Source organism: Cervus elaphus, chromosome 32, assembly GCF_910594005.1.
Source record: "Cervus elaphus chromosome 32, mCerEla1.1, whole genome shotgun sequence".
Lineage (NCBI taxonomy): Eukaryota > Metazoa > Chordata > Mammalia > Artiodactyla > Cervidae > Cervus > Cervus elaphus.
This window is the reverse complement of record NC_057846.1, coordinates 44,422,705-44,682,408: the sequence shown is the minus strand read 5'-3', so window position 1 is coordinate 44,682,408 and position 259,704 is coordinate 44,422,705. Positions and strand designations below refer to the sequence as shown.

Sequence of the window (259,704 nt, the reverse complement as noted above, 5' to 3'; positions counted from 1 at the left end):
GTCACAAACAGTCGGACAGGACTGAACACCTCCCACACACACACACCCAAGATCCTTTTACTGATTATACAGCATACGATTGTATGACGATACATTTATCTATTCTTCAAAACACAAATATATAGTTGGTTTCCAATATTTTGCTTTTTCAAAAATTACTGAGAATTTTAACAGTTATCAGAACTGTTTCATTATTTCACGTGCATAATTCACTCACTTATCTTCCTTGGTGGTTTATAAAGTAGTTATCTTCCCTGGTGGCTCAGATGGTAAACAATCAACCTGCAATGCAGGAGACCCAGGTTCAATCCCTGGGTTGGGAAGATTCCCTGGAGAAAGGAATGGCAACCCACCCCATTATTCTTGCCTGGGAAATTCCATGGACAGAGGAGCCTGGCGGGCTATAGTCCATGGTGTTGCAAAGAGTCAGACATGACTGAGCGACTCTCACACTCACACTGACACACACATACACACAGTAGTTACTTCTATTATTCTCGCTTTGCACCAGAGGAAACAAGAAGTACGAGAGGTAAAATAACTTGTTCGAAGTTACAGAGCCAGTAAAGTGGCACAGTTAAGAATCTGAACCAGGTGGTCTGGCTCTGAAGTCTGTGCTCTTAGCCTCCTAGGATATGTCTTTTTTTTTAACTAATTTTTTACGTTGCGATGAGTCTTAGTTACTGCATACAGGTTTCCTCTAGTTGTGGAGAGTGGGTGCTACCCTCTGGTTGTGGTGTTCGGGCTTCTCTTGTTGCTGAGCCTTAGACACACAGGCTCAGTAGCTGCAGCTCAGGCTGGGCCCTAGAGCTTGGGGTCAGCAGTTGTGGCACATGGGCTTAGTTGTTCTGAGGTATGTAAGATTTTCCTGGACCAGGAATCAAACCCGTGTCCCCTGCATTGACAGGCGGATTCTTATCCACTGTACCACCAAGGGAAGTCCAAGGACATGTCTTTGAAGTCATAAGCCAGAGTGAACCCAGAATGAATCATGAGAAGCAGCACTTAAAGGTTGTAAGATGTGAGAATTTCCCACTTTCACTAAATATATACATGACAGTGCTTTCTAAAATGGCTAAACATACAAAAATTTCCACCTGAAAACTATAGATCTGTTCATACTTCTCAAATCTGACATCACAAAACAGCTTATTTCTCATTTCTAATGATAATGGATTTTTTCCCCCTTATTTAATGGCCAATGAAATTGCATCTTCTATGAAGTGCCACTTCATACCATTTGTCTATTTTTTTATGAGTCTGCCAGTTTCTTTTTCTTTAGAAATTCCTTTCAAGGTTCTGAGTATCAATCCTCTGTTTATACATCTTCTCTCAAACTGCTGATTGCCTTTTAACTTACTCACGGTGTCTTCCGTTGCACAAAGGAAAAATTCTGATACACTCATAGATCAGTTTTGACTGATGGGTCATTTTTCTCTTTTCCTTTGTGCTTTCTAACAATGATATATTTAAGAATTAAAAACGCTGTTTTTTTTTAACCCTGCAAAAAATATCTTATTATTTTTAACTGAGAGAGAAATGTATGGCTGTGTAAGTTTCCATAAGGTGCCTTACAAATCTGGAAAAGTTGCAGTTTTCATTTCTCTGATCACTGGTGAGGTTACTAGCTCTTCACAGACATTTTTATTTCTTCCAGTGAATTATCTCTTCACGTATAATCTCTCTCATAATTTGGAAGCTTTTCAGTTTCATACCTTCTGATCTTCTCAATCAATTCTGAGTTTTACATCTTGCCTAGTAATTCCTTCTTTACCCTAAGAATGAAAGATTACACTATTTGCTCCTAGTATGTTTACAGTTCTGTTTTAGAACTTAAATCCACATGTAATCTATTTTATGTAAGATATGATATAGGGATACAACTTTGTTTACAGCCAAATGCACAGGTAACTGTAACAAAATCATTACTTGATTAATCCATCTTTCATACAGATATGAAATGTCCTTTTTATCAAGTTCTTACCTACACTGATAATTTTTAATTATTTGTTAATCTATTTCTGTACCAGTTCCACATGTTAAGAACTAAGCTTAGTAGTACACTTTCATATTTGATAAGGCAAACTCTCATACCATTGTTCTTTCTTTACAAACATTTCTTGACATTACCCTATAATCAGAAAAAACATTCCTTGTAAAATGTAAAAACATTTACATGTAAAAACATGTAAAATGTAAAAACATTCCTTGTAAAAAAAAAAATTCCCTTGTAAAAGAGGAATAATTTCGGATAAGAGCCTTAATTGAAAGAAACATATATATATACACACACATACATAAAACTACAAAACAAGCATTCTCTTTTGTTTATCCTTTCCTTGAAGAATAACAACATCTGCATGGTTTTCAATTTACAAAGCATTCCACATTCATTATGAAAGAACACTTTGTCAAAGAAAATAATCCACTCACTTTAATATCAGAAATGCATTCGAACTGAGTCAAACATTTCATAGTCAAAATATAGTTCAAAATGCTCATGTTTCAACAACCAAAGTTTATTCTAAATAAAACAGAAAATCATTCATCCACATGTAATTGATTTTATGTAAGATATGATATAGGGATACAATATCAATTTTATGTACAGATTAAATAGTAAATGAAAAGCGCAATCACATAGTAGCTACTATGTATTATAAAGTAACATTTAGGACTTATATTTAGAGTATGTCCATTGTTTAGACAAAATGAAATTTGTCATCATGAAAGTAAACTACAAAACCCCCACAAGATTAGTTTAAGTCATTTAGACCTTTATCAGACAAAAATCTGTCATCTATCTATAGTTGTGAATTTCAATTTTGCTACTAATTTGACTTACAGGCCTTTCCCAATTAAAAATAAACTTACATTTCTCACTATAAATGATCTGGACCACTGGATTGGGGCCATCATTCTGTGGCACTGGATCTATATCAGCCCATTCTGCTCTGTCCCTGAAAATATAGATATTTTTCAGTGATTATATTCAAGCATGTAAAGAAAAAATGAAATTTGATGTTCTTTAAAATGTCAATGATTACACTTTAACATCTTGGTGAGATTCTTCATGAACAAGTCTATCATTTTGATTTACAATATTAAACTTTGAAATAAAAATAAAGTGAATAATTTTCCAATTAAAGTAATTTAAATCAATAGTTTTCTAATTTAAAGTTTTGCCTAAATGCAAAAGTAGGTTTCTGTAGCAAGTACACAATAGTTTTAAATTAGAAAACAATCCAATTCATTGGTCTAATAAGACTCTTTGGAGTCAATCAACATTTTTTAAAAACTTGAATAACACTTTATTTGAATCATCTAAATAACTAGAAACTTATATTTAAAAATAAAAGTAATCACTATCATTTGCTTGTACACCAAGAGGCGGTCCAGGTGGTCAGTAGAGGTTGGAATCTGTGGAACACTGGCTCTACCACTGAACTAGCTATTGTGACCTTGAGAAAGTTACTTAAACTCTCTGGGCAGCAATTTTGTCATTTATAAAATGGAGATGATACTATTACCAACCAATTTTAGAAGGCTATCTGGAGGTTTGAGATAACGTTATGCGCTGAAAACGTGCATAATAGTAAGCATACAGTACATAGTAAATATGCTCTATATACACTATACAATTAGCATGTATTACAGAGTAGACACACTAAATGTACTATATAATATTACTGTATGCTTAAGTATATATGCTGTACGTTATACACACAGCATCTAATAAATGCATATAGCAAATATTCAGTGACTACTACTTCTCATTATCAAAGCTAAAATAGATTATAGTGGCAACAATGGGTGCCTATAGACATTGCTGTGTAAACTGCTCAGGGTGACCAAATTTTCTTTAACCACTCTTTTACCTATAGTCTTATCCTATTGCCCATTTTTCAGTTCTGTGTACTAATCAACTATGGGCAGCAAAAATTCTGTGGTATGTAGACAAATTCTAAAATTGTGTCCATTTTATAAGGAGAAACGCAGTGGAAAGCGTGCGTTTCCTGAGGCGTGAGACCTCGATGAGAGCGGTATGAGAAAGCTAGGGCTTCCCTGGTAGCTCAGCTGGTAAAGAATCCGCCTGCAATGCAGGAGACCGGTTTCGATCCCTGGGTTGGGAAGACCCCCTGGAGAAGGGAAAGGCTACCCACTCCAGTATTCTTCGGCTTCCCTGGTGGCTCAGCTGGTAAAGAATGCGCCCGCAATGCGGGAGACCTGGGTTCGATCCCTGGGTTGGGAAGATCCCCTGTAGAAGGGAAAGACTACCCACTCCGGTATTCTGGCTACTGGCCTGGAGAATCCCATGGACTATATAGTCCGTGGGGTAGCAAAGTGCCGGACAGGACTAAGCGACTTTCACTTTCACTTCACGAGAAAGCTTCGGGCAGGGGAACCTGACACAGGTCAGGGAGGAAACCCGACTATCGACTATCGCACGCCTCCGTGAGGAACTCTTGAGGGCTGTGGGGGCCACCTCCACCAACGGAGAGCTCGAACACATTAACTTCGAGGACGCAACCTGGAGAGGTGCCTTTCAAACTCGCTTCCTAAAATCTAGGCAAATCAGCCATCGGATGGGGCTTTTACCTAGAATTACGGGAGGAAAAATAAGACACGCGAGAAAAGGATTTGTCTGTCATTCGATTCTGCAGGTTCAAGTGGAGCTTGGGGTGGGGGGGAGGGTGAAAATGGGCATGACCAATAGAAAGCGACTGATGGGGATGGGGACGGACCGAGTGCCGGGCAAAAGTCGGGGAGGAAAAGGCGAGAAAGTTGCGGCAGCGCCCTACACAGCGCGCCGCTGACACCGCGGCCCGGGCGGCGAGGAGACAAGTAACGGGGTTTGTCACCCCCTTCTCATCCTCAGAGCGTAACTCGGCGCTAAAACCGCTGAAAGACGACGCTGTCCTGGGGTCCCTAAGATCTTCAGGCGAGCTCTCTGCGTGTCGGCAGGACAAAACCCACAGGGAAGACCCGTCCCCAAAGCGAGCCAGCCTAGGACCTTGAGGAAATCACTCCCTGCCAGCAACCCCACCGCACACGAGCCCTCAGGCTCCGGGCCCCACCCCCGCCGCCGGACTCCCGAGGCCGCGCCACAGCGCCGGCCGCGGCCGCCCCGCCAGCCAGCCCGGCGCGGGCGACTGGGGTCTCCGGCGCCAGACGGCCTGCCGTGGGCGTTACCTGTACAGGACATAGGTGGGCGAGTCCAGGCTCAGGAACCCGTCGTCCATAGGGGACGCCGCCGCCGCCTCTTCCTGCGGCGGCTGGGGAGGCGGCGGAGGAGGATGCGGCTGGGGCGGCGGCGGCGGCTCCGGCTGACCAGTCTCCCCGCCTTGCGCGGCCTCCCCGACCCCGTCGGCGGCCGCCATCACTGCTCTGCCCCGAGCTGAGGAGGTGGCGGAGGCCCCGCCCCCGGGCCCGCCCCCAGCCCCGCCCCCTCACGACAGCCACTTCCGGTGTCCCGCGCCTACCATAGAGACGCGGGCCAGAGGGTCCCGCGCCCCTGCCCGGCTGTGTTTGGTTTGCGCGGTGCGCGCTGGCGGGCTGTGTCTCGCTTACTGGGACGTCGGTTTCCCCCTCGCCCGGTCCGCGGGTCTGACTGAATACCTGTGGCTGGTGTCCCGAACGTGCTCGTGCTGTTCGGTGGTTGTTGGTGCCGCCGGGGGAGCCTCGGAAGCCTGGATGAGCGCTCCGCGTTAGCCTTCCAACGACATTTACATTCCTCGTACACCGTTTCTTTGTTTGTTTGTTTTTTCCTTTTGGGTGCCAAGAGTTTAGACTGCAGAATTCCAGTAGACCAGGGCTTTTGTCTTTTGAAATTAAAGTTCTGATTATACAAGGAAAATGTGTGTACGTTATAGGAAAGGTAAACGTTCATTTTACACACACTGACTACCAAGTGTAGGCAGGGCTTGCTCGTGAACGAAATAAAGTCTCTGCTCTAAAATATGCCTTTAAGAGTCCAGGACGAGCAACTCCACAGATGGTGTTTTGGTGTTTCGGTTGTTTTGAGCTGCAGGCATTTGAAAAATAGCAAATGCGGGAGAAGCTTTCTCTCAACTCCCTCACCTGCCTAAACACAGACCCTCCAAAGAAGAGCTCAGTGTAACTAAGCCCTCTCCCTGGGAGTTTCAAGAGTAGGAGTGGATGCCACACCCAGAAAAGTTTTGTTCAACTCTCATATCTCCAACCTATTCTAAGGGCCCATTCGTCGTCTTTTATTGTTCCTAAAAACGTTTTACTCTCCCCGTAAGAGGTCTTCATCTCCCCGAAGCCTGAATTCGTTTTTGTTTGTTTTTGGCCATGCCTCCCAGCTCCCGCAGCCAGGGACTGAGCCAGGCCTCTCACTAGTGAAAGTCCAAGTCCTAACTCTAGACCTCCAGGGAATTCCCTAAGCCTGAATTCTAAACCACCTCAGGGAGTTGTTAGTTTTCCTTTGGATATCTCTAGTCATTTTTGTATTTTCTCTAGGTATACACAGGCATACTGCTAAGTCACTTCAGTCATGTCCGACTCTGTGTGATCCCATAGACGGCAGCCCACCAGGCTCCCCCGTCCCTGGGATTCTCCAGGCAAGAAAATCACCATGCATTTTAAAATCTCAGGGCAAGTTTTGAAATCAACCTTTTCTAATTCGAGTATGAGAACCTAATAATTAAAAAATGTCTTGTTATTATTTACAACCCAATTGCAAACTGCAATTTGCAACTTAATTTTTAAATTACAAACCCAATGTGAGTTGAGAACTTTAGAAGATATACAATCTCTTAGGAGCAGATAGGGGTTGGAAAACATAACATAATTAATCAACCCGTAAACAATCTAGAAATGAGTTTTAGTGGGGTTCATGTGGATGATAGTGTATTCCAATGTACACCAAAGAGACACCTAGGAATTTTCTAAAAGTCAGGCATGCTGACAGCTAACATGATTATTTTCATTAGCGAATTCCAAGTGGTCTGTTTTCAATCTCTAAATTTCTTTGGAAATTCTGAGAGCCATTCTTCCTCAGAACCTCCAAAACTAATTTGTAAAGTATTGGATTATAAAATTCATGTAGTGGTGATACTTTATCAAACTGTGCTTGTTCTTTTGTAGTCAAATTGGTTATTAAAATGTTAAGATTATATATTTCAAATGGTCATTAAATGGGCTGTTTAAACACACACACACACACAAAAGAACACTGGAGTGGGTTGCCATTTCCTTCTCCAATGTGTGAAAGTGAAAAGTGAAAGTGAAGTCGCTTAGTCGTGTCCGACTCTTAGCGGCCCCATGGACCGCAGCCTACCAGGCTCCTCCATCCATGGGATTTTCCAGGCAAGAGTACTGGAGTGGGGTGCCATTGCCTTCTCTGATACATGAGGTATACATGCTAATATATACCATGTTTTTCTCTTGTTAATCAGTCTTTTGTTACTGGAGTCTCAACCAAGAACTCAGAAGGGTGGAGGAAAAATTACTCTTCACCCTCAACAGTAGATGGTCTGGAGGCTTTTCAGGGGCTGTCTGAGCAGAGACCTGTGAGAAGGAAAAGCTTAGTAATCAGAGAACAGGAGTGCATGCTTGGTCTGGGTTCAGAAAGGATGCCGGCAGGGCTGAAGGCCTGTGAGTGAGGGGAAGGAACTGGTAGGTGATAAAGTCTTGCCATAGCCCCTGATGCTGGGGAAGATTGAAGGCAGGAGGAGAAGGGGATGACAGAGAACGAGATGGTTGGATGGCATCACCGATTTGATGAACATGAGTTTGCGCAAGTACCAGGAAATAGTGAAGGACAGGGAAGCCTGGCGTGCTGCAGTCCACGGGGCCACAAAGAGTCAGACACGACTGAGTGACTGCACAACCACAAAGACTGAAGCAGCAGCCAGGGACTGTGGTAAGAATTTGGATTTTTATTTTTATTGTGTTAAAATAGTTATAGCATAAAACTTACCTTTGCCATCATTTTTAAGTGTGTAGTTTGGTGATGTTAAGTGCGTGTACATGGTCGTGTAACCATCACTACCATCAGCCTCCAAAACTTGATCATCATCCTCCCAAACTGAAATTGTCTCCATCAAGTACTCCCCGTCCCCCACGCCCAGCCCTTGTAACTACTATTCTACGTTCTTTCTCTGTGACTGTGACTATTCTGCACCCTCACAGAAGTAGAATCATGTAGTATTTGTCCTTTGGTACCTGGCCTGTTTCAATTTGTGTAACGGCCTCCAGGTTTATCCATGTTGTAATATGTCAGAATTTCCTTCTTTTTTTGAGGCTGAATAATATTCCATTGTGTGGCTAGGCCACATTTTTTTAATCTATTCACTTATTAATGAACATTTGGGTTGTTTCCACCTTTTTGCTGTTGTGAACAATGAAATATCTGTTAACAGGCCCTGTTTTCACTTTTTTTTTTTTTTCCTGTTTTCACTTTTGAGTGTTTACCCTGAGTGGGATTGCTTGACATATGGTAATTCTTAGTTTTTTGAGGAACTGTTTTCCACAGCATGTGTGCAAGGGTTCCATTTCTTTCCATACTCACCCATGCTTGTTGTTTCCTGGTTTTGTTCTGATAACCATCTGAATGAGTGTGAACTGGTATCGTCACTTGTGGTTTTGATTTGCATTTCTCTAATGTTTAGTGATGTTGAGCATCTTTTCACATGCTTATTGACCATTTGTGGGATTGGATTTTAAGTGGAAATTAGTGGAAGGTTTTGAGTAAGGGAGGGACATGTGATTTACATTTTTAAAGGATTACTTTGGCTACTGTGTGTGAAATACATGCAGTAGAAAGGCAAGAATGGAAACAGATGAGTGGAAAGCTATTGTAGCAGTCCAGGCCAAAGGTCAGAGTGTTTAAACTATGGTTCACAATTCACCAATGGATAATAAAATCATTTGAGTGGATCCTATGAGGACTCGGTGACCCGCCAGTCTCCTCCAAGTAAGGACTTGCTGCCCAACTTTGGGGAGTGCAGTCAGCGGTCAGCCTCCTGCATCGTGGCCTGAGGACAGCCCACTAAGGGAGGCAGAGCCAGGGAGGCCTGGCCATTGCAGCCTGACGGGGAACACTGACCAGACACCCCCACACTCGCGAGGCTGAGGCCGCCCAGTGCCTGCTTTGCAGTTTGACCCTCAGGTATTTGTCCCTAATCTTACATCCCAAGTTCCTTCTTGGTATCTGATCCCATGACCAGCATTTTTTGGTCTGTGTGACCAGTATTTTAAAAAATGAAACACAATGGAATAGGAAATAGTGCACCGTACACTTAGAAAAAGAAAGTAATTTTGGGGTGAAGTTTTGTAAATTTCTATATGTTGAGGTTTAATAGACCACGTTGTGAAATGTACTTCTTACCCTGGGTCATGATTAACAGTTTTGGGAAGCAATGGACTGTATCAGTTGAGGTGGAGGTGATGAGTAGTGGACGGATTCTGTGTGTTCTTTAAAGGTTAATCTGAACTGAGGAAACCAGATCTGAAAGAGACACGTGCACCCCAATGTTCATCGCAGCACTGTTTATAATAGCCAGGACATGGAAGCAACCTAGATGCCCATCAGCAGATGAATGGATAAGGAAGCTGTGGTACATATACACCATGGAATATTACTCAGCCATTAAAAAGAATTCATTTGAACCAGTCCTAATGAGATGGATGAAGCTGGAGCCCATTATACAGAGTGAAGTAAGCCAGAAAGATAAAGAACATTACAGCATATTAACACATATATATAGAATTTAGAAAGGTGATAATGATAACCCTATATGCAAAACAGAAAAAGAGACACAGAAATACAGAACAGACTTTTGAACTTTGTGGGAGAATGTGAGGGTGGGATATTTCAAAAGAACAGCATGTATACTATCTATGGTGAAACAGATCACCAGCCCAGGTGGGATGCATGAGACAAGTGCTCCGGCCTGGTGCACTGGGAAGACCCAGAGGAATCGGGTGGAGAGGGAGGTGGGAGGGGGGATCGGGATTGGGAATACATGTAAATCCATGGCTGATTCATATCAATGTATGACAAAACCCACTAGAAAAAAAAAAAATAATAATAAAAAAAAAATGGCCTTCAGGAAAAAAAAAAAAAAGTTAATCTGATAGGATTTGCTGACGGCTTAGCGGGATGGAGGATGCAAGACCCAAAAATAGTTAAGAATGACACTAAGGTCAGTGTTCCTTTTGATCAGAGTAGACAAAACCCTTTGACCATCCAGTCCTGTTTTAGTTCAGTAGTCCACTGTGTTCTTTCCCTATGGTTCTACATCCACACATATGTATTTCTAGTGATTTTTTTAAGTCATTTTTATATGGCAGACTTTAGTATTGAATGAAAATATATGTGTTTTTTTTTTTTTGGTTACAGTATATCCTCTCTGTCTTTCTTGATCCAGTGATATGTACCTCTCCAAACCCCAATAATGTAATGACTCCTCCAAACTCTAATAAATTACAGAACATACTGTTTCAAGTTGTTAGTTATAGGAAGGGAAAATCAATGACTGTTGCCACTCTTTCAATTTAGGTACACTACACTCTATTAGCTCTGCCAACAAATCAGTCCAAATAGGAATACAATCTGAGTAAAATGACTGGCTGAGCCTCCTTCAAGACAGCTGGATACCTGTCAGCACGTGGACCTTCTCAACCTGTCCTTGTCTTCTAGATCCTTGCAATATGCTTGGAATTGTGCACTAACACCCCTGCCTTCATACCAGTCCCTGAGGTTATATGAGAAGCAGCCTAAAGATGCTTGATGAAAATATGGTCAGAGAGGTGGAAGTCAGAGAAGGGAAGATGTAAGACGGGGTAGAAGAAAGTCATCACCAAAGAGGACGAGGGACAGATGGGATCTGGATGAATATCCATTAGGACACAGGCTTGCGGGACACACAGATGTCTCATCTGAGATGAGAAGAACCCTGGGGAGAAGCAGGGCAGTTGTTGGTCCCCCACTTTCCCTGGGCCAGACCTGATGCACTTGTTACAGGACATGGAGAAGGTCAACAGTTAGGAGCCAACACATATGAAACCCAGGCCTGCCAACCCTGTTTCAAAGGATGCCTTCCTCTGCCCAGTATTTCTTTCTTTCTTTTTTTTTTTTTGATTCTTTAAGAAAAAAAATTATTTGGCTGCATCAGGTCTTAGTTGCAGCACCCACGAGCTTCCATTTCCATGGCAGCATGCAGATCTTTCATCATAGCAGGCAGTCTCAGTTGCCCCGTGGCATGTGGGATCTTAGTTCCCTGACTAGGGATTGAACCTGTGCCCCCAGCAGTGGAATCACGGTCTTAATCACTGGACCACCGGGGAAGTCCCACCTGGACAGTTTTACTCAGACTCTAGTGACTAAGCCCCAGCCTCAGGGATCCTAATTTCACTGGTCAAGGGTGAGGGCATGGCATCCATGTATTTTCAAAGCTCCCCTCATGATTGTGAGATGCAGCCCAGGTTGAAAACAACTGCCCTGCTGAGTCCGTGGTGCATCCCGCTGCTTTGTCGTCAGGTTTCCTGGGGACGTTAAGATGCCATAACACTAGGCAGGGTTGGTTAGCAACCAGTATGGTATTCTTGCCTGGAGATTCCATGGACAGAAGAACCTGGCGGGCTGCAGTCCATGTGGTCACAAAGAGTTGGACATGACTGAACAACTTACACATAGACACATACACACATGGTTGTGCTAAATGTAGAAATCAGCCAATCAATAAACAACTTTAAAATAGATTTGTTGTTGTTGTTTAGTCACTAAGACGTGTCTGACTCTTTGCAACCTCATGGACTGCAGCACGCCAAGCTCCCCTGTCCTTCACCATCTCTTGGAGTATGCTGAAACTCATGTCCATTGAGTTAGTGATGCTATCCAACCATCTTATCTTCTATTGCCCCTTTCTCCTCCTGCCCTCAACCTTTCCCAGCATCAGGGTCTTTTCCAATGAGTCAGCTCTTCCCATCAGGTGGCCAGAATATTGGAGCTTCAGCATCAGTTCTTCCAATAAATATTCAGAGTTGATTTCCTTTAGGATTGACTGGTTTGATCTCCCTGTGGTCCAAGGGACTCTCAAGAGTCTTCTCCAACACCACAGTTGGAAAGCATCAATTCTTCAGTGCTCAGCCTTCTTTATGGTCCAACTTAAAACGGATTACCATTTATTATATAAATAAATCATACGTGTGTGTAAATAAAACTACTTAAGAAGTGATATAAGTTGTAGTGCAAATTGTTCATCAGTTCTTCTCTTTATTATTAATTTTTTGGTTGCACTGGGTCTTTGTTGCTGCGCTTGGGCTTTCTCTAGTTGTGGTGAGCAGGGCCTACTGTTGGTTGCGGAGCACAGGCTCTAGGCAGAAGGACTTCGGCAGTTGTGGCTCTTGGGTTCTGGAGCCGGGGGCTCAGCAGGTGTGGCCCATGGGCTTAGCTGCTGTGCAGCATGAGAAATCTTCCCCAACCAGGGATCGAACCTGTGGTGTCCTCTGCACTTGCAGGCAGATTCTTATCCACTGTACCACTGTACCACCAAGGAAGTCCCATCAATTTTTATGAAGGTGTATTTTACCTCTCACAAAATTTACCTTTTTCATGTGTCCAATTCATCATCAGTTTATGTTTGACTTTTAGGCATTATTGATATGAGCTTTTCATTGGTATGGCTAAATGACACTGTCACTTATTTTTGGTTCTGCCAGGTCTTAATTGCAGCATGTGGGAGCTTTAGTTGTGTCATGGGAAGTCTTGGTTGCAGCATGTGGGATCTGGTTCCCTGACCAGTGATCAAACCTGGGCCCCCTGCATTGGGAACTTGGAGCCTTAGCCCTCGGACCACCAGGGGAGTCCTGATGCTCTCAGTTTGATTGCACGCTTCCAGAGGTTTCCTCATGAGTTGGATAGTCATTAGGTGCCTGGGAACTGTGTTAAATGCTTGAGCTTTCAACTTCCCCAGTGCCGTGACCGAGTGGAGCCCAGTCACTACATGAGATAGTGACCCGGGCAGGGGAGGATGTCCTCAAGCTGCTGAAAGAGGACACCTGCTAAGGTAGAAGTCTATGGCCAGTAAATGTATCCTTCAAGAAAGAAAGCAAAGTAATGAGTTTTCAGATAAACAAAAATTGAGTCATTTGCCACTAGTAGACACTCAAAAGTATCACAAAGACGTGGACATGGCTGAGCGACTGACACTTTCACTTTTTTGTGGGATGTGGTACATTGGTATTCACCATATGACAACTAGTAAAATTGTACTCTGTACTATACTAAGTATATTTTCATCCTATGTATTTTTATGTTTTTGTATTATATTTTAGAATAAAAAATATTTTAAGGAAACAAAATTGGAGTAAAATGGTGAAAAGCCCCAAAGGGAAACAAATTACATTTGACAGTGGAAAAACCCAAGGGTTAGGGGTGCCAACACCCATGCAGTAGAAAGCCTACAATATAATTTTACAGTTGACTCTTGGCATTGGTTCTTTGTGCATCTGTGGATTCAACCAACCATAGATCCCATAGTACTGCAGTCTCTGTTTATTAAAAAAAAAAAAAAATCCATGTATAAGGACCCATGCAGTTCAAACCCCTGTCATTCAAGCATCAACTGTAATTCAATTTATACACATACAAGTGTGATGAAGATGGTGCTGGGAAAAAGTATCAAAGGCGAGGAATGTAGAATCCTGTTTTTCTGGAGTTTCATGTAGGTCAAACCAACTCTAGCTAAAGGTTTTATGCTAGGTTGATTTGAAAGTGATGACTTTTGTAGAAAATTGTGTAAAAATTGTACTGCATTAAAACAATTTTCTAAAAAAAATAAAAAAATAAAACAATTTTCTGTTACGAAAGAAAGCTGTAACTTGTCTTTCTTTGAAGGCTGCATGAAATTATGTGAGGGAAGAAACACAGCTTTAGTTTAATTAAGGCAGCTTGCTTCTGTCTGAACACTCAGACAACTGTTAACATACATTGGCCAAATATAATGTACAACTTGGCTTCTGCCATGGAACAGATAGTTTTTAATGACTGAATGATATTCCTTTTAGATATTATACTTTATATAATACTTAGTAACTTATCCATGGTTGAGTATTTAACATTATTTATCATTTTCTCCTGTTATAATATTGCATTCAATGAATATCTTCGTTTTAATACACATTATCTAGTAAATGTTCATTTTGTGACCAGTGGACCAGTTTCTGTTCTCAACTGCAAGGGAAAAAACCCAACAAAATTCCTGCTCTTATGGTATTTTCATCCTAAAGAGAGAGAGGAAAAATGATAAACATAATATTTATTGAATAGTGGTAAATGCCAAGGAAAAAAACTCAGGCAAAGAGGTGCGGAGTGTAGGGGTGGGTTCTTATGGATGTTGCTAGGGAAGTGCTCAGGTCGTAGGTGACGTGTGAATAAAGAACTGCAGGAGGTAAAAATGGTAGGTCAGTGTGAGTGTGTGTGCAGAGGACCACTCCTGGCAGAAGCCCAGACTCTGAAGAAAGACAAGCTGATGGGTGGACGGGCCTGGGAGGCCAGTGTGGCTGGAGGGGAGTGAGTGGGAGGTCGGGTAGTAGGCGAGGAGTCAGAGGGTTAAGCAGAGCAGAACACACAGGGGTGGCAGAATTTTGGCGTTCACTCCGGAGTGAGCTGAGAGGTCACTGAAGGATTCTGAGGAGTGGAGGGCCATGATACAACTTGCGCCTTCGCAACAAGCTGTCTTTCAGCTCTTCAAAAATGGGGAGAGTGGGGCGAGGTAAAAGCAGGGAAGACCAGAGAGGAGGCTGCTGCCTTGACCAGGATAGAGAGTGATATAGACTAGGGTGGAAATGGTAGAAGTGATCAAAATCTGGCTAAAATTTGAAGGGAGAATTGTTGAGAGTTGTTAATCTACTGGATATGGGAGCAGGGTGTGCAAAAGGGCAGGGCAGGGATGACCCCAAGGCCTGAGCAACGACAAGGAAGGAGCTAACATGTGTAGGTGTGGGAATTCTGCTGCAACGGCAGAAATTCTGTTTCTTCATGTGTGCACGTGCGGTGGCTGGGGTGGTGATGGTTAGGAGCTGTTTCGGATGTGTTAGGATTCAGAAACCTCTTACACATCCACGTCTATAGACTGAGTAGGCATAGGAGTCCTGGAGTTCTGGTTTATGCTGAAGATTCGAATTTGGGAGTCTTTAGTCCAAAGATGTTACAGAACTGGCATGAGACTGAATGAGATCCCCAATGGAGAGAGTAAAGAGAAGGGGGCTAAGGACCAGTGCTGGGGCGTTTCAACACTGGAGGTTGAGGAGAAGGGGCAGCTCCAGTGAGAGAACCCAGAGAGAACCCTGTAGGGGGGGAGCAGTGAAATAAGTAAGAAAACATGGTGTCCGGATGGTCAAAGTGCTTGATGGAGCCGAGGGAGATCCACGCCAACAAGACTGACATCTGTGTTTGCCATCTAAGTTTCATAGTGAATGCTTAAATTTAGGTGTATCATCAAATTTGATTTCATATTTATATGTGGTGTGAGCTAGGGGTCCACCTTTATTAAAGGGCTTCCCTGGTGGCTCAGACGGTAAAGAATCCGCCTGCAATGGGGGAGACCTGGATTCGATCCCTGAGTTGGGAAGATCCCCTGGAGGAGGCCATGGCAACCCACTCCAGTATTCTTGCCTGGAGAATCCCATGGACAGAGGAGCCTGGCGGGCTACAGTCATGAGGTCACACAGAGTTGGACACGACTGGATGACTCAGCACAGCACAGGGGTCCACCGTTACTCTTCTGCATGTGCATCCACTTTCCTAGCACACTTTGTTGAAAATAATTCTCTTGCCCCATTGGAGGGTCTTGATACCTTTGTCAAAAAGCAATTAATCATAAATATAATGACTGTTTCTGGACTCTCACTTCTATTCCCTGATGTCTATGTATAACTTTTCTAAGTATCACATTGGTTTGATTACTGTTGATTTGTAGTAAATTTTAAAATTAGCATGCATGAGTACTTTGTATTTATTTTTCATAATTGAACATTTCAAATACACAAATACAGAGGAAAAATAATACAGTGGAACCACCATTTTTACCTGTCAGGCAAATACTGAAAGCATCCCTTCATGGAAACCCATTCCATCAGTATCCTTCATTTGATTTCACAGTCTAGTGGATCATTTTGAAGCAAATCCAAGCATCATATAATTTTATTATAACATGAAAAATACAACTCTTAAAAAAAAAAAAGAAAAATACAACTCTAGTGTAATTATCCTGCCTACACTTTTAACAGTGAGAATTTCAGCTACAGCAAACACAGAGTATCAGGGACTGGATTTACCCTTCAACATGAAACAACTAAAAAACTAGGTCAAAGAAGTGAGGCAAACAGTCCTCAAATCACTGGACCTCAGGAAAACGACAATGATTCCTGGGTGATGGGAGACACACAGGTGAATCCAGTGATTGTCCCAGCTTCCAGGCTAGGAAACACTTCCAGGTCATGATGTGGTGAGGGGAAACCAGGCAGGACACAGAGGTCGTCCTGAGACGAGTGGCTCAATTTTACAGAATAGAGTATCTGAACAGAAATACTACAAAGAGAGCTCTGAAGCCTTGCAGAGGATCTGTGTTGAGGCTAAGTTGAATAGTGATCAGTGTATGCATGAGAGGAAAGTAACTAAGGCTGGACAAAGTGTCACACAAAAGATACAGTTCAGTCACTCAGTCGTGTCCGACTCTTTGCGATCCCATGAATCACAGCACACCAGGCCTCCCTGTCCATCACCAACTCCCGGAGTTTATTCAGACTCATGTCCATCGAGTCAGTGATGCCATCCACCCATATCATCCTCTGTCGTTCCTTTCTCCTCCTGCCCCCAATCCCTCCCAGTCTCAGGGTCTTTTCCAATGAGTCAACTCTTCACATGAGGTGGCCAAAGTATTGGAGTTTCAGCCTCAGCATCAGTCCTTCCAATGAACACCCAGGACTGATCTCCTTTAGGATGGACTGGTTGGATCTCCTTGCAGTCCAAGGGACTCTCAAGAGTCTTTTCCAACACCACAGTTCAAAAGCATCAATTTTTCGGCACTCAGCTTTCTTCACAGTCCAACTCTCACATCCATACATGACCACTGGAAAAACCATAGCCTTGACTACACAGACCTTTGTTGGCAAAGTAATGTCTCTGCTTTTTAACATGCTATCTAGATTGGTCATAACTTTCCTTCCAAGGAGCAAGCATCTTTTAATGACATGGACATTAATATAGGTATAATTGTGTTCTATATTGGTCAAGAAGCGACAGGAGAGATTAAACATATTAAGTAGAGACATGGAAAAAATATATATAGTATATAAAATAATAAAACATTAGAGCTTCTAGAAATGAAAAGTATACTGTGTGGCATTAGTGGCAAATTAGACATTACAGAAGAAAAGTGAATTTGAAGACATAGCAGTAGAAACTACCCAAAATGAAACATAGAGAGAGATTAACAGCACCAGTGAACCTCAAGGACTTCAGCTCACTAATACATGTGTAACTGGGGCTCCCAATGAGGAAGAGCAGGGAGACAGACAAGTATTTGAATAAATAAGGGTTGCAATTTTTATAAGCTGGAGGAAAAGTATATACTTAGGGATCCATGAGGCTCAATAAAAGCCAAACTCAAGAAGTGTGAAAAAAAGAAAAAGACATAATGGCCAATCAAAGTCAAATTGCTTAAAACCAATGATGCCTTTAAAATCAGCCAGAGCAATAAGACATACCACGTGCAGAAGAACAAACAGGCTGAGCAGAAGGCTCACCGGAAGCGGTCACCTCCAGATGATTCCCAGTGATCCCACCTCCTGTCACTCACTCCCCAAGCTTGACTTCGGGACTAGCTTTTTAGAAGTAGGATGGAGGCAGTGATGATACCTCGTTTTATTGCACTTTGCTCTATTGCACTTTGTAGATACTGTGTTTTTCACAAGTTGCAGGTGCGTGGCAATCCTGTATTAAGCAAGTCTTTTCGCACCATTTTTCCAACAGTATTTGCTCAGTCTGTCTCTGTGTCACAATTTGGTAATTCTCATAATATTTCAAACTTTTTCACTCTTATTATATTTGTTATGATGATCTGTGATCAGCGATCTTTGGTGATACATATATATATATATATCAGGTTTTGAAACACTGTCGAAGTACCACGAAGTATGCCCACCTAAGACAGGGATCTTAATTGATAAATGTGTGTGTTCTGGTTCCATCAATTGGCTGTTTCCGCATCTCTTGGGCCTACCGGTTCCCCAAGACACAACAATTTTGAAATTAGGCCAGCTAGCACCGTACACTGATCTCTGTTTAAGTAAAAGGAAGTGTTTTAAGTCAAAGGAAGAGTCATACATCTACTTTAAATCAAAAGCTAGAAATGATTAAGTTTTGTGAGGAAGGTATGTTGAAAGCCAAGACAGGCTAAAAGCTAGGCCTCTTGTACCAGTTAGCCAAGTTGTGAATGAAGAGGAAAGCTTCTTGGAGGAGATCACAAGTGTTCCTCCAGTGAACACATGAATGAAAAGAGAGTGAAACAGCCTTCCTGTTGACATGGAGAAGGTTTAGTGGTCTGGATAGAAGATCAAAGCAGGCAGAACATCCCCCTAAGCCAAAGCCTAATCCACAGTAAGGCCTTAATTCTCTTCAATTCTGTGAAGGCTGAGAGAGGTGAGCAGGCTGCAGAGGAAAAGTTTGAAGTAGCAGGGTTTAATCCTGAGGTTTAAGGAAAGAAGCTCTTTGTATAGCATAAAAATGAAAAAGTGCTGATACAGAAGGTGTAGCAAGTTACCAGAAGATCTAGCTAAGGTAATTCCTGAAGGTGGCTGTGCTGAACAACAGATACTCCGTGCAGACAGAACAGTCTTCTACTGGAAGCAGATGCCATCTAGGACTTCCGCAGCTAGAGAGGAGAAGTCAGCGCCTGGCTTCAGAGCTTCAAAGGACAGGCGGGGGCTTCCCAGGTGGTCCAGGGGTTAAGAATCCACCTTGCAATGAGGCTAAGGTAGTAATGAGAAGGAAACTTTTAGCACTAAGGGCCTGTATTAGAAAATAAGAAAGGTTTCAAGCTAATTACCTCAGTTTTTACCTTGAGAAATTAGAGAAGAGCAAATTAAGACTAAGTTTAAGGATGGAAATAATAAATATCAGAATAGGTATCAATGAGCTAGAAATCAAAACCAAAAAAATAAAGAAAATTAAGCAAACCAAGAGATAGTTCAAATGTATCTCTATGTGTCAGCATGGAACTGGAAATTAAAATGGAAAGATAATACTATTTACAAAAGCATCAAAAATATGACATATATACTTAGGATGAATCTGAAAAAAGATATGAAAAAATGTACACTGAAAACTATAAAACATTGGTGAGAGAAATTAAGGAAGACCTAAATAAATGGATGAAAAACTTTTTTTAATTAATTTATTGTGGATGAAAAACTTAATATTAAGGTGTCAACTTTCCCAAACTGATCTATAGATTTAACACTATCCCAATCAAAATCCCAGCAGGCTTTCTTCTGTAGAAATTGATGAGCTGATTTTAAAACTCATACGGGAGGATTTTCCTGGTGGTCCAGTGGTTAAGATGCTGTGTTTCCACTGCAGGGGCAGGTTTCTGATCCCTGCTTGGGAACTAAGACCCCACATGCCGTATAGTGGGGCCAGATAATAATAAACAAAATGGAAAAAATAAAGAGTATGAGGAAAAACTAACACCAAAAAATAAAAAAAAAAATTAAAAAAATTCATATGGTAAGTAATGCAAAGGACCTAAACAGTTAAAGCAACTTTGAAATAGGAAAAAGATGGAGGGTTTACACTGTGTGGCTTCAACACTTCTTATAAAGCTGCAATAATCAAGATGGGGTATTACTGGTGTCAAGACAGATCAATGTAACAGCTGACATCCAGAAATAAGACACATATAGACAACAGATGTTCAACAAAAGTGTAAAATGCATTTCAGTGGAGAAAAGATAATTTCAACAAATGGTGCTGAATCATTCTATATGCCTATCCAAGTAAACCAAAAACTCCTACAATTCATACCTCGCACTTGCACCATATAAAAAAATTAAGTCAAAATTGGTAATATGTATAAATACAGTATCTAAATCTACTTGTAACCTAGCTATTCCACTCTAGGTGTTTAACCAAGAGAAATGAATCACACATCCAAACAGAGCTTCATTCGGAATAGCTGCAAATTGGAAACATTCAAATAAAATGAACAGGCGAATGAATAAACTAATTATAGCATACCTGCACAATGGAATACCACTCAGCAATAAAAAGAACTATGGATACACACAATATGGATAAACCTCTAATTATGCTGAGTAGAAGTAGCCAGATAAAAATGAGTACACACTGCAGGATCCCATTTACATAGAATCGTACACTATGTAGAACAGGCCACAGTGTCAGAAAGCAGAGGTGTCACCCAGGGATATGGATGGATGGAGGGGAGCTGGAGGGCCTGGAGAGATCACCAGGGGGTCTGAGAGAACCTTCTGGGGTGATGGAAGTGGTCATTATTTTGATCGTTGATGGGTTCATCATGTTATACATTTCAAAAATTATTAAACTGCACACTTAAAAATACAGTTTAAAAATGAAAAATAATTCATTAATAAAGACAGGTTGGAGATATGAGAAAAGGCAGCATGCTTGTATGTTAACAGGAAGGATTCAGTAGAGTGGAAAAAACTGACAATGCCAGCCTGGGACGTGGGGGAGATGTCTGAACATGTGTCCTTTAGGAGGAGCCATTGTGCAGACGGAGGACTTCGGCAAGGAACACGGACAGTTCATCACTACACAGAAGCATTCATATTTGGGGCAAATTTCTTAAAATATCATCCCAGAAGTTAACTGCCAAAGTAGGGAGTGGAAACATTTTAGAGCTCATGTTACATACAATCTGCCTGCAATGCAGGAGACCGGGATTCAGTCCCTGGGTCAGGAAGATCCCCTGGAGAGGGAAGTGGCAACCCACTCCAGTATTCTTGCCTGGAGAATCCCATGGATGGAGGAGCCTGGCGGGCTACAGTTCATGGGGTTGCAAAGAGTCAGGCATGACTGTGCAACTAACACTTTATGACTTTTCACATACAACTAGATACCTGTCCAAAGAAGCCTGAGTGTTTTTTGTGGCTTCAAGCTTTGCAGGTGTTGTTCACAGTTTTAGTTACATACCTGGTGGTTCTGCACCCCTGGGGGTGCATTTGGCGTGGGGATTAGAAAACAGGAAAATATTCTGACTTCAGGAGTATGACCTTCATAGCAACAGTCTTCCTGATCTTTGACTCCAGAACAACGCAGCTAGAGTAACTGCGAAGTGGAGGGTCAGCCCCTTGGACCTGGTAGAGTTCGAGACAATCCTGACAAATAAAGAACTGATGCTTGAGGTTTCGGAGGCTGGGTCCTGACAAGCTTTGGAGCTCTCTCTGGGGTTTCTCAGGCCTCCTGCTTGGGGGAAGCAGCTGCATCAAGCAGGCCCCTCTCCCCCGAGACTCCGAGTGAGTGGTCCCCCTGGCCACGTCAGGAGTTTGCGTGAGGAGTGGTCTGATCCCTCCCGGGTGCCCTGTACACCCCAGTCTGGGTGCCACACAGGGGAGATCAGTCTGCAGACAACCCTAGCCGTGGCCGTCACCAGAACTGTGAGTGAGTGAGGAGCTCCGATGGAGAGTGGCTGGGCCTGTCCCAGCCCCGGGGAGGGTACGGCATCGCCAAAGCCGCGCGCTCTGTGCCGCAGGGATGACCAGATGGCGCGAACCATCCTCACGGCCGGCTGGGGTCTTCCGGCTGGACCACAGTAGGTGGGAACTTTCCTGTGTTGGCCCCCATTTGATCACACGGCTGTTTGAAGGCAAAAATATATATATATATATATATTTTTTGCTTTCAGTTTTGTGATTCAACCTACCTTCTCACTCCCTTCCCCTTCGCTTCAATATTCAGTCCTCAGGGCAGACACTCTAAATAAAGGCTAAATTTAATATGGTTGCTCCACGCTGGTGAAGGAAGAACACTTATATTTTGCTTTCTGGCACTAAAATGTCATCTTTAAATGCACATTAAAATGAGCACTATTCTGGCCAGGGACATAACAGGGTTGGTTTGTTTGTATTTAATCCTGGTACTAACTTCACTTTGGAATTATCAATATAATCAACATCTCCACAGTTGCTTCCACTCTGTGCTCTGCTGTGCTTGGTCGCTCAGTTGTGTCCGACTCTTTGTGCTCCACGGACTGTAGCCCCCCAGGCTCCTCTGTCCATGGGAATCCTCCAGCCAAGGATACTGGAGTGGGTTGTCATGCCCTCCTCCAGGGGATCTTCCTGAGCCAGGGATCAAACCCACATCTCCTGCCCGGCAGGTGATTTCTTCACCACAGAGCCACCTGGGAAGCCCCATGGCCTAAATAGGATGCTTCAAGAATAATATATTGTGAAAGAAGGTAACCTACCTACCATGGCTCCTGTTAGACTGTCTGTGAAGAGGGGAGAAGCCAGGTTTACCTTTCATCCCTCAGAACTTTGGACAATCAACTTACACACGCTATGTGCCAGCCTAAATCAAAAGAAAACCCATCCTACGTACTGGGAAAAAGCTCACAGAACATTCCTGATTTACAGTAAGTCAGTGGCATAACATCTAAATTGACAGGACACTATGGCAAGTGGATGAATACTTTAAGACAATTATTAAATGTGTTTGTGTCAGGGTTTAAGAGAAGAAAAAATAATCTAAACTGAATTTTTATACAAGTCTTTATTTACAACTTGTTTAACAACTGTACACTTTTTGCAGCCTTGAAAACATTTTTGTACTTGAATGGGAAAATATAGTTTGACCAAATCTTAACTTTATTCTTCATATACATATACATATATTATATGCATACATATAAACATATACATATAATTAATACCATAACAAGTTGGCAGTCATAAAATTAAAATGAATAAGTGACATCAAAAGGAAATACAATATAAGGTTTCAAAAAATTAAAAATCTGTCTTCTGGTGATTTCTTGGACTTCGTGTTTTTGTGATTTTGGTGAAAATTTCTTAATGAGGCTCTCTAACAAGTCATTTATCTCAGAGAAACGGTGAGAAAACTCATGAATCTAACAGAGTCAATGACTGGTAAACAGGTGTGACATTGCTTGGATGCATTTATGTATGAGGTTGCTGAAACTGCACTGATTCATTTGTGAGGTGAAAAATTTAGTCCTACATGGGTTTCCTTTTGGGATTATCATGACTCAGAATGAAACTGTGAAATTACAAATTCAATAGTCAACCAGAAATAAGAACATACCTAGCAATATCCTTTTTGCAAAGGCTAAACTGCAAGGTGGATAACTACAATGTCAAATATCAAACTAACAATTCATAGAACAATCAGTAATACTTAAGACATGAGTATAAGGCTATAGAGCTGGGACTGTAACCAATACAACTCCAACTCTAATGTACTAAAGTGTTTTCCAGCTCGTCTGAAAGGTTTAAAAAATACTGTAGGAAAAAAAAAAGCCTCTTTCTATCCCCAAATCTTTGATAGAATTTGTTAACTGAAATAAGGCAAATTATTAAACTATTAGATATGTTTGAATTTTACCATTCATTACACAACCAAAAATTGGGTGTTATAAATGGTGGGGCAAATTTCAAAACACAAAATTGCAAAACAAGATTAAACCTGGAAATTATTCTTCTGAGCACAAAGCAGTATGAATTACATATAATCTGTAAACAGCAAAGTTAGTGACAGCAATGGCATATTAGTGCATTTGAATTTTTAATAACTAAGACTATTAAAAAAACAAAAGACTATTAAAAAAATTAAAAGGCCCCAAATCGCTGATTGGCATTTGTGTACAGTCATTTCCTGTATTTATACTAGCATGTTCTTTCTTATTTCAAGCATCTTGAAAATTTCCCTTAACTAAGAATATGAGTCTCTGCAGAATATACACTTAAATTCGGCCACCAAAAAATAATAAACTCAAATCATGCCATGTGCCCATCTGTACTTGAGTAAGAATTTCTTTACAGTTGTTTGTAATTTGACACTACTGGATCAAGTCTGCAGCTTGATTAAAAAGACTGAAAAGGCAGAGGAAAGTATCTGACTTTCTGACAGTACAGTTTTCACTAAATACCAAGCTGACTCCAAAGAGCTGCAATTAGTCTCTTCTATTCGTTAAAAAATTCAAAGATGCATTTGTATAGATCTGTTGAGTCATGCTAAGCGCTTTAGTAATAAGCCAAGGCAATTAATAAATCTTAAAAAAAAATGTTTCATTAACTAAGTTGCTGGAATAAAATCTGCTTCATACATGAAACTTAACTTGATTCATAACCTAAGTAGTTAAGAGCAAGAGACTAGGAAGAAAATCAAAGAAACTATTTGGATCTTGATATGCCTTTAAGGTGAAAGATGATCAAATGTGATTTTGGGGGCAGAAATGAAAAAACTGTTGGCAAATCTCCTTAGATCTATATAGATGTGAAAGAAACAGAATAGATTTAAAATACAGGACTATGTCGTCTATCAACTTTTACTTGTAAATAAATAAGCATTCATCAGTTTCTGCTGGATAAGTGTTAGAAACTATCATCAATTTTAAAAGACTACTTAAAAAAGGGAAGAACCTGAAGATACTAAGTTATGATTTATGAAGTCATTTAATTATACCACTTTAAAAAGTAAAGTGCTAAGATTCTGTTTAAAAAAATATATTGAAAACTAGTTTCAAAGAATGGGGTTTTGATTTTTCAAGGTCTTTAAAAAGGGCTGGTATTAATTTTTATTAAAAAAAAATATCTTTCTTTAATGATGCCAGAAAAATCTATAAGTGTATCATAAGTTAACTGAACGTCTTTATTTCATCCTTACTCTCTCTTTGGGCACCAAATGTCAAAAGCGCCTTCTTTAATGATGGACGCGTTCTGGATCTGTGCTGTCTGGTACAGTAACTGCTTTCCACGGGTGGCCTTTGATGAAATGTGGCTGGGGGACTGGGGAACCGGAGTCTTAATTTTACTTGAATTTAAACCAGCACGTGTGGCTGTGAATTGGCTATTGGATTGGACAATGCAGGTCTAGAATCTGCTCTTAAATAGATTAGCAAGAAGCCAAAGGATGCTCAAGACATGTAGAAGATGATTTATCCATTCAACGTTCTGTCCCCATGTGTGAGTGTGACTGTGTGTTTAATTTTTTTTTTTACTCTGGGAGGATAAGGAGTGGCTCTCCTCTCCCAGGTTAGAGTCCAGCCTTCTCTATTTGTGCTGCTGTCTTCCAGGTGACCTGCCCACGCCGAGCACATCAGCAGAACAGAGGTTAACATAGAAGCAAGCACTGCAGAAACTATTCACGCTCTAAAAGCACTTCTCTCATCTAAACATAAGACAAAACTCTTACGAGATTGTTCTTAATGAGCATATCTCCCTGTTCTTTGGCAGTAATCACTGTGTTAATGTTTATGTAACAACAAATATTTCAGTACGTTTTGACCACAATTTGAATACAAATATATTCAAGTACAAATGAAGAGAGTCCTGACTCCACAAAACATCTCTCAACAGAAAAAAGCTGGAAACTTTGCCATATTTGAACTTAAGAAAATGGCCAGGTTCATAAGGCATATGTTATAGCAGAACTAAGACCACTTTTGTAGCATCCTGCCATGGTTAGTATCTGCTTTTCCCCATCACCTCAATCCCAGCGTTTCCCAGATTCTTGGACATCACAGCTCCTGGAGTCTGGCTTTCTTTCTCTTGTGTCTGAGTACATGCAATGATGAAGAAACTATGAAAGTGAAGTAGAGTTTGCCAGTCTGTATTTTAGGAGACAGGTAAATGAAAGGTGAGAGCATCTTCTGATGAACCAGAAGACTGTTCACTTTTTATTAATGCAACTCCAGGCAACAAGGAGTTTAAAGTGTGTCTGTGAGAGACCTTGGCTTCGTAAGTATTAACTTCATGAGTCTTATTAACATGAAATATAAAATATAATTAATGACTCGCAGCCCCAACCCAGCTTCAGATAGAGTTCTAGACTCAGAACTTCAGATCAGACTTTAAACATTTCAGGAAGAGAGCACAGCCCATTTATTTGGGCGATCTTTTACGGCTGTCTTAGTGGTCTTCCAAAAGAAGGAAAAGAACCCCAGTGGAAAAGATGTACATGGAAAATGCCACAGAAAGGTGGAAGGAAAATACTTATCTAATGTTAGTAAGTAAAGTGCTGTGAGTCTTGCAGTAAAGTACAAATAATACATAAGTGAGTAGAAGTAGTAAATAATATTAAGACATTCAACTCTAATAGTGACATATATAAAACAAACACACTATATATATATTCTACATATATAGAATGTATATACAGTAATCACTGTCCACAGGCTGACAAATTACACCAAGAATAAACACGAGTCCCTTTTATAAGTTTGATACTTGTTAATGCTAATCCAATTATTCTCCTTTGTCAGCTAAGAGATCTCTAAATGAGGACTGCTCGGAAGCCTCCCACATGCAGTACAGCCCCAGCATGCTTTGGTGATTTTTCTCACTCTGAGCTTGCTCTTCTCATGATACTTACTTATCCTTTTAAGCTCTGAGTCAATATAACTTAGGGTATTTGATAGCCCCATCGTCCTTACATTCCAAGGCTACCTACACACTTTCTCTGATGATTTCATCATCAGACCCTGAACACCTAGTTCAGAGCCTGACAGTCATGTTACCAGGTACACAAAGGCTCCCCTTGAATATATGCACATAGGAAGTCTACTCTTGCCTTCATTTTAAACAAGATTTTCTGCAGGGCCACTATGTATAATTAAGGTAGACATAAAACTGAGTGTACGGTTTGTAAACCGCACACATCAGCAGAGCCAGGTTACTGCTAGGGAGTTGGTAGTTGAGTTTCAGTCACCAGAGAGGTCTCATCTCATCACACCATCCTATCTTCACAGTCTTAAAGATCTAGTTTAGAGTGAGTAATGGGTTACCAGTTTCAAGATGAAAACTGATGCTTTCCTCTCCACTCACAAACATGTACTGTTAATCTGTGCCCAGTGAGTGCCCACAGAAAGGAAGGACGATTAGAAAATAAATTATTTTTGTCTACTCTTTTTTTTAACAGAATGCCCATGTAATAAAGTCAGAAGATTTTATGTAAACTACTACTTTAGTATTACTATTAAGACCAAGTGTAGGTTGAATGGTGTCAGCACTTCCGTCTGCTTGGATATTTGTTTATAATTAGGTCTTTTTGTCTTCCGATAATCGATCTACTCTCTAGGAATGGATCTGCCTTGGCAGCCTTAGATTACTTTCTCAGAGTTCTATGCTCTCTTACAGGTAGCATACAAACTTGTCTCATAGGATATTATTGGAAAATGTTAGAAGGCAGAAAAGTACACGAGAGAGGCATAATTGCTGAAACAGAATTCTTGGGAAGCATTGTCAGGCCGCAATTGCCAGACTCATATACTTGCCGTAATTAGGTTCAGGTCTCTTGTTTCTCAAGTAATGTCCCTTCTCTATCATGTTAAGTGCAGTGTGAAGAATCCAAGTATATTTCAGGATAACATTAAATATAAATTTTAAAGCTTTTATATTTATAAATACATGGAAATTAGGTTGATAAAAGGCTGTTTTAAAACAAATTATTGGTACATATTTCTCAAGAACATAATCAGTGACTGAAAAGAGATGGAGGTCATCACACCTGCCCTGTCCTTCACTTTATGAAAAAACAGGAGCAAAATTTTGACACTTCCACGATTTAGGGGGATGGGGAGGGGTAGCTGTGTCAGTAGCAAATTATTTTATGTTTTTTAGGCTTCTGAGAAATAAACATTATTTATTGCACAACTTAAGAACAATAAAATTACCGTGCTTAAACTGGTCACTAAAACATTTTCAAATTTTTCAATAAAATGAACATACACCAATTATTATTTAAATATGCTTTATAGAAAGTAAAAAACGATGACAGACACACAGAGAATAGCCTCCCTCATATAAAAACGTCATGATACAAAATACTTGAATCATTATAGTTACAAAGAATAAGCTCTGAAACTGCTCTTTTTTTTTTGAAACTGCTTTCTAAATGTAGTGAAACTGGGCTGTACATCTACTAAAATGAGCTGCCATTTTGACAGTTGGAACTAGAGGAAGAGAGATGATCATTATAAAAAGGTGGGGGGGGGAGGAAAAAGCATGCAAAAATAATTTTCAAAGATTCTGAGATCCCCTCTTATTTTGTTCCTACCCTGCGGGGTACCACACAGACATCACTGCTGAGAAATGTACCCCTCCATCAGTTCCACAGCCATTTCTAGGCAGAGTCACTTTGTAATTTGAGGATAAAAAGTCAAAACATGCGTCCACAGCTTAAGGAACAGACAACAAAGCTCATGTTGCTGTTTTGCTCTCAGCTAAACAAGCACTGTGTTCTCCCTCTAGGGTCACAGACGTTCTTATCTAGGTGGCTCTCAACTAATGAGGTTTATACTATCTGGGTTACCAGTGCTTTGTCAGATAAACCTCACGTGTTCCAACTGGGGAAAGTTCTAACGCTCCCGGAGCCTGAGATCTGGACCACTGGAGATTCAATGCAGGAAGTCAGGATAAGTTCAAAAATTAAGAATTTTGCTTCAAGACAATTCTTATATCGGGATAAAGATTTTCAAACTTTTAACAGGGTGTTGTTATCTTTAAAAGATGAATGTTGGTCAGAGAGCAAGAGACTCCAAAAAATATCTTCTATCATTAGATGTGAATAAATAAAACTGCCACTGAGAAGGAAGTGTGAGTAAAAGAATTCATAAATAAAAATGTACCTCTCTTTCAACTTAAACCCCACTTACGCTCACATCTCCGACTGCTGGTCTGTCTCTAACAGCACAGATTCACGTGCCTTCCTGAGGCCTGCGGATCGGTGTGGGCGGATGCCTCTGACTGGAAACATTTAGCTTAGGTTTATGCAGTTGAGCTGTCACTACACAGACAAAGCAGTAAGACCTTGACAAAACAACAGCTGACAAGATCATCCTTACTATAAGGAAATCATCTCACTAGCCAGTTTTATCAAACAGAAATAATTCAATCCTGATCAGTGTTTAGAAGACAGAGCCTTGGGACTACCCTGGTGGCCCAGTGGTTAAGACTCTCCTGCTTCCAGTGCAGAGGACACAGGTTCAATCCCTGGTCGGGGAACTAAGACCCCACATGCCACGTGGCATGGCCAAAAAAAAGAAAAAGAAAGAAAATGGAGCTTTTCTTTTGGGACTTCTTTTCTTCTTGGTTATTAGGTAATCAGACATATACTAAAAAGATACGATGGAGTTTGTATGAGTTTTCTTAAGATATGTACAATTGTATTCTTTATTCTCTTTTGAAGATGTGGTAAACTATAATATTTGCTGGATTTTTCCCCCCATTACAAACTTGTTAAATACACACTGCAGAATATAAAATGTATGCTGTTGTGGTCTTTCGTTACTAAGTTTGTATTTTCTCACCCTGGTTAGAAGGAAAACAGAAAATAAGGTTTTTGTTTAGAAGAGTTCAGGTCTGGGGTGACGCCTTGCCTCACCCTTAACACAGTAACTCTGTGCTGACTCCATGGTGCGTCAGGACTGGCTTCACTGCCCCAGGGAGCGTGGGCTTCACGGAGCCACTGTGCGTGGGCATCTGTCCAGCATAGCCCAGCTCGGCTCCCGCCTACGTGAGGTGCCCACCGTCTCGCAACTTGCAGAGAGATTGTGCATTGGCACAAACCTCCTAGAGATTAATAATCATCACTGGGGAAAGAGAAATTCATCAAACCCTGCCCAAAAGCTGGGCCAAGGAAGCAGGGATCTCACTGGGACAGTGCAGCTTTATTCCTGCTTTTCAAAAAACATCACACAGTGTTTAGAAATAACATTTCTACTATGGAATGAAAGCGATATACTAAAACTTAAGCCTGCTGTAAAGGTGAGTGAAGGTTATGAATGTAAACACCAAAATAATGGGATGCTGAAGAAAAATGGGATGGAAAATTTCCTTCCAGGAGCTTGGCACTTTCCCATGCGGAGAAACAAATCTGAGTAGGTGGGTGGGTAGGAGGCCAGGACGGGGCTAGTAAATAGAGAACTAAAAGGAAAATTCCTCATCTCTTGGGATAGAATCCACGTAAGGAACAGTTCAGGGACTCTGGTTTTAGTCTATCTTATTCTGTTGGTGTATTTACCAGTAATTTCAATTTTACCGAGGTTAGTGTTCATGCCTTATTTTAAAACAGTTGGATCTGTTCTCTAATTTGTGAAATAAGGGGATAGGACATAGTGGGGGTGGGAGAGGCTGAACCATCTTAGATTTTAATCTTTTATTGTCAACACATTCCATGTGCTTGGGTCTGCCCAGCCTCCAGAAGTCCCAGGATGCACCTACTCACATGGTTCTGTCCTTTCCTACTAACTCCTCCTGCTTTTCTTCTTAACAGGCGGAGGCATTCACACTGAGCTCAGACTTCTGTACTTAATGTAAAAAATTAGCTCAAGGCATGGAGTCACTCCTGCATACATTCTAATACCCTTCTCCAGGTACAGTTTCTGAGGACAAATGAAAACACCATTTTCTTTAAAAAAAGGAAATAAGGATTTAAAATCAGACATCCAAATAAAGTTTCTGAGAATTCTTAGGTACATTTAGCTTGATTTAAAGTTACTCATTTATATTTAATGTACAAAACTAAATGAAACCTGAACTTCCAAACAGCAAGTACATGAAATAGAATCTTCTTAATAGGTAACCTATCTAAAACCAAAACCGAACAATCAACCTAATTTCAGTAAATTTTTGCTTTTAAAAAATGGGCTGTGGTGCAAGAGAAAGGTTGGAGGGGAATATATTTAATATAATTTGGGGCCAAATATTTAAACCAATATGGAAAGTGAGCCAGAGACATTTCATGTTCAAATGAATGATATTTTGCATTTATATAGCACCTTCTATAGTCAAAGTGCTTCACGATCTCTTGTTACTTGACAGCCATTCATCAACGTAAATAAACAGTTTATAATCTGTCAACAAATGTAAGCACTTTGGGGCAACCAAATACCAGAGAGAGAATCTACTCAGCAGCAAATTCTTAGACTCATCCACAGAATTAAGAAACAGACCTGTCATAAACATCACACACAGGAAGTCACTTACTGATCTTATGACTGGTATTAAGATGTTCAGTATTAGGAATTAGTGAGAAACAGAAGGGTTAGTATTAAGGAATAAGACAAATGAGGTGCAAGTCAGCAAGGGAATTACCCCAAAGGTAAGGCTACCTGTGACTCGGAAGTATATAAAAAATAAATCATTGAGACGTGGAGGGTGGTTGAAATTCAGTGTTAGCCCCATTGCTAGAATCTGATCCTCAGTTACTGTGATATTCCAAAACAAGAAAAAGAAAAAAAAAAAGAATGTACTGCCTGATTTTTTTTCTTCTGTAACTTCTCCTCGAATAGCCTAACCAACACATTCACTTCTGCCAGCAAACAAGATAGCAGGAAATAATGAAATTCTATTTATGTTTTAAAAATAGTTTCCAAATCTTCAGACAAATTTAATTTCCTATAAAACAATGTGAAAACTCGTTTTTTCCCTCTAAATTATTCTCTCAGGGGCCTTCGGTGACAGCTGATTAGCACCTCTGCCGATGTATTTATGTCTTTGCAAAAAGTGCACTTGCCAACCATTTTATATAGTAAATATGTAAGTTATTTGAAGTGCATTTGGAAAACAATTGAAAACACAGATTAATACATCATAAAAAGATTAATTCCCTTTAAACAAAGACATTCTTAGAAAGCATGGTAACACAGAGGCACGATAAAGAATATAAACTGTATATCAATTATTGGCAGAAAATCTAATTCATTACAAAGCCTACACCATTGGGGAAAGGACATTTTCGTACAAAGGAAAGTACTACACTAATATACAACACGTTTAATTGGGCATTTAAAAAGATTTTTTGGCACATTAAAAGGAACTGAAAGGACTACAAAATAAAGGACTGAGAAACTAAAACATTACAGATATAGAAGAGAGAAAGTCCTCAAATGAGACACAAGTAAATGGTAACATAAAATAGAGACGAAATACAAGCGGGCTGAATTTCCTGAAACGCCGTTACATGTAACAGAAGTGTGTGTTGAACGCGGGTGTTTTGATCCCAGCGGCGGGACTCGTCTACCTTGCAGTGGCCGGCTGGACGTGGCCCGGGTAAGACCGGCGCGTGCTGGTGGCCTGCCTCTGCCTCGCCAGGAACGACTGCCCCGACCCTGTGCTGGCAAGCCTGTCTTCGGCCGCCTTTTTGTGCAGAGTCATCCCCTACATCACAGGGAAAAGAAGTCATCAGGAAACAGGGGAACACACTCTCACAGCGGAAAACCATCATGCAGAATTTGTTACGTGGGGCCAGACGGCACGATTTAATCTGTAATTCTCTTCATTACAGATTGAGGTCTTAGAGACATTTTAGTTCCAACAATTAGGTACAAATCTTCCTGTGGAGAAATGAAGGCTGAATTTTCTGAATTTACAATAATCTGGACGGTAGATAATAAGAGATGGATCTTTGGAATTATATCACCCACACGAAATCATACACACTTCCCTTTCAGATCAGATGTATCAAGTGATTTTCCAAGGGAGGAAAAGGGTGATTGATTGGTAGCGGCTGATTCACGTAGGGGTACGGAAATCACAGGGTTTAGGGAGAACAGAAGACCACACAGCACTTGTTCCTTCTGAAGGCGGAGAGTCACACCAGGTGTAATACATACCACTGCGCTGCTCTTCTTCCCAGGCAGACTTGTGTTCTCAAGTTAAGGGGAGCTCCTGGCGGCCCCCAGCAGAGGGCCCACTTAGCGCAGGGGTCTTTCCTGAGGACAGAGAGGAGCCCACCCGTGGGCCCACGACCTCCGAACAGCGGGGAGGCAGCCTGCGGCCCTCTCTAAACTGGGAGGAGCCAACAGTGAGCACTCTGAGCAGATGGGGAAAGACGGCCTCAGTGCTCATTGAATGAGCTGGAGAGAAGGCTGGCCAGAGAAATGGGAGGAGCTGAGGGCGGCTGGCTCCTCCCGCCAGTGACTGCAGACAAGACGATGGGAGCAGGTGGACGCTGGCAACAAGGAGGCGGAAGGACCAGGGCCAGGAGGAGAGGCAGAGAGACACCCAGAGGAGCTGGGCAACCAGCACAGAAGACAAGATACACCTCCCATCACTGGTCAGCTCCATGGAAACAGGGGTCAGGGCTCAGTATTTTGGGGAGACCCAACATCCTCCATTTTCCCAGTGAGAAAAGCCAGGATGTGTTTTTCACTCAGTTTGAAACTAAACCATTTAAGGATCTGAAGAAAATGGACAAGTATCTATTGGTAATATTTAACCTACTGATTTGCCTACATATATTAACAATTATATTTAAAATATACCTTTTTTTTAAAAAAACTTTCATTATCAAAGCAACTTATTCAACTTCTTGACACACGTTTAAGATCTCAGGATCCATCACAAGGCCATTCTCTGAGACACTTAATACCTTTCACCAGGTACCAAGCTACTCATCACCTTCACTTCCATTTCAGTTGTCTGAGATACAGAACTTTCTGAATGTATATATGACGCTTCTGCTGTTTGTTGCTTTAATCACTTAGTTACATCCGACTCTTTGTGACTCCATGGACTGTAGCCCACCAGGCTCCTCTGTCCATGGAATTCTCTAGGCATGAATACTAGAGCGGGTTGCCATTTCCTTCTCCAGGGGATCTTACCGGCCCAGGGTTGAATCCACATCTCCCGCAATGGCAGGTGGATTCTTTACCGCTGAGCCGCCAGTGAAGCCCTATGAAGCTTTTCCAGCTATCTTACCTGAACCTAACTTGTGAGATTCTACTGGGAGTTATTCCTTCACTCTCTGCAGAGTTGAAAACTGTCAATAGGATTCTTCTTTAAATACTACGTCACAGAGTAAATCAGTCTGGTTCCGTAAGAAACATAATATGTGAAGTCATGAAATCACTAGTATGATTTCATGAAATCATACTATATGAAATCACCATATGAAATCACTAGTATGGACTGAGGGTCAGCGCTCCAAGGTTGCTACGCTCACCCTGAAGGAGGACAAAGAGGAACCAGTAGGGGTGACGTCAGGACCAGTTCCCAGAGACCTCCCTTAGATACAGTTTTTTCTTATTTTTTACATTTTATTTTCAATCAATCTATACTAATAGTAGTGATACCATAAATCCAGTAAGATTTCCTCTTTTCTTTTCTAAAACTGTGATAAAATCTTAAATATGTAGCTTTAACCAAGGCAAATAAATATAAATGTGGACATGCCATAAAATTGTGTGAATTTCTGACGAAAGCTCAAATTACACTATCAGCAGGCCTGGGACACTAACCTTTAAGACACAGTACCAACTCTAGCTGTAAAATGCCATGATTTACAATTATAATTGTAAAATGGTATTGTGTCACGGACACAACTACAGGGTCAAATGGGTACGGGGAAAGGAATCTGTCGCAGGCAACTAAACTCACATCCTGAAAAGGCAAAAGTGGTCGTGTTGGGAAGAAGAACAAAGAGGAAAAAGAAGGGCTTCCCTGGGTGGCTCGGCGGTAAAGACTCCGCCTGTCAACGCAGGAGACATGGGCCCGAGCCCTGGTCCGGGGACCCCACACGCTGCGGGGCACCTCAGCCCGTGTGCCACCACTGCTGAGCCCACGGGCCCAAGTCTGTGCTCTGCAACAAGAGACGCCGCCGCAGTGAGAAGCCTGCGCACCCCAACTACAGAGTAACCCCCGCCCCCCGCGCTGCGCCTAGAGAAAAGCCCACACAGCAACCAAGGCCCAATGCAGCCCACAAGGAAATAAATAAACAAAGTTATTAAAGAGAAGATGAAAAGGTCTAGGAAAAAAAAAATTGAAAAAAAAGTACAGCATTCTTCAAAATCCATAGCTCTCGGTATCTGGAAAAATCTTACTGAAAGTCAAAATGCTGGTGAGCATTTATTTTGCTCTGCAATACATACATTTTTGGTGTATTGGAAAATTCAATTTCAAAACCTGCATTTGTTCAGGGTCCCACACTGAACGTTTACCAAACCCTGTGAGACAATTAAACTATCTTCGTTGCAAGAACCACTCCCGCAAAGGCACTGAAATGGTCCCACAAAACAAAGCCTACTCCACCTGTGTTTAGATATGACTGAAGTCACTACGCCCAAGGACAGATGGTTCTGAGAGACAGGAATTTTCCCATCCTAGTGCCCAGTGTTCTAACCCCGTTTATGGTGGCTTCTCGTATCTGCTGTTCGGCCCTAAGATCAGCATTAGGGTTCTGTCAGTGTGCGTTAGGATGGCAGTTACTTTCAGATTCATTCGGCAGAATGACTTCTACACTAAAGGCAGTATAACAAATAATACATATTTGCGGGGAGCCGGCCTGTTCAAGGCCCAAAAAGGCCCTGGGAAAGGCTTTGAAAGAGGCCATTCCCTGTCCCGCCACCCCATGATAAAGTAGTAAAACATTTGCCGGGTCTCCTTTGTTTTTCTTTGAGAAAAACGTAGTAGTGACCTTCACTTAGTAGTTTATTTTGGGAATGCCAAAAACAAGATGTAAGCTTCTGCAATCACTTGAAACAAAGAATTGTATTGATGTGACAAACACCAGATGGCATTTTTTATGAATTATGTTTTCTGCTTGTACTAGTATAAAGGTAGCTGTTTTACTCAATAAACTCGCTGACTTGCCTAAAGAGCATTCAGCCCTCTCGACCCCATCCTTTACTTTCAGCTTTTTTTCCTCAGGCTTCCTTGTGGTTGCGGTCGGGACTTGTTCTCTTTGCCAGCTGGTCCCGGCACATATTCATTGAACTTTGCAAAGTGTTTTTACGTGTTATTTTCTTACCATGTTGTACCAGGCACTGACAATATATTTCTCTTCCATCTCTCTTTGACTCTTTGTTTTCTCATATTCTTTCTAAAAAGCAAACACATGTAAGCATGAAAAACATTCAACAGTAATAAAAATCTAATTCATGCCCATCTAAATTCACGGGCACAACTGTACAGTTGGCCCTCTATATCCACAGGTTCCACATCCACAGAGTCAACCAACTCCAGACCCAAAACAGTAAACGCAGGGCTTTCCAGGTGGCTCAGTGGTTAAGAATCCCCTGCTAATGCAAGAGACACAGGTTCCATCCCTCGGTCGGGAAGATCCCCTGGAGAAGGAAACGGCAACCCACTCCAGTATTCTTGCCTGAGAGATTCCATGGACAGAGGAGCCTGGTGGGCTAGAATCCACGAGGTCAGGGGTCACAAAGAGTTGGACACAACTTAGCGACTAAACAATGACAAAAACAAACACAAAGCCATATATTCCAAAATAGGAAAAAACAGACAAAAAAATCCATAGCACTTACACTGCATTAGGTATTACATTGCAGGCAGATTCGTTACCGCCTGAGCAACCAGCGAAGACCTTGCATAACTGATCTGGAGATGGTTTAGAGCACATGGATGATGTGCAGAGACTGTATGCAAATAACCACATTCACTACTGTCTACAAGGGACTTATGCATCCACAGATTTTGGTAACTGTGCCCTGTAGATGTGGAGACTGGACATGGCAAAGCTTCTAGAATCAAAAATAAAAAAATCAAATGTCTTATCATATTATATAGTAAACTACCTCCAATGAATGGAATTGCCGGTCCCGTTCCTGGAGCTGATTTTTAAGAGCTTGTATTTCTGGTGCTGCTCCTTGATTTTGTTTAGGATCTAAAGTACGGATAACCTGCAAAAAGTAATAAAAGAAAGAAGTTTAAGTCTCAAACCTACAGTGTGTGACATCTACGGCAGCAGTTATTTAAAAAAAAAAAGGATAAACCTTATGAGAGTCCAAAGCTATCTCACGAGGATACTTTAAAATCTGAATGTATGAAATGATGTTCCATTGTTACAACCTTTAATTACAGAAAAGTTTAAAATTAAGTGAAAGAGTCCATTATAAGAAGTAATTCTGGCTTAAAATTCGTCAACCACAGTACAGTAGACACGACTGACGGCAGGCTTCCCTTTTCTGTTCTTCTGAACTGATTCAGGGGCCTCTGCCTCTGACCAGATGTGTGAGCCGGCCACGGGTCTCCATGTCTATACGCCTGTCACTGTGACAGTCTCCTCTGCCACAGGCTGGGGTTTAGACTCGGGCGGGGGACACAAGTCTCGCTGGGACACCTGTGGGCTTCCGGGAAGGGTCTTTTTGGCCCATCAGTTTACTGTCAAAACCAATCAAGCCTGCAGAAAAATGATTAAGTCTACAGAAAACTTGTAAGAGCAGAACAGAGAGACCACGTTTCCTTTAACACAGACTTCTCGGGCTCCCCCTCCACTCCAATGCCTATTTCTACTTTTCATAACATGGATTTTCACCCCAAAATCTGGATTTATCCAATGACTTTCTAAAGGTAATTTATTTAACCGGTTCCAATAACCTCATTCTCCCTGGGAACTGGCAACTAGGCCCAGAAGCCAGTTTAGATTCGGGCTGACTACAGCTGAGGCTCTTCGGGAGGCAGAGGTCGGTCCTCCTAGAGCGTGCAGCTAATCTTCTGTTTCGGTCGCACAGTGCAGCATGTGGGATCTTAGTTCCCTGACCAGGGATCGAACCCATGCCCCCGGGCCTTGGAAGTGTGGAGTCTTAACTGGACCACCAGGGAAGTTGCTCACACAGCTAACTTGAACTATGAGGCGAGGTGAGGACTGCCCCTCCTCTCCTACATGGAAAGGTGCTTTCCTCCTGATAACAAGGAAGTAGCCCGGGGGTGGGGCACCGTTTCGGTCCATCTCCTCGTGGTCTGAGAGGTCATGGTTCAGGCGTGTATCACGAGAATCACGAGACGTCAGTGAACCACGATCGGAAAGCAGTGAGATTTGCAGACTCACACTTACACTTTTGGCTTTCTCTAGGTATTTTTTATATCGTTCTTCCATTTGCTTCATTTCCTCTTCTTTCTTCCGTAAAGCTTCTTGTAATTCTTCAATTTTTAAGGCTATTGATGAGACAGTAAAAAAAAAAAAAAAAAATTTTTTTTTTTTTTTAAAGACCATAACAACTTTAAAAATACTTCAACTGACAGAACAGTAAATAGTTAACAGCTTTGAGAGACTGTTTGGTCTATTCTTATATATAATTTTATTTTTAAAAATTCACAATCTTTTTTTTTTTTTTAACAGAAAGCTTTTCTTAGAAATAAAAACTACACTATGGAAGTACACAAATTATAAAAAGCATTCATTGAAGGCTAAAGGGATAACAAAATGTGGTCTATGTATACAAATAGTTGAATATTATTCAGCTTCAATCCTGATACACGCTTCAACATGAAATGAAGTGAAAATAAAAGCCATTATGCAAAGTGAAATAAGCCAGACAAAAAGGGACAAATACTGTATGATTCCACTTATACGCGACTGAAAGCAGGATGGAGGTGACCAGGGTCTGGGAAGACAGGAGGCGTGGAGTGGGTGTTTAATTAGTAGAGAGTTTCAGTTTGGGAAGATGAAAAAGTTCGGGAGATAGACAGTGGCTGTATGACATTGCAAAAATACTTAACATGTCACTTAACTGTATACTTAAAAGTGGTTAAAATGGTCATTTTTTATGTTATGTATATTTTACAACACGAAAAAAGTAAAAATCTGTATTGCTCCCGCCTCAACACAAAAGGATCGATGGTCAAGTTACCTACATGTGCAAATATTAATAAAAGTAAAATAGTTTGGCTGATATACTGCAACTACACTGTGAAAATAACTTCATAAAATATTCATTAGCATTCATAGTTAAGGAAAAACCACAACGGAATTAGAAATCTAAGAACTGTTGTATCGATGATCACACACACACACATACTCTTTCTGTGCTCTTTGTGAACAGGGCACATTCCTTAATTGCTAGAAAATATAATAGGGCCTATTTCTAAAAGAACAAAATTTTACCTAAACTCATTATCATGAGGGTAATGCACGCCTAACCAACTGAAAACTCTGATAATCAGGAAAAACTCACAGCTGTTGTTAAATCTTGGCTCTAGATCTTCAATGATGGCCCTCTTCTTCTGCAGCTCATTATTGGCTTCATGCAGCTTCTCTCTGTACCAAAATATACAACTCTGTCACCTACTACTGTTTTTCATTTTCTTCACTTGAAATGAAAGATGTAAGTTCTTTATTCTTAGGATACACTAGCATATAGCACACAAATGCTATGAAACAAAGATGAAAAGACTTAATCAACATAAACATATTAGTATTTTCTAAACGACTAAAAAAGAGAGACAAAAATCTCAGAGTCTGAGATAGAAGTCATTCTTTCATATAAACCTTCAGCCCAGGGGGCCAAATTCAGCCCGTGGCCCATTTCTGTGTAGAAAGCTTTTAGGACACAGAGCCTTGGTTTACATACTGTCTGCGGTTGCTCTCAAATCAGAATTAAGTGGTTGTGACACAGACTATGGTTTGTAAAACCTAAAGCCACTGCTTTCTTGTTCCTTATAGAAAATGCGTCTGACTCCTGACCCAAAGGGTCACGGAGTCCTACCTGGAACCGTAACTACTACTGTCAAGACTTGTTTTTAGCCTTGCAGCTTCTGCTAATCTGTCACGGGAGCCACGGGGAACTAATACAGGCCTCCTCTTCACTAATCAGGTGTTTTTGAGGAAGATTTTTACCACGTAAATGACTGAACACAGAACCATAGTCAGACAGTAGTTTTATGAAACAATAGGCATTCTATTTTCTGCAACAAAGGGGTGGGAAATGACAAAAGGACAGACTTCAGCATGAAGTTCTCACTGCAGGTAACCCCCAGTGGCTGGGAGGTGACAGGTGCTATTCTAGAAGTAAGCACCTGCCCAGGGTCAGACTTGCTACCAACTGTCAGTGGCTCGGAGCACTCACTTCTGCCACATTAAAGAAGAATCTGGACAGCATGCAGCGAGCTGCCGGACCGGAGAATTCTTTCCAATCCCTGCAGGACATGTCACGTGAGCTCTGAGGTACCCAGGGTGTCTGGTTCACCACAGCCCACCAATGGAACACTCCACCAGGCTGGCAACCCATGGCCACCCACACTCAATGTCTGTAAGGACAGGGCTCGGCCAGGGTACGACAGATAGAAGGACTAAAGTTGATACTAGGTGTGAGAGAAATCACAAAACATGCCTAACATCGTCAACCTCCGATAAAGAGGGACAAACACTTCTTCATGAGAAAACAAATGTCGTATTTTAAAATGGAATCTTCTAGATTAAAAAGTTGTGTTCAGGTATGCTTGCAATGCAAGGAAGTCTTCGAAAAGCTGCTACTGTGACAAGCTTAATGATACTTTAAAACATTTATATAAAAAGGAAGGTTCTAGGCCACAGGCTCTAGAGCTGGGAGAGTGCAGTCCGGGGGGGCGAATTCAGCCTGAGGCCGGCTTCAGCGTAGAAAGCTTTGGGGACACAGTCACGGCACTGGTTTTACACTCACACTATCCACGGCTGCCTTCGATCCACAGCTAAGTGGCTGCGGCACAGACCACGGTCTGCAGAACCTGAAGCAACTGCTCTCTGTTCTTACAGGAAACATTTCTGCCTCCTGATCCGGAGGGTCACACAGTCCTACCTGGGACCATAAATACTACTGTGAAGACAGAAAACTCTGGAAGCTCACGTGAGAACACAGTTCTAATGCAGCAACTGGTCTGATTCAAGGACCTTGGGTGGAGATGACCCTTTAGACCAGGAGGCCCACAACCCCTGGGCCACAGGCTGGCACCCGTCCGTGGCCGGTCAGGAACCAGGGGGCAGAGCAGGAGGTGAGCAGCCAGCGAGGAAGTCTCACTGTATTTACGGCGCTCCCCGCTGCTCACAGTCACCCCTGAGCTCCGCCTCCCCTCCGTTCAGCAGGGGCATTAACAAATGTCACGTGCTTGAATCATCCCGAAACCATCTCCCCCTCTCCCTGTCTGTGGAAAAACTGTCTTCCATGAAAACCAGTCACTATTAACGTGTCTCATGATCGTCTCTACCTTGAGGGCCACCCAGGCCCCTGCCTAGATGCTCTGTGACCACCAACATAAAATATTTCTGCTTCTCTGGACACCCCAACAATGGGCCGCAACAGTTTTTATACTCACAGATGCTCTTCAAGCTTCTTTTTTAGAAGAACTGACTGAAAATGGAAAATAGAAAATAGTTTATTACTTGACATTTTAACGAATACAATAATTACTTTTTTTTAAAAAAATGAAGAGTACTTGTTCAGGGTAGCAAGTAACTCTGAGCAAGCCCTCAGTAAGTTCTCTGATCAAAGTCTGAAAATACATGATGTACCCAAGTTTGTTTCTCTCTGATAAGGGAGACAACAGCTCAAAAGTGATAGCAATCAGTATAAAAAACCCCAAAACTGCATATCTGAATTCTCTACTTATAGCCAGGGAAATGAATAAAAAAGTCCTTCAGGTACAGACCTAATATTCCTGGACACAATAGGCAAGTAAAGTCTAATAATAGCAACAGACTTGCCCTAAGACACTTTCTGGGCTTCCCTGGTGGCTCAGAAAGTAAAGAATCTGCCTGCAAAGGGGGAGAACCAGGTTTGATTCCTGGGTCGGGAAGATCCCCTGGAGGAGGACATGGCAACGCACTCCAGCATTCTGGCCTGGGAAAATCCCATGGACAGAGGATCCTGGTAGGCTATAGTCCATGGGGTCACAGAGTCGGACACAACTGAGTGACAAATAATACACAAGATACTTTTTGTCCACTGTGTTGTTTTCCCTGTGTCATGAGATCAACTTCTATAAACAATGAGTGACTTAATCCGAGATTTCTGAGAAGCACAGGCTGGAAATAACCAATACGATGGAATGGGAAAATGAAAGATAAGTTAGCCACAGCATTTAACATGCTGGGGAATGCAGCTTTGCCTGGGTATTAAAAAGAGTCCCCTGAGATGTAGGAGGTCAGAACGTATGCAAAGAATAAGCAAAGAATAATGGCATTCCATACAGGATCGCCAGGTTTCAGGATCAAAGTCAGCACTAGCAGGGTACATATTATGAATGAATTTTATGAAGCAGTCCATGTTGAGATACATGGTTACACAATTAATTCGGCCGGATTCAAGTAATACAGACTTAGAAAACAGACTGTCCACTCAGTGCAGAGCCGCATGGGGGGACACACCCCTCACACCAGGCCCTTCCAGTCTCAGCCCCGACTCGATAATGATGGCTGTAATCACTTGCTCCAGCCCACTCTGACCCAGCCCCGGACTACTGACATGCCTGCTCTGCTGAGCGTGTCAACTGCAGCCAGGGGACTGGGCCACAGTGCTCTCCACCACTGCGTCCCCCAGGCAGAGAGAAAGACAACAGTCCCGCTGGATTTGATTACTGCCGTCCCTTCTCCAGTGCCGAGGGTGAAACGAACACACTTTCAAAAAACATCTTCGCTTTCATTGTGCATTTATGTTTTGATTAGGCTCTAAGCAAAATTCATTGTCGGTGTTTATTCTGAGATAGTATGCAGCAATAAGATGATGATTTAATGAGCGGTTACCAGGCCAGGCACAGCACTGAAGCTTGTCGTGTGCGCTGACTCGTGGCAACCTCACCACGGCGGGTGCCACCAACCCCTCTTGGGGACAAGGAAGGTGAGGCTGGGGGCACGTCCGGGCGTCTCCAGAGGCAGAGCCCGAACTAGAGCCCAGGCCTGCAGACCCAGAGTCTCTGCACGGCCTTCATGCTCCCGCCTCCAGGGCCGGGCCGCACGCCTCTCCAGCTGAAGACTGGTTCTCTCATAGAGCATGGCAGGAGGCGGCCAGACTGTGGCAGCAAGCTCGCGTCAAAACACTTTATAAAAACAAACCAATTACAACACTGGGGTGGGAGCGCCGTGGGGAGAGAAAGGAACTGAGTGCCTTTTAGTCTGACTTGTTAGCTTTTTGATATCCTTTAAGTATCTGAATTGTAAAGGGCACAAACCTATAGGTAATATTGGTTATCTTCATTTTGCATAAAAGCCCCGTAATTTAAAATTTCAACAACATCAACTATGATGGCAGATAATGCATACATCAAAACACTGCTCAATATATAGAAATGAATAGGAAGCCATACTTACAATAGCCTTGAGCAGAAACCATGCCAAGAGACAGAGAAGACATATTAGTATGAAGCATACACAGCAGCCAACAGAAGGAACGATTTAGTAATTCATGAACAGAAGTAAAAGATATGCATTTTGTTCAAAAAATGTACATTTTTCTTTCTTCTATGATCTCATCCTGTCTTGTTCTCTGGAGTTTTATACACTGTGGCTAGCTCAAATTATCCATATGCCTGGATAGAACCAATGCTTTTCTGCTTCCACGCTAAAAATAAATGACATAAAAATAATAATAAAAATGTGCAAACCATGCTACTCTGCCTTAAGGTCACACGACTGTGCTTTTGATAACAGAAATGGGTGGAAATTGTGCTGTTCTTCAGAGAGGACCCATCCCACCTGGCAGGTGGTTCTATGCACTACATGTTTGTAGAGGCAACACTGTAGGTTGAATGAGAGCCAGAAGACAAAAGCCTGAAACATCTGCTGGGGAAGAACCACACGGCGTGGACCACATTTTCCTCCAGCCTATCGTCAGAGTGAGGAAAGCTTCTATCTGAATCTTTACAGAATAGAGAGTTCTGAGAGGAATTTCCGGAATTTACAGCAAAACATCTCATTAGCACCTGGACAGTCAAATAAACCGGGTCATTTATGCTAACAGTACTTTCAGGGTTGGCAACTCATTTCTGAAATGTTGTCTCTTGAAGTAGTGACACGCAGCGTATTTAATTAGATTTCATTCCCACAGTGATACCTAATCAGGCCATGTAAAATTATTTTCTGTAGAATAAACCTCTTTCTGTGTGTTTTAATATCAGAGAAACAAGTATAGCGGTTATTGTTCTAACACTGAGGTTGAGCAGATACCGATGTTTTGTCATATTTACTTCCTATGACCCACACATTCTTCTCCTCTCTGCCGTAACAGACCAACAGGAAGTCTCCTCAGAGTTTCCAAGACCAAAACCAAGTCTACATTAACCTCAGTTTAAGGGACCTAGTGGTTCCACTGAACTAAGAAATGTCACTTCGGTTCACCTCTAAGACCCTCTTGGTGAGGTTTACTGGTATATTCACACACAAATTCTGGCTCTGCTTGTCATTTAGTGTTCTGGATAAAGGCATGTGTAAAAAGTAAACTAGTCCCATTTTAATAAGGGAATGAGGTAGTCTAAACGTTGGTGAGAATCTGGGGAACTGGGAATCCACGTGGGGAGCTAAGAAGGACTACACTTTAGAGGATAAGCTGCAACCTGTGACCTCAGAGAGCATGTGGCCAGTGTAACCCAGACGGTGCGCGCTTAAGAAACCCAAGAAATCATCAGGTCATGGATGAGCTTTCGTAGGCCTTAAGCAATACCCTCTTAGGTTACTAAGGCTGGATGAAACTGGATGGGTCTACAGTTTTGATGCTGAATGCCCAGAATGACTCCAACAATGAGAACAACCGAACAGGTTTATACTCAAAAGTCAGCGGATTGCACTGGCAATGGGAAAAAAATCACCATCTGACGGAAGCAGAGATTGCTCACGAACATTCAGTTTTTTATCCCCTCTTCAGGTTAGTTTTGAGCACTCTGCAAGTGTAGCTCTTTTGCACACAGCTCATTAAATGTACAGGATTTGCAAAACGTTGACTGCTGCACGCCTTTGTCAGACTGACTGCTACATGCCATGTAAGCACCTTGATGGGTGGGGAGCAGGAGGGGGTGAAGGAGGAGCTGTTTCTGCCTCCACATTCTTGCTGTATCCTAGGTGAGCGCCCGCCGAGCAGGCAGGGCTGTGACAGAGGGGCAGAGGGAAAAAAGGTCCGTGAGCTTCTATCTGAGCGTGTGTGTGTGTGTGTGGCCAAGGGCAGGGGTAGAAAGAGGGACTCATAAACCCAGAGAGGGTAGGATTCTAGGAAGGGCATTATTTTCTTAAAGCCAAATTTTATATCAAACATTGCTACTTGAACATGCTAAGATTCTATCAGCACTTTTTTTTTTTTTTTTCTGACCAGAAGGAAAATCAATACTCTGAAAACTGAGTTGAGCATGTGTGGAACACAAAAGCCTAATTCCTTAGCTAAAAACTACAAATGAAATTCTAATTCCTAGCAGGGTGAATCTGAATGAAACAATAAAGTCTGGTCTTTTCATAAGGACTATCAGTAAAAGGAAAATATTGTTTCTTTTCTATAACCAATATAATCAGAGTTATTTTGATAGAGACCATAAAAAAAAGTTATAGCTTTTCTGAACATTATGAAACTGTTGGGCCATTACTGTATAAAATAGGACTTACATCTTCTGCCTTTGAGCCTTGATCTTGTAAAGATTTCTGCAGCTCTTCCACTTGCGACTGCACTTCCAGGAGTCTCTGATTCACCAGCCTAGAAATCAAACATACATTAATGTTCCAAGTTCTGACTGAACTTACACCTTTTGCCTTAGGTTTTCATATAATGAGCAAAACAAAGTCTCATATTACAGTCGTATCAATTCACTTTTGTCATTATTTTTTGTATAGCTTGAAATTTCGATGATGACATCCAATGCAGTGTTTTTGATAGACACGTTGTGTTGGGCTGGTATACTGATGCACATATATTCGTTTGAAATTCACTTCGGTATATGTTTATTCAAATGAGTGCTCAGTGTAGTGGTGAAAGATCCTCGTGGGATGTCCCTGGTGGTCCGGTGGTTAGGATTCAGCACTTTCACTCCCAGGGACCTGGGTTCAGTCCCGGGTCAGGGAACTATGATCGGGCAAGTCTCCGGGTGCAGCCAAAACACAAAAACAAAAAACCTGCACTTGGGGAGGCAAAATGTAAACAAATAATATACAACATAAATACTTCAACATAGCACACAGAAGCACAGAGAGGAGTGATAACTGCTCAGAGAAGCGAGGACCACACCTCAGAGTGTGGAGGAGTCAGGCTTCACTTGAACTGAGACCAGAACAACAAATAAAATGCTTGTGTGGTTAATGGTGGAAAGGGGATTCAAGACCAAGAAGAATTCAGCACGTCCACAGCGTATAGAAAGGGAGCAGGTACAATGAGTTCAGGAATGATGTGGCTGAATTCTACGCTGTGACCATGTGATGAGGGGAAGGAAGGCTGGAGATGAAACCAGAGGAGAGGCTGGGCCACTGTGTGTGAAATTCAAGTGTGTTTTCATTTATCCTATGCTCAGTCGCTCAGCTGTGATTGAGTCTTTGTGATCCCATGGACTGTAGCCCGCCAGGCTCCTCTGTCCATGGGATTTCCCAAGCAAGAATACTGCGGCGGGTTGCCATTTCCTATAATTGGGTCTAAAATTTGGTTGCAAGGGAATAGCCCAGCCAGCCTTTAAAAATGCTGACTCTGGGGCTCAGTCTCCACAAATTCTCTAGATCATTAGGCTGCAACGGTTGGGTGACTAGTGGGTCTTGGGTGATGTTGAAGGAGCCGACAGTATTTCAGAAAGATCACGGTGCCGGGTGAGTCAAAGAGATCATTTTGGAAGGCGGAGAGCAGCAGGAAAGCAGGAAGGCCAGGCAGAGGCCACCGCGGTGATGACCACGCGTCCCTGAAACAGAAGGGGTCCGAGGAGGAGAAGAACAGAAACCACAAAGGAACAGAAGGAGCAAAACACAGCTGAGGATTTGACTCTCTGCGACCAAGAACTACTTCCTGAGAAAGGGAACACAGGAGGACAGGCTGAGCCAGAGCACAAAGAAACTTGCTTGGTATTTGTTGAAAATGAAGTGATGGGAAATGCCTGTTACAACGGCTGCACTGGCACCCAGCAGGAGGGCGGAGCGGGCCTTACAGACCTGAGGGCCATCTGGCAATCACTGGAGCCGTGAGCACGGCAGTGGCCGCCAAAAGTGTGGCTCGGCGCACAAGAGACCAGGAAGGTCCCCAGCAGATCACCAAGCAGAGGGCGGAAGGGACGGCTCACCCTGGAGAGGAACCAGGGACTCAGAAGGAACAACCGAGGGCTGCTCCTGAAGCTGAGAAGAACTGAGGAGGGGGAAGTGATCAACAGTGAACGCGGTAAAGAGGGGAGGAAGAAAAGTCCAGGATGCTCCCACGGGGCTGGCGGTTCTCGTCATTAACACTTTGGGAAAAGTCAGATGCCCCCCATTAAGGAAAAAACAGGACAATGACTATTTAGAATCCAAACAGCCAAGAATTTCAGCATGAAGCTTTTTACTCAACAAGAAATTCTTATTAGAAACCTCCAGGTGCTATAATTTAGTGAGATTCACAGTAAAGATATAATAAACCTATAATAATAATTGGTAATTTTTCACACGAAGGAATTGCTTTTCCACTCAGTGAAAGAATTATCTGAAAATTCATATTCAATATGGGAACAGAGGTACATAAGTACATTACTGACTGTAACATTCTTTAATCTTCTCAGGAAGCAATATGGAAAATACATCAAACTATAAGACTATTTCAACTTTCCATCCTAGCGATTTTTGAAATTTATTTAGTCAACAAATATTACTACTAGTGGAGGCCATTGTAAATGTCATAACACACAATCTAAAATACTGGTTAAAGTATGGCTCAAGCGTGTACACACATGTATGAAGCTAAAAAACGTATGTTAAGTATATATGAAAAGGTTCACCAACAAAAGAAGTGATGGGTTATAATGCCGACCTCACGAGAGAGAGATTCTGATGTGGCTGTACGGTGGACACTTCATGCCTTTCCTAATACTGCTGGAGGGTCAGCAGGGGTCACGGATTCTAACAAACGCCAACTTCATGGCAAAACTAACTGGAAAGGACTTTGGAGGCTGAGCTCTCCTTCTAAGGTGAGGTACGGTGTGAGCAAATCAGATTTATGGTCATATGGCTCCAAGACTCAATGAGACTGAAAGTCTGCTTGCTTGATGCGACTCCAGGGCTGTCAACCTGCAGGAGGTTAAGGTAGAGACCAGGTAATGTGCGTACTTACTAAACTCAGTAAGACAACACATGATAATTCACCTAAGAGGAAAAGCATCCAGTGAGGGGAAGACGTCAAAGAAAGTGTTTTACAAATGTGGCAGAAGATAAACTGGTTGACGAGAGGCTCTGGAATCAGGTGGCCTGGGTCTCAGTCCAAATTCCTCCATCTGCAAAACTTTAATAAAGTAAGACCACATGTTCAAAACACTCAGCACAGTGTTTGGAACAAATAGTGGCTTAATAAATGCTAGCTGCTACTATTATTATCACTGTGGCAGGTCATAAAACCCACGGATGGCTATGATATACAGGTAAGTTATTGGTGTTGCAATCTGATAAACCAAATAACAGGCACTTGGGAGGTAACCAGTCATCTGTACGTACAAGTGCTTAATACGAATGACAGCTAGCCATTCTGTTTTTAAGGAGAAAAGGGCAAAAGCTATAGTAAGGCCTGTGAAAGACATGGCAAAGTGCTACAGAAGATGTAGTCGGTGTTGATTCACTGACAAGAAATCAGTGTTGGGAGAAGGCTCTCCTGCCTAAGATGCTAAGATACAGAGGAGGCCGAGGAGGGAGGGGTAATTCAAGATGCTCTCACCTGGGCTCTGCATGATTGCCACCTATTTTCCACTGTTCTTATTCCTCTCCCTTCTCTTTTCCCACTTTTTCTAAGTATTTTTTTAAGAAAGTACTCTATGCTCCTAAGAGTTGATGTGCAAATGTCTTCTTATGTTTATATTCAATTACACTCTAATACCTCACCCTGTGATATACACTGTTTGCTGACTCTCCCTCAGCAGGTTTAAAAATTAAAGTCACAGGAAGAAAGGTGGAGTATGTAAAACTGTCATAACAATTTTGACTCTCAAGACTGACTCATACCTGGAAAATGCCAAATCTATCAGGCATAATAAGCAAAGAATCTGTAATATCACATCAACTGTGAAACTATTTATAAAAATGTCAAATCCCTCAAAAAATGACAGAATGTCACAGCTCTAAGAGAAAGAAAAGACACCATATGTTTGGGATCTAAGAAACGTTTCCAAAAAGGAAAAGAATCAGAAGATTGTCACAACAAAATATAAAAGTAATCCTTGCCAGAGTAAGAATTGCTTTTAAAAGTAGTTGGAATGACTGCCTACTGCAATACTCTGAAAATTTACAAGCAGGAAAGTGATATGCTTATTAGATTTGCAGATACTAACTTCTCAAAATAATTGAATTATTCATAAGATGGATGATTTCCAACTAGAGTAGCAAGAATTAACAGATTAAAAAAAGAAAGCTCTATCAATTCAGTTACGAGGGTTCCCACTATGTTCCTTACACCAAATGATTCTTTGAAACATCAGCTTGTCTACACAGGGCAAACTGATTAATCTGATCATGACGATGAAGTAAAAGTGTCTCCAAAGACTGTCAATTAATGGTGATGTGATTTTATCCTCTAGGGTTTTTTTTTAATGATTTTATTTATTTTTGAGTAATTAATTTTGCCTTTGGCTGCACTGGGTCTCCACTGCTGCGTGCGGGCTTTCTTTAGCTGTGGTGAGTGGGGGCTACTCTCCAGTGTGGTGCGTGGGCTTCTCATTGCTGAGCCTTCTCTTGTTGCTCCAGGGTGTTCGGGCTTTGGGAGCTGTGTCCCCCAGGCCCTAGAGCATGGGCTCAGGAGGTGTGTCCCCTGGGCTCAGGAGGTGTGGTGCATGGGCTTCGTTGCTCCTTGGCACGTGGGGGCTTCCTGGACCAGGGATCAAACCTGTGTCTCCTGCATTGGCAGGCTGTTTAAGCTTCTAGTTTTAATTAGTGATTAGGAAGGGGAAATGGCAGGCCTTTCCTATCATTTTGCCTGAAGAACTGAAGATGGGGCCTCTATCACAGAGACACAGCACTTTTGGGCAAATCTGCCCGTAAGTGGAAAAAAGTACTCGTGATATGAAACAGAGGAGAACACTCTCACTTGCACCCTACAGCTCAGATCTGTGTTTAAAGGGATCAGGTCAGGGCGAGCGGAGTGGCCGCCACGTCCTCACCTGTTCTCTGTCTCCAGCTCGTTCTTGCGGAGATTAGCGTCATCCAGAAGGCTCTGCAGCAAGGCGATCTTCTCGTTGTCAGAACCCTCCTGGTTGATTTTCAACATCTTATTCTCATGCTGAAGACGAATGAGCTTCTCCCTGAGAGTGGAAGAAAAACTGATTAACACGGTTATCAAAATCCAGCTAGGCACCGTTACAGATTTAATATGTAGAACAGAAATGAAAAAAAAAAAAAAAAAAAGAACCTGCAAGAAATTTAGCTCCTAACTGGCTAAGACGTCATGTCTCAGGTCTCAAGCCCTTTCTTTTCATAATAGAATTGACAGTCTGAAGATAAACCATCTCCAAACATCATGATGTGTAATGAATGAAGTTTCAAAATCCCATTTCCTTTCTGATTTAAACATTTACACATTCTGCCAAACTGCTCAAAAGAAAAGCTATATAACCACAAGAAAAAAAATTGTTTTTTGTAGCTCTTTGTGGTGATGGATACTAACTGAACTTACTATGGCGATCATTTCACAACATATACATGTATCAAATCATTATGTTGTATACCTAAAACTACTACAAAGTTATATGTCAATTATATCTCAATTAAAAAATTGTATCTCTTTATTTTTAGTCTATGAGGTTTCTAACTTTTCCACACCCTTAACATTAGTGAAAATTATCACTTTTAATAGATTTTTGCAAACTGTGAAAGACAATCTCATTATGTATCAAGAATGCTGACCTATGTCAATACTGGTCTATTAATGTGTTGAGAAGTTTCACCCCTTGCACTGTTTCACCTTGGTAGCTCTTGTAGACACAGAGTGTATTTTAATTTGTACTGAGTAATACTCTATAAAAGCTATTTGTTGAATTTTCATCATTGTTCTTTTCTCTCAATTAAAAAATCCGACTTCATCCTTAAAATTTGATTTTCAGACATAATCATTAATTTATAGGGACTTCCCAGGTGGCACTATGGATAAAGAGCCTGCCTGCCAATGCAGGAGACGCAGGTTTCATCCCTGGGTCGGGAAGATCTGGAGAAGGATATGGAAACCCACTGCAGTATTCTTGCCTAGAGAATCCCATGGTCAGAGGAGCCTGGTGGGCTACAGTCCATAGGGCTGCAGAGTCGGACATGACTGAAGAGACTTAGCATGCAGCATGCATTTATTTACAAACATCCATAAAAATAAGTATTTATTTGTGAAACAAATTTTATTGGTCCAATAATAAAGTACCATACCAGATGGCAAAAAAGTAAAAGGTATTCAAGATGCTTCCAGAATTGATGTTGCATCACACACCTTCTGTCCTTAAACAAATGCTAACAATAATAAATATTGTCTTCATTTATTCAACAAGTGTTTGAATGCCCATGGCAACTTTCACAGTTTATAAAACTTCTACATAACCGTTATCTTAGCAAATACCTCCAAGGATGCTATCAAGAATCAAGACCTGGTGTTAACTTGAAAAGGGGGCAAACTAGCTCAAATAAAGTAAAAGCAATATTCAGGATTAATCATTAACCTTTTGCTGGACAGTTGATGCTTTCCAATCAATTATTCGTTCTTATGCATAAAGCCAGGCATACACTAAAATAAACGGAATATTTAAAATACAAATGTAAGGAACTACTGAGGGAAGAGCAATAGAGATAGGGCGATGTTTCCTCCTGTCTCTGCTTCTGTCTTCCCCAGACCATTCCCTGCACTTAGGTAATAAATCTCGGCCACTAAGTATTTTGCAGGCTGATGGCTAAGCATAACCTTTGTCTTTGGACCAAGTGGTTTCATGGCTAAATGTCTGCTGAGGCTACCCAAGCAGAGATGTGTTCATCTGCTGTGTATGTGTGAGACCCTGTCCTCCCCAAGAGAGAAACCAAGCCCCTGCATGGCCAGCTGAGAAGGTCTCTAACGTGCTGAAATGAAGGACACAGAACCTCGAATTCAGGTTGAAAGCGTTAGTGATAAAGAGTAAGTAACTGGTCCTCTATATCACAGAGGAGTAAGTTTTCTACAACAATACTGTGAAGTGTGACTGGACTTCACCATCTCCTTACCTGATTTCTGGTGTGACGATCTCTGCTGCAAGACTGTCTGAAGACTCCTGACTTCCCAGAGGCATCAACCCTATAAACACACAAGCATTGATTCAAGGTTAAGAGAGACCACAACTACCTCCTTTAGTCCCTATATGAACCCTACTTTGAGCATTAAGGTATAAAAACTACATCACAATTGCCTTCCATCATCATCATTATTATGTTAACATTTTTAAGTGTACAGTTGAGTAACGCTAAGTCCTATGCTGGCGCTAAGGCACTATTTTGTGGAACCATCACTACTGTCTATTTCCAAATGCTTTCATCACTCAACACATAAAATCTGTAACCATTAAGCAGTAACTACTCCCCACTGCTTTCTCCCTCAGCCCCTTGTAACTTTAATTCCAATGTCTGCCCATTCATACCAGTATCTGTCCTGTGTCTGGCTCACTTGACCCAACATGCTGTTTTCAATATTCATCTACATTGCAGCATTTATCAGAATTTCATCTCTTTATATGGCCCAGCAATATTCCATTATATGCTTGCATCGCATTTTCTTTATTCATTTATCTGTTGATGGACACATGGGTTGTTCTCACCTTTTGGCTACTGTGAATAACGCTGCTGTGAACATTGATGTACCAGGATCTAGTTGAGTCCTTGCTTTTGGGTATATATTTAGGAATAGACTTTCTAGATCGTATGGTAACTTTGTTTAACTTTTTATTATAAAGAACCACCAAACTATTCCACAGTGGCTGACCTATCTTACATTCCCACCAGAATTGCAAGAGGGCTCTGATCTGTCCACATCCTCATCAACACTTGTTATCTCCCTTTTCTCTCTTTTTTGATGACAGCCATCTTAATGGGTATGAAATGGTACCTCACTATGGGTTTGATCTGCATTTCTCTAATGACTAATGATGTTGAGCACTGTTTCACAAACAAACACTGGCCATCTGGATATCTTCTTTGGAGAAACATGTCCTTAAGTCCTTTGCTTGTTTGCTGCTAAGTTGTAGAAGTCCTTTATACTCTCTGGACATCAATCACTTATCAGATAAATGATCTGCAAATATCTTCTCCCATCTTGCACATTACCTTTTCACTCTGTTGGTAGTGTTCTTTGATACAGAGAAGGTTTTAATTTTGATGAAGTCCAGTTTACCTATTACTCCTTTTGCTGCCTGTGCTTTTGGTATCAATTCCAAGGAATCACTGCTGAATCCAACATCATGATGATTCTCTATGTTTTCTTCTTAAAGTTTTACAGTTTTAGTCCTTACATTTAGGGTTCCACTTGACTTCCTTTTGTATATGGTGTAAGGGTCCACCTTCATGCTTCTGGATGTGGACATCCAGCTTTCCCAGCGCAATCTGCTTGAAAGACCTTCCTTTCCCCCACTAAGTTGTCTTGATGCTCCTGTTGAAAATCAACTGACTGTCCATGGGAAGGTTTATTTCCAGGCTCTTTACAGTCTACTCCATTGGTCTATACATCTGTCCTTTCACCTATACATACAGTTTGGATTACTCTAACATTTTACTAAGTTTTAAAATCAGGAAGTGTAAGTCCTCAAGCTAAATTTTTTCTTTTTTAAGATTGCTTTGGCTTTTCAGGATTCCTTGAAAGTATATGTAAACTTTAGGCTGGGTATTTTTATTTCTGCAAAAAATACTATCAGCATTTTTACAAGAATTGCACTGAATCTGTAGATTGTTTCGGTGATGTCATCTTAACAATATTAAGTCTCAAATGAACATGGATATCATCCCATTTAGGTTCTGATTTTTTTCAGCAGTGTTTTGTACTTCTCAGGGTAGAAGTGTCTTCCTGGTTAGATTTATTCCCAAGTATTTTATTCTTTTTAATCCTACTGTAAAACAAAGCGTTTTCTTAATTTACTTTCCATATTGTTCACTGCTAGTGTATAGAAATGTAACTCACTTCTGTGGTTTGATTTTATATCCTGTAAATTTGCTGAATTCATTTTATTAGTTCTCACAATTTTTTTCCCTTTATGTAGGAAAGGGTTTCAACATATAAGAGCATGTCATCCGCAAACAAGTATTTTAGGTTCTTCCTTCCAAATTTAGATTCTTTTTTCTTTGTCCAATTGCTCTGGCTAGAACTTCCTGTAGCATATTGAATAAAAGTATAGAAGTGGTAGTAGCAGGCATCATTGTCTTATTCCTTATTATTTTAGAAGAAAAGCTTTTAGTCCTTTATCACTGAGTATGCTGTTAGCTGAGGGTTTTTCATATGACCTTTCTCATGCAGCAGAAGTTTCCTTTCTCGTTTTGTTCCTAATTTACATTATTTTTTAATGAAAGGGTATCTGATTTTGTCAATTGCCTTTCCTTCATCAACTGAGATGATGATGCAGTTTTCCCCTTCATTCTATTAATGTGGTATATTAATATACTATATATTATATAATATCTATTATTATATATACATTATATTATTAAATATAAAATATATCTATATTTTTAAATATTTTATAATTTATATATAAATTAATATATTATATATAAAATTTTATAAAATATATATTAATTTTTAAAATATATTTGATAAAATATATTCACTTATATAAAATTATATTTTATAATTTATAATATATAAATTATGCAATTTATATATTATATAATTTTATATTATATAATCACATTTATATATAATTATATATGAAGTGAAGTCACTCAGTTGTGTCTGACTCTTTGTGACCCATGGACTGTAGCCTACCCAGATCCTCAGTCCATGGGATTTTCCAAGCAAGTATATTGAACCCAGGTCTCCTGCATTGCAGGCAGAGGCTTTACCCTCTAACCCACCAGGGAAGCCATAATATATAATATATAGAATATAATATATCATATATATACACTAAATTTAAATATATTAAAAACATATAGTATGTATAAATCATAAATATATAAAAATATATATTATATAGCTAATAATATAAATAATATAATAATTATATATTATATATTTAAATTATATATAAAATATATAATTATATGTATAATGTGTATATTTAAATTTTATATATTAAATATATTAATATATATAATTATAGATATTATACAAGATAATATATATTAAATAATTAGTATAATTATATAAATAATAAATATAATCAGTTTTATAATTATATAAATAACTATATAAATATTATATTATACAAATAATAAAATTATATTACATACTTATATATAATATATAAATTTAAATATATTAAATATATATAAAAATATATAATTATATTATATATATAAATCAATACACATTATATTAATGTTTATATTTTAACATATTAACATATAATTATACTTATAACATTTATATTTATAACAATTATATTTATAACATTATAAATATAAATATATAAATATATAAACAATATAATAATTATATTTATAACATATTTAACATATAATTATATATAATCAATTATATAAAATATATCACATATTATGTTATACTATGTAGTATATTAATATACTGCTATGTAATATAACATATAATAATTAATATATAACTAATATATAACTACACTGATCTCTATGCCTATCCTATGTGAATTTCACGGTGTTCAACTATAGTAGTTTTACAGTAACTCTTTTTTTCTGCTTTTTGACATGGACCTTTTTTAAAGTCTTTATTGAATGTATTACAATATTGTTTCTGTTGTTTATGTTTGCATTTTTTGGCCCTGAGGCACGAGGGATCTTAGCTTCCAGACCAGGGATTCAATCTGCATGGCCTGCATTGTAAGATGAAGTCTTAACCACTGGACCACTAGGGAAGTGCCTGTAGTAACTCTTGAAACCAGGATGTGTAAGCTCTCCAGCTTTTTATTTTTTAAGATTTTTTTTTGGTTTTAGTGGACCCTTTGTATTTTCATATAAATTGTATCAGTAGAATCAGTTTGTCAATTTCTACAAAAAAGTCTGCTGAGAATCTGATTGGGATTGCACTGAATCTTTAGACCAATATGAAGAGAATTGCAGTCTTAACTATAGTGCCTTGCCAACAACCAAATGTGTAATGTCTTTACATTTATTTATATCTTTAATTTATCTTAGTAATGATTCATAGTTTTCAGTGTAGAAGTCTTGCATTTCTTTGCTAAACTTATTTGCAGTTTATTCTTTAAGATACTATTGTAAATTCATTTTCAGATTATTTACTAATAGTACACAGAAATGTCTTTATACACTGATCTTGGACATTGAGACCTTGCTCAACTCTTCTGTCAGATCTCCTTCCAATCTGGATGCCTTTTTCTTCCATGACTGCACTGGCTAGAAACTCCATGTTGAATACTGGTGGCTAGACTGAACAGCTTTGCTTTGTTGGTCTTAGGGGAAAAGCATTTAGTCTTCCATCACTAAGCATGAGGTCAGTTGGAGGATGTTCACAGATGACCTTTACTAGGTTGCAGAAGTTTCCTTCTATTCCCAGGTTTCTAAGAGTGTTTATCATGACTTATTTACAAAATGGAGACAGACTCACTGACACAGAAAACAAACTTATGGTCACCAAATGGGAAAGTGGGGGGGGGGGGCGGGGATAAATCAGGAGTTCAGGATTGGCAGATGCAAGCTACTGTGTACAAAATAAACCACAGGACTTCCCTGGTGGTGCTGTGGTTAAGAATCCACCTGCCAATGCAGGACAGAGGGGTTCGATCCCTGGTCCAGGAAGATTCCACATGCTGTGGAGCAGCTAGGCCCATGAGCCACCACTGCTGCTGCTGCCAAGTCACTTCAGTCGTGTCCGACTCTGTGCGACCCCATGGATGGCAGCCCATGGGATTTCCGGCCATGGGACTTTCCGGGCCAGAGTACTGGAGTGGGGTGCCACTGCCTACTGAAGCCCGCACGCAGAGAGCCCGTGCTCTGCCCCAAGGGAAGCCACGGCAACGAGCAGCTCGGGCACTCTAACGAAGAGCAGTCCCCGCTCAGCGCAGCTAGATAGAAGCCCACACGCAGCAACAAGGACCCAGAACAGCAAAAAAATAAACAGAGAGATAAAATTATAGAAAAAAAATTGAGCTAGGGTTTGACAAGCTGGTCCAGAAATAGGTCAAGAGGATAAGGAGAGACAGTGGCGGTGAGAACACGGCTGAAATGCAGGTACGCAGGTGGGGTGAGCTGGGAAAGGAGGCGCTCAATATGGTCACTGGAGAGCACAGAGGGGGCTGAAGGAGGATGGAGCGAACGAGCAGGTTTGGCAGAAGGAGTGAGCAGGAAGAAGGAGGTTGCAGTCAGAGGAAAAGAGAACGTCTAGTCTCAGGCAACAGGAAAGCCAGGGGCTGGAAACGTGAGTGGGAGCGAACAGACGGTGAAGTGTACAGACGGTGAGTCCTCAGCCAGGCTCCCGGGCTCCCCAAGAGGTGGGAGGTAAACTCTCAGCTAGGCGCTGCTCCTTTCCTGTGAGGAGGAAAAGGTTTCTACTTTGGATGTAAGTCCCCAGGTTGTGGGTATTAGTGAACTGATACCCACCTCTCATCTCAGCTGAAAGAAAGATCATTGATTTAGAAAGGCTGACATACTTTTTAAAAGAGGTCACTAGAAACTTTTCAGGTTATTAACAGAAATGATTTAACAAATTATTTACGCTTTTGATTTAATAAAAACCAAACATTTGAATGCATTCCCAGGTGGCACTAGCGGTGAAGAAACTGCTCGCCAGTGTAGGAGACACAAGAGATGAGGGTTCAATCCCTGCGTTGGGAATATGGCAACCTACTCCAATATTCTTGCCTGGAAAATTTCATGGACAGAGGAGCCTGGAGGGCTACAGTCCACAGGGCTGCAAAGAGTCGGACACGACTAAGTGGTGTATGTGTATATGTGTGTGTGTGTGTATATATATATTATATTAAACATTTGAATATAATTAAAATTTAAAAGTAGGTAAGTAAATCTGGTCTCATAACTACCGTCTATTTTGCATAAAATCTGGGTAACAGTTCAAAATTTGTATCAATCTCATGGCCTCTTCTCCAGCTTTAAGTTCTTGTTTTTTTTGGTACAATCATCTTAAAAGGAATCTTAACATTTTTCCTGATACTAGGGAAACAGATAATCTTGCTTGGGCTTCTGGAACATTGTTACCTTGAGTTGTGAGCTGTCCTTCCTGCGCCTGAACACAGCGAAGCTCTTCAATGGTTTCCTTCAGAGAATCCCTTTCCGATCTCAACCTCTGGAGGGACAGTAAGAACAAGGGAAGTCAGCTTCAACCTTCATGAATTTACTCATTAGTGGTCTCTGCCTTTACCTGACAGAATGATAAACAGTGGGGAACATGAACATGTTATAGTTTTTAATCTTTTATAGAACAATCACAGAAGGAAAAGATTAGACTCTTTCCAGTTTAACCATACAGAAATAAGAGGGCTTAAACCTCTATTATTTACCTGAATATATACTACGTGCAAGGCAGTATGTTATCTAGGTAATCGTAAGAAACAAAACTATCTACTCCATTCTTAACAATGAATCTCTGATTATATAAATAACTTTTCATGAAACATAAAAATCTTAAATATTCATGAATTATGACAAAGTAAAAATATTTTTAAAAGCTTCAAAATATGCTGAACACCACCAAAAAGAACTGTGTCCTCTATGTTAAATATACAGAAAACAGAAATACATACAGCGACACAAATTTACAGAAAGTCACAAGATGATGGAAAAGAAGCAACAGTGGTACAAAAGTTAAATATACATAAAATAAATTAGAATAAACAGTCTCTCAATCTTTTATTTTAGATCTGTTTTTGAAACACAAATATAAATCTTCTGTAATTTAAACATCAAGAGGTGCAGGGAGCTCAAATCCGACGCTCTGTGACAGCCTAGAAGGGTGGGAGGTGGGAGAGAGCTTCAGGAGGGAGGGGACCCACATATACCGACAGCTGATTCATGCCGACAGGTGGCAGAAACCAATACAACACTGCAAAGCAATTATCTGCCAATGAAAAATAAATAACTTAAAAAAATCAAGAGCATCTCTAAATGTTAAGTTTACAAATAGAAGAAGAAATTAATGTAGTCAAAACAAGAACTGAGTATCATTTTCTTAACTTCGGCACTGCTCAAAACCAAAATGCCCACGTGTATACTCACATCCTTTTCTTTTTGAAGACTGTCAACTTTTTCTTTTAGCCGCTTATATTCAAAATCTAATTTATCAGCTTTCTTCGATTCTTCAGATAATCTATTTTGCAGTTCTACTACCTGGTATAGAAAGGTATCATTAATTTTTATCATTTGATACATTAGAAATTATCAAATTTCTTCTATGCATCTATGAAGATTATTTTTCCCACAGATACTCAAAAAAAAAAAAATAGGTAAGATACAGAAGCCTGACTCAATGGAGAGAACCTAGTATAGATATATATAGTATAGAGAGAACCTAGGTATAGATATCTGCCTAGATACTGTGGGTTCTAAAACCAGATCGTTTGGAAGAACAAATGCTCAAACCTAGAAAAACCTACAGGACTTCCGTTTCCTGCAACACAGGAAACTGGGCAGTCTGGAAGCCCTTTTAGTATGAAGCAAAAGAAATGCTAACGGGAAAAAAAGCCCGACGGCACTGCTAAGCTTGTAAGAAAGTGGGAGGTCATCAGAGGCTAAAACTGGAGAGGAGGTTTCTGAGGAAGCTACGGGCACTGTGAGATGCCACCTGCAAGTGCCAGGGGCCCAGAACTTTACCATATTGGGAGACAGGTGGTGGCTGGTAAACTGTCTTGGGTTCTGAAAGATGGTGAGTCAGTAAACAGGTAGGTTAGGAAAAAAAATTCATCAGCTGGCAAAGTCAATAAGGAAACCTGCCTGCCTTAAAGTGAGTGCAACTTGAAAATCTGTAACCATAGCCTATGGATACATGGATTTATGTTAGAATTTTTGCCATATGCCTTGTCTAGCAAACCCTAAGCCAGGCAATTAATTTAAGTCATCCTGGCTGGTAACACAGTGGAAAGTCTGGCATACGAAAAACACAACACTGTCTGGAGGAACACAACCTCAACCAGGTCCCCGGCACTCTCAAAGGTAAAGATGAGCGCAAGACCCCAAAGCACAAAAAGTCTTAAAGAAATAAACCACTAAGAACAACAGTCAGCAGGAAAACATTAACAGTACGAACAAAAGCAAAATAGTCAAATAAGTCCTCTGAGGAAGTCAAATTGGAGTTAAATACTTAAAGAAAATAAAGAAAGAAACCTAAATTATAAAAAGAATAAAATACCACCAACTATGATCATACAGGTGTGACTAGCCACCAAAAGAGAAGTTGCAGAAAGAGAAGTGTTACAACGAAAAATAAAATAACATTAAGCTCCAGGTCAGAAATCAGTTCATGGGGTTGCAGAATTGGAGACGACTTAGCGACTGAACAAGATCAGAAACAGAGAGAACAAGTGTAATATTTCTATATTCTGTAGTGCAATTTCACCATAATAATTATAGGTGTAGAATTCTTTTTTATTTATTCTGTTTGTAATTCACTGTTTTTTTTTTTGTTTTTTTTTTTCGGGCCGACTGTGGCCTCAGGCGGGGCGCTGGGGCTGGGCAGGCGGGCCACCGCAGGTTCCCGGGAGAGGTGAGTGAGCCAGCGGCTGACATTTTTAGTTTGTTCCACACTGGATGGTGTCTGGCGGTAGGCTGAGGCTTTTCCGCCCGCTGAAAGTCAGCGAGAAAAACAGCGCGCGGTAAGCAAAAGCACAGCGCCTACGCCCGTCTCAAATAGGGTTAGATGAGAAATGGCTGCCACCAACCCGGGGCCCACCCTCCGCAACCCTGTAATTCACTGTTAATACTAAATCTGATGTCTTTCATTAATTCTGAAAAACACTCAGCCATTCTTTCCTTCAAATAATGTCCTTCTATAATTCTTTCTGTTCTTTTCTCTGCAACTCTGATAAAATCATTTCTTATTTTAATTTACTACCCTTTAATCACATGTATAGCCTCTTTTTTTGTTTGTTTGTTTGTTTTCATGTATAGCCTCTTTGAGCTACATTTAACTTTCAGTAATTCTTCCAACTTAGTTGTATGTTGAAAATTTTCATAATGAAATGTTGTGGAAAAATGTATCCACCAAAAAACCCTACCAGCCATACATGGTGCATGGGGTTGTTCTACTAAAACATCTCTATTATATTAACTGAGTATAATTTTGATGCCAAAATCAGAAGACAAGGAAAGCACGAGATAGAAAACTTTGAGTAAACAAATCGTAGAGGTAAAATATTCCAAGTAAAATAAACCAAGTGAATCTAACAATGTGAAACAACAAATAAATCTGCTATGCCTGAGTTTATCTCAGGAATGCAACGATGGTTTAAGCACAGAGATCTATTAATATAATTCATCAGATTAACAGAAAGAAGCAGCAGCACAGGCGTCTCTTAACAGGTGTAGCTGATTAAATTCAATATCCGCTTACGAAAAATACCTGGGAAATTAGGAATATAATGAAATTTTGTTACTCTTAAGAAAAGGTGGCTACAAAAACCTAAAGCAATCCTTATAATATACTGGCAAAACACTTAAAGCACTGCATAAAAAATCAACAACAAGAAATGGTTGTCTATTATTACTGCTTCTGTTCAAGACTGTAGTAAAGGTCAGGCATGCTGATTAAGAAGGAAAAAAAGGGTATATGCTGTAAAAGGAAACAAAAAAAAAGATTTTTATGTGTATAAAATATGACTTCTGACAAGAAAACTAGCAGACATCATTAGAAGTAATATGGGGGACTTCCGTGGTGGTCCAGGGGTTAAGACTCTGCCTTCTGCAGGGGATTCAGGTTCCATCCCTGGTCAGGGGGGCTAGGATCCCACATGCGTTATGGCCAAAAAGTCAAAGCATAAAATAGAAGCAATATCATAACAAATTTTTTTTTCCATAACAAATTTAATAAAGACTTTAAAAATGGTCCAAAAAAAAAAAAAAGAAGTTAATAATATGGGAATTTGACAAGATTGTAAAATCAGCATATAGGACTTCCCTGGTGGTCTAATGTTTAAGAATCTGCCTGCCAGTGCAGGGCACGTGGGTTCACATCTTGCTCTGGGAAGATCCCATATGCTGCAGGGCAACTAAGCCCGTGGGCCTCAACCACTGAGCCCTGCTGCCACAAATACTGAAGCCTGTGCTCCTAGAGCCCACGCTCTGCAGCAAGGGAGGCCACCGCAAGGAAAAGCCTGTGCACCTCAATAAAGAGGAGCCCCCGACTGCTGCAACCAGAGAGGTCTGAGCCCAGCAGACGAGACTCAGGGCAGTACACTAGGACGTAACATGAGTATCTGCTGTCGGGACCAATCGATGACCTCTGGGTAAGAACCCAGCTTCCGACGTGAAACACCGAACACCGTGGAAACAAGCCAGTGACTCTGATAAGCCAGTGTAACTCTGTGGAGAATTCAGCTGCTAACAATGTTAAGAAACCATGCCACTCTTCTTACCTGCCTCTTATATGTCTCGAGTTGACTTCGAGCCGCGTTGGCTTTCCTCAGCTCCTCCTCTAGACTGACTGTGTTCTGCATATACATAGTATTTTTTTCTTCTAAGAGCTTAACTTGCCGCCTCAAATCACCTAGATCTTCTAGCTTCTTCTTGTATGATTCTACTTGGCCTTCTAGTTTAGACACTTTATCAGAAGAATGTCTAGAACAAGATGGGAAACCAGGAATCACAAACACACCCACAGTTGTAAAGCTGCTGTAGACAGTGCTCAACCAGGAAGATCGCCAGGAAATAACACGTTCTAATGAAAATGACAAGACCAAAGGTTGAGTCCAGCTTAGCTTTTTGGGCAGGTTCAAAAGTATGACCAAAGCGACAGCAAAATTTGCAATGAAGAACATAACATAAAATTTAAGGAATGCAAGCAGGAGTGGGCAGTCAGAGTTCCATGCAGCACAAAAGCAAAATAAATTGTACGGTGTCCAAATAATTTGGCAGTTGGATGTTACCAGTGACCAGAGTAACAGCTGTTTCAGAGGAGCAGTGGGGGCAGGCGGTGGCGAATTCTAGTGGGTTAAGGAGAGAATGTAAATCTGACCCCGTGTAATCTAAATCTGTTCTGGAGAGGAGGAGAGAGTAATACTTCTCTCAGTTTTTCTAAGAAGAGAGGGACCGAAACATACAAATAGATGCTTGGGGGTCGGCTGGGGCGGGGGGAGATTCAAATGGGAAGAGAGGCGATAACTGACATGGTACTGGTCCCTGCAGAGCCAAGAAGGGTTGAGACCAGAGCACCAGGATCAGCAATGGACGGGAGGACGGGCACCAGTCTGCACGCCGGCAGCAGAGGCCCGCAGGCGGTGGGAATGCAGGAGACAGCACGCGGCGGGTCCACGGGTCACGGCCTCGGCCCTCGGTGCAGGGGACAAGGCCATCCACCCAGACTGAAGGTCAGGAGAGGTGGGGGCAGGGGGACAGCCAGGTGAGAAGAGTTAGGGAAACTCAGAGCAGCGACGACCCAAGTGGGGGACAGAGCCGTCCACGGGTGGGCAGCAGAACAGGGGGCCAGTGAGGGGAGCCCAGAGGAGGGCGAGGACTGTTAGGTCTGCGGGAGGACAAAAATGACACCACTATGTGATTCTATTTGTTCTCAGCATTTAAAGAGCCAAAGGGTAAGATACAGATGGTTGGAATGATCCGACAGAGGACAGGTTATACAGGCAGAACGGTGGAGAACCGAAGAGGCAGGGAGCAGGGGGGGCCGGCTGAGAGCGCAGTTGAGTCCAGCAAGGAAATGAGCCTCGTGGGGGAGACAGGATCTGAGCAAGTGGACGACTGATCAGCTGGATGACGCAGACTGACAACCCAGGAGCAGCAGAGAAAAAGCTCACAGCTACACAAGCATGGAGTGCTGATCTGAGATGAATTCCTACCTAACCAACGTTTACATCCAGCACTTATCTGCCAGATACTGTTCCGAGTGCCTACAAATGTAAATTCACTCAGTTCCACATGTCCGCCTGAGTGGGCATGTGTACTATTTCCACTTTACAGATGAGAAATGGTTCCATGGAGGTGAACCCCGGGGTCCTGGCTCTTAGACACCTTCCCGTGCTCAGAAACCTGATAGTGGGAACACTGGAGGTGGATCTGTGCTGGGGGATGACAGGTCTGAGATCCCACAGGGATGGGGGGCTTGGTTACCTAAGAACATCTATTTCATCCTTCAGAGACTGAGCATCGTCTGCCAGAGTGGTCAGTTCATCGTTCTGCTGCCGAAGTTCAGAGATCTCCTTCTCCAGCTCTTCGCAGCGTATTCGATAGTCATCTTTGGCTGCTTCAAGCCTGTCATTGAAACAAAACAGACCCAGAAAGCACTACTTACTAATAATTCTTCTTAGAACAGTAAAAGTAAGTTTAGAAAAATCAAAATACGTTCTTCTGGAACCTGTCTCCTGCTTTTGTGACCGTATGTTGTATTTCCAAGTTTTAACTCTCCTGGAAACAGATTCTGCTATTCTGAGACTTGAAGACCAACAGCCATTACTCTACTCAGAAAGTTAGACACCAAGTGGTATTTTTCAAAATATGACAGCCATTAAGTTTTATTTTTAATTAGGAAATGAACATACTCCCTTTTGAAATTTAAAAAAATGCAGAAAAACAAGATAAAAATCATGCATTACTCTAGACAGGTACCTACTGTTAACATTTGTGGGGTGTAACTTCCAACCTGACTTCTTTTCATAGATCTTTTCACCTCCAAAATATGGATAATATGCTTCCTAATTTATTTTAACTTGTTGCTGCTTTTTTTGGCTGAACCTCATGGCTTGTGGGATTGAACTCAGCCCCTCTGCAGTAAAGGCGCAGTGTCCTAACCACTGGGCTGCTGGGGAATTCCATGTATGCATTTGTTTTGCTTAATACAAACACCCTTCCTCTGGATTTACAGGATTCTCTCTCATGTCACAAATATTTATCACTGATTATTTTTTTTAATCACTGATTATTTTAATTTATGTATTTAATGCATAGATTCTTAGTTTTTATCTAATTCAACTAATGAATCTCACACTTCATAGTTTTTGCTTCTAATGCACAATTAGAATTTTTTTTCTTCTAATTCATTATTTTCTGTTAGTATTTATAGGGTTTCATTGTTTAACATTAAAGTTTTCAATTTCTCAGGAGACCATTTGGGTACATAATGCAGCGTAGGAATCTAACTTTTCCTGTCAAAATACCTACCAATCTAATAACCAAACTATTTAACAAATAACTTAACCTTTCCCTATTGATTAGAAAATGCCACCTTTATCTACTACACATTTTTATATATACTTAGACTGGATTATGGATCTTCATTTGAGTCACTGGTGTTTGTATTTTGTTGTATGGGTACCAAGCTGTTTCCATTAGGGTAAGCATTAAAATTTTTTCTTCTTCTTCATTTATATACTTATGAGCAGAATTTTCCCGGTGATACTAACTAGTTATTGCTAGAAAGGCCTGCGACATAAGCAAAGGTGTCACATAACCCTCTCTCTCTTAAAATGTTTTTTGGTTCTAAGAACTTTTCAGTTGGTTCTCTTCTATTTTCGGGTGGACACACATATTATTTATAAATGATGATCATTTATTTTTTGTCTTTCCAGTATTTTAATCTCATTTCTTTTTCTTATTTCATTTTCTAGAAAAGTAATAACAGCTAAATCATATATAGCTTCTATGTGCCAGGCAATTATTCTTAAAATACTTTACATATGTTAATTCATTTAATGCTCTCAAAAATTCTGGAGAGTAGACAAAACTATTAGACCATCTTAGAGAAATGGAGGTGTGCCGAAGCTTACACAGCTAGTAAGGGGTAAAGCGAGGATTTATAGAGTCAAGAAAAAAGTCAAATAATATTAATAGATTAATACTCATCTTCATCTTATATTCTTAACTTTACTGATAATCTCACGTACCAAGCTTATTGTTTATTCTTCCTTCTCTAACTTACAGATTGGAGGAGGCATAATACATTTATCTACTCTAGTAGATTTAGTAGTTACTGTAACAGATTTAATAATATTGCTGGGATAAAGCTTATTTTTACTACAGCACTGGATTGAGTCTGCTACTCTTCTTTTCAAAATTATTTAAAGAATACTTATAAATGAGATGTTAGTCATTTGAAAATGACAGTAATAAACCCATTATGTTAATACCGACAATATACAGTTTATGAAAAGCAACTCTTTTCTAAAACTGGTGAGAAGAGTGGCTATGTTTTTACATTCTGTGATTCAAATCACTGGTTTACTAGAAGACAGCTGGGTTCTCCTGTTTCTACATGCGTCTGATGCGAGGGTTTTTTGGCAGAGGTCCATGAAGGAAATCCAGTCTAACAGACATGCAGCTGGAAGAGAGAGGGCCTGAAGACCCCGAAAGAGTCCTCAGGTCACAGTCTAAACTGCGGCTGTAGACCATAAGCAATGGACTATTTGTCTTAGATTTCTGGGAAGACTAAGAAAGTGTCCTTTTTTTCGGTCAAGGCAAACAAAACAAAACAAAACATTCACATTTCACTGGAGAAAAACAAAGACTGATAGATAGGTAACCATATTAAGTTAGTGGATAAGTAATGATACTTAATTTCACCCACAGTTTTAACACTGAAAATCTATGGCTAGGTAAGAAATGGGTCATGATACATTTTCTAGAAAGTTGTAACATAGTATTTTTATCATCCTGCCAAGTCCTTCCACAGAATACAAGTTCTGTTCAGTCTTGCAGGACACCAGATTTTCCTTTTCACCATTCAACTGCTAGTGGGCCCTCTTCCTTTTCGGCCCTTTCCTCCCCGAGAAGATGTGTTAGAGGACGACTCCTTTACATCAACTTGCCCTTTAACTACATCTGTCTCTATAAACCTCGCACCTGGCCTTTGTCTTGTGACCGTAAATTGTGCCCTGGGAGGCACAATCTCTAAATTCCATGCCTGGTTAATTTTTTTTTTTCCCCCCTTGGCATCTGGCCGTTGAAGAAGATACACTTAATTTGAAATCCTATCCCTGCAGTTTGTGATCTAATTTCCTTTTTTTGTTTTAAATTTAATTTTCAAATTTGAGTGAACTTAATCTTTCCAGTGACCATTCCAACTCACTCTCAGGCCCCTTTGCCAGTTCTTCCCTGATGTTTTTCTCAGTCTGACTTTAGTTGTCTCCAAGCACCTGGTGTGGGGCGGGTGGGATCTGCTCCTTCCCGTCACCCACAGTCACGGCTCAGCTGGGGCGTTCTGTCTGCAAGTCAGGTTGAGGCGAGAACTTTCCCAGATGTGTGCTTGTTTCACGGTGTGGGGGAGACTTTTGGGAACTGGCTAATCACAGAGCCACCTTGGTCTGCAGTTACCTGGAAGTCCTAACACTGTACTCTTAACTGCAAAAGACATTACCACATTTTAAAGGATCAGATCTGAGTGAGGGGTCCTTTACCTGAACGTTTCTTCTTGGAGCTGCTCTAACTGAGTCTGGAGCTGCAGATGCCTCCTTCCTGCTGGACTGTTAGGATCTTCTATAGAATCTGATTGATTAAGTCTTTCCATTAATACCTGGTTCTCTGCCAACAGACTACTCTTCTCCTCCTGCAGCGCTGCGACCTGTTAGAATGTAGAAAGACAGGGGTTGTTTTCTCCAATTACACTGGAATCCGCATTAATCACTTGTAAATTACCATTATGAATTGTGCGTGTGTTAGTCACTCAGTCACGTCCGACTCTTTGTGACCCTATAGACTGTAGCCTACCAGGATCTTCTGTCCGTGGCATTCTCCAGGCAACAGTAAGGAGTGGGTGGCCATTCCCTTCTCCAGGAGATCTTCCCAATCTAGGGATCAAACCCGGATCTTCTACACTGCAGGCAGATTCTTTACCATCTGAGCCACCAAGGAAGCCATTATGAACTAAAGCCTGTTTTTAAAGAAGTACAAGTAATCTCCACTTAAAACATTTATATTATTTAGGAATACTGCATAGGCAGAGCAGTATGTAAAAGTCAGCAATAATTCATTTTTTAAATTTCATATTTGAAAAGATAATTCACCAAAGAAGACATGTAAAAGGCTTCACAGGTGGTTCAGTGGTAAGGAATCCACCTGCCAATGCAGAAGATGCAAGAGATGCAGGTTTGATCCTTGGGTCAGGAAGATCCCCTGGAGCAGGAAATGGCAACCCACTCCAGTATTCTTGCCTGGAGAATCCCATGGACAGAAGACCTGACGTGCTACAGTACATGTGGTCACAAAGAGTAGGGCATGACTGAGCAACTAAGCAGACACAAACACACACCAGCAACTAAGTACACAAAAAAGACACTCATGATTAGTCATTAAGGAAAAGCGAACTGAGACCATAATGTTATATCCACACACTCACTCCCACTAGGAAGCCGAACATTAGAGAGACTGGCCGTGCCAAATGCCGGCGAAGATGCGAACAAGTGGGAATTTAACACACCTGGTGAGAATGTGAACTATTCCGAGCGCTGTGAGTATCTGGTTTGCATTTTTCTAAAAAATTAATCATGGAACTACCACATGATGCAGACAGTTTACTCTCAGGTATTTATTTACCAAAGAGAAACAAAACATATGTTCACCCAGAGGTGCAGAATGTTTGTAGCAGTTTCGTTTCTAACAGCTTCCCTGGTGGCTCAGATGGTAAAGAAATCTGCATGCAATGCAGGAGACCCAGGTTCAATCCCTGGGTCTGGAAGATCCCCTGGAGAAGGGAATGGCAACCCCGTTCAGTTTTCTTGTCTGGAAAATCCCATGGACAGAGGAGCCTGGCGGGCTACAGTCCACGGGGTTGCAAAGAGTCGGACATGATTGAGTAACTAACACAAATACAGAAAAACAAATATTTATCAACAGGTGAATAGCTAAGTAACAGCACATCCATAAACACAACACTGTTTGACAACAAAAGAATTAACTATTGATACCAACAATATGAATGAATCTCAAAAAAATAAAAAAAGAAAAGAAACCAGGCAGAAAAAGAGTACAGTGTGTGTGACTCCTTTTATATGCAATTCTAGAAGATAAAGATAACAAGCTAATCCACAGAGACAGAAAGCAGAGCCGGGGCTGGAAGAAGATGACAAGAGAACCCGTTATCCTGACTGTGGTGATGTCAACAGGCATCAGAATGGTACACTTCAAAAGTGGGTATTTTACTGTAGGCCAACTACATCTCAAGAACCTGGAAAAGCAGAAGCCGCCTCCACTTCCAATTCTCCGTCTCTGCCCCCATTTCCTCTTGAACCTGTTCCAGCAGAGCTCCTGCCCCACCACCCCCAGGACCAGCGGAGCTCTGCTTCCCGCAGCTCCCCGGACACCCCCCTCTCCTGGTCCTCTCCACGTCCCTGCCTTGGGGCACCCACGGCTTTTCCTTCCTAAGTACACGGATGTCTTTCAGTATCTGGGCTGTAAACACCAGGTATTCACCGAGAGCTCACACGTTTCTATTTCCAGCCTGGGATCCCGAACTGGGCATCCCGTCCACGAGGCGTCTGACTTTAACCTGTGCAGGTGGGACTTTCCCCGCACTCCAGCCAGCCCGCCTGCCATCTCCCCGTCTCGGCAGTGCTAACTCTGTCCTTCCACTTTCTCGGTCAGGATCCGTCACAGCTCATCCTCACATCCACGCCCACTCTTCCAGCAAACATCAGCGGCTCTGCCTTCAAACAGATTTCCACCACTTCTCACCACCCCTCAATCCTGACTGAAGCCAACCTAAGTTTTCACCTGATTGCTCCAAAAGCGTCTGAATCAGTCTCCATGAGTTGGCCCTCACCCCTGGTCTGGTCTCCACCCAGGAGCCATCAATACCCATGAAAATAAAACTCGGATCACAGGATGACTCTGTTCGCAAGCCTGGAATGCCTTCCCCTTTACTGAGCCTTTCCCAAGGCCTGTCTGGCCTCTCCAGATCCACTCAGGTGCGCTGAAACTGGACGCACCTCCGGGGAAGACTGGGAGGCCAGCTCCTCCACATTCTTAGGATCTTACAAACTCGGTGCCTCTGCTGGCAGGCTTTGTTGATGACCCATCAGAACAAATTCCTCCCACCCTGCTCCCCAGAGTCTCCCTCTCTCCAGAACCCTTATCAACACACGACAGACTGTATTCTTATCCTGTTCATAGTGTCTTCTTCATATGCACGTAAGCACCTGGGGGCAGGAATGTTTTATCCAGTTCTGTGTTTCCCCTCAACTTCACTGTATCCACAGCAGCTATGGACCTATAAAGGTCTGGAGTGCGTGCTCAATGTTTGTTGAATAAACGAATGAGTCTGAAATGCCAGCTCTCTATCTTGTCAGATTTGAGTATTTTCTCAGAATAGAGTAACAGCTCAATTCTATACCATGGGTCTATTTCTGCTCTTTTATTCTTTTTAAAATAAACATTTAAAGTTTAAATCTTAAAAACGCATCTCTTTTTTACTAATTTCTTTTTATTTATGTATTCATTTTAATTGGAGGATAACCGCTTTACAATGTTGTGTTGGTTTCTGCTGTGAGTGAGTGAGTGAAGTGGCTCAGTTGTGTCTGACTCTTTGTGACCCATGGACTGTAGCCTACCAGGCTCCTCCGTCTGTGGGATTCTCCAGGCAAGAATACTGGAGTGCATTGCCATTCCCTTCTCCAGGAGATCTTCCCAACCCAGGGATCAAACCCGGGTCTCCTGCATTGCAGGCAGACGCTTTACCATCTGAACCACCAGGGAAGGTTTCTGCTACACAACATTGCAAATCAGTTCATGAAAGTGAAAGTCGCTCAGTCGTGTCTGACTCATTGTGACCCCATGGACTATATACGGTTCATGGAACTCTCCAGGCCGGAGTACAAGTTGTGAACAGCTCGGCCTTTCAGAGCCACGGGTCTCGCTGTGGGTCCTCAGCCCCAACCCTGCAGCACAAAAGCACCACGGACAGCACAGCGAGCAATGAGCGGGCCTGCACCACCACTTCACTCGTGACACAGAGGGCCAATCCCAGCGCATGACTGAAAGTTATACTACCAAGAGTAATACTTCTATTCTGCTCGTAAAAACAACTAATCTTACTACTGTGAATAATTTATGCATAGCTAAATTTTAAAACCTGTAAAGCAATTAACAGCACTTACACTGCATGCATGCTCAGTTGCATCCAACTCTTTGCGACCCCATGGACGGTAGCCCGCCAGGCTCCTCTGTCCACGGATTTCCCAGGCAAGAATACTGGAGTGGGTTGCCATTTCCTTTTCCAAGGGCACTTACATTATGACTAGATGTTATTTACTATATAACCCAACAAGTGTGCTCTCATCACAATTCTATCTGCATCCAAAGCAACTATTAATGCCTTCAAAGTAAAACGCTTCTAGCAGAAAATATCACAAACTGAGCACCTACTACCCAGCTTTAGTTAAGGATCAACATGTGGCCAATTATGCACCATCTGGACCTCATCCACTCTCTCCTGCCCTCTGGTTTTGTGGTAAATCCAAGACAACTATATTTTATTTCTTATTTTCTTTTTATCTATGAAAGATTTCTTCAACTTCATTTTTAACTACTCTACTGGATTTTTATTTTGAGAATTTTATTTTTAATTTACTTAAGTGTTCCTCTCAGTCTGAGGGGCTTCCCTGGTGGCTCAAATGGGAAAGAATCTGCCTGTAATGCAGAAGACCTGGGTTTAATCCCTGGGTCAGGAAGATCCCCTGAAGTAGGAAATGGCACACCACTCCAGTATTCTTGCCTGGAGAATCCCATGTGAAGAAGAGCCTGGCGGACTTCAGTCCACGGGGTCACAAAGCGTCAGACATAACTGAGCGACTAATACTTCACATGTTTCTTGATCTCTTTTTTCTTTTTTAAACAGCATCTTGTCCTTATTTGAGAGCTGCATTGCACAGGGGCACTAAATAATCAAAAAGAAAACTTTTCTACTACCCCACTTTCTCCACTTCCTCTAGGGCCAGCTTCCTATTCACCTTCCTGTTCTCTTTTTTGCCATGCATTTTTCCTCACATGCTCTCTGTCAATTAGAGAACCGGGAAAGGTCAAAATGCAAAGGGTCTAACCCTGTGATACTGAGTCTATCCTCCCATACTCCTGTTTGCTTAACTCTTCAGAAGAGAACCCTCTGATAGCAAGCCGGCTTCAGGTCAGGGTGTCTGCAGCACGTGATGGGCGTTGGGGGCGCTCTCCTACAGGAGACCCCATTGCACCTCGCTGCAGCCTTCTACCAGGTGGGGGTGGGGGGGCTCCCTGCGGTTCTCTGGGGTTTGGCTACAGGAGCCCATCCCTCTTTGTTGCTATTTTTAAACTCTTTACTTTTATTTTTGGTGGCACTGGGTCTCTTTTGTTCGCTTGGGCATACTAGTTGCAGCAAGTGGGTGCTACTCTCTAGTTGGGGTGCACGGCCTTCTTATTTGGCGGCTTCTCTTATTGCAGTGCATGGGCTGCAGGCGCCCAGGCTCAGTAACAAGGGCCCTCAGGCTCTAGAGTGCGGACTCAGTAGTTGTGGGGCACAGGCTTAGCTACCCCGAAGCATGTGGAACCTTCCCGGGCCAGGGATCGAACCCACATCCCCTGGGTTGGGAGGCAGATTCTTACCCATTGGAACACCAGGGAAGTCCCCATCCCCCTTTATAGGAGTTCTGGGTCACAGAACTCTTTACTGCTTTTAGGCCATTCAGCACTCTTCCCAACTGTCTCTGGACTTCAGAAGTGGATAACGAGTGTGGTGTGCTACTGCTGGCTATATTGGAGCTGCCTGTTAAATATTCAGGAGACAGGTGAGCCGACTGTTAAACCATTGGTAACTGGTACTGGTCACTGAGAGTGTGTATACCGTGGAGACTGGCAAACACTACAAGTCAGGACTTTAAAAAATCTCCCCCAGTCTCCTGAGCGCTGGTCTCCCTCCTCTTTCTCTTCTTGTGGCCTTATCCCATTTTAATTCATTCATCGGGAATTGAATGGAGTTGTGAGAAGGAAGGAAAACTCTGATCTTTGCTAGGTCTGCACTCTTTTTCCAGTATTTTTATTCTCTAATTAGGCTGTGTTACAGCCAAACTGAACTGCAAGTGGGACCCACTGCATGTGGTGGGACTTGGAGAGCACGTTTCAGACAGGTGGTTCAGGAACAGCCCTCTTACCTGCAGATCCAACTCATGGCACCTTTGAGCAATTTCCTCCTTGGCCGACAAAGCTTCATTTAGTTCTTCTGAAGTTTTCTTCAGCTGGGTAGAAACGAAGAGCTACAGTCAACACTGGAATACGACGTGGCAACAGCTAACAATCACACATGTAGAGGACAGAACTCCTTTCTCTTTCTGGGGGACAGCAGAAATCAAGAACCCTTCTGCATGAGTCAAAAGAAGACAATTTTTTTTTTTTCTGACGCTTGATAAATGTTCAATGAACAAATCTGGAAATTTATAAATAAACTCCGCACTGTTTGGAAATGATTTAGACCAAATTTCTATTGTTAAGAAGCCACTTCTAACTATGAATATCTTTTAGTCCTAAGCTTTGTCTTTTCTGAACTTGGAATTTGGTTCTCTTACACATCTTTTCTTATCTGGGCTTGGTAATGTTTTGATTCTGTAATAACTGACAAATTTTACTTTGGTAAAATCTATACGTGCTAGAACAGGGGTTCGACTGTTAAATAGCTAGTGTATTTCAACACAAATGTTCAATCGTATTAAACCTCTGTGTTAATTTAGTATATCAGTTTCAAAATGAAAGGTTTTTATTATCCTGATTCTCAGCACAAACCAAACAGTCCCGAGCTGGGTCCCAGTATTATGATAAACTCTAAGTTAGCAATGTATGAAAACATTAAAGTTAATTGACTTTTTAGAAGAAAAAAATCAATGAAAATAAAATTATATTGGCTTTTCATTTCATGTGATCAAAAATCTCTGCGTAATGGACACAAAAACAAAAAGTGCATTCAAGGTAACAAGTTTAAACTCAGATGCCACAGAGTAAGGAAAAGACAAATTACAATTTGGGCTAAAATTATAGCATACCCAAAGATTTTCCTGCAAAACATTTAGAAACCATGGGGAAGAAGTGAGACAAGACAAAGAACACAAAGGTTTCTATTCATTATGGAACAGATGTCCCCGAAGAGCAGAATACAGCAACTGACAATGTAACGACATTTTATTAAAAAGCAGTAATTAAAACTACAAATCAACTTTTCTGTTAAAAACCATAAGAATATAATGCAGAGTTCCTTAAAGAAATACAGTAGCTCCTTAGCACATTTAAGTATCTCCTGACAGACTATTCACATCTTCACAAAGATGAAAGGAAAAAGAAACTTTTTCAATTGAAGAGTAACATGAAATAAAAGGCAAAATCTTTTGTATTATAAATAAATTGTAGGACTAAAGGCATGCCATGTCCCAGGACTGCATCTGTTTTCTTAAATGTGGCATACAGAATGCTATCACTAATGGAAAAAGAAAAACCATGACTAGAAAACACAAAATATAGTGAATTAAAGAAGCTAATTTATTTAATAACTTATATTAGTTACAAATTACAAATTTTATTACAAATGTTTACTATCCATTAGTAAAGTGGCTTTAAAAAAAAGTGACATTCTTGAATTTTTGGTAAAAAATAAAGAATTACAACAATGTATTTCATAAGCTGAAACACCCTTTTCATTAACATCTAAAGTTTACCCTTCAAACTCTGCACAGATAGAAACAATGCAAGACCAGGTACCTGGCGATCAAGGTCAACATAGGCATCATTCCCAGCAGACACAGGAGACTCTTTACTCATCAGCTGAAATCAAGATTTAAATGATTACAACCAGGAGACAAAAATGACATTTGACATAATATACTTGCAACAAAAAACATGAATGCCTGGCTGCTAGAGAATTGTAAAAATTACAATGAAAAACACAAATGTAAAAGGAACATTTTCTTATAACGTCGAAGCTTTGCTTCGCTGCAGGATTAGCCTTCACCTAAAATCATACGTGTGCAACTTCAGGGCGGGGCCACTCATGAGAATCAAGTACTACCTATCCTCACCATGAAAAAAGACAAGCCTTTAAGTTGAAATGTGGCTAAATATTTTAAAACATTGACTTTTCGGTACCAAAAAAATAGCATTGCTAGGTAACGATCTCTGAAGAATAAATGTGGGTCAGATCAGTGTCAGCCCAAATGAGCTGCTGACGCTCAGAGATGACACACACACACACACACACACAAATCTAGCTCTCAGCCTCCCCCACCCCTGTGCTGCTCACAGAGAAGATCCAGGGGGTGTGTGAGCGTTTGGGGAGAAAGGGCAAAATTCTGACTGGGACAAATGTTGGGGGCAGACCAAAAATGTCCCCACTTCCTCCTGTTTCCCGTCTTATATTCTGTAAAACGGACAAGAGAGGGACGATCACAAAGGTGGGGACATCTCATTGAGAGATCTTGTCACCTCAGCCTTTACCCTACCCTTTACAGAGCTGGTCTGCTCAGCTGTACCTTCTTCTCTGGATCAGGGGTTCTCCAAGTGAGGGCCCCACACCAACACCACCAGCATCCTGAGCACTTGCCAGAAATGCACATCCTTGGGTCCCCGGCTCAGATTTACTGAACCAGAGACTCTGGGGTTAGGGCCCAGGACGCACACGGAAGTCTGAGAACCACTGCTCTCTAATCCTGTCATGAGAAGAGTCAAAGTCCTTAGCATAATTCGGGGAAAAAAAAAATCTCAGGAAGTATAAAAGAAAACTGGCTTCATTTTTTAAAATACTTCCATTGTAAGAATATTAATAAAATGAGGTTCAAAAGAATTTTCTCCCAATTGGGGGCGGGGGGGACCAACACAGAGAAGATGAAACTCAGGAAAAAAATACAAAAATAAATCCATTATTCTACCATCCAGAAATAACCACTTCTGTAAGTCTGAACTATGAAAGAAGCCACCTGTGCCACGGACCGCATACAGCTCAAGTAAGAAAGACAGCTCAGTGATAAGGGCTGTGACGGATCTGGTTCCGGGCAGCGGCGGAGGGGTGGGTGAGGGAGTGGAAGCGTTTTCCTGCGGTCTTCTTCCCACCCCCAGTTACATGTGAGTCCCCGCCCGAGCAGCACAGCATCCCGCCCCAACACCGCCTTCTCCGGGTCGCTCACAGACAGGGGTCTGCCCGCCCCTCCCTCCCGGGCCCTGCGCTTCCGTGCTTCCCTCTGGTTTCCGCTGTCACAGGCACTTCCCTCCTCACTCTGCTCAGACTCTAGGTGAATGTCACTGCTCTGCCTGCCCAGAGTGTACTCTCTTGTCGCCTTCTCTTCGGCAATCGCCTCACTCCGGACGTCGGCGGACATGGTTCGGCATCTGTTTAATCAATTACCTTCTCATTTTGGCCTAGGCTTCGTGGTCTATTATTTCGTTTTAACATAATCAATTCTCCTACCTTAGTACCTTCTCCCAGGGAAAAAATCAATCCAAAACCAACCCAACCACCTTTCTCTTCTGGCCGTCAACCCTGACTGCTAAGTTCTGAGAAAGTCAAGATATTTTTTAAAACACAAAACATGTACGGTTTCCAGGGTCAGCTAGGCCTTCAAAGTTGCCCCAAAGTACAGCTATGTTTCCCCATCAGCAGCCTCTTCATTCCATTAGAGATTATTCCAAACCGTCCCTGCTTCTCAAACCTCACCAACTCTCCCTACTCTTTATGACCAGACTTTGCCTCCAGGTAAGAAATTCCTCAATTTCCTATGTGTTAACCTAGAGAATGCGGCCACATTCATGGCCACCCTTCCTCCTTCAATCTGGTTAAAATGCAAGTGCTGTTCTTCCCACCCAAGGCTGGTCCCTCCACTTAACGCTCTCAACCCTGTCTCTTCCCGGCTTCTCAGACCATGGACCACTTACCATCCTCCTGTGTCATCTCAACCTCTGTCTTACCCTCTCCTGTGGCTTTGTCATATTAGCATTTAAAGAACTCAAGGACTATCATGTATCTGACTACCACTCACATTTCTCCAAAGAAGATCCTGTAACACGGCCAGGAAACTCATGAAAAGATGCTCAACGTCACTAGCCTGGAGGGAAATACAAATAGGCCACAATGGGAAAACACCTCCCGTCCACTCGGATGAGGGGCAGTTACAAAGGTGGACGATGGGGGAGAGGAACCAGAATTCCAGGGCACTGCTGGGGGGAATGGACAACGGTGCCAGTGCCTGTGGGAAGCACACTGGCACGTCCTCAAAAAGTCATCCACAAGGTCACCACATGGACCGGCAATTCAGTTTCTGGGTAGATGCTCAAAAGAATTAAAAACAGGTGCTCAAAAAAACAAAACAAAACACAGCAAAACCTTACACACATTCACGGCAGCACCACTCACACACCCCAAAGGTGGACACGCAAGTGTCCACTGACAGTGCATGAACACAGTGCGGGCCACCCGCACCACGGACTGCCGCTCAGCCACAAAAAGGAGCTAAACACTGAGACGTGCTACAAAATAACCTTGAAAATGGCAAAGTTTATAGTTATGTGTATTTTACCACAATAGGAAAAAAAAATTGCAATCTGAAGCACCTGAATAAAGACAAACAATCATCTTACAGAACTCCTTCTTCAATTCCACAGGTCCGTCCAGCCCCCAGGTCCTCCTCCAAGGCCTGATCAGTCACCAGGCCTACCGACCAAAGCTCTGACAGCATTCCGTCTGCCCACACTGGACCCGACCCTGTAACCCAGTTCAGGCTCCCACCCTTCTCAGTGGACAGTTACTAAGGCTGCGCCTGCCCTCCTTTTTCTGGCTGTTGTTTTTCTCCAGTCCATCCTTCTCATTGCCTAGAGTTTCTCAGATACAGACTTCACTGGATTTTCTCCTTGAAAGTCTATTCACTGGTTTCCAAAATTCCAACTCATTCAACATCCTACTGATTTTAGGGCTCCTGCCTCACCTCCCACGTCTGCTGAGCGAAAGCAAACTTTCCAGAATGTTAACAGTCTCCGGATGGCTGGAGGCTTTCTCTTCTGCATTCTCCTATTTTTCTATAATAAAAGGCATTGTATCTTTAGCCAGGTTTGCAGCTCCTGTGTCCCCACCTGCCCCCACCCCCGCCCCGGACTGCAGCTGTCTCCTCCCCCAGGGCTCAGCTGAGATGCCACGTTCTCTAGTAAGCCCTCCTCACTGTCCCCATACTGAGCGGCTTTTGCCCATGACGGTGATTTTTGCTCTGACCACTCTGGAGGTGTCTGAACTCCTTGTCTAACCAGGTCTTCCTTTAGACTCACGCTCTGTGAGACAAGAGACCACGTCTACCTTTTCACAGGTGCATCTACCAGCAGGCGTCTACTGTCCCCGCTGCATTCTAAACACCCAATGGGTATCTGCTAAGTGAACAAGATCAGTATGCACAGAATAGACATATCACCTCAATATCCACCTGCACATACCTTTTTCATACATTGCTGTGTTCACTTGACATTTTAAAGGTCTTCCCTTTGTCGGAAGATACCTTTATTTGGTGACAAATTTTTATCAGCTACATAATAAACCATGGAGTGGGGGTGCTATAATGTCACCTTCTTGCCAATGGAAATACACTATTTTCACATTTTTGTAAATATAAAATAGGCTGATCAAGTTGAGCCCAATCATGGCCTGAATTTCTAAATAATTCCTTGGGATAAGATTCACAGAATGAAAATCACTCAGTTACAGATTTCAGTGAAAAGGAAAAACCCAAATAAAGATACTTTTTATTATAGAAAAATATGAGAATGCAGAACAGAAAACACCCAACCGTATGGAGACAGTGAACATTTTGGGAAGTTTCTTTTCACACATCTTAATTTTTGTTGTTTAACAAAAATGGGATTATACAGCTTGCATGTTCTGCATCCTAACTTTTTAACCCTAACAGGTCATAAACCTGCCCCACATCATTACTTTTCAAAAAATATGCTTTAGTGCTTACATAAAACGCCAACACGTGGTTGAACCACACTTCATTTGCCCGTCCCCTTAGTGCTGGGCAGTGAGGTTATTCCTAGTGTTTCAGTCCTAGAAAGCAAGGCTGAATGAACAGACCTGCGCTGACGCAGCAGGGCCTTAGGCGCGGGCTCTGCGTTACCCGGGTTCTAACTCTGCCGCTGCTTCTGCTGTGAGCCTGAGCTAGTTGCTCACACTGCCGAGGCCTCTGTCTCCTCTCTTCTAAAATGGGGACAGTGACAGTACATTCTTCAAAGGATGAGATGCAACCTTTTAAAAAGGTTTTAAATCGTGGTAAAATATCTGTAACATACAAGCTGTCATTTTAACAATTGTTATGTGCACAGTTCAGTGGCATTAATCCCAGCTGCAGTGACTATTAAGTGAGTTAGTGTTAACAGATGTGACGTGTTTACTGAGGCCCAGCACAGAGCAGGTGTGGATACACGCTTGCTGTTACTATTATCGCCGTCTACCTCTGTACTTCGGACTTCCTCAGGATAAACTGCTAAGAGTGGAAATACAGGATCAACCACAGAAGGCAGGACAGTTAGCGGCCCCCTTGTTATTTCTTCCTGTTTTTGCTTAGTAACAGAACCCTCACGTTCTGGCTGAGTTCCATGATCACCTAGAATAAAGAACACATTCTCCAGCTGCCCCGAGTGCCAGCGTGAGAAACAGCTGGGTAACAAGCGTGAGAATTCCTAGATGTTTTCTAAGAGGAAGTGGAGAACCTTCCTTCAGCCCTGCCTGCTGGGCAGGACGTGATGTAGGGACTGAAGCACAAGCCGCCACGGCAGACCACAGGGCTGGAATCCCGTGTTAGGGATGGCAGACCACGAGCTGCACAGAGCTGGGCTCCTGATGCCGACAGAGGCAGCCCGAGAGCACTGAAGGGTGATTCAGACTCACATCTCGCTCTGGTGACCATCACTGTGTAATCTGGACACTCACAACCCTGCGTCTTACCCTCCTACCCCGATCAGCGCAAGACTGCCAAACCGACCCTCTGTTAAGAGCTTTGCTCTGTAGTAAGGTCCTGTGTAATAAGAGAGGCTCTGGCTGGCCTCTGTCCCCACGTATTAGAGGGCTGGGGTTTTGAGCCACTTGATGTCAGCCTGACTTCTGGGGAGGAGGGGGCGGGGCTGGAAGTTTCATTCAACCTTGCGGCCAGCGATCCAATCATTCACACTTATAAAACGAAGCCCCACCAAAACTCGGGTGACCTTCCCTGGTTGGCAGCAGCACCCTGCGTGCTGCCACACATTAACGTGCCAGAGGGGACACCCCTTGATTCCCCACGGCGGGGACACCAGAGACTGAGTCAGGGACCCTCCCAGACCTCCGCTGCAGGGAGTCACCATCACTGAGTTCTACAAGTCACTCCAGCAAAAGACCAAACCTGAGGGTGAGTGGGAACCTCTGCATTCACAGTCAGTTGGTTGGATTGAACAGAAGATACTTAATTTGCACTTAGCATTTTTTCCTGTTAGTTACTTACTTACATTCTACAGTTCCCTTAAAGGTTTCTCCCATTACTTTTATGATTAAACATTTCTCCCCTCCTACGATCCACCAGTTATTAATCTATATTCCATTTTCAATACTATAGTTCTGTGTTTGACATCAGACGGAGTTAAGGACATGCCACCCCAAAATATGCACCTTGGCCTGTTGACTATTTCAAGCTGAAGGAATGTGAGAAAGAATGAGGCCAGCCAAGATTTCCTGACCTTCCTTAAGCTCCTCTCGGGAGAGGTGCCCTCCCGATGTCAGAGGAGAGGCGTATCCGTGCCTCCCAGGTCCCAGGGATGCGAGAGGAAGCTGAACACCAGGACCCGTTGCTGCCCTTTTCCCGCCCTGTCACATTTCACCAAAGGACCCTCCACTCTTCATCAAATCCACGCAGGCCGAAACACTTCAGCCTTCCCTTCTTCACAAAGATTCCTGTGTTGTGTGAAACTTACTTTAAATACGTTTGTATGCTTCACTGTTGTTAATCTTTTTTTGTTGTTGTTGTTTTTTAGAGGCCCCAGCAGACAACTTGGAAGGGTAGAGGAAAAAAGTATCTTTCCTCTCCTACAGTTGCAAATAAATATTCATCTAGAAAGTGCTTTGAGTCTGGCAGGAGTTGAAGACAGATTTTCTCCCAAACAAGAAACCAATACTTAGATGTGAGGCAGTCTGTAGGTTAAGACAGATACTACTTAAAATGGCTTTAAGAATCAGTCAGAGCGGTAGTCAGGATGGCCCAGCGGTCTAAGGCGCTGCGTTCAAGAATCAGTCAGTCTACTATTCCTAATTCATCAGTGTATTAAAAAAAAATTAAGAATAGTTAACGAATATCTACACCCCCAAGAGGAATGTTTACCATTTAAATAAAAATGAGATAAGCCATGGCGTAAGTATAAAGAAAAGATTCTCAGAACCTGAGCAGGCGAATCGCCTTAAAATTTCCATCTCAGATGCTCAGACTCAGGTTTGCTCCTTCAATTCCTCACGAACTGTAAGCACAAAGGTCCACGTACCTCCTGGATGGCGGTCATGACAACATGCTGAACAGACTCCTCCATCACCATGATGGCTTGGATGTACTCTGAAAGCGAGAACAACCTGGGATGTCAGTGTTCAAGTGACAGACAACCAAGGGAGCAAAGGCTAAGACTTCATCAATTCTGGTGAGAAGCTGCCCGCGTTTTGATTCTTCCTCAGAATCTCTCGTATGTGGTTAAATACATGTGTTGGAGGTAAAGTGAAGGCTGAAAATCACACTTCTTTCCTGAAACTGACTCTCCCCTCCCCCATAAAGTTGAGGCTACAGCTAAAAGTCCCAGGAACGGAGGATTTCAGGATTGCAAAGCAATGAAACGGTAAAGCGTAAGGCCAAGAAGGAAAGGACTCTATATTCTGTTCCTAAAATTTAAACATCTTTCACACTGTTCTCTGTGACATGTTATAAAACTTGGATGTCTGTGTTTTATTCTTATGTGACGTCACAGTATTGAACTGTATAATTTCTTGTTGTTGTTCAGTTGCCAAGTCGTGTCTGACTCTCTGCGACCCTATGGACTGCAGCATGCCAGGATTCCCTGTCCCTTCACTATTTCCTGGAGTTTGCTCAGAAGCGCGTCCATTGAGTTGGTGATGCTATCTAACCATCTCATAATGGTAATTTTTACCTTAATATTTTCTACAATTAAAAAAAAAAACAACTTAGGGAATCTGAGAGCTGCTTAGAACAAAGAATTAAGATGGATTTAAGATAGAGACTGATATCATAGTTTAAAAATACTGTGTAACCCTGGGCTTTAAAGTAATGACCCACATCTTTAATACGTGAAAGCACCAATTTCATCAACCTTGTCCTCACAACTGCCAAAAGAGAAGAATCCCTTAGTTGTTAGTACTGACACAGGTGGGGGAAAAAAAATGTCTTGCCTTGTAAAAAAGCCCTGGAAATAGTTTTATTTTCAGATCCAATAACAGATGAGAGAGTGAGGATGAAGCATAAAAAACCAATAGGCCAGCTGGATTTCAACAAATATGGCAAATATATTTTAATAAGAAATGTTTCAAAAATTGAAGTCATTAGGAAATTTTAGCCTTAATCTGCTCCTCTCCCACTCTATATCCATAAAAACACCAAAAAATACTGGCTCAGCATTCTAATATGAGATAAAGGGAGTCCGACTGTGCAACTGTTAGTGATCTTTTGGCAAGAGATTCCTGGATTTTTAATGCCAAACTATAATCCTTAGCTTGACAGGTAACTTGTATATAAAAAAAAAATGTGACCTCACAATTAAATCACGCCATTCTAGTTGTTAATGCCTAAGCTTCTAATTCAACAAAACACACTTCTAAGGGAGTACTGCCCTAAGAATACTTGTAAACTCCATCAAATGTGTGGTGATGCACACAGACATACACATTACATGCCTAAACCACAGGTCCTGTCAGAAGTGGGAATCGTGTACGTCGTAACTTAGTCACTCTCTCTGGTTAAGAAGAAATTCCTCTCCTCTGAGCTCAAGGTTTTGTCCGTTTGGTTTGTTGCGAGGCGCAGTCTACGAGCCTTGGGAACAAGGCACCAAACACGGCCTTTCCCGGCTACGGGGCCGCTGGCACGGCTGGGAGCAGAACGAAAGGCTGAGACTGGGGCGGGGGGAACGGGGCCAGCAGCCCCGGGGATGTGCGGGGTGGGGGGGTTAGTCAGGTGTGAGAGGGGAAGCGTTAGTTAAGAAGCGGTGTTGCCACGTCAAGGCCCTTCCCCGCGAACACCGTAAAATGCCGGATGACATAAAATGACGTGAGAACCAGGTTAGTGCACGCTTTTTGAAAAGTAAAAAAAACAGTAAGTTAAATCTTAAAAGTTAAAAATCTAAGCATGTACAATCTAAGCATGTCCTGGGAGCAGACTCAGGAGCAGTGGAGGATGAGGTGGGCTGTATCAGAGAGCTTATCCTGAAAAGGGAGCGTCTAGGTCCAAAACCTACAGCACAGTTTAGCACAGAGTACCAAGTTCTCATGTGGAAGAGACACAGGGTTTTGTCCTCACTGGCCTCTCATGAGGAAGAGATCTGGGGCAAATAATACTTATGAGTCTTGGCTTCCCAATCTACAAAAAGTGTTCTTTGTTGGGTTACCAGGCAGAAGGCAGACATTCAGTTAAGTAGTATTATTAGTGTGTTTTTAACTACTCATCTTTGCTTTTTCAAATCCACCACCATGTATTTGCCCTGGTTTGAGAAGTCAGGAGGCCAAGATAAACGGACGCTGAGCCAACACTCTGAGCAGTTGCTCTTCACTCTAGGAACCCAAAAACATCCTCTGAACAGAAAGCACATGTTTCTGCTGCGCTTTACGGATTACAGAGCAAACACACACACATGGCTTCACTGACTACTCGTGATGATCGGGTTTCACACCCTCACTTTGGAGACGAGGAGACAGGCCGAGCACCTGATTCCGGGACAGGCGGCAGATGGCAGAGCCCCCTGGTCAGCCTCACACCTCGTGTCCTACATGCCCAGCAAAGGCAACACTCAGCAACCCAGAGATTCACGGCATTTGATGCAAGTTCTCAGCTGTCCTCCTGAGGACAGAGAATGCTCTCTGGACAGTGGGGTGTTAAAATCCTGTTTAGAGTGTTCACTGTTCACATAATTTTCAGGGAAAAACTCAATCTAGGTGTTACACAGAACACGTGGTCTGTGTGAGAAGCTCAATAAATGTTATGATTGCTTTCCCATAGGACTATAGATATAGGTAAAATTCTCATCTCTTCCTATTCGGACTCTTGTTACCAGCCACTCTTAATGGCTACACACTTCCAAGAGCTGAGGACTCTCAGAATAAACACGTAAGAAATTCTTATCTGAATTCAATGAACTATACCAAATAATTTTCATCTGCCTTTTAAAATCAAAGCACCTACTTAGAAATGCCCGTCCCACTCAACTGCAAGTTCTACGAGGGCAGGGACTAGGTCGACCGACTGATTGTCCCAAACCCGAGCTTGATGCGTGAATTCAGTTAAGTGTTTGTGAAATAAATCCTTCCATCTAAAATATCTAATTTTAGGTAAATTATATATCTTGCCATCTAAAATATCAAATTTTAAGTTTCCATAGCTGAACTGATCATAGGTATTAATTACTATTAATCAGTAATTAATTTGGCTGGACCTTGTCCAATTAACAGTAAATTTCATCAGATTTGGTGTAGTTAAAAATAATCTACACTCAACGAATTAGGTAGCCTTGCAGAAAGGGGAAGGAAATCATCGCAATCAAATAAGTTTAACTTGTAAAACTCTTAAGCTTGAAAACAGATTACTGGCAAAATCACAGAAAAGGGCATTCTTCATGAGTGGCCTTAAGATGTTCCTGTTTGAACATGTGATCTGTATACACGTATATGAACTACTTTCTTCGGTTATTTTATATGCACGCGCTAACTTCAAATACGTTACCTTGCTTCTGTTCACAGTTCACAGCACAGCCTAAAATGAGCTGAAGCATCCTTCCCAGCTCTGCGGCGTCGGAATGCTCTGCGATCAGGTTCACATCGGGAAGGGTAAAGTCATTGATCTGCTGCCCTAGAATCTGGCCAGAGAGAAACACTTGAGAGCTGCAGTGACACCTACGTGGCCAAATAAAATGTCTGATGAGAGACGAGTGGTCAGCACCACAAACTCCCTGCTCAGAGCAGAGCTGTCTGGTCGACCTCACTCCCAATTCCTAGTTCTACCTCCCACGCGTAAGTGATAACCCTCCTGAGTCACGGCAACCTAGTCTGTAATCTCGTATGTGGTGTGGACTCTGAGCAGAGAAATAGCACTACTGGGCCCTCCACCTCCCCCAGGAAGACTGGCTGTGCACTCCCTAGAGAAGGAGAGCCCAAGAGGTTCTGAAACCTGGGGGCACCGCAAACAGCAGGAATAGAATGTAGGTTCACGCCCGCAGCAGCAGGATTCCCCGGGTCACCTTCACTCCACGTGACTCCAAAATGCTAACAACAAGACGCCCGTGTCAGGAAAGAGAAGGGAGACTGGCCCCAAATGAAGCATCTGAGGACCACTGGGTGGGTTTCTGTCTGATGATGGTACAGTGAAGAAGACCCTAAAAGCATGAAAGCAAGACCAATGTGGCTGCAATATGGGAGGTGAGCAAAGAGGAGAAAAACGGGTCACGTGGCATCCGGTGGCTCCTGGTGAGAAGTAAGGATTTGATTTTCAACACAACGGGAAACCAAGGAGGATGACGTGGAGGACGAGAGTGACAGAATCGAATTTCCATTTTAAAAAAAGTAGCCTGGCTTGAGAGTGGAGAAGAGACCGCAGAAGGGCAAGAGTGAGGCCCGGGCCGCCAGCTGGGCTACATCAGCGACCCAAGCAAAAGCTGATGACGGTCTGGTGTAGGGCGCTGGCAGCAGAAATGGAGAATATGGTATTCTGAAGAGTTAACCAACAGGTCGTGCTGAGGGTATCAGAAGGAGGAGGACTACTGTAGGATGATTTGCAGGGGCTGGACTTGAGCAGTAGGGTGGATGGCAGGGTCACGTGCTGAGATGATGAGGACAGTTAACCTAAGCACAGATGTGGATTTAAATGCAAGTCAGTTTGTGGAGAAAAACATTATGGAAATAAGAGGTGTTTCTAGGCTGTGGTGTGTTCATTTGCTATCTGTGATCACGAAATTTAAAGAAAAACTAGTTCCACTGTTTGATTCTTTTCCCCATTGATGTCCTGACCATCCTGATACAGACTCAGGGGATAAACTGAGTTAATCTTAGGATGAGAGTCTGCCAAGGAATAAGATGGAAGCAGGGAAGGGACTTGTAATTTTGCACCTTCATGAGTAAGGAAAGACAGCAGAGTTAACAGACAGCAGAAAGGAAAGCTTACATAAATGAGTAACCCCTCACAAACTATCCATATTATAGTGAAAAAGATTATCTATCTAAAAACCACTTAATAGCTGGTTTTCTGAACCAACATCATAGAGACTATACAATGGAAGGTAAAGCTGATTATTAATTCTGAGTTAATTTTTCCTTTACTTGAAACTATTTTCAAGTACTGTAAAATTAAACTATCCTATAGTAATACTTCCAAGGAAAATGAAAAAAAATGTCCTTACCTCATGATTGTAATCCAGGATTCCTTTCAAAATTTTCTTTAAGTTGCTTATCTGTTTAAAGAGAGAGAAAACAGCTGGGTAAAGGCCAGCCACAGATGAAAACATACTTCAACCTAAAAAACTTCTGAATCAACCAATCATTCTTGTTAATCATAAACATAAAAAATAAAATTCAACAGGACATTTGAATCACCATCATAAAAAGGGCCTCTCAATGGTTTAATTTATTTGATCTAAAAGATTTATAAAGCAAATTAATTAAGCTTCCAATTATTAAGTTAAATTTTCAATGTTCTGACCACATTGACAAAATCAGAAGGTAATTGTGTAAGACTTAACAGTAGGATCAAACTACGTAGATTTTCTCCAGGGAGAGAAAAAAAATGTGGCAACCTTACTGAAGACTTGAGTTCAGTGCCGTTTTCCCCAGAAAAGCAGAGTTACATCTTACACAGAGGTTAAGTTCTAAAGCTAGAGGATTAAGCAAAAGTTATAGTCAAAATTATCTTTGGAAATCTTGCAAAGCAACCTATGAATCAGGTTGTCACCTATGAAGAAATGTCTCTAAGTTCCTCCATGGTCAGAGAAAGAGGGTGTTCATTCAGCTGAGACCAAGGAAATACTTAGGAGCCATTAGGTTAAAAAAAAAAAAAAAAAGACTATATCTTTACATGTCTGTACAATGCTCAGGACTGCAAGACAACAGTGCGGTAAGGAGCAACTTAGCAACAAGACAGGCTGAGGGACTGACACCCACTCAACTCCCCGGTGAAGGCTCCTGGCTCTGCCACCTGGGCGAAGCCACAGGCGCGGTCACCTGCACTGTTTACTGCAGACTTGTATTTTCCCCCTTGTTTTTTGGACCCAACTCAGACAGCTGGATTTGCGTCAGGATGCACACACGGTAGGATTCCTTCAATCATCCACCTGGCTGTCCCCAGGTGGATGCTCCTAGTGGAAGACATTCTAGGAGAGAGGGCAGGAGCAGTGGTAGTCATCAAAGGAAAGATTCCACAGCAGTGGGGCTCAGGCTCATCGAAGCCATACTGAGTTTTAAGGGAAGACAATAAACTGAAAACATCATCCTTTAAAAAAAAAAAGTCTCACAAACAAGACCAACATGCTCACATCCCTGAGAAAACCTGGAGTCATGGGAAACATATAGTCTGCTTTCTCTGGTGCTACCGTGTTCATTTATCTTTTAACATTTTAACTTAGAAAAAGTCTTAAAGATCAATGCATTCGCTTAAAACGGTAGTTTATTCGCCACTGGAAAAAACTACAAATCTTATCATTCATTCACCAATGGTATCTTAAAATCAATGGCATCTTAAAACTGAAGAAATACAGCTGCAGAAATAGAACACAGGATATGATACAGAGAACAGGAATGCAAATCACAACGGTGACTTTCAGTTCTGAACATTAAGAACACGACAAGATTCCCCCTTCTCTGGGTTACTGCCCTGCCGCCCTCCTGACACTGACAACCGTGTGTGTTTATGTGTCTGTCTGTGTACAAGCCGTGTACACAGGAGTGGGGAATACAGCTCCTTCAGCAGCAACCATGAGCTGGTGAGCAGCCTGATTTCTATGTCATAACACTGAAGAGCTACCTCTTTAACTACCTAATCTTGAAAGGCTATTTCGAAAATAAAACAGTGCCATTAAACAGCATCCATTCACTTGAGTTTAGTGAAAAAGATGAATTAGATTCTGTCAGACCCAATGTCTAGTCAATGAATAAATATTTTCCTCAAACATGTGCTTTATGGGGAAATATAAAAACAAACCAAGCTTGGCCCATCGTTAAGTCCAGGGATTTCACAAGCTCAGTCATCTGCATTTGAGTCACTACTAAGGTGTATCAAGGGCTTCCCTGGTGGCTCAGGGGTAAGGAACCCGCCTGCCAACACAGGAGACGCAGGTCTGATCCCTGAGTCGGGAGATCCTCTGGAGCAGGGCACAGCAACCCACTCCAGTATTCTTGCCTAGAGAATCCCATGGACACAGGAGGCTGGTCAGGCTATGGTCCATGGGGCTGCGAAGAGTCAGACACGACTTTTAGTGAGTAGATAACAACAACAAGCTGTACCAAAAATAAATGATTCTAGAGTTCTCCACCCTGCCAGTGATGACCACAGAATGATCTCGTGGAACAAGATTACAGAGATGGAGAGGGAGGCGGCAGTGGCCGAGGGCCTGGGTGGTGTGTGCGCATGTGGGGAGGCTGGCAGGGACGGAGCAGCCCGCAGCCCCGCTGTGGGGTGGTGACACACACGTGCACATGGACAGAGCCAGGCGGGGCCGCACACGCACAGAGAACAGTGTCCGCAGAGCTGGGGAGCTCCAAATACATGGTGCGGGGCACCCACATCAGACCCTAGGTTTGACAGAAACTGGGGAACGGTACGTGGAACTTCTCTGTACTTTTCTTTTCCCAACCCCTTATGAAGTCTATAATCATTTCAAGACAGAAAGGTAAAAAAAATAATTTACAGATGGGCTGCAATCTGTATTTTTAAAAATAAAAACAAAACATTACTGCATACAGCAAGGTTAGAAACTTAACTAACTACACATGTACATACACTTAGGTGGGTGGGAGGCTTCAGTGTGAACCGCATTTCTCATTGTGGGTTTCGGTCAAAGATGCTTGAGAAGTACTGAAAACTAAGGTTACCAGGATGGAAATAAAAATAATTCATTCTCTGAGTGCTGTGGACACAGTTAATAATGAGCAATATTTCCTTATCTTTAATAACAACACTAGCAATTAACATGACTGTCCTAAGTACAGTACACTCGTTAACTCATTTATTTCCATGGGGCAGATCCTGTCACAACCCTCATTTTAGAAACGGGGAACTCAGGCGCTGCGGGGCTGAAGCCTTGGCCGGGGTTGTGAGCAGCGGGCTGGGCTGTGGACACAGGCAGTCTGAGCCCTCGATCACTGTGCTTCACCAGACAGCATTTTGGCGAGCAGTTTCAGGTTACCCCCATCTTTAGTTCTAGGTTATTCACCAAACGCCATTTCAGACACATCAGACCGAAAGTCAACAAGTGGCACAGACCCCCAAGCAAAAGACGTAAAAATAAAATACCTTCAGCCTCCAGTTATCTCCTACTTCAGTTTTGATTCTGTTTAACCAATTTTCATCAAAATACACAGGATCTCTGCAAATAAGAAAAAGCTAGCATATTAAGATCATGTAGCTCTCAACCCAAAACAAAACACCCACACACACACAACTGAAATTCATCTTGCATCATCAGTTAATTGCCATGTAAAAAAGTATTTGACACATATAAGTCACAAAATAACTCAATACATGAGACTGAATGCAATTACAGTAAGTTTCTCTAAAATCAACTGTTACCAGCTTGTTAAAAACATTTTTTAATCAAAAACAAGCTAAAAGGTGAAAAGTTGTAACATAAAGTTAAATATATTTTTAAAATTATACACTAATCTGGAATTAGTAGATACCACACTAATATCTAAAAGCAGTCAAAGTCAATGACGATTATTTTTAAAAAGCCAAATAAATATATTAGGAATAAGGTTAAAATAAGCTAGTCAGTTAATATTTCAATGCCTTTCATCCCCTACTACCTTGAAGGTCACCAACAATGTTACTAAAATTTCAATGTGTTTAAATAATATAGAGACCTGTTTATGTAAAAGTAGGCATCAGACAAAGTTGGATACTGTTTCTGTTTGCAGAAGCCCTAAATCTAAGATAACACTTAGATTTGGCGTGGACAAACAAACCGAAACAAGGATATAACCTGAATAAACTTATGCTTATTTTTCTTAGGAAAACCTCTAAAACTTCTATAAATACTAGAAAGAAAGGGGAAAAAAAGCTTTCAGCCTAGCATGTCACCTTGAAGTTCTTGACACAGATGCTCTAAGAAATGAAATTGTATTTGTTCAAGACCACAGGTTGAACACCTCTGACCTGCTCTAGCAAGTGCTGAGTTGAAAGATCCATTCACAACATAACTGTCTCCATTCACCCAAAAAATGTAATAGCAACCAGAAAAACATGTTAGGACAAAATCTACAGTCTCAATTTAAACTGTCACTCAAACTGATATGCACAATCAGTACTAAATTTCAAGTTATCTCTAAATGAAATAACATGCTATCTAGAACTTCAAAATTTTATTATTAAAAAATAAAGATGTACTTCTTTAGGCATATGTATTTATAAAAAAAGGAATAAGTTATCTCCATAGAAATCTACTATGATTATTTTTGAAGCCTGTACCAAAGTTAACATATTCACTTTATTGTCTCTTTAATTTTTTTAATTGAGATATAATTCACAGACCATACAACTCACCTGTTTGAAGTGGATTTTAGTATATTCACATCACCACAATCTAATTTGAGAACTTCTCCATCATCCCCCAGAGAAACCCTTTATTCATTTAGCCATCACCCCTATTTCTCTCTTTGGCCCCTAGGAATTACCAATCTGCTTTTTACCTTCAAGAGTTTGCTGTTTTGTATGTTTCATGAAATTACGCACTGTGGTTTTTTCTGTCTGCTTTCTTTCATTCAGCATGTTTTTAAAGTTCATCCACATTGCAGCATGTGTCACCCCTTCTTTCCTTTTTATGGCTCAATAATATTTCATTTATGGGTACACTATACTTTATGTATTCATCAGCTGATATACATGCTTCATGTGGGTATGTGCCTCGGAACAGAACTGCTGGGTCCCCTAACAACTCTGTTTAACACGTGAAAGATGACTGAACTGTTTCCCAAAGCAGCTGTACTACTTTACATTCTCACCAGCAGCACACATCAGCTCCATTTTTTCCGTCTTGCTATTTGTTGCTATCCCTCTTTTTAGTTATGCCTGTCATAGTGGATGTGAAGTCCTGTTTCACTGTGGTTGTGATTTGCATCATCTTAATAACTAATAATGTGGAGCATCTTTTCATGTGTTCATTGGCCATCTGTATATCCTCTTTGGACAAGTCTATTTAGAATCTTTCCAATTTAACAATTGGGTTTTTTTTTATTGAGTTGTTAGTTTTTGGTTTTGCTTTTTTTCTTTTTCAGTATTCAGGATAAAAGCCCCTTATCAGACATTAGATGTGTAAATACTTTCTTGCATTCTGTGAATTATCATTTTTCAACTTCTTGATGGCACAATTTGCGGCACAATTGTTTTTAATCTTGATAAAGTTCAATTTCATCTATGTCTGCTCTTTGTATTATATCTAAGAAGCTTTTGCCTGATTCAAGGTCAGGAGGACTTATTCTCTGTCGTCTTCTATGATTTTCAACAGCTTCAGTTTTAAATGTAGGTGTTCTTCTGGTAGGTTATGATCCATGTGCATAGTGTAAGTAAAGGGTCTAACTTCATTCTTCTGCATGTAGATATTCACACTCAACTATTTTTGTTTCGAGCTTAATGTAGCTTCTTTAGCCGAAACTAATTTGAGCCAAACTGCAGTAAGAAGGAACTTGCGGAAGACCACTGAGGTCCGTTATGGTACAGAAAGGCAGAGGGCCGCCTCGAGAATGAGACCGAGAACAGGGAGGCTGTTAGGAATCTGGACGGTACTCATCTGACTTTCACCGTTGCTTCTGCCCATCCATACATTTCTCTCTCTGAAGACCAGTCTTTTCTGTTTCTCCAGACATGCTCCAAGTCTTCACCATGCCAGTTCAAGGAGAGAGTTTTGAAGAGCAACCCCCAGCCAATCCCAATTCTAAATTCCCAGGAAACTGCAAACGACAAAGCCAGAGTCCATTTCCATCCCCAGTCTGACTGCCATGGGACCACAAGGATGGAGTGGGATACACACTGGGCAGACAACCCCTCAGAAAGAGGCCTCTCGGCTTAAAACCTCTTGCGACAATGGATAATGCAAAGAAAAAACGACAATATAAGTGAATTCTACTAAAATATTACAGAATTATCATGAAAGTAATTCAGAAAATAAAAAAACTCCATATTTTTAATACTTAAATCATTGAAAAAGCCATAATCTAAAAATCATTATCACTGCCAGCCAAGTAACAGTCTTTCCAAATAAGAAAGACTCACGAGCAGGGCAAGTTGTGAGTCTGGTGCTAAGTGGGGGATGCTCACCCAAAGCCAAAGGCAAACTAGACTTCCTGGTTCAGTTACTGCTCAGGGCCACACAGCTAAAAGAGACTTCCATCTCAACAGGAAACCCCTTAACTTATAAACAAAGAATGCTTTAAAATGTTTAAGAAACTATACACTCTGAGAACTCGAAGACTACGGAATACTTTGTTTACAATTAAGAGTACCATGAATTGAAGAACTTGGAAAAATCTGAATAAAACGTTTCAAGCCAAGCACTAGGATACAGTTGTTTCTTCCTAAGACCACCGCATCAGAACCTCAAAAGGTGCCTGAGCAGAGAAGGACGGACAACCCAGGCAGCTGTTACCACCCTGAACTGAGCACGGGTAACGTCCGAGCCACAGAGCCTGGCACTCCGCATTCACGGTGACCCTGCCAGGAAGGTATCAGTGTCCCCACGTGACGCTGCGGAACATCAGACTCAGAAGGTGAGCGATCGCCCCACGTTCATGCGGTTAAGCGGCACAGCTGATGGTACTGCCGTTCTTCTGACAACAGATGAGAAGACTTCAACATGAAACCGGTCCCCTGCAATCACCACCACGGTCTTATGGCCAAGCCTCTCCTCCTGCTCAGCAGACCAGACACGGAGAGCAAAGATCCACAATGTTCAGGACCACGCTCTGTGCTCAGTGGGGGCAGGCGTGTGTCCCGGCCACTGCCGGCTGCCAAGCACTTCGGGTCTGACTCCCGGCAGTCCCGACCGATACCTGTGCGCCGGACAACGTTGGGAAAAGTCATAGCGCTTTTACTGCATGAGCTTCCAATCTGCCACTTGGGTGGAACACAGCAACAACAGGAGTCCACAGATCTAAACTACGACACAAATGAACTATCTATGCAAGAGAACAGAGAGCAGGCTGGGCGGGGGAGGAAGTCGGGGAGGGCTGGAGGGGGAGGTCGGGGCTGGCAGATGTAAACTGTTGAACAGAGAGTGGATAAACAACGGGGTCCTACTGTACAGCATGGAGGGGGGGTGGTTATATTCAATACCCTGGGATAAATCATAATGGAAAAGGATGCTTTGTTAAAAAGAAGGTATATGTCAAACTGAACCACTTGGCTGCACGGCAGTAATTAACAACACCGTAAATCAGCTATACATCAATCAAAAAAAAAAGGAACAGTAGTCCCCACCCGGCTTCCATTTAAAGTGACTTTCTGTAGTCATGAACTCTGACTCAATGTGCCGGCATCTAGCCATAACTCTGTTTCTCTAGGCAGTTCACAATTTCCGGTGTTTTCTCAAAACCCCTAATTAACGTTCTCAGGCTAGGATCAAACAACATAAAGGCAATCTTCTCCAAAATCCTAACAGATTATACTTCTGCACAGATATGTAACCAACAAGGGATAATCTTACTGGGAGTGTTCCTCATGAGTAAGGGACTATCTTTAGCTTCTTACTACGTCCTGACTCGTGCTAAGAAAACAACGCAAACCAACCACAAAACATACAAAGCCATTTCCTTGACTTTTCCAGTAACATGTCTGCTTGGCTATAGCTTCTTTGTCACAGCTTAAGCTAAAGGAAAAGCCCATTAATTTTAATCGCTTGTGTAATTCCACAAATATACTGTCTTCCTGTAGTCAACTGCCTCCACAGAAACCAAAACATTAAATTTTATTTCTACTGCTGAAATTATTCAAGTGCCATAATATTCTACCTGAATCCTGCAAATGAAGATGTCTGAAACAAACCCTGCATTTTGACTTAATTTCTTAATAAGGCATTTAAAAAACCGAGACACAGTTCCGTTACAGTGCTGTGTCAGCTTCTACTATACAACAAAGTCAATCAGCTACATTATACATATATCCTTGATAACGGTATTTTTAGTAGCAACCTTTATTATTTTTTTTAAATAGATATGTTGATTCTTAGGTCTATTTTCTCATGATCTTTTCATTACACAAAACAATCATTTTGGTCCCCTGCCATTAAATGGATGTTGAAGAGTTAGCTATGATATTTATATTTTGCATCCTTAATGACAACAAAAATAAAGTGAACTATGCTTTATCCCCAGCTGTATCCGGATGAGCAACACAGGCACAAAAGGGACAGGCTCCATCTAAACCAAGGCAGGCAATCCGGTCCCACAGGCCAAAAGAGCGCTTCCACCACTGTCCACAGCTTGACCGTCATTTCATCTCCTTTCTTTTCCCTCATTCTTGATCTCTGAAATATAAAACCTGACGGCACTGAGAGGCACCTCTTACAGCTTCTGATCTGGCTCTTTCAATCAATATGTGGTTGTGGTAGAACAAGAAATAGGTTTGGTCTTTGTCTCTGGTTCCTAGGGCTGAGCTCCTAAAAGCCTATGAATTTCCTGAGTGATGGGGTGTCCTTTACAATTCATCATGAGCCGTTTCCAGCCACACCCGAGCCAATGCTAGCGGGATGACTCACCGTGAGATCCCTAGACAGCTTTAGGACCACGGCTGGTCCCAGAGGAACGTACAGCCCCACCCCCAACCCCCAGGAAGGGATGGAGATAAAGTTCAAACTCATGGCTAAAGATGTCACTCATGGCTCTGTAGTGAAACCCCCAAATAAACTCCATACAGCAGGGTTCAGGAGCCTCGGGGTGGGTGAGCACAGCCCCGTGCTGGGAGGGCAGTGGGCCAGGGGCACGGAGCTCTGCCCTGCCCTAAACCCCACACACCCCTGGGCATCTCTTTCATTTGGTTCCTGAGTTGGATCCTTTACAATAAAACTGGTATCGTAAGCACAGGGCTTCCCCGAGTTTTGTGTCATTCTCGCAAATGTCAAACACAAGGGGGTTCATAGGAACTCCAGCATTTGCAGTTGGCTAGGCAGGAGTGTGGGGGCCCCAGGACCCCACACACATCCACGTGGCGTCTGCAGTGGGGGCAGTCCCATGGGACTGGGCCTTAACGCCAAGTTAACACTTGGGGCGCCCTAAGTGTTAGCAGCAAAGGACTTCTACCTCAACTTGTGGGGCCTGAGTCACCTTGGGATGTTGGCGTCAGGGAAACTTGATGGAAAATGACATAAAAGCTGGGAACTCTTCTTGGAGATAAAGGATAAAAGAAAATAAAAGTTGCTTTCTTTTCATTTCAAAGTCAACGTTTATCATTCCATATTCATTCATTCAGCTAACATTTACAGAACACGTACTCCAGAGACGGACAAGTGGGTCTGGAAGTTGAGGGTGGCAGCAAGTTAAACAGGTGGTCGGGGGGTGGGGAGGCTACATGGGGAGATGAACGACTATCGGGGGGCCTGGCAGTTGGTGAGGAGTGGCATTTGGAGGTCTGACTGATAAACATTGGAGGCAGTGGGCTGGGCCGTGCAAAAGCCCTGGGGCGGGATATGCGTGAGGATGAGCCTGGAGCGGCAAGAACACAGGAAAGTGAGGTCAGGACGGTGCCAAGTGTGAAGGTCATGTGGGCTCTGATGTGTCACTCAGACACGTGTGGGCCCTCGGTTCTCACCCCGAGTGACCTGGGGCGCCAGGGCCGGCCTGACGCTGGAAACCTGATCAGGAAACCCTCTGGCTGCTGCATGCACGTCAGCCTGCAGGCAGGCAACTGCAGAGACACCGATGCCGGTCTGGAAATTAACACCATCAGGGCGGCTAGACCCATACAGTAGTGGGAAAATGAGTAGTTTTCATCATAAACCTTTTTCAGTCCTAAAAATTTCACAATACACCTCTGGTAAGTGAGGCACTTACCTGCACCTCACCCACCACGGTTCTGATGCTACACCTCACATAACAAAGAAACGCTCCCAGAATACCATCTGATATTCAGTCTACACTCAAATCTCCTCCATTACATCCTTGAGGAGTCTTTGTTCAAACAGAACCCAAGAGTCACGCACTGCACTTGCTTTTGTTTTTGGAGCTGTGGTAAGAACACTTAACATGAGCTCTGCCCTCTCAAGAGACACTCAAGGTCAGAGTTCAGTCCTGTCAGACACAGGAGCAGCGCAGCACGGTAGACCTCGGGCTTGTGCATCTCATGGACAAGCAGAATAGCAACTTGCTATTACTTGCAGAATAGCAACTCCCCGTCTCCCCAAATCCCAGTCCCTGGCAGCCACCACTCCACGAGTCCGACCACCTCAGACACCTCCCGGACATCACGGGTGGAGTCTGGCCTCCTGGTAGCCGGTCGGCTACCACCTGGGCACGATGTCCTCGGGGGCGTCCACGCTGCTGCCCACGGTAGGTCTTCCAAGATGAGCCATCCGACGTGTCCGGTCAGTGTCTGTCTGTCTGGGCTCTTTGATCTAGAACTCTTCACCCATTTCTTGCTGAACAGACCGAGTCAACTGTCCCGCGAAACAGCCCACATTCCGGATTTGTCTGATCCTTTCCTCGTGACTTAGTTTCACTTCTTCCTCTGTATTCCTCTGTAATCTGGAAGTCAGATCTAAAGGCTAGATTTAGCGATAGTTTAAATGTAGCCATCAGTATCTCCTACAGATTAGATGCGGGATGTGGAGAAACAGGAGGAGAGAGAGGTTTTAAGGTCCGAGCAGCTCAAGGCCAGCAACGCCAACCACTGAAATGAGGACGTCTGACTGAGTGGGTCTGGGTAGAAGGCAGGGCTTAGCTTTAGACGTGATGACTCTGAGATGTCTTTCAGATCTGACCGGAGATGCTGAGCCTAAACCAAGTCCAGCTGCCAGAGGAGAGATTCACACTGGAGATAAAATCTGAGCATCATCAGGATACGGATGATATTCCAGGCCGTGAGACTAACCATCAAGAGGTGAAGCAAACCAAAGAGAAGAGGGGTGAGGCCTGAGTCTAAGGCTCCGCACCCCTAGGAGGGAGCACAGGAGAGGGAGACCAGCCGAGGAAATGCAGACCACCCAACGAGACAGGAGAGCAATCCGGGCGGCCACAGCACCCTGGAGGCCAAATGCGAGTGAGTGCCACAAGGAAGACGCAGTGAGGAGATGAGCATCTGTCCTTGGAGCGCTCTCGTCAGTCCCGGCGAGGACTGAGAGATCCTTGGAGCGTTCCTGCTGGTCCAGGCGAGGACGGAGACGGCATCAGCGGCACGCAGATAACTGATGTCCCAAACAAGAGCGGCTCCAATGTGATGGTGGGGACACTCTGCCGGAAGAGGATGTGCGGGGGGCGGGGGGTGGGTCCGGGACAGACGCTCCGCCAGGAGGAGGACCGGCATGGTGGCGGGCAGAAGCAGGGTCCTGCGAAGTCTGTTTAAAGACACAGAAGCCTGCTGGGGGATGTGGCCCCGCAGAGCAGGGGAGGCTGTGGGTGTTGGAAAGAGGGCAACGGGAAGAGAGACGCTCCTGAGCAGGAGAGGTGATGGGAGCCAGCATAGCGCCCACAGGTGCGGACGTGACGGCGGGACTGCAGCCCGCAGGCGGCAACGGGCAGCGAGGGGCCGCACGGACGCTGGCGGTGGTGGTGGGGGGCGGGGGCGGGGACGCCAGGGAGGTTTTCTTCCTTGTGTCTCAACCTTCTCAGAAGTATGATGGCCCCCACCTTGGAAAGTGATCAGAGAGAGGGGGGACGCGGTGCTGGGGGTCTGCAGAGAGGACCGCAGGAGGCGGTCCCCCAGAAGAGGGAGACGGCAGGGCCGGGGCGGCAGTGATACCGGGCGACCAAGGGTTCATGCCGGGAAATGTAGAATGACGCATCCCAGCATGTCGGTTCAGCTGCATCATAGACCTAAATATAAGCACTGAAACCATGAAACTTCTCGAGGAAAACACAGGAGGAAATCTTAGTGACCCTGCGTCTGTTAAAGGTTTCTTAATACAGTTCAAAAAAAAAAAAAAAAGGTGAACTAAAAAAATATATTATTAAATAATAATTATTTAATAATAAAAAGTCTACAAGCAATAAATGCTGGAGAGGGTGTGGAGAAAAGGGAACCCTCTTACACTGTTGGTGGGAATGCAAGCTAGTACAGCCGCTATGGAAAACAGTGTGGAGATTTCTTAAAAAACTGGAAATAGAACTGCCATATGACCCAGCGATCCCACTTCTGGGCATACACACTGAGGAAACCAGATCTGAAGGAGACACGTGCACCCCAATGTTCATCGCAGCACTGTTTATAATAGCCAGGACATGGAAGCAACCTAGATGCCCATCAGCAGATGAATGGATAAGGAAGCTGTGGTACATATACACCATGGAATATTACTCAGCCGTTAAAAAGAATTCATTTGAACCAGTCCTAATGAGATGGATGAAACTGGAGCCCATTATACAGAGTGAAGTAAGCCAGAAAGATAAAGATCACTATAGCATACTAACACATATATATGGAATTTAGAAAGATGGTAACGATAACCCTATATGCAAAACAGAAAAAGAGACACAGAAATACAAACAGACTTTTGAACTTTGTGGGAGAATGTGAGGGTGGGATATTTCAAAAGAACAGCATGTATACTATCTATGGTGAAACAGATCACCAGCCCAGGTGGGATGCATGAGACAAGTGCTTGGGCCTGGTGCACTGGGAAGACCCAGAGGAATCGGGTGGAGAGGGAGGTGGGAGGGGGGATCGGGATGGGGAATACGTGTAAATCTATGGCTGATTCATATCAATGTGTGACAAAACCCACTGAAATGTTGTGAAGTAATTAGCCTCCAACTAAAAAAAAAAAAAAAAAAAGTTTAAAAACATTTGCTCTGCAAAGATACTATTAATAAAGTTAAAGGGGAACCCTCAGGCTGGGAGAAAATATTTTAAAACCTACGTCTGAGAGAGAACATGTATTTAGAAATAAAGAACAATAAATTCAATGAGACAGACAATTCAATTAAAAAATAGGCAAAAGGGGCTTCCCTGGGGGCTCAGTGGTAAAGAATCTGCCTGCCAATGCAGGAGACGTGGGTTTGATCCCTGGGCCGGGAAGATCCCACATGCCGCAGAGCAGCGAAGCCCGCGCACCACCAGCAGTGAGTCTGTGCTCGAGCCCCCGGGAGCCCCAAACTCCTGAGCCCACGTGCCGCAGCGACTGAGGTGGGCACGCCCCAGAGCCCATGCCCCGCAACACGGGAGGCCAGCGCACTGCAAGGAAGAGCAGCCCCTGCGCCCCGCAACCAGAGAAAAGCCTGAGCAGCAACAGAGACCCAGCGGAGCCAATAAGTAAATAAAAGTATTACAAAAAAAAAACAAGGCAGACAGGAGAGGCGACAGAGAGAACGGAACCCACCCTCCCCGCTGGTGGGAGTGTAAACTGGAGCGGCCGCCGTGGCGAGCGGTATGGAGGTTCCTTAGAGAGCTAAAAAACAGAGCTACCAGATGACTGCGCAGTCCCATTCCTGGGTCTGTATCTGGGAAAAAACTCTGAGTGGAAAAGGAACATGCAGCCCGGTGCTCACAGCAGCAGGATTTATAATAGCCAAGACAAGGAAGCAAGCTAAATGTCCACTGACAGAGGAGTGGATAGAGAAGATGTGGTACATACATACAATGCGATTATTACTCAGCCACTTAAAAAAAGAAGGAAATATCGCCATTTGCAGCAACATGGATACAACTAGAGATTATCGTACTAAGTGAAGGAAGTCAAAGAGAAAGACAAATACCACATGATATCACTTATATGTGGACTGTAAAACACGGCACAAATGAACCTATCTGTGAAACAGAAACAGACTCATAGGCACAGAAGACAAATGTATGGTCACCAAACGGGAAAGCGGGGAGACAACAGATAAGTTAGGAGTTTGGGGTTAGCAGATACAAATTACCGCATACAAAATAAAGTCCTACTTTGCGGCACAGGAACCTGTATACAATAAGCTGCAATAAACTACAATAGAAAAGAATATATTAAATATATGCATATAACCGAATCACCCTGTTGTACACCAAAAGCTAACACAGCTTTGTGAATCAATTATATTCAGTTTTAAAAAATTAAAAAAAGACTACCACAAACTGTTCACCAAAGGAAATATATATATGTGTGTACACACACACACACACACACAAGAAAAGATGCCCAATGTCACTAGTCATCACGCTGAGAGAAATACAAGTAAACCCCACAGTGATGTACCCCTAGACAGCCACTAGAATGGCTATAATGAAAAACACCGGCTTCAGCAAGTGCTGCTGAGGCCATGGGGCAACTGGAAGACTCACACACTGCCTGTGAACATTAAACATACACCAGTCATTTCACCCTTACATGGAATTTGCCTAAGAGAAATGAAAGCGTATGTCCATACAAAGATGGGAACACCGATGCTCACAGCATTTGTGATCGACTGTGATGCTAACAGAGGCTCACTCTATCTGTAACAGCTCAGACTACAGTAGCCCAGGGGTGGAGGGATGGACTACAGTTGTGCCTGTACAATGCAACATGCGTGTGCTAGAGTAATACGGGCAACAATACGGATGGATCTCAGATTATGTTGCACAGAAAGAAGCCACCGCCTCTCCCTCTAAAGGCAAAACATACTATGAGCATATTTACATAACTGTCTATAAAATGCAAATTAATCGACAAAGAGCAAATCCGTGGTTGCCCTGGGGATGTGTGTGTGGCGGGGGTGAGGGGGCTGGAAGGAGAGGCTGAGAAGATCTTTTGAAGTGACTGATATGCTCATTCTCTTGACAGTTTCCTGGGCATCTCCACCAGTTAAAAAAAAAAACAAAACCATCAAATTCTACTCTACAAATGTGCGATTCATTGCACATCACTTTCAACAAAGCTACTTAAAAAATGAGGGATAAGCCCTCAAAAGAAATGAACGGGTGAGCCAGGAAGAGACAAGGAGGAATCTTAAATGCACATTATTAAGTGAAAGAAGTCAGTCTACATCTGCGTGACCAGAAAAGGCGGAACAGTGGAGACAATAATTGGGGGTGGGGGTGACTAGGCAGAGCTCTGGGATTTTCAGGGCAGATGCTATTCTGTGTGGCTGTAATGAAACTCCAGAGTGTACGACGTGGACTGAACGCTGCCGTAAACTGGGGGCTGGGTGATGACGACGCTTGCACGCAGGCTCAGCAGTGGTAACAGACGTCCCACACTGGGGAGGGCCTGTGTGGGGTGCGGCACGGAGCAGGTGGGAGGTCACCAGACTGTCTGCTCAGTTTTTAAAAACTTCTCTCATTGTAGTTAAAATATACGTATGATTTTATCATCTAGACCATTTTTTAAGCTCAGAGGCATGAAGTACGTTCACACTCTGGTCCGACCATCACCACCATCAACCTCCAGAACTTTCTCATCGTCCCGTATTGAAACTTTTTTCCACTCAGTTTTGCTGTGAAACTAAAACTGCTCCAAAAAACAAAGTCTACTGATTAAAAACAAAAAACAGGGAGAGGGGAACCTACATGGGCAAACAGCAAGAGAGGAGGCAGCAACAAGATGCTGGAAGCAGAAAAGCAGATGAGCAGAAAATGACTTAAAAGATGAGGGGGAAAAATCAGTTGCACTAACAATAAGCATACTATGAATATATTTGATAAAATTTCTACTAAAACAGCAGGAAGATCCAGTTTTTCACTGCTCGGCTCAGACAAAATGAAGAGACCTGCCCTTTCTCTGGCTCCCACACTTTGCAGGCCTTCCCAGTCCCTCTGCTGGTCGACGTTCTGACCAACAGCTGAACGTCGGAGGTCTTCAAAGCTCAGGTACACCTGTGTTCTTCCTCCATGTTCTTCCCTGAGCGATGTAATCCACACTCACGGCTTCCACTGAGACACACCCATACGGACATCTACCGCTTGGACTCTTCTGAATGCGAGTCCTGCAGAGTCGCCTGCTAACTTGGACACTTTCACAACTTTCTCTGCAGCGCTTGTTTTATTAGCAAGTTTGTTTCCATAGTTAGGTTATAAACTCTCTGAACACAACTACCCTGTGGTCTGTGCTTGCCCCTGGCGTCACCAGCGCTGGACACAGAGTAGCTGCTCAGTAAATATCAAACTGACAGAGGAGGAAGCTTCTATGAAGCTATATGATGCAATTATTTAAAACAGACAATACAGAACAACATGGATGAGTCATGCAGACATTATGTTGAAATAATCAGACACAAAAGAGTATCAACTGTAAGATTCCACTTGTAAGAAGGATGGTTTGGAACTCAGAATCATGGGTACCTTGGAGACAAGGGGTATTGATTACGGAAGGGCATGGCAGGAACCATCTGGGAGCCTGAAATATCGTACAGTTCTACCTGGGTGGTGGTTACACCGATGTGTGCACACATACATGCATACACATACAACACATACATACATAGACACAAATTTGTCACCTTTTTCTGAAAAAAGGGATGCATTTTGAGAAAAAAGGGTACAAAAACAAAATCTTGATGAGAAATATACCTACAAGACTACAATAAATTAGAATAACCACTTGGCAGAACATAATGTATGTTACGATCTTGGTTTGGTAAAACAATATATACAAACAGGCTTTCTTGGTTTCTACAATGGATAGAAATCCTACCCAAAGTAACTTAGACAAAAAAACTCATTTACTGACACCGACTTGGAAAGCTCACATAGCTATGCCCACTTCCCCACAAATAATTCTTACTAAGAACTTGAGTGAAACTCTCGAGGCTGTTTAAAACACTATTAGGGCACCACTTAAAGGTGACCATGGAAATCACAAGACCACTCTTCTCAGTGCTAGGCCCAGGGCTGGTCAGGTTTTAGGCAAGCCTCCTCAAGTTCCACCAAAAAGCCTACAGCCTGTGTATCATGAGGGATGTGCCATGTGAGTGCAGAAGAAAGACGGCAAGCTACAGTTCTCAGGCACAAACCCCTAACGTGAAAGGCAGGCAGAGTCCCTGAAACGCAGGCATGTGAGCTGCTTCTCAGACGAGCTGCTCTCCACAGCTCCCTGCAAGGTGAGCAACAGCAAGAAGCCTTCAGTGGTGACACAGGTCCTCAACCACGCTGCGGGAAACCTCGGCAGGTCACACACAGGCAAATCTCTCAGTGTCTCAGGCTTCAACAGACAACCATGTCCCCCAGATCGCATCACTAATGACATCGTAAATTCACAGGTAATCCTTTACTTGAAAGTTCCTAGGTCACAAGTTCAAGACAACCTAATAATATCAAGTTTATAACTACTATGCTTTCAAAGTGCTTAGAAGGAAAGAACTGGGATTATTTTACATGATATATCCCAAATGAGTATCTCACTCCTTCTGTTAGTCAGTGAACAGAGCACCCAGGATACAGACGGAACCAACAGAGATGCTGACATTTGACAATTTTGGATCCACAAAGAAAGGGCATTTTCAGATGGCTTACTCCAAAACCAGGTACTGTCCTAGGTGCTAGGATACAGCAGTGAACAAAAGGAACCTCCCACCCCCAGGTGGAGCTTATCTGTGTGTGTGTGTGTCTGCAGATGGGTGTCTGTGAAAGCAGCAGGTAACACATGAGCAAAATACATGGCATATGAGATGGCGCTACCCACTTCTAGAAGCACACAGAAGGTTAACAGGGACACAGAACATGGGGCACGCCTTTCCTTTATTTTATAAATAAAACATATTTATAAAATGTAGAAATATAAATATATCAGCCTTGCTGATGAGACATCTGGGCAGAGTCCTACAGAGAGAGGAAGCCTCCTAAGAGCGTTCTAGAATGGCAAAAGTGGGATGCTAACATGAAAATGTCTGCCACACTTGCTGAAAAAAACACATGAAGAATTCCAGAACGGCTGGAATATGGTAACAACTGCAGCCTTAACTACCCCGCAGCTGAAAGAAGCATGGGCCACCCAAACCACACATGCTGCTCGGTTCTCAGTCCACAGGCAACTCGTGTTTCAAGCCAACACTTTATTTTTTGGTCCATGTTTTCAATCTAATAAATATCCATGTACGTAACACAGAAAAAGAGAAAGCGATTTATCCTTACATCTTTTGAAGAACCTGGGCCATCACAACCCCATTCGTTAAATCTTCCACGGTCTGGCATGGTGCATCCACGTTAAATGTCTGGATCTGGAAAAAAGGGGAAAAAAAAAGAGAGAGAGAGAGAGAAATGATTTCACAGTTAACCATACAGCAGAATTCTCAGGCTTCATTACCTCATCTTGGAGTTGAATACATTTAAAAACAGCAGAACAGATCTTTCCTTCTCCCTGGCATTAGCCACCCTGAAGGTGGAGCTGGGCAGTTTCAGCAGGTTCAAGATCTACCCAGGGCATGGGGGGGGCGGGGGGCGCGCTACGCTAGGACCGATGGGAAGGTTTTCCAGTTTCTTGATGCAAAAGGTGAGCTGCCAGTCCTCTCCAAGAGGAATCCTCGTCAGACCAACTGGACTGTCCTCTACAGAAGCAAGCACAGAAACGGACAGTCGGAAGACGTTCAAAAGAAAAGAACGTGCTGTGCACTCAAATTCCAGAGGGCTGACACGGGTGCATCTCTTGCTGATGTGACGGCCAAGAGGAAATCAGAACCTGAACTTAGGAAGGCTCAATGAGAATAAGCTGGCAGGGCCACCAAGGAAGCAAAAAAGGCTAAGCAAGCATCTAAAAGGGCAGCAATGGCCGCTGCAAAGGCCCCACAGAGGCAGCATCTCAGCAGAAGACTGGGAAGCCTGTGAAGGTTTCTGCTCCCCAAGCTGGTGGAAAACGCTAGGCTGGCAGATTGGAGTTTTAAATAAAGATCTGACTATTTAAAAAATAAAATAAAAGCAGAACAGTAAGAAATGTTTTCCCTTATGGGAAATTTCCTGCAGGCTGCATTGCAATTTTTTTCCTTTTGGTAAAAGGGACTGTGGAGGACGCTGGGCAGCTTCCCTGCATTCAGCATCCTCAGAGATAATCACCTGAGAAAGTCAGGGCACCTGCATTCCCTCTGCCAGTGACTGGCTCACGGGCAGGCTCTCAGGCAGACAATCTGGACCAAATGGATGCAAAGAGAGGCTTAATGTGGGCTTCCAGGGAAGGAAAGCCAACCTTCCCTGGTGTGAATAAGCATGCTGGCGGCCTCAATGGCCACGAGCAGGCATCTTGTGACTGTTAGGATGAGGCCAACGCAGTAAATGGCAGAGAAGAGGAACAGGAAGAATGAGGTCCTGCAGGCCAAAACTGAGCCACCAGACTAAACCTCAGAGCCTCCTGTGATGCGAGATCCATCTCTTCTTTACATCTGGCCAAGCTGAGATTTCTTTCACTCAGAACCAAAGTATTGTGGGGGACTTCCTGGTGGTCCAGGGGTTAAGACTCTGCACGTCCACTGCTGGGGGCACGGGTCTGATCCCTGGTCGGGGAACCAGGATCCTGCAAGCTGTATGGGGTGCAGCCAGAAGAAAGAAAGAACCAAAACAGCTTGATAATACGTAGAAATCACAGCTACAGCTGGGTTAGATCCTCAGTTCACTGTGATTTTAAACATATCATGAATTACAACTAACATGATGTAGCTGAGAATCAGTAGCCACATTTGTTATTTCTGAGCAAGATAACATGCTCAGCCAACAATGATTCTACTCAGTAGTGCAACCAGGACTTGGAAAGAAATAATCTCTGAGAACAGATAAAAGGATGTGCTCTGCAGTTTATAGGTTAGTAAAACGGAAGAGCATGGGCATCAGAGGATAGAACAGGAAAGAGGGTAAACGCTGGAAGACACGGTTAAAGAAGGAAGCACCATCCTGCAAATCCTCACGAGCCACGTTAGGACTTTATCCTCAGAGCAAGTGGAACAGGCAAAGGATTCTAAGCAGGAGAGGGAGGCTGAGCCATCTGCATAGTACAAGGACTGCAGCAGCTGCAGCGTGAAGAAAGGCTTGCATGGAGGAGGCAGGGAGGCCTGTGTTAACAGGTTTGTGTGTTAACACAGTTCAGTTCAGTTCAGTCACTCAGTCATGTCCAACTCTTTGCGACCCCATGGACTGCAGCATGCCAGGCTTCTCTGTCCATCACCAACTTCCGGAGCTTGCTCAAACTCATGTCCATAAAGTCGGTGATGCCATCCAACCATCTCATCCCCTGTCGTTCCCTTCTCCTCTTGTCTTCAATCTTTCCCAGCATCAGGGTCTTTTCCAGTGAGTCAGTTCTTCACATCAGGTGGCCAAAGTATTGGAGCTTCAGCTTCAGCATCAATCCTGCCAATGAATATTCAGAACTGATTTCCTTTAGGATGGACTGGTTGGATCTCCTTGCAGTCCAAGGGACTCTTCAAGAGTCTTCTCCAACACCACAGTTCAAAGCATCAATTCTTCGGTGCTCAGCTTTCTTTATGGTCCAACTCTCACATCCATACATGACCACTGGAAAAACCACAGCCTTTGACTGTATGTTAACACAGCTGAGGTCAAACCAGGTGACGACCATGGAAACACTGCAAATAATGTTCAGGGGACCATCTGCCTTCAGTACGTTTTACTTAGTGGGTCATATTCCTAGAAGTAAATATGCTGGACCAAAGTGTATGAACGCTTTAAAGTTTCTGATAAACATCGCAGAGCTGCCCCTGACAAACGCTGTAGTAATCTACTGTCCAACAGTGGGGCGGGGTCCACGTCTCTGCGCTGTGCCATCCATCAACCCTTTAAACCAAGAACTGTGAACAACTGCAGTCAGTAGCTGCTGCTTCTTTTCTGCAAAGTCTGGTGGGTGGAGATGGCTACACGGGGGGAACTAAGGAAATGACCTGAAAGATCGCCCAGCGGGTGGTTTTCACTCGGATGTCTCTTTGGGAGAGGTGATGAAAGGGCCCACCAGGCCCGCCGACACCAACCTTATGGGTGGCAGAGGCTCAATATATTGTTAGTAAATGAATAGATGGGCCTGATAAACATCATCTGTAGGAAATGACACTGAATTTTACTCCACACCCCCGCCTGTTGCCTTCTCACTGATAACATGGTGGTAACAAAGTATTGAATAGTTTAAACAGAACTAAGTATACACTGTCATCCTACAGTTGCTGAATACATCTTTTTCTTGTAGGCTTAGAATAAAAAACAGCAGCGGGCGAAGGCACACCTCACTCATCTCCTGACCCCCAGCCTGACCCAGAAGACCTCTCACTGAACATGCTCGGAAGGTAAACAGTAACTCCAGGGACTTCCCTGGCGGTCCCGTGGTTAAGGCTCCACGCTTCCAAAGCAGGGGGCACGGGTCTGATCCCTAGGTGGGGAAAAAGGATCCCACCTGCCTCGTGGCCTTCCCCCTCCCCTCAAAAAAAAAAAAAAAAACGAACTCCATCTCTAGGTTTGCACCTAATTTACTGGCCATGTGACCTTGGATATGCCATTTTACCTCTTGTCATACCAGTTTTTCAACCTAGGAACTGGGAAAAATAGCTTCTGGAGGGGTGCTTCAAGAATGAATGAGGAAACAAACGCACATTAGGTACCTGTAAAAGCCTTAAGCAGCAGTTCCCAGACCAGGGTGTACACTGAATCAACTGGGAAGCTGGAGAAGGCTGGGAGTCTATTTTTAACAAGTTCATCAAATAATCTTCTGAGCCAGGGCACCAGTTTGGCAGGTGGAGCCCTCTGATCCAAAGCGCTACCAAATGCAAAGGATGAAAGATCAGAAAACTGCCACTGGGCAATCAGAAGAAAAAAACTCAATAAAGCAGGCAATTGAATCATGCAAGTAATTTACTTGTAAGACTGTTATCTGTTTATCTCGTGGGACTTAAAACTATTTTCATTTTAATTTTTTAAATGTGGCTTCCAAACAATTCTTTTCTCTCAGTTGGCTCTTGAGGGTTCTTAGCCGCTCATGAGGATGTCCATCTCTGCCTTGAGATAAAAGTAACGTGGGTCCCAGACAGACTCTCTCTGTGGAGTTCCCTTCTGAGGCGATAAAAATATTCTTGGAATTAGACAGGTTGACAATCTGTGATCACACCACAGAGCACTGAATTGTGCACCTCAAAAGAACTTTGTGGTACAGGTATTATTAAAAAAAAAAAAAAAAAAAAAGTCTGTCACCTACCAGTTCTCGTAAACTCTTGAGTTAACATCTACAGGGTGTTTCAGGATAGTAGTAGAGTAAAATTTAAAGGTAATTGCATGCAACCACATTAGGGCATGAAATTCTGCCTCAAGGGTCATAACCTCTCTTTTAATTCCAAGAAGCTCTATTAACACCAACGGGAGCTCCACCTCACCGCCCCCACAAAGTCATGAGAAGGGGAAAGCTCAAGCTCACCTGGAATGACTATCTCCACAGCAGTGACTCTCAACCGGGGGAGATCTTGCTCCCTATGAGAAACTTCTAGTTGTAACAACCGAGTGGGAGCTATTGGCCTCCAGGAGGTACAGACCAGGGATGCTACTACTGAACCGCCTACAGTAAGCTCAGGGCAGTGCCCACGACGAACGTGATCCAGTCCCGACTGTCCACAATGCTAAGGTTAACAAACCCTGCTCTGGAGCAGAGGTTCTCAGCGTGGGCGCTTAGGTCACTAACAGCACCACCTGGAAACCTGTTGGAAACGCAGAGTAGCAGATTCTAGCCCAGCCCTCCCGAATTACAGGCTCTGGAATCCGGACCTGGCAACCGGCACTTTGACGAGCCCTGCAATTATGTTGATCCATACTAATGCATAGGAAACACTTCTCAGCGTCACCCCGAATACAATCTGAACACAGGTGAAGTTCCTCATCCAAAGTTACCCACAGTTAGCCCGCAGCCAACTCAGGACTTGAACCCAGGTGGTCAAATTTCAGAACCTACACTCTGAACAGGTTAAACAGGCCCTCTACTTAGGGGGAAAAAAAAGATAAGAAAGTTAAAGCTTTTAAAAACTATGTCTTTTTGTACATCTGACTCCTTCATTCCTCCAGTGGAGGACACCAATGGTAAGCAGAACAGCGTTAGAAGGGCAGAGAGAGTGAACGGGGGAGGTATCAGCACAGGAACACATCCTTCCTAACTGTGAGCACCGGTGCGCCGTCTCACAGGCCACTGCATGAAAATTTACAAGGGTGTGTTGATATCACTGTGTGGGGATGGCTCCTGTTCCACTTAGCTTCCTGCCATTAATTGGGGGCATCCCTGACTCTTTCTGGTTTTTCAGTCTCGTAACCCTAGGAAAGAGCAATCGTTTCCTGCACGGCTCGAAGGAACAGGTGTACTACGTAGGGCAGACTTTTTCTAACAGGTTAATAAGAGTGCATTTTGACTCAGAGGGTGGGGAAGACAGGGAGAGTGGAAATTTTCCAGCACGTCCTGCTGAACTTGCTTGGTGCATCCACTTTGATTCGGAATGTAAGCTTCAACTATTTTCCCTAGGTAGGATGATACTTTGTCTCTTAACAAACATTGCTCTTTCAACAAAAATGTGGAAACATGTGGTTCTGGGGCTAACCTCTCTGATACAACAGCAAATTTAGCCAGCATTTGGGGCAATCAGAAGTCCCACAGAAATGAATTCTGTACAGGTGGCGACAGTTATCCTTTCAAGTGCCTTGATGCTGTTAGTTCAACTACTTCTGGTGGAAGAACTTCTTATAAGTACTATATACCTCTGGTCTCAACCTAAATGCTGTGGAGTGAAAATAAGCTCTTATTTGATGTTCGGGACCATAATTAAATTCTTCAGTGATTGAATGTGGAGGCGTAGCCATATATGCAGCTCAAGGACTGAATGACCTAGGCTGAACCTGTAGCTCTCGGGTCTTCTCTGCCACTGACAACTGCCTGTATCTTGCTGAGCGTGGCAGTTACCTTTCCACCTGCTGTGCGCGGAGCAGTTGCAGAACCAGGTTGGCTAGAACTTCGTACAAAATAGAGCAAATTATTTCAAATGTGGGGGGGGGGGGGCGGTCTTTTCTGAGGGATGTACAGCATACATTTTCTTTCCTCACTTTTCGTGTTGGAACTGTCTTTGGCATTAATCTGGCCTTCAGACAGGAGGGGAGCTACTGGAGTTAAAGGCACATTTTCAGCTACCTCGGACATTTTCCACATTTGTAATAACAACTAGAAGAACAAACCCCGCATTTAAACTCAACTTTACTTGGAAAGGATTCAACGTACAACGTTTTAAAATGTTTCCAAGTCTTAGAATTGATTATCTTTGTTTGGACTCTGCCCTCCGGTTTTGTCATTGATAATCTCTTATCTTTTCCCCTAGAAACTTTCCTTGATGAGCCTTCCAGTGAAATTTCAAAAAGGCTGTTTTCTACAAAGCCAGATCCCTTAACCACTCTCTGGAGCTGATCACCTTGATGATCTCTATTTTCTTAACAACTTACCAGATTTTAAATAGATGCTGCCATGACCAGCTTCTCTTAGTACCCCTTCAAACTTCCCTCTGTGGTTCTGCCTTTGTTACTTTTATTAGCACTTTTCACCCAAATCACTGCACTGATCACCGCCTTTTGGCAGATGCCCTTCAAACACACCTTTTTTTCTGTGACTTGTCTTTCCAAACTTTAAACAATGTAGCCCTACTTCAGATTTAATACCCTTCTTCATCTCTGCCCTCTTGGCTTTTTTCTTTCTAGCACTGAGGGAGGTACAGACTCAAAAATGCTCATTTTCAGATCTTCCACCTTCTGTTTACAACCTCTGCCAAATCCAGTCCTTCCACAGAATCAAAGAATGTGGTGATTCTTTCCTTTATCTCTGTCCTCCCAGTCAAACTCTGGCCACATGATGTACCTTATCAGGTTTGTCTCTGCCCTAAAACACAGCCGTGAAACCCATTTCCCCCCGTGAAGCTGCACCTCACTCTAGCTGTAAGCTGTGTGTGAACTATATACTACTGCAAACAATTTGAAATGCCAATAACGGCCTCATGCAAGTCACTGAACAGACCCCTCTATCGTGGTACATACTGTTTCAGAAAACACAACTTGATCTGTGACGAAAGATAAATTATGACAATCTCAGACGATTTTCACATTTGTTACAACCAGCCTAGGGCAGTGCCCCAGTAACCCTTCCGCTTAAAAGTCCCTACGGACGAGACTCAAGTCCACAATCCAAGCTCATCACCCAAGGCACCGCTAAATATAATCCGTTTGGCATCTGTTTCTTACCTGGAGCATTAATACATATGCTGTAGTCACCTCCATACATATATTTGTGCTTCATTCTAAAAGTGATACTAAAAGTGATATTTAACGTTTTTTAGCAGTGAGTGAAACGAAATCTCCCCAAAAGAAGTAGCGGGTTTATCCCGTGGCTCTGCAGATACACACACACACACACTCGGGTACTGACACCACACTTAAGAGAAACACACAAGCTTGGGTGTTAATGTCCAGCTGTAGAAGAGGCTGCTACAGGCACGGTTCTTGGCGTGAGAACGGAACACCTTTACAGGCACATGTAAGAATTTTAATCAACATTTAATAACTGAAAATTGAGAAAGCCACAGCGTGGCGCTCCCCCCACCCTCCGCAAATGTCGACTCCCACTACTGACGCCCAGATCCCCCCGCCTTGCGGATCTATTTCCATCCCGAGCACCTTCCCCGGGCACCTCTCCCTTCCTCCCGGATGCCCGGAATGGGCCCCCGTGGAAGCCCCCCTGGCCGCCTCCCCGCGCGGCTCCCCCCGCCCCGCCCCGCCCGGGGCTGCGCCGTCCTGCCAGCGTTGACAACAAAGGCGGGCGCTTCGGGCCGCCGTCCCGGGAGCCCCCCGCCCGCCGTCCCGCGGCGGCCCCCGGCCTCCGCCCAGCACCGGGGGCCCCGCGCCCCGGATGTGACGGCAGCGCCGGCCGGGCGCGGGGTGGGGGCTGGGGGACCCCGGGACGGCGGCCTGGCGGAGGTCGGGGGTCCCCTCCGGAGCGCGTCGCCCACCTACCCAAGTGAGGAGGCTCTCGCACAGCTCCGCCCGCTCCAGGGTCTCCACGTTGAACATCTTCCCGCCGCGGCTCCGGCCGCCCCGCCCCGCCTGGAAGGCCCGCGGCGCGGCCCGGGCTGCGTCCTCCGCGCGGCCGCCGACTCCGCCCGGCGCTGGAGGCCGCTGCGGCTCCCGCAGCGTCACCGGCGCGCCGCCGCCGCCTCGCCCGGCCCGCGCCCCGCCCGCCGGCCCGCGCCGCGCACGGCCCAGCCCGCCCGCTGCCCGCCGGCCGCCCCCGCGCACGGAAGCGCGCAGCGCGCGTGCGCCGCGCCCGCGCCCGGGCCCGCGGCAGGAGGAGGAGGCGGGGGCCGCGGCCAGAGGTGCCCGCGGGGGCGGCGGGCGGCCCCGGAAACACTCCGCGCCTCGGTCGCCGGGAGCTGCGAGGCGTCCCCGGCGCTGCAGAGGTACGCGCGGCCGAGCGCCGGCGGGGCCCCGGGCCCGGGCGGGACGGCGGGAGGCCCCGGGCGCCCGCGCCGGACGGCCGACGTGGCGAGCTCGGGGCGCGCGGACCTCGCGGCCCCGGGAGGCGGGGGACTGGGGGGGGCGGCGGAGGGGCGGAGGGTGGTGGTGCCGGTCCCCCCCACCCCCCGGAGCACCGCGGCCTGGCCCTCCTTGCCCAGTGGCCAGGGGACTGGCCTTCACCCTCCCCCCCCCACCCCTTTCCAGAGCATGCACCCTCTGCAGCGTTACCGATGAATCATTAGGCGAGACACCGTGTGCAGGCAAGTGCACACGGCGTGCGTGCCTAAAGACTAGTTAGTAAGAAACAGCCAGGATAAAAAAAAAAAACAAACAGCATTGCCTCCCCCACCTCCTGTTCCTTTATTGAGCACCTTCCCTCCTCCATCCGCTGACTTCTGTGATATTCACTTTGTTGCTTTTCCTTATAGCTTCCTTACGACGTCTGCAGTGCCTAAACCACGCCGTTTTTACTCTGCCTGCTTTTGAACTTCTGCGAAATTCTGTGTGTCATTTCGTGGCTTTTCTTTCCTGGTAAATTTGTGCAGATCCCTAGGTAGTTTTCACTGCTGTCTAGTATTCCGCTGTATGAATACAACCGTCTGTCCATGCTACTGTTGATGGGCAAATTTTGCTCTTCTAGTTTGTGGCTAAGAACAATGCTCTAACATTATTATCTCTATAGACAGGTGCCACGTGTAAGTTTTTTGAGAGATAGGTGCCTTTGAATCCTAGAATTTTTGAGGTATAGGGTATGCATAACTTTGCCACGTGATGCCGGACTTTTATTTGGGGTGCAGCAAGATTAGCTTCCCAGCACACACCTTTCTTTGGTTTTCAGTTCCTGGAGTCCACTTTTCCCATTAAGACTAGGTTTTGGAGCCCCCTTTACCCATTAAGATTAGGTTTTGTTGTTGAGCTTGCAGAACTGCCAAGATAGCATTGAGTTTTGTTGTTGTTTTCATATATATATATTTGGCTGCATCAGGTTTTAGTTGCAGCACAGGGAGTCTTTTTGAGGCAAGCAGGATCTCTAGTTATGGCATGTATGCTCAGTAGTTTGTGTTAGTTGCCCTGCAGCCTGTAGGGTCTTAGTTCCCTGACCAGGGATTGAATCAGCATCCCCCTGTATTGCAAGACAAATTCACAGCCACTGGACCACCAGGGAAGTCCCAGCGTTGAGTTTTTAGTGATGCTTTTCAGAGTAGCAGTTGTCAGGTTTTTTCATTTTCTGAATGTAGAAAATATTACCTAGAGTCTTCTCAGTGGTCTTTTAAGTATTCTTCCCTACAGCATTTAATTCTAAAGGCAGAGAAACCTTTAGAAGTGATGAAATGCCCCCCACCTGCCCTTGTTTCCTCTCTTGGTGCCTCTGGACCTTTGTGGAACCAGAGTTTCTACATTCCCAGCCAAGTTATATCTGTTGACTCCCTGGCACTTTTAAGTGACCATTTGCCTTGTTAGGCAAGTGAAGTCAGCAAGTCGGTCTGCCCACCCGTGGAGCCTTTCCTGGGTTCTGGATCCTTTCTGAAAGGCCTGTCCCGAGTGAGCATCTTCACTCCACCTGCTCCCTTTCTCGGGGCTTTGACCTCGGCCTCCCAGGTCTCAGGTTTGAGGGCTCACCCACAATTCACTTGTGCGTGATGTGTTCTTGAGCTTTCCATTCGGTAGCTGCAGTTCCCCTCCATGAAGGAAATCATATTAAGAACTTCTCGCATGTGAGTAGTTGTCTGCAAAAGCCATGTTTCTACATGAGTTTGGGTAAAAAAATGTTAAGTTTTCTCCTTTGAAGTTATGGAACTTCCTACACTTCCTGTGTTTGTCTGTGCTGTTTTTTTTTTCCTGAAAGCTTTGGAAAAGACCAAAGGGAAGTGAGTGGGACTTGTCTCAGTTCGCTCCTTTCTCAGGCTAGTTGGAAGCTAGTTCTCATCTACAGCTGTTTTATCAGCTTCACCTAAACACGGCGGTGTCCTTCGTGGCAATGTGCCAAGTTTATTCAGTCCTCCCAAGAACTACATACTTAGAGCTCTGATTAAAGAGGGCTTGGGATGCTACTCAGTTCAGTTGTGGGGAAGGCGTGGCTAAGTTTTATCATGGGTCTGTGGACTCCTTGAAGATGGTTAATAATAGTAATCAAAGTATCGTAGCTTCCATTTATTGAGAGCCTGCCAACATGCCAAATGTTTTACCTTTATTATCTCATCAACTCCACAAAACAAGGATTTTTTTGGGGGGTGGGGAGTCAAAAAAGTAGCTGTTCAACATAAGTTTGTTAATTTTATGTATTTTACTTATGAGGAAGCTGAGATCCATATTTTGCACAAGTACGCAGTTGTCTGACTGCAAAACTCATTCTTCCTCAGTATATTAAGCTGCTCGGTAAGAGTTGGCCAGCTGCGTGGTAATGAAGCCACTGCGGCAGTCAGTTCCTCTTCTATCAATTATCAACACCGTTCCCAAGATCAATGTGTTTTGTTTCTGTAAATCTCAAATAGTTAAAGACAGAGTACTGATCACTTGTTTTCATTTGACAGGATCCTATGAAATAGATGAGATACCATGTTTTATAAATTCCATACCCTTTCCTTGGGGTTTCAAGCAAGTAGCGCGTTCAGTGCATTTAGAGCGAGGCCCTGTAGTTCGTGTCACTGAGGTCTTCAGAAGGTGCCTACCTCCCGGAAACCAGCAGTTTCTAAGTTGCTTGATAGGAATGGTAGACGTCTTAAATCTTTGAGCACTGAAGCCTAATTTTCCGCCCTGAAGGGAGGAAGCAGGCACTGGCCTTTGTGTTTATTATTAAAGTAATACATCCTGGAAAAGAATTCAGACTGTAGAATTTTATCCTGGGAAAGATACGAATCTGGCTCTCCCAGGCCAGCTGCCTACTTGCAAGCGTTTTAACCTTTGCTATTTACCTTTCCTGCCTTTTATTTATTTGTTTTTTTTAATTCCAAAAAAAACTCTGCATCAGAGAAGTGTGGTGGTAAAAGGAAGTTAAGAAATCCTCAAACCCCAGCCTTTTCCTTTTGCAGAAAATGAGCGGTCCTAAGAAGGAAATGGCAACCCACTCCAGTACTCTTGCCTGGAAAATCCCATGGACAGAGGAGCCTGGGAGGCTGCAGTCCATGGGGTCGCAAAGAGTCGGACACGACTGAGCGACTTCACTCACTTAAGAGATTTAAGTGACAGCAGAATCGGAGCTGAGCTCTGGGCCCCGGTGCCTCCCATGGTGTCTGGGCTCGAGCTGAGAACCTTGCCCTTGCTTACAGTCAGCAGCACTGTTTGGTCTCGGGCCAGTAGAACCTGGAGGACTGGAGCTCAGGTTGACGTTGGAACTCATTTTCAAGTCATCTCTTCAAGTAGATGATTTTATTTCTTTTTATTGTTTATCCCCTGTAATCTTAGATGGGCCTCTTTCCAAACTGAAGTGGTGGTATCAATACCTCATTTCTGAGTCATTAGCTCCTACAGGTCTTTTTTTTTGACTTTGATGATAAGAGAGAAAGCTGGCAAAAGTTAACTATTGAAACCCCCAACAAGCCAATCAGACACCATTAGTAGTTGTCCGTGCGAGGGCTGGGGTTTCCACGTGGCCAGGAAATGCAGCCGAAAGGGCCACAGGTTCCTCTGTGAAACTCCCCGGCTGTCTCTGCCCTTCCCACCCTCTCTCAGCCCAGGCACCTTCTTCAGTGACACTAGAATTTGTGGAAATAAAAAGCGACTCTTCGTTTCAACAACATTGGACACTTTTGCTCTAAGATGATGCAAATCACATTACATGATCCTGCAGCACTCAAAGTATCCTGGATCTCTGAGCTCTCGGAAATGTGAAGAAAGCAGTTATCTTAAGGGCATCATTGGTAGAAGTCATGTATTTTTTCAGTAGACTGTGTGCATATATAGACATTTTTTTATTGAACTGTAGTTGATTGGCAGTGTTACGATAGTTTCACGTGTAGAGCAGAGCGATTCAGTTATAGGGAAGGGGGGAGTGAGTTGGGAGATTGGGCTTGACATGCACACACTGCCGTTTGTGTAACAGCTAGTGGCAAACCTGCTGATCCCCGGGCTTTGTGATGACCTAGAGGAGGGGGCTGGGGGTGGCGGGAGGGATGCTCAAGAGGGGAAGAGGGAGGGGATATAGGTATACTTATAGCTGAGTCACATCATTGTACAGCAGAAACTTACACAACATTATAAAGCATTTTACTCCAATAAAAAAGGAATATATTGTGTGTGTGTGTATATATATAGTTTATATAGTAGAATTTAGTCACATTATCTCTGGTTACACCTGGAAGAAGACGGAAACAAATGGCAACCCTTTTTTTTTTTTAAGTACAAAGTAATAAACTCCCTAAACGTCCAGCGTATGAGGGAATCCTCGCAACCTGATTCAGTAATTAGAACCTGGGATTCTTGACGCGGGATAACATTTGCTTATCTCTGAGCAGATGTGAGTCAGCCTCACTGCCCTTTGGACTTCTTCTGACATGACCCAGCATCTCCTAATTTAAACAGAGGAGACCTGACCATAATAAAATCTAAAACTGTCCGCACGGTCCACCCCGAGATTGGTGGAAGCTCTTTTCTTCGGTTTCACTTAGCTGTTCATCTGAGTGTTCTTTTGAATAAAATCCTGAGGTGAAAGCTCCTTCTCTGAGTTCCTGGTGTATGCTTTCATTAAGGATACTCAAAACCTGTCATTAGGAAGTTCCCGATGCATCAGGCCATTACTGTGTATAAAGCCGATGAAAGCTGTCTTTGATCTGTTTTGTTTGCTTAAGTTTCCTTCCATGAGAGGTCATTCATTTTCTTACTAGTTTTTCAGGTCCTTTTCTGAAGCGTTAAGACTTTCACACTCAAAGTTTCCTCTTAACAGAAACTCACCTGATTAATGATGCCATTGAATAAAGCTATTTTCAGGGCAGTACATTATACAAATAGAGGATTTTATTTATAAATAGTTGTATATGTGTCATTGAATATTTATTGCCTTTATTTCCCTTTAGGTGTCTTATAAGATTTTAAGTAACTTTAGTGTTTGTCATCTGAAAGAAATAAGAATTACCTGTGATATTTGGACTCTGATGTGGTCTGGCTAACTTCCCTCATACTTATAGAATTCGGGTATTATTTTCCTCCAGTTGAGTGATAACTTTCTCAAGTGGGAAGGATCCTTTCATGTGTTCCCTTTTCTCTTCATAAGAAAATTCAACCTCAGAGTCATTCTGTGTTCCAAGCAGTTCACAGAATTCTGAACCATAAGCTGAGCTTAGTCCCAGGTGAGGCTAGTAGTTTTCCAAGCACCAGAATTTTCATGAATTCAAGTAGTCTCAGGATAGCTGTAAAAGGCCATATGTTCTACAGTCTTTTGACTTTTCAGATTGCTAACACCGTAAGTAAGGTAAGCCGCTCCTGTTATTAGGCCCTGCTGTGTGCAGGACTCCGTGCCAGGTAAGGCAGGAGTGTTTGCAGAAGCAGACTCTTTGCTTCCCTGTGCATGCGTGGTACATTCCAGGGTCCACCTTCAGTGAGGGACAGGACGGGGTGTGATCTACCTGGGGAATGCTTGTGGTGTTCAGGAGTAAGGAAAGAGCCCCTGGGCATGAGGAATGTCTTTTACTCCTTAACACTTTATTTTTTCCTTTGTTTTTGTCTGTGCTGGGCCTTCGTGGCTGCGTGCGGGCTTTCTCGAGTTGCAGCAAGTGGAGGCTACTCTCTTACTGTGGTGCACAGGCTTCTCACTGCGGCGGCTTCTCGTTGCAGAGCGCGGGCCCTAGGCTCTCGGGCTGTGTCGTGTGGCTCACGGACTTAGTTGCCCTGTGGCATGTGGGATCTTCCCAGGTCAAAGATCGGACCCCTGTCCCCTGCGTTGGCAGGTGGATTTTTAACCAGTAGACCAGCAGGGAAGTCCTCTTCTTTAATAATTAAAAAAAAAAAACAAAAAAAACTCATTGCTGGAGTTATCCTTTAATGGGCACTAAAAAAGCAACTATATCAGAGGTCAGCTACATTTAAGTTGTTTTTATGGATGGACGTCATCTTCACTGTGCTATTTGCAATGTCCGTCTTGTTTCTTTTCCTTTTAGACCTGGAATGGCCAAACATCAAGGTGAAGTTCAGAGTTTGAAACTGGATGATGATTCAGTCATAGAAGGAGTAAGTGACCAGGTGCTTGCGGCGGTTGTGGTCAGTTTCGCTTTGATTGCTACCCTGGTATATGCGCTTTTCAGGTGAGACCACAGGACAAAAGAATTGAAATAATGCATATTTCCAAGGGCAACTGACTTTCTGACTGTGTCTAGTAATGCTTAATACTTAACGTGGAAAGGAAGTACTAGACTTCAGTGACTGTGATAATGTACTAAGGTATTTTATTTTCCTGTCGTCATCTATCTAGTCAGAAAAAGTTTAAATTTGTCATCCATATTTTGAATGAAATGTTAATATTTTCCGTTGGACTATCACAGTTTTAACATTGTAATTTTCATAATTGAATTCATCAACTTGCAGCTGATACAATAGGCGCAAATATATTTTCATGTTTAAATGGAAAAACCTGGGGCCAGAAAATACCCTGGAAAGTGTAGAGGGACTTAAGATTAGAATTAAAGTTCTGTTACGGAATCAGGAATAATACTTAAAGATCTCAGATGTCTATATGCCAGTACAAGAGACAAGGTAATAAACTAGAAATGTAAATACTGACGAATAGAGGTTAATTTTGTATGTATCACTGAAAACAGAAATGAGCAAAAAAGTGTAAAATAGAGAAGAGATTAGTTCCAGAAACTACAGATCTTTTCGTTTCTTATAACAATTAAGAAAGGATTATTGAACAGGGTGTGAGCATTCTCTCTTACCTCTGCATGGTTAGTTTCTGAATTAGGGTGACGCTGTTGATTTCAGTAGAACACTTAGCACGGTTCTTGGTGGTGCACTTGGGGACATAGTGGGGAAATGGTGACCAGATGATAGCAGATGTGCCTGAGTTTGTAACTGGTTGACAGGTCATTCCCAGGAGTACTGACTAACGTTTTAATGTAAACCAAAAGAAGACACTGAATTTTGGTAGGGCTCTGACCTTTGAGCTTGTTCTACTCATCTCTGTGAAGAAGAAAACAGAAGCATGTTTATTAGATTGTTCATTGAGAAGGATAGCTGATGTATTGATAACAACAGAATCAGGGTTCAAAAATGGGTCATCCTATGTCCTTGTGGCAGGCTGGTTTATGACAGTGGTACCAACACCTTTCAGTAGAGAAAGAGCTCAACAAATGATGTTGGGACAACTGGTTACCCACATGCAAGAGAATGAAGCTGGACCCATACTCCATCATATACAAAAATTAACTCAAAATGGATCAAAGATTGAAATGTAAGAGCTAAAACTATAAAACTCTAGGAGTAAATCATGGAGATTCTTAGATATGATGCCACAAGCATGATCAACAAAAGAAAATAGATACATTGGAATTCATCAAAAGTAACAACTTTTTTTTTTTTTTTTTGCTTCAAAGTCTGTCATCAAGACAATGAAAAAAGAAAAAAAAGAAAAAAGACAATGAAAAGTCAGTTCACTGACTGGGAGAAAATATTTCAGATCACATGTCTGACCTGAAATATTTCAGACATAGGCCCTTATGTCTGAATATGTAGAGAACTCAAATCTCCGTAACAAAAAGACAAATAACCCGGTTAATAAATGGGCAAAGGATCAGAACAGGCATTCCTCCAAAGATGTACAAACAAGTATGTGAACGCATGCCTGACATTGTTAGTCATTCAGGGAAATGCAAATCAAACCACAGTGAGATGCAGCTTCACACCCACTTCACTAGGATGTCTGGGTTCAAAAAGTCAAGTAATAATGATCGCTGGGGATGTGGGGAAATTGGAACCCTCATACACTGGTCGCGCAGGCACTTTGGAAAGCCATCAGTTCCTCAAATGACTAAACATAGTGTTACCATGTGTCCTAGCGATTTCACTCCCAGGTATATGTACAGTGAGAAATGAAAGGATATCTCCATGTAAAAAATTGTACAGGAATGTTTGCAGCAGGATTGTTCCTAATATCCAAAAGGTGGAAACAGATGACTGGATCCATCAACAGGAAGGTGGATAAACAAAATGTGGTAGGTCCATGCAAAGGAATATCATTCAGCTATAAAAAGAAGTGACACGCTGATGTATCCATGCTGCCTTATGGAGGAAACTTGAAAGCATTGTGTTAAGTGACGTAAACCAGACACAAAAGACCATGCGTTTGAGTCTGTTTGTACGTCCACAAAAGGAAAACCTATAGAGACAGAAAGTAGATTCATGGTAGAAAGTAGATTCCAGAGGGAACAGCGTGGAAGGTGGGGTTATAAGGAGTGATAGCTGAACGTTTCTTTTTGAAGTGATGAAAATGTTCTAAAATTGACTGTGGTGATTAATTATATCTCAGTAATGCTGCTTTTAAAATGAGTCGTGACTAGGTAAATACCAAAAAAAAAAAAAAGAATTTGTTCCTTACCCATTAAGAATGGGATATAGATACGAATTTATTATCATTTGAAAGTATCCATGATAAATTGTTGAGTAGAATTAAGTGAAAAACACATCACAAAACCATAGGTCAAGTAGCCCATTTTGTTTTTAAGATGGATTTTTATAAAATAATTTTATTGAAAAATAGTTTTCCTTTATTTTTATAATTTCTCTACTGGGGATAATTATTACTTGTAAATAAAAGATTTTTCCTCACAGGCTGCAGTGATGTGAAACCCAAAATAAAAAGTTTCTGTTAATAAAGCAATTGTGTATTGTAGATGCCAAAAACTTAACCAGCATTAGGGTATGGTAATCAGAATAGTCAGATAAAGTTCACATATAGATTATATTCAGCTTGGGTCAAGCATTTTAAACTGGAAAAGATTCAGGGGAGATTATCAAAACAGGTAAAGCTATGGAAACAAACCATATAAAAATGCCTGAAAGAACTGGGGATATCTTGCTTAGGGGAAAGACTGTAGGATGCACAAGCTTTAAATATGACGAGGGTGTGTTTTGTTGAAGAAGAGAAAGGTTTGTTCTGTGTAGCTTCACGGGCTGAACTAGGGTGTCCAGGAAAGACCTATAGACATTTGCTTCTTCTGCAGTGAAGGGACCCATTCGTACTGTTTCTGTCTCGTGTGTCTCCTTTATTCTTATACGGAACTCTTTACTTCTGGTCACCTAATGTGTGTGGCTTTTCCCCTGCCAAGCAGTTCTTCTTGACACCATCTGGGTGTCCCACAGTTTAACTCAGTTCTGACCCTGTCTGCCTGGAGACACTGTCAGATCGTCTCACAGGTTAAGGGCTCAGTCCCACCACACTTCTGACGCCAACAGCCAGTAATAGGTCCCCAGGTTGCCCACAGCCTCGGTCTGATTTCTGTCCCCAGGTTTTCCACCAGAAATCGGAGGCTCTTGTGACCCCCGCCTCAGGTTGGATTAAGTTTCCAGAGCAGCTCACAGAGCAACTCACAGAACTGCTTACCACTGCAGTGGGCTTACCAGTTTATTAAGGGGTGTGATGAAGGACACAGATACACACACAGGTGACAAGGAGGACAGGGTGAGGCCTGGGGGCGGGGGGTGGTCCTGAGTGCAGGAGCCTCTGTCCCTGTGGGGTTGGGGTGTGGGGTCATCCCCCTCCTGGGGTGGACGTGTTCACTTGCCTGAAGCTCTCCAGGGATTTTTATGGAGGCGTCTTCATGCAGACATGATCAGTTATTAACTCTGTTTCTGGGCACGCTCCTCTTTCTAGAGAGTGGGGCCAGGAGTTGGGGGGGTGGGGGACGCTAAAAATTCCAGCCTTCTGATCCTGTCCTTGTTCCGGTGACCAGCCCTCATCTGGGTGCACTCCCAGAGTTGCCTCTTTAGAACAAAAGACACTCCTGTCACCCAGGAATTTACAAGGGTTTCAGGAGCTCTGTGTGAGGGACCAGGTCAGAGACCGAATATTATAGAATAAAAGGTGCTCCTAATGCACTTATCACTTAGGAATTTACAAGTGTTTCTGGAGGTCTGTGCCAGGGACCAGGGGCAGAGACCAGGTGTGTATTTCCTGTTATGTTATATAGGCCCAGCAGGTGGAGATGAATGACAAGGTTTTAGCTTAACTTAAGATACAACTTTTCAGATAACATAAGGTGCTCCCCCAATGCATAGATGCTGTATTGAATCTGTCACACGATTAGACTCGGGTAGGGAGGTCAGTTTAAGTTGCTGTCTGGCTCTTCAGATTCAAATTCAGTTTGCAGCTGTAATCCTGCCCCTTCAACTGGAGTCATCAATAAGTTTGAGGGTAGGTAGCATGCATTGTATAAGAGTCAAACAAAGGAGCCTTTTGTCTGTTTTCTGTAATCTCTTTGATGTTTTTAGTCATTATGATTCATTCTTTCTTCACATTGTGGTGAAATATCCGTAACATAAAAGCTGTCATTTAAGTACTCGTTGGCATTAAGAACATTCACAGTGTTCTGTAATAGACCATCACCACTGTCTATTTCAAGAACTTTCTCACTATTTGAAACAGAAACTCTACCAGTTAAATAATAGCTCCCTATTCCTCCTCTCCCAATCCCTGGTAACCTTTATTCCACCTTCTGTCTCAAGAAATTAGGCTAGTTTATATACCTTATAAACCGGAATTAGACAGTATTTTGTCCTTTTGTGTCTGGCTTATTTCTCTTAGTGTAATGCATTCAAGGTTCATCTGTTGTATCACCCACCAGAATTTTGTTCCTTTTTTATGGCCGAATAGTATTCCATCGCATGTGTATACTATATTTATTTATCTGTTGATGGACATTTGGGTTGTCCCCACCTTCTGGCTATTGTGAATGGCGCTCTGTGAACACGGGGCTACAAGTTGAGTGTTTGAGTCCCTGCTTTCAACTGGAATTGCTGACTCATGCAGTAATGCTGTGTTTAACTTTTTGAGGAACATTTAATCTGTTTTTCACAGCAACTGCCCCGTCATACATTCCCACCAGCAACACAGGACTGCTCCAGTATCCCTGCATCCTGGCCAACAGTTGATATTTTCTGTTTTTTTTTTTGATGGTCATCCTCGTGGATGTGAATTGGTATCTCATTGGGGTTTTGGTTTGCATTTCACTAATGACCAATGATGTTGAACATCATTTCATGCTTATTGGCGATTTGTGTATCTTCTTTAGAGAAATGTTTATCTCATCCTTCATGCATATTTGAATTAGGTTTGCTTTTTAGTGTTTGAGTTATGAGTTCTTTCTGTATTCTGTCTCAATCACTTATCAAATATATGGCTTATTAATATTTTCTTTCATTCTGTTGGTTGTCCTGTGAGCCTCTTTTTTAAGTTCTTCTTTATCTTAATTTATCGTATTTGTTTGTTTGGCTGTGCTGGGTCTTTGTTGCTGGCCGCGTGGGCTTTCTCTCGTTGTGGAGAGTGGGGGCTCCTCTCTAGTTTGGGTACCCAGGCTCCTCATGGAGCTCGGGCTCTGGGGCATCAGGGCTTCAGTAGTTGCCGCTTTCCGGCTCCAGAGTGTGGGCTGAGTAGTTGTGGGGCATGGACTTAGTTGCTCCGAGGCATGTGGGATCTTCGCAGATCAGGGATTGAAGCGTGTCTCCTGCATTGGCAGGAGGATTCTTTACCACTGAGCCACCAGGGACGCCCTGCTTTTATCCTCTTGATAGTGTTCTTTGATGCACAGAATTTAAAAAATTTTCATGAAATCCAATTTATCTTTTTTTTTTTTCCTTCTGTTGCCCATGTTTTGGTGTCATGGTTAAGAAATCATTGTTAAATCGAAGGTCACAAAGATTTCCATCTATGTTTTTTCTAAGATTTTTATAGTTTTAGCTCGTAAGTTTAGGTGCTAGATCCATTTTGAGTTAATTTTTGTATATGATATGAGGGGAGGGTCCAGATCCATTCTTTTGCATGTGGATATCCAGTTTTTCCAACATCTTTTGTTGAAAAGACTGTCCTTACTCCACTAAAGAGTCTTGACATCCTTGTCAGAAAAAAGACTTTCCTTACTCCACTAAAGAGTCTTGGCATCCTTGTCAAAAACCAATTAACCATATATAAGAGTTTATCTCTGGTCTCTCTGGTCTACTCCCTTGGTTTATATATTTGTCCTTGTTACAAGTACGGCAGTGTTTTTACTATAACTTTGTAGCAAGTTTTGAAATCAGGAAGTGTCTTGCAACTTCTTTCCTCTCTTTCAAGATTATTTTGCTCTTTGGAGTCCCTGGAGATAGCATGTAAATTTTAGGATGCGTTTGTCTATTTTTGCTAAGAGTGCTGTTGGGATTTTGATAAGAGGTGGCATTGAATCTGGAGCTCAATCACTTCAGATAGTATTGACATCTTAACAGTGTTGTCTTCCCATCTGTGAACATGGGATGTCTTCTTTAATATTTTTCAGCAGTGCTTTGTAGTTTAATTTCTTTTAAAATATTTTCTATTTGTTCTTCCTTCTTAAGCCATTAATAATAGCTGCCATGTGTTGACGGACCAGAAGCCAGTGACAAGGGTCTGGTAGGCAGGTTAAGCTATGCTTACATATCAGTAAACTTTGATTCCAATTTCATTTCTTGACCCAGGCTTTGGGTATCATTGCTTTCCTCACCCTAGAAGTTCCTGGCTCCTTTCCAGGGCTACGTGTAACTTAACTGGTTTGACAGTTTTGGTTTCTCCTTTCAAAGAACCTAGAAGGACCATAAATCATTGATAGATACAACAACAATAAGTGTTCTTCTGTTTCATAGTAGACCCACTCACTTTGACATCTCACTTCAGACCTTCTTCGTGTCAAATGCAATCATTTTCTCATCACTAAGGTGATCATAGTATTAAAGAGCAAAAATTCAGCCAGTTCATTTGAAGATCTAATTGGCTTTACTAAGCTATTCATGCATCAGGCAGCTTCCTGTCCAGCAAGTAGAGAGGTGCCCAGAGGAGCTGTATGAAATGGAAGGGTTTCATGGGCAGAAGGAGGGTGGGGCAAGGAAGTTATTCGCAAAAGTAGGGATTATTTCAGGCCGGGACTACTTCTTCTGGGGGAAGGAAATGCCAAGGGTCTTAGCATTGCAGACCACCTCCTTGGTGCTGACCCAGAAACCCCAGATTGGCTGACTCACATCACCTGGGGAAGGTGGGCCAGGCGTGACGTCTAGGTTTGGTGTCATGGGCTGTAGCACACGTGACAAATGACGAAGCTTCAGTTTGCTCTGTATGTGTCTCTGTGTGTTCCAGATTTTCTAATCTAGCTCTCAGTCTATCTGGATTGTCCCATTTTCTGGATTTTTGGTTCTGTACCCAGAGTTGCCAGTCACATTTGGTTACCTGAACTCAGGACACGATCAGAATCTTGGGCTGTTTTTTCTTGTTCTTTGGCTGCACCTTGACTTTCTAATATTCTATCAGATATAAGAATTTTATATCTTCTCTTTTATGGAAAGAAACTAAAAGAAATACCTTCCAGTGACATGGTTTATATATATATATATACACACACACACTCTGAAACTCATGACTTTTTTTCAATGAAAGGGAATGAATGGTTCTGCAGTGTCAAAGAGTCAAGAATTTCCAGTTAGCTGTGTGTTTGAAAAAGTGAGAATGTTAACTTGCCCAGTCATGTCTGACTCTTTGCAACCCCATGGACTGTAGCCCACCAGGCTCCTCTGTCCATGGGATTCTCCAGGCAAGAATTCTGAAGTGGGTAGCCATTCCCTTCTCCAGGGGGTCTTTCCAACCTAGGGATCCAACCTGGGTTTCTTGCATTGCAGGCAGATTCTTTATCATCTGGGCCACCAGGGAAGCCCATACTAGTGTGTAAATGAGACAGTTCCTAGCCTGTTCCTGGACAGATTGTTTTTCCCACAGAGTGGCTTTCTTTCAGTGATTCATTCATTCAATCATAAGAACATAACATTTAAAAATAAATAATCCCAGAGTTCAAGCAGTTTCATTACATTGATGTCAAGCCTCTGATTAGATATTCGACTTTAAATTGCTTTTTTTGTCATCTCTGAAATAATGGTTATATTTTTTCAGCTTTCTTTTCTAAAATTTGAATGTTTTACTAAAAATTAAATAGCCATAGGATGGATATCTGTAATTTTTCTTATCCCATTGAAATGCTGATATGGAATTCTAGTTGCTGGGGAATATTGATTCAGCCAGAGAGTAAAGGTCCTTCTATAGATTAACACCGATGCTGAGTGGACTTGAAATATTGCCATTAAAAGAGATTTAGGTTTAGAAAAAACTGCTCCAGCCAAATGAAATTAAACCGATTCAGATGTAAATCTACGCTTCCCACCCTGCAGCCTTAAGGAGCACTGCTGATGTTCAGTCCTCAGGTCTCCTGTCCTTTTGTATCAGCCACTAACATCTTACCTTTGACCCTTTTTTTTTTTGAATCGGAGTATAATTGCTTACAACGTGTTAGTTTCTGCTGTACAGTGTTATGAATCAGCTGTGTGTACACATACATCCCCTCCCCCTTGGGCCTCTGTCCCGCCCCCCATCCCACCCCTCTGGGTCAGCACAGAGCACAGAGCTGACCTCCCTTTTCAGCAGGTCCCCTCTGGCCGTCTGTTTACACGTGGTGGTGTGTGTATGTCCGTGCTACTCTCTCAGTCCATCCCACCCTCTCCTTCCCCCGCTGCGTCCACAAGTCCGCTCTCTGCGTCTGCGTCTCTATCCCTACCTTGGAAATAGGTTCATTTGTGCCATTGTTTTAGATGCCACATATAGGCGTTAATATGCAGTAGTTGTTTTTCTCTTTCTGCCTTCACTCTGTATGACGGACTCTAAGTCCATCCACGTCTTGTTAATGTTAAGATATTGGTGGTGTGATAGGTTTGGGCTTTGCTACGTCGTATATTTTGGTTTGCGTTTTTCTCTGTCCCTTTGTTGTTATAGGTGAAAAGTTGGGAGAAAGACCTGATTAGATATGGAAAAGATGTGTCTTGCATAATAACACGAGACATTTTACAGAAGAAATAAATGTGTTAGTTGTTCTCTATATGAGAACAATTACGTTCAGTCCCCAAGGCGCTAGGCCTGTGGGTTTCATCATTTGCTAGTTAAACCTGATCAGTGCTCTCAGAATGGCCTGGAACGTTCAGTCCTGCAGCTGGAGTACAGGTGTTGGCCGTCATCTCTGCTTCTCACGTTACCAGAAGTCTAGGTCAAAAGTTAGATCCAGAAGGAAAACTGATTCATCAGACAGTATTTTATATTAAAACTTTACTATGTGTTTCTTCAACAGAAATGCACATCAAAATATTCACCCAGAAAACCAAGAGCTGGTGAGAGTGCTTCGGGAACAGCTTCAAACAGAACAGGTACTGTCGTGACCCAGGTCTGTGCGTTTGTGTGAGGGAGGGCATAGTCTTACTCCCTTTGCATAAGAAATCGTGATGAAATATCAGTAAATTCCTTCCACCGAAGCATGGGCTTCTCTCCTGCTTGGAGTTGCCTTTCATTATCCTATTGATTGTACATTTTCAGATTAGGCAGATGATTAGCCTTAATCTAATTTAAGATATTTTCATGTGCTAATTTTAACTTGCTTTAAAAGACAGCAGTTTCCTATTTAACTGATAAGGAGAAAATCAGTGTCTCGTTGACTTTAATGAAATGTGGTGGAAAAACTACTCTTTCTAAAATATATTCCCCTAAGACCTTCAGATAAATGACTATAACAGGTGGGTTTTTTCCTTTTTTTTTTTTTCCTTCTCTGGTCAAAATTAACAAAACTAGCTAGGCAGAGAGGAGAACTCTCCTCTGCCTCGTCTTTGTTTTTAGCTGTATGGACTCACCAAGAACCAGAAATATATTTCATAAAGGCTGGGTTAAGTAGGATATGATACACCTTCATGGGGTCTCCCAGGTGGTGGTAGTGGTAAAGAACCTACCTGCCAATGCAGGAGATGTTAAGAGACACGGGTTTGATCCCTGGGTCAGAAGATCCCCTGGAGGAGGGCATGGCAACCCACTCCAGTATTCTTGCCTGGAGAATCCCATGGACAGAGGAGCCTGGTGGGCTACAGTCCACGGGGTCACAAAGAGTCAGACACGACTGAAATGACTGAAGCACACCTTCACCTGAGATGGCTAGCATCAAAAAAAAAAATTAAAAATTGATTGCGTACCCACCAATCCAGCCTTAATTCCAAAGAGAGTTTTTATGATATATCCATTTACCTCTTGTTTATTAACCATCTACCATATGCCAGATATTGTTCCAGGCATTGGACATTCATTCATGAACTAAATGGACGAGAATTCTTGCTTCATAGAACTTTAAATGCATTGACACAGAAATAGTGTAAACATATTCGTAGTATTGTGTTCCAGAGCTCTTGTTATCAATAATTCCTGCTGGGATGGCGTTTTCTAATTTACAAAGTGATTTCACATGTACCTATGTCATTGACTCTCCAAGCACATAACTTGGTCAGGAATGTATGAATGAAAGAGATGTTAGAAGAAAGTTAACACTTGGAGAGTTGTTTGGCCTCTCGTGTTCTTCAGCGAATGAAGGCTTTAGCTCAGCCTTCAGAGTAATTCAGCATAACTTAACTCTTTCTAATAGAGTCCCTCCAGAGTTGGTCGAGGTTTTCCTGTTTACACTGTGTTCAGGAAGAAAGGTAGAGCCCGTGCAGGGTCAGGAGAAGAGCAGCGGAGGCTCGTGAGTTTATCAGACCTGTAAGACCTTCACGGAGTGCCCGTCTAAAATGCAAGGATTACGCAGTCCTGACTGTATCCTCAAGTGTACTTGAGCAAGCAGCTGGTTGTGCAACGCCCGCGCATGTCGTGTCTGACCGTGCACGCGTTGTTCTCCCCAGGATGCGCCTGCTGCCGCCCGACAGCAGTTCTACACTGACATGTACTGTCCGATCTGTCTCCACCAAGCTTCCCTCCCTGTGGAGACCAACTGCGGACATCTCTTTTGCGGTAAGCAAACGGCGCTTTACCTCTGGGTCAGAGGGACTGTTGAGACCGAGACCTGTGTGTGTGTGTGCAGGCGAGCGGGAGTCCTCTTATTTACTTTCCGTCACCGTCTGTATTTTGCGAGTAGGACGGGTTGCTTCTGGGAGCCTCCTCTTCTTGCCAGCCACTTTTATTGAGTGTCCGTGGGCTTAAAAAAAAACAACCTAGTTATTCACCTCCCCAGTAAACAGCACTGTGTTTCTTTGAATGGTAAGTGTGTCGGCACCACGAGGGAGTCACTGAAGCCCTCCTTTGTAATCACTTTTCGGGTGTCTTCGTTTGTTACCTTTTCTTTCCAAAGGGTCAGGAAGGGTCTTCCCTCAGGGACCTTGCCCGAGACCGTCCCTCAGCTCTGCTACACCCCTTTTTCACTCTGAGTCGACACGGAGGTTCTTCCCTCTCTTCCTGCGTGACCCCCAGAAGCTCGGGAACCCTGGAGCATGTGAAGGAACGAGACGGGACGTTGATGTCACCCTGAGTATCGGGACGTTGATGTCACCCTGTCTACCCCTGGGTGTTCTTCCCGACCTTCCAGAAAGAGTTCATCGAGAGCAGCGGGGTATCCTGTAGCTGTTTGCTGGCTGTGGCCACGTGCGATGGGGGAAGTTCAGTTATTCCATGCCTGCTGTGTGCTGGACACAACACACCCGCATCTCCTCCAAGCCCACAGATGAGGAGACCCAGGTGCAGCGGTGCTGACGTTTGGCAGAGGGCATCCCAGCTGCAGGCAGGCGGGGCTCGCTTTTAAACCCGGGTCTAACGTCAAAGCCAGGGCTGAATTCTGCATGATCGGTGGTTTACACCGCGACTCTCTACTTAAGGTTTCTGTCATCACTAGACCTGATTTTTATTGGGAGCATTTCCATTTGAACCAAGATGGGGTTCTGATTGCTCCCAGGCTGTACCCACTTTCCGCGTCCAGACTGATTTAAGAATGTAGCGTACATTGATCTGCGTGTTGCTTTCTCCCCTTTGCATCTTTTGTCTGAGATTCAGAATTCTGAGGTACACCATGTCCCTTTGATGCTGTTGGGAATGAAATAGGATTTGGAGCCTGTCCAGCTGACGCAGGGTTTTCTCTACCCCGTGCTCCTTCCGTCAGTGCTTGCCAGTCCCATTATTGCCTCATCCGTTAAGTTCAGCCTCTTCCCGCAGGTCTTAGCCTAAGGAGCTACCGAATTATAAAACAACATTTCATGGTGTATCGTTAGTTATCTGTTGGAAGTGCTGGTGAGCAGCAAAGTAACGCACGATCAGAGGGGTGGGCGGAATTAAACGGCCATCAGAGAAGACAGCTGCTCCCTGCTCGGAGCTCTGGTCTCTGCTCCTTGTCAGCTGGAGCCCCTCGCCGAGTCTGGCCGTGGCCCCGGCCGTCCTCTCTCCTGAGACCCCAGGCTGGTGCTGGGAATCGGGGAGGTCTGGCTGGCTGGACGGAGTCTGTTTGCCAGGCCGGGCCCTGAGCAGGTAACCCAGGCAGCTGAGAGATCGCTGTGCTGTGCGCTTGCTCTTTTTGCCTCTGGGTCTGAGGTAATAGGTTAGATTCCTCCTGTTAACTCTGCTCTACTTGTCGGACACATTTGTTTACCGTCTGTGGGTCCAAAGGTTAAAAAAAAAAACAAACAGCACCTAGTTATTCAACTTCACAGTAAACAGGAGTGTGTTTCTTGGAACAGCCTTTCAAGGATATAGATACGAGGTGCTTGCGGGGCACTCCAGCTCTGCGCCCTTACAGAGCCAAGCAGCCCCCCACGTCCCCTTCCTTGCATCTGTAACCCACATTACTGTATCTAGTTCTCCAGTGGTCTTGTGCGGCCTCATTCCCATTTTATAAAATAAATAGATCCAGAGAGATGGTGGCCTGACTTCAGGTCATCGAGTCATCTCTCCCGTAGTCCAGTTGAGGTGGATCGCCCTTTTATTTATTTACTTTTAACTTTTTTTTTTTTTAAATGTGGACCATTTTTGAAGTCTTGATTGAGCATGTTACAATATTGCTCCTGCTGTGTACTTCCTGGTGTTTTTTGGTTTTTTTTTTGGCCAGGAGGCATGTGGCCGGTCCTCCCCACCCAGGGTTTGAACCCACACCCTCTGCTTTGCAAGATGAAATCTTACCCTCTGGACCACAGGGACGTCCCGGATCTCCCATTTAAAGAGGTGGAAAAGTTGAGGAAGCGAGAAAAAGCATCAAGCACATCCCAGCAGATGTGTGTGAACCGAGTCTGATTAGTTGGCCCACAGTTTTCCAGTGTAGGCGAGCGGCTGTTACGTAACGTGCAAACAAGGACGCCTGCATTCCAATTTGTGGAAATAAGATTAAATCAATCAACATGTGTCAAAGCACACTGGACTTTTTGGGTGAAAAGGTAGTAGATAGATCTGAGGCATCATTACAGATGGTAATAATACTCACAGATTTATGATCCTTTGCTTTCAAGTAGTTTCCATATGGCATTAGATTGCTCAAAGTATTTAGTAAATATTATCTAACAGAGCCCTCTAAGAGCAGAAGAAGATTCCAGATACAGGTGGTTTGGCATTTAAATTCCTTTAAATTGTTGAACCAGTTTCCCCCACAGTCACTGACATCCAAGTGGGCCAGCCGTGGCTTCAGCCATTGGCTTGCTCACCAGGCTCCTCAGGTACCAGTGTTTCGGCCTCTGGCACGTACTCTTTTTTTTTTTTTTTATTGTAAAACCTGGAGTGTGCTCCCCTCCTGTGTTCTGCCGAACTACATCTTACCGACCCCACAAAGTTGGGTTCAAATTCTGTACTCCTGTTGTCCCGAAAGTTAGGATGACGGTTCAGGGCTCACCTGCCTTCTGGTTGATGTGAGCACGTCGCCTTGGCATCCTCAGGCCGACTGTCAGTGCTCGCTCTGAATTGCGGACGTGTGTTTGATCTGGAAGAATCAGAACAAGGAACACAGAGGGCTAAGCTGGGTGGCTGAGGTAAGAGGAAGAATACAGAAGACTTTAGCAGGCGCCAGGGAGCACTTAGTTCAGAGGCACCGTGGAACCCGGACAATCCGAGAAACGGGGGCCTGCAGAGAAGAACATGAACTGGCTCGGTTAATATCAGCCAGTGTTAAAAAAATGTTTCTTCTTGATTTGTTACTGGTCTGAACTTCAGTGTATATACACAGAGCTCAAAGACCACCACTTTTTACAGTCTGTAAATCCTCCTGTTAGGCTGTGTTTAGCTGTTTCACTGCTCGTCAACACCTTTAAGCAGAGAAGTCCAATCCATCCAATATAAAACCTGACTAAATTACTTAACTGGATTATGAAGTCTATTTGGGCAGGAAGCAAGTAATCTTTGTATCCTTTGGTTCCTTACTCATATTACCTAATTATTGTTACTTAAATAACTTGGTTTTCTAAACTTTTAAAAATATGGAACTTGTGTTTTTATAACGTGTGCATCAAATTTGGAACAGAAAATTGACACCGATTTGTCGGTTATCATGTTTACAATCATGTTCAATTATTTTACTTATTTTATGTAAGAAATGCAGTAATTTCTGTTGCACCTCATAGCACTGAAGCAGTTTAATGCATGCTTGCTTTTTTTTTTAATTGGAAGATAACTGCTTTATGTTATATTGGTTTCTGCTATACAGCAACGTGACTCAGCCACATATGTACGTATATCTCCTACCTCCTGAGCTTCCCTGCCTCCCCCATCACACCCTGCTCGGTCGCCTCAGAGCACCAAGTGGGGTCCCTGTGACGCACGGCAGTTTTCCGCTCGCTGTCTAGTTTACACGCTGTAGTGTATATATGTCAGTGCTAGCCTCTCAATTCGGCGCACCCCCTCCTCCCCACGCTGTGTCCACCGGTCTGTTGTCTGCGTCTGCATCTCTATTCCTGCCCTGCAAACAGGGTCATCAGTACCATTTTTCTAGATTCCATATATGTGCATTAATATACGATCTTTGTCTTTATTTTTTTACTTACCTCACTACGTATAACAGGCTCTGGGTTCATCCACCTCACTAGAATGGACTCAAATGCACTCCTTTTTATAGCTGAGTAATATTCCATTGTGTATATATATATATATATATGTACCACAACTTCTTTATCTGTTGGTCTGTTGATGGACATCTGGGTTGCTCCCATGTCCGAGCTGTTGTAAATAGTGCTTCTGTGAATGTGGGGTACATGTGTCATTTTCAGTTATGATTTCCCTGGGGTATATGCCCAGTGGTGGGATTGCTGGTAGTTTTATTCCTAGATTTTTTTTTTTTTTTTAAGCAATCTTCATACTGTTCTCCATAGAAGCTGTATCAATTTACATTCCCACCAACAGTGCAAGAGGGTTCCCTTTCCCCCACATCCTTGCCTTCTTTTACTGTTTGTAGTATTTTTGATGATGAACATTCTGACTGGTATGAGGTGATACCTCACTGTAGTTTTGATTTGCATTTCTCTTAATCATGAGTGATGTCGAGCATCTTTTCATGTGTTTGTTGGCCATCTGTATATATTTCTTTGGAGACATGTCTGTTTAGATCTTCCGCCCATTTTTTCATTGGGTTGTCCGTTTTTCTGATACTGAGCTGCATGAGCTAGCTGCTTGTATGCTTTGTAGAGTAATCATCAGTTGCTTGGTTTGCAATTATTTTCTCCCGTTCTGAAGGTTTTCTTTTCCTCTTGCTGTGCAAAAGCTTTTATGTTTAATTAGGTCCCATTGGTTTATTTTTCTTTTTATTTCCATTACTCTAGGAGGTCGGTCAAAGAGGACTTGTTGCGATTTATGTCAGAGTGTTCTGCCTGTTTTCCTCTAAGAGTTTTATAGTTTCTGGCTTCATGCTTGCTTTTGATTGTAAAAATGCTTGTATTATAGCTTGTAATTTAAATTAAAATATATTTCACTGGCTAGGAATTGTTATTAGATTTGAATTTGCCTGAAGAGTTGGTTGGATGAAGTAAAAAAACATTCTAAAGTAGGTGATGTTGTTAAAATATTTCAGATATATGAAACTTTCTCGGGATATATGGACTTAACGTCGGTATCAATGTTTTCTTCCCATTAGGTACCTGCATTGTTGCATACTGGAGATACGGTTCATGGCTTGGGGCGATCAGTTGTCCGATCTGTAGACAAACGGTAATGTTGGTGTCCAGAGAACATCATTTATACAAGTCCATTTTGTAAATTGGGCTTCCCTTGTGGCTCAGCTGCTAAAGAATCCTCCTGCAATGCAGGAGATCCCAGTTCAATTCCTGGGTCGAGAAGATCTGCTGGAGAAAGCATCGGCTACCCACTCCAGTATTCTTGGGCTTCCCTGGCGGCTCAGCTGGTAAAGAATCTCTCTTCAATGTGGGAGACCTGGGCTCGATCCCCGGGTTGGGAAGATCCCCTGAAGAAGGGAAAGGCTACCCACTCCAGTATTCTGGCCTAGAGAATTCTATGGACTGTATAGTCAGTCCATGGGGGTCACAAAGAGTTGGACACGATTACGTAGTTTCTGTATCTGACTCTTGAATTATTCTTATATTTTTAGCAGAACTTCATTTATGCAAAGATTCTATGATGTTTCTCGATTGTTTTTTTAAATGTCTGTAAGATGCCCCAAAGAAAGAAATTCCCTTTGATATCCCTTTAGTTGTTGTGAGGAAAAAAAGCTGGTGAATGAGTCCCCCACCCCACACCCCAAACCCTAAGAAGTCTTTGTTGTAACTCCAGCAAAGGAATAACTGAACTAGCAATCAGGGTTAAGCAAATATACCCCACATAGACTTCTTTTGAAAAAAACTGTTTTTTGGTTGTACTTTATTTTTAATCTACCCTTCCATGGTGAGGATCCAGATAGCTTTAAATGATGAACAATACTTTAAAAAAAAAAATGTCTCTTTTGGCGACAGCAGCCACATTGCATTATCAGAACAGATTAGACCATCCTAGTTGATATAGAAACTACATCAGGAGGGAGGCCGTGAGCTTTTTTAAACGTATATTTAAGGCTGAAATGTTAGGACACGTGAGATGCGCCAAATGGTCTCAATTCCCTTGACACCGGAGACACAAAATACTGAAAACTCTAAGAAACCAAAGTTCTTTGTTTTTAAATTAATAAATATAGCAAAATGGGGTGTTCCATCAACTGTACATTGTTTTTCAAAATTTCCTTTATATTTCATTTTTCATTTAAAACATACGCCTGAAAATGAGTGCTGAACATGTGGGAGGTCTTCCAGGACAGATGGAAGTCCTGAGCAGGACAGAGAGCTTCCAAGTCGAGAAGCCAGACTTGAGCGCCTCCATCTGCTCCCTCTGGCAACCCCACTGAGATGGGAAAGGCGCCAACCCAGAGAGACCACAGAACATCCAGAGAAGGAGCAACAGGTTTTCAGAAATCCTTTGTCAACTCTCGTGGACATACAGAAAAGCAGACAAGATAAAGAAGTACAGCTGACTGACTTACCGCCCAGCCACACCTGAGTGACCAACAAAGGTCCGTCTAGTCAAGGCTGTGGTTTTTCCAGTGGTCATGTATGGATGTGAGTTAGACTATAAAGAAAGCTGAGCGCAGAATTGATGCGTTTGAACTGTGGTGTTGGAGAAGACTCTTGAGAGTTCCTTGGACTGCAAGGAGATCCAACCAGTCCATCCTAAAGGAGATCAGTCCTGAATATTCATTGGAAGGACTGATGCTGAAGCTGAAACTGAAACTCCAGTACTTTGGCCACCAGATGCGAAGAGCTGACTCATTTGAAAAGACCCTAATGCTGGGAAGGATTGGGGGCAGGAGGAGAAGGGGACGACAGAGGATGAGATGGTTGGATGGCATCATGACTCGATGGACATGAGTTTGGGTGGACTCCGGGAGTTGGTGATGGACAGGGAGGCCTGGCGTGCTGCAGAACATGGGGTCGCAAAGAGTCGGACACGACTGAACAACTGAACTGAACGGAGTGACCAGCACCTCGATGAGGAGCTGGACACTGGCTGCAGCCCCAGCAGCCTCTGCAGGACCTCGTCCAAGTCTCTCCCCCGACCCTCGCCACCTTTCTCTCCTAGAGGTGACCACCGTGTGACTGTTAGGACTGCTGTCCTAACTACCCTAATAGTCCTAATCTGGACCATCTTAATTGGACTGTGCTAATAGGCCAATTTCCTCGATTTTCTTTATAGTTTCATTGCCTCAGCATGCTCGTCTAGATTACGGTTTCATTTTGCCTGATTTTTGGACGTTGTATAAATAAAACCGTATAGAATGTTTTGTGAGGCACAAACACACACAGAAACGAACACACGTGTGTGCCTCTCAGCCGTGGTTCTGGCTTATCCACTACCCCCCCACCGTCACTTCTTTCTTTTTTGGTCAGAGAGACAAAGGTTCAAGGCTTTCTCTTCTTTCCTTCTTGCCTCTTCATCTCCAGATTCTGCCTCCGTCACACTTTTTTGTCATGTGATTAGGACAAAAATGATTTTTTTGGTCCCACCTCTCCGGCTGATTTCACGTGCGGCACAAGGCAGTCGACGCTGAAGCTTCCCTGCCGGAGCACCTCTCATCTCTGCCAGCAACACGGAGCCCAGGCCGAAGGTCTGCACCGGAGACTGCTTCCGCCATCTGTTCCCTCTTCCTGCCACGCCCCCATGGCTTTTCACAAAGCACATGTATGTTCGCATCCTTTGGACCACACCTGCATTGGCTAGAGGCTAGAAGGTGGAGATGCTGTTCTTTTAAATAGGATAGCTTGTAGGTTCCCCAACTGCAGAGGAAGCGACCCCTTCGTCTACCTGCCTGACCACCTGCTTCACTGGGGATCGCACGCAGGCTGCTGCCCATGACTGGAACAGGCTCACGCGTTTCCCCTGAGCATGCACACTTGACACACCAGCGGTCCAGCCACGTTCCTAGGGCAGGCCTGCGTGTCAGGCATTTGGGACACTCCAGACAGAGGAAGTCCTCGCCCTCTGGCACCATTATAACGCCTACCCCAGTGCTTTATGACCGCTGCATTCAAGCCTGCCTCCTCTTCTGTCTAGGGGATTGTGAACGCGGGGGGCAAGGCCACATCTTCACTTTTTTGTGTATCTAGCATTTAGCACAGTGCCTCGCCCAGAGTAAGTGTTAGCTGCTCAGTCGTGTCCGACTCTTTGCGGCCCCATGGACTGTAGCCCACCAGGCTTGTCTGTCCATGGGATTCTCCAGGCAAGAATACTGGAGTGGGTAGCCATTCCCTTCTGCAGGGGATCTTCCCAACCCAGGGATCGAATGCACGTCTCCTGCATCACAGGCGGATTCTTCACTGTCTGAGCCCCAGGGAAGCCGGGCCCAGAGCAGGCGCTCAGTTCCTGTTCCGTGAAGAACTCACTGGATTAACAGGCGGCTGCAGCTGCTGTTCCTGTCACCTGCGGCTCTTGGTGGCTCCCGTGTTTTGCTGCTTGGGAAGCATCTGAGCAGTCAAGTCCCGGTTCTGCAGCCGAGCTGAGGAGGGGTCAAACCCACAGCGAGATGATTGAAACCCAGATCTATCCTGACCGCTTCCCATCTCTCTGGGGGCTCTTACATTTTAAATGTACTTGTTTTCGAGGTTCCATCATCTTCAGATTACCCAAGTGTAGCCCCGGGCCGTTTGTGATCCTCCTCACCTCTCCACAGAGGAAACCGGGTTAAACACTGCTTTACACGATAGTGTCAAGAATTACCTTTTTGATCGTGGTAGAGATGGGTGCAGTAGCTTCATGCCTGTATTGTGGTTCGTGGCATTCAAAGAGAATTCAGATGCCGGTGAGGATAAGTAATCATGATATTAATTGAAGATGAAATCCCTAATTTTTCTCTCTCAAAATAATAAGTATATATTTTTATGCCACTTTGCTCCTGAGTATTTTCTCATCATTCTCGTATCTTCAAATATGTTAGCCCAAAGAGAACCACTGACTTGCTCCCTGGTGTGGATTGAAAAGTCTTTGAACCATTGCTCATTTTATTTTATAGGAGTGCAACAACATTTTGAATTGGATTTTGTTGTAAGGAAACAATAACTTATTTTCCTCTCCTGTGTGGCCTTTGTTAAAAGAAATGAGCGAAATCCAAATTCAGAAGCTTATCTCATTTTAGTGAATACTAACGTAAGATGAAAAAAATTAATGCTCTAGAAAGGTGTGCCAACTTTTTTTTTTTTTTCTGTAATATCCAGGTGACTTTACTGCTCCCAGTATTTGGTGAAAATGACCAGTCTCAGGATGTTGTCTCATTGCATCAGGATATCAGTGATTATAACCGGAGATTCTCAGGGCAGCCCAGATCTGTAAGTAATGTTGCAGCAGGTGCAAAGTTAACAGTGGAGTGATACTTGTCTTTTGTGAAGTGAGATTTACCGGCAAATACTCTCTAGCTGTGAAAAGTCTGTATGTGTTGGGTAAATTCTTTACCTTCTTGTTGTTGTTTACAGCAACTGGTTTACAGCTCTCCCAAGGACTAGTTCTCTTACCTTTTAAAAATGGCATTATAAAACTTGTTAAGAAAGTGACACCAGCCAAAGAAAAGCAATAGAAAACATTGGAGGGAAAGGTAAAATTATCAGACTCTTAGGTGATTCTCAAATAGGGGTTGTCTTATGGGAAACTTACAAGTGAGAACTTCTGAAGGGAGTTTTATAGTTGTGTTTCCTCTGTTTATTTACCCTGTTTGAATTGTTTCCTTAAGTAATCCTAAGTTTTGAGGGTTTCGTATGTCAGGTATTTAAAAGCATTCTATTTTTAAAAGAAATAGTGTTAATTCTACAGCTGCTCCTCCTCCCCCAAAAGGCATCCGATAGATTAAAAATTCACACCTTACTGACTCATTCCAGTGTTCTCGAAATGCAACAGAGGATTCTAGAAGTGCATGTGTGACTGAACGTGTACTTCGAAACCCAGAACACAGTACAAACCCTTACGGAAAGCTCTAGGCACCGACGTCCACCCGCTCAGTGAGCACCCCAGCGGGACGTTCCTGGAGTCTCGGCCACGAGACGTAACGTGAAGGGCACTGCTCAGAATGCCTGTCCCTCTGCTTGTCTCCTGGCTGACTTCTCATCCTCCGGGTCATCCCTAAACAGACCTTCCTTGGAGAGACTCTCCCTGATCAACCAGGGTGGTCTCTGTCATCGCCCTCCGACCTTGTTCATTACCGTTCTCTCAGGAGACAGTTTCACGAGGGTGAGGACCGTGTCTGTTTAGTCACTACTGTAATCTCAGTGCCTGGGATGCAGTCAGCCTTACTGTTTGTAGGACTTCAGTCAGTTCGGTCGCTCAGTCGTGTCCGACTCTTTGCCACCCCGTGGCCTGCAGCACACCAGGCCTCCCTGTCCATCACCAGCTCCCAGAGCTTACTCAGACTCATGTCCATCGAGTCGGTGATGCCATCCAACCATCTCATCCTCTGTCGTCCCCTTCTCCCGTCTTCAATCTTTCCCAGCATCAGGGTCTTTTCCAATGAGTTGGCTCTTCACCTCAGGTGGCCAAAGTATTGGAGCTTCAGCATCAGTCCTTCCAATGGACTGATTGGAAGTCCAGTGGACTTCCATTTCCTTTAGGATGGACTGGTTGGATCTCCTTGCAGTCCAAGGGACTCTCAAGAGTCTTCTCCAACACCACAGTTCAAAAGCATCAGTTCTTCGGTGCTCAGCTTTATGGTCCAACGCTCACATCCATACATGACTACTGGAGAAACCATAGCCTTGACTAGACGGACCTTTGTTGGCAAAGTAATGTCTCTGCTTTTTAATATGCTGTCTAGCATATAACTTACAGTTATCCTTAAGACAGAAGTGATACTACACCTCTGTATTAAACACCTGTGTAGACTTGTGCTCCCACATACGTACTGTGTAGACATGTGTTCCCGTGTACGTACTGTTCCTCATTTGTGATGGCAGGTACATTTAAAGGCATACACACAGTTTGCCTGTTGTGGATGGTGATGGGCGAGTCTTTCAGACGTCTAAGCTGCAAGGAAAGCTTGACCAGGTCACTACTGTCCTCCTTGGGTAATTGGGAGCCTGTTCTGCTGTTTCTTATCCAGCAGTTTTCTTACATATCCTCCAGAGGCATCTTAGGATGATTCTTTGAAAATTGGTGTTTCAAATTCAGGAACTACCACTGAGGTTAAAAAAATTCATTTAAAGATATTCATCGATATTTTTAAGTGTGAAGCATACCATTGCTCAATTATTTTCTGTGTGTCAGATATATACTTAATGAGTAAGAAAGCTTGGTGTGTGATGAAATTACAATTTAATAAAGACATTTAGCTCTTAGTTTGGTATTCTGCCTCAGAGTTGGAGTCATACTGTGATTAATATACAAATATTTCTTGATGGCCCATTTCATATTTTATTGTCTAATCACTACAGATTTTGTGTAAATGATATGGTATGAGAACTGAACAAAATAGCTCTGGTAAAGGACAGAGACGTATTCAAAGGATGTATCAGCTGGTTATTAGAATATTTGAAATAATTTACCATAGACCTTGTGAAAGCTGTATAGTTGTTTTGCTTTAAATATTAGTTTCTTCCACAGAGAACAGAAAATTGACATAGGAAGTGATTGTAAAAAGACCATTCTTGTTCTTTGGGGACCAGTTTTCCAAAAGGAGTTATAAGATTTTCTTTATCTAGTGGGGTTTTAAAAACTGCTCTCTCATCTCTTGCTCAGTTCTCCCCGTTTCCCTCTCAATTTAGACGGCACTTGTTAGACAAATAAAATACAGACTGTTGGATTTATGATTTTATACAGATGGTTAGCAGTAGGTGGACTGTGGGCAGTGGAATGACCACAGGAAATGACGTGCTTCCCCTGGCCAGTTTCTCTTGCATCTCCCAGCCCCTCAGAAATGAGACCTCCAGGACGTGACTGGAGAGTGCCGCATTATCACACAGGACCTTACGGTCAGGCAGCCAGAAGCTGCACGGGGCAGGTGACACGTCTGCAGTCAGGCAGTCAGCTGACTTGCTCAGGGTCACACAAATAGGCACGGGTACTTTTCTTTTTGAACAACTGTATTTGCATGTGAGTTACATGCCATAAAGTATACCTGTTTCAATTATGTAATTCAGTGGTTTTCAGTTATATTTACATAGTAAGTATAATCTAATTATTAGTCTGTATATATTCAGAAAAATAATCATTTCCACAAAGGGTAAGGCCTGGCATTCCAAAAATCATTGTGGCAATTAGTAATTCACTTAAACTCAAGTTCAACAGAATAAACATCCTAAGAAGGAAATCAGTTTCATTGATACTCTTAGATGGTCAAAGCCATCCAAGTTGATGTGTCTGTATATTTAAGTAATATATATATACTTATATGTTCTACATATATTGTCTGGCAATTTATAAAGGTCTTTTATAACAGTATCTTTTCTAGTTCTTAATATTCCTTGTGGTGTATACTCAGTTAGATGCTGACTTATCTCAAGTAGGTTAAACAACCTTCCCCAAGGTCACCTGGCTAATAAGGGATTGACTTTGAATTCAAACCCAGATCTGTCCAACCTTAAAGTTCAGACTTGAGCTCAAGCCTCAGCTTAAAACTACACACAGGTTCTTCGTTGGTTTATTTTACTAACTCAAAGTAGAGATAACTTGATTTTGTATTATTAATACTATATCCTGTATTTTAAGTTTGTTGACACTTTAGTTGCTTTTCAGTTATCTGAAATAAGACCTGTTTTATAAAAACCTAGTAATCAGAGAACTATTTTTTAAATAAAATGAGTAAGTAGAAAATATGGTGTTCTGCCAGTATGTGAAACTCCTTCATTTATGTTAATAACTGCATGTATTAAGAAAATTGTATTATTTTGAAGTCTGACACGTTCGATACCAAATCATAATATTTGTTCTTCTTCTGCCAGATTATGGAAAGAATTATGGACCTCCCCACTTTACTGAGGCATGCATTCAGAGAGATGTTTTCAGTCGGGGGCCTTTTCTGGATGTTCCGTATCAGGATAATACTTTGTTTGATGGGAGCATTTTTCTATCTTATATCACCTCTAGATTTTGTACCTGAAGCCTTGTTTGGAATTCTCGGCTTTCTCGATGATTTCTTTGTCATCTTTTTGTTGCTCATCTACATCTCTATTATGTATCGAGAAGTAATAACACAGAGACTAAACAGATGAAAAAACATGAGTTTACTAAAACATCTGAGCTGACGTGTAACATCAGACAAAAGGACCATGGCAGTATGAAGTATCTGAATATTATCTAATGAGCTTAAAACCACTTTATGACAAACATTTGATTATCATTTGGCAAATACCTAGCAATATATGACTGGAATTTTTACATGTTGCAGATCCTAATATTAAGGTTAGAATTAGAATGATTTACAACTGTATCTTGATTCTGTGTTGTCTATAAACTCTGTGGAAAAATACGGAATTGCATAAAATGGGATGCCTCCTTTTCTTCTACCTTCTCCCCCCCCAAATTACTCAGATTAATTGAATGGTTAGTGAGATATTGTCAGATGTAAAGTTAATCAGATTCATCCTTCTCAGTGAGTACCTACATGATAATATACTGCTATGAGCCTCACCTAAATATGTTTGTTACAATAAAATATTGTACAATATTGGGGAAAAGTCAGTGTTTCTTTGCATACTAGCTAACTTTTGTGCATTTGAAGCAGTTCTGCTTTTCCACTCCAATATAATTCTTTGTTATCAGCTGAAAGAAGAAACTTGAACTTTGTTAATTTGATTTCACTATCTTGGTTTACAGAACACTTAATCAATAGACGAATTAACAAACTGTAAGACATTTGTCTCCAGTCAGCACACTTGATATTCTGTTACGGCATTTCTGAAAGAGTTTGGTCCTTTTATAGGAATAGCATTTAAAAGTTTCAGTGTCGTCAAAAGGGAATTTTTTTTCAGGAACCTGGGTGATACTGCAGACTCATGGCAGCTCAGCCCTCCTCAGGAAAGCGGCGCTCGTGACTGTGAGCACCAAAGCCCTCAGGAGGGGACTCTTTCCTGCTTTGTGTTTGTTGCTCGGTCGGGACCCCGTGGACTGCAGCCCAACAGGCTCCTCTGTCCATGGGATTCTCTAGGCAAGAATACGGCAGTGGGTAGCCATTCCCTTCTCCAGAGGATCTTCCCAACCTAAAGATCAAACCTGAGTCTCTTGAATTGCAGATGATTCTTTACCATCTGAGCCACTAGGGATGCTTATCGGAGGGTACTAGGAGCACGATTTAAATCTGACAAGAGAAATTAACAATGGGCTGTAGCAACAGGTGGACAGATTTGGTTAATTTTCTCTTGTCAGAAAACTGTTGTAATACTGTCCTTAGACAGCAGGATATAGCCCAGATTCATCAGGCCTCATGCAGAAGGAGATGAGTACGGAAGTTATCTTGGTGTTTGCATGACTGCAGTGTTAAGTACCTAAGCTCCCCTCTGCAGTTTGCTGTTTGCGAAGAATCAAAACCACAAGTGTTACGACATCTTAGGCCCCTCGGCTGGCACTGCTCGTGGGTGACCTGGACTGCAGGGCGGTCTCTGATCCCCGGGGCTCGGGCAGTGTCAGCTCTGCCCCTTGCAGTCCCCCGCTGCCCACCTTGTCCACCCCCACGTCAGGGGGCCTCGCTGTGGACAGACGGGGAGAAACGTAGATCAGTCACAGTCCTCCAGGTGAGCCAGACACTATCAACTGATGAGATGCTGAATGATGGATGATACTTCAGAAACAGTGCCTTGTCACTTGGGCCTAAGACCAAGCTGCTGCTTGTCAGAGAGGAAAACAAAATCCTTAAGTACAGCACATTGTATTTAAAGCAGTTTCTTGCACACATTTCATTTTACCCTCAAGACAGTTACGTGAAGAAGGCAGGCAGGGCATCACCTTCCTCTTCACAGATGAAACTCCTGATGTAGATGAAAGGGTTTTTTTTTTTTTTTTTTTTGGTCTGAAGCCATGCGCAAGTAAGTGACTGAACTGGTATCAGATGCCTAGGATTCCTACATGGGGAGAAACTGGGATCCTTTGGAAGATGTTTGGAACATACATAGGAATAGGAAAGGTCTAGCAAGAAGACACATCACAGCTACATGAATCCTGGTTCTACAGTTGACAGTCTACTTCTCACAGGGTAGCACATTTCACAGGGAAACATTTCAGCTGCACTGACTTGAAAAGCAGTGAGTAGGAGTTTGTTACACCACCATCTACTAGTCTCGAAACGCATTTCCTAACAACTACACACTTGGTGTGGGGCTGCAGCCATGTCATCTTTGAAAGGATTTAATTTTCTGTGCATGTGTTCTGCTTCAAATATCACACTTACAGTGCTTTGATTGTAATATCTGGAATTCCTTCTACAGCTTTTCTGATAGAGGTGTATTGTACCAACTTTTGTAACATACAACACTGTGAAGTCTTACTAAATTGAAAAGGGAACATGTGGCATCTCAGAATTCTAGACCTGTTTATGATGTCACCTTTATTGATCACTGATGATAAATGTAAAGGGATCTGAGTATATAATGCAGGTAGTCAATCAGTGTTTTAAACATCATAGTAGTACTTGTGTGATTCAGCCTTAGAGCTTACAAATCAAAGCAACAATCTGGAGTTTTATAAACAATAATATTGTAACTTTCACAAAAACAGATGGTCCAACCCCAGGAGCAGATGATAACTTGGGTAGCTCTGTGGGGAGCGAAGCTGGTCGGAGGAAACAGTTGTCTAACTGCCCACCAGAACAGTGGTTCCAGCGACCACCTTCTCAGCACCTGAAAGCAAGCAACACGAGGAAGGGCTGTGTTGGTCTCAGTGCGTGCAGATACCTACCTCACAGAGTTGTCTCAGAGGACTGACAGTTTGGTTCAAACTTTGTGATTTCAGAGTTTGTCAAGCAGTTATTCTTTTGAATAAAAGCAACATATGTAACATTTAAAAGTGGCTGTTACTGTCTGGTTTCTTTGATACTGTTTGCCTTAATTTCAGAACTCCTGAAACAGCATTCCCTATAAAATGGTTGCAGTGACTTTTTCACCAATTTTGCTTTGATACTTAAAATTTTTTTAAACATAGAAATGTTTTTGAGGAATATTATTTAATCTGGGCAATCTATATTAATTCTAGACAGTTAAGGGTGAAATTGGAATGAGAGTTAAGACTTGCACCATGATTCCCACCCCACGTGAGTGTGTATCTTATGGAAATTGTTGGTTGATACCTGAAATTAGTGAGGGATAGGAAAGGGCACTCAGGTGTTAAGGCCCTAAGACCTAAGAGTCTCCCAAGAGCGGGCGGGTGGGCTTTAGGGGCTGCTGACAGGAGGTGATCCCGTCACAGGTAAAGACAGGTGTTGAGCGTTTGTTGTAGCATCAGAACCAGACCCCGTCATGGTGTCAGTATTTGTTCTGAGCATGGAGTTCTTGACTGCAAGCACATCTGAGAGGCTGTCAGTCACTGTCTGCTTCATCCGCTGCCGCCCGTCTTGTCCCAATCCAGACGGGGCACAAGAGGAGTACACAGCTGTCAGACAACCCTGAACCTGTCTCACCGCTGTCCTTTTCCTTCCAGACTATCACCTATTGAGGGGAATGTAGTATGTGACACAGAAGAGGGCTAAACGCTAAATAAAGATGTTTTATATCTACCAGATTTATTTAATTTCAAAACACAATTTAAAAATAAAGACTTAAAAATATCTAATAATTCAGATCAAAACGTTCACTCTGCTAATCAGTCTTACAGAAAACCTGTAATTTATATCTACATGAACATCTTGTTTCACGAATCCTAGAATGTCAGTGCTATAAGGGACCCTAGAAACTGACGAATTTTTGTGTTTTCTCTGTGAAAACAGAAACTATGAATAGCTCCCCAGCTACACACAGGTATACTTTTGGTTCATTTTCAGGGGATTCAAAGAGCTGCCCATTCATGGGTTCCAAATTAAGAATTCTTCAGTCTTACAACCTCACCCTACAGATGAAAAGAATGAGGCCCACAGGGAATGAAGGGGGGGGGGAATTTTAATATAAAAACTTTATAGAAAAAGTAGCATACCTGGATAGAAACTAAAATCTAAACAGAGATCAGTAAGCTTAAGGCAGGTTTAGGCCTTAGCCTTCTCCAACACTGAAACAAGTGGCTTATTTTTCTTCAGTGTACCCTTCTAGAAAAACTGAGACAAAACTTACCCTTTTCAGCTTAAGGGGTAAATTTTCTCTTTTCCTTAAAAAAATGTTATATTAGTAAATGAATTAGCCTCTTAAGACTTTGAAGAACATCAATTAACAGTATCCTTCAGTTTATCCCTATTTATTCTTTTAGATGGTCATATAAAGCTATACATGTATTAACCTTTGATATTTATGGAAGGGGTCAAATGAAGAGATCATATGACCATACAAACAGCTTTCTCTTAAAAAAAAAAAAAAAAAAAGGGCAGTTTTGCCTATCTTGTGTGGCCCTTGTTTGCTTAATAAGCTATTTTATTAAAGTCAAACACCAAAAGTAAGTCATTAGGATCAGATGATGCCTTATCATGACATGAACATATCATTCAACTATCACTTCAGTCAACAGAGGCATCACCACCATCCTATAATTCCCTTCATGTGCCTGATTTCTTCAACATTACATTTCTAAGAAGTATCCATGTGGTGGGGCTGCTATATTTTGCTTGCCATATAGGTTTCCATTTATGGACTGTGCCACAACTTACTCAACTATTAATGGACATTTGGGTGGCTTCCATTAACATTTTTAAAAAGCAGACAATCATCTTTGAAAGTATGATGAAGTCTTTGAAAGACTTCCTTGAAGTCATCCCTTGACAAGTAAGAAACAGTTATCCTAGCCTTAGGATGTGTTAAGAAACAGGCAAAGTAAAAAAGAAAAGCTGATGATGGGTTAGAGGTAGTGAAAATTATTTTTCTATTAAGCAAATAAATTGGTTTGCAGACCACAGCGAAAATTTAGTTTGGGGGGTTGTTTTTACAAAGAAAAATACAACACTCAGTTCAATTCAATAATATATATATTTAAATTACATGCAACTCACTTTACCAGTAAATTTACCATTCTGAAGTAAGGAAACATTAGGATAATATTCAACAAGTAATAAGTGCTTATTTTATTTCCAAATTATGGCTAGCTGGAAGACAGATGGAAGAGGGGGGAAAAACAGAATTTTGGAGGGAAATTCAACTAAATGAAATGACCAGATCACAAACCTCAAAAGCATGAGCTGGACTGGCTGGGATCGTTCACGCTTCTTTAGTAGCCTGTATTTCAGGCCCTGAGAACTGCTTATTCTTTCACTTCTTATACTCCTCACTCCTACAACTCCACTGACCCAGCTTCCAAAACCACTCCCAACCCTCCAAGTCCTCCCTTCTGCTGGGACAGCTTTTTTTTTTTAAGGCCATCAGCATCTGTCAAAGGCACTGCTCAAGCCAGAAACTCAAGCTCGTGTGGGTGCCTGCACAGTCGTGTCTGACTCTGCCACCCCATGGACTGTAACCTACCAGGCTCCTCTGCCTATGAATTTTCCAGGCAAGAACACTGGGGTGGGTTGCCATTTTCTACTCCACCGTGATTCTTCTCTTCCTCCTCGTTTCCATGTAGCAGCAGGCCCTGGTGTTTTTACCTCTTATATACTTATCCGCTGCCACCACCCTGACCAAAGGAACCATTCTCTTCCTTGCCTGTTAACTGGTCTGCTCACTTTCTCTGTTACCCCTTTCTGATACACAGTCACAATGACCTTTTAAATATGTTTATCACATCTCTCTGAGGCCTAAAATGACTCTTGGCTTCCCGCTGCACTACCATCAGACCAACAACTTACTAGCCTTACCCTCACTTCATGCCCTTCTCCCCTGGCTCACTGGGCTCTACCCACAGCCTCCATTCGGTTCCCAGAAAAGACAGAATTCTACTGCCTGATCGCCGTAGTTAGCACCCACTCCCTGTGCCGGAAATGCTCTCCCCACCGTCATTCCTTACTAGACCTTTTCCCCATTCTTTGGTTAAATGTTCCCTTCTCAGACATTGGACAGTGACCCTCTCCTCTACCCTTATTAGCCTTACAGCATTCTAATGTATTCAGACTCAGGCATCTTGGCACAATGATTTTTATTTTTATTGTCTGTCTTCCCCTCACTAGAACAGCTGCTCTATGATGTGCTAGCCTTGCTCACCGATTGAAAATAAAGAGAGAGCCATGAGATGACAACAGTTCGCCATCCACACCGACGAAAGAAGCAAGCCGAGGAGGAAAAACGTCCCTCAGACGGATTTTCCCAACACAGCACTAGGGGACCGCTAGGATTATTACAGAAGCCAAGGTCTTAGTCTCGGGCCTCCCGGGAAGACTGGGCCTGGCGTGTGTGAGGGTGTCCGCTTTTACTGTTGCGCTCTGGTCCCCGAGCTCCTCAGAGCTCCGAATACCTGAAGAGGAAGGTACGGGGATGGAGAGGAGCCCAGCAAGTCCTACAAATCACTCTAACTGTGGCTGCCCTTTTAAAGAGACGAACCCAATTACCCGACCACCTCAGCTTTGCGGCTGTCCTGCTTCAAGTTGGACAGGCGCAACTTGGTTGGTCTCACCTAATTCTCCAACCTCAGTCGCACGGGATACACAAGCCAGGGAGGCATCGCAGAGGTCGGGACTGGTCCTGCACTCCCGCCCCGCTCCTCCCAGCTAGTTCCTTCTTCCTTCCGGAAGCTCGGGGCCCCGCCCACTTCCGCAACGCCGGGCCTCAGCCAATGGCCTGCGTCCCAGGGAACGTTACCTCTGACCTCAGGGCTAATTAGAAACAGTAGGACGAACTCCTCGCGAGAGGTGAGGTTGAAGCTGTCTCCGCCATCTTGGAGATGGGAGACGGGCGATGGCTGTGGTCTTTCCGCTAATGCAAACAACAAAACGGGCACATTAGTGACTCCCGAGTGAGGCCCTCATCATTCTGACTGTTGGCCAAAGCTACAGAAGGAGCGAGGGTGTCAAAGCAGAACGCGGCGACACTGATAACAGCCTCAACTGCCTGCTGGGGCGGCAGAAGTGAAGTAACTGAGGACCGGAAGGATGGTACAGTCCTGTTCCGCCTACGGCTGCAAGAACCGATACGACAAGGATAAACCCGTTTCTTTTCACAAGTAAGGACCCCGCACACCTCGCGGGGCTGGGCCCTAGTTGGGCCGGGGGGCGCGCGGCCGCGCTCGGGGGGCGGAGCCAGGCGCGTTTCCGCGCGAGACCTGTGAGAGGGGCGGGGCCGGGCGCGGGCCTACGCGAGACCCAGTGCGGAGGCCGCGCTCGGGGGGCGGAGCCAGGCGCGTTTCCGTGCGAGACCTGTGAGAGGGGCTGGGGCGTGCGCGAGACCCGGTGCGAAGGGCGCGCTCAGGGTCGGAGCCAGACGTGTTTCCACGCGAAACCTGTGAGAGGGGCGGAGCCAGGCGCGGGCCTGCGCGAGACCCAGTGCGAAGGCCGCGCTCGGGGGCGGAGCCTACAGCGTTTCCGCGCGAGACCTTGAGAGGGGCGGGCCCGGGCAGTGGGCGTATCCCCAAGCAGCCTCCTCAGGGCCGGGTTGCGCGTCCCCGGCGCGCGCCCCCGCGGCGGCCCGCCCTCGCGCTCAGGTTCGCGCGCCTCTCCGGGTAGCGGGTTCGAAGCTCGCGGGCGCTGTGTGGAACTTACGCTGGTTGTGAGGGTTCCATACCCGGGCCGCGGAGACGGCAGGTGGTAGTAACTCTTGGAAGGGAAGTTGAAGCAGAAGCAGAGTCCCACGTTTCCCACCCTGTTGGTCCGGCATCGGTGTGGTGAGGACTGACCTGTCGGTATGTCAGGGAGCATGTCTTGGACTCAGCTTCTGGGACCCCACTGTTAAGGACGGCTGAGCTCCGGAGAAAGCCTCAGGGACTGCCAAGATGCGCAGTGTAGCCCGGGCAGTGACAGTGCGTCTCGAGTGGTGAGGGGAGCCCTCGGGATCAGGGTGAGCGCGCCCCCCTCCTCGGGGCTGCTTCTCCCGGACGCTGCTGCGGCCAGAGCCCTAAAAGATAGAAGCCTCTCTGAGAAGAGCCGCACAACGGAATGATAACGATGATCTGTTGTCCGCACGATGCCATTTTCAATCGGCCAAATTCAGTATTAACAAATTCTATTACGGTAAAAGTGTCTTGCAAAAATTTCCGACTGTAAATGGATAATAGCTAAAGGAGAACAGGTGGTAGATTATACAGATTATTTGTAGGTGGTGGTTAAGTTGCTAAGTAATGTCCCACTTTTTGCGACCCCATGGACCGTAGCGCGCCAGGCTTCTCTGTCCTTCACTGCCTCCCCAAGTTTGCTCAAACTGATGTCCTTCTAGTGGGTGATGCCAATCAACCATCTTATCCGCTGTCGCCCCCTTTTCCTGTTGCCCACAATCTTTCCCAGCATCAGGGTCTTTTCCAGTGAGTCAGCTCTTCACATCAGGTGACTGAAGTATTGGAGCTTCAGTTTCAGCACCTTCCAATGAATATTGAGGGTTGATTTCCTTTGCGATTGACTGGTTTGATCTCCTAGTCCAACAAACTCTCAGGAGTCTTCTCCAGCACCACAGTTAAAAAGCATCAATTCTTCAGCGCTCATCCTTCTTAATGGTCCAACTCTCACACGCATACATGATTGCTAGAAAAGCCATAGGTTTGACTAGATGGACCTTTGTCGGCAAAGGGATGTCTCTGCTTTTTTATATGCTGTCTGGGTTTGTCATAGCTCTTCTTCCAGGGAGCAAACATCTTTTATTTTATTTATTTTTTTGCACCTTTTAATTTCATGACTGCAGTCCCCATCCACAGTGATTTTGGAGCCCAAGAAAATAAAATCTGCCACGATTTCCTTTTTTTTTTTTCTCATCTATTTGCCATGAAGTGATGGGACCAGATGCTGTGATCTTAGTTTTTGAATGCTGAGTTTTAAATTGGCATTTTCACTCTCCTCTTTCACCTTCCTCAAAAGGCTCTTTAGATTCTCTTTGCTTTCTGCCGTTAGGGTGGTATTACCTGCACATCTGAGGTTGATATTTCCCCTGGCAATCTTGATTGCAGCTTGTGATTCATCCAGCCTGACATTTCGCATGCGTATTCTGTGTATAAGTCAAATAAGCAGGGTGACAATGTAACTCTTTTTCCTGTTTTGAACTAGTCAGTTGTTCCATGTCCAGCTCTAACTGTTGCTTCTTGACCTGTATACAGGTTTCTCTGGCGGCAGGAAAGTCTGGTGGTCTGGTATTCCCATCTCTTTGAAAATTTTCCACAGTTTGTTGTGATCCACACATTTATAGGTAAATAATTACAAAAAACAAAATCTTAAATTTTGGGGGAGTGAGGGCCTTCCATGTTTAACAGGGAATGTGGGTGCATTTTTATACATTCAATATGAGAAACAAAAATCAGAGTTTGTAGGGTGTAGAGAGGTCTCCAGAATGTTGATTTTTTTCCTTTTCCAAGAAGCAGATAGAACACTTAACGCTTCCTAATGTTGCCTCTTGATTTATTACAATTTCAGAAAGCTGTTGGGTGGACCTCCAGGACTTCCAAAGTGAAGGAACAGGTCTGGAGATGGTGACATGATCACAGGCTTTCAGCTCCTCCCTCCCCATTTCTAATGAGGTGGCTGAGGGAATCCAGACATAAGGAACACCCTTCATTGGCACTGGTTAAGGATGACATTCACATGTTTCAGAAACACTGAGTTTCTGCTCTCGGTTAAATAATTGATTTGACCAAAAGAAGGGCTAATCTACATCTCATCCCTTATCTAAAAGAACAGTTTTGGGAAGGATCTTGACCTCAGAAATAAGCTGTATTGTAATCCTTGGTCAGGAGGCCCAGGGTGTTGAGTTTACCAGTGGTTGCTGCTGTGTCTACTTCTAGAGGCACTTCCAGCAGGAACCTTCTAGGAGTCCTTCTTTTCTCAGCTTCTACATAGTGGCAGTGGGAACAGATGTTCTGCGCAAAGAGAAGGGACTACCCCATAGATAGATTCATGACCACAGCGGAGTCAGGCTCGAGTATGTATCACTTGGAAGACAAGCTGTGGGACAGGGTCGAATCACCCTTCTTTGGCTTTGTTTCAATCCCCACTCACTGAATCTTTTACCTGGAGAAACAGAATCAAGATAAGTTTCAAATCTTCCTATCTCCCTTTATCTGGGCCTAACGGATGTATTTCAGTCGATGAAGAGGTAAATTAAAATGAATACTTTATTTCCTTATCATTATGATTTGACTATAATTTGATTCATATTTGTCAAGATGATTCTCAAGAGAACAAAAAGCTTTGTCTCAGTACGTAGTTATAAACGTGCAATTTTGTTTTACAGTACACAGAGGATCACTGGTAAAAAGATAATACAAATTCACTCTATAGCATGTGTATTTTACCCGAAGTTTTAGTGTCTTCAATATAAAAAGCCTTAAAAACTGAGATAGCTGGATGGTGGAGCTATATGGTTTACCCTTGTGTATTAGGTGCGTCTGTTTGTGAAGATTATTTACTGCAAAGGAGGGAAAAACATCACATGGGCCCTTGAACCTACCCTCCCATCACCCGCTCTGCCAGCTGCGTGCGTCTGACCACGTGGCTGCCTTTTAATACGTATGTTTTTTGCATAATGTAAATCCTAATGAGCCTGGCCTGTTTAGATTGTATACATCATTATATCTCACATTCTTATAACTGCTCTGTGATCAATAAGATTCCTATAAGAAATGCTGCTTTAAAAAAAAAATACCATGCTAGGAGGGGTGACTTATTTTTCACACTAGTGATGGTCACTTTAGTTATAGGATTTTAAAACAAGTCCATTTTAAAAAAGTTTACTTTATCCAGATATAGTTGCTTTACAACATTCTGTTGGTTTCTGCTGTATGCCAAAGTGATTCAGTTATACAGAGGTATGCATTTTTTTTTTCATGTTCTTTTCCATTTGAGTTTATCTCAGGATTTTGATTGTAGTTCACTGTGCTACACAGTAGGACCTTGTTGTTTATCCATTCTCTATATGTAACCCCAAACTCTCAATCCCACTCTTCCCCACTCCCCTCCCTCTTGGCAACCACAGCTCTGTTCTCTATGTCCAAACAAGTACATCTTTAGCAACTAGGGTAATAAGGGTACAACTGACAAACTGTCAAAAAAGGATTAGTGGGAGCAGGTGCATTAATCACACTCCCGTGGTGTGTGAACACCCCTGGTTGTCAGCTAATTCTTTTCTAAGCAAGGAAAGCCTGGGTGTGCCTTTTTGTTTCTGAGTAAGGCTAGAAAACAGAATCATTTTGTCTTCTTAGGTTTCCTCTTACTCGACCCAGTCTCTGTAAGAAATGGGAGGCAGCCGTCAGAAGGAAAAACTTTAAGCCCACGAAGTACAGCAGCATCTGCTCAGAGCACTTCACCCCGGACTGCTTTAAGCGGGAGTGCAACAACAAGCTGCTGAAAGAGGATGCTGTCCCCACGATATTTCTGTGCACCGAGCCGCACGACAAGGTGAGGGGCGTGTAAAATACTGGGTGGGTCTTTTTTCATAGACTCAGTGTGTTCACCGGGAAATTTGGAAAATCCACAGTAGTGTTAAGAATGTAAATGTTACCTGGAACCCATCCCTTGTAAATGACCACTGTTCACAGTAAAATACTTTTAAAGATACAGAGTGTTTAGTAAAGTAAATATTCTCACACTAAGACACTCAGCCTAGCTTTTAACTTACTTTAAGATCAGTCTGTGTTCCTGCTTGTGTAGGCCACCAGGCTTCTCTTTCCATGGCATTCTGCAGCTGAATACTGGAATGGGTTGCCATTTCCAGGTTGCCATTTCAGGGTATCTTCCTGGGATTGAACCCATGTCTCTTACGTCTCCTGCGTAGGCAAACAGGTTCTTTACCACTAGCGCCACCTGGGAAGCCCCACGTTCCTGCTTATATGTTGATAAGTATTTATTTTTCTTTAACAATGATAGTTAAGTTTCAGAGTATTTTTCCTCTCAGTTTTCAGTGCTTAGTGTTTAATTAAATCTGATTAATCATTCTGCCTTTCTTACATCCCATTTCTACTTCAGGTAAAAAAGGAAAATTGAAACTATTTTTTCATTTTATACTATTTCTATGCCAAGGAGGCAGAACTAAGTCTAATAGTCTTACATTACACAGGTGCAGAATTCAGTCTGTTCTTTTAATCTGTTACTTTTCATAATGAAGCTCAAACATGCTCTGCGTCTTTGTTCCAGAAAGAAGATCTCCTGGAGCCGCAGGAACAGCCCCCGCCGCCTCCTTTAACGCCCCCCATTTCCCAGGTTGATGCCGCGATCGGGTTGCTCATGCCTCCTCTTCAGACCCCCGATAACCTCTCTGTGTTCTGTGACCACAACTACACCGTGGAGGACACCATGCACCAGCGGAAGAGGATCCACCAGCTGGAGCAGCAAGTGGAGAAGCTCCGGAAGAAGCTCAAGACTGCCCAGCAGCGGTGCCGCAGACAGGAGAGGCAGCTGGAGAAGTTGAAGGAGGTGGTGCACTTCCAGAAGGAGAAAGACGACGTCTCCGAGAGGGGCTACGTGATTCTCCCCAATGACTACTTCGAGATAGTCGAAGTCCCAGCATGAAAAAGTGAAATTTGTATTGGTTTTTCATGGGGCAATACCACCTACCCTCTTCTACCCTAGAGAGGAATTTCATTTGAAAAGAGATTACACTTGATAACTTGTACAAAAGCAATTCAGAATATTTTTTTAAAAGAATAAATTAGATATATACTGTAAAACTGTAAATTTTTTGTTTGTAATTTCAGGGTTTTTACATTTTAGCAAAATATTTTAAAAGTCATAAACTAACCTCAGAGCTTCAGTGTAAGTTGGTTTCAAGATTGGGGAATTTTGTTTTTTAATTCGAGTATTTATAGACAAGTTTCGAAGATAAAAAGTAAAGAGAATGAGAACAGTGCAGTAAGGATGATTTAAGTTTCAAGTTAAAAAAATTTAATTCAGTTTATTGAGAGAACTTAGTCACGTTTTAAATCAGAAGCATAGGACATAACATCCCAGAATATATATATGTATATATATATATTTACACATTCTTATTTGTAAAGTCAACAGATTCGTTTATCTGAATCCCTATCAGAGTTAACTTGGCGAGTTTTGCCATTCCATACCTAATCATAATGGTTAAATGATGTTAAAGAAGGGATTTTTTTAAAGAGTGGGGCCCTTCCTTTCTCCCCGCCCCCATCCAGCATTATAGAATTCGAAGTGTGTCTCCAGTGGGAGGCACACTCTCCAGCAAGCAGACTGCACGTCGTTACCAGGGAGATGAGCAGAGGCCACTGGGGCTGACCCAGGGCTTGCCTTTCCTCTCACTGCTCTGAGATCAGGGGCATCCTGTCCCCACTGTAGGTGTGTGTGTGCCCGGGTCTCTGCCAGCTCTGTCGTGTGGGTAGAGCGTGACTCATTGCATAAGGTGGAAATCTTGCTCTTGACGAGTTGATTGGTCAAGGCGTCACACAAAAGACGATTTCTTCACTTTTACCACAAGTGAGAAATCACATCCCATTTACCTAAATGAGTGATTTGAATCCGAAAGAATCCTAATAGGTAATGCTTATTTTACTCAAAATTGAGACTCAAATGCTTGCAGTTTCTGTTCAGACTGTGAGTTGTGCTCTTAACTTTGAGAAATTTTACATAGATTTGAAATGAAAACAGTTCTGAGTAAATAAGCACTGCCGTAGGAGTTACCTACTTAGATTTAGAATAACTGCTCCAACTATAATTATTCTGTATTTCAGAGTGCTGCACAGACCTTTGAAGGCAGTGTTACAGATTGGCAGTCGTCAGTCCAGGAGCGTCTTTTGTAGACCTGATTCTCCGTGTAGCTCACTGCCATCCTGCCAGTGCTTTGATGCATGGAGATTTGATTTTTTTTTTTTTTATGAACCAGTATTTCAAAAGTAGAAAATTATGACTACTTGAAATTTTATCATCTGATAACACTTAGAACTAACTCTAAGGAGTCAGAGGACTTTCTCTAGTTATTCATGGGTCTCATCACTGGTTTTAGAAGCTACAAAATCTCTCAAGTAGTGTGTTTTTACATTTCATCTCTCTAGCAATTCCTGGAGGATATGTGGGTAAATATTTTACAAAGTATATATGTGAAAACTAAACTGTCATGGACGTAAAAGAAAACTGTGTCTGTGTGTGTGTGTGTGTGTCCCCATGTCATCAGAACCAGGAATCCAACATTAATTGTATAAGTGACCATCATAATCAGTTAGCATCTTAGCATCGTGAATTAACCTGAAGCTACTGTTTTTCGTGGGACAGACATCCCTAATTGGAGAGAACCGAGCAACAGCATGTGTACCAACTATTTGCATTTAGATCACTTACTATGTTTAACCTACAGAATTTGAAGTACAGGTGCTTATTTCTGAATTTGAAATGTAACGTTTGTTAAAATGTTTTAAAAACTCATTTTGTCTGTTGTAGTGTTTATGACATTGCCAAGAGAAGGAGAACATTCAGGCTAAAACAGGTCCTGTCCAATCACAGTGAAACACAGTCTGAAACAGCTGGGCAAGGTCTCTGTCTGGAATGAGTCGGGAGGAGACCCCTGTGAGTTTCATCATAGTGTGAAAGATGATATTTACTTTAAGCACAGATAGTAACATCCTGAAGGTTCCCTCTGTGAATGATACAATCTGGCAGTAATAGGAGAAATAACTTCTTCCTGATTAGAGCTGCTAGGAAAACTGTAGAATGTTAGAGTTAGAAGGGAGCTAGAAGTGACTGACCACTTGCGTCACCTCCAAACCCTGCGGAATCCCCTTGTGAAATATCCCTGACAACTGGTCATCTGTTCTCTGTGTACCATTGATGTGTAAGCAGTGCTGTTTAGATGCTCTGAAATGAGTTCCTGGAATAGAGTAGCATTTGTTGCCACTTTTAAAAAATACTTGTTTTTAATGCAACTATAAACTTCACTTTGAACTACTGCATAGTTTGAACTATCAAATTCCAAATTAAAGAAGTTTTAAAATTTTGTAAAATAATTTAAATGTTTATTGTGTGCCTGCTACATGTACTAAAAATAATTCTGTCATTGCAGTTAAGAAACAGTGGTGTCTAAAGTTAACTAGCAAAACTTTTTACTTGGAAACCTAAATACATGAGATTTTCTCTTTTAACTATAATTTGTGTAATCCCTTTCTTAGAAGGTGTAGCCATAATGGTGAAGGCAGATGAAAGTTCCACTTGACACGGGTTTTGTTGTTGTTTTTAAAGATCAAAGTCCTATTTTCTGATCTTTAGTTATTTAAAAAATTGTGTACACACACATACCCCAAACCTGTGGCTTTTATAAAGTCAGTCGTGACCCTTATTATTTAAAAGTCCACTTGATCTATAGAAGGAAAGCTTGCAGTTGTGTTCCACACTCTTAAAAGGCCAACCATGTTTAAAGGAGAAAGAACAGTTTTGCCTGTTTGGTTATTACTCTTCTGGTATTGGGGACCATGTGAATCTGATACCAATGAATGAAGAGCATTGCTCTTGATATGGTAACCAGGGTTTCTGGACATTATTTTTTCTATGACTGTGTATTAAAATATCAATACAGTCCTTGATGTGAAAGAAAAATATCAAAGCAAACTGATTTGCACACAAGCAAAAAAAAATTGTAAGTTTGTCCTTAAAATGACAATAATTTGCTTGAAGTAATATTCTCTTTCAATTCCACGTCTTGATATATATATATTTTTTTACCTTGGACGTGACTTTGTTCTACTGAGTTTTTTCCTGAAAAAAATTTTTTTAAACTCAGAATCTTCAAAATTTTTATTCATTACCAAATTCAGAGCAGTTTGAGTTTTAAGATGATCATAATTTCATTTTTTTAATGTCACATGGGATAGGAATAAACTTTGATTTTAAACTATTTTTGGTGAGAGAAGCTACAGTATTAACGACAAGTAGGAAATGATTTTTGGAATGACTCCGTAAGGAGCTCTGACCTCCCCACCATAACTACCATAAGTGGAGGAAAACAACCATTTAAAGTCTGCATGTTGTCCTAAGGGCATACAACACATGAACCTTCAGGAACATCTGAATCTCATAAGAAAGTCAAGACTGGCATTTATGTCTCCTCCTAACCTGTTCCCAATCGTGGCCTACGGTATGTGTCTCCCAGGGAGGGGAGGCTGCCAGTATTTCTTAGGACCCTATAGTGTATCAAAGGCTAAATAAACTCCAGGTAAGTACAGCCAAGAGGTCAGGACTCCCCTCCTCCACTCAGCTCCCATTTACAGGATGGAGGCTCCACCCCAGGTCCCCAGGTGTAGCAGGCCAAGAATCCCGGGACCCTGATTCCCTTCCGAAGGGCAAAGTTTCCATGTCAGGAGAGGCAAGTCAGACTGAGCTCTACTCCTAACGCAGGCACATCAGTCCTAGAGAAGCAGGCCATGGGGCCACTTGCCAGCTCCAGAACAGTGATTCAGGTGTTTTTCCCTCAGTGATGTGGCGGTCTGTAAGAACAGCATTCTGAAGCTCTCCCCAAACCAGAGGGAGCCATTTTATTTGGAAGAGTCGGGGGGGGGGGGGGGGCGGGGGGGGGGGGGAGTTCAAGCCTCAGGGTGCTCTCAAGAAGAATGGAGAACCTAGTGGTTAGCAGTTAGGAGGCTGGTAGCACCAAAATGTACCAGCGAGAGCAATCTAACTCACCAGAGCCAGGGAAAGTGCCAGGTAGGAAGAGCTTTCCTGGCATCGTAACAAACTCGAAGACTGGCCTCACGCCCTGCCTCTGCCACTCTGCAAAAGAACCCAAATTTAACTGAATCCAATCGCAGAGCAATTCATGCCCCAGGGCATCATCAAAAACAAAGCAATCCGCCAACAATTGGAGCTGATTTCTCAGTATGCCACCAAGAAAGGCAGATCATTTAACAGATCGGGAAACTGTTGAAGATCGGTTAAAATCTGTCACCCCGCCTGACTGTGTGTGTGCCCAAGGCTGCGCCTCCTAAGGAATGAAACCAGAGAAGTTACTAGAGAGGAACAGAAAGAGTATTTGAAGAAATAATGGCTGAAAATTTCCCAAATTTGAGGAAAATCTCTAATCTACCTGGTGACTCATATGGTAAAGAGTCTGCCTGAAATGCAGGAGACCCGTGTTCAATCCCTGGATCGGGAATAGCCCCTGGAGAAGGAAATGGCAACCCACCCTAGTATTCTTACCTGGAGAATTCCATGGACAGAGGAGCCTGGTGGGCTACAGTTCACAGGGTCGCAGAGTCAGACACGACTGAGTGACGCTTTCTTTCACACACACAAGAAGCTCAACAAATAGCGTTAGGATAACACAGAGATCGACACCCAGACACATCATAGTAAAAATGATGAAAACCGAAGATAAACTAGAAAGCAGCAAGAGAAAAATGACTATATACAAAGGAACACCAGTAAGATTCACAGCTAAGTTCTCATTAGAAAAAATAAAGGCCAGGAGACAGAGGTGGAAGAAAAAACCTATCACCTTGCTGTACAGTAGAAGCTAACACATTATAAAGCGATTATATTTGAATAAAAATTAATTTAAAAACGTTTAACCAAGAATGTAATTATGTAACTACATGATGCAACAAAACTATCTTTCAAAAATGAAGGTGAAGAAAGAGCTTTCTGGGAAGATGGTAGAGTAGGAACCCCCAAGAATTGGTCTCCCAGCTAAAGCAAGTATAATACTGGCAGACTATCTGATATAAGCGATTGAAACTCCGAAATCTGATAAAGGCCTGCAACTTCCAGAGGAAGGCTTGGATGGTAAACGGTGGTTCATTTTGGTCAGTTTCAACTAGCTCAGTGAGGACCACCCGTGTCACTCCCCCAGCCCATGCAGGTGCTGGAGGAGCTGCAGGAGACCTTGCAGACAGCTTGTGAGAGCCCAGGTGGGCAAGAAGGATCCTTTCCTCCAAATGTCGGAAGTCTGTGTTCTGACCGCTGATTGCTGCTTCTGATCACGAGGGTGCAGGAACAGAAGTGGGCAGCCGTCGGTGCACGTGCCTCACTGCTCTGGCGGACGTGACTTCAGAGGATTTAAAGGACTGGTGCCTTCTCTCCACTTCATTTTTTCTCCCATTTTTGGAGCCAGGCATTAAAGACTAGGGCACTCAAAAGCAACCTCACATATAATGAAATCAGAAAGTCACTATGCATACCCAGGGAAAGGTTCAGGTTCAGAAAAGACCTGAGAAGACCTTAGGTTTACACATCATGCTAATACTTGGCAGATCTTCAGAAGACCGTCTACAAGAATAAAAAAACAAAAACCGTAAACCCTGAGGAGAGCGTAGAATTGATGCTGTGCAGGGCCCTCTGGGGCTTCCAGACATGGAGGTCTTTTTGTCCCCCATTTCTTGTAGGCAAGACTTCAGCCTCCACGACCTTCTCTGAGCTCCGAGAGCAGGTTTGAACAGTTGCTGGTCAAAGGAGGGGACAGCCAGGTAACCTGAAGGCAGGATTAAAGGGACCAGAGAAGTGAAAGTTGCTCAGTCATGTCCGACTCTTTGCGATCGCCTGGTCTGTATGGTCCATGGAATTCTCCAGGCCAGAGTACTGGAGCCGGTAGCTTTTTCCCTTCTCCAGCAGATCTTCCCAACCCAGGAATAGAACTGGGGTCTCCTGCATTGCAGGCGGATTCTAGAGAAGCCCATCAAAATTAGAAGACCTGAATGAAATAGGGCAAAGGCTAACAGAGTGTTGCCGAGAGAATACACTGGTCATAGCAAACACCCTCTTCCAACAACACAAGAGAAGACGCTACACATGGACATCACCAGGTGGTCAATACCAAAATCAGATTGATTATATTCTTTGTAGCCAAAGATGGAGAAGCTCTATACAGTCAGCAAAACACAAGACTGGGAGCTGACTGTGTGTCAGATGATGAACTCCTTACTGCAAAATTCAGACTTAAACTGAAGAAAGTTGGGAAAACCACTAGACCATTCAGGTATGACCTAAATCAAATCCCTTTCGATTATACCGTGGAAGTGAGAAATAGATTCGAGGTTCGTGACATTGTACAGGAGGCAGTGATCAAGACCATCCCCAAGGGAAAAAAAAATGCAAAAAAGGCAAAGTGATTGTCTGAGGAGGCCTCACAAATAGTTGAGAAAAAAGAGAAGCGAAAAGCAGTGAAAAGGAAAGATATTCCCATTTGAATGCAGAGTTCCAAAGAATAGCAAGGAGAGATAAGAAAGCCTTTCTCAGTGATCAGTGCACAGAAATAGAGGAAAACAATAGAATGGGAAAGACTAGAGATCTTTTCAAGGAAATTAGAGATACCAAGGGAACATTTCATGCAAAGATGGGCACAATAAAGGAGAGAAATGGTATGGACCTAACAGAAGCAGAAGAGATTAAGAAGAGGTGGCAAGAATACACAGAAGAAATATACAAAAAAGATCTTCATGACCCAGATAACCACAATGGTGTAATCACTCATCTAGAGCCAGATATCCTGGAATGCGAAGTCAAGTGGGCCTTAGGAAGCATCACTACGAACAAAGCCAGTGGAGGTGACGGAATTCCAGTTGAGCTATTTCAAATTTTAAAAGATGGTGCTGTGAAAGTGCTGCACTCAATGTGCCAGCAAATATGGAAAACTCAGCAGCAGCCACAGGACCGAAGAAGTTCAGTTTTCATTCCAATCTCAAAGAAAGGCAATGTCAAAGAATGCTCAAACTACTGCACAACTGCACTCATCTCACACGCTAGCGAAGTAATGCTCAAAATTCTCCAAGCCAGGCTTCAACAGTACATGAAGCATGAACTTCCAGATGTTCAAGCTGGATTTAGAAAAGGCAGAGGAACCAGAGATCAAATTGCCAACATCCGTTGGATCATCAAAAAAGCAAGAGAGTTCCAGGAAAACATCTACTTCTGCTTTATTTACTATGCCAAAGCGTTTGACTGTGTGGATCACAACAAACTGGAAAATTCTTAAAAAGATGGGAATACCAGACCACCTGACCTGACTTCTGGGAAATCTGTATGCAGGCCAAAAAGCAATGGTTAGAACTGGACATGGAGAGACAGACTGGTTCCAAATTGGGAAAGGAGTACGTCAAGGCTCTATATTGTCACCCTGCTAATTTAACTTACATGCAGAGTACATCATGAGAAATCCCAGGCTGGATGAAGCACAAGCTGGAATCGAGATTGCCGGGAGAAATATCAATAACCTCAGATATGCAGATGACACCACCCTTACGGCAGAAAGTGAAGAAGAACTAAAGAGCCTCTTGATTAAAGTGAAGGAGGAGAGTGGAAAAGTTGGCTTAAAACTCAACATTCAGAAAACTAACATCATGGCATCTGGTCCTATCACTTCATGGCAAGTAGATGGGGAAACAGTGGAAACAATGACAGACTTCATTTTGGTGGGGGGGGGGGGCTTCAAAATCACTGCAGATGGTGAGTGCAGCCATGCAATTAAAAGACGCTTGTTCCTTGGAAGAAAAGCTATGACCAGTCTAGACATCATATTATAAAGCAGAGACATTACTTTGCCAACAAAGGTCCATCTAGTCAAAGCTATGGTTTTTTCCAGTAGTCATGTATGGATTTGAGAGTTGGACTATAAAGAAAGCTGAGTGCTGAAGAATCGATGCTTTTGAATTGTGTTGGAGAAGACTCTTGAGAGTCCCTTGGACTGCAAGAAGATCCAACCAGTCCATCCTAAAGGAGATCAATCCTGAATATTCATTGGAAGGACTGATGCTGAAGCTGAAACTCCAGTACTTTGGCCACCTGATGTGAAGAACTGACTCCTTGGAAAAGCCGCTGATGCTGGGAAAGATTGAAGGCAGAAGAAGAAGGGGATGACAGAGGAATAGATGGTTGGATGGCATCACCAACTCGATGGACATGAGTTTGAGTAAACTCCGGGAGTTGGTGATGGACAGGGAGGCCTGGCGTGCTGCAGTCTATGGGGTCGCAAAGAGTCAGACATGACTGAGTGACTGAACTGAACTGAACTAACTATATAAACTCCCTATTCGTCAGGGAGTTCTCACAGTTCTTGGGGCTCTAGCCTACTGTGACCCCCCTTTGCCTGGCAAAGAAATAAGGTCACTCTTTCTTTCTTCTCCATAGCTCTATCTCCATATTTCTGTTCAGCATTGGTGCAAAATCTTGCTGCCAAGATTTTGGCAGCAGAATCTGATTCTCATAGTTAGCACATCATTAGATTCAAATGTCCAGTTTTCAACAACAACAAAAAAAATCATAAAACAAAAAAAGTCAATGTAATGAAGTAATGCCATTTGCAGCAACATGGATGTTCACTCGCTCAGTCATGTCCAACTCTTTGCAGCCCATGGGCTGTAGCCCACCAGGCTCCACTGTCCATGGGATTCTCCAGGCAAGAATACTGGAGTGGGTGGCCATGTCCTTCTCCAGGGGATCTTCCCAACGCAAAGATCAAACTGCTTCTCTTGAGTCTCCTGCACAGGCAGGTGGACTCTACCACTAGCACCACCTGGAAAGCCAAAAAGAAAAAAGGAAAAAAAAGGCATTCCAAGCAAAGGAAAAACTAAACCTACACAACTCTCCCTGAGAAGGACAAGAAAGCTAACCTACCAGACAAAGACTTTACAACTGTATTAAAGATGCTCACGAACTAGAAACGAAGATATGGAGACATGTAAGAAAACTATGTCTGAGCAAAATGGAAGTGTCAGTAGGTAGGAAACCTTCAAAGAAACCAAACATAAACTCTGTATATGAAAAGTACGATAAGAGAAATGAAAATTTCACCAGAGAGTTCAAAGGCAGATTTAAGCAGGCAAAAGAAAGATTCAGCAATCATGAAGCTAGGATAATTGAAATGACCAAGTCTGAAGAAGACAAAGAAAAAAGACTGAGGAAAAGCGAACAGAGCCTAAGAGACCCGTGAGATGAGAATGATTAGACTAACATACGCACAGCAAGCACCCCAGAAAGAGATGGGAGAAGTAAGGCGTGAGACATACAGAAAACAAAAAGCAAAACGCTGGTCAAAAAAATTCAGCTATGTCAATAATAGCATGTAATGTGAATGAATGGATTAAACAACCCAGTCACGAGGCAGAGGTTGTCAGAGTGGAAAAGAAAAATAAGCTCCAGGTATAAGCTGTCCCTGCTGGCTCAGATGGTAGTCTGCCTGCAATGCGTGAGACCCAAGTTTGATCCCTGGGTCAGGAAGATCCCCTAGAAGAGGGCATGGTGGACAATATAAGTCCTTGGAGTCGCAAAGAGTCAGACACAACGGAGTGACTGACACTTCACTTTCATATGCTGTCTATAGGAGACATGCATGCGTGCTAAGATGCTTCTCTTGTGTCTGACTCTGTGTGACCCTGGATATTTTTGTGCACTGTTAACAACATGCAAAACACCAGCATCACTTGTGTGTGTGTGTGTGTGTGTGTGCACACTATAAAGAAGTGTGGTAGGATGCTGCTGCATACATATAAATCAAGCTAATGAATACTTCCGAAGAGAAGGGAGATGCGGTCAGGGAGGGGGCGACAGGAGATTTCAAGGTTTACTGATGATATTTTGCTTCAAAAGCTGGCACGCTCATGTTTGTGGTGGTTCTCTTTACATTTTCTTAGATTTTTCTTTAAATTGCAACCAACAACCAGTAGGTGGCAGGGGAAGCCTGGTATCGGCAGCCTTTGAAAGATTTATCACGTAAAGATAATACCTCCTTTAAAGGTCCCATGATCAACATGTCGCTTTCCAGATTAAAATGAATTAACTGAAACCTTTATTTTCCTTTTTAGTACACATTTGCATCCTGGTATGTGTGTGCTCAGTCACTCAGGCGTGTCCGACTCTGTGCGACCCTGTGGACTGTAGCCCGCCAGGCTCCTCTGTCCATGGGATTCTCCCAGCAAGGATACTGGACTGGGCTGCCCTGCCGTCTTCCAGGGGATTGTCCCAACCCTCTTCCAGGGGCTCGAACCCAGGTCTCCTGCATTGCAGGCAGTTCCTAATAATAACACGTTCTTTCAAAAATTATTTAACTTCTCAAGGAGGCCACTCTGGCTTTACTCCCCTGGTGTTATGACTGCAATGCGTGGGTGAATCAGGCTCGCTCAGTTCATGATAACAAGGGTATGGCAGCAAGCGCATGCGTGTACACACACACACACACACACACACGCACCACACTACATACATACACATGCACACACTGAAAACATACCACACCACACACACAACACACGTGCAACCACACATACACACTACACACACACCATGCATTTAATACCTACACACAACACACATTCACACACTATATACACACACACCCATACCACACACATACACACCACACACACACACACACACCACATGCTACTTATATACACATACCCACCCTGCAAACACACCATACCACACGCGCAACACACATGCAACCACACACCACGCATACACACTACACACACACCGCACATATAATACAGGCACATATTCACACACTATGTACACACACACCCATACCACACACATACACACCACACACACACAATACAAACTGTACACACACCACACACACCCCATACACACACCACACACAACACACATACTCACTACACACAGACTAAATCTGCAGTTGTCTTTTTTTTTTTTTAGCTGTCTTATTAACACCAGTTTCTCAGCACCTTCCTCTCCCCAGATGCTGAAATCTGCTTTCATGCTCACTTCCAAGAGCTTTTCTTCTGTCTGTTTCTTGGCTCCCAAACTGCACAGAAGTCAAGCTTTTATCTTACTTGGTCACGAAGAGCAGCCAGGCAGTGCAGCCTGGCTCAGCAACACAGTCCAGCTGTGATTTCTTAAGTGACTCAGCAAACCTCCCCGTGGCAGACACTCTGCTTCCCCTAAGAGCAGAAGTGAAGAAATTGAGGGTTACATCTGATTCTGGCCAGCAGGTATGTTTTGTGGGGCCACAAACTATTTTACATGTTTAATGTGTCCAAATTAAAAATCAAGAGTGATCATATAGAATTGAAATGTGATGTTTCTTTTGAACAATCAGAAATTCTGACAGCTTCATTCCATGTGACTCAAGGGACAGGTTAGTCCCCCAGCCCTTTTCCTCTTGGCTCTAAAGGTATTTGTGTGTCAGCCCTTGCCTAGAGCAACAGGCTTAAAAACAGTAAATGTTTTTACTCAGCCATAGAAAAGAATGAAATGATGCCGCTTGCAGCAACGTGGATGGACCTAAAGATGATCATACTAAGCGATAAAAGCCAAACAAAGACAAATATAACATGATATCACATAGGTGGAATCTAAAAACAAAATACAACTGAAATTATTTACAAAACAGAAATAGACTCTTAGACGTAGAAAACAAACTTATGGGTTGTTGTTGTTCAGTGACTAAATCATATCTGACTCTTTGCGACCCCACGGACTGCAGCATGCCGGGCTCCCCTGTTCTCCACTATCTCCTGGAGTTTGCTCAGATCCATGGCCATCGAGTCGGCGATGCCATCCAACCATCTCATCCTCTGTTGCTCCTTTTTCCTTTGGCTTCAATCTTTCCCAGCATCAGGGTCTTTTCCAGTAAGTCGACTCTTGACATCAGGTGCCCAAAGTATTGTAGCTTCAGCTTTGGCATCAGTCCTTCCGATGAATATTCAGGACTGATTTCCTTTAGGATTGACTGGTCCTTGTAGCCCACGGGACTCTCAAGAGTCTTCTTCAGCACCACAATTTGAAAGCATCGATTCCTTGGCACTCAGCCTTCTTTGTGGTCCAACTCTCAAATCTGTACATGACATCTGGAAAAACCATAGCTTTGACTGTATGGACCTTTGTCAGCAAAAGAATGTCTCTGCTTTTTAATATGCTGTTTAGGTTTGTCATAGCTTTTCTTTCAAGGAGCAAATGTCCTTTAATTCTGTGGCTGCATAGTCCCCAGCGATTTTGGAGCCCAAGAAAATAAACTCTCTCACTACTTCCACTTTTCTCCTTTCAATTTGCATGAACTAATGGGCCCGGATACCATGATCTTCATTTTTCGAATCTTGAGCTTTAAGCCAGCTTTTTCACTCTCCTTTTCACCCTCATCAAGAGGCTCTTTAGTTCCTTTTCACTTTCTGCCACTAGAATGGTGTGTGCTTGCAAAGTCACTTCAGTCATGTCCAGCTCTTTGTGACCCTATGGACTCTAGCCCACCAGGCTCCTCTGTCCATGAGATTCTCCAGGCAAGAATACTGGAGTTGGGTTACCTTGCCCTCCTCCAGGGGATTTTTCCGACCCAGGGATCAAACCTGTGTCTCTTAAGTCTCCTATATTAGCAGGCGGATTCTTTACCACTAGCGTCACCTGGGAAGCCCAATTAGAAAGATATCATCTGCATATCTGAGTTTGTTGATATGTCTTCTGGAAATCCTGATTCCAACTTGTTTTTCATCCAGCCTGGCATTTCACATGATGTACTCTGCATATAAGTTAAATAAGCAGGGTGATAATATGCAGCCTTGTCCTACTTTCCCAGTTTTGAACCAGTCAGTTGTTCCATGTATGGTTCTAACTGTTGCTTCTTGATGCCCACAAAAGTTTCTCAGGAGACAGGTAAGGTGATCTGGTATTCCCATCTCTTTAAGAATTTTTCAGTTTGTTGTGACCCACACCATCAAGTTTTAGTGGAATCAGTGAAGCAGAAATAGATGTTTTTCTGGAATTCTCTTGCTTTCTTGCATCAAATGTTGACAATTTGATCTCTGGTTCCTTTGCTTCTTCAAAACCCAGCTTGTACCTCTGAAAGTTCTCAGTCCATGTACTGCTGAAGTCTAGCTTGGAGGATTAACTGAAGTCTAACTTGAAGGATTTTGAGCACAACCTTATTAGCTTAGGAAATGAGCACAACTGTACAGTAGTAAACATTCTCTGGCCTTGCCTTTCTTTGGGATTGGAATGAAAACTGACCTTTTCCAGTCCTGTGGCCACTGCTGACTTTTCCAAATTTGCTGGCATATTGAGTGCAGCACTTTCACAGAATCAGCTTTTAGGATTTGAAATAGCTCAACTAGAATTCTATCACCTCCACTAACTTTGTTCGTAGTGATGCTTCCTAAGGCCCACTTGACTTCACATTCCAGGATGTCCAGCGCTAGCTGAGTGACCACACCACTGTGGTTATCCAGGTCATGAAGACCTTTCTTGTATAGTTATTCTATGTATCCTTGCCGCCTCTTCTTAATCTCTTCTGCTTCTGTTAGGTCCATACCATTTCTATCCCTTACTTTGCCCATCCTTGCATGAAATGTTCCCTTGATATCTCCAATTTTCTTAAAGAGGTCTCTAGTCTTTCCCATTCTGTTGTTTTCCTCTATTTCTTTGCATTGTTCACTTAAGGAGGCTTTTTTATCTCTCCTTGCTATTCTCTGGAACTGTGCTTTAAGTTGGGTTTATCTTTCCCTTTCTCCTTTGCCTTTTGCTTCACTTCTGTCCTCAGCTATTTGTAAAGCCTCCTCAGACAGCCATTTTGCCTTCTTGCGTTTCTTTTTCTTGGGGATGGTTTTGGTCACCACCTCCTGTATGGTGTTGTGAACCTCCGTCCGTAGCTCTTCAGGCACTGTCTACAAGATCTAATCCCTGGAATCTACTCCTCACTGCCACTGTATAATCATAAGGTATTTGATTTATGTCGTACTTGAATGGCCTAGTGGTTTTCCCTACTTTCTTCAATTTAAGCCTGAATTTGCAACAAGGAGCGATGATCTGAGCCACAATCAGCTCCAGGTCTTGTTTTCGCTGACTGTGTGGAGCTTCTCCATCTTCGGCTGCAAAGAGCATAATCAATCTGATTTGGGTATTGACCACCTGGTGATGTCCATGTGTAGAGTCATCTCTTGGGTTGTTGGAGGAGGGTGTTTGCTGTGACCACGTGTTCTCTTGACAGTACTCTCTTACCCTTTGCTCTGTTTCATTTTGTCCTCCAAGGCCAAACTTGCCTGTTATTCCAGGTGACTCTTGACTTCCTGCTTTTGAATTCCAATCCCCTGTGATGACTAGGACGTCTTTTTTTGGTGCTTTGACCTGCACATAGGTTTCTCAGGAGGTAAGGTGATCTGGTATTCCCATCTAGTACCCGTTAATTAGTTCTAGAAGGTCTTGTAGGTCTTTATAGAACCATTCAACTTCAGCTTCCTTGGCTTCAGTGGTTGGGGCATAGACTTGGATTGATGTTGAATGATTTGCCTTGGAAATGAACTGAGATCATTCTGTCATTTTTGAGACTGCACCCAAGTACTGCATTTCTTACTTCTGTTGACTATGAGGGCTATTCTATTTCTTCTAAGGTATTCTTGCCCACAATAGTAGATATAATGGTGGTGGTTTAGTTGCTAAGTCATGTCTGACTCTTGTGACCCCATGAACTGTACCCTGTCATGCTGCTCTGTCCATGGGATTCTCCAGGCAAGAATACTGGAGTGGGTTGCCATTTCCTTCCCCAGGGGATCTTCCTGACCCAGGATCTCCTGCATTGCAGGCAGATAAAATGGTCATATGAATTAAATTCGCCCATTCCCGTCCAGTTTAGTTCATTGATTCCTAAGATGTTGATGTTCACTTTTGCCTGTTTGACCACATCCAGTTTACCTTGATTCATGGACCTAACATTCCAGGTTCCTATGCAATATTGTTCTTTATAGCATAGGGATTTCACCACCAGGCACATCCACAACCGAGCATCATTTCTGCCTTGGCCCAGCTGCTTCATTCTTTCTGCAGCTATTGCTAACTGCCCTCCACTCTTCCCTAGAAGCATATTGGACACCTTCCGACCTGAGGGGGTCATCTTCCAGTGTCATATCTCTTTGCCTTTTCATATTGTTCATGGGGTTCTCCTGGCAGGCATACTGGTGCGGTTTGCCATTTCCTTCCTCCAGGGGACCACGTTTTGTCAGAACCCTTCACTGGGACCTGTCTGTTGTGGGCAGCCCTGAATGGCGAGGTTCATACCTTCGTGAGTTACCCACGCCCCTTTGCCACAACAAGGCTATGATCCATGAAGGGGAACTTATGTTTACCAAAGGGGAAAGGTGCAGAGGGATAGATCAGGAGTTTGGGATTAGCATATACACACTACTGTATATACAATAGATGAACAGCAAGGACATACTGAATATGCTGCAATAGCCTACTTGGGAAAAGAATCTGAAAAAGATTGGATATACGTGTATGTATAATGAGATCACTTAGCTGTATTCCTGAAACCAACACAACATTGTTCATTAACTACAAGGAAAAATTAAATTAAAAACCAGTAAAAAGGTAAATATCTGCTTGCTTTTATACATAGTATTTTCTCCTCACCACCATACATTTCCCTCAAGGACCCTGTGGAATGCAGCAGGAGGTGGGAACCTGGATTCTGTACAGGCTGTCCTCTGTCTTTCTGTCTCTCTATTAGCAAAGACATGAACAGCTGAAGAATATCAGATGAGGATTTTCAACTGTCTTCCAGTTTTGTTGCCTGGAAAGAAACTTATTTATCATATTTTTTTTAAAAACCAAAGAGTGTAATATAGTTTTCTTCTTTTCTCAGATCACCCATCAACTTTAAAAGCTTAGAAGATTTCCTATATTCTTTTCTTCTATGAAACTTTGAGTCAGTTCCCCTAGGAGGAGGCCTTAAACTCATGAGTTTGCTGGTGACGGACAGCATATTTAGAAATGTCTTATTTTGTTGTACATAAAAACTTGGATGTTGCAGGAAAGTACATTTTAGCATCAAGGTAAGGGACATGTGTGGGAAAAAGTACTTACGTGTTTGCACTACTTTTTTGTTGTAATTTAAGTGTAACCTATTGAGCACTTCTTTTAAAAAAAGGAGCCTCTTTATTTTCTTATATTCTTTCTCAAACTACAAGGTTTTTATAGCAGGCAATTCAGTAACTATGCCCCTCCATGTTTTTTTGCTTGTTTATTTTTTAAGGCAGTTTGACCATGCCTCCTGTTCTCTGTATAACAAATTGGCCTTCTCTTAATATTTTGTATTAAGTCCAAAGCTTAATTTATGACAAATGTTAATTTCAGACCAAAAAAAAAAAAGTCACGTGATTGAAATTGTTAGAGGGTATACTTAATATCTTATAGAATAAAACTACGTGTGTTAAGCTGCTTCAGTCACGTCTGACTCTTTGCAATGCTCTGGACTGTAGCCCACCACACTCTTCTGTCCATGGGATTTTCCAGGCAAGGATACTGGTGTGGTTGCCGTGTCCTCCTCCAGCGGATCTTCTCAACCCAGGGAGTGAATCTGGGTCTCCTGTGTCTCCCGCATTGCGGGTGGATTCTTTGCCGCTGAGCCACCAGGGAAGCCCATAGCATAAAACCGGGGGTTTTCAAATGACTGTCTCATATATATCTCACATATATACACATGCACATATACGTATATATATATATATGAATTCCACAATAAACCAAATAGCTCAACTTTTTGGTCTAGTCCATTTTGGCCATTGTTAGATCAATATGACTGTGAGACTGGAGTCTTGGAAGTAATTTGATTCAGTATTTAGCTTGAGAGCTATGCTAAGCCTGTCTTGCAGCTCCTTGACATTTAAAATGCCTCTTTACACAGAAGGGAAGGGTCATTGGCTCGCCCAGCAGGATTCAGGCCATATAACCACAAGCTCAGAAGCTTTCCTCCCTCTGTGATTCCAGGTCTTATCTGGGTGGAGCACCTTTACGATCATCTTGCCTTTACCATCTCACTGGTTTATGCATGAATGTAATCGCCAGACACTGTACTTACACATTAGACCATTCCCTCAGTCCAATAAACACCCACGCTCACAGCTAAAGGCAGAGTTATGAAACATGACTGCAGTGTTTAAGAGGTTGTCTTCTGGTTTGGGTCAGTGTTTTGAAGTTGGTGTTTCCAAGCCCTAATTAAGGTTCTTGAAGGTGGATGCTGTGATCTCAAACACCCATCTTGGATTAGGTTCTGAATCACTAATCAGTTCCACCTTCCTTGCAGTGATGGGTTTAGGGTTGGGTGGCTGACTTGGTTCTGATGGTCAAGGTGAAGGGGGAAGTCTGCTGGGGCGCAGCGGTCTCTCCTCAAGAGTTATGGGACATAGGCCTCTAGTGGTGGGTTAAAATATGCCTCTCATCCAACTGAAACTCCATTAAAATGCCGAAGGGGGTTGAAAATTATATAAGCTCATAAGGGCAAAGATGATGGAAGAAAAGGACAACATTTTAGAAACTAGAAGAGAGACAGATGGGTGATAACTGAGTTAATGAAACCCAAGCCAGCAGGGGAGCAAGTCCTTGTCGGTGGGCTTGGCAGGGCCCCATAAAGGCCAGGAATTGGAGGCACTGGACACTTCTGAAAGGAGGGGTGCACATGAGGCAAAAACAGAAAGATTTCTGAGTGTCTGCTCCTCATCTAGCTTAATGTAACAGAAAGTCTGCTTCAGAAGGGTGGGGCCAACAAGACAAGGCCTACATGGAAGTAAAGCTTCTGTATCACTAGAATTACATTAGTAAAAATCTGAATAGGATAGGACATGTTAAATTGTATATTATAAGCTCTAAATCAACCATTAAGAAAATAAATTTAAAATATAGCTTAAAAATCATTAAAGGGAATCAAGTGTGACGTTAGAAAAATCCACTTAATATAAAATATGACAATGAAGGACATGATGGAAACAAAAAAGCAAATGACAGATGTAACACCAATAACAACATGAGGTCTAAGTGGATTAAATAATCCAATCAAAAGGCAGAAAGTGTCAGCCTGGATAAAAAAGAGCATGATCCAACCTGTGCTGTCTGTAAGAGATGCATTTTAGATTCAAAGATACAAATGGGTTGAAAGCAAAAGATAGAAAAGATATACTCTGCAAACAACAACCAAAATACAACTTGAGTGGATATATTATCATCAGACAAAATAGATTTTAAAACAAAATTTTACCAGAGATAAAGAAGGAAGTATAAGAAAGAGAAACTGGCCCATCCATCGTGGAGATCTAACAGATAAAAACATATAAGAATCTAGTAACAGAGCACGAAAATAAATGAAAAAGCTGACAGAAACAAAGGGAGAAAGATATATATATAAGTCAACCATAATACTTGGAAACTTAAAATCATACAACATATATTGTAGTCCTCTGATGGAAAAAAAGATTTCTTTCTTCAAATATCAACACTAACTACTTCCTTATGGGACTTTGGAGGGAGCTCATTTTTCGCTGTTGAAATTACCCATCTAAGTGTTATGTAATCAAAATTAGTCAAACTTGAAAACACTTTGAGAGATATTTGGTGAATTTTCCAGAGAAAATTCTAGCACTTTTGAAATGTTTCCAGCCTTTGAAACTGAAATTTTAAACTACACAAAGTGAGAAGTAGTCATGCAATCTGCATGCAACTTTATTATGGCCCCAACAGACTTATTCAATGTATTTTCTCAAGAAATGTTATGAACTTTACCATGAACTTTACGTCTCAAGAGAGTATTTGGATTAAATGATAAAATTCAGGATTTAAGGTGGCTGCCCTGAGACATAAAAAAAGGCAGAGCCAGATAAGGGACACACCTTGGTGGTTGATTCATTTCAGTGTGTGTGTGTGTATTTTTAGCTTTTCTGGGCATCTGGATGTTACCAACTGATAGAAAGCGTGCTCTTATAATTTTTAGAACCTGCTTGGATGGTTTCTTCTCTTTGATCACCCTGCGAGGCCATGGTGGGGTGGGGGCTTTGGGAATGCTTAAGCCCGATAATAATACACTGCTAATACTGCTCATTTAATTTCCTTACATTTTTGGAAGGTCTCATTCTAGATGTGACCCTTGGCATCTCTGTTGCATGACCGACTCACACAGCTCATTATTCATAAGTCTCTGGTATCATTCCCTCTCCAGGTAACGTTTAGGGAAGAGTGTAAATCGTTCGGGCGACCCCATAAACTGTAGCCCACCAGGCTCCTCTGTCCCTGGGATTCTCCAGGCAAGAATACTGGAGTGGGTAGCCATTCCCTTCTCCAGGGGATCTTCTCAACCCAGGGATCGAACCGCCTTGCTGGCAGATTCTTTACTGTCTGAGCCACCAGGGAAGGGAAGAAGTGGAATTGATATAGTGGTGCTCTGATGCCTTCTAATAGTAGGCTACTTCTTTAGGCTATTTAATAACAACACTGACACGCTAGGTTACCACCGCATATCTGCTCTTGTCTCTGCTGGATGCAGCTGAGAGCTGGACATGGCCTTGCGGCCATCTGGCTGTGCACCTCGTCTTAAGGAAGAAACGGCAGCCTGGACAGGTAAAACCACTCCACCAGGGACTCCCCACAAAGGGGGCCAGTGGTGAGTGTCAGTAGATCTCTTGATCCCACCTGGTAGCCTCTAGCACGCTGCCTTGATATCCTCTTTTGGGCCACAGTCCACTTCCTTTCCCACAGGTTTGATCTCCTTTAAGAGTTCTGAATATTCATTGGAATCCTGAATATTCAAAGTCCTGAATGTTCATTGCAAGGACTGATGCTGAAGTGGAAACTCCAATCCTTTGGCCACCTGATGTGAAGAACCAACTCATTGGAAAAGACCCTGATGCTGGGAAAGATTGAAGGCAGGAGGAGAAGGGGACGACAGAGGATGAGATGGTTGGATGGCATCACCGACTCCAAGGACATGAGTTTGAGTAAACTCTGGGAGTTGGTGATGGACAGGGAGGCCTGGCGTGCTGCAGTCCATGGGGTCACAGAGAGTCAGACACGACTGAGCGACTGAACTGAAGAGTTCATCTGTGAGCTGGCATAGTGAGTGAGCTGGCAGGGGCCTGCTGTCCACCCTGAGAGGACTTCGGTGTCTGCCGGTGTATGCCCTCTCCTCCTGCTCATCCCTTCCAGTCTCTTCACACAGCTGCCTCTGGACACGAGTCTCCTGGCAGCCTCCGTCTGCCCCAGCTTTCCCAGCCACAGATGGGCACTGGGGCCTCTGCCTTTTCGGGGTGACGAAGAGGGGGGAGTTCTGCTGTGGGGGCTCCAGAATAGAAGGCGCCAGGCTTTGCAGGTGGAGGCTGTGCTGAGGGCCATGGGCAGAGGGGAAGGCTCTTTGGGCACCCCCTGCCCGGCCCCCGTCTCCCTGCCCCATCCCTCCAGCCATCTCCCAGGATCTCAGACCCAGATCCGCTCTGGCTTTGGGGAAGGCAGTTGAGCTCAGCAAAGCAGCAGGAATGCCCGGGGAGGCTGAGCTCCCAAAGGGGCACTGACGGCAGCCGGGGTGACAGGCCTGGGGGGCATGCTGCCCTCTGCATGGCTGGAGGCAGGCGTCACTGTGCCATCGGGAGCTGGGATTAAGACGATCTCAGTTATGCTCCAGCTGGTGACACCGGAGCACGAAGAGCTCTGTTCCTTATTGGTTTCACCTGCCCCCAAGCCTAAAAAAATAAAAGACTGAGATAACGGTTAATACCTGCCAGAAAGGGACGATGAGGGAACTATCTTGGAATCGATGATGTTCCATTTTGCTTTTTCGTGGACAGAGAATCTTCTGTATGGTGTGTATTGTTACTTGTTGAGATGCTTTAGGTTCCTAATAAGAGGTCATTTTACATTTAAAATCACTCAGTCGTGTCCGACTCTTTGCAACACCTTGGACTATACAGTCCATGGAATTCTCCAGGCCAGAATACTGGAGTGGGTAGCTGTTCCTTTCTCCAGGGGATCTTTCCAACCCAGGGATCAAACCCAGGTCTCCTGCACTGCAGGCAGATTCTTTACCAGCTGAGCCATAATAAGAGGTCAGTTTTGGTAAATGTGCCATGGGTACTTGAAAAAATAAATATGTATTTTCTACAGGTATATTTCAGTATCTGTCACTGTGCCCAGAACATAGTAGGTCTTGGTCAACCCTGAAGTTAAATGAGCCTTTTTTTTTTTACCTCCAGCACAGGGCCTGTATGGCAACTTCAGAATATCTCTAAGGTCTTTGCTATGTGACATACAAATTTGCTGGGATGTGTCTGTCCCAGAAACGTCTGACTCTATAATATCAGAGATGCGCTCTGTGGATGGGCTGTGTGGGAACCTTCAGGCAGCTCTCCAGAGGACTTCCTCAGGGGGGTGGGGCTGACCACCTGCATTGGGATCAGCTTGGGAGCTTTTTAAAGATGCAGCTTCTGGGCCCAACCCCAGGCCTGTGGATCAGAATTTCTGAGGATGAGGCCAGAGTCCGACCATTGAAGACTGTCTTCCCACCTGGATTCTGAGGCGCTTGGACATTTGAGAACCACGACAGAGGAGCCTGGCAGGCTGCAGTCCGTAGGGTTGCAAAGAATTGGACCCGATGAAGCGACTTAGCATGCACTTAGCATGCACGTACATCAGGAACCGTCATCTAAGTGACTTTTCAGGTTTTCTTCTTTGAAAGAACAAGAAACCTGTATCACTATGGGAAAAAGCACTCTTGCTTCCTGGGTCTTCCCACTGCTCCCCCAGATCTGTTGAACACATGGAAATGTTGCTATATGAAAGAAGAAAATGAATGTGTGTTGCCCCTATGGTACGTCAGTAGCTGCTATTACATACAATTTCTGATTAGATCCTCATCACAACCCTGTGAGATGCTGTAGTGGGGTACACGGTGGCCCCTAAAACAATGTGTCCATGTCCTGACCCCCGTATCTGTGAATGCAACTGTCTGACTGTCTTTGGTGGGTTTTTTTTTCTTGTTAGCTATAAATCATTAATCTGAAAACTTCTTGGACATTTATTTATTTTTATTAAAGAATAGTAGATTTGCAATGTTGTATCAATTTCTCTTGTACAGCAAAGTGATTCAGTTATATAGATATATATGTATATACATATATATATATATTCTTTTCCATTACAGTTTATCACAGGATAATGAATATAGTTCCCTGTGCTATACAGTAGGACCTTGTTGTTTATCCATACTCTGCATAAAAGTTTGCATCTGCTAATCCCAACCTCCCACTCCATTCCTCTCCCAACCCACTTCCCCCTTGTAACCACAAGACTTCTCTCTGTCCGTTTTCTCTTTCCATTTCATAGATAGGTTCATTCGTATCATATTTTAGATTCCACATATAAGTAATATTGCATGGTACTTGTCTTTGTCTGAATTGCTTCATTTATTATGATAATCTCTAGTTACGTCCATGTTGCTACAAATGGCATTACTTCATCCTTTTTATGGCTGAATGGTATTCCCTTGTATGCATGGACCACATCTTCTTCATCCATTCATCTGAAATGTGACTTTTTTTGAGAAAGTCTTTACAAGATGTGATTAAAGTGAAGGATTTGGAGATGAGTTTAGCCTGGATTGCCCAGTAGGATCTAAATTGTATGACCACTTTCTTTACAAGAGATCAAAAGGAGATGGCACAGTCAGACGGGAAAAGACCATGTAATGATAGAGGCAGAGAGGGGAGTGATGCTGCCACAAGCCAAGGAATACCTGGAGCCTCCAGAAACTGGAAGAGGAGAGGATGGATCCTCCCCTCAAGCCTTCAGCGGAAGTGTGGTCCTTCCTGCCCATATCTTGACTTTGGATTGCTGGCCTCGGGAATTATGAAAGAAAAACTCTGTTATATGAAGCCACCTAGTTCATGGTAATTTATTATGGCAGCCCCTGGGAAACTAATACTAATTTCTCTTTCTAATCACAGAGCTGGGTCAGCTGTAGTGGAATATATTCTATCACCATAACTGCTGGCCCCTAGGACAGTGGTTACTTTGAACTGATTCTTCCTTTGAGGGCATTCATGATTTAATCACATTTCTTTCTCCTGTGTTAGACCCAGAGATCATTGCTGCCCATTTAGTGCAGTGAAAAGTCTGGGGAAGTTACAAAATTCCCAGGGTCCTGGGCAGGAGTCACTCTGGCTGGAAGACTGTGGTACTTAGTGATGTTCACAGCACAGCCAGCAACAGCACCCCCAAACATGGACGTGGCTGTAACCCCACACTCCTGGGGTAGGGAGCTCACCTGAGCCCTAGGCAGGGCAATCCCTTGGGCTTTCACTCGTGTCTGATCCTGTGTCCATCATTTCAACTCCCTGCACAAATTAGCCTTGACCTTCCCAGCTCACATGAGGGATGCACTGGGAATAATAACAAAGTTAGTGCTAACTGTGGCCCATTTCAGTAACAACCCTCTAAAAATACATCAGATTTATAAAGTATTCATGAATCTAAAAGCACTTGAGTGTAGTTTTAAGGTGAAAGCATTACTTCTAGATTTAGACAGACCTAGATTGGAATCCTAACTCAGCCATGCGGCTGCTATGATGGACTGTCTTGAGTGCCAGCATCCTCACTTAACAAAACTGGGTCTCACCTCTGCGGAATGCCGTGTGGATTAAAACAAAACAGAGATGATACAGGGCTTAGCCTCGTGATTGAGAGAGAGCCATCATCATTATTCAATGTCTGAACATTGCAATGAGCTTCCTACTTTTACTGCTTGACCCCAGCCCAGGTTCTAAGGCTTTCTCTATTTCTTAAAATTAACATGGACAAAATGTGGGTGTTGTACGGTTCATTTGAGCCTCTCTTATGAGCTATTTATTTAAAGTTTCTCTGTGGTCTAAAATGACCATTTAATTTGAATACTACCCTTCTTGCTATTTGATTTTCCTTGTCTGGGAAATGTCAAGTGAGGTGGATTTGAAATGCTACTGACTAGGGATATTAAACACGTGAGTGTTTAATGACAGTTTAAAAAAAAAGCAAAGCCAAGCATATGGGATCATTAAATTATTGAAGATGTTTTGCTGCAGTGGATTTATAAATAATACATGTTTAAAGGTTTATTTCCTTTACATTTCTTTAGGGACGACTGAAGAGTCTTCTCATTTGAGTTTAAAGAGAACTGACAGTGGGAAAAAGGTCAATGAAATGTTCATTCATGCAATTTCTATGCCCCAAATCCCTGAAACTTCAAATAAGAACATAACCAATTTTATGAAACCGTATCAAATAGTCTCCTTTATTTGCAGAGCAGAATGAAGCAATAGCTTTAATTTAGCAGCTAGGGAGGGAAAAGCTTAAAATATATTAATAAAAAAAGTTTCATATTAACCAGTATCACTTTTTACCCCCTGAAGAAAACCTCCAAATTGAAGTTTGCGTCTATGGATAAAATCCAAAAAGGAAGCCAACAATTAGTCTCTGAAGCCTATCAATTTCCTGACACATTAGCTTTTTAAGGTGCTAACCTTTTTTTTCGCTGCACCATGTGGAAAATCCCAATGACCACAGATTAAACCCACGCCCCCTGCCATGGAAGGTTAATGTCTTAACTGCTGGGCCACCAGGGAAGTCCTGATTTCCTGACACAGTAGCTGTTTAGAATATGTTATTCTGAAAAAAGAGGATGTGTAGATGTTGCATGGCTTGTGGTGTCGTGTATATTGTTCAGATAAACTGCCATTTTTTTTTTGAGCCCTTAAAACTATTTTGCCCCAACCAAGACCTGCAATGATATTAACAATGGTGCTCAACATAGTGGCACACATGCTATAAGGAGAATATTAGTAAATATTTTATTTATAAACAAATAAATTTATTTATAAATAAAATTAATAAATATTAATAAACATTTAGAATAATATATTCTAAGGGCTTCCCTGGTAGCTCAGTCGGTAAAGAATCTGCCTGCAGTGCAGGAGACCAGGGTTCAATCCCTGGGTCAGGAAGATCCCCTGGAGGAGGAAATGGCAACCCACTCCAGTATTCTTGCCTGGAAAATCCCATGGACAGAGGAGCCTGGCCGGCTAAACAACACGTCACTAAATAACAACAACAACCCCAAAAAAGAAAAAGGGAGGATGTGGAGTGACTGGGGACAGATCCTGGGAAGACGATGGAACCACCTGCAGTTGCCTCTACCCAGGGCTGCCCTCCACAGGTCTGGGACCCCTGGGAATTATATGACACATGGTGTTTGATGCACATGGGTGCGGGGCACAGAATCCATAGTCTTTATCAGACATTCATGGTCTTGAAGAAAGTTAAGATCCACTACTTCTTCCTTTTTCCCTTTGGAACTGGCCGAGAGGAAGGAGGAGGTGATGGGGTGCAGGTTAAGTTGGGGAAGGAGAAACGCCCCAGCTCTTCCCATGTTAATTAACCTCTCACCTCCAGGCAGCCTTTCCACCTGCATAAACCATGATCAGTAACGTGAAACTTTCAACTGGTTCAACAAGCAAAGCAAAAGCTAATCACAGAATGTGAAGTTGAAACGGTACAGCAACATCAGGGAAAGACACATTGTCTTTAAACTTTTATTACTTGAATTAAAAAAAATTTTTTGAAAGTATGCTTGTTTTCCCTGGTATGCTTGTTCTTAACCTCTTCCTCTGCAATTTTATTTATTTATTTTTTTTCTCTGCAATTTTAAAAAATGGCTTGAAGTCCATAATTCAGTGACAAAGTTCAAGAATTTTTCTGATAATGAGGGGATAGTTTAAACATTTTCTTTGAATGGGAGAATGCATTTACTTTACAAGCTTTTAACATATACTCTTCCTGAAAATATTTAAAATATATTTTAAAATATTTTAAACATTTTAAGAAATATTTTAAAAAATATACTTAAAATATGTTCAGGTTTTAGATTCACTTAATCATCTTACTTATATGTACCGGTAAGAGATTGAGTAAAAATTCCATGAAAAATTGGTTACAGAGAGATTAAAGGATTTATGTTACCAAATTTAATCACATCTTTCTGATGATGGCAGATCTCAGGGGATGCTAAGTATTGGGGCCAGAATCCAAATCTGTCTGACTCTAAAGTCCATGTTCTTTCCTCTGCCTCCTTCACCTCTGGTGAGGTCCCTCTGTGACCCCCTCCCAGCCACAAAGTCCCCCTATCCCCCACTCTGCACCTTAGCACCGGGGACAGACATCTGCACGCTCCTGGGAGAAAGAAAGGCCGATGATGGATGAGTCTCATCAGAATCCTTCCTCTAGAGGGGCTCTTTAAGCTGACAGGGGATGGCTACATAGAAGGATGGTTGGACAAAACAAAAGACGTGAGATAGCAGTTTTCCTGCTAGACTGCAGTGTGTGTCTGTTAGAAAGTATGAAGAACAAACCCATCAAAGCCTGAGCAATAGAAACGCTAGAAAATGTTGGTGCCTTGAAGATAGCCAACCTGGTTTGGGTTTTACCCTAAAAACTAGAGAGGCACAGCCCCATTTCAGGGTATGCGATGGCTTTTCATCCATCACAGTAAAGTGTTGTCCAGATACTTTTTCTGCAAACTCCTCATGACATTTTGGCAAAGGGCAAAAGCCCCTGTGCTTCAAGGAGACTGACTAACATCTTAAGGTGACATATCCAAGGCAACCAGCCCAGCCCCTGGTCTAAGTCTGGTGCTAAATAAGTGATCGTTCTCGAAGGAGATACAAAGCCAGTGTAATCGTGAGGGAAACTGTTAGTCTAAAGCCTGCACAGTTGCCAAGTGTAGTTTCCGTGACGATGTCATGGAATGCTTGGATGGGAGGACCTTGGGGCATCATCTTTTGTGTGTCACTCCTTCTCTTTTCCCTCAGCTTTAGTGAGGTGTAATTGACCAATAGAAAGTGTGTATACTTACAGTGTACAAAGTGACAATTTGACATATATTATATTGTGAAATGAGCACCACGGTTAGGCTAACGCATCACTCACATCATCATGACACATTTGTGTTGAGGGGGTGGTAAGAACACTTGAGATCTATTTTCTTCACAAATTTCAAAGATATGGTCACTGTAGTCACCGTGCTATACATTAGATCACCAGCACTTATCCATCTATGACTGAAAGGTTCTGCCCTTCGACCAACAGTGCGTCATCACCCCATCCCACTTCCTACCAACATGCCATCCTACTCTCTGCTTCTATGAGTCTGGAATTTTTTAGATCCCACATGCACATGAAATCATACAGTATTTGTCTGCCTCTGGCTTATTGCACTGAGCTTAATGTCTCCAGGTTCATCCTTGTTGTCGCAAACGGCAGAATTTCCTTCCTTTGCATGGCTGAATACTATTCTGTTATACACACACATAAATGCATATCACAACTTCTTCGTTCATTCATCCATCGTGGGACACCAGGCTGTTTCCATATCTTGTGAGTAATAATGCTGCAACGATCATGGGAGTTCAGATATTGCTCAGAGAAATTGCTTTCATTTCCTTTGGATATATTCCCAGAGGTGAGATTGCTAGATCGTATGGTAGTCTTAGTTTTAATTTTTTGAGGAATCTTTCTACTGTTTTCCAGAGTGGCTGCACCAATTTACATTCCAAACACTGTACGGGGATTCTCTTTTCTCCACTAACACTGGGTATCTCTTGTCTTCTTACAACACCATCTTGGTAGGTAGGTGGAGATACCTCTTTGTGGTTAGATTCACATTTCTTGATGATTAAGTGAGGTTGAGCCCCTTTTCATATACCCATCGCATCTGTGTCTTCTTTGGAAAATTGTCTATTCAGGTCCTTTGACCATTTCTCAACTGGGATTTATTCATTTGTTCTTGAGTTTTATGAGTTCCTTACATATTTTGGATACAAACCCCTTATTTGATCTGCCAATAAATTCCCCCATTCTGTAGGTTGTCTTCTCATTTTGCTGTTAACTCACCCTTAACCAACACCAAAACCTGGCCAGAAAGCATAATTCATCAAAATGTTACTGACACAACTTACAGAGGAAAGAAGCGAATGATAAGAAAATGAACTGGTGACAAGGATGTCTAAATAAACATAGAACAGTCCAGTTGGCATCGTGTGTTTAGTATTCATTTTTCTCATTCTCAGGAGGCTGATCTCTAGTCCCTGTAGGACGATCTCTGAGCACAGAAGGACCAGGCACTAGAAGTCAGACAAAACCAAATTAATTCTGTTCTCCCAGAGCCACACCTAACAGGGACTCCAATTTTAGAATGTTTTCTGGTAACAAGATTAAGCCTCGATGAGCTAGAGAATTCAGTGAATCAGAATACACGCTCTGGGACCTGGCAGGCACTTTACCTAGAGCTGCAGCTCAGGAAAGCTGTGTTCGCTGCCCTCAGGACCGTGGCTGGGAAAAGATGCTCGGCAAAGATGCACTGACCACGACAGAGTTTGCCGTCCCTCCTCGGGGCTGTCTGCCCAGCCGCCCCCCTGCTTCTCCTCCTCTGCACTCCTGCGCGGGAAGCGATCTGGGGTGTCAGAAGATGAGATGCCTCATCTGATATCAGATTGAGTCCTTTGGGCTTGCCCTTCCGGTTGGCTTCAGCCTCTGATATTGGGAGCGACCGTGTTACATTTGTGAAGGTTTTCATTTCACGGAAGACACTTGGACTGCAGTGGACTCTGGTGATTTAAAGTCCGGTGTGAGTGGCTGGCTGATAGCTCTTTGTTTTCCATAATCCTTTGACTGGGACAAGAAATCAGAGTATTTTAATCATGCTGCCCCGCGGGGGTCAGGGAGCCCTTCGCTTTGCGCTGTGTGCCTGGTGGTGTGTATTTGCACTATGCTTTAAAGGTAGGTTTTATTTCTGCTTTTTTTTTTTTTTGGTCTTCCCTTTTTAGCTGCGTGCATATACACTTCTATTTGTGTGCCGCTGAGCAGAGATGGGATACTCCATGGATAAATATGGAGAGTGTTTGTACAGGAGTGACTCCTCATATAGCTGTTAATTAACCTATTCATTTTTAATTGGTTGACTTAACATGTAAAATGAGATTGGGGGGGATGGGATGGGGAGGACAAGAAAACATTGTAAACCATGGTTTATTTTATTTTCCCAATGAAAATATGCAACAGTAATAATGGTACATTTTCCTGTCTATCTTTGCTATGGATATATTCAATTTCTTTATCTGTATTTATATGTTTTTTCAGAACTATGGTTTATTAGCTGATACTATGAAGCCTTCCATTTTGTATGTAATTGTCTTTGTTTGGGGAAATACGTTATATTCCTGTCCTGAGGTCTGTCTCAAGAGGAAGGTCATTCATTTTCAAAGTTAGGTCTTAGAAATAGACAGCTGCCTCTCTGTCCATGTCTGCAAAGCCACACCTCCACGTGCGGTGGGCTTGCAGGGATTTGCTTGTCAAGACTCATGGAGGGTTCATCTGAAATGTCTCAAAAGAAAAGCAAAATCTTAAAGGAGGAAAATAGGGAATGGGAGGATTTTTGTATTACCTGTTTTATGGAGAAATATCTCTATCATTATTAATAAAGTTGGCAGACAAGGATGGTTTATGTCTAAAATTGTTCTTTCCTATCTCAACAGACTTACAGAACAAGCTTATGGTTGCCTGGAGGAAGGGATAGTTAGGGAGTTTGAGATGGACAAGTACATACAGCTATATTTAAAATCGATAACCAACAAGGACCTAGTGTATAGCACAAGGAGCTCTGCTCACTTTTATGTGGCAGCCTGGATGGGAGCGGTGTTTAGGGGAGAATGGATACAGGGATATGGATGGCTGAGTCCCTTCACTCTTCACCTGAAACTATCACAACATTTTTAATCGGTTATACCCCAAGACAAAATAAAAAGTTCAAGAAAAAAAACTGTTCCTTCCTGCTGAAATCTCAGTGTTTCCGTGTTTCCAAATGCATTTGGCAAAGAACAGTTTTTATTTAGCAGTATGACAGCTACCATTTCATTTGTTTTTGCCTAGTAAGTTGGCAACCCCTTAAATTTTTTTTCTTTCAGGGCATAAATCCCTTTGGGAAATATATAGCCTAATATTTCAGGTATCAAATTTGACTTTTATGAGGAAAAATATGGAAAGGGCATTAATGAGATGAATTATGCCAAATGAAGGCAAGTAACCCACATTTAATGCATTCTTGGGAAAATACAAGGAAATGTGATTACGTTATTGTCTGAAATTTGATGACCGAAAGAGCTATTGCTTAAGAACTTTGGGGGTTCTTTAAAAAATGTTTTCAGCAAAATTTTCCTTAGGAACTTCGCACTCTCACACATCTCCCAGATAATTGAAGTTGAAAGTTGATTTTAAAAAGGAGGAGGGCTTGAGACCTTTATAAACTTGATAACTCTTTGAGTTTGTTTGATGAAGTTTCCCCAGCTATACACCCTTCTGGTGGTAGAAACAAAGACCAGTCAGATCAGTCCTTTGACAAGAAAGAGCAGGACTTTTTCTTTTTTTTAATTTAATTCATGAATTAATTTTTGGCGGCTCTGGGTCCTCACTGCTATGCGCGGGCTTGCTCTAACTGTGCGGGCTTCTCTGGGCGTGGAGCTCAGGCTCCAGGGCACCCAGGCTTCAGTCGTTGTGGTGCACAGGCTTAGATACCTCGCGGCATGCGGGATCTTCCGGGACCAGGGATCGAACCCACGTCCCCTGCATTGGCAGGAAGAGTCTTACCTGGACCACCAGGGAAGCTCAGGACTTTAATGACTAGATCAGCGAGACGGTGAGTTCTGTTCAGTGACAGAGCTGACCACCCACTTAGAAGCGCTCTTCCCAGCATCACTTTCTTTAACCTCTCACCAGCCCTGAGATGCAGGCCCTTCTCTTGTCATCTCCATGACAGGCGAGGAGCCCGGCCCAGAGAGCCAGGGGACGTGGTCCTGGGGGACGCTGATGCCCGTGCCGCCTCCGGGGGAGGGAAGGCCCTGGAACCTCCACGCGGGCACGCTCTCTGCTTCTCTAACGCCGCCCTCTGTTTGGCCCAAAGGCTGTGCAGGCTGCGCGTCGGAGGAGAGGCTCTTTCACAAGCTGTTCGCTCATTATAACCAGTTCATCAGGCCCGTGGAGAACGTTTCCGACCCGATCACTGTGTATTTTGAAGTGGCCATCACGCAGCTGGCTGATGTGGTAAGTGCGAGGGGGTCACCAGGTACCACGTGGTCTCAAGGGGCTCCAGCTCTGAGGGTCTGAGAAACTCCCACTCACTGCATGGGGGTAAATAAAGGGATTTAAAGGAATTCTCTGGCAGCCCAGTGGGCACTACTCCATGCTGGACTCCAAGGGCCCAGGTTTGATCTCAGGTCGGGAAACTAAGATCCCACAAGCCATGTGGCTCAGCCAAAAAAAAAAAAAAAAGCAAAAACTTAAAGAAAAAAAAAAGGAACAAACAAGGATCTATGAAGTATCAGCCCTTCAAAGCTGGCAAGGGATCCATTCCCCCGAGGATGCTGTCATTATTTCTGTTCAGTTCAGTTGCTTAGTCATGTCCGACTCTTTAGGACCTCATGGACTGCAGCACGCCAGGCCTCCCTGGCCATCACCAACTCCCGGAGTTTACTCAAACTCATGTCCATTGAGTCGGTGATACCATCCAACTATCTCATCCTCTGTTGATCCCTTCTCCTCCCACCTTCAGTCTTTCCCAGCATCAGGGTCTTTTCCAATGAGTCAGTTCTTTGCAACAGGTGGCCAGAGTATTGGAGTTTCAGCTTTAGCATCAGTCCTTCCAATGAATATTCAGGACTGATTTCTTTTAGGATGGACTGGTTGGATCTCCTTGCAGCCCAAGGGTCTCTCAAGAGTCTTCCACAACACCACAGTTCAAAAGCATCAATTCTTCGGCACTCAGCTTTCTTTATGGTCCAAATCTCACATCCATACAAGACTACTGGAAAAACCATAGCTTTGACTAGACAGACCTTTGTTAGCAAAGTAATATATTTATTTCTGTTAAGGTAGTATATTTCTGGAAATGCTCTCAGAACCAGTTTATGAAGCCAAGAGGCGAAGGAGGGCAGTTGAAGGGGGAATACAAAAGGAGTTGACTTCGTCATGCACCTATTATGTACCAGCGTCTACACTTCGTGGCTGTCCTTTGCATCTTATAGCTGGGGAAAGAGCAGCTCAAGTCAGCCACATTCCCAACGACACGTGATTACAGATGGCAGCCCTGCAGTTCAGTCAAGCCTGTTTAACCCCAAAGCTCATGCCTGTTTTACTCTACAGATGAATTGCTCTAAGTCTCCTGTTTTACAGAATAAAGAAAAAGTTCACTTTCTGTTATACAGGGTTCCATTGAGTCCTGAGAAGCAGATGGGTGTTTGGAGGTCTTCATTTAAATTAATTGGTACCTGTTCAAGGGCAGGGAGGACGAGAGTTCTTTGTTTTGAACAATCTTGGCACCTAGGTCCTGGCAGAGGAGGTGTGGGGCCTGGTGCCCCAGTACTGGGCAGGTTCTGGACTCCAAGGCGTGGCAGGGGCAGGCTGGCCCGAGGCTCTGGACGTGGACCAAATTCTAGGAATAGGCAGGCTCCCGGACTGAGGGGCGTATGGATCATCTGTGAGACGGTGGTGTACAGACAGATGGCACATGGGCGGAGGTGGGGGGCCGCCCCAGACAGGGAGGAGCCCTCCTTCCGCTCAGCTTTGCTTGGGAGAAGCATGGTGGCTCCAGTCGCGCCTTAGGGGAAGCCCTCGGATTAGGATGTGAAGTCTTGGGCCCACCCACCAGGCTTCCTCACCGCACACTTCCCAGGGGACCGGGCTGACCCTGGCCCCTCCTCTGGCTTCTGGCCCAGGCTGGGAGTGTGTGTACACTGGTAAACACTGATTTTAAAAAAGTGAGCCAGATGATTTCTCCCACCTAGACGGGACCACTCATTCTTTTAATTTTTTTAAATTAGCATTGAGTCCATTGGTTCCTTTTTAAAAAATAATTTTATGCACTTATTCATTTTTGACTGTGCTAAATAAACGTGTTTATTTAGGCTTTCATTGCTGCTTGAGCTTTTCTCTAGTTGCGGCTAGCAGGGGCTGCTCTCTTTATTGGTGCGAGGGCTTCTCACGGGGGTGGTTTCTCTGTTGTAGAGCAGGGCTCTAGGGTGAGTCGGCTTCAGCAGCTGTGGCTCACGGGCTCTGGAGCACACACTAGGTAGTTGCAGCTCATGGGCTTAGTCGCTCCACAGCTTGTGGGATCTTCCCTGATCAGGGATCGAACCCGTGTCTCCGGCACTGGCAAGTGGATTCTTTACCCCTGAGCCACCAGGGAAGCCCCCACTCATTCCTTTAATAAATGTTACAATGTTGTATCAATATCTGTTGTACAGCGAAGTGATTCAGCTAGATATATATAATATATACACATTTTATTAAAAAAATTCTTTTTCACTATGGTTTATCATAGGATATTTTGCTATACAGTAGAACCTGTTGTCTATTCATTCTATATCTAATAAATTAATTCTGCTAACGCCAACTGCCCACTTTCTCATTTCTAATGTAAGCATTTAGCTGCAAATTTTATTCTCAGAACTGTTTTTGTCTGTGTCCCTTATATTTTGATGTATTATGGTTTTGTTCCCACTCAGTTCTATGTATTTTAAAAGCTTCCCTTTGAGACCTTCTCTTTGACTCATGGATTATTTAGAAATTTAATTTCCATGGATTTAGAGACTTCCCTGCTGTCTTCTTGTTATTGATTTCTAGTTTGATTCCATTATGGTAAGAAGCACACTGTGATTCCAACTTTTTAAAAATTTTGAGGCTTGTTTGATGGCTCATGATAAGGATATGATCTATCTTGGTTAATATTCCATTCATGCTTGGAAAAGGGTGTGTTCTGCTGCTTTTGAGTGGCGTGTCTGTATGCATCGACTAGATCCTGTTGTTCAGATTTTTCCTATTTTTGCTGACTTCTGTCAAGTAATTCTATTGGTTGCTGGGAATCTCTAACTAACTGGGGATTTATCTGTTTCTTCTCCCAGCTCTATCAGCTTCTGTTTCATATAATTCTGTTTTTGGTGCACAGTTAGGATCATTAGGTCTTCCTGTAGGATTAGATCTTCTGTCATTACTTAACATCCCTCTTCATCTTTAGAAATTTTTTTCCTCTGAGTCTACATTGTCCGACGTTACTACCTCAGTCCTAATTAGTGTTTTGGAGGCTACCTGTTCTCATGCGGAGCCCCACAAGTCCCTGGGGCCGTATTCTTGGTTGCCACTGAGTCATGGTGAGGCCTGGGGGTGACCGTGATGTAGTAAAGCCCAGGCATGCAATTACCGGCTCCCTTCTAGAAGATTCTAGGCCATCCACTGCTGTTTCAGCCCCACACTTGGCCTTAGAGCACCAGAGGGCTCTGCACAGAAGGGTGTTTGCTGCTGCATAGAATGACCTTGGCAGCAAAGTTTACTGACTAAAGGACCTTCAGAGCAGGAGTGTGTCTACTGCCCCCCTCATGGAGCCAGGACAGAGCCCCTGCCCTGTTTTTGGTGGCCTGGCACACCTGAAATGACAAACCAGAGGCTTTCAAAATGTAGCCCACCTGGCCTTTCTGATCTCAGCCTCTGAATCTGTTGCTGCTGCTCCAGAATCGAGTCCACTTAAAATTGTAATTCCAATCCTTTAATTCAATCAAGGTGTCAACTCATTTATTTTCCCAAGAGAGAGGCACAGGGTGATGGTTCCAAGAATGTGGGGTGGCATTGTGGGGGTCTCGGGCCTCCTTCACCTGCACTGTCTGATAGCAATTCCCATGGCCATTGGTGTGGTCTGACACTGGATGGAGAATGAGACTTTCCAGACCAGGTCCTGATCCATCAATTTGACTGACACCTCTGGGGATGTCCACCCTCCATGAAACAGGCCCACACCACCTGGAGCTCCACCAGGCCGTGCAAGTGCAGATGGGGAGAGGGATACTGGGTGATATTGCCAGCTGATTTTAATTCTCTGAACACAACATTCTAGTTCACAGTGTGTTCTGGTTCTCTGAACAGTATATTAGCGGACAGAGGGGAAGCAGTCTTTGGAAGATGTTTATAACTTACCTCTGAGACCTTTCTGGACTGCAGAGCTAGTTCACTCCTGACTGACAGCCAATGGATTTATTGACAAGGCCCCTGCTGCAATCTGCAGGTCACAAGGTGACCCTCCTATGAGCAGAAGGCATTTTCCTTAGACTTGGGTGATTGTAAAGTCATGGACAAGTATAGTCCATTTCTTTGCCTGCTCTGACCAACAGAAAGCCGTTAAGGAAACTCGTTTGAAAACCCTGGGGCTTACCGTGACTTGACACAAACCTCTTTGAAGGAGGAAGCTGATGAGGTAGTGTTTTCTGGGGGGCATGGAGAAGGGCAGAGCAGCTCAGAGAACCACAGTGGGCTGGTGTCCAACCTTGGATACCGCTCCCTCAGCTGTGAGCGTTTCTCTCTGGAAGGTGCTCATGTGTCTGGGGGAGAAAAGTTGGTATGTGTTGGGAACCCACTGGAGGCACTAGTGGCCATCAACAGCCTCCTAGTGTGGCACTGGGAGTTTCTGGATGTGTCTTCAGTATCTACTCCACTGGGAGGTGGTAGCTACTTAGGAACACATTATATTTGGGATGTCAGCCTGGAATGCGTTTCTCCCAGAGAGATCCGTGACCCTCTGCAGGTCATTTAGGTACTTACTTAAACCATCTCCTCAGAGAAGCCTTCCTGCTTCACCCTGTCTTAAAGAAATGTGCACATGCGCGCACACACACATACACACACCACTCAATCCCTCTTTATTTTTTCCTGTAGGACTTATCACTATCTTACATTATGTGTGTGTGTGTTAGTTGCTCAGTTGTGTCCAACTGTTTGTGACCCCATGGACTGTAACCCATCAGGCTCCTCTGTCCATGGGGATTCTCCAGACAAGAATACTGAGTGGGTTGCCATTCCCTTCTCCAGGGGACCTTTCCAACCCAGGGATCGATGGGTCTCTTGCATTGCAGGCAGCTTCTTTACCATCTGAGCCACCAGGGAAGCATCTTACATTGTATCATATATCTATCATTGTATCATATATCTATTTTTGATTTTCTGTCTTCCCAGCTAATAGCTTAGATACATACGTGTGTGTGTGTTAGTTGCTCAGTCATGTCCAACTCTTTGCATGGACTATAGCCTACTAGGTTCCCCTGTCCATGGAATTTCCCAGGCAAGATACTGAAATGGGCTGCTATTCCCTTCTCCATTAGACACACATCAGTCAGTTCAGTTCAGTCACTCAGTCGTGTCTGATTTTTTGCGACCCCATGAATCACAGCACGCCAGGCCTCCCTGTCCATCACCAACCCCCAGAGTTACCCAAACTCATGTCCATCAAGTCAGTGATGCCATCTAGCCATCTCATCCTCTGCCGTCCCCTTCTCCTCCTGCCCCCAATCCCTCCCAGCATCAGGGTCTTTTCCAATGAGTCAACTCCTCGTGTGAGGTGGCCAAAATATTGGAGTTTCAGCTTCAGCATCAGTCCTTCCAATGAACACCCAGGACTGATCTCCTTTAGGATGGACTGGTTGGATCTCCTTGCAGTCCAAGGGACTCTCAAGAGTCTTCTCCAACACCACAGTTCAAAAGCATCAATTCTTTGGCGCTCAGCTTTCTTCACAGTCCAACTCTCACGTCCATACATGACCCCTGGAAAAACCATAGCCTTGACTAGATGAACCTTTGTTGGCAAAGTAATGTCTCTGCTTTTTAATAAGCTATCTAGGTTGGTCATAACTTTCCTTCCAAGGAGTAAGTGTCTTTTAATTTCATGGCTGCAGTCACCATCTGCAGTAATTTTGGAGCCCAAAAAAATAAAGTCTGACACTGTTTCCACTGTTTCCCCATCTATTTGCCATGAAGTGATGGGACCGGATGCCATGATCTTAGTTTTCTGAATGTTGAGCTTTAAGCCAATAGGTAAGGGTATTTTCCAATCCTGGTGATTTCTGTAACCCCAGCATTTATAGAGCACATAGTAGGTACTCAATAAATATTTGTTAATGAATGAGTGAGGCAATCGGCAGTGGTTTGGACGGGAGTGAGAGGTGTGTTGCGGGGAGTGGCAGGATCCAGCTGGAAGGCTCCATGATGAGCTGAGCTGACACCTCGAGGGGTGGCTGGGCTCAGGACTCAGAGCCTAGAGGGTGCTGGGGCGCAGCTGGGGAAGAAGATGGCAAAAACAACGATGCCCTCCACCGTCTGCTGGGTGTCCCCTCCCTCCTCCCACTCTCCATTCTCTCCCTTCTTTCCTTTCATGAGATCAGAAGGCCTTGTGGGCTGCAGAGGTCAGAAAGCCTTTACAGAAAAAGTGAAGCTTCAGTCAGATTTGAAAGACAGTAGTAAAGCCACATTTCCTTTAGAAGTCGACAGGGTGGGCACCAGTGTGGAAATATTGTATTTTTGGTCAATTTTTATAAGTTGCCTTTTCAGTCTTCTTTGTTTTCCTCCATTAGCTCGAACTCAGCTCAGCTCTTTGTAGTTGTAATTTTCGCTCCAAGATTCACTTCTATTAGCTGGTACATTTGAGGCTAAAATAACATTGCTTCCTCTTCCCAGGATGAAGTGAACCAGATCATGGAAACCAACCTGTGGCTACGTCACGTATGTGCCTGTGTCCCTTACTCTTCTCTGGGAACTGTCACTGACATGTCAGTTTAATAATGTCCAGTGGATAAAATCCACTAGCACTCCCTCTTTCCATCTCCAGTTTATGACAGAGTATAAAATATTATCTATCTTCAAAGCCCAAAGTTCAATCTGGTAACAGCTGCCTGGCTGCAAGCTTCAGGTGCAGAACCTACTGACAGAGTTCTCACTGACTCTGTCCTTTGAAGGTTTCTGCTCTCAGGTCTCCTATTTTTGCTTATATCTTGAGCTCCAGAGCCAGATGCTTACCCATTCTTTGATTCTGCTGTGGCTTAGATTCCCACTATTTGGTTTAATCAGTCTTGCCATCTTATTCTTCCTTTTGCTCTTAATCTTTTATGCAGATTTTGTAATAAACCTATCATCCTACTATCTTTTTATTATTAGAGATGGATTGCTACTAGAGATTGAACATAGTCTATGGAATGTGGAAACTGAGTCTATAAACTTGACCAGCTAATTAATAATCAATAGATACATATCTAATTTCTAGTGGATAACCTATTTTTGCCCCAATCAGCTCAGCCATCTTGTTCACCTTGAGTTTAATCTCCCAGGTTTTGGTAGAAACCAAAGTTAAGTGAAAGCCACTCAGTTATGTCTGACTCTTTGCAACCCCATGGACTATACAGTCCATGGGAGTCTCCAGGCCAGAATACTGGAGTGGGTAGCATTTCCCTTCTCCAGGGGATCTTTCCGACCCAGGAATTGAACCAGGGTCCCCTGCACTGTACATGTCCACATTCCAAGGACTTCTAGTAGCAATTCATTTCTGTTATTAAAAGATAGTATGATGATAGGTTTATTACAAAATCCGCATAAAAGATTAAGAGCAAAAGGAAGAATAAGATGGTATGACGGATTAAACCATGTACTCTTCAAACAAAAATCTTTTCAAAAAACTGTTGAACCACTATAGAATTAACATTAGAAGAAAGTGAAGAATTTTTAAAACTGACTCCTATTTCCTTCAGATCTGGAATGATTATAAGCTGCGTTGGGACCCCATGGAATATGATGGCATTGAGACTCTCCGTGTTCCTGCCGAGATGATCTGGAAGCCCGACATCGTTCTCTACAACAAGTATGCGTACCCGACAGCCAGTCTTTTTTTAGAGCTGCCTTTGGTGCAGGTGGACCCGAAGCACGGGGGAGTCACTAACGGTGTCTGATTTACTTTGCAGTGCGGTTGGCGACTTCCAAGTTGAAGGCAAGACAAAAGCTCTTCTTAAATACGATGGCATGATAACCTGGACTCCACCCGCGATTTTTAAGAGTTCCTGTCCAATGGACATCACTTTTTTCCCTTTTGACCATCAAAATTGTTCCCTGAAATTTGGTTCCTGGACTTATGACAAAGCTGAAATTGACCTTCTAATCATTGGCTCTAAAGTAGACATGAATGAATTTTGGGAGAACAGTGAGTGGGAAATTGTCGATGCTTCTGGCTACAAGCATGACATAAAGTACAACTGTTGTGAAGAGATATACACAGACATCACCTATTCTTTCTACATTAGGAGACTCCCGATGTTTTACACCATTAATCTGATCATCCCCTGTCTCTTTATTTCATTTCTCACTGTCTTGGTCTTCTACCTTCCTTCTGACTGTGGTGAAAAAGTGACACTTTGCATTTCAGTACTGCTTTCTCTGACTGTGTTTTTGCTGGTGATCACAGAAACCATCCCGTCCACATCTCTCGTGATCCCCCTGGTGGGCGAATACCTGCTCTTCACCATGATCTTCGTCACCCTGTCCATTGTGGTGACGGTGTTTGTATTGAACATCCACTATCGCACCCCGACCACTCACAACATGCCCACGTGGGTGAAGGCGGTCTTCCTCCGGCTGTTACCCCAGATCCTGATGATGAAGAGGCCTCTGGACAAGAAGAAGGAGACAGGATCTGATAGAAACCCCAAAGGAGTCTCCAGTAGGCCTGCCAAAGTCAAGTTTGATCATCACAAAGAGCCCAGACTTCTTAAAGAATGCTGCCACTGTCATAGATCCGGTGAATCCGCCACCAGCAAGAGAAGATTAAGTCATCAGCCTTTACAGTGGATGGCTGAAAACTCGGAGCTCTCGCCTGAAGTCGAAGACGTAATCGATAGTGTTCATTTCATAGCAGAAAACATGAAGAACCAAAATGAAACAAAGGAGGTAAATGCATGAGTCCTCTAACCTGTCCACTCACGGAAGTCCTAGGGGGCCTGCATGAACCCTAGTCAGAACTCCAGTGTGAGTTCTGTTTGCAAGACAGTCAGAGAGTGGGTGCCCTGAGATCCAGCTCCGCGATGCTGCAGTTTTGGGTGAACTGCCCTGGTGAAGGGATGGAGTAAGGGGTAGCCTCAGAGCAAATCTTTGCCTCCAGAAATGTCAACTCAAGTGAAATCTGGTTAAAATAAACACTCAGGGCAGTCTTGGTTAGTTAGACGGAGAGCCCCTGCTTAAGGAAGGCTGGGAGAGGGAAGAGCCAGCCAAGGGACAGGACGGAATGCTTTAGCTCCATCACACTCACTAGACCAGACAGGGATCCAGGTGCCGATTGAATGAGCTTCTAGGATATTTTTAGCATCAACTCAGTCGGCTCCTGCTGCCCAGGGTCTAGCTATAGCAGGACAGGCCTCCCCATCCTCCAAAGAGAGAGCTCAAGAAATGTATGCCAACTTCCCATTCCACCAGGACGACTAGCTAGGCGCCTCTGAAAATTCATGCCAGGGGTCTGGGTCTGACCTGATGGCAGCTGCCAGCATCCTTATCTCCTAACGAAAGGGCATCGCAGACCTGAAGTCTGCCTATTGGTGCCGGGGAGGACACCAGGTGTGTGTCACACAGGTGGAGGGGGGGTTTGTATCAGGAGCAGGTGAGTCTGGGACTCCCTTCTGTGAGGACACCTCCGTCAGACCTAGGGGACGGTTGCTCTGACTTCAGCACCACCCAGTAGGGCTCTTGGAGGTTGGGAACAGGAAGGGCAGGAGAGATGTAAGGAATTGTCCACACTAGTGTGATGCCAGGGTCTAGGGGGCTGTTGGCTCCTGATGCGGGACCATCATCCTGCAGGGCTTTTTCCCCTACCCTCTGCTGCCTCAAACCCAGTTCCTGGACTCGCCACAGGGTCAGGAGGTTCCATGGTGCTCATGCCAAGAGTGGGTGCAAAATGTCCCCGCTCTATCAGTTAACAATGGATGCTGCAGCCATCAAGCCATCAGTCACTGCTGTCACCCCCAACTGGGCACCCTGAGGGCCCTCAGGAAGCAGAAAGCGGGATACTGGCCCTAGACAATTAAGGTGCACATCCAGGGAATGATTTCCGTAAGCCTAGACTCTTGCCTCTCCCCACCTATAGAAAAGCAGTAAATTCATTAACTTGAGGTGCCTGGTTTTCCTTAATTAATGGTAATCTTTTTAAAAAACTTAAAAAACAATTGAAGGATAGTTGATTTACAATATTGAGCTAGTTTCTGCTGTAGAGCAAAGTGACTCGGTTATACATACATATATATACAGTCTTTTTAAATGTTCTTTTCCATTAGGGTTTATCCCAGGAGACTGGATAGGGAGGATAGACAGGATATATAGGAGGTTTTGCAACAAAAACTAGGCAGTTGAAACATCAAAGGATGACTGTGGCAGTAAAATGCAACAGAATGCTCTGCAACATCATCTTCTGATGTTCTGACTACCTGGTCTTCGTTGCAAAATCTGCTTATTATCCTGGCTCCTCCCTTACCTCTTCAGGGCAGTCCCTCAGAGCGATCTCAGAGGCTGCCCCCCAGGCTTGAAGTCCTCAGAAAATCCACCGAATAGAACAAAACTCTCGAGGGGAGGGGAGGGAGGCTCAAGAGGGAGAGCCTTACATTTATATAATTATGACTGATTCGAGTTTTGCTGTATGACAGAAACCAACACTATTGTAAAGCAACTTTCCCCCAATTAAAAATGAATTTAAAAAATAATTCTCAACTTGCAGGTTGTGCTTTTTTTCTCAGTTAGTGCAAGAATGGAACAATCTGAGCAGCTCTTTCAAGGCTGCTACTTGCAGTCAGGCTGGAGAAGGGAATGACAACCCACTCCAGTTTTCTTGCCTGGAAAATCCCACAGACAGAGGAGGCCGGCAGGCTACAGTCCATGGGGTTATAAAGAGTCGAACGTGCCTGAGCGACTTACACACACACACACACACACACACACTTGCGGTCAGGAGAAGCCCTGTGTGCCCCGCGGGAGCCTGCCGACTGCAGCCCTCTGCCCCAGGAATGATCGCGCACACGCACTCTCTGTCTTCAGACAGACGGTTGCTGTCTGTGTACACTATGGCGGAGACACGGGTTAACCAGAATGGTAGGGATACTTGCTTTAAAAGTTGTCAGCGAATCTTCTGTGCAAAGGAGGCAGCTTATTTATGAAACAGAGCTTATCTCCCATGGTCTTCAGTTTTTACAGGGGCTTGACATTTTGTCTTTCAGGTAGAGGACGACTGGAAATACGTGGCCATGGTGGTGGACAGGGTGTTCCTGTGGGTGTTCATCATCGTCTGTGTGTTTGGAACTGCAGGGCTGTTTCTCCAGCCGCTCCTGGGGAACACAGGGCATTCGTAAGGATGGATTTTCCCTTCATCTTCAGAAACGAACAGACACTGTGTTTATTCCCCCATCACCAGGAAATGGATAGAAAACTTCCCACCAGGTCCACATCTAGATAGAAAAAGAGGGCCTTACTGCCAATGACAAGCCTGGATGGCCCTCCTTTGGGGGTGCAGAGGGGTGCTTTAAGACCCCAGGGTCTGGGACCTGATACTGGAGCTCAGAGCTGGCAGCCCCCGCAGGCTTCTCTTGTCTGTACACATTTGGCTTCTGGGGACGTGAGCGACCCACAGTCCAGTGAGACACGGAACCAAAGTCGAGTCACGCTAAGAGGTGTTCTGCTTCCCCGGTTTATATACTTCTTGGTATAACGACATCTGCCAGACGTGCGACTTTGGACCTTGGACTTGCCGACACCTGCAGCACCTGTGACCTTGTGTATGCTTGCTTTCCCATGCTTGTCTCTGTGACGTGGAGCCCACACTGCGGCATTATTTAACGCAGTAACTAGTAAAAAGGAACATCAGGTAGTCTGTCTACCCTCTGAAAAAAATCTTATTGAAGTATAGTTGATTTTTAATGTCGTGTGAGTTTCTGCTACACAGCAAAGTGACTCAGTTGTATATACACGCACACACACACGTATCTGTTCTTTTGCAGATTCTTCTCCATTATGGCTTATCGTAGGATATGAATATAGTTCCCTGTGATGTACAGTAGGATCTTGTTTACCCATTCAGTATATACTCCATTTGCTAATCCCAAATTCCCAGTCCTTCCCTCCCCCACACCGTTCCCCTGTATGTAATTAGATTCATCTGGCAAGAGACTTCAGCGGTGACCAGCACTGTGGGAGGCATGCCGTGGACTCCGAAATAGGCTCTGTCCACACACTTAGAGCTTTTTAGGAAAAGCCGTGAACACGGAGATCTCCAGGGCCAGGTGTCACGTGGGGAATGTCACCACAGCACAGACAGCAGGGTGAGCTCTGGCCGGCAGACCTGGAGCAGCCTTTGCCTTGGGTCCAAACGGTATCTCATCTCCTTAGCTGTTTCCACTTGTTTCTGTGTAGCTGAGACTGAAAATAAAAGTGTTTCTTCTTGAAGGAATGGTGATCTTGTATCTTTCGGAGTATTTCCTTTTTCTGAGAGGGAGAACCTTGGATATTTTATTTTATTCTACTCTCACTTATCATCTTATTTTTTGTATACACTTATCATAACAATTTTAAAGATGCATTTTAAAGTAGAAAAAAAAAACCTACCCTGACACAGGAACTAATTTCATTTTGCCTTTTCCATTGGAGTCCCTGTCTAAAAGGCACACATAATTAGACACCTTACCTTTCAGTTTTATATTTTGCTATTTTCTCAACATCATGTCAGCAGCCTTTCTCCGTGATGGTGTGCAGTCTTGAAGTATAATTTTTGTGGTTGCAAAATTTTGTGATTCTGTTGTGTTGATACACTACAGTTTCTATTTCTGATATCCACCAAGGTTCTTGACCTTCTCTTAATCAATGGAAATTGATAAGAGGCCAGACAAGAAATTCAGGCAAGGCTTTATTGAGGTTTCTGTGGCCTAGGAGGGAGCGAAAACAAGTATCATGTGCCCTTGCTTGCTTCTCTGGAGGCATGCAGGGCAGCCACGGGGGTCCACGGGTCCGACCAGAGGGGTGGCTTAAGCGGTCTGCCTACCTCTTTGGTGCTGCTGAGTGCGGGGGCGTGCACAGAACAAAGGGTCCCAGTCCGGCCTGACTCATTACCATGTGCTAATTCTTCCATGTCTACCTCATCCCGGGGCTTAAGGCCTGCTCTGGGACCCCAGGCACAGGTTATTCTGTTTTAAAGTCTTTTAACTCTCATCATGTCATGTGATTAGATTGCCTCTGTTTTTTCTATCTTCACAGAGAGTTACTTGTTTCCTGATACCTTTTTTTAAACTATTAAGCCAAATCACTATTTCATGTCATTGTTTAAAAGTTTTAATTGTGGTGAATACACATAACAAAGGGCACCTTCTAAACCATTCTTAAGTGTACGGTTCTGTGGAATTAACTAACATTAACTAACATTAATTAATTAATTAACATTCCCACTGATGTGCAACCTTTTCCCACCATCCATCCCCAAAATGCTTTGTCTTGCAAAACTAAACTCTGCACCCATGAAGCAATAAGTTATGAATTTTTTTTTGAGGAGCAACCATGCTCCTTTCCATACCAGCTGCCCCGTTTTACATTCTCACCACCACTGCACAGGGGCTCTATTTTCTCTACGCCTTTATCAACATGTGTTATTATTATTTTTTTATAATAGCCATCCTAATGGGTATAAGGTAGTGTATTGTGGTTTTGATTTGCTTTTCCCTGATGATTTGTGACAATAAGTATCTTTTCATATACTCACTATCCATTTGTCTGTCTTGTCTGGAGAAATGTGTATTTATGTCCTTTGTCCCTTTTAAGATTGGATTATTTGTCGTTTTGTTGTTGTTGGGCTATAAGGCTTTTTAATATATACTATATATTAACCCCTTGTCAGATATAAAAATAAGACTTTTAAGAACTGCAAAACAGGAAGGTGGGGGTGCTCTGTGATCCTTGAGGGGCGCTGGGGGCATCTTGTCACAAGCAAACAAACAAGCAACATACATTTAAAAATATGAAATAAGCACTTGAACAAGAGGGGCCACAGCATGTGTATCTGACCGAAAGAATCAATGCCTTAGATGGCATGGAGCTCATAGATTATCTAGCGTGACTCTTTCTATCTCAAGAGGCAGAGTGGCTTGCCTGTGATCACATAGCTAACAAATTCATCTCTCGAACTCACACCTCCTAACTCTTAAAGCTTCTCTCTGCCCCTGGATAACTTAGTCCCTTTAATGAGAAGGGAATCCAAAAAGACAGAAAATCAACTGACGTGGCCCGTCTCCTCCCTTCCCATCCCCACGTCCTCCCAAAGGCCAGGGAAAAGCTCTTCTCACTGTCCGTGAGTGAGAGTCACTCAGCTGTGTCTGACTGTTTGCAAGCCTGTGGACCGTAGCCCATCAGCTCCTCTGTCCATGGGATTCTCCAGGCAAGAATACTGGAGTCGGCTGCCATTTCTTCTCCAGGGCATCTTCCCAAGCCAGGGGTCAAACACAGCTCTCCCGTGCTGGAGGTAGACTCTTTACCCACGGAGCCACCAGGGAAGCCCTGTCAGTAATCAGAAAGAAGAAAACTTCTAATGCAAACCAGGTAACAAGAGGAGGCAGCAAATACTCTTAGTTTAGGGAGGTCAGGACTGTTGGGGTCAAAGTTGTCTGTAGCAGGGGCCAGGGATACAAATAACTTGCGGGCAGTATGTTCGTCTTCAGAATGAGATCAGGCAGTGCTGAGCGGAATAGCAGACATTGCTGGGATTCCAAGTCTCCGGTCGGAGTGAAGCATCCTGAGGTTCTCCCCCTAACCGCCCCCTGTGTTCACGCTTCCCCCAGCTGAGGAGCGGAGACAGCGGGCAGAGGAGAAAAGCCTGGACGTCAGCAGATGCTGACGCATGTAGAGAGACCCACCACGAGGGGCCCACCCTGCAGGGTCTGCCCGCTGCCACCGGAGGCGGATTTCCCCCGGCTGGGCCCCGCGTCCTGCTCATCACACTAAACATGGTCTGGGAAGCTTGATCGTCTGGTTTTTCAAGATAAACCCCAAATCCAGCTTTTTATATAAAATCTCCTAACTTTAGAATGTCGCTACTAAAGTAAGCAAACATTAGGTCTTGGTGTCAGCCAAACAAAATCTGCCTGCAGGGCTGTGAGTGGGCAGTGGTTGGCCAAACACACCCGGGCTTGATCCCTGCTGTCGGGGGCGGTCAGGCAGGAAGGACAGGGTCCGGGGCAGGGAAGGGCCGGGGCGGGGGGGGGAGGGGGAGGATTTGGGGACCTCGGCTCACCACCTGGGGGCCTGGAGAGCGTCTGCATAGGCTGTCCCATCGCTCCGACGTCCGGAGGCCTGCGGTGTGCCTCTCGGGTGCAGCGGGGGGACAGGGAGATGAGGAAGGGGCATCTCCCCTGCCCAGCCTGCTTTTGACTTGGACACTATTATCTGAACCCTTCGGTGCAACTAGCGATTCTCAGCCAGAACTGCTATTGTACCCCTTACGCACACATACACACACATACACACACATACACACACATACACAAACACTCACCACACATACCCTAGTCCCTAGTAATCACATCACACATATCACACACACCACTCATCACACCCACCATACTTACCACATACCATGCATGGTATGTGTACCATACCATACGTACCATACCATACATACATACCACACACCATGTGCATCACACCCACCACACCCCACACACATGACCCACACACATGACCCACAGCACTCTACCACTCCCACCATACTAACCACATACCAGGCACATCACTGCCACTTTACCGTACCCACCACACCCACCACACTCCACATACACCACACGCTTCACACACTCCAAAACCACCACACCTTTTCTCCCAGGGCTGTTTAGAGGAGGCCTGAGTCAGTTTTCACAATGCGTCCTCTTCCTGCTGACCTCCCTGAGGAGACCTCATTCTTCTGGCCTGGCGGGGACCACCCCCGAGCCTTCAGGGACACGTCCGATCCTACAACAGCCCAGGGGACTGTGGGGAGGTGTGACAACACACACCAGTGGGCATATTGCTGCTTTTGGTTTATCTGACGTTAAGATGGTCCGTGAAACAAAAAAAATACTATTGCTTTTATTTTCAGTACTATTTTATTGACATACTGGATAGAAAGTGTTATTTCAAAGAAGGAATGTGTATCAGGTTAAATATAACTGGTAGTCACCATAGCTATTAGTTAAACAAGTTCATTTTAATACATAATAGGAGATGCTTCCAAGAAAAAATGATTACACTAAAAAAAACCCACCTCAGCATAAAGATATTACCCTTTGAAAATTATAGTGTTCTAATGTAGCTGGTTAGAGACCGTTTTTAAAGGGACCAAGGTCACAGGTAAGAGTCTTTGTAACTTTGCTGTGTGTTATGGCCACAGACTATACTTCTAAAATTACCAGTAGATTAAGGTGGACAGATCACCTTAATCCAGGGATTAGTTTTAACATGAATGATAAGACAGCTGGATAGCATATCCCCTTATACGGTAAATAGGAACTACACACCATCATCTGTGAGGTATTCTGCCAACAATATTGAGCTAGATTACAGTTGTGGCTTCCAATTCACAAGAAATACAGGACACAGAGGGAAAAGCTAATTGATACCAGAAGCAAGTAACCAGACAAATCCTAAAAATGAGACATTCTTGGGGGAAACTGATCTACTCCTTTCAAGAAGTCAGTGACAAGAAAGAAATTAAAAGATTTAAAAGGCATAGCTCTACGGATTGAATCCTACTTTAGACAAGCTAGTTCTTAATTTAGGCTATTCTTGAGATAGGTAAACTACAATATGAAATTAATGATTCTTTTAAGTATGATCATAGCATTTTAGAACTTTTTTAATGTAAGAAAAGATTTCTTTAAGACTGAAAATTACATGTGCACACACAGAGTTGGAAATACTGGGAGAGGCTGAGCAAGAATACAAATTTGTCCTCATTTTAGACAAAAAACCCAATCCAAACTTTGTGGTTTGAGTTAATTAATCAGCAAATATTAACTAAGCCATGACCACATACTCAACTCTTATTAGATGCCATTGCGGATGGAACAGAGTATATGCTATGGTTTAGCTGAGGAAATAAAATTCACAGAATAAAGCAGTAGAGAACAATTATGTTCTAAACTGTATATCAGAGACTGAAAACACCGCAGGCTCTTAAGAGCCAGGAGCTCGGGGAGGGAGGGCTGTGTGTTCTGCGATGACGTCATGAGGAGGGGGTGTGAGCAGAGAGCTGAAGGTTGAGAACAACTGAGGACAGCTCTCACCTGTGTGTGCCCGCAAGTGTGCCCTGCATGCTCACGCACGTGAACGTGTAAGATAGAAAGTTCCACAGGTCTCCAAACGTCCACTTGTTGGAATTAGCTGGAACGTCTCATTCATTTTGTCCTGCTATGCATTTGAAAGTAAAATTTCCTTGCTTTACAGTCACCTTCTGCAGCGACGTCCTTAGGATTATCACGCTACATAAATGTTTATCCTTCCCCACATTTGAGACCATCGTCACCTCCCAGTTTAGCTGTGATGAGCCTTAAGCTTCAGGCACACATAGCAATGCTTGGCCTTTGCTGTGTTTGTGTATGGTCGGAAAGGGGCTTCTATGGAAAGTGTTCTGTGTGACCTTTTTCATAATTTAAAACTGAATTCAATTCTAAATGCATCTTTCCAAGATCAGTACTGTTATTTACCCAGCACACTAAATGAACTAAACCAAGTTAAATAATGAATTCAGTCAACAGTGTTCTCAATAAAATGAAGAACAGTGACTTGCCCTTTGAGTCCACCATCCCATTAGGGACTAAGGCTGGGAATTCTTGATTTTCATCAGAATGTATTCCTGCAAATCCTGTCCTAAAGCAGTGATAGAGCCGATTACATTTCCCCAAAGGAACAAAATTGCAATGAGAATTTGTGTGGTTTAAAAATTGTTAAAGGTCCAGTATTTAACCTCTAAGTGTAGAATTAGGGAGCAGGAGAGGTCTTCAAAGGTCATGAGTCATAACCTCTTGTTATTGGCCAGGAAAATAAAACCCAGAGAGGGCAGGCATCTCACTTAAGGCTGGTCAAGAACCCAAGATTTCTAGCGCCCTAGTTTCTACTTTGTCATGTATCTATTGAAAACAAATGCCTTGATCATGTTAAACATTATTTAAACACCCAAAATACATACATGTGATTTGTTTCGAAGTTTAGAATTGCTTTTGAGAGTGATTCGAGTGGAATAAGTCTAAAAATGCAGTCCGGGCTGTTTGAAAAAATGCTGTCATTTCTGTTCACTATGGTTCTGTGCTCGGGCACTTGGCAGGAAAGGAAACTGTACAACACAGGAGGGTAATTAAAGGAACCATTTTCGGGAGGTGGGATCAAGGGCACAGGGAAAGAGAGATTGGGCGTGAAGGAGAAGGGCTAGTTGGTGTGAACAGGATGGTGAGTGCCTCGAGGCAGGAACAGCAGTTTGGAGACTTCAGCAAAGATCCAGAAGACTGACAGAGCAGGTCTGCAGAGCCCCTGAGAGAGTGCACACGGTCCTCCTGCCACATCTGAACACTGATGGGTCATTAACGTCAAGACACGCATTACTTTTTCTTGCTGGGAAATTCGCAATTCTATTCCCAACGGAATCATTTTTCTAGTCTACATTCACATCCACCACCCACCAGGCAGCAAAGTCAAGGTCATTCAGCCCTTCAAATAGACCACTCTTCTCATGGTGTGATACTACTTAGGGTGATTTTTCAGTGTCCAGTTGCCATGGACAATTGGACCCATCTATAGGGATTCAGATTTAGAAAAGAGTTCCAGGATAAATGGCTGGCCGATGTGTTTCTTTCCTTTTCTTCTTCTTTTTTGTCCTCTAAATCCCACTGATATTTTGGAAGATGTGTAAAATGAGCATGAATGCATAGGAGTACTGAAAAGGTGGCTGAGATGCTTTCATAGACTGGATTGGTGGGGATGGCTGAAAGGCATAGGACAGACGAAATTGGATTTACGGTCAAACCTAACAGAGCAGTGGACGTTGTGGTTCCATGTAGGAGAATTGTGACTGCCAAAGAAATTGCATCTTTTCCAGCAAAACCCCACAATACTCGTAAGATTCTGTGTGAGGGAGATGAGTGGAGGCTGGAGGAGCTGCTGCTATGGTTATCCACACTCACATGGCTTCTGTAGCCTGTCCTCACTGGTGTGGTCATTTTGATACATGAAAAACTAGAGTGTGCGCCAGATCAGAGAATTAGGGTAGTGCCTGCCGTCGCGTCTGGCCACCATGAAGGAAGGGGTGTCCCAAATGTAGAGGATGAGCTGTTCTCACACCTTAGAGAAATGCTTGCTTAATCATAAGAAGGTAAAGAAAAGTGACTGGGGCCAGACTTACTGTAACGAAAAACTGCTTTTCCTGTCAGGTGAATAAACAATTAAAAAACTCCAAATATTTGAGTTAAATGACCACAAAAAAAAGCATCAAAAATCAGCAAGCTTAACCCCTGAAGAAAAATTCTTAATGTAAACAATAGAAGGAGACTTTAAAGTAACTATAACTAGTATCCTTAAGATAGTCCAGAAGGTGTGACATCCAAAAGAATTAAAGAGTTCTTAGAAAACAAATACATGATTTATCTACAAACATACCAATCCCCTACCGGGGTAGGTGAGCTAAATAGAAGAAGACACCATGACAGTGAAGCAAATGAGTCAGCTACAACATCAAGCTGACAATGTAAAGAGTTTAAATAAAAAGTAGGAGGGAAAAGTTAATAAGACATATAGGGATACCAAGATCCTCCTATTAGAAATTTCAGAAAGAAAGGGGAAGGAGAATGGGAGATAGGGAATAATAAAAGAAGGGAGATAAGAATATTTGTATGAGTTGAAAAAAGACATTATTCGTCGCGTGCCAAGACAAGGAGACAGAGAGAGAGCAAGTCCACATACAGCAAACAGGAGATTATTTCTAAAGTCCAAAGATCAAGAGAAAAGCCTAAAAGTCTCAGGAAAGAAAAAATGGGAGTCTACAGCAGTAAGAATAAGAATCATCTGTCACCATGGTTCTCATTTATAACATGGCATTTTGTAGAATAATGTCTTCAAAGTTCTGAGGGAAAATGACTGTAAACTCAGAATTTCACACCCAGTCCACCTGATCTGTGAGGGCGGAATAAATGACAATATCAGAAATGCAGGGATTCAGAAAGGCTAACACACTCAAAACTTCCTGCAAAAATGACTTGGAGATGGAGTCCTCTGAAATGAAATGCATCAGGAAAAACAGGATTAGAAAAGTGAGAAAATTTAAGATTAAAAAAATACAACAGTGAACCCAGAAATGAATAATACAATTAATTGTTTATAATGGGGTTGGGCTTCCCTCATAGCTCAGTTGGTAAAGAATCTGCCTGCAATGCAGGAGACCTGGGTTTGATCCCTGGGTGGGGAAGAGCCCCTGGAGAAGGAAATGGCAACCCACTCCAGTATTCTTGCCTGGAGAATCCCATGGACAGAGAAGTCTGACAGGCTGCAGTCAGTGGGGTCACAAGAGTTGGACATGACTTAGCGATTAAACCACCACCAGTGGGGTTGTGGATAAAATGTGTTGTCAAGACATTATTCAGAAGAAAAAGATACATAATATAAAAAATGAATAATGAGCTAAATTCTGGATGATTTAGAAGAAACACAAAAGGTGATAAGGAAAGGGGGGAGGTGAAGGTGATTTAGTATCTGGTTTTGTTTAGAGTGTAGTGGACAGGTGTTAAAATTCTCAACACTGGTTAAAAAAAAGGTTCAAATGTGTTTATTAATAGATTACTAGAAAAGGGTGCATCCCTTGCAATCATTAGAGAAGAAGAGGGAAAGGAAATTCAGTCAAGGCTGAAAAGGAGCAAAAAAAAGAACAAGAAAACATCACACAGAAAACACAAGCAAAATGGCATAAATAAAGTTCAACATATTGGTAAGAATTTGCGTGAAAAGGTTAAATAATTAAACTGGATTTTCTAAGTGCCAGCTGCAAAGAGTTTATAAGAAATATGCCCCGCACAAAATAATCCAGAGAAGGATTTGGATTTAGAACTGGGAAAGGAGAACAGCTGTTTCAGGCTAAAATCCAGGATTTGGCATCTGTGAGAGAAAAGTCTGTGAGCCTCTCCCATGAGTCTCAGAGACAGGGTGGGGTGGGTGCTCTCAGAGGGCAGGACCAGGCAAATGAAATGGGATGGGATTTGGTAATGGTTTTTTTTTTTTTGGATTTGACACCAAAGTAAAGGCAGTAAAAGCACAATGAAGGAGTGGGACTGCACAGCAAAGGGAACCATCCGCATGAAAAGGAAGCCTATAGAAGGAGAGAAAACGTTTGCAAAATACACATTCAGTGAGAGGTTTCTATTCAAAATATGCAAGGACCACCTCAGTAGCAAAAACCCAAATAACCCAGTTTAAAAATGGGTCAAGGATCTGAATAGATATGTTCCCGAAGAAGATGACACTCTGATGGCCAGCAGGTAGATGAAAGGAAATGCAGCATCAGGGAAACGCAAATCAAAACCACAGCGAGGGACTTCCCTGGCGGTCCAGTGGATAAGAATCCACCTTGCAATTCAGGGGAGGCAGGTTTGATCCCTGGTCAGGGAACAGTTTCCACATGACGCAAGCAACGACTGAGCCTGTCCACCACAACTACAGGGTCGGTGAGCTGCAATGAAAGACCTCACATGAGTCAATGAAGACCCTGCATGCCACAACTAAGACCCGATGCAGCCAAATAAATAACATAAAAAAAAACAACAACACCTTGAGGGATGATCTCGTGCTCATTAGGATGGTTGTCATAAGGAAGATAACAAATGCTGATGGGAATGTGGAGATAGGAGACTCCTTGGGCACTATTGGTGGGGATGTAAATTGGTGCAGCCTCTACGGAAAAGAATATGGAGGTTCCTCAAGAAATGAAAAATAGAACCACCATACGCTCCAGCAACTCCACTCCTGGAAATAAAATAATTCTCTCAAAGTGATATCTGTACCCGCATGTTCATTGCAGCGTTATTGGCAACACCCAAGACATGGAACAACTTAAGTGTCTGTCTGTCCACAGATTAATGGATAAAGCCAATGTGATATATATGCAATGGAATGCAATTCAGCCATAGAAAGAAGGAAATCCTGTCATTTGCAGCAATATAGATGAACCCAGAGGACATGCTGCTTTGAAATAAGGCAGACAGGGAAAGACAATACTGATGATCTCACTCATATGTGAAATCTAGGAAAAAACAAATCTTAAACAATCTTAAACAGAGAGAAGTGGTTGCCAGGGGCTAGGCAGCAGAGAAATAGGGAGAGGTTGGTAAAAGGGTACACACTTTGGGTTATAAGATGAATAAGGTCAGAGAATCTAATGTAAAACAAGGTGACCACTGTTGATAACACTGCTTTGTATAACTGAAATTTATAAGCGAGTAGAACTGAAGTGTTCTCAGAGGAAGAAGTGGAGAGGGGAGGGGGAGGGAAAAAACTGGGTGAGCAGCCCGGAGGATGCTGCTGAAATGGATTAGACTAGATGAGGGGACATAAAAAACCATTATCAGAGCACATTCAGAATTTCAGTTTTCTAGGAAAAGAGAATGGGTATAATGACTGCCCTCCTGGCAGCCGATGACACTGTTTCTACTGCAAGTTATTTTGCTAAGGCCTTACAGCAGGTCCCAATCCACAGCAGCCTCTGGCGTGACCACATGAAAACCTTCGTGAGTCTATGAAGGAGCCACGAGGAACCTGGCTTAGAGGTGGACCACATTCGAGCCAGACCATGTAGAACGAATGCCAGGTTTGGGGGGACTCGAGTCTTCCTGGAATCTTAGTAACGACAGGTGTGCCGTGCCCTGGTGCCAGTGTGATGCCCCAAACGGCTCACCCGCAGGGCAGGCGCATGGCTACAGAATAATGATGCCAATGCCAGCTGGCAGCCAGGCAAAACCCCTAAGGACACCAGCCAGTGCTGGAGTCTTCCCTTTCCTGGAGTTCTTGGTGAAACACAGCAACCGTCCTTGTGTGTTGCAGGCTCACGATCTCAGACCCGGACTCACAATTCCTCCCTGAAGGTCTGCGGAAGCCAAAGCCGGGGTCTGAGGAGGGTCTGCTTAATTGACTCCCAGCTCGCTGTCACGGCAACCGAGGTTCAGCCTCGCTGAGGACGACACAAGACACTGTCCACCCTCGGGGCCTCCTGACGAGCACGTGCGTGTGCATGCTGTATACACATGGGGGCTGGATGTCGGCTCTAAGGTGTGATTCTGTCTTTAGGGGCGTGTGTTAGCTCGCTCTGGAGACCTGCTCCTAATGGTAACTGTGTAGCCACATCTTCAAAGCAGGGGTGAAAATCAGGACCGAGCCGGTGACGGAGGCGATCAGAAAGAGCCACAGGAAGATCCGGTCGAGAACTTGAGCTGCGAACTTCCAGTCTTGCACCACCTGCCGAAGAGAAAGAGACACCTTCCATTCAGGATGCTGCACGCTGTTCTGAGTTCAGGGACTTCAGAGGAGTCCTATTCGGATCACAGCCCTGCGGTTTTCCCAATGCACCTGGTACCTCCCCTGAGACATCGGTTTCCTGGGACCTCATGGTTGATGCCCAAGAAAACGGCGTGTAGCTCAAGTTCAGGGGAACATCGAGGACGTAAAACAGAAACAACAGAATCACTGATGCAGTTGTAAACATTACTGACTAAAGCAGAAAAGGCCTGATTTTTACGCGAATAAAAAGCCAGCATCTCCTACTGTGATGCTTCCTGACATGACATAGGAAATATAGCACGAATTTATAAATTAAGGATCTGTGTGGTCACTTATTTCAGTGACCTCTTTTCCCCCATTCCACAGCTGGGTGGGGCTACGGGGGACACTCCTGGCGGAGATGACAGGAAGTGGTGAGGGACAGAGGAGACCTAGCCCCTCTGCAGGAAGGGGGGTTGGGAGACTGGTCTGCAGCCTGGGAGGGCCAGGCCAGACCAGGACAAGCTGCGGGCTGGGGGAGTCTCAGAGACCAGGCCTGCGATCTTTCAAGGGAAAATAAATGTCCCATTCCTACTGCCTGGGGATTTGGTAAAAACAGTGCTGAGCAGGATGCCTGCTGTTCTAGATGGAACATAAATGAGGATGTAGAACTTGAAAATGTTGCACACGTAGAGGTTTAGAAATACAACCTTAGGGGAAACCACGAAGAAGATGAAAATGTTAAGTGTCAAATATCATATATTAACGCATATATATGGAATCTAGAAAGATGACACTGATGAATCTGTTTGCAGGGCAGCAGTGGAGACGCAGACAGAGAGAACAGACTGTGGACACGGTGGGGAAGGAGAGGGTGGGATGAGTTGAGAGAGTAGCATTGGAACATATACACTACCATATGTATAATTAGACAGCCAGTGAAAATTCACTGTATGATGCAGGAGCTCAAATCTGGAGCTCTGCGACAATGTAGAGGGGTGGGATGGGGTGGGAGGTGGGAGGGAGGTCCAAAAGGGAGGGGACATATGTATACTTGCGGCTGATTCATGTTGATATATGGCAGAAACCAGCACAATATTGTAAAGCAATTATCCTCCAATTAAAAATAAACACATTTAATTTTTAAAATGTCAGCCTTAAGTGGAGGATTATTAGTGATATGAATCATCTTAAATGCTTCATATTTTCCCAATTCCTTATGTCAATGATGTGTTATTTTTATAATTTTTTTAAAAGCTAGTTTTTATTAAAAAAATTTTAAAAATATTTTAGTTTTGATGTGACCTACTATTAAAGTCTTTTTGAATTTGTTACAACATTACTTCGGTATTTATTTATTTATTTATTTTGGCCACAAGGCATGTGGGGTCTTAGCTGTCTGACCAGGGATCAAACCCATATCCCCTGCTTTGGAAATCTTAACCACTGGATCACCAGGAAAGTCTATAAAAAACTGTTTAAATTTTTGTGTTTGAATTTCTAAAAGATGTAAATAAAGAAATAAAAAATCTTAATAGCTGAAATGCTTGTTCCATAGCAGCAATTTTTTCCCCAGTGCTTTTAAAAATTCTTTTTCAGTGGATTTAAAAAACGACAAATTGTAAGAGAGAGGAGGTTCTAGGCAGTGCCCATATAAAATACAGAAGATGTTTGTTGAAAAACCTATTCTTTCTTAAGTTTGTTTATGGCATTAGGCTGTTGGCACTACTTTTCATTGATTTTAGAGTAAAATAATGGAACTGTATAAACTGGTATAAATATTAACTCTTTTTAAGCAGCAGACTCCCATTTGTGCTAAGTATTTATATGTCAAATAATATTTGTCTTTCTCAGGGGAAGGACCATTTAGAGGAGGGAGGGATGGAGAGAAGAGAGATGAGGATTAATGTTTATTGTCCGCACATCATGAGACCATGTGTTACGGGCACATGGCACATATTTTGTACTTGATGTCAGTAATGCCTCCCTTCAAGGGAGAGTTCAGAACACAAGTTCAAGCTAAGTAGTTTTTCTCAAGTCACGTGGAACATGGGTAGCATCTGCAAGCAGGACTGTTTTGAGTCGGAAATCCACATCCTTTCCACATCTTAAAAACTAAATCTGTGAACTAAATACTTGTTACATCATGTTTTTGTATTAATATAAAGCTTCTTTCTGTTTTCTGATTTCCAAATATTCTGAATAGAGCTATCCATCATCCCATAAAAATGAAATAAGAGACCAGAGACCTGGACAAACAACTTCAATGTAGAACTGAATTATTTAAGTAGAATCACATCTAATGAGAAGGAGTCTTGCTTAATCTAGAGTTGCTTCTCTTTTGCTCATTCTGTTTTTGTGAAGGTCTCCCTGAAAATTCATACTGAAGTCCCTATTCTGTGTCAGGGCTTGTGTGAAGCCCTTATATGCATATCAAGCAGGTAGCTGATAAGGTCACTTGTGAAACAGGGACCCCGTCTGTTGCAGACAGACATTAAAAATCTCAGTCGGCTCTCCCAACTGTTCCCTCACCTGGCTGATGAAATGCTCCTTCTTCACGTGGCTGGAAATGTATCTGATGGAATCTGCCGCCTTTTCCAGGAAAGCAACCAGCACTTTTTCTCCATCACTCATCTGCTTTTGTTTTTTTCTTTCGAAGACTTGACCTCTCACGGCGGGTTTCCTCTCCTCTTTACCCGGGAGAGAGTAGCGATCCACGTGGTCCTTCATGCAGAGTAACTTAGGAAGGGTTTGCAGAAAGAGCCGCTTAACCCAGGGGGCCATGGGGTGGTAGGTGGCGGAGGATCTGTGGTGGACGTTGATGACAAACACGGTGACGATGATGGACAGGGTGACGAAGACCATGATGAACAGGAGGTACTCCCCGATGAGCGGGATGACCTTGGAGGAAGACGGGATGATCTCCTCAATCACCAGGAGGAAGACCGTCAGGGAAACCAGGACAGAGGTGGATAAGGAGAGCTTCTCGCCCTCGTCGGAAGGCAAGTAGAAGACCAGCACGGTCAGGAAGGACAGCCCCAGGCAGGGGATGATGAGGAAGAGCGTGTAGAACAGCGGCAGGCGGCGCAGCACGAAGGAGTAGCTGATGAACGGGTACCAGTAGGCGCCGTCCCTCCGGCCCCCGGCCGTGCCCTTGGCGTTCAGGATCTCCCACTCTCCGTTGTCGAAGAAGTCCTTGCGGTCCACGTTCTCGTCTGTGAGGACCAGGTCCACCATGGCCCCGTCGTAAGTCCAGGAGCCGAACTTCATGGAGCAGTTCTGCCGGTCGAACGGGAAGAAGGTGACGTCCATGGCGCAGGAACTCTTGTAGCTGGCGGGAGGCGTCCACACCACGGTGCCGTCCGATCTGACGACAGCCTTGGTCATGAGCGAGCCTTCGAACCGGCCGTCTGCGCTGTGGAAAGACGGTTCGCTGGACTGTTGGTCTAACACAGATTAGCAGCACCCCCCCCCCTTTTCCCCCCCACCATCCCTGTCCTATTTGTATTTTATTCCTTTCCTATCCCAGCATCCAACAAGATTTCCGAAAGGAACAAACAGTTCTCTCCTCAAGGTTGTACCTTTATCTTAATTATTTTGGCACAGTTGGGTTTTTCTATTTCCATTCCTCATCGGACTAGCGGCTTTTTCTTGTGATACTTACTTTTCAAAGAGAACTATGTCAGGAAGCCAGAGAGATTCTGACGGAACTTTAATCGAATGAATCCCACCGAATTCATCCGGATTCCAGCGTAACTTGTGGTCTGTCCATTCCTGTGTGGAAATGAATATAAATTAATAAAATTATTTCAGAATAATTTTATCCTGAAAAATCAGTTCGAGTTTGGAATCTTCGAGTTTATGTTAATTTATGAATCTCATGTTTTGTTTTAAAAGAGAAATTCATCTGCTTTAGGCCTATGGCCCTGACTCAGGGCAGTTGAAGATATACACAAGCCAGCCTGGTGTTTGAAGGTCTAGACTCTCACACCTGTCCAGCCAGGGAATTCCAAAATTGCCTTGACTACCTCACAAATGACAGAGGCTCAGCAACAAACTTCACTGATTTGTGACCTATTTGTTTTCAGCCTATTTTCTCTGAAGAAACAAAAGGAAAGCAAAGACAGCTCTAACTCAGTTTATTCTTGGAGAGTTGGTCCATCCAGTGATGTTGTTATCTCATGAAAATGGATATAAATTATCTTGAATATCAATCAAGAGTCTTGGACAAAGATCCTCACAATATGTTAATATGAAGTATCCAGTATCTGCTGACTACTGAGGACATTATAAGTTTTATCCAATGGAAAAATATTTTCCAAGAATTTCCTTTTACATTCTAATCTGTTCTTATTCTGTGAAGCACCAAATCCAGTTTTAAATTACATTGCTAAATGTTGTTAGCTTGCATATTTTTCCTCATAATAGAATGAAATCATTTAGCATGGTTTACAGGGGCTGAAGGATCCAGATTAACAAAACCATTAATTGATTGGGTTATGAAGGTCAAAAGGATGATGTATGGATGACCCAATTGCAGTAGAAGTGGACTTAAAAAGATTTGGAATCCAGCATCTTATGAAATCTGACCTGAAAGTGAATTATCCCACCATCTGTCATGTGGACAGTTGAGGAATAATGCAGGATAATATTAAATGACATTTCAGAAAGACAGAAGGGTGTGCCCAGTATGAGGCTCCCTGGAGCCCAGTGATGCCAACTTTGTCATTAAAAAATCAGGAGTCAGCAGATGGATGATTCACTAGATGGTACAGTATTGAAATATGCATGATGCCTGGAAAAGGATGGAATGATACACTCCAGATGAGACACCGTCTCTCTTAGACAATATTTGTGAGGCTTGACCCTTGAACACCAAATTTAAAAAGATAGGGACTTTAGAACGCTACACTCTAAAGGATTAAGAAAAACTGCATGACTACTTATGGAAAACCATGCATATGAAGACTGACAGTTTAAGAGCTCAAACTAATAAAGCATTTACCATGCTTACTCGGTACTCACAAGCTTCTCTCTTCTTCCTCTTCGTCTGCCCACTTTGAAAAGCAAATACGATTTCCTTCCTATGAATAAATTTGTCTCCTGCTGAGGAGGCTTGGCAACCCACTCCAGTATTCTTGCCTGGAGAATTCCATAGACAGAGGAGCCTGGCGGGCTGCAGTCCATGGGGTCTCAAAGGGTTGAACACAACAGTGACTAATGCAAGGAGACTTCTACCATCAGCAGCAAGTCTGAATCTCAGAAACGTTGAAGGGAACCCAGAGCAGCATTTGTGGTTTGTTTTCACTTTTACATTTAAAACATTTACATACAATAAAATTCACTCTTCTGTGTCCAGTTCTAGAATCAAGTAGCTGGATAATCATGATCACCATCAAGATACCAGAACAGCTTCACTGCCCCCAATTTCCTTAGGCTGCGCTTTGTAATCGACCCTCCCACCTCCCCCATCCCTGGCAACCACCGCTCTGCTTTCTGATCCTATAATGTTGCCTTTCCACAATGCCAGAGAATGGAATCACAGTCAATGGGCTTTCCATCCTGACTTCTTTTACCTATTGAAATACCTTTTTGGATTCTAGGTAGGTTGTTCATTTTTTATTAGTGAGAAGTATTCCACTGTGGGGATATACCACAATTTTTTTTTTTATCCATTCACCAGGTAAAATATCTGGATTCATTCCAATTCTTAGTGATTATAAATAAAGTGCCTATAAAAATTTTGTAGGTTTGGGGGTGAAAAGCATTTTCTTTTCTCTTGGGTAAATACCTAGGAGTGGATGGCAGGGTCATAGGGTGAGTGTATGTTTAACTTTATATGACACCGAGTGGCTGGATCATTTTCTGTTCCCACTAGCAATGCATGAGCATTCCAGCTGTCTGGCATCATCTCCAGTCCTGGGTACAATCACACTGAAATATTTATAATAGTTGTAAAGTGAGTATCTCATTATGGCTTTTGCTATACATTTTCCTAATGACTAAATGACATTGAGCTTTTCTTCATGTGCTTATCTGTCATCCATACATTTTCTTTGGTGAAGTGGTTGTTAAGTCCTCTGCATATTCTTTAATTGGGTTGTTTGTTTTCTAATGACTGAGGTTTTAGTTCTTTATATATATGAAAAGTATGTTTTTACATATAAAATAGACCTCAAGCAGGGAACAGTGGAAATAGTGACAGATTTTATTTTCTTGGGCTCCAAAATCACTGTGGATGGTGATTGCAGCCACGAAATTAAAAGACACTTGCTCCCTGGAAAGAAAGCTAGGACAAACCTAGACAGCATATTAAAAAGCAGAGACATCACTTTGCTGACAAAGGTCCATACAGTCGAAGCTATGGTTTTTCCAGTAGTCATGTATGGATGTGAGAGTTGAACCATAAAGAAGGTTGAGCGCCAAAAAATTGATGCTTTTGAATTGTGGTGCTGGAGAAGATTCCTGAGAGTCCCTTGGACAGCAAAAAGATCAAACCAATCAAACCTTAAGGAAATCAATGCTGAATATTCATTGGAAGGACTGAAGATGAAACTGAGGTTCCAGTGCTTTGGGCACCTGATGTCAAGAGCCAACTCACTGGAAAAGACTCTGAGGCTGGGAAAGATTGAAAGCAAAAGGAGAAGGGGGTGACAGAGGATGAGATGGTTGGATGGCATCACCGACTCAATGGACATGAGTTTGAGTGGACTCCAGGAGTTGGTGAAGGACAGGGAAACCTGGCGTGCTGCAGTCCGTGGGGTCGCAAGGAGTCGGACACGACTGAGCGACCAAACAGCGACAGCAAAGGGAGCAAGCTGCAGGCGATGAGCCTTGGGGACAGACACATGTTTGGGCAGACTGACTGGAACTGGTATCTTACACTCTGGCTCCGTCTTTAATATCAGTGTTAAGTGAGCACAGAGTCAGTGAGTCCAAACCCACAGTGTCTCCGCTTGGAACCTAAAGATCTCCAAATCAATCTGCTGCTTCTGGAATTCAGTCTCTCTTCGATAGGAACTGGTCACCTTCATCGAAGCCAAGGAAGAAGGTGGGGAGCTCAGATTCCGGGGGCAAATCTCCACAAACACAGCAGCTGTGCAGACTATGCTCAGGGCAATGGGCCAAGCCCCAGGGGAGAGACGGTTCCGTTGGAAAGATCTGTCTTGCCCATCTCACCTCCAGCAGCAGGATGGACAGCTGTGGCCCGAGGGAGTCCAGAGGCCAAGCTTCAGGAAGCTTGATATTTGGGGGAAATTAATCCATCCCACAAATATGCGAGGCTTATACCAGCTCTGAGCAGGGACGCCTTGTCCTCCTAGCCCAGGGCTGCCTCAGACCAGAACCCGTGATAGAACATTCAGTCCTCTTTCTGCCCCCCAGACAGACTCACACTCCTTTCTGTGGGAACTCCTGGTGGGGAGTGTGTGCGTCAGTCGTTCAGTTGTGTTGACTTTTTGCGACCCCATGGCCTGGGGCCCATGCCAGGCTTCTCTGTCCATGGGATTTTCCAGGCAAGACTGCTGGAGTGGGTTGCCATCCCCTTCTCCAGGGATCCCAACCCAGGGATCAAACCCGGGTCTCCTGCACTGCAGGGAGACTCTTTACCTAACTGAGCCACCAGGGAAGATTCTAGAACCCATGAACTAACAGGCAAACCATCACCCTGTGCTCCCTGCCACAAAGGGGGCGGTTTGGGTGAAAAGATGGGGGACAGTGAGTAGACAGGGAAGGAGGTTCTGATTGGATAACACTGTAGCTGGGACAGAGGGCAGGAAGGGGCAGTGGGTACCACGGAGGAGGGAGCAGGCTACTGAGGATGCTGTTCCAGGATGAAGAGCAGATGTGAGTGGATGGATGAATGAGGGGCACGTCTGAGTCCTCGAGGAGGATATAAAATTAGCTCCAGTGGATTCAGGGTGCGTTCTTGACCAGTAAAGAATGGGGGGCAAGTGGGACTCATGGTCAGTGGGACTCTCTTGGGGGTACCCGAGAGAGAAAGAGAGAGAGAGAGAGAGAGAGAGAATGCATTGAATATCGAATTAGAGTTCCACTCCTGGACCATCCTTCACTGGCTGTGCTCCTTTGCAGGACTGGAGAGACATTCCTTACAACCTCAGTGTCTTTCTGAGGTCAGACCCCGGGAACTAGAGATGCTGTCCCTGCCAACATGCCCATCAAAGGGGCTCACCGAATTTCCAGCAGGACGTGGTCCACCACGATGCCAGCTGAGCCCCACGCCACAGCGTCATTGCTCGTGCTAAAGTCAGCTGAATCAGGATGAGGATTCAGAGCCCACATCCTCTGTCCTGCTCTCTAAGGGGCTGTGAGGCTTTCTGGTCACTTCCCTTCTCTCTGTGAAACCCTGGGGTTGGAGATTAACCTCCTGTCTCTGCCTTTCTATAGCAGGAGATGAGAAACAGTATCCAGTGTTCACACAGCACGTCCCTGCCAAGACTCTCAAAGCTCTGTATAAACATCAGCTCCACTTTGCAGCAGTCCTGGGCTTGAGAGCTTGTTATTATTGTAGGAACAGGGGAGCACAGGGGAGGTCAGGGCCAAATACCAAAGTTAATCTCGGACTGAGGGAGAAAAAATAGAAAAATACTCCCAGTCTAGCTTTCTTAATTCCAAAAGGTGCAACTTCAAATCCATATCATATATATTCCCTTAAAATTGTCTTTTCTTACATATATTACCTGAAATATCATTCATAAATGTCAAGCTACAGAACAATCCAGAACCAAATTTCATTTAAACCTAAATCATAAGACTTAAAAAAAAAACCTGTCATGACTTTTTAAAATAATAAATGAATTCTTCTAATGATTCTTAATAATTAGAAAACATATTATTATAAAATTAATAATTATTAATCCCAAGAACAAAAGATAGTAAGAAACAAATATTCCTTGCTGGTGCAACCTCTGGTTGATCAGCAACCTCTGGGACACCCCTGGGATTTTCAGTTACCTCAAAGTCAGGTGTGAAATTCTTAAAACTAAATTAATGTCAGAAATTCCCTGGAGAGTCAGTGGTTAGGACTTAGCACTTTCACTGCCATGGACCCTGTTTAATCCCTGTTTGGGGAACGAAGATCCCTTATGCCATGTGATATGGAAAAAAAAATCTAAATTAATGAAATTATTGTTGATTCATTTTAATCTTAAAGACAGCAACATGGCATATTATATTTTTCATATTCCCATTGGGGCTTCCCTCGTAACTCAGTCGGTAAAGAATCTGCCTGCAATGCAGGAGACCCAGAGTTGATCCCTGGGTTGGGAAGATCCCTTGGAGAAGGGCATGGCAACTCACTCCAGTATTCTTGCCTGGAGAATCCCCATGGACAGAGGAGCCTGGCAGGTTACAGTCCATGTGGTCGCAAGTGTCGGACATGACTTAGCAACTAAACCACCACCATATTCCCATTATATCTGAGTTGTCAAGGCCAAGAAATGGGATTTATCATTAAAAGATGAGAAAGTCTATGAAGAGGGCACCAGGAAACGACATTTATTGAGTTCCCACTACCTGCCAGACCTCAGAGGATTCACATGCACACACATGATGCCGTTAAACCACCTAGAGACACTGCCGCTGGGTGTTGCCTTATTTCATAGATGAAGAGACCAAGGGTCAGAGAGGAAGTGACCTGCCAAGTTTATGCAGCAAGACTCTGGGTCCCTGACTCACTTGATTCTTTCTCAGGGTCCACATGAATCAGAAGACCATATGGCAGGGCCTCCTCTGCTAAGGTCAGAGTGAAGCCATGGAAAAGGAAGGAGATAAGATGGTGACAGAGGCTTAAAGTAAGTCCCTAGACATATAGGTGCTCATGCAGGTTGTGGAAGATAACTAGGCTTTGGGGAGATGGCCCAGACCTTATAGCAAGGCCAACCTTTCTTTAGGTTTGTTTTTTTTTTTAAAAGCCAGCTTCTTGGTTTTCTCCTCCAAAACCAGCTGCAGGGATCCATATAATGAGGCCTCCATGTTTCTGAACTTACTGTGATCTAAAACAGGGATTCAGGGACTTCCCTGGTGGTGCAGTAGCTAAGACTTTGTGCTCTCAATGCAGAGGGCCCAGGTTCAATCTCTGGACAGGGAACTAGATCCCACATGCCACAGCTAAGACCTGGCATAAGCCAAACAAGTAGGAGAAGGGGACGACAGAGGATGAGATGGTTGGATGGCATCATCGACTCAACGGACATGAGTTTGGGTGGGCTCCAGGAATTGGTATTGTTCAGGGAGGCCTGGCGTGCTGCAGCTCATGGGGTCACAAAGAGTCAGACACGACTGAGTGACTGAACTGAACTGAACTAATGAAATACACAGGAATCAGCTGTTGGAGAAACCACATTGGTCCAAGGTGCTGTCCTTGTAAGATTCAGGGAGCGTTGTGTCCCCGGGGTTGCCGGGGGTCTGGGACAGCAGCCACATTCAGCAACAGTAACACCTGGTCGCTCAGAACCTTCTGGCTCGTGGACTTTGCCCCCAGAGTTGAGGCCCATTGCCCTATATGGCCCTGGCACATAGTAGGTATTCAGGAGGCGCTAGTTGAGTGAATACACTTGACATCTGTTGTCAGAGTGATTATTCACAGGGTAACATCCAGGCAAAGGGCCAACTGTCCTGTCAGTGAGGAAGGGTTGGTTTTGTCTTCCATCCCCTTCAGGTGCTTGTGATGCGGTTTTCCTACCCTTGACAAAGACGAAGTGGAACCTGAGTGGCTGGGGCAGTGAAGACCTTTTCACAGAGTTGTAGTGAGTCCGTGTTAAGAATCTATTTCTGACTTCTAGGGTTTAGATTACTCTCTGGAAGTATGAAGACAAACAAGTTTGCAAGATAAAAATCAATAACACAAAAATAGCTCTCCATAGAGGACTTTCTCAGGATGTCACTAAATTTGTGCCTGTAAAGGTCTGCGGTTGGAAGGATAGAAGAGAAATGTCTAAATATACCAGACGAAGATGAAGGAAATAGAAGATAGAGCAGAGGAAGTGGGTTAAAAAACAAAACCAAACACCAGTCATCTCACTTGGGTATGCTGCAGGAAACCTGCTTCAGAACCAAGCAGGCAGAATTTTATTCTCTCTGTGGAAATGAACGAAGGAACATTTTTCAGTGTCTGAGAGGGCAACGAAAAAAGAGAGGTTTGGTCATTTTTGTCTTTATTTTTACTGGGGTAGACAGAGGTGATTGGAATGAGCTTCTTAGAGCTTTGCTCTGGTGTGAGAGCTTTGGGAAGTCATGTTTCTGGGAAACCTATTCAGGTGGGTCACAATTTCTCCACCTTTATGGATCATGGAACCTCTACTGATCCTGCGGACCACACCGAAATGTCTCCTCTGCTTGGAAGACTTTCATGATTTGTCCCCCATTTCATTGTCATTATTGTAATAACTCAGTATCTTATGTATATACTTTACTTATGGTGTCTATCATATTACAGAGGTTATTTTTACACAATTAACACCAGATCCTCTCCTTGAAGGCAGGGTTGTATTTTATGCTCTGTATATCCTGAATCTAGCAGATTGCCTGGCCCTTAGTAGGTGCTCAATAAACCCTGTGGAATCTATGGAGTGACTCCCAGCCTCATTCTCTCCTAAATGCCTTTTTAGAACAGCTTCATGTGAGGTCCCAGAGGTTAAGGAAGGTTAACAGATGCTCAATAAATCTTAACATTGTCTTTGGCTGCTCTGAAACTGAGATCTGTGTAAAACACTAGTGCTAGTTTTTTAAAATGTCAGTTTTATCTTCTTTTTCCATCTGTTTCCTTTAGTCCTTTCCTTTACTCTTTTACACTTAATAAAAAAGAAAGTATAAAAGGAACATTGTGGTGGAGCTCCAATGCCTCCTCTTCCATGCAGCCCTCCCTGCCTGCCACCAGGCCAGAGATTCTCCTATCTTTTTTGCTCCCACACTGTTTGTACCATAACACAGCCCTTGTTGGCTAATACCTATTGTGACATTCCCACTCCAAACCCAATCAGTGTGAGTGGGTTCATAGCTTCATCATGTTCTCAGTGGTTTCTCCTACTTTGGATATTCCTCTAATTTAGAAATAGGGCTGGATGTTTTGTGCGAGGCTAGATGTGCAGACAGGCTCCAGCTGGGGAAAGCTGGTTCTAGCCAGATGAAGCAGACTCTTCTGTCTCCCGTAACAGGCGTAATGATACCCACTTTGCTAATTTAGAGAGGTTCAGAAATGTAAATGGATAAGAGCTATGACAACCCATTGCAAATTAATGCAATGAAACCATGTTACTCCTGTTACTTCTATGACATGGGAACCCAAGTTTCCAGCAGGCTTTTCTAAATGTCAGCTAGCCACTCGCCGCCCACCCGCCCGCCCGCCCCCCCCGTAGGTTTCTCTCGCTCTCTTCGGGGATTTTTAGGTGTCGGTTCTGTCTTGACCTGGAGGTGCACACCAGACCGCGATTCCAGGGGCCTTGCTTTGCTGGAGGTCGTTTCCAAAGAACAGCTGAAGCCCGAGAAAGACGGTTTCTTCCCTTCATGTCTAATCTTGTTCTCTTCGCCTAAAATGACTTCTTGTTTCCAAAATCTCAGGCAAGTGAGAAGTCCCTATACCTCAAAGGCCAAGGGTCCCCAACCGCTGTGTTATGTGTAAGACTGTAACCTCAAGGGGCAGCTGGAGGAGGTGTGTGTGGAGGCGTGAGAGTCTGTTTTATTTTTGCCAACGTCCTAAGCTTATTTACACTTCAACAGAAAAAATATTTCTTCTTTTTGTGAAAATGCAAATACTGGACTTCTTACTGACTTTTATGAACTCAAAATACCTTCAAATTCCATAGCCTCTAAAGTGCAAAAGTGGGATAAGTCCCAAGGAATGTATATTGAAAAATACATTTATTCATTTTATTTTTTAAAATTATTATTATTACATTAAAAAAAAAATCTGGCCATGCCAGGCAGCATGTGGTTAGTTCCCTGGCCAAGGATTGAACGCATGACCCCTGCCTCAGAAGCTTGGAGTCTTAACCACTGGGCAGCTAGGGAAGTCCCTATTTATTTAAATTGTATTTTTATACCTACATTCCCAGCTTATTATTTTCTCCTGAACATTTTTATTTGCAAGTAAAATAATATGCAGATCCATTTCATAATATGCTAACATATCCACCAAGTAAAGAATCAGAGAACTAGAAACTAGCAAAATTTATACTTATTACCCAAATCTGACCAAAAGCTTCGAGTGGGTGAAATCTGATGACCCCAGATGAGGTCCAGAAAATCTCCTTAGAGTGTTTTATCCTTTTATTTGTCTTTTATTGTTCCTTATAAACCATTAGCAGAAAGACCTGAATGAGTGTGCACTAAACTGGAACAGATAGCTAACTCATTTCAACATAAACAAGTGAAGAATGCTATGTACACATGTTAAAATTAAGTGATATAGCTAACATATCTAGATTTTAAATCTCTGGGAGAGTAGGTAATATCTGGACTTCTGGTAAAAAAGAAAAAAAAAAGTAATTGCTAACAAAACCAAAAAGTAAGAAGTTAAATCAACCTTTTCATTTCCTTCAAAGAAGTACCAATATTTTCTCCTTTACACAACATAGGTATTACTTGAAGGGTAACTGTTTCCTGGCAACTCTAGAAAGAGCAGGAGACAGGCTGTGGTCAGGCTGAGCGCTGAACATCATTCCCTTGCTTTTGTGGATTCAGCATCTTGACCTGGGCTTCACCTCGTTCTGAAGTTGATAGTGGGGAGGGGGCGCTCTGTCATCCCGTTTTCTCTTTCTAGAGAACAGCATTAAGGGAGGGGCAACATCCTAGGGAGGACCAGGGGGAGGAAGGGGAATTATTGTCCCTGATTTTCTTATTCGGTTGTCTTAGCTTCAGTGGGGTAAGTTGCACTCTGGAACTTGCCCCCCTTTTCTCAAGTAGCCTAGGAACCGATGCCCGGGACTCAGAGTCAGGGTCACCTGCCCACCCACCCGCTCAGAGACCCCCCTCCAGGAGCAAGAAGACAGCGCCTACGAGCTTCCAGACTGACCTCCAACTTGCATGGAAGAAAATTTTAAAAAGAAACCCTTCCCCCAACACTCCCAAATGTCCCCCTGAAGAACTCAATGCACTCTTTAAAATAATTATTTTCCCATGGGAACCTTTCTCAGTGGAAAAGAGCTGTGACAATTAGACAGGAGGTACGGTCCTTGGACTCACAGTTACCTGTTTGAGCCACACGTTTGTTGTCATCAGCTGGTTCTTTTCATCCTAAGGAAAGGAAAATTAAATTCAAATCAAGTGAAACTGTGTATTGGATTTTTTTCTTTTTTTTTGGTCACAGAGACTTCTTGAAATCTTACCTTTGAGCAGTCCAAAGTTGGAAGGATTCTCAACTTAAGAACAGTTAAATGGCATTGAGTGAGTGTTAGTCACTCAGTTATGTCCGACTCTTTGCAACCCCTGGACTGTAGCCTGCCAGGCTCCTCTGTCCATGGGATATCCCAGCCAAGGATACTGGAGTGGGTTCCCATTCCCTTCTCCAGGGAATCTTACCACCCAGGGATTGAACCCGGGTCTCCTGCATTACAAGGCAGATTCTTTACTGTCTAAGCCACCAGGGAAGCCCGATGGCATTGGGACCCTACAATATTGGCTTATTTTGTTTAAAATGAAATAATAATGAGAGCAAGTAGCAGTTCCTTGTGGTGATATTTGTATAAATTGCATAACCAAAGGCACAGTAAGGGTGTGAAGCAGAATGAAATACTAGCTAAATGGGAGGTGGGCCTTGTATGATTTTATAGAAGGAATCTTGGGCTTTGAGTCAGTCCAGGGGAGAGGGTGATGATGAATGGATATGGCCAATGGGGGAAGATTGTTCTGGGACTCTGGGGACCACAGTAGCATGATTTTGCAGAATTTGGGTTATCAAAGTTCACGGATTTCCCCAGGAAGCTCATGGCAGAAGTGTGAATCCAATAGGAAAATTGAGGCACGGGGGTGTGTCAGGGAAAGGTCTGGGGTCCTCAGGGGGTCCAGGAGGGAATGGGGTCACCCAGGGACTGTCTCCGGGGTTGTCACCGCGGCTCTCTCTGCTCCAACCCCTGCCCGCCCTGGCTTGGCCCAGAGGACACGGAGGAAGCCCCGGGCTCAGCCCTGTCTGCTCTTCACCTTGGCAGCTCCAGTAAACCCATCAGAGAGATGCCCTCCTAACCGTGGCCCACCTCCTTTCAGCAAGAAGTCCCCCCTTCCCCTACAACAGTGTTGCCATGAAAATAACATTCTCTCCTTGGGTCATTTCACTGGCTTCTCAGGGCAGGTTTTCTCTCACGCTGAGTTATTTTTAAGACTGAAATGGCAGACAGGAGGAAAGAAAACAAAATCAAATCTTAGCCTAGACAACGGGTGAAGGAATGCATGTTCTTTTCAGCTGAGGGCCAGGGATTACTCACCACATCTACCAGCTGAGAGATTTTTAATCCAAAGTAGACTTTTATGGTGTCGTTGGAGTGTAAGACGGGGCGAACCCATTTCTGGTAACCTTGGAATAAGTGTCTGAGCAGCTCATCTTCTTCTTCGGCTATGGACTTGAGTCCCGCAGCGGCTGGACAAACAGGAGGGGACCTGAATTAACCGGGGAGGTGGGACAGCTGACCCCACATCCCCCAGCTGGACCGTCCTGTGTTTCTAGACAGCCTGATTCAGTAAGGCAAGACTAAGGCTACTGGGCTTCTCGGTCTACATTCTCCTATTCCACCTCAGCTCTCTCCCCAACCACACATAAATACTCTCCTTCTGTTTCTTTAATGTGGTCCCTGTCTGAGACCGTGGATGTTCACCAACCATCCTGTGGTCATCCTTCTGTGATGGACGTTAAGCTGAATCAATATGCTGTACGTCCTAAATTTACACAAGGCTATGTGTTGATTACATCTCAATAAAACTGGAAGAAAAAAATAAATAAAAGTAGGCTCTATACTCTTCCCTGGGGGAGAGCATGACAATCCACTCCAGTATTCTTGCCTGGAGAATCCCCATGGACAGAGGAGCCTGGTGGGCTACGGTCCATGGGGTCCCAAAGAGTCAGACACGACTAAAGCGACTTAGCGGGCATGCAGACTCTGTACTTTACCCAGAGCTTTACTTTCTCACAGGGCTTTCCCATCATGAGGTCATCACCTTGACCCCCAAAGGATCACCCACAGTGCCCCCCTTGTCCTCCACCACGGTCTCTGCCTGCATGCACTGCCCACCGCCGCGCCTGGCCTGGCCTCTCCACGTCCCTTTCACAATCTGTCTATATTTGTCTTTGTCTGTCCTGCCCTTGGGGTCCACGAGGGCAGGCACACTCCATGTTGTTTGATGATGTTCATCCAGCACGTAGCACGGTGCTCGGCCACACCAGGAGCTCACCGTGTATCTACTTAATGAATGAGCCAAGGGAGGGAGTGGCCAGGGCCATTTCCCATGCCTCCAGCCTGTGGTCACAGAACACCTGCCACGTGGCCCGTCTGCTCTGTCCCTTCCTCCTGCGCAAGACTTCCCTTACAACAGCCAGCTTCTTGACAACTCTTCTCTGCCCCTAAATGTTTGGAAGCCCTAATTTCAAGCTTTAACTCTCAAACTGAAGAAGTGGTTTAGGAATGTGGTCTCGAGGTTAGTTTTGTTTCTTTTCAGGGCTGTGCTATCCAATTCCAAACCAGGAAGATCTTCATTGTTTTATACATATTTTTTAATTAAAAAAATTTAAAAATTAGTTAATTATGGCTGCACCAGCATGTGCAGGATCTTAGTTCTTTGACCTGGAATCAAACCTGTGCCCCCTGCATTGGAAGTTCAGAGTCTTAACCACTGGACCACCAGGGAAGTCCCTCCTTGTCGTTTTAACTATGCCCCCCTTCCTCTGTCCAGGATGCTCTTCAGTCCTAGAGTGACTCATTCCACACCCTCTGCTTTCCCACAGAAAGCCTTCTCTTCCCACTGACAGATGCACATATGATGGGCCAGGTCACGTGCAAGACACACCCCCACATTGACCAATGAAAACCGTGAGATTCTTTGTGGGAAGAAAAGCAAAGTCGCACTCATTCCCCACAGATGCGTGGGACCTCCACTTCACCAAGGAGTGATGATTCTCAGCGTAGTTGGTAACCCCCTCCCGGGGTTAGCAGGGTGTGGACAATGGGGCTGATGCTCTGGCTGCCGCGCCCTTTCTCTTCTGCACCAGAAAGCTGATGGAGATGCATCTGAGTGGTAGAGGGGCGACCTTACATTTGCGCTTACTAACTCAAACGGCTGGGCTTTTCTGGTGGCTCAGTGGTAAAAAAAAAATCCACCTGCAATGCAGGAGATGTGGGTTTGATCCCTGGGTCAGGAAAGATTCCCTGGAGAAGGAAATGGTAATCTGCTCCAGTACTCTGGCCTGGGAAATACCAAGGACATAGAAGCCTGGTGGGCTGAAGCCCATGGGTTTACACAGAGTCAGACTCAGCTGAGCACACTCACAGACACTCAAAGGGCTAACCAGTCTTAAACTTGGATACTTCATCTATTCTTAGCCAGCAGGACTTCATTGAAGAGCAGGTCAGTGGGTGGCGGCCAGGACAGCCCTCCGTACAGGCCCTAAAATGTTCCGGGAAATGTGGGCAGGGGGAGGAATAGAGAAGAGAAATTTCCTGAAGCCTTCTGGGAGAGGAAGCTGCCCTTCACGAATTCCCTACCGGACATCCGGGCTTAGCTTTCTTACAAATAGCAGGCAGCTCTGATGGCTCCCAGCTCCACTGCGGGTACCGCCCTGACCTCAGACCCCATCACCTCCCCCGTGGATCCGTGTGCTGCCTGCTAATTGCCGCACTCACCCCTTCACGGTCCATTTTCCGCCCAGCAGCTAGATCATCGCTTAAAAGCCGGGGAGGATTATGTCAGCTTCCCGCTCAAACCCTCCCCATGGTTTCCCATCAAACTTGGGGAAAAACAGCCAGTTCTTACCAAGGCCTCCCAGGCCCTACAGGGCGCCTACCCCCTCCCACCCGGGCCTCGCCCCTCATCCCCAGGGCCTCGGACACACCACACACACCACACATACTACCCACACACATCACATACACACCACACACACCACACATACCACACACACACCACACACACCACACACATACCACACACATACTACACATACACATCACATACACACTGCACACACACTGCACACCACACATACCACACACACCACACACACACACTATACTCACACCACACACACATCACATACACACCGCACACCACACACACCACACACACACTACACTCACACCACACACCATACACACCACACACACCACACACACCACACACACACTATACTCACACCACACACCATACACAGCACACACAGCACACACAGCACACACAGCACACACACCACACACACACTATACTCACACCACACACCATATGCAGCACACACACATCACATACACACCCACACCACACAGAACACACACACAGCACACACCACACACACCCCACACACCATACACACCACACACACCACACATACCACACACATACTACACATACACATCACATACACACCACGCACACATCACACCCCACATACACCCCACACACATCACACACACACCACACATACATCACACACACACCACACACACCACACACACCACACACACCGTACACACACTATACTCACACCACATACCACACACACCATACACACACTATACTCACACCACACACACATCACACACACACCACACATACATCACACACACACCACACATACATCACACACACACCACACACACCACACACACACATCACACACAGAATGCACACCACACACAGCACACACATACCACACACACACTATACTCACACCACACACCATACACACCACACACACACCACACACACATCACATACACACCATGCACACACTATACTCACACCACACACCATACACAGCACACACACCACATACACACCACACACACCACACTCGCACCACACACACCACACACACCACACACCCACCATTCACAACACACACCACACACATACCACACACACCTTACACACACTATCCTCACACCACACACCATACACACCATACACACCACACACAACACACACACACTATTCTCACACCACACACACCACACATACCACACACATACTACACACACCACACCCACCATACACAACACACACCAGACACACACCACACACACCATACACACACTACACTCACACCACACACACCACACACACATCACATACACACCACACACACCACACACATACCACACACACCACACACACACTATACTCACACCACACACCATACACAGCACACACACACACCACACACACCTCGCACAATACACACACCACACATACCACAAACACCAGGCACCACATACCACACACATCCCACCACACACCCACCATACACAACACACACCAGACACACACCAGACATACAACACATATACACACCACACATACCACACACACAGCAGGCACCATACCCACCACAAACACTACACACAACACACACACCACACTCATCACACACAACACACATGAAACACCCACCACACACACACAACACGCACCACTCACGCATGCCGTATGGGCTTCTTCGCTGGAACGGTCTTACGCCATCATGATTTTGGACGTGTGAGAAGCATCCTAAGAAGAGCAGAGACTGGGTCGCGGAACTTCCTTCCTGGCAGGATAACCTCACTGTCGGTTTGCAGGCAGTGGGAGTTGCGTGCTGGGAAGGGTCTCCTAAGACTGTGACCTGACCTTCCCCAGCCCCTGTGACCCCAAGCCCACCCCCTCTGAGAGGACGGCTGGACCCTGCTCTTCACCAGCTTCCAGAGGGAAGCGAGCAGATGTGCTCTCAGGACTGTGTGGGTTCTGACCCTGTGACCAACGTCAGAAGGCGAGTTGCCCTCTGAGTTGAGGAGGAAAAGGTGTAGCTCTGTCCTGGCTGTTATGGGCTGGATGTTTGTCCCATCAATTCCATATGTTGAAGCCCGAAACCCCAGCGTGATTGCATTTGGAAACATGTGTGCTCGCTAAGTCACTTCAGCCACACTTGACTCTTTGCGACCCCGTGGACTGTAGCCCGCCAGGCTCCTCTGTCCATGGGATTCTCCAGGCAAGAATACTGGAGGGGGTTGCCATTCCCTTCTCCAGGGCATCTTCCCGAGCCAGGGATTGAACCCACATCTCCTGCAGCTACTGTATTGACAGGTAGATTCTTTACCGCTGCGCCACCAGGGAAGGCAGCATTTGGAGACAGGACCTAAAAAGAGGTAATTTAGGTTAAATCCGGTTATAGGGGTGGGGCCCTAGTCCGACAGGGTTGGGGTCCTCATAAGAAGAGGAGGAGACCCCTGGACGCTCCTCCGGGTAGCACAGAGGGAAGGTCATGTGAGGACACAGCCAGAGGCAGCTGTTTACAAGCCAGGAGGGAGCTCTCACCAGACACCAAGCTTGCTGGCACCTTGCTCATGGATTTCTAGTCTCCAGGACTGTGAGAAAAGAAATCTGTTTCAAGCAACCCAGTCTGTGGTATTTTGTTATGGTGGCCTGAGCTGACTAGCACAAAAGGGCCTTGACCAAAACAGACCTTACCAACAAAGAGAAGATAAAGGCCAAAGGTTGGATGCTTTCTGCCTAGTATCTTCCCCAAATAGAAACTGAAGTCACTGATGTTATTGAAGCAGATGCAGAGGACAGGCCTGGAAAGGTTTCTGGTTTGTTCTTGTAAAATAGGATGTTATGAGGAGGGGCAAGTACTTCCATGTTGATTCTTCAAGGCTAGGGCCTCAATAAACATGAGATGATTCTAGGGAATGAGCAAACGAATAATAAATGCACAGAAGGTTACAATTTTCTTGAGGGGTGGGGGCACGGGACCAGCTGGTGGCTCCAGAAGTTGTGGAACCACAGATGTTCTCAGGATTTCCAGGACAAGTGGTCTCAAGAAGTAAATGGATTCCTTCTAATATACAATACAAATGGACTTATCTATGAAACAGAGATAGACTCACAGACATGGAAAAGAGCTTGGTGGTTGCCAAGGTGGGGGGTCAGGGAGGGAAGGCCTGGGAGGGTGGGGTTCGCAGATGTCAACTGTGATGTATGAGATGGATAGGGACTTCCCTGGTGGTCCAGTGGTTAAGAATCTGCCTTCCAACTCAGGGGACGTGGGTTTGATCCCTGGTCAGGGAACTTAAGATTCCACATGCTGCAGGGCCACTAAAGCTTCACACAGCAACTGCTGAGCCCTCCTGCTCTGGAGTCCATGCACCACAACCGAGAGAAGACTCCGTGCCACAGCTAGGGGACCTCATACGGCCCAGTGAAAAATCCCGCGTGCAGCAGAGAAGGTCCCCTGGGCCCCGAATAAGACCCGATGCAGCCAAGTTAATTAATCAGTTAATTTTACAAAAGGATGGCTAAACAACAGGGTCCCACTGCATAGCACACGTACCCATATTCAATATCCTATGATAAACCATAATGGAGAAGAATATGAAAAAGAATATATGCACGTATAATTGAATCACTTTGTTATATAGCAGACATTAGCACAACACTGTAAATCAACTGTACTTCCATAAAACTTCAAAAACAAATTACAAAAAGAAAGAGATGCCTCAGCAGTTGTGTGTAAACCCAATTTTTGCAAACAGACTTATATTTCAAACTCATTAGATAAGATCACTCTTCTAAGACACATCTCAATGATCCACTGACAAGTCAGAAAACTGCTCTTGGAAGATGAGTGAGCCTCCTCCCTGCTCTGCTGTGGGGGTTTCGTTCCCCAAAGTCAGCTTTCTGGGGGGAGGGATGGGAGAGCATTTCAGCATCAATTAAAGAGGAGAGAAAGATAAATGATAAAGACATGAAGACCATAGAGCTGGAAAGGACTTTCAAGACACGTAAGCCCCTCGCTTCACAGGTGAAGACCCAGGAGAGCTGGGAGGGGTCACCCAGAGAATGAGGGGCGCTGTGGTCTTCTGACTCCAAGTTGCCATCTTTTCCATCAGCTCATGAAGTTCTTCAAGGATTGGGGTGGCAAAGACTGTTCCTGCCAGCATGTCTCCCTGCCACATAAAATCTGCGCCAGCAGTTCACATCTATGAGTGCACATTCAATGTTACTGCTATTTTTGTTGCTGTGGGGCTAGCACTGTATTTTCCAAACTGTTGTTTCAAGTGGTGTATCTTTGGGGAGCGTGGTGTTCTTAAACCAGGTCCCGGGTGGTGTTTGTGTGGTCTTGGGGAGACACTCGACCCTGCTGAGAGTGTTCTGTAATCTGCCCCCCAATCTCCTTCTGCGGCAGGGGGCACCCAGCAGCCTGCTGCTTTGCTGTGGGTGGGCTTCTTCTCTGGGTGCTGCTCTGGGGTCACTCTCTGGGCGGGGGGCTGCCCAGCGCTTTACAGTCACAGAACAGAGCCATCCTGCTTCAGGCTGGACAACGGTCTCCCCACGTTTCCCTGTAGCTTCCCCAACACACACACACACACACACACACACACACACACAGTCTAACATACACATACATCTTCAGAGAGTGTGCGCTGCCTGTTAGAAATGCTTTTCACCATCTCTTTTGGTGAAAAAGGAATTTTGTTTTCCCCCGGAACTCCTTTCTCTCCCTTTCTTCTATTCTCCCTAGTCTTTTTTTTTTTTGCCTGCCATGTGCCTTGTGGGATTTTAGTTCTCTGACATGGGATTGAACCCTTGGCCTCAGCTCTGTGAAAGCACAGAGTCCTAACCACTGCACCGCCAGGGAACTCCCAGTTCTACTTGACCACTTTGCCTTGGTTTTCTTCATCAAAATCTTTCCCCTGGGACCAGATAAGCAGTCCCGCAGGCAGAGGGCAAAAAAAGAAAAGGTGAACCAGAGTGCACCTGAGAGCAATGTGGACAGACAGACAGACAGACAGGGCTGCAGCGCCCTCCTGGTCCTAGTGACTTCCTCCGCTTGAAACTGGGCGGGGGCCGTGCTGCAGGAGGGCTCACTGCCCTCGGCTCAGGCCACCGAGTCTCTTGCCAAACTCATCACTCAAATGGAACGAAGAACCTAATTAACACTTATCCACATGGAGAGGCCCCGGACTCAGACTCAGAGACGAGAGCCTGCTCCCAATTCCAGGCCGTGAAAACGGGGCCATAGATGATGGGGAAGGTCCAGCCACCCACACACTCTGTGCCTCCAGGGTCTTGATGTCCATAAAACAGCCACAAATGCATCCCCTTATTGCCAATATTTGCTGCTCCCCCAAATACAAAAAGATCCGGCGTGTAAGCTGCACCCTTGATTGGAGAACAGGCCTTCACCCCTGCCTGCAGCAGAGAAGGGATCCGGGTAATGGTAACTAAAGCTACCCTGGGATCAGGCGCTGACGGTGATGAGCTTAGGGCTCGCTCCACGCCAGAGGGTGGAATCGAGACAGATTTGGATCGGGTGCCCACAACCAGCTTGAGACAAATTTTTCTTTGGAACCTACGACTTGAGGCTCTGCTCTCTTTATTCCTCAGGACTATTTCCTCTCCTTTCTTTGGAGGCTCAGACTCTGCGCCCTGCTCAATCCCACACCAATAATCACTTTTATAAAAATTTTGGCAAACTCTCTCACACAGAAATATGTATAATTGATAAAACTTAATAGATAATAAAAAGACAACAAAGTAGTGAATATAACTTAAAAGAAGCAGACTCGCAGGTAAAGAGAACAAGCCAGTGGTTACCAGCGCAGACAGGGGAGGGTGATATGAGGCAGGGGATAAAGATGAACAAGTTATTAGGTATAAAATAAGCTATGAGGACATATGTACAGCACAGGGAATATAGCCAATCCTTTAGAGTAACTACAATCGAAGTGTGGCTTTCCCGGCAGCTCAGTGGTAAAGAATCCACCTGCCTGTGCAGGAGATGTGGATTTTTATCCCTGGATCGGGAAGATCCCCTGAAGGAAATGGCAACCCACTCCAGTATTCTTGCCTGGGAAGTCCCAGGGACAGGACTACAGTCCACGGGGTCACAAAGAGTCAGACACGACTTTGCAACTGAACACCACCACAAAGGGAATATCACCTTTAGAAACTGTGAATCAGGGCGTCCCTGGGGCTCAGTGGTGAAGGCTCCACCTGCCAAGGTAGGAGAGATGGGTTCGAGCCCTGATCCAGGAAGATCCCACATGCCTCTAAGCCCATGGGCCACAACTGCTGAGCCTGTGCTCTAGACCCCCAACAAGAGGAGCCGCCGCAGTGAGAAGCCCGGGCACCACGTCGAGGAGGGGGCCCTGCTCGCCGCGACTAGAGAAGAGCCCAGCAATGAAGACCCAGCACGGCCAAAAATAAACAAACACAATAATTAAAAAATTGAGAGTCACCACATTGTACACCTGTAACATATAGTATAAGTGAACCCTACTTCAAACTTCATAGGTGAAACTTCCCATGATTATTTATGATTTTACTGAAAATGCCACCCCTGGTTATTCTCAGCTAGGAAAGAAAACAGATAATTGAAGAATTTCAAATCTCAGCAAGTATTGTTGAGAGAGGCATATACTTTGTTTAACACCCTTTGGAGTATTTTGGTTTTGCCTTTCATTCATTATCACTACCTCATCCCCAAAAAAATCTTACCACAGTCTCTTCTGCCAACATGTATAGCTAGCCCTCAGGATGGACTCAAATAATAAATATTTAATGGCTTTTGGCTAGTATGAGAGCTTCTCAGAACAACTGTTTTATTCCTCCATGCATCCCACATACTGGAACAATTCCTAGGATGTGGTAGACCTTCAATAAATATTTTTTCAATGAATAACACACATCATCTTTTGTTAAGAAGGATGGGAAGAGGAATAAGATACTGTCCCTATTTCTGGAGTAGTAGACAAAAGTGTGGCCATAGACAGCAATCCTTCCACCAAGACCAGATAAACAGAAATGAGGGCTTGTCCCTTGTCATTTGAAAAAGGTAGCTTTGTGTAAGAAAAGGAAACTCATCGTTTTCTTTATGATGAGTAGAGAAGTTAAAGAACTTAAGGAAAGGTGGCACAGATCTAAAAATAGAAAGAGACTCTCCAGTGGATCTAGAAACGCTCACAGACTCCAGAGTTACCGCAGGCGACTACGTGAACTTGTTATAGATCCGTGACAGGTGCACACAGCTAGGCACACATTTCTAGACTCCCGCAGCACACATACAAAAGCCGGGGGCCAGGCTCTCGTCCGATTCCAACCGTCTTAGGCAACTGTCACTGCATGCAGAGAAGCAGGCATGGGTGAACCCGCTGAGGGTGACCCTGAGGGGTTATACTAACCAGCCCTGCTGACCCGGGAGATGGTTTCTCTGCCGAAAAGAATGTTAGGAATCAATTCCTGCATAGGAAATAGGATGCTCTAGTAATTAAGGCAGAAAAACACCAGATGTAAATTGCATAGAAGCTGATTATGTGTATGATTAATTGCACGCTAAAACACACAGAAGTTTATTATTATTTTTATGATTGGCAAGGTGCACTGCAAGTTTAGGATCAGTAGAGGCAAACTATTTAGAATGGACAGACAACAAGGTCTTACTGTGCAGCACAGGGAACTATATCCAGTCTCTTGGGATTAAAAATAATGGGGGGAAAAGCACTTTAAAAAATGTATATATTTGTATAACTGGGTCCCTTTGCTATAGAGCAGAGACTGACCAACACGGTAAATCAACCACACTTCAATAAAAAAAGACTTTGAAGAAATCAGATTTAGTGATATTTCAAACTGGATTCAATGCTCTCTGCACTTAGAGACGACTCTGTGTGTTTCTGAGCCCCAGGTTTGAGCACAGGCCACGTTTTGAACATATAATAATGTTCGGGTGTGTGTGTGAGTCACAGGATTTTAAATCCAAGCGTTATTTAAGGACTTGGGCAAGTCGATCTCAGTGCCTCTGGTTCTCCATCTGAAAATGACAATACTTACATGTGGCCAAAACACTAGTTACAAATAAATACAAACTGCTACAGGAACTACACTGTTTTCTCACCATCTGTCTCCTGGCTCCGTATGGAATCTGGTGTCAGGGGAAGAGCTTGCTGTTCTTAAGTTGCAGGAAAAGTGAAATGATTTCCACACCCAGAAAGCTGGCAGGTGATGTTGACCACGTTTCCCTAAACTTCCCAGTTATTTTCTCCCACTTTCCTTTCATGCCCTCTGTCTCCTTTATTTGTCCTCATTCTTTATTAAAAATGCCTTTATTTTCTGGTGGAAGATAGTCACAGAAAACTCACACCACTTCACGGACATTTGCTTAACTGTGATATAAAAAAACATACTAAATACACCTACATACACAAATTTATAAAAGTATTTCTATATCTGCACGATATTTTGGACAATGAAGCATCTATGCACAGGTATAATGATAATAAATACGATACTAAAATGTTGATATAATCAATCCCTATGCCAAATACTTTAACAATTCTCTGAGTATCATTCAGTGCACTTGATAACATTTCCCCTGCTTTCATATCTTCCTACCAAGCTCATAGTGACTCCAAAGGAATAAGAGAGTCAATGGCAAAAGTACAAACATTACAGAATTCATATGATTTCTTTAGCAATATACAGACTTCATGGAATTACTCATCGGAGCTACATTTTTAAAGGTTATCTCAAAGATTAACCTAAAAATACCTACACATCACATTTTTTAATCCTGATGTTATCAGCACCAGCAATGATCAAGTTTTCATTTGCTTCGACCTGAGCTTACCTGAGTGGGTGACCCCAAGGGCGCTGAGCACCAGGATAAAGGCTGCTAGCATTATGATGCCGGCTTGAGAGAGATAATGCCTTCCTCCTCTTTAACAGCAGGATCTTTCCATCAGAAAGGGGGGTTTTGAAGAGAAAACGCAGAACTTCAAAGTCCAGAGTGGAACCCAGAGGACGCGGACACCTGGAGAGGGTAAACCAGGCTCAAACCGGCTCGGATCAGCCCGAGGTCTCTGAAAGCACACCTCACTGATTCCCAGTCAGCTGTCAGATCGTGTAAGTCTGAGAACTATCTCTGGGTCCTAACTCCTGACTTATTAATTCACTCTCCCGCCAAGAGACGCAGGGCAAGGGAGAGGGGGTGAAGGGTGAAGCCGGACAACTCTGAGGGCTGTGTGCTGTTTTGCTCATGGTTGGAGATCTGTGTAAAAGAGAAAAACCGTGAATGAAAACACACAATACGAAAGCCAGGGCAAGTTTCTCCTCCAGCGTTCTCCGTCGTCTTTCGTTTTGGACTTGCAGCTTAAGAATAGTGAATATGAGTCAAAAGCTACAGATCCCAGGTATAAAACAAGCCCTGGGGGTGTTTGTACATGGAGACGGTAGTTAATAACGCTGCTGTGCCCAGTCACTCAGTCATGTCTGACTCTTTGTGACCCTACGGACTGCAGCCTGCCAGGCTCCTCCGTCCATGGGATTCTCCAGGCAAGAATTACTGGAGTGGGTTGCCACGCCCTTCCCCCAGGGGATCTTCCTGACCCAGGGATCGAACCTGCATCTCTTGCATCTCTTGCATCACAGGCGAATTCTTTATGGCTGAGCCACCGGGGAAGGCCATAGTTAACAATTCTGTACTGCATATTTGAAAGTTGCTAAGAGAGTAGATCTTAAAAGTTCTCATCACGAGAAAAAAAACTTTCTGTAACCATGTGTACTTATGGGTGTTAACTAGACATTGTGGTGGTCATTTCACGATGTATACAAATATCCAATCTTTATGTGGTGACCCTGAAACTAACACAGTGCTGTATGTCTATTGCCCCTCAGTTTTTAAAAATTTAATTCTATTTATTTATCTATATTTGGCTGCACTGGATCCTCACTGCTGCTCCCGGGCTTTCTCTAGTTGCAGCGAGCTGGGCTACGCTGCAGCTGTGTTGCATGGACTTCTCATTGCGGGGGCTTCTCTCATTGCAAAGCTGAGGCTCTAGTGTGTGCGGGCTCAGTTGTTGCGGCTCATGGACTTAGTTGCCTCGAAGCATGTGGGATCTTCCCAGACCAGGGATCAAACCCGTGTCCCCTGCGTCGCAAGGCAGATTCTTAACTACTGGGCCACCAGGGAAGTTCCACATCTCAGCTTTTAAAACGAATGACTATGCCCTTCACTGCCCTTGTCTAGGGGTTCTGGCGTGCTTCACGATCAGAGCATCCTCCGGGTTTCCCTGGATCCCAGGGCCCACAGATAATCCACAAGAGAAAGAACAGTCGGAGTACTGTCTTTTTCTGTATCGCTCCCAGGACTTGGAGGCGGAAATCTCCACCTCCTCTTTGGATTCACCTAGTCCACAGTTGGTTTGATTTTCACCTAGCTCAGCGCTGTCCACACACAGAGGGTCCTCAAGAAATGCAAATCTGCTGATCGGACAAGAGTAGGTGAGGGCTGGAAGGAGAAGAGAACTGGGTGGGAGCAGAGTCCCCTGATAGGGCCCCAGTGCTGGAGTAGCAACCTCTGGGTGCTGCCAACCCACCCGGCCACACTGATTTAATCCAATCGAGAATTTCCCTCTACCTCATTAAGGCTCCTCTGTGAGCATCGGTGACTTCCAAACACCTGGTGATGCTCAGCAGGGTGCCAGCATAAAGTCCCAACAGTCTTGCCAGGAGAGGCAGGACCACGTCCCCTCCTCCAGCTCCTTCCTCTCTTCACTCCTCCAGAAACCTGTCCCCCCCCCCCAGGCGGTGGAGCCCTCCCCAGACCACAGGCTCTTCAGGCTGGCCAGCCCGAGAACTCTTACCCTCTCTCCCCAGCATCCCCAGGGCCCACCGCATGTGAGAGCTTCAGGACGAAGAGGAAGGAAACAATTAGACACTGATCTCCCATCCATCTGAACCGCTTTCCAGGCCTGCTGCGAATTTACAACGGTCTCAGGAATCAATTAGTCACTAACCCAGGGGTGCAGGAAGTGTTGCCTTTCTTCATTTTCCATAAATCAAAGAAAATGGAGCTTGCCATTCCACTGAGCAGGCAGGAAATACCATCTCTGTCATTACAGGAGCTCCGGCCTCCTGGCTCAGCAGCAAAAGCATTGGGAAGGCCTTTGCGGCCCCCAGCCACAAGCAGGCTGTCACCTCTGGTCCATCTTGACCACAGCGGAGGATCGAGGGCAGCCACATGGTTCTGGTGGAAAAGGTGGCTCTGTTACCCTTTCCCGGCCAGAAAGTCTGGGTGACAGGGTCCCCTAGTCGCTGGTCCCCGCTGCTGGAGGGGCCGGCCTGTCTCTGGGACTTTCTGGCCCATCTCCCTTTAGAAGACACTCATCTCATCTCCATCCTGCTCTAAATACCTCAAATAATCCCTTCAGTGAGTTTACACTTGCGGTGAAAGCTGACATCAAACAGGAAGAGAGGTTGTCTTTGATGGCTTCTGCTTTCAGTCTCTGTAGACGTATGGAGCCCTAGCCCCTTTCTTGGGAAATGTAGGGGAGAGAAAACTACAGAGAAGACAAATTTGTATCAATTCATGTCTCAAAAAATCATCCTGCAGGGAGCCAGCATGTGCTCTCCCTCACCTGTTCTTTGCTAAGTCGTGTCCAACTCCTGTGACTGCATGGACCGTAGCCCACCAGGCTCCTCTGTCCATGGGATTCTCCAGGCAAGAATATGGGAGTGGGTTGCCACTTCCTTCTCCAGGGGATCTTCCCGACCCAGGGATCAAACCCACGTCTCCTGCGCCGGGAGGTGGACTCTTTACTGAGTGAGCCACCAGGGAAGCTCAAAAAACATGTGCACTTGGGCACACACACCCCTCTAATCAGCAGGGGTCTGTCCCAGCAGACAGCCCTCCTCCTACTCAATCATACTCCTCAGCTGCATTGGAACTTTGTGACCCCATGGACTGTAGCCCGCCAGGCTCCTCTGTCCATGGAATTCTCCATGAGGCTACGACACCGGAGTGGGTAGCCCATCCGTCCTCCAGGGGATCTTCCTGACCCAGGGATCGAAGCTGGGTCTGCTGCATTGCAGGTGGATTCTTTACCAGCTGAGCCGCCAGGGAAGCCCCACCTGTTCTATAACCAACAGTAAACATCGGCTGGGTCTGGGATGTGGGGGTGGGTCAACAGAACAGAATAATCAGAAGGTCTCCATCATCAAGGGGACACGTTTGCCTCCTTCAGATCAAGGAAAACTGCTGCTCATCCGTCACTGACCAAATGTGCTCCCCGTGAGGACAGAGCCCGCTCCTTCCCGTGACTGGGGAACGCTGGCCAGATTGCTTCCAGGAGTGATGTTGTGAGAGCCAGACAGCAGAGCAGAAGGTGACAGGAAACAGGTGTGCTTTCACTTGAAGGTCTAAAGAGTTATGATTAGTGGACGTCCCTGGTGGCATAGTGGATAAGAATCTGCCTGCCGATGCAGGGGACACGGACTCCATTTCTGGTCCAGGAAGATCCCACGTGCCTCGAACAATGAAACCCACGTGCCACAACTACTGAGCCCGCGTGCTGCAACTACTGAAGTCTGTGCACCAAGAGCCTGTGCTCCAGAACGAGAGAAGCCACTGCAGTGGGAAGCCAAGCCCCTCGAGGAAGAGCAGTCCCTGCTCACAGAAACGAGAGAAAGTTCTCCCAGCAGCGAAGACCCAGTGCAGCCGAAAAATGTTATGATGAGTATTTTTTAAATTGTGAAAGTAGTACAATCCCGACAGTACATTGAACATTAGATTCATAATCCATCTTCCTAATCTAATCACCATCAAGATGTTGGTCTATTTCTCTCCAGTATACTTGCTCCTTCATGCTCACTCACACACACACACACACACACACACACACACACACACAGAGTTGCTACCTAGTTCGTATACAAATTTACCCTTCAGTTGAACTGCCACTGACTATAATATAAAACTTGATACCATTAAAAAGGGGAATGTTTTGATATCAACTTTGAAACCAGAAGAAACTCTGATCTCTGTTCTGCAACTTTTTAATCTGTGTGAATAAAACTGTTATCTCTTTACATCAGAGTCTTGAGAGTGGGCTATCATGTATATTTCAGGTTTGTTCTTCTCTGTTACACGTCTTTCTTATTCAAGAGTCTATTCTACCAAAATATCTCACAGAGTTAGAAAAACTAAACTCTATTGAGGCGTTCCGTTAATGAGTTGCCTTCCTTGCAAAGACTGACAATACTGAGTCTGCAGGTCCCTGTGAGAATGGTGTCCAGACTGCTGGGACACTGCCTTTGTTTAGGGAAATGCATTTTAAGAAAGTTACATATGTTCATCTGGGGTTGGGGGAGAGAGTCAGGAGACCCAGAGTCCAAGAGGAAGGAGTTTAGATCCAAAAATTAAGTCTGAGGCAGCTGTCTTTCTGCTATGAAATGTTTACACTCGACACTTAAGGCCTCCACACCAACACCATTTTACAGGCCAGACACTGAGGCCCAGGCAGGAGTCATTGTCCTGGGTCACATGGCAGAACTGGGCCAGAATCCTGTAAAGAAAGAAAGTGAGGTCACTCTCAGTTATGTCCAACTCTTTGGGACCCCATGGACTATAGGCTATGAAGCTCCTCTGTCCATGGGGTTCTCCAGGCAAGAATACTGAAATGGGTTGCCATTCCCTTCTCCAGGGGATCTTCCCGACCCAGGGATTGAACCCAGGTCTCCCGCATTGTAGGCAGATGCTTTACCATCTGAGCCACCAGGGAAGAATTATGTAAGCTGCTACGAACCAGACCGTACTAGCTCATAGAGAAACTGGTGTGGAGAGGACACCCAGCCTGCCTTCTGGAGACCCATCCACACCCTCCCTCCCTGGTTGTCCATCAAGGAGGCACCCGCCCTCTTCTCTGGGCCCTTCCTGTGTCCTCAGACATTCCTGCAGCCTGTGTGCTGACATCTCATCACAGTCATTGAAGTTTCAGATGCTCAACCACCAGCAGTGGGAAGGACTGGCGATGGGAGTTAGTGCTCCTAGGAGTCAGAGGGCTGGAAGTTCAGTGCCTGAAAAATCTCACTACCCTCCAAAATAATCTCCATTGATGGCTGCAGTTTCACTCTAAAGAGAATTCCTAATTTTTCCCCCCTAATTTACTTATTTTTTAATTCTTAAATTTAAGAATTTCCTAGTTTTTCACTCTAAATTCCTAATTCACTTACAATTTATAAATAAACTTAATTAACATATTAAAGTTAACTCATTAAACTTAAGTTAATTCTAATTTGGTTTAAACCTTGACTAAAACCAAGACCCTGAGAGGTTTTACCAAACTTACAGTAAAACCAGACCTTTTTTCTGCTTCTGCACGTATGTGACAGGCTCGCAGTAGTAACATTTCTCATTATGCGTAGCGATTTGAAAATCGTGGTTTTAAAATAAGTGTCGAATTCTTCGCTGAGCTCAAAGGATGAAAGCCAAGGGCTCCTGGGGGCCTTTGTGCTCCTTCGGGTCCGCGGAGCAGAGCCCGGACCGGCGAGGACTCAGAGGCGCGCGGTGCAGTGGGCGCCGACGCCCTCTGCTGGACTGTGGTCAGACTGCAGGTTACCCCAACAGGCCTCTTTCCGATGGGTGTGTACTTTAGATGGCATTTGTTCCTTAAATTTTAAATTAACAAATAAAATAGCAAAACAAAAACAGTCTGCCTGAATTCAAAACCAGGCACCTGAAGACATGGGCTGTTGGTCCAACAGTTCCGGAGAACCCATTCGGGGCCGAGTTGATGCCCCGACCACAGGGAGTCAGCCCAGCCCCAGTGCTGGAGGGATCCGCTCTCCCAGGCCTGGCGTTTGTCCAGAAGGAGGGTTTGAGCAGGAAGAAGCCATCTGTAAAGTCATTACCCACGCCAGCGCTTCCCAGTCATTCTGGGATGCTTTCCCTGGGGGTTCTGCTTTGGTGGGTCTGGAAGGCGGCCCGTGTGGCTTATGGACCACAGACCACTGACCAGCATCCTCTTCCAAGTTCGGGTACCGCAAGGACCCAGAGAAAACACTCGATGACAGGGAACTAACCACATGAAACCACCGGGAGGAGGAGGAGGAGCGTGAGAGCAGCCAGACCACGAGGACCCAAAGGCCCAGCGGCCTTAGAACTTCTGTGTCCCCTGGAGGCTGGCTCTAACACCAGAGGCGACACCCCTGGCTCGGGCGGGGTGGGGGGGGGTGGATTTCTCGTTGTTTTTCTGCTAAAAAATTTCTTTTTAAGAAGACAATTCGGATTATACAAATATTTGACCCTTCATGTAGTGGATGGGCTTCCCTTATAGCTCAGTTGGTAAAGAATTTGCCTGCAGTGCAGGAGACCCCAGTTTGATTCCTGGGTCAGGAAGATCCCCTGGAGAAGGGAAGGGCTACCCACTCTAGTATTCTTAGGCTTCCCTGTGGCTCAGCTGGTAAAGAATCCGCCTGCAATGCAGGAGACCTGAGTTCGATCCCTAGGTTGGGAAGATCCCCTGGAGAAGGGAAGGGCTACCCACTCCAGTATTCTGGTCTGGAGAATGCCATGGACTGTATAGTCCATGGGGTTGCGTGGGTAGATCTCATTTTGGAAGACTGAAAAATAAGGCAGAAGGCAGGGAGCTTTTATAGGATAAAGAATAAAAAACAAGAAAGAGGACAATGGAAAATATCCAATTGGCTGGGGCACCAGGGTCAACCTGATTTGGATGGGAAGCCCAGCGTTGGGTGGTGAGTGGGGTCACTGGCTCACTGACTGCATTTACCCTGTGAATCCGGGTCAAGTGGCCTTTAGGGCACACGAGAGTCACCTAAGTTTCTCTTCACTACGGTGGCACCCCACCCAGGAGCAGCGCCATCATGGGCCTAGAAATGCCCTTCAGCACGTGTCATCTCATGCCTCAAACCTTGTTTGGCTTCCCGTCTGAGGGCTCCCTTCGTCCTCTTTGAGTGACACGAGCTGCCTGCACGGTGGTCATCATTTTTCAGGGCTCTCTCCCGGTCAGGGTGACAGCTGAGCCACGCCTGGTCTCTGATTTCCCAAGGCCTCTCACCAGGCCGAGGCAGGCTACTTCCTCCTAGGCGCTGCTTCCTCAGTAGTGGGGCTTGCTTCAAGCTGTGGGACAAGCGGTCAGACAGCCAGGCTCCCCCCTGGCCTGGGGAACAGGATCCTGTGGATTCTGCTTGTTCTACAAAGTAAGCTCTGCAGTCAGAGGCGCTTCCTTGCCCCTCCTGGTGGGGGTGCCTCCAGGTGGGCCCTGGACCCAGGCGAGTGGACCCAGGCGAGTGGACCCAGGCGAGTGGACCCAGGTGCCCACAGCAGATGTGCTGAGGGACCTCCAGGGGCTGAAGGGAAAAAGGGCCAGGGGTGGAGGCCAAATTTGTAACCAGGGGCAGAGGGCACCCCTGAGGGTAGGGACCGGGTCTGAAATCCTCAGGAACAGCAGGGAGGGAGGAAAGTTGGAAGGAAGAAAGGAGAGCGTGGGATCTCAGTCGTGGGCACACAGCTGGCCGCTCTGCGATGGCTTTATTGAGGCTCAGACAGCGGTGTGGGGGTGAGTGGTCCTAGTTAATCACCCTGGGCCAGGGTTAATTGCAGGTAACTCTTCAGTTATCATCTACAGAAGGGCTGTGGTGTGTGGGCAGAACCCTGACCTACTCTTAGGAACACTGCATTTGCCCCTAATTAATCATGTGATCTTGGATGAATAATCTGTTGTGGTGTCAGATTCCTCCTCTATTGGGTGAAGATGCTGGATTAGGTTAGTTGTTCTCAATGTTCCCTTGGGGAGCTTTTCAAAAACACTGATGTCTGGTGTTGCACCCAGGCATTTTAGGCCAGATTTTAACTGGTTTACTGAGAGGCCTGGGAGTCAGATATTTTTCTAAGCTCTCCAGGTGATTCTAAGCCATAGCCAGAGTGTTGATCCACAGACCAGAAGAACTCTGGGTCCCCTTTGGGTTTGAAATTCTATGAGTCTAGATGGTAAGTAGGGAGACCAACCATCCCGGTTTGCCCAGGACTCTCCCAGTTTTAAAACTGAAACTCCTTGGCCCCAGCAACGGCTGAGTCTCAGGCCATGGTCTACATCCCTCCCTGTCTGACATGGTACAAAAGGAGGGAAGAGAGGCCTGCTCAGAGCTCTCCGCGGTGTGTTGTAAGCGTGGGTCTTGTGTGTGAGGTCACCAGGCCTGTTGGTAAGCAAATGTATGACTCGGCCGCTTGCCTGCCTCATAATTGCTGTGTGTGCAGCTAAGTACACATCTGGATAAAGCTTACCTCCTGCGGATTTCTAAAGATTATACATCAACCATCCTAGCCTGTTTCCTGTTCTCCAACCTGATGCTTTGAGAAAGCATGCTTTTATTTTTTCTTTCTGACTCTAGTAAAAGGAAGAAAAAGTAAGAGCAGAATAGTTTTAAAAGACATTCATTCACTCAAATCTATCCAGCCTCTGCCTTCTCTGCCCCACGTCCATTCTACACCAAGTCATATTCTTTCTACCTCCAAGACATCTCAAACATATCCCTTCCAAGTGCCCCACGTCTATCACCCCGGGGCAGCGATTCTCATATTTGAGGGACATCAGAGTCCTCTGACAAGCGTGTTACGATGATAATTCCAGGGCTGGAGTTTCTGATTCAGGAGGTCTGGGGTGGGACCGATCTTTCATGGTTCCCGTAAGATCCCAGTTTCCAACAAGGTTCCAGGTGTTACCCACTACATTCAGGGTGATGCGTGGAGATCTGGCAGGTGGGGCTCCAGACTTCAGAAGAGGGACATGACTCTCGAGCCATGGACTTCCAAAAAAAATTTGTGGTGGAATACACATAACATAAATTTACCATCGTGACCATTTTTAAGTGTACAGTTTGGTTGTGTTAAGTATGTTCACGGTGGTGCAGTCGTCACCACCACCTGTCTCCAGAACTCTTTTAACCTTGAAATGGAAACTCTGTCCCCATTAAACTATAACTCCCCATCCTCCCCCATCCCAGCCCTGGCAACCACCATTCTACGTTCTGTCTCTGAGGCAGAATGATAGAGCTTTATTTGCCTCTGTCTTTTTGTGACTGGCTCATTTTGAACTGTGGCATTGGCGAAGACTCTTGAGAGTCCCTTGGACTGCAAGGAGATCCAACCAGTCCATCCTAAAGGAAGTCAGTCCTGAATATTTATTGGAAGGACTGATGCTGAAGCTGAAACTCCAATACTTTGGCCACCTCATGCAAAGACCTGACTCATTTGAAAAGACCCTGATGCTGGGAGAGATTGAGGGCAGGAGGAGAAGGGGACAACAGAGGATGAGATGGCTGGATGGCATCACCGACTCTATGGACATGAGTTTGAGTAAACTCCGGGAGTTGGTGATGGACAGGGAGGCCTGGCATGCTGCAGTTCATGGGGTCTCAAAGAGTCAGACATGACTGAGCGACTGAACTGAACTGAACTGAACTGAACTATTTCACTTGACGCTGTTTTTTCAAGTCCATCCATGTTGCAGCCTGTGTCAGAATTTCCTTCCTTTTTAAGGCCTGATAATATTCCATTAACTGTATAGACAACATTTTGCTTATTAATTCACCCATCAATGGACATTTGGGTCGTTTCTGCCTTTTGTGAATCATGCTGCTATAAACATGGGTGTGCAAATGTCTCTTTGAGTCTCTGGTTTCAGTTCTTTTGAGGTGGAAGTGAAACTGCTGGATCATATGGTATTTCTATTTTTACTTTTTTTGAGGACCCTCTATACTGTTTTTCATAATGACTGAACCATTTTACACTCCCATCTGCAGTCCACAAGCATTCCAATTTCCCCACATCCTCACCAACACTTGTTATTTTCTGAATTTTTGATAAGCCATGCAGGGCTTTGGCATTTTTAATATACTTGATTAAGGAAATTTGAGAGATTGACATTTAAAAAAATCCTTAGTGAGAACTTAATGCAGGAGAAAGCATAAACATATTGGGTTGGCCAAAAAGTTCATACTAAACCAGTGTGAACTTTTTGGTCAACCCAATACTTTGAAACAGAAACTTTCTGACATGTTTTGACAAGAATTCTTACATCCTCTACCTTTCCCTTCACTCTCCCATCTTTCTTTTTCTCTGCTATTCTGCTCCCATATTTATGCATTCCTTAGCGACTTCGGTCCAACCCTCCATCTTACAGGACGATCGTCTTACTCACAAGGCAAGCCGTGTCCCTCTCAAAACTACTTGCATCTTTTTTAAGCCAAGAGGCAGGACAAAGTAAATTCTGAATCAGGTTTTAAGCAGTGGATGTTTGGGTGAATCCTTGGGAGCTTCTTAAACCACATCCATCTTTTTCCATAATGACAAAGCAATTGTACTTTGGATTATAAAAGGATAAAATGGGAGGCTAAAGTATTACTTTTTTTTCCTTTGCAACTGCTGACAACAATTTATAATTTCTTGCTGTTCAGAGGCACAGGTTTTAGAATTACCTCTCCTTTGCGTTAAACAAAATGGTGAGACATACATATCAGATAAACAAAGATACGAACAGGCGGCTCATAGAAAAGAAAACAGAGATTATCCTTCTTTTTTGTGGTCAGTATGCTTTGTTTTATTTTTTTGTAAATTGTGGATTTTGGAGATATTCAGAGGACCCAGCTGACCACTGAAGGGTGAGACTGGAAATGTGGAGTTTCTGTCTCTAAAGGGCTGGAGGCAAAGACCTCAATAGTGGGAAAAGGGTCTCAGCAGATGAAGCATCTGGCCCACAGAGAGATCCCCCCTCCCCTCCACAACACAAGCTTCTTTGGCCCCAAGAATGACATGACAAACACTCAAATAATTGGAACTTGAAGATCAGGGAATGAGTTCTCGATTTCCATGTGCCATCTACTGGACATCATTATATGCATATGTAATATTTATTGACTGCTAATTAAATGCTAATATAGGTGTTAAAAAGATAATACTGTCCATGGAATATAGGCTCTAGCAAGTGGCTGCAGACTGATAAACCCACGATAGGACTGGCCTTCCATGCTTTAAAGACTGTCCTCTTAGACTAATCAGCCTCAGAATGGCCCTCGTGAGGGGGGAAGGGCACCACGTCCAGCATGTCTGCTGAGCCACCTCGGAGATGAGCAGGGTGACCTGCCGCAGACAGCCTGTCCCTACCCGAGAGCACGGACCCTGTCGGACAAGGTGAAGGCGTGTGTGTTTGGGGACAGTGAAGCAGGTAGATTTCTGGCTTTGTCAACCACGTGAAGACTGTTGTTTAAAAATTGCCGCTGTTCAGAATAGAACATTCGGTATTAATCAGTAAGTGTCCCATGGACAGGAGAGCCTGGCAGACTGCAGTTCATTGGCTCACAATGAGTCGGACACGACTTAGCAAGTGAGCACACACGCACCCTCTTGAAAGCCAGTTGTGAGATTCATCTGTGATAGAAACTGTGACTGATGGACTTCCCTGGCGGTCCAGTGGTTCAGAATCCGCCTGCCAATGCGGCGGACGTGGTTTCGATCCCTGGTCTGGGAAGATTCCACAGGCCTCGGGGTGCCCTCACTACTGAGCCCGTGAGCCTAGCACCAGTGCTCTGCAACAAGAGGAGTCACGGCAGTGAGAATGCTATGCATCACAGCTAGGAAGTAGCCCCTCAATAAATCTGTAAAAGAAACTGTGACTGATAGCAAAAGTGATGAGACAGAGTCCTAAGAAACGTCCTCAATGGAAATGGAGGACATGGAAATGTCCTCAGTGGAAATGGAAATGGAAATGGAAATGTCTTCAATGACATTTCCAGTCTAGAATTGCCAGCCCTTTCTTAGTTCCAACAGACAAGACTCCAGCTCACACCTGCTTAGAATAAGAAGGTGCGGAGACTTACTGCAGTGGTCCTGGGGGTTTGCGGAGCCAAGGGAGGCTCTGTGTACTAGGGAAGCTGTGATCAGGACTTGGGGCAGCGTGGAGGTCAGGAACAGGGTTCAAAGTCAGCAGGACGTCCTCTCCCCAGGTGGTGCTCTGGTCCCCCCGAACAGAGACAAATTTCTCCACGTGATGGACAATATGGCACCTGGTAACCCAGCCTAACGTGTGCCTTTCAACAGCCCCAACCCGGGGGGATGGAGGCTTCTCTCCCGACTCTGAAGATGTCATAAAGGGATTTTGGCTCCGGGTCACTGTGGCCAGGGCCGAGGTGCTACGATGAACCTGGTCTTGTGCCTCCTCCGTAGCTGAGGAGCTAGGCAGGGCCCTTGATGAAAAGCAGATAGGGTTTGGTGTCGGATGGAATCGTGGTGGCAAGATGACCCCGGGAAACAGAGCAGCCGCGGCAGGGGCAGTCTGCCCCGGGGAGGGCCGCCTCCCAGCCCGGGGTGTCCACTCACTGCGGCCTCACGCACGGGGACTCTCCGCCCACCCGGGCACCGCAGCCACGCAGGTCATCCGTGAACCCAGGTGGTGAATCACCGGAAACATTTAACTAGGGAGGTTTCAGGTTCACTTCCTTCTACATCAGAGTGACCACAAAGGAAATGCTATGGTCCTCAGATTTGATAGAGAAAGCTTGATTAAACTCTCCTTGATTTCACCAGCTCTGAAATTCTGTGTGACTTCTCCGTGGCCTGACTCCAGGCAGAAGAGGCCCTGGACACCAGCCATTGTCATAACGTTTTGGTTTTGTTACCGTCTTGTATCTGACCCCCTCTACCCCAGCCCACCCTGTGGCTGTCACAGAGTCGTGGGGTCCACGTCTCACTGATCCCTTCCCAGTGGCTTATCAGTAGGGGGTGTTGGAAGTTTGGGGCAGAGACAAGTGGGAGCCAGTTCTTGGGTTTTGAGTATAGGCCCTCTCCTCTGGTCAGTTTAATCCAGTGCTTCTCAACTGGGGGCCACCTTAGTTGTCACAATGGGACTTCCGACAGGTAGAAACCAGGGATGCTACAAAACACCTACAGGGCACAGGGAGACCTACGACAAAGACTCATCCTGCCCCAAATGTCAACCTGCTGAGGGCAGGTTCTGCTTCTGATCCAACATGCAGTAGGAGTTCAGTTCTCTGGAGGGTGAAGGATCAGTTCAGTTCTGTTGCTCAGTCGTGTCCGACTCTTTGCAACCCCATGAATCGCAGCACGCCAGGCCTCCCTGTCCATCACCAACTCCCAGAGTTTACTCAAACTCAAGTCCATCGAGTCCGTGATGCCATCCAGCCATCTCATCCTCTGTCGCCCCCTTCTCCTCCTGCCCCCGATCCCTCCCAGCATCAGGGTCTTTTCCAATGAGTCAACTCTTCGTATGAGGTGGCCAAAGTATTGGAGTTTCAGCTTCAGCATCAGTCCTTCCAACGAACACCCAGGACTTACCTCCTTTAGGATGGACTGGTTGGATCTCCTTGCAGTCCAAGAGACTCTCAAGAGGCTTCTCCAACACCACAGTTCAAAAGCATCAGTTCTTCGGCGCTCAGCTTTCTTTATAGTCCAACCCTCACAACTGAATTACTTTGCTATACAGCAGAAATATGGATACAGCAGGAAAATGGATGGCATCACCGACTCAATGGGCATGAGTTTGAGTAAACTCTGGGAGTTGGTGACGGACAGGGAAGCCTGGCGTGCAGCAGTCCATGGGGTTACAAAGAGTCAGACGTGACTGAGCGACCGAACTGGACGGAACTGAACAGCAGAAATTAATGCAACATTGCAAATCAAATATACTTTAATAAGATAAATTAAAAAACACAAACAAACCATTTCAGTTCTAACAAACCCTAGAGACACAGCAGCCTTGAATCAAACAATTCCCTTCCACGGTTGTAGGCTGAGCTTTCACCAGCCTGGAAGCAGTTCTCAGTCATCCCACTCCCTTCCCTTGGGTGGAGGGACCTTTATTTTCCAGGCTCCCAGGCTAGGGGGTAGGGGAAGGGTGGCTCTGAAGAGAAATTCACTCTTCTCAGGTAGAAAGGCTTTACATATGAAGCCTTTGGTGAAAAACCCAAATATTTATCTATCTGTCTATATATCTATGTATTATATATATATATAACTAGGAATATATAGTTATTCCTAGTTATCTAGAATATATAGTTATTCCTAGTTATCTAGAAGGTTCCTAGATATTTTATATATATATATATAAAATTTCAAACTAACTTGATTCTTAATGTTGCCAGTTCCCATAAGAAGAAAATGTGAGATTAAAAGCCAGTTCTTATCACTGGAAAAATTTCATCATGGGACACAAACCATGAGAACAGGGCATATTCCAACCAAGAGGAACCCTGAGAAAAATACCACTTAGATGTAATTATATTTCATCACAGACACAAGAGACATGGGGCAGAGAGGATGAGAGAGGCTTCTTCTAATCACGAAGCCCTGAGGAGGACTCACCACAGAGAAAACACGCATTTAGGGAGGATCATTTTTGTTTTTCTCTTTTTGTTGTTGTGCCAGGCGCCATGTGGGTTCTTAGTTCCCTGACCAGGGATCAAACCCGTGTCCCCTGGGTTGGAAGCGCAGAGTCTTAACCACTGGGCTGTAGGAAGTCCTGGGAAGGATCGTTAAGCTGTTTTACTAGAGACGTAAGGTTTCATCCATCTGTCCATCCACCACGCATCGTTCGTTCATCCTGATTCCCTACTCTGTTCAGGGGAGCCAGTGCTGAAGGCATGAAGGATAAAATAACACAAGAATCAGAGGGTGACTCCCACCCTCAGAAACTGAGAAACCGGATGTACGCTTTGCCACGAGGACTCCCGTCTTCCTGACGGGAGGGCCTGCATCACCCTGCCACGTTCTAATTTCTGACCCAAGAATTGAGCCAGGTTGTTCTCCCTCAGGTGGGAAACAGGCTGAGAAATTCCGTTTCACCTGGAATTAAGACGCGGGTCTAGCTTGTGCTGTAGGGGGCGCCGTTACATAGAACACACAGGTCTGAGTCTCCCAGCTGATGAAGGACATGGCTTTTCTTCTTTTTTTAAAAATATGTTTTAATTAGAGCATGGCTGCTTCACAACGTTGTATTAGTTTCTGGTTAGAGCAAAGCAAGTCAGCTGTATATTTGCACACATCCCCTCTTTTTTTGGATTTCCTCCCCGTTTAGGTCCCCACAGAGCTCCGAGGAGAGTTCCATGTGTCGTAGCGCGGGTTCTCTTAGTTACCTGTTCTACACGCGGTACTGCGTACCTTTCCTGTGTCAGATACTCGGGAGGGGGCTCAGGGCATCTTAGAGAAGTTTGCTGTCCTGGAGGATCCAGGAGGGAAGGTCCTCTGAGATTTTTTTTTTTTTAAGTTAAAGTGTAACATACATCAAGGGAAGTGTGTAAGTACTAAAGACACAACTCAGTCTTTGCACAGCTGCACACTCAGGTGACCATCTCCCAGATGAAGATAAGGGTCATCTCCAAGCCCCGAAGGTTCCTCCTGCAGCGTCCCAGACCACACCCCCTCCCACAGGGGCTATTCTGATTTTATCACCATGCGTGGCTTTGCCTGTCTTGAACTTCATAAAAATGATAATTATGCCTATATACTCTTCTTGTTCTTTTTTTTTTTTTTTTAATCTGCTTCTTTGGTCCACGCTCAAGCCTGCATATCATCCATATGGATGTGTTTGGCCCTAGTCTGATCTCTTCATTACCACGGAGAATTCCACCCGAGGGATGTACTCTCTCACTGGTGGGCCTTTGGGTTGTTGGCAGTTCCGGCTATTGTGACGAATACAGCACATACAAGTCTTTTGGAGCTTGTTACTCTTGCCACACACGGGACGTAGAATCTGAGCGCATTTTTTTCAATTCTAAAAATGTTCCTAGATAAAACACGCTGCTTTTAAGATAAAACACACTAGTTTTTAATCTCTGAATATGCATGTAGATGTTTATTAAAGAGAGATCTGTCTGCAGCCCACAGAAAATACATTTTCGATTGCGACCAGCCGCAGTCTGGAGAAGGCACACGGCTTTCTTCTAAATTCACACAACGAACCACGGCAGCATTTATGCTGTATAGTGGACAGAGGAGACCACGAGGAGAGTGGTATCCTTTGCTCCTTAAAGTTAATTGGTTAAAATTAATTGGCTAGAAATGTGTGTGTGTGTGTATACAGTGACCTGGCTCTGGAAAGAATGTGTGTCTTTTGAAAATGACAGCCGGGTGCCCGTGGTTAGAGTCTTGAGGCCCTGCCCATCTGTTATCCTGGAAAATGTGAAGACACCGTGACGGTGGAACCGGCAGGCCTGGACGGCCCGTGAGATGGTGCGTGGGAAGGAGCGGGGCAAAGCCAGCCAGAGATTCCCATCTAGAAGACAGGAGGAAGGTTATGCTATTAAGAAAAGCAAGAAAACCAAGAGGAAGAGGAGTCGCAACAAAACTGACTTGCCCCCCGTGCTGAAATGTAGTGAAAACACATCCTCTTCATTTCTCCATAACCAAATGTGAGATCTAGCCTTCTGGAAAGTTCAGGAAAGGACGCCCTCCAGTTTCCCCGAGTGGAGTCTCAATCTCTCTGGATGATTCACTCTCTTGAGCAAATGCTCACCACGCCCCACCTCCCAGCTTCATTTCCTTTGAGAGGCATGTAGGTACTGGGTGTTGAAATTGGCTACTTTGCCAGGGATCTTGATAACCTCATAAAGCTTGTTGTTGGTGGTGGTTTAGTTGCTAAGTCCTGTCCAACCCTTGTGACCCCATAGACAGTAGCCTGCCGGACTCCTCTATCCAGCAAGAATTCCCCAGGCAAGAATACTGGAGTGGGTTGCCATTTCCTTCTCCAGGGGATCTTCCTGACCCAGGGACTGAACCCACATCTCTTGTTTCCCCTTCATTGCAGGAGGATTCTTTACTGCTGAACCACCAGGGAACTGTCATGAAAGTTAAATTGATTATAAAGTATATGACCCTAAAAACTATAAAAAGAATAGTTTATTTATTCTGTAGAACATAGAACCAAGAATATCCAGGAAGCCCCTGAAAAAGAACAACAGGGAAAACAGGAAAATATTATAAAACCCTCTCACTGAATCAGACCCAGAAATAGACACACAGACCAAGCAACAGACTAGAAAATGTTGAAAAAGATCCATTTGCATGTGAGACTTAGTTTCTAACGAAAGAGGTATCTCAAGTCCATAGGACAAAAATACACGTTTCAATAGAGGGTTTAAGGATACCTGGACGGCCATGTGGAAAAAGATAAAATTAGATCCCTTCTTCACATGGTACACTGAGATTCGTTCCAAATGGATCAGAGATTTAAATATGAAGAATCAAGCCCTCCAGCTACTAGAAGAATTCCTCTGTAACTTATGCAATGAGAAAACTTTCCTGGAGCTTAAAAGCCGGAGGCAATGAGAGAAAAGATCAACAAATCTGATTGCATGAAAAAAAGTTTTCATGGCAAAAGTACCATAAGTAAATTATAACAAGCCAGGAAAACGTATTATAGACAGAGGGTTATTACCCGTGATATAAAAGTAGCATCTAAATTAAAAAAGAAAAAGTTCAACAGATCTATAGAAACATAGACTAGAGAAGTCACAGAGGGTAAAATCCAAGTGGGCCTTCCCCATGTGAAAAGATTCTCAACCTTGCCTACAAGAAGAGAGATGCCAATTAAAACTCATTGAGATACTATTTCTCACCCAGCGGATTGATAAAAGGCAGAATGTTTGACCACAGACTCCGTTGGCCAAGCTGTGGAGAAACAGGCTTTCTCATGAGTTGCTGGTGGGAATTTTTCGCAAAACTGTCTAATTCCTATGAAGGGGAACTTGGCTGGATCTATAAAAACTACACATGCATTTATTCTCTGAACTGGTGTTCCTGCTTTCAGGTATTTGTCCCAAAGATAGTGTGCTGCTGCTGCTAAGTCACTTCAGTCGTGTCCGACTCTGTGCGACCCCATAGACGGCAGCCCACCAGGCTCCCCCGTCCCTGGGATACTCCAGGCAAGAACACTGGAGTGGGTTGCCATTTCCTTTTCCAATGCATGAAAGTGAAAATTGAAAGTGAAGTCGCTCAGTCATGTCCGACTCTTCGAGACCCCATGGACTGTAGCCTACCAGGCTCCTCCGTCCCTGGGATTCTCCAAGCAAGAACACTGGAGTGGTTGCCATTTCCTCCTCCAGGGCATCTTCCCGACCCAAGTATCGAACCAGTGCCTCCTGCATCTCTTGCATTGGCAAGCAGGTTCTTTACCATCTCACCCCCTGTGGAGAAGGTAGGGTACCGATGAACACAGCTGATCATAGGTTGACAGATGTTGAAACTGAGTGACGAGAATAGGAAGACTTCTATCTTCTACTTTTGCATGTGTTTGGAATTTTCCATAACATACAGTTGTTTTTGAAAGGCTCAAAAGCTGACTATTATCCTCCTCCCCTGCATTCCTCCCACAACAAGCTGAACCCTCTCGGAGGCAAATGAGTGGTCAGAAACCACACATGGGGGATTATAACGGAGAAAAGCAACCGACATATTTCCAAAATATTATCTCCATTTCAGAGGATTTATTTTTGATGGAAGATGATAAGTTCCATTTTACATGTGTTGAGTTTGAGACTCCCAGTTCTAAGAGGAGTTGAAAGGCAAGACTTTAGGCTAGAAGATGTATTAGGGCTGACATCACCAGTCAGAAAAGTGTGGGCAGGAAAGAAAAACAGGAACTTGAGGTAAAGCCTCTTCCTTCCCTCCTTCATTCACTGATTCATTCAAAAATACATGAGAAAAGTACTTATAAGATGTCAGAGCCTGGGGATGAAAATAAAAAAGGTTGGGGTTCATTGAGGAAGAAAGGAACTTAAAGACATGACAGCATTAAATTTCATTGTTAAGGATCCAAGAGGTACAGTAAGGGCGCAGAAGATCTTTTAAGTTTGCCTAAAGAAATCAGAGAAATGCTAGTGTTTAGAAGGCCGGAGGAAAAAGGGAAGCTGAGACTAGCAGCCACATCTCAGTCCTGAAACTAATGAATGTATTGGGGGACTTCTGTGGAAATGTTTTTCTCCCTACTAAAAAGAAGGTCCTTTTCTGCTCACTTCCTTCCTTGCTGCTTCCTGCTTTTGAATACAGTGTGAGGCCATGATACTTGGTGCATCTGCAGCCATCTTGTGACTACTAGCCAACAAGCATGAGGACAAGATGTCAATATACTGAGCGTATCTAAACAGGCCGGGGTCCTTGATTATGTTGCTGAACCGCTCAACAAGCCCTAAATCTACTGGTCTGGAAGAGGTACAATTCACGTGGATAAAACTCACATCTCCTGGGATATTGTTATTTCTGATAAAATGCTAAAGTGATTTTCTTATTAACTATACGACAAGTAAGCAGTGTTTGAGAGACTCGTCTCCCACTGTCAGTCACAGATCTAGAGATGTTTAAGCAAACACTCTGACCTTTCTGAGTCTGGCTTAAGTCCATTATTTTAACATTTTATCATCCAAAAATAGACTTCCATCAAAAATGAACCATGTCTGCCGGACAGCCTCTCTCTCACAGCAAGATTATAATAAAGCTTTTACGTGTGCATGTTCCTTACAGTCTGAAAGGTTTTTATGTACAGAATATATAAACACTGGGCTTCCCTAGTGGCTAAGACGGTAAAGAATCTGCCTGCAATGTGCGAGACCTAGGTTTGATCCCTGGGTTGGGAAGATCCCATGGAGAAGGGACTAGCAACCCACTCCATGATTCTTGCCTGGAGAATCCCATGGACAGAGGAGCCTGGTGGGCCACAGTCCATAGGGTTGCAGAGAGTCAGACACGAGTGAGTAACTAACACAGACATACACATATAAACATCACAGAGTCACTAAACACAAGTTTATGTGATACAAATAATACAGAAGTATAGATAATAGTAAGGAATAGTTCTCCATGGAATTCCAATTCCCAAAGATAATAACCAGTTCCTGTGTGGCGTGTGTCTTCCAGGCATCTCCTATCCATTCATTCATTTGACCTTTCATTCATTCATTCATTCAATATTTATTGATCACCTAGACAGTCTCAACCCACTCCAGTGTTCTTGCCTGGAGAACCCCAGGGACGGGGGAGCCTGGTGGGCTGCCGTCTATGGGGTTGCACAGAGTCAGACACGACTGAAGTGACTCAGCAGCAGCAGACAGTCTCAAGCTGAAGGCAGGAGATACAATTGTGGAAGAGATAAACCTATTCTTTAACTCGTGGATCTTACGCAAACATAAATACCAACTCTCCTATTAATCAGGAAGCTGGCCCCTGTCAGTCTTTCTTTCCCAGCTGCAGGTTCACCGAGGAAGAGTAAGGCCCCTCTTTGCCTGCTCCCATCAGAGGAAAGAAGGATGGGGTGTGCTGGCCGCTCCCCACCTTTCCACTCCACTGCCCCACACCAGCCATCCCCAGACCCCCTAGGGGACCAGGGTGGATGGTCCTGGGGAGAAGAATGGAGGAGATCAAGGCAGCCCAGCTTGGGGAGGAGGGGGGATGGAAAGCAGAGAAGGGGATCCCTTGGCCCCGAGAGAAGGGAGGAGGCTTGCAGGCTGTTGGAGGCCACAGTGACCAGCCCTCCTGTGCCCAGGGCTCCATGGGGGCCTGGCTTCAAGATGGATGGGGAGGCAGATACTGGTGTCCACCGGGGGCCTGGTGCAAGGCCTCCCCACCTCAACCAGGGATCAAAGACTTTGCCTTTGAAATGGACCCTAGAGGTCGGGCACTGGGCGCCCAGCTGGGACCAGGAAGTTTAAGGACAGAGCTGCTTCCTGAAATCCTCTGGACGGATCAATACCCTGGGACTCCTGCACGGCCCCAAGGCAATGAAAACAGATCCTGCTCATCCCGTTGCTCTGGTCAGTGGAGACTGCAGGCGGAGGTAATCTGATTGAGGAACAGAAAACAAAACGTTTCCTGCATCCAAGTGGCGTGAAGCAAAGTTACACACACACACATACCCAAGCTCACGAAATTCCTTAGCTTCGTTTATTAGCTCCCCATTCCGCACCAGCATTCCTTTTTACAATACAGAGGCCGCAACTAGACCAGAAGCCTCTTTCCTGCCAGTGACAGAGCTTGTCCAGGGTTTGGCTGGCCCTCTGCAGCCTGCAGTAAGGATGCTGAGGTGCTTTACTTGGAAACGAGCCGAGCTCATGCCCTTTAGAAAGCCTCCTCCACTGCTGGGCAGTGTTAGGGCGGTGTGGGGCAGCTCGGGGTGGCCGACCTCCTCCGGAAGATGCAAATTTCCACAGAGCACTCCGGGGTCCTTTAGGGGACCACAGGTCATTAAAGTGGTCAGGGAAGGGACGGGATTGAGGCCCCCCCTTGCTCAATTAAAGCAGTTCTGCTTTCAAAACAAACCAAAACAACACAGATAAACTGATGTTACTGAGGTGTAATTACAAGCCGTAAATTGTACCCATTCAAGTGTGAATTTGAGTGAGTGGTGACAACTAGAAACATCAGCCCACAGTCCACGTGCAGAGACACTTGCATTACCCCTGAAATGGCCAGCTTCCCTCAGCCACTTTGCAATCAGCCCCCGGCCCCTGCCCCAGGGGAACCCTGATTTCCCTTCTGTCACCATCGACTGGCTTCAGCATTTCTAAATTTCCTTGTCAGTGGAATCAGGCAGTGGGCACTCTGGTGTCTGGCTTCTTTCACTCAGCAAAATCACTCTGAGGTTCACCCACGGTCAGCGTGTATCAGAGCTGGCTCCTATTTGTAGCTGAGTGTGTTCCACTGTAGGCATGCACACCAGCTTGCTAGCTCGCTCATCTGTTGCAGGCCACGGGGTGTGCCTCCAGTTTTTGTCAATGACGAATGAAGCAATGTGACTCTGCTCGGGCATGGTTTTTTTGTTTTTTTAATTAATTTATTAGGCTGCGCTAGGTCTGAATCGCAGCATGTGGGATCTAGTTCCCTGATCAGGGATCGAACCCAGACCCCTTGCAATGGGAGTGCGGAGTCTTAGCCACGGACCACTAGGGAAGTCTCTGGGATGTTTTATATGCTTGGATTTGTGTGCTGTTTGGTTGGAAAAAGCATTTGGCTTCTAAAAAAAAAAAAAGAAAGAAAGAAAGAGTAGCGAGAGGGAAGGAGAAAGGAAGAGAGAGGAGAGGGAAAGGTGGGGAGGGAAAGAAGGATCCCACAGGTGAAACAGAGAAAGCT

The 259,704-nt window shown here is 43.9% G+C and overlaps 6 protein-coding genes across 13 annotated transcripts in view; 3 read left to right on the top strand and 3 right to left on the bottom strand.

Annotated features, from left to right (window-relative positions):
* Positions 1-5,413, bottom strand: part of FNTA (farnesyltransferase, CAAX box, alpha) — a 23,463-nt gene extending 18,050 nt beyond the window's left edge. Inside the window, exons 1-2 of the mRNA XM_043893713.1 lie at positions 5,194-5,413; positions 2,875-2,960 (exon numbers count right to left, since the gene is read on the bottom strand). Coding sequence (XP_043749648.1) covers positions 2,875-2,960; positions 5,194-5,381 — 274 coding nt within the window. The 5' untranslated portion in view covers positions 5,382-5,413. The remainder of the gene's footprint in view (positions 1-2,874; positions 2,961-5,193) is intronic.
* A 17,351-nt stretch (positions 5,414-22,764) lies between these two features.
* HOOK3 (hook microtubule tethering protein 3) lies at positions 22,765-113,055 on the bottom strand. 5 transcript variants are annotated; one of them, XM_043893517.1, is made up of 24 exons: positions 112,861-112,986; positions 108,447-108,601; positions 104,995-105,080; positions 90,070-90,142; positions 86,966-87,016; positions 85,297-85,429; positions 81,851-81,918; positions 75,080-75,142; positions 73,489-73,572; positions 67,774-67,937; positions 64,496-64,636; positions 62,791-62,992; positions 59,441-59,551; positions 58,424-58,511; positions 52,301-52,370; positions 50,233-50,373; positions 45,542-45,629; positions 43,268-43,273; positions 41,278-41,312; positions 39,165-39,247; positions 38,045-38,145; positions 36,786-36,890; positions 35,999-36,070; positions 22,765-32,409 (listed from the first exon to the last, which is right to left on the bottom strand). In XM_043893517.1, exons 2-24 carry the CDS (start codon positions 108,540-108,542, stop codon positions 32,269-32,271), a joined length of 2,202 nt encoding a protein of 733 aa, XP_043749452.1. In that variant the 5' UTR covers positions 108,543-108,601; positions 112,861-112,986; the 3' UTR covers positions 22,765-32,268. The 5 variants fall into 5 exon arrangements, with proteins under 5 accessions (XP_043749452.1, XP_043749449.1, XP_043749453.1 ...); XM_043893514.1 differs by lacking the exon at positions 112,861-112,986 and adding an exon at positions 112,093-112,162; XM_043893518.1 differs by lacking the exon at positions 108,447-108,601 and having other exon boundaries at positions 112,861-113,055.
* Positions 113,056-113,138: 83 nt separating this feature from the next.
* Positions 113,139-146,308, top strand: RNF170 (ring finger protein 170). 4 transcript variants are annotated; one of them, XM_043893521.1, is made up of 7 exons: positions 113,139-113,303; positions 119,451-119,594; positions 128,667-128,742; positions 130,249-130,357; positions 135,432-135,505; positions 139,549-139,659; positions 146,021-146,308. In XM_043893521.1, exons 2-7 carry the CDS (start codon positions 119,458-119,460, stop codon positions 146,144-146,146), a joined length of 633 nt encoding a protein of 210 aa, XP_043749456.1. In that variant the 5' UTR covers positions 113,139-113,303; positions 119,451-119,457; the 3' UTR covers positions 146,147-146,308. The 4 variants fall into 4 exon arrangements, with proteins under 4 accessions (XP_043749456.1, XP_043749455.1, XP_043749457.1 ...); XM_043893520.1 differs by having other exon boundaries at positions 113,146-113,303; positions 143,254-146,308; XM_043893522.1 differs by lacking the exon at positions 119,451-119,594 and having other exon boundaries at positions 113,148-113,303; positions 143,254-146,308.
* Positions 146,309-150,184: 3,876 nt separating this feature from the next.
* Positions 150,185-158,587, top strand: THAP1 (THAP domain containing 1). The gene is made up of 3 exons (XM_043893524.1): positions 150,185-150,523; positions 154,694-154,889; positions 155,625-158,587. The coding sequence occupies exons 1-3, from the start codon at positions 150,453-150,455 to the stop codon at positions 155,997-155,999; spliced, it is 642 nt and encodes a 213-aa protein (XP_043749459.1). The 5' UTR covers positions 150,185-150,452; the 3' UTR covers positions 156,000-158,587.
* A 25,935-nt stretch (positions 158,588-184,522) lies between these two features.
* Positions 184,523-199,527, top strand: CHRNA6 (cholinergic receptor nicotinic alpha 6 subunit). Its single transcript, XM_043893657.1, has 6 exons — positions 184,523-184,982; positions 187,159-187,298; positions 193,743-193,787; positions 194,807-194,916; positions 195,017-195,995; positions 198,302-199,527. Exons 1-6 carry the CDS (start codon positions 184,904-184,906, stop codon positions 198,431-198,433), a joined length of 1,485 nt encoding a protein of 494 aa, XP_043749592.1. The 5' UTR covers positions 184,523-184,903; the 3' UTR covers positions 198,434-199,527.
* An 8,123-nt stretch (positions 199,528-207,650) lies between these two features.
* CHRNB3 (cholinergic receptor nicotinic beta 3 subunit) lies at positions 207,651-237,588 on the bottom strand. Its single transcript, XM_043893645.1, has 6 exons — positions 237,409-237,588; positions 226,031-226,182; positions 224,802-224,846; positions 214,261-214,370; positions 213,129-214,011; positions 207,651-210,575 (listed from the first exon to the last, which is right to left on the bottom strand). Exons 1-6 carry the CDS (start codon positions 237,458-237,460, stop codon positions 210,441-210,443), a joined length of 1,377 nt encoding a protein of 458 aa, XP_043749580.1. The 5' UTR covers positions 237,461-237,588; the 3' UTR covers positions 207,651-210,440.
* Between the last annotated feature and the right edge of the window lie 22,116 nt (positions 237,589-259,704).

Excerpts from the sequence above, each read along its gene's own strand:
- HOOK3 (XM_043893514.1), bottom strand. The coding sequence starts at position 112,147 with ATGAAGCACAAATATATGTATGGAGGTGACTACAGCATATGTATTAAT. Across the intron at positions 52,371-58,423 it reads AGGACAGCTCACAACTCAAG|GGTTGATGCCTCTGGGAAGT; the intron begins GTAACAATGTTC and ends GTGTGTTTATAG. Across the intron at positions 32,410-35,998 it reads TCAGTGCCTGGTACAACATG|GGGATGACTCTGCACAAAAA; the intron begins GTAAGAAAATAA and ends CCTGTGATGTAG.
- RNF170 (XM_043893520.1), top strand. The coding sequence starts at position 119,458 with ATGGCCAAACATCAAGGTGAAGTTCAGAGTTTGAAACTGGATGATGAT. Across the intron at positions 128,743-130,248 it reads AACAGCTTCAAACAGAACAG|GATGCGCCTGCTGCCGCCCG; the intron begins GTACTGTCGTGA and ends TGTTCTCCCCAG. Across the intron at positions 139,660-143,253 it reads TCTCAGGGCAGCCCAGATCT|ATTATGGAAAGAATTATGGA; the intron begins GTAAGTAATGTT and ends TTCTTCTGCCAG.
- THAP1 (XM_043893524.1), top strand. The coding sequence starts at position 150,453 with ATGGTACAGTCCTGTTCCGCCTACGGCTGCAAGAACCGATACGACAAG. Across the intron at positions 150,524-154,693 it reads AAACCCGTTTCTTTTCACAA|GTTTCCTCTTACTCGACCCA; the intron begins GTAAGGACCCCG and ends TTGTCTTCTTAG. Across the intron at positions 154,890-155,624 it reads GCACCGAGCCGCACGACAAG|AAAGAAGATCTCCTGGAGCC; the intron begins GTGAGGGGCGTG and ends TCTTTGTTCCAG.
- CHRNA6 (XM_043893657.1), top strand. The coding sequence starts at position 184,904 with ATGCTGCCCCGCGGGGGTCAGGGAGCCCTTCGCTTTGCGCTGTGTGCC. Across the intron at positions 193,788-194,806 it reads CCAACCTGTGGCTACGTCAC|ATCTGGAATGATTATAAGCT; the intron begins GTATGTGCCTGT and ends TATTTCCTTCAG. Across the intron at positions 194,917-195,016 it reads GACATCGTTCTCTACAACAA|TGCGGTTGGCGACTTCCAAG; the intron begins GTATGCGTACCC and ends TTTACTTTGCAG.
- CHRNB3 (XM_043893645.1), bottom strand. The coding sequence starts at position 237,460 with ATGCTAGCAGCCTTTATCCTGGTGCTCAGCGCCCTTGGGGTCACCCAC. Across the intron at positions 214,012-214,260 it reads GACATAGTTCTCTTTGAAAA|CGCAGACGGCCGGTTCGAAG; the intron begins GTAAGTATCACA and ends GTCTTTCCACAG. Across the intron at positions 210,576-213,128 it reads AGGAGCATTTCATCAGCCAG|GTGGTGCAAGACTGGAAGTT; the intron begins GTGAGGGAACAG and ends TCTCTTCGGCAG.